This window comes from Hippoglossus hippoglossus, chromosome 13, assembly GCF_009819705.1.
Source record: "Hippoglossus hippoglossus isolate fHipHip1 chromosome 13, fHipHip1.pri, whole genome shotgun sequence".
Taxonomy (NCBI): domain Eukaryota; kingdom Metazoa; phylum Chordata; class Actinopteri; order Pleuronectiformes; family Pleuronectidae; genus Hippoglossus; species Hippoglossus hippoglossus.
In genome coordinates, this window is record NC_047163.1 from 22,904,854 (window position 1) to 23,160,602 (window position 255,749).

The following is a 255,749-nucleotide window of genomic DNA, read 5'->3' on the forward strand; positions in this document are numbered from 1 at the left end:
GTCTTCAGTCCGAGTTTTATTGCAGAGGGGACAACATCTGGAAAGCTTAGATGTTGGCTGAGATTTTTTTCCCTTTTAAGCCCTGACATGACCATACATTGTGAAACACTGTATTGGAAGAAGGAACATCACTAAATTTGCAGCAAAAGATGGAGGTTAATTTTCACTACTCCTGGCCAGTTTAATTTATAATAATATATTCAAATTATTATTATTTTGGGAATTTTGGAAATTTTGGAAATTTACACTCAGAATCTGTAAAGCTGTCAGATTAAAAAGAATGTTTGCGTCTCGAATTGAGTAGAAGTATGATGCTTAAAAAGTAATCACTGGTGGAAAGTACTTCAAAACTATACTTAGTAGATGTACTTAGAGTGGGTTGTAGAGAACACCTTTACCACAAGATAGAAAAGGGTTTGAGCTTTAATGTGATTCTTGTATCAAAAGTTCAAATCTAATGGACTTTTCTCAGGCAGTTCCAGACACACCCAAATACCACAGTTCAATAAATGTAACCCGGGGCTGATGGTTGAAGCTCACACAGGTTAATGAACTTTACCGTGTCAGTGATCCCCTGATGATTTATGAGGATTTCTTTGCCACAATCTCTGACTGCCGATTTCTCCCAGAGGGACAGACATCTGCTGTCCCTCGTTGCTGTTGGCTGTGAGTTTGTAAATTTCTGTTTGTAAAGGAGATAACAGAGTGTAACCTAGGGACAGCTTAAACATGAGCTTCTATTAGGATAACGCTGCACACAGAGGACGTATTTACCAGAGAAATGCAAGATCATCTTTGTTTTATCTACAACTATTTTTTTAATTATTTCAAATAACCGCTTTTTAAATATCTCCTCTAATGTATCTGCTGGTAACAACATTGTTTTGCACAAATGTAAACCTGAAGATTGAACAAATGTTTACAGGGCTCTGGATCAAGGACAGTGTTGGGGTTCTGTAAATAACGTGAGAGCCTGAAGCATGCATGCAGCAGCATTATCAAGTTGTGGCGTCCATGTAAATGCATGTCTGACTCAACAAAATGCAGAAAATGGTCGAGAACAATTAAAAACATTTTAGATAGGGGACTCTTTGGTTATTTTTCAGATGGCATAGTTTTGGTGTAAGTGTACGTACATGGGTTGAGCACTCGTCTTCCATTTTGTGTGTAAAATTGTGCGCTGGCTTTTAACATGCAGTCCTCTCATGTCTCATTTCATTGTTTGACCTACATTCACCAGAAACCCAATAAAATGTTTGGATCTGCCACTCGCCTTTAATTAACCCAGCTGGTGTTTCGCTGCAGCTTCATGCGAGCTGACTTTACTCACCACAGATAGAAACGTCCAGGTCAGTACCACTGCGGCCACCAGAGACCACCGTGCTGACTAACAGCTAAGTGCTTTTCCATAGTGTTGGTGGTCCGAGCACACCATCCTGTGGCCTGTGCTCTCTCTCTCTCTCTCTCTCTCTCTCTCTCTCTCTCTCTCTCTCTCTCTCTCTCTCTCTCTCCCTTCCTCCTTTTCTTTCACTGCTTGCTTTATTTTTTTTTTCAAATTGCTGGAATGCTGACACAGCATTTCTGCTCAGGGGGATTTCCAAGACTCAACTAATTTAATTCTGTCAGCTATTTAATCTGAGTCCTAATCCTAAAAGTCTGCATGTGTGTTTAAGTCATATTTAGTCGACTTCATCCTTTTTTGCCAGGGGAACTGACTTTCACATACAAGATTTAAAGAGCAAAACAGTACACCACTTAGTTTGGAGTTGGCCTGTAACTTGAAGAAATAGTTCAGCATTTTGGGAAATGTGTAAATTATCTTCCTTGGCTTTCCTGCACACTCATGTCCACTGGTAAATATTCAGTTTTTACCAGACGCTGGTTAGCTTAGCTTAGCATAAAGACTGCAACTCTGGGGAAACTGTCACAACTTCAGCTCGTAACATTTTCACTGTCTGTTATCTTATTTTTTCAGAATTCAGCCACTCCCCCCTGCTCTGCATCACCTCCTTCCCACGGATCCCAGTACCTGCCCCACCCCCAGACTCACCTGCTTTCCATCAGTAATTAGTCACCCAGTGTATATATACCGGCTCATTTCCTCTTGTTGTGCAATAATGCATTAAACGTGATACCATAAAATGGTGTGCCTTTCGGCATTCAATACATTTGGTTATCAAAATAAAATATTAAATATTAATATTTTATTATTAATATTAAATAATAACTTTAATTGATTAAAGTTACCTCGGGGCACCACCCTTCAAAGGAAGGGAAAAGATAGCCAATTTATTGATTAAGTCTCATAAAAGTACTAACTACAAATTTGGAACTCTGATTAACAATTAAATTAATAACCATAACCAAAATTACCATATAGATAGTTAGCTAAGTTGAAGGATATGGAGTTCTTGACAGTGTAGAGGTTGGCAAAATTCACTTATGCAACATTAATAAAAAAACATTTGTGAAAGAAAAACATTTATTATGAATATAATAAAGTATAAAAACACAAACTACTAACGGTGTACTTACTAAACAAAGATGGGTATGTGAGTATGCATGTGTGTGTCTATGTGCTTCCAAAATGGCGGCTGGCCACTTTGAAGATAACACCCTTCCCCCCCTATTGGAATCCTTACAACATGTAGCGGGGGTCCGAGCTAAGTAGGTGAAGAGTTATGCGTGTGTCTGTGTGTGTGCCGAATTAGAGAAAGTTGCTAGATGCATGCAAGGAAGGACTGAAGAGCATAACTAACATTAACTTTCTCAACAACTTGTAACCACAATATCACAACACCACAAATCAAACTTATAAACATCACACAGAATCAAATAAACAGTCTTGCTTAGCCTAGTATAATTATCAAGCCCAGTTGTGTTACCCGTCCGTGGAAAGGGGAAAAGAGTTGCTGTGCAGTTCGCAGTTCTGTGAAGTCGTCTTGCTGGCTTGTGGCTCCTGCCTTAGTGATTCTGTTGAGCTGTGTTGCTGTTTGAAGTTCTCCAGCAGGACATCGAGTCGCTGCTTGAAGGGTTGGTAGAGCTTGGAGTGCGAGGAGGTTTCCTTGGTGAGATGAGCTGGAAGCTGCACCTTTGTGCTCCTCTCGAAGAGTTGGATGGAAAGAGAAGATGTGAGCTGGAGAAGCCAGGCTTCTTCCCTCGGCGATGCAGGAAAAGAGGCTCGACAGCCTTCTCTCCGTGGAGGGAGTGTAGAAAGAGAAAGAAGAGGGGGAGACCTGGCCTTATATTGGCCCGGTGACCTCACAGGTCATGGGGTCCAGAGTGACCAATGGGAGTTGAAACCTGTGTCCCTGGGGGGGTTTTCACACCTCTGTGACGTTGATGGCCCCTGGGAGACTGAGTCCTGGAGGGACATGCGGCTTCAGGCTTTTGATGGCACATGTAGGCCGAAGTGTGGTTTCACTAAAAACCATGTCCCAACACTCAGTTCTCTGCCAGATCGTCTAGTGTGTTTTCTCCTAGCTTTCCAGCGTTATCCCGTGTTTAACTCTTCTGCCTGACCTTTGCTCTGACCTGCCTTTTGGACCCTGGATTCCCGATTGCCTGATCCCTATCGGATTTGTTTGATATCACTGACTGTCTGCCTGGTTTTTGACCTCTGCTCGTCCAATAAACCAGAACTCTTGTCTACTCCCATAACTGCTCAAGTGTCGTGCTTCTGGGTTCACGTCTGCCATTTTGCGCATCCTGACAAAGATGGTATTCAGCAGTAATAAAACTCACCTTTCAGCACATCTCAAGTCCTGTGATAAAATCACGCAAAGTGATATAAATATTTGGATGTAAATGTGATTTACGTTATTTGTACAGTGGCCCCCGCAGTGCACATCCCAATCAAAATGGGAAAATACAACAGTTAATCATAACACAACAGAACACACCATAGTTAATCACAAACCCCAACGTCAAATAAGAAAACACAAATGGAACAAAAGAGTAAATCACTGATCACAAGGACCTTAACATCTGACGTAAAAAAAAATGGAGGTCCCTGCTGACCATCTTTGATCATCTAGTTACAAACACAGACAGTTCGTTCGTCCAATTCTTGTCGACAACCTTTTTTTTTCGTTTGTCATTGTGTTTTTTTATTTGTGTTTTGTAATTTGCTTTTTTACTTTTTATTAGTTGTAGTGTTTTGTGATTTTTTTGTTGTGTTTTCCCCTATTTGTCATTGTGATTTGCAATTCAGGGCTACCGTATATATGTAAATTATTTGATAAAAATGTTTTCCTCTTAGAAATTAAGAGAGAGCCAGTTCCAACTTAGTCTCCCCTAACAACAATGTTATTTGGAGATATAGTAACAGATGGTTGTTGATATTTCAGCACAATTTTTTCGATGAAATTAACACCATTGTTCTAGTTTTTTATATATGTAAATATAATTCATTGTAATTATATGAGCAACTGTATATTAATGGTGAAATGCATCTTGATGTGAAAATCGAGTTTGAGTGACTTTTTATGTAACATAATTTTTGATCACGCTAAACAGCTTTTCTCTGAAGTCATTGTTGGGACCTGGTTTTTGTGAGACAACACTTCGGTATCACATGTTCAGTCAAAAGCCTGAAGCCGCATGTTCCTCCAGGACTCAGTCTCCCAGGGGCCATCAACGTCACACAGAGGTGTGAAAACCCCCCCAGGGACACAGGTTTCAACTCCCATTGGTCACTCAGGACCCCATGACCTGTGAGGTCACCGGGCCAATATAAGGCCTGTTCTCCCCCTCTTCTGTCTCTTCTGTCCTCTTCCTACAATCCTTCTACAGGAGGGAAGGCTGTCGAGCCTCTTCTCCAGCTCACATCTTCTCTTCCCATCCAACTCTTCGAGAGGAGCACGAAGGGGCAGCTTCCAGCTCATCTCACCAAGGAAACCTCCTCACACTCCAAGCTCTACCAACCCTTCAAGCAGCGACTCGATGTCCTGCTTGCAAACTTCAGCCAGCAACTGAGCTGCACAGCTCAACAGAATCACTAAGGCGGGAGCCACAAACCAGCCGACGACTTCACAGAACTGCGGGGTGGGGGAAGGGTGTTATCTCTTTGGCCAGCCGCCATTTTGAAAGCATGCTGGCTCACACCGACACACACACATGTAGACTCACATGCCTATCTTTGTTTAGTAATTACACCGTTAGTAATTTGTGTTTTTATACTTTATTATATTCATAATAAATGTTTTTCTTTCACAAATATTTTTTCATTAATGTTGCATAAGTGAATTTTGCCAACCTCTACACTGTCAAGAACTCCATATCCTTCAACTTAGCTAACTATCTATATGGTAATTTTGGTTATAGTTATTCATTTAATTGTTAATCAGAGATCCAAATTTGTAGTTAGTACTTTTATGAGACTTAATCAATAAATTGGCTATCTTTTCCCTTCCTTTGAAGGGTGGTGCCCCGAGGTAACTTTAATCAATTGATAACCAAATGTATTGAATGCCGAAAGGCACACCATTTTATGGTATCACGTTTAATGCATTATGGCACAACATCATTCAGATATCTGTGTGTGTGTGTGTGTGTGTGTGTGTGTGTGTGTGTGTGTGTGTGTGTGTGTGTGCCGGTGTCATCTGGAGGAGGATTTGTTATGGTAACAACAAAAGCCTCGCAGAACATCTGTGCCTTTCTGAGATTAGTCTACATTTTTATGTTACAATGTTGGCTCGCCACTAAAGAGGCGATTATCAAGGGTCTTTTATTGTGGACCTTAATGTCTGCTGGTGTTTTAGGGGGATGGTAAAGTGGGAGGATGATACAGCATTAATGAAAGTCAGAAAAAAGACAACATGGAGCACTTCTTGGAGGCAGATGGTGCCTCATGAAAAAAACTTGCATCAAAAAAATTAAAAAATGAAAGGACCACAAATGTTGTGCTCCAGTTGATTCGAATGAACACCTGATATTCTGCACTGAGTGGTCCGAATGCCAACTATCTGAGATGAAGCACTGCCAGGAAGCTTGATTAAAAGGGTAAAGTACTGCCAAGGACATTAACCCATACCTAACACAACTGTAGGTTTTCTTTTCATTGGTCGGAGGTGAATTCTTCAGCATGTTCAGACTTTGTTCCAACCAGCTGAGCTTACAACACTCAGAACTAGGAAATTATTACGACCAGCAGACCTGTGATATTTAGCTGTGTTAAAAGAAGCACACAGGGTTGTGAATTGTCTCAATAAGAATCACATCTCCTCTGTTGGTCCTTTAAGTCCAGTGCAGTAAAAGGTCATATCACTGTCAGCTGTTTGTCATGGGTGGAGGGGGATTTCCCTTTAACTGTTACTTTCTCCCTCACATGCACAGTTGTTTCTCCATGACAATAGGACATTGCATAGACTTACATATATTTTTTGGAGACTTCTCTAACCTTAACCGTAGTTATTACTCACCCAAACCTGACTTAACCTAAACCTAACCTTGAAAATAATGTCTTTACCTTAGAGGTTGATGATCTACTTTCTTGTTTTTTGTCCCCATCAGAAAGACAATTCCCCATAATGTGAATGTGTGAACAGATTTAGGTCCTGGCATCTTACTGTAAACACTCTCAATTCAATTGTACTGGTAAATACACCACCTAGTGGTAAACTTGATCTGTAACACTTTCAATTATCACCTTTACATAAAAGGAGAATCACATGCATGTACAGCGTTCTACTTCCCATTTATCAACAGTTCAACAGCCGTTTGCCATTGCAAACTACTTCTCTAGATCTGATATGGGTAACAAGCTAGTGCTGCCAGAAATAAAACAATTCCTGTTCACTGTTAGAACATCCTTGCCATTGATTATGCAATAACAGAGAGAAAAAGTAAAAATCCAATTTGAAAAACATAATTCATTTGGTAACACACAAATTAGTTATGTTCAACATAAAGTTAATAAGTCTTATTAACACAATTGCTAACTCTAATTTGAAATTAATTAATTAATTTCTGTGTAAACAATTGCAGTTTTTTCATTAAAGAAATAAATAAAATAAAAAATTCTTTGTTTGTATTTTTGTGTCTCTTTGAACGTACAAAATGCAACTTCAGCCGTTAGGGGTCTCTCAATCAAAAGAAATAACAAAAGTTTGACTTTGTCATAAAGCAGCATCATGGAAGTTGTTGCCTTCACCACCATTGCCAATTAAATTCTTCCTGACAAGGTAATGTTTAAAAGTTTGATTTACGTTACACAGCAAACAACGATAAATAATCATGATCCATTAAGAGTGACTAATTAAGGAATTAAGGTACCTTCCTTTGTCATACGTGGTTTAAAGTTATGGCAGAGATGTAAATGCAGGTAAAGCAGATATTACGCAATATAAAGGAGACCAAAATAAAACATCTCCTTGGGGATTTGTCTGGGTTTCACGATTGTTGGAAACATTTTAGATATTTTAATGAAGAATTGTTACATATTATACATCTTTACATAAAAGACAAAGAAAAAAACACTATAGACACTCAATACTTTCCTTAACATGATGTGATTAAGACATAACTAAAGTTGAGTTCAGCCAACAGCAGCAGTGTTTTCTTCCACTCTGAGCCTCTTGTCCTTCATCGTGTTCTTAAATTACTGTTGAGGATTATTTCAGCCAACATCATTAAATCGGTCATTTCTTTTCTGCATCACTTCTGCCCTTCCAGCTTAGTCCGTTGTGAGAGATGTCCACGTTGGAGTCGTGTGTCCTCTCATTTTTAACCAGGTCTTCTAGGTCTGGAGAGGAAAAATGAGAGGATGGTATTAAACATGGATTCTCCTCTAGATTGGCCTGCTTCTCGTGCAGATTAAGTAAACCACAATTCTTAGGCTATGTTTTCATCTGCATTTGTTTGTTTGCTAACAGTATTGTGCAAAAACTACTCAACATATTTCCCTGAAATTTTGTCCATGGATCAGGATCCAGGATTTTTTAAGAAATCAGGCATGTTAAGGGAACTTATATTTGTGAGTGAGTGCAATTTGCTGCAGTTCCAAATAAAAATCCAGATCTTGTGAATCTGCTTTCATCAGGGGACTTTTGGGGCTTGACAGAGAAAGAAAAAAAATATTATCATGAATGAAAGCTTGTGCATAGGGCTGGACCATTACTCACACTTGAGCACCGTGGTGTTGATGACACTATATCCTCGGTCAATGTTCCTGCTCAGGTTAATATAGAAGAAGAACTTGATTTCCTGAGGGTACTGATCGTGGGATAGGTTCTGTATCAGAGGAATCAGTCGCTTGGACATGGGCCCCTCCGCCAGAGCCTGGTTCATCATGTACATGCACCACTCTTCCTGCAGGAAGTCAGGAGTGATGAGCAGAGCCTGCAAGTGGCTCTCCTGCACAGCCTGGCAGAATTCTGTGAACATTGGACCTCCTGGACAGACGTCCCTTTGCCAGAGGAAGCACCTGAGGCTGCGGGGTGAAGCCTCCAGGAAAGAGACCAGGCCCTTGGCCTCCTCAATGTCACTGTCGGCGAGACTGTGGCACACGAGCAAGTCATATTTTCGTCTCCATCTCAGGTGTGAGCTCAGAGCAGACGGCGGATTTTTGGGTTCAGATGATGATGATGACGATGATGTTGATGTATATGAAAATGATGTCAATACACTTGTCTTGCTAGCTTTTTCTTCATGTTGGGATGACAACGATATTCTTGATTTCAAGAGTTTTTGGAACCAACCTGAAACGAGAAAGACAAACTGTATATTACTAACTTAATTAAACTTTTCAAATTTGATGGTTCCTACTTTCACAAGTGAAATCATAAATATTATTAAAAACAACACAATCCGCTCTCTGTGTTATCTGTTAGACAGCAGCACCAGATAATAACAAGGAGCTAGTAGCTAAAGTGGCTACAGTACAATTGAGGTGAAAAAAAATTATTCTTTGTTTTTGCTGGAAATTAAATTGAAAAACCAACCACTATCATGCTTTATGACAAGTTAACAAAGGAAGACCGGCTGGTTAAAAGGTAATGACCCGCAACATTTGAACAAAAGAACCCGATGGTGGAATCACAGGAAATGTCTGAAACCACAACTTACCATGCATGTTGTTAACATTGTCATGCCTCTTTAACTTCTCTCCAAAATCCTTCTGGCAAAAATATAAAATAAATCATAAAAAGTGGTAGCTGAACTAAGAACTGTGTCTGCCCTAACTGGAAGTATCAAAGACGAAGTGAAAACTCTATAGAGTGTCAGTGACATCACCAGAAAAAAATAAGGAAGGAACTCGGCATGATTTCACATGCAAAGTGCCTCATGTGCATGCACACTTTATGGAACAGGCAGTTAACCCTTTGTCGAAAGGAAACATATGGACAAATAAATGAACCTTAATACCCGAGTCCTGGTGTTTCTCAATAAAAAGGACATCCACAGCCTTGAACACTGCTGCTTTCTTATCTGGATGGTATATTAATGTGTTTTAAAGAAGGACGATGTAAACTGTTGTAATTTAAACCTTCATATAACCTGAAGCAGGTAAGAACAGCCTTGGTTTACAACACACCTCAAGTAGAGACTCCAAACTTTGCCTGACTGCTGTTTGCAGGCCCAGAATAAATAATTCCACCTGCATATATTTATTAGACTGGACGTTTTCTACCTGTGTAAGATGAGATAAGCAGCATTGCTGTCAAACAGAGGAAGTGAAGAGGAGCTGGCTGGAGAACTGTTATAATTGGATCTACATTTATCCATCGTGTCATGTCACAATAATGCATTTGAATCTTCTCATCTGATGCCAGTAAGCCCCTTAAGAAGCAACAAGCTAATGTAAAATTGAAACCATGTTAGCACTTTTACTTGAGAGGATGTTGTTGTGGCAGTGTGACTTCGTGGGGGTGGATTTTGGCCTATTTAACCAGTGTGCAGATGGCTGGAGCTACTTTCCATTCTCCCAATTTTTTTTCCCAAGATCGAATGGAATAGCCTAAAGAAACCAAACTAAATATCCCTGCTTGTCTCCAAAGATAGGCCTATGTCTAAGAAATAAGAGCATTTAAAACCTGTGGTGTAAGAGAATTATAGAGTTGTAACCACAGAGGCAATTCATTCCCTTAAGGACTTTTCTGATCTTGTTCCTTTTTAAAATATCGGAACAACAATATAAAAATACTCTCTACAAAGAGAAAACTGTGCTAAAAAGTGTCTAATGAATAGAAGGCGACTCTGTGGATTGTACACCACAGTTTTTTTAGTTAGTTGAATCTATGCATTAGATATGGTAAACTCTTCATATATGATTTTATGTTATGTAATGTTAAATCTTATCTCATTTTAATTCGGCTGAAGGTATAAGTGTATGGGGCCAGAAGTAAGGCAACAAAAATGAGAACGACTTTCTTATGATTTGAATATCATGAATGAACTTTTGATAATAGGCTATATCAAACTACTAATGGCTGCCTTGACAACAAAAATCTTCTGAGTTAGTTAGCCTTTATTCTTGACATTTCAACTTTATTCTCGACATTTTGGCTTTATTCTCTATAAATTAAAATTGACTTTAATCTCAATATTCCCACTTTATTCTCATAGTACAATTTTTTTATTACCGATCCTTTGATCTGTTATAAAAAAGTAAAAGACCGAAAACATAAAAAACTAACTTTAGGGTCTGTTATAACAAAATAAAAGACAGACAAAAAAATAATTTAAGAAAAGCTTCGGAATCTTTAATAACAAAATAAAAGACTGACAAAAATAATCATAAAAAAGCTTTTGAATCTGTTATAACAAAATAAAAGACCGACAAAAAAATAAAAGCTTTAGAATCAGGAAAGACTTACAAATAAAAAAGTATTAGAATCAAACTGCGCAAGCGCGAAATCGAGAAGAACTATTCCCGGAAGTGTGCGTCACTTCCTGGCTCTGCGTCTGACGTGTCTAAAACAGTTTTGCACTGGTGGTGGATTTTATCATCTTTTAAGAATTACCTGGTAAGTGTGAACCGTGTGAGCAGGTGTCACCAGTGTTGCTCACATTCACCGGACCAGTCATGATCCTCGGTGCTTCCCATTCACTCTATCTCACCCTCACAACCCCTGTGTGCGCTTTTAATCCAGATACGTGGGGGCAAGATGCTGGACTTCTTCACCATCTTCAGCAAAGGGGGGATAGTGCTGTGGTGTTTTCAGGGAGCCGGGGTCAGTGAATCCTTCGCGGGGCCCGTCAACGCGTTGATCCGCTCCGTCATCCTCCAGGTGAGACACAACCACCGCTGCCTGGTGTTTGGCTAACTCTCAGTTAGCAGCTACAGCTAACAGGTAGCAGCTGTAAGCTAACTGCGCAACGACAGTGGGCCAAAGTAGCAACTTCTATAGAGTGAATCAACCTGAAGTCACAATGTGTTGATGTAGAAACAGAATCGTGTTGTGTGTGTTGTATGTGTATGTGTGTATATGTATATGTATATGTATATGTGTGTGTGTGTGTGTGTGTGTGTGTGTGTGTGTGTGTACGTGTGTGTGTACGTGTGTGTGTACGTGTGTGTGTGTGTGTACGTGTGTGTTGTGAGTCCAGCTGACATGTCAACGATGTGTGTGTTGTTACAGGAGCGAAGTGGGAATAATTCCTACTCTCACGAGGCCCTGAGTCTTAAATACAAGCTCGACAATGAGTTTGAGCTCATATTTGTGGTAAGTCTCTCACCTACAGACTCAATCAGGGCTCATTCCCTGTCAGATCCTCACAGTTTGGGCACATGAGAGACATATACAACCGAAATGTTATGTGTCTCAAATAGAGATGAAACGATGTGAACATGTTGTATCACGACACAATACACAACATAATCCTAGTCCCACAACAGGGACATCGGCTATGTGGCACCTGCAAAGAGGAAAGTCAAAACCTAGACATCATTAAAATTAATAAATAAGTAATCATGAAATATATACACAAGGAAATGTAAAAATACAAATAGAATATAAATGATGTTGTGTAAACGGAACATAAACAATATGCCCAGTTTGCACATTAGACAATGAATTGCACAGATAGAAATGTGTATGAATGAGTGTTATAGTGACCAATCATGGTTATCAGCATCAACGCAGTACTGTTAAAACGCTCAATAAGTACATAAGCTGAAGTGATTTCACCACGTTAAACTGTTAAATAATATGTTCAATCAAAATAATAATGTAGCACCAACACCATATCAAATGTGCAACATTTACATTGAAGAATGAAGACAGCACAGCCCAAAGGTCTGATGATTTTGACATGGAATAACCCTATTTTAAAATGGATGAAACTGTTAATTACTTATGTTGTTTTTGTTTATTATTTGTTTATGTTAATGATCATTACTCTAGGTGGGTTTTCAAAAGATCCTGACGCTGACATATGTGGACAAGTTCATAGATGATGTTCAGCTTCATTTTAGAGATCGTTATAAGAATGAGCTGGAGCAGAAGGGTGTGCTGAAGCTCCTTAACAATAACTTTGAGTTCGAGGACGACTTCACGATGCTTCTAAGGTAAAAACAGACAGGATCACACTGTATGCTTTACTTTTGATTGAACCAGTCATCACTAGTTAAGTAAACTGAAACTGTCTCATCATCTACTCACCACTATGCCGCTGGAGGGGTGGGTGAAGTCTTCGAGTCCACAAAACACTTCTGGAGTCTCAGGGGTAAACAGCAATGCCATGCAATTGAAGTCAATGGTGTATCCTCTTCCAAGGCATAAAACTTGGTGTTAATGAACTTGTTTCAAGTTGAAAATGAATGTCGGGGCTTGCTGACACTTGGATGACACCACACGAGTAGTATGGAGGCATATTGTGTTTTTTCTGGTGTTTTATTACGTCTGAAGAAGAAGATGACACCATTGACTTCAGTTGTATTGGATTCTGCTGCAACAAAGTTTACTGCTGAGACTCCAGAAGTGTTTTATGGACTCAAACACTTCACCCACCCCCCTATCAGCGTAGTCGTGAGTAGATAATGAGGAGAATTAAACATTTTCGTTGAACTATCCCTTTAAGTACGTCAAGATAATTAGGACATTGATCATACTTAAACCTTTCTTCACTGACCAAAACCTTTATTGTCCTGTTCATGCTGGCTCATATCAAATGTTTACCACAAGAGAGGCGGAAGAGAGCAGCAAAGCTCGGAGCCACGTCGCCATGCGGTCCTTCAAGGAGTCAGAGAAATCCCAAAAAACTGTGAAGTCCATGATTGAGACGAAGGGTGGGGACAAAAGCAAGGAACAGGGTGGCAAGAAGAATAAAAATACCAAAAAGGAGGGTATGTGCACTTTGAGGTGGTTCTTCGAAGTGTAACATCATTTCAGTCTCAATCCTGACTTGATGTGATGTTCTCAACCTCTGCAGCTCCTGCAGCTCCTGCAGCTGAGCCTGCCAAAGGTGACAAGGGCAAGGTCACATCCTCTGGGCAGAAGACGGTTGAGAATGGTAACCAGGGCTTGACTCCTGAGGAGGACATGCAGAAGAAGAGAGAGGAATTCTTTCGCAAACGCATTGTGGGAACTACTGAAAAACCCATGTAAGAGAAAAGAGAGTAATATATGTTTAAAAAAATGCCAAAGGTAGACATACAGTAAGTGCATCTCGCCAGCAGCAGCAGCAGCATAGTCCCACTGTCAAGTATCACTGTTAAATTCCATTTCAGTCATCTGCAAGGTTTAGATCCCCAAGTGGATCCTCAACAGAAATGCCTGATTTTAAAAAGCGATAAGGGCAGAAACTGATGATTTTCAAATGAATGCATATTATGATGTGATCGTGTCGTTTGTCCCTATTAGAGTTAGAACCATAGTTTTAGTAGTTATGTGTTTTTCAATACCCAACAGAAATACTAGAAATATACATTTAAATGATCACACGTGTTTTTAGAATTTGCTACAAGGTTTGTAAGTCTCCTGGTGTAAATGTCTGATTGCTTATTTCAAAATGCTTAATTCTATCATTCTCTCTTGTAGTAGTAGTAGTAGTAAGTCTCCAAAGCCCCAGAAACCAAGAGAGAAACGAATGCGTGTTTGGGACATGGGTGGCTGCAGCACCGAGGCGCTCGACTACAGCAAAACTAAAGGAGAGGGCTCCACTAACGGTGACGACCAGAGCCTGGAAACCAAAATTGACCCAGTATGTACACCACCTCCTCTCCGCTCCCTAAGAGGTTTCTAGCTAAAGAGTCATCTGTGATAATCACATTAATAACGACTCAATTGAAGTTCTCAATGTGCTGGATGTGTTTCAGGGGATGCAGGTGAGCTCCATGGAGGGAGAGCTGCCGCCTGTGGACTACGAGTCCAGTGACGAAGAGGAGATTGAGGAAGAGGATGAGAGGGTGGTTGTCAGTGGAACAAGCAAGACAAGGTAAGAAAGTGTTGAGTATATTTTAACATTATACCTTAAATTTGTCTCCAATATCAGTTGTACTCTGAACAAGTACCAAACTTTGCATGTTCTCCTCAGCTCCAAAAAGGGTGGCAGCTTTGGGGGCATGTTTGGGATGCTGAAGGGCCTGGTGGGCTCCAAGAGCCTGAGCAGTGATGACATGGAGCCAGTGCTGGAGAAGATGAGGGAGCATCTCATCAGTATGATATCAAATCCCCCTCTCCCACTGTCTTCATTCAGCTAGATGTGAGAGGGAATTCTCTGCTATTCATTCTTCTCCTTTATCATCCTGTAGCAAAGAATGTAGCAGCCGACATTGCCTCCAAGCTCTGTGACTCTGTAGCCAAAAAACTGGAGGGGAAAGTCATGGGCACATTCACCAGTAAGTAACTTTTACCATTTATCTTCTATCTATCTACTAATCCCGCAAATGTCTGTCAGTATGTGGCACTCATATCTCGAGAACCGTTCATCTAGTCAGCTTGTCATGTCAAATTTGGTGTGATTCGGATATTACGCATTTTGAATAAACATGTGAACAGTGCCTTGCCGTCAGTGGGGGCAGGGCAACAGTCAGTCCGTGGACCGAGTTGAACCAGTCTTCTTCTTCAGTGTCCTCGGATAAATTACAGAAGTTGACAGTAAATAGTCCGCAAGCAAAAATAGCCGCCAGATAATTTTATAATTTTTATTTCACCATTTGTTTTGTTGCGGCAATGCTTTGCATTGAGCTGAAAAGTTGTGAACTCTGATCTGAAGATTGTGTTGGCTGCTTAACAGACCTCTGAAATAACAGACATGTAACATTCAGTAAATATAACACACATGTAAACAGTAATAAAGAAAATTCAGTTTCACTTCGCTAAAAACATTGACTATAAAATCTTCACTGCAGATAATCCAGGTAGGATGAACAGTTTTCTAACTTCCCTCTGCATCATAGACTGTTTATAAAAAACTCTGCACACAATGTACATCACACTAACAATAAAAATGTAAAGTATATTGTCCAACTGTTTGAGGAGGACTCACTAATGACCAGGAATAATCCTGAATTGGCTCCAGAGCATTAACACAGGACAAACAAGCAACAGACACTTCACTAGTTTAATTTAAAAAAACCAGATCTTCACCCCCTTTTTTATTTATTTTTTCTTTCGATGCAAGGATTCCTTACAATGCAGCGATCTTCTCTGCCTTCACTTGTCCGTCTATGAGAGCTCAGTTTACACACTAAGAACAGTAATGTCATCATCATAATGAATTTTCCCCAACATGGTTCGTATGATTACCACAGTAAGTTGATTAAAATATGATCCTCCCCTCGGTATCTTATACACAGGATGTGATTCACAATGTGGAATTTTCAGCATCTGGATATAATAACTCTGAAACATCCCACTTACATATATTGTATATATTTCAAAGACCAGATGCAGATTTTACAACTTACACTCAGCAAGCACTTTATTAGGAACATTGTGTGTGTGTGTATATGTGTGTATATATATATATATATACACTACCGTTCAAAAGTTTGGGGTCACTTAGAAATTTCCTTATTTTTCAAAGAAAAGCACTGTTTTTTTCAATGAAGATAACATTAAATTAATCAGAAATACACTCTATACATTGTTAATGTGGTAAATGACTATTCTAGGTGGAAACGTCTGTTTTTTAATGAAATATCTACATAGGTGTATCGAGGCCCATTTCCAGCAACTATCACTCCAGTGTTCTAATGGTACATTGTGTTTGCTAATCGCCTTAGAAGACTAATGGATGATTAGAAAACCCTTGAAAACCCTTGTGCAATTATGTTAGCACAGCTGAAAACTGTTTTACTGGTGAGAGAAGCTATAAAACTGGCCTTCCTTTGAGCTAGTTGAGTATCTGGAGCATCACATTTGTGGGTTCGATTATACTCTCAAAATGGCCAGAAAAAGAGAACTTTCATGTGAAACTCGCCAGTCTATTCTTGTTCTTAGAAATGAAGGCTATTCCATGCGAGAAATTGCGAAGAAACTGAAAATTTCCTACAACGGTGTGTACTACTCCCTTCAGAGAACAGCACAAACGGGTTCTAACCAGAGTAGAAAGAGAAGTGAGAGGCCCCGGTGCACAACTCAGCAAGAAGACAAGTATATTAGAGTCTCTAGTTTGAGAAATAGACGCCTCACAGGTCCTCAACTGGCAGCTTCTTTAAATGGTACCCGCAAAACGCCAGTGTCAACGTCTACAGTGAAGAGGCGACTCCGGGATGCTGGCCTTCTAGGCAGAGTGGCAAAGAAAAAACCATATCTGAGACTGGCCAATAAAAAGAAAAGATTGATATGGGCAAAAGAACACAGACATTGGACAGAGGAAGATTGGAAAAAAGTGTTATGGACAGACGAATCAAAGTTTGAGGTGTTTGGATCACACAGAAGAACATTTGTGAGACGCAGAACAGGTGAAAAGATGCTGGAAGAGTGCCTGACACCATCTGTCAAGCATGGTGGAGGTAATGTGATGGTCTGGGGCTGCTTTGGTGCTGGTAAAGTGGGAGATTTGTACAAGGTAAAAGGGATTTTAAATAAGGAAGGCTATCACTCCATTTTGCAACGCCATGCCATACCCTGTGGACAGCGCTTGATTGGAGCCAATTTCCTCCTACAACAGGACAATGACCCAAAGCACACCTCCAAATTATGCAAGAACTATTTAGGGAAGAAGCAGGCAGCTGGTATGCTGTCTGTAATGGAGTGGCCAGCGCAGTCACCAGATCTCAACCCCATTGAGCTGTTGTGGGAGCAGCTTGACCGTATGGTACGCAAGAAGTGCCCATCAAGCCAATCCAACTTGTGGGAGGTGCTTCAGGAAGCGTGGGGTGAAATTTCTACAGATTACCTCAACAAATTAACAGCTAGAATGCCAAAGGTCTGCAATGCTGTAATTGCTGCAAATGGAGCATTCTTTGACGAAAGCAAAGTTTGAAGAACAAAATTAATATTTCAAATAAAAATCATTATTTCTAACCTTGTCAATGTCTTGACTATATTTTCTATTCATTTTGCAACTCATTTGATAAATAAAAGTGTGAGTTTTCATGGAAAACACGAAATTGTCTGGGTGACCCCAAACTTTTGAACGGTAGTGTGTGTGCATATATATATATATATATATATATATATATATATATATATATATATATATATATATATTTGGCCTCCATCAGCCTCAGTTCTTTGTGACATTGATTCCACAATATGTTGAAAACTTCTTTTTAGATCTGCAGATCTTTCAGCTGCACATTCATGCTGCCAATCTCCTGTTGCACCACATCACAAAGGTGTGCTTCTTGATTCAGATCTGAAGACTGGAGACCAATGAAGCTCATTGAAGTCAGTGTCATGTTCATGAAACCTGTGTGTTTGTGTGTGTTTGTAGCTGTGGCCTCTACAGTAAAGCAGGCCCTACAGGACTCGCTGGTGCAGATCCTGCAGCCCAAGCGAAGGGTGGATATTCTGAGAGACGTCATGGAGGCGCAGAGACAGCGAAGGCCCTTTGTCATCACATTTTGTGGTGTCAATGGGGTCGGAAAGTCCACCAACCTAGCCAAGGTGAGGTGTTGAGTGGGGAGTGACATGTTTCCAAAATCAAACCATTTTTCTGCGAGTTCCGGCATAGTTCTTGTGGTTTGTAACTGTTTATCCACACAGGAAGTCACTTCTAGCTTCGGGCCATACTCAATGGGTTTGGCCTTGTTTTATGAGATTGTGGTCAGTTATAACTCTGAGATAGAATTCACTCTGGGGCTTCCTGTGTTAAAATGTGTGCACTGAGGGCAGTGTTGTGCAAGTTCACACCTCTCATGAACTAGTTCAAAGTTCAGTTCATACAAGTAAACATGAATAGTTCACGTTCATAGTTCACCATTTAAATTCTGAACTAGTTCATAGTTCAGTTCATTTCATAGTTTTAAGGTGGAAAGTGAGAATGAAAGACTTAACTTGTTTTTTAAAGAAAACTTTATCCATCACTACCCCTTGCCTTAAACTGTACTTCATATGTATCAATTCCTAAAAGAAATGTTTTTAATTTGTTTTAATTATTGCTAATTTTGCCTGTTTATCTATTCATACCCTGCATGAGTTTGTCTACCTGTTGCTGGGAAATCATACCCTTGAAGGCTGCAGACAATGTGGTTTGGGTCATTTGGGGCTGTTGGCAGGGGGTCTTGGTCTTTTTTTGACTTTCAATTACTTGGAGATAACTTTTTAGGCTAGCTGGATGCTTCAGCTCCACATGCCGTTTTAAATTAGATGCGGATGAGGCTGACGTCCGGACTTGCTTTTTCAGCGCAGGACGACACAATTTGCACAGAAAGGTGAGATTTTTACTGTCAGAATCTTTATCAGACAGTGTGTAAAAATCTCGCAAATAATAATAAGGTGCATCGGATGTAGTCGCTGAGTCTGCGTCTCTGCTTTCACTTGCCATTTTTATATGAGACCGAGAGCTGTTGTCTTGGAATACGTTGCTTGTTTGGACTACATGTGTGTGCGATGAATCATGGGTAACGTAGTGCGAAGTCGAGTTAGTTGGTTTAGGTTAGGCTACATCGCGGACATTGTACGGGCACTGAGCAAGGACAAGCATTCGATTTAGACAGCGTCTCTCCTCAGGAGAAGGAAAACATTCCGTAACGTTTCAGCTAGACCTCAGATAATATGAACGTGTTCACCGTTCAAATTCATTATTTGTCATTAAGTTGCGTTCAGTTCATCGTTCTCATACAAATGAACATGTTCAATGAACGCGTTCTTTTGAACTCGTTCATGCACAACACTGACTGAGGGCAACGTTTTAGAGTGAAGTGAAATGCATATTCTAAACTTGTTTCACCATTAAACACGACTGGGCAACATGAACACAATCCTATCACAATAAAAATGTTCAATCAGTTGATACAGCTAATTATTACTATGCATTTCAAATGATTTGAATTTATTTCAAGTTCAAAGACTGATTTCTCCTCCTGAAGTCGAAGAAACTAGTTAAAAATTTAAAACACTGAGGTACAAAATTTAAAACAATTTTACATTCTGCCTCTTACCCTGCCTGCATGTAAGATATATATATATATATATATATATATATACTGAACTGTTGTTATATGGTTACCTTGCTGATGGGTTAGTTGTCAAATAATTCAGTTAGTGTAAGGGTTGGGCATCAAAGAACCCGGTGAAGGAAATAATTATTTTAGCATTAAGTACATTTTACGATATTATATAAGATATGAATAATAAAATCTCTGTTTATGATTTGATGTTTTTGTTACCAATACAAACCCTTTAATTACCACAAAATATTATATATGTTTTACATATTGTGTAGACAGCTCTGTTCTATTCAGGTGTCCCAGTGTGCCGGCATGAACAAATACAGCTAAACAGGATCCAGAGGCTTATTTTTGAATATATAAAAATAATAAATTATACTGAGTATTTGCTCAGCGCCACTTGTTGATATCTTACCTTGGAGTGTAACTTTTAAAATGTCAGAGTTGATATGAACTAAACGTGTCTGTCTCGGTCCAGATCTCCTTCTGGCTGATAGAGAACGGTTTCACAGTGCTGATCGCAGCCTGTGACACTTTTCGTGCCGGGGCAGTGGAGCAGCTCCGCACTCATGAGAGGCGCCTGAACTCTCTGCATCCCCAGGAGCAGCATGGGGGAAGGCCCGTAGTTGCGCTCTATGAGAAGGGCTACGGGAAGGATGCGGCTGGAATTGCCATGGAGGCCATTGCCTATGGTAAAACATTTTCTTTCTAGCCGACTGATTATTTGAAAGAGAATGTTTTCTTGTTGATTCCACGTCAGAGATCCAGAGAATTGGAACTGGTTCATTTAACCCATAAAGCTGTGATAAGTGATGAGTTTTCTGTTTTGTTAGTTATAATCCATTTTCATTAATGATGAATATCATCCGTATGATAAAGTTACATCTATACCTTCTGCATTCTTCCACTCCAGCTCGCAACCAGGTCTTTGACGTGGTGCTGGTGGACACTGCTGGGCGTATGCAGGACAACGCCCCCCTAATGACAGCCCTGGCCAAACTCATCGCAGTCAACATGCCTGACCTGGTGCTGTTTGTTGGGGAGGCTCTGGTGGGCAACGAGGCGGTCGACCAGCTGGTAAGACGATCACTGACAAATTCAGTCTTTTTTTTTATATTGGGATACAACACGCACTAACAGGAAAGTGACACTGAGGAGAAATGTTCTCACTCAGTAACTTGAAAAAAGGTTTTTCTAGGAAATTCACAGCTGATTTCAAACATTTCAAAATGGTGTCCTAATCATGTGATCAGCTGCTTGAACTTAATACACAGGGATTTATGGTTTTTAATCAGCTTTGGCTTCATGGGCAAATTCAAGGTAGATTTGCTTCACCAAAGGAAGCAAATGTTTTATTCCCCCCTTACTCACACTAATACATTTTCGAATTTGTGAGCATGCCCTTATAGCCGGATGAGACGAGTGCGATGTCGTCGTTTTTCAAGACGTGCGACTGATGAAATACATTGTGATTCTCAGAAATACTCGCGGGAAAGGCAATAATGCATTATGGGAAATCTAGTGTGTTGCAAAAAAGATTTTGAAGTAGCATTTCATACAAAGGTCTGACGATCTAAGTGACAGGAGCAGATTACAGAGGAAAACATCGGGCGGCTGTCGAACATAGATTTAGCTCGATGGTCACTAAAAGACTGCGGGACTCAATGAAAAGCATCATAAATATGAAATCCAATAGGATACAGCTCTCTACTATGGACGATCAAGGCAGAGCTGATGAACTCAACAACTTTTTCCTCAGGTTTAAAACTCAGGACCTCTCTCCGAAAGGGACTGAGGCCTTAGACACTATAACCACCTGTAATGCTTCCCACTGTCTGATAATTGAGCCATTAGCAGAGTCTGTAATCAGAAATCTACAGGTCCTGAAGGCCTGCCTGCCATCCTCAGGTGAAACTCACTTTTATTCTGCATTATTATTCTGGGTCTTCATTATATGTCCTTGTGTAGTTTGTTATTGTTTGTTGTATAATGTCCTGTTCTGCAGCTGCTGTAGCACTTTGGCCCAAGACAAATTTCCTCCATGGGACAATGGAAATGACAATTAAGAGTTAGACCCAGACGATGTTCCTGCTGAACCACTGACCACAAAGTTCAGGGATAAGGCTGATTTACGATGAAAGCCAAATGTTTGAGCTATCAAATGTTTTTTTTTGCTGCTTGTCTCTGATTCAAAGGCTGAGAAATTAAAGTTTTTGTAAACGCTGGCTATTCTGTCAACTCTTCAGAAAACCCTCCGGTTTTAGGTGGTGGTTTTCAAACGAGTGCATTTTATTTGACATCTTAATGGGTTAACAGTAATAAATAAGAAAATGCTGTATGATTAAAAAGGGTTTCTGTGAAGGAAACTCTCCAGCAGGGGTCAGGGTTGCTCCAGTGACCTATGCACTCTTGCTTGTACAGATGGTTTTGTACTCCTGCTCACTTAAATAGGGAGATGTGAAAGTCAGCACTGTACAAATTAAGCCCCAACTGAGTCACCTCTCTTACTTGTGTCCTCAGGTGAAGTTCAACCAGGCTCTGGCCGACCACTCCATGTCTGACAGGCCTCGGCTCATTGATGGAATTGTTCTCACCAAGTTTGACACCATTGACGACAAGGTACAATCACGTTTTCCAGTGTTTGAGGTCGTTTCCTGAGTTATGACAGATTAGCAGAAAGCTGACATCACTGCATCTTTTACAGGTTGGTGCTGCCATCTCCATGACGTACATCACGGGCCAGCCCATTGTGTTTGTGGGCACGGGGCAGACCTACAGCGACCTGCGCAGCCTCAATGCCCGCGCTGTGGTCAGTGCCCTGATGAAGGCTTAAGTGGCCGCATGTTCATCGTCTCAAACAATGTTGTCACACTGCCGTGAGATGTTCCAGCCCTGCAAGCCTTCGTCTCTCATCCTACTATCCCTCCTGCTCTACTTCGCATCCAATGAAGAACTCGTGTCACGCACAGGACTTCTATCCTCCCAGTAAAGGACAAGTGAGCACTTTGACAAAACAGGTCATTTTGCAAATCGAAGCCACAGGAACCTACCGTTGCATAATTTCGAAACTTTTGGGCCAAACTGAAAAGTACCTCCATCAATGAAGTCGCATCCAAATGACATTCTGGCTACATGGATCTAGGCTGTAAATGTCATTAGTTTACTGGTTCACTCAGTAAAAGACTTTGACAACAAAGTCCCCACCTGGCATTTTGTCAGTCACTTTTCCCCCTCTTTGTGTAAATGAGGTCAGGTCATGAAGGCTGGCTGGATGTGACATTTCAGCAGCTGCCGGTGCCTGAGGAAAGCTTAGTGACCATAGTGCCTATCTGTCTCCTGTCCTATTAGTTAACACTGTCACTACATAGGTTGTTTTTCCATCAAGAGTACCATGACAGTTCAGGTGTGAAACCACTCCTCCTCATCCAGTGAAGGTGTATGAATCTTGCTACATTCACACTACTGCGTTTTTTAAACATGTCACTGCTGCTATGGAATTAAGAGCCCTTTAAAAATAGAGAAGTTTGGAGACGCTGTCGTCCCCGTTTTATTTTGAATACTCTGGGGCTACATTACAGGCAGAAACACAGACGTTTGGAAACGATGAAGTAGACACTCAACAGCTTGCAGATTGAGTCTTTTAGCCTTTGCTAAATCGTTGGCGTGTAATGCTCTCAGTACCGCTCCGCTGTATTTGTTTTGCCATGACTCCCAGTCTTGTGTTTGTCTGCTTCCATGGCTGCTTAATACTCCAGTAACAGTTCCACCTCATTGTCTGTCTATTAACAAAAGAAATCCCTGCTCTTACGTTTTGCTATTGCTGCCTCATGTGTGTAACCTCTTTCTGCAACTAACAACTGAGTGCAGAGTAAACTATCTACTTCCTGTGCACACTGGCAAACATATGCCCAGTGTACATGAGCGTTGGGTGATATGCGTTTGTGGGTATTAGTTTGGACAGGGGACTAAAACTGATGCATAGCCCAAAGGCCAGTGTGGATGGAGACTGTTTTAGTTTGTCATTTTAAAACGTAGTAGTGTGGATGTAGCCTGTTTACAGGTCAGCCATAGAATCCATCAAGTCAGTGGATGTTGTAATTCTCCTGTTTAAAAAAAAAAAGGTAAAGACCAGACGCAAGACTAATCCTCAGTAGTTTACATACAGCTAAACACACTAACAACTGTGGTACTAGTTTCAGATGGATTATCTTCCAGAGCTCCTCACCTACATAACAGTGTTAACACATTTTCATCACAAAATGGACAAATTGATCCCCTGGTTTTATGAAAGAGGAAAAGAATACTCCCTCAGTTTGATTAAAAGCAGACATATTTTGTAAAAAAAACTTTTTAGTTCTTACCAGTCAGATCTTAGACTCCTTGGCCTTTATATTCATGTTTTCACTCATGATTTATATGAAGAAATGTACGTTTCAAATATCTCTACTCCTCCCCCCTTTAATTTACGGTAGAGCAATATGAGAGAATCAGGAGTTATACAGAAGATTTGAGCTAATTTATGAGAATGTAAACATTTCTAAATAAAGCTGCTATATGCTACGACGGCCTGTAAAGTGGAACTTGTTCTGTCATATGTTGCAGAGGCACATGTTCTGTAGCAGCTCAGTATCAGTAGACATGCAAACACATTACATTTTGCTGACGCTTTTATTCAAAGCGACTTACAATAAGTGTATTCCACCATGAAATACAACGGACAAATGGGATACCAAAAGCTTTATTTTGAAAATAGTACTTAAATACTGTCAGAAAACACATGAAAGTATTAAAAATACAAAAAAAGGCTTACAAAGAACATTTTTTTTATTTTCAGCACAGGAGTGGCAAAGTGATTGCAACTGGCAAAATATCTGCTAAGAAAAGATACTCCCCTGAACTTACATCTGAGGACAGACCCATTACATTGTTGTAACTATCCATGACGGAGAATTATTTCCACCATTCCCATTCCCCCATCCAGTAATGTGCAAATCAAGTGTTCCTGGTTTCAGGGTTGAGCATGACAGATACAATCATATCTTACATATCAAGACTTTTTTTCTTTTTCAGTTAAGAGCATGTGATGTGCGTTACAGCTTGCACCTGGAGCCGCTCATATCCGGGCAGTCAAGGTCAAGAGGAGGCAGCTTGTTTTATTGTTTAATGTTTGTCCAAATCCAAGCAGCATAGCATTGCATCATCTGCCAACATAAAAACCATAGTTCACCCAAATGTTGAGGGGTTCAGCAATATTTACGCGCAGTATAGTTGGGGCTGTGACCGTAAATTTCTCTTTTCCCTTTTTAAAATAAAAACTAATAAAAAGGGAAACCGTGGACATTCTGCAAAAATACTGACATCAGTTTGTAGGTCTCTTATGGCCCACAGTGTTCCAGGGATTCCTAAATCCACCGTGTGAAATCAGAATCGAGCACTACTCGAAATACACTGATCTCTCACGACAGAGCTGTGGAGGAAAATGACTGATAGCGATCCCGACCGTGAGCCTGTCAGGAATGAATGTCTGGGGCAAAAAGAGAAGGAATGGAGTCGAGTGAGCAGCTGAATAACAAAGAGCAGCAACTTGTCACTGTCTGCCATGCATGCAATACTGTGGTCAGCTGTATCTTTGTATTTTAAAGTACCAGCAGGTCTGTTCATACTGAAAATCAAGAAAAGCCTTGGATTTTCTGTCTATCAGCATGCAATAAGAAAACACAAGTATCGGACAGGGCTTTATTATTGTGGAGCATGTCTCCTGCAAGTGGCCACTGCCTGAAGTCAAAGAAGCATTGAGTCCTAACCTTGAAGGAGGCTTTTCTGTGTGTTGAAACCATTCTGCTGCTCTTCCCCATTTTGGGAGGGAGATCCTGTAGAGGGAGATAAGAAAAAGAAATTCAGGCTCAACTCAAATTTTGAATTCCTCTCAGCAAGGTCAGTTAAAGCTCGGGTTGGAAATATTGGTAAAAGTTAGCAAGTGCAGGCTACAGGCGATACACCCCACCCCCTCCCATCATCGCTCTCTTCAAAGCTTTGGCTCCAAAACACATGATTGTGCACTGACAACTGCTAGAGGATGACTTATCCGTTCGCTCACTAACTTCTGATTACCGTCCCTGCTTCAGCCATATATATATATATATATATATATATATATATCTTCCCGGCATGTGCAGTGAGAGCACAGGGAGGGTGTACGCAGGGAGGCACGTCAGTTAGTGACCGACAGGTAAACCAGGGAAGCATGTCATTCTGTCCAAATGAAATGATTGTGTTTATTACAGTCCCGCGAGGGCCACAGACACTGACTTTTTCCCCCAGACAAGTTTATTGATGGCTACCGGGACGTAAAGAAGATTTCAACAAAGTGGTTAAACAAAGTACCAATACTTCCTTTGAGCAGATATGTTGAAATCCAAGAAAATCCTTCATTTTCTTCTAAAAGAGACAAAAGCTACTTTGTGAAACCAGGACTATCAACTACATTTTATGCCCTGAATCATTTCTGTGGCATGGCAGGGTAACCTGACCTGAGCCTCTGCTTCCAGGCAAGTTTAATGCTTAAAGGGACAGTTCATCCAGAAATGAAAATTCACTCATTATCTACCCACCACTAAGCCGATGGAGAGGTGGCTGAAGTGTTTGAGTCCATAAAACACTTCTGGAGTCTCAGTGGTAAACTTTGTTAGAGCAGATCCAATACAACTGAAGTCAATGGTGAGTCCTTCAGTGGTAATAAAACAGAAAAACCATACTGCTCCTGTGGTGAGGGCAAGCCCCGACGTTCATATTCAACTCCAAACAAGGTCATTTACACACTGGAAATGTCTGCTGATATCTTCCGATGAGGTGCATTCAGGGACTGTCGGAAATGCAAATGTCCACTAGCTTAGCCACTTCTGGTGGACTTTTAGACTTAAATCTTGGTGTAAATGATGTCGCTAGGAATATAAATGTCGGGGCTTGATGACACCACATGTTTACCCCTGAAACTCCAAAAGTGTTTTGTGGATTCAAACACATCACACCACCCCCATCTGCATAGGGATGACTAGATAATGAGTGAATTTTCACTCTAGTTTTAAGTCCTGCTTTACTTAGTTCCCTCTCTGTATGACACTTATTAATTACAAAAAATATTTTAACAGAGTACCTGATGAGCATAGTAAATTAAGAAAAAGTAAGATTCTTCAACTTCAGTTGTGACTAGGTTTAGGAAACAAAAACACTTAAGGTCTGGGGAAAATCTGGTTTTGGTGAAATATAAATGAACACATTGTGTCTGTCGTCCCTCAATATTATCAGTACTAAACCGGACCACACTTTCGCTAACCTTAACCAAATGCTGCAAGAGTCTAAACATAACCAAAAACTTTAGTAATGCTGTGGTTATATTGGAAACAATTGTGTCGTCTGTGAACCGATTGTGTCCACTTTTCTGAGACTTACCAAATGTGTAAATTTAAAATTTAAATAGAAAACATAATCTGTTTGCAAATAAGTATCCTTCCAAACATATTTACTGTGATCTCTAGAAGACAGGGTAGCTTGAACTCATCAGTCACACAAAGTGAAGAGTTACCAGCCTTCATCCTCCTCACCCCAGCCGTTGGTGGACACATCGCGGTTGCAGATCTCATTGGCCAGCCTCTCGAAGTACTCGGGCAGGTCGGCATACTCGTCTCCATAGGAGATGACTTTGATTCCCTTGTCCAGCATGTTGTCGCGCAGCTTCTTGAACTCGCCCACGTCTTCGCGCCGCACCAGCATGAAGTGCTCCAGGTCTGACTTGTGCTTGACTGCCTCCAGAAACAGAGCCTGGAAGGTGGTGTCGTCCACTGTGCGCCCGCAGCCGAGGAACACAAAGGATTTGGTCTCGTACAGTTTCTGGATCTCACGCTGTTGAAACAAGGGATAATATGTGTTCTCTTTAGACATGCTACTATTTCAAAAGTATGATTCACTAGGAAAAAAAACTAACATTCCAAGTATAAAGTCATGATATTACAAGAATAAAATTGTAAAACTACAGCTTAAATCCAATATTATGAAACTACAGTCGTAATTTTAGAGGAGGATAGTCAGAAGAAGTGTTAAATTGAGGAATGTGGAACATCTTGTTAAGTTTTACTTTTGACTATAGGTTTCACAAATAACAAAAAAAAATTCTTATTGAATTTCTACAATATTCTCATAATATTACAACTTTATTCTTGTAATATTACTACATAATTCTCCTATTTTTCTTCAATATGGCCCTTATACTCCATCTTACAAATTACCCAGTGTAGGAAAAAATAAAATTTGGTACAGACAGCCTTTCCTAATTTGTGCAGCTTGTACGTCAATATAGTAAATTAACAATAGTAATAATCCTAATTTATACAGCACTTTTCAAAACATTGTCACAAAATGTTTTACATGGTTGAACAGGATGAAAACATTTCAGGACTGAGGGAAATAAAGTGAGGGAATAAAATAATACAGTACTATGATAATAAAATGGACAACACATGTAAGTCTTAAGATGGTGTTCTAGGATTAATAAAAAGCTTCATTTTTTTTTTTAAAGATATGTTCTTGAAGTGATTTAAAATATGTCACTAATTCTGTATCCTTAGATCCACGGGCAGGGAGGTCCAGAGCTGAGGAGCCTTGACTGCAAAAACCTGCTCACTTTTAGTTTAACCACAACTCAGGAGCAGCGAGCAGAGCCCTGCCCGAGGATCTGAGGCGGCACTCTGGCTCTGAGGGGAGCAGTAATACAGCAGTGTAGCAGGGGGCTGAATCACGAGGTCCTTTATAGGTGATCCGTAAGGCTGTAACATACCAGAGCCTGTTCTATTATTTACAAATTTAAATTTCACGTCGACACATGTCAACAAACCAACCTGACAACCATTTTAGCACTCACCATGACCTCAGTGTTCCTCAGTACATTCTGGTAGCCAGCAGGGTGCAGCACGATCCCACAGGGGTTGGTGTAAACACCGTGGATATGCAGCACACTTAACCTCCGTTTCTCCTGAGCCCACTCCAACACCTAGACATGCACACACACATCACAGTCCACTGCTCACAATCCTGTTCTGGCTGGGCAGCGTGTAAAAATCACTGAGCAGCAGTGAGAGGATATTAGCCCTGATGGAGACGAGGCATAAATACCAGGACTGAGGGGCACAGCGACCGGTCTCTCAAAAAACTCAAATCGATTCTTGAAAATTTGTGTTTTATTTAACAAATAAACAAACTTACTTTTTAAAATCAAGCAGGACATAAGTGAAACGAATGGATGTGTTGAAATTTCAAGAGGAAACTGGTCAGAAGAGAACAAATCTATGTTTACTTGGGAAACACACACTTGCTCTCCACCCCAGTCTTAACCCAAGCAAATATTGTTCAATCTATAAAATTCAACAGCGGCTGAGTAATGGCTGGAACTTTAACCTTCCTCCACCTGTCTGAGACAAAAGGCTCTTTCAGGCCAGAGCTTTGTCATTTTTCTCCAAAACAGACCGAACAGGAACTTCACTGAAAGAGAAGGTATGTAAATCCTGTGGAGGAAGTCAGTTCAACCAAATGGTCAGAGTACAAGAGACTATTCAGGTGGATTCATAACCCAAAGAATTGTTACGATGCAACCTGAATTGAAAAAAAACCTCCTACAATCTGACCATAGCCAAACATAAGGTACTCGCGTTAGCGCTTGCTTTCTGACCTTTGCACTCATTTGAAAGAAAAAGCTGACTTGTGATCAGGAAAAATCAATCAATCAATCACCTAAACAGCGTGTTTACCTTCTTCTCATCCGTCAGGTCCAAAGACTCCAGCTTGGTGCCCTGGTGAGCCGCGTAGATCTCCAGCAGGTTGTCGAAGTTGGTGGTAAGGACCAGTGCGCCGCTCTCCATCAACTGCAGCACCGAGCGCAGCAGATGTTTCCCTGCATGCTCCATCTTGCACTCCAAGTCGTCGAATACCTCGTACAGACAGTCCTTGAAAAATGTGGATCGCACATTGCCCGTTCTCTGTCCAAAAAAAGCAAAACAGAGAAGACAGTGGGAATAATGTTTTGTGTTGAAGAACTGCACAATTTTTGCTATTTTGTAAGTGCATATACAGAAATCACCTAAATTGATATTCCTGCAGAAAATACCTTAACGGATAATTTATAACACTTCACAGACAGTGCATGATGCTTTCAAGAACATATGCTCGGTGTCTGCAGACTTAACCTTTATATTTTCTCAGCTAAGCATCTTTTAACAGCAATACTTTAAAATGGTACCAGCTGGAAAGGGGAAATGCAGATATTAACCAGCAGCACTGGGAATTTCATTTGCAAGGAGGAAGTACAACAGATATTCAAAGTAAACACATCATGATTGATAATCACCAGAGTACTGATTTAATTGTCACATCTAAAATCTTAGGTACAGAGGGTTGCAGACGCTTTCACGGTTATTGCAATCTGAGTTAGTTTTATATTTACAGCTTTTTTGCAGGGGAAGGCCGGAGCCAATCCCAGCTAACGTTGGGCAAGCCACACTTTGGACAGGTCGCCAGTCTATAACAGGGCTGACACATGGGAGACAGACATCCATGCTCACATGTCACACTAACGGGAAATTTAAAATCGCCAATTAATCAATTATCCTTGTCTTTGGACTCTGGAAGGAAGGCAGAGAATGTGGAGGAAACCCACAGAGCAACGAAGAGATCATGCAGACTCCACACAAAGAAACCCTGGTCAGCTGGCAGGTTTGAACCCAGCACCTTCTTGCTGTGAGGCCAGAGCGCTGACCAATGAACTGAACAGGTCTGCTTGGTGAACTCTTCGCAGGAGAATGGCCACACTGATGTGATAGAAAACTTTGTAAATAATGATTTCAATATTGCAAAAACATGTCCAACCTAAGTTGCTAAGTAAAGACTGAATGCCAAAAAATTCGAAGTGTGGGGAATAATATGTTCCTCGTTTTATGTGCCCGGAGTGTATTTTTGATGAGTCATCATTTCTGACTCATGTCAGTTCCTACATTCACTGGTTTAACTTGCTTGAACGTGAGCACTTTATTACCTTTGGGGAAGTATCTCATGTTAAAAATTAAAGTATCAGTTAACCATTGATAAATTACAGCAACTGTGATGTGGAGTACACTTTCACAAACCCACATCAAGCAGCCTTTTAATTGGATTAAACCCTCTTGAGTGCAGTTTTACTTACAGTATATACATGTGACCTGATCATGTGTTAATCAAGCGTCTTAAAATAAATGTGTGCATTTTATTTGGAGCCTGACGAGTTAATCAACCAATAGGTATTTTTATTATTGTTTGTCGAATAAATTAAAAATAAGACAAATTATTTTATTTATGGGGTTATCGTTCATAGATTGAAGCAGACACCACGAGTCCTTAAATATTTTCTAGCCTGGGATTTCTCTCCCCTCATCAAGGGTAAGAAGGAAGTAGTCTGTCCTATCTTGTCCTGTCCTCTGAGGCTGAACTTCTGAGAAAAAGTCTCACAGGAAGAAGTCTACTTTTGATGAGGAGATTAATTTTTTTGTTTCTGCTGAATCTCTCCATGACAATGCATGAGAGGGGTTTTGAAAAGCTGTAGGTGAAAGAAAGGCAGGAAGAGACGGTAAGCCAAGAATAGTAGATTAGTGGCAATAGATGCAGTGACCAAGGTGATCCTTGCACAGGGAAAGGCTCCGCTGACTTCCAGAGATTATGGCTCTAACAGGCTTAACGGTAGAAGTCCTTTCCACAGGAAGAAGCTCATTATCCACACCTAGTGTCTACAGCACCCATCCTGATCGCTGTGTCCTTGGACTGTTTCAGGACTTATGTAATAACCAAATGGAGTACCAGTAAACAACTCTGGTTAAAATATTAATTTAAATTATTATTGTTTTTGTTTTTCTAAACAAATATGTACATACATACCAATTTTTTACAAATCAGTTTTTGCAGGAAAATGTCAATAGTTTCCTGTTATAACGACCAGAACACTTGATCTTTATACACACACAGTTATGGCGCATTTTCCATTTCCTCCACTGACCCTGTTTCGATTTTTCTCGCTTGATTAATAAACTAGTCCACGCGTTTAAATTAATTAGCAGGGTTTTTGCCGAGGTCAAAGGTGTGAGAGGATTTACGACAAAAATAAATTTTCTTTGGAGTTTTAACTTCAGATTACCCTCATTACCTGACACTGTGTAGCTGCAGACCACCAAAATCCATGTGATACACAATTCCATGAAGTGTTGGTTAAAACCTCACTGTTAGTGGAATTAAGTGGAGCTGAGGGCAGGTCTCTCACAACCTCATACGACTCGTTTTTTTCCTGAGGGTATTTTGATGCTAGGGCAGGCACCTCACCATGAATAATATCATCATGGATGATTAACACAGTAGTACAATCCTTTTTCTAGGACCAGCTCAGGTCTCGTGCTAAGATGCGTGCTTAACTGCAATAAAGGAAATAATTTTGCAGATGGATTTTGTGAATATAGCTGCTACACGCACATGCTAGAACTTGCAGAATGCTTGCTGTTGGGGTGGTGCGTTAACTCCGTCTGAATGGAAAATCTGGTGGGGGGGGGGTTGTTTTTTTTCCTCTGCATGCTAGATCCTGCTGTGTCTGTAGCCAACAGCAGTGGGCTGGTGTCTGCACGACTGTGGATTGAAATAAACCAGTGGATAAAGCCATAAAAGCGCTGTTTGTTCCCTTTGTGACAACAGGCTGAGGCCTGAAACAAAGAGTGTTTTATCAATGTCAAAGGTGCGATGAGACATGACTAACACAGGAGGCAAACTGTGATAAGGCTCCCATCTGGCAGCCCTGCTCCAGAACAGACCTGGCCAATAAAAGAGACACGGGTTATCTGGGAAAACCAAAAATGATATTATCCCAAGTGGTATTGAGGAAATTTATTTATTTTCCTCCCCATCAGCAGCAAGATTTGTTTGATTCTGGATCATCTTCATTGTGCTTGTTGTTTATATTATTTTAACTGTGTTAGTCTCTTTCTCAGGGTACAAGTTCATTTTATTTTTGTTTCATGCCTCTTTGGGGTCACATGGTGCAGAACAGTCTAAAAAAGTCCCCTGTGTGATGGAATGGTTCCCCTTTTTTGTACAAATATGTATAGATTCTAAGAGGGGTATAAATAACTGATATTTGATATGATAAAAGTATGCAACCTTACGTGCTTATTGCAAATTCACGGGATGTCCACACTACAAAGTCACTTTGTTTCAGGCCTAAGAGATCTTGTATGTGGCTTCCAGTTGAGTGTATTTTAAATGTAAACAAATGCTTGTCCTTTCTACTTGGAAACTCACAAATGTCAATTGAGTTATGGTGCTGAAGTTACTGCTGACACCAAAGGAAAGGAACAAAGTAAAGACCTGACTGATTAACAGTAACATTTAAAGTTGGAAGTGCTTCACTGAATAGTTTCAGGAAGCTCTTACCAAAATAGGCTGTGGTTTGTTGATGAAATTGAAACATCACTGGCCCGACTCACCAAACTAACCAATAATGGCAGCTTATGTGCAACTTTTTTGGCACGAAGCAAACCAGTGGAATGCAGGCTTGTACATATGCTGGAAATATCTATTCAGTCTCGATTAAAAAAAGGCAAGGGAGAATTAAAAAAAAAGAAAAACTAAGTTGGCTCAGTTCAACTAGCCTGACTTTATCAGGGTGAATGTTTTCCAAGACGCCATGTAGACAGCAATGGTGTTTATGAACACTTGAAAATAAGAAACCGAAAACAGAGCCTTACTGCATTTGTGATCAACTCAATATTCACTGACCAAACCCTTTGTCTGTATTGACCAACATTTCTGAGAACAAATCCTACAAACAAGCCTTGTGTCATTTGCTATAGGCCTTTTAATGAGATAAGACTAAGATGTCTTATCTCAATCCATGCAAGTTGAAAACAAAATGTCCCTGGCTGAGGAATGGACAGCGAGCTGGCATTCTTTCTAGCATGTGTAACAAGGTGAGGCGGAAAAAGGCTCAGGCAGTCTTACCGGGGAAAGTTTCTGAATGAGGTCATGGGCCACATGCACCAAATTCTTGTCTTCCTGCATGTGTTTCTGGAAACGGCGACTTTCCTCTTCCTCTAGTAGGTCGAAGTCATTGGCCGCATCCAGCAAGGCCTGGATGAGGCCCTTCCAAGAGCGGAGTGCAGGGACCTGAGGGGCCACTGCAGAGCTCACCCCTGTGCCAATCACCAGGACCAGCTCGGGGGCCCGCTTGGTCTTCAGGCTGGGCAGCAGTTTCCTAAGGGGCGGGGAGAGATTGAGTGAAGACGGTTCCAAAGAAGGTGCTTTCCTAATCCTTCCAACAGCATGCAGGTTAAACCATTTTCAAGCATACTAGCATGCAGTGTGAAACTAAAACGTGCCTTCATTTAGATGTGCTGACAAAAATAGAAATTCAAAAAACAAAAAGGCTTCGATCAGCCCAGTTGACAAAGCCTGGGACTGAATGGTCACAATAATGTACAGCTGGCTTCAATGCCGCAATTCAGCTTACCTGGGCTTTTTGGCATTCGAGTCCGCATCCTGAGAATCAGCTGCAGGTCGCTTCTCAGTTTTCACTGCTACAACAGAGGCCATTCAGCTCCTGAAACACAAAGATGATACAACACATGCTACCTTGGCAATACAAGTTCAATGTTGACTAATTTAGCAAACAAAAGGCAACACAGCATTCCTCCCAAATTAGCAACAACAGGAAATTACAGGACACTAAAGCTGCCACAGCTCTTTTAAACCCTGATAACACTGGAATCGTGTCAGACAAGGGATTACAATTTGTAATAATGTGTCAGGTAATAAAAGTCTAATTTCAATTGAAGTGGTGCTGAGCCCGTCTTGCCTAGCAACATCCTCATCACTTCACAAACAGGAAGTGGCTTGTAAAGACCTTACTGCCAGCAGTCTGATAACATACTGGTAGCCACTATAAAAAAGAAAAAGGGCTGCTGTTCCCGGCAACTTGAACACACCTGGTTCGGCTTATGATATTTGTTTTTCCTAACTCTTGGCTTCAAGTTAAGTCAATAAATTTTTTAATTTAAATTAAAAAAAAAGGTATAAAACAGATGGATGACATGCAGTGTCACAGCTACACCCGCATTACATATACAGGATATGAGTGTTTAATTTAACCTCGTAAATGTGTCAATATTTACATGAATTCATTTGTAGACAACTACCAGTTGCTTTTATGCTGCAGACAAACAGCATTACCAGTTTCCTTAACTTGGTGTAGGTGAATTAATGTCCCCTAGCAACAACGGCAATGCATATACAGGAAGTCGGTGTTTTAACCCAGTGTAACATTTATTCACAATTATTTAGAAGTAGACAACTACCAGTTACTTCTACGCCAAAGTTAACAAACATTACCACAGTTTTCTTACCTTGATGTAGGTGAGTCCAACGTGTATTTCTAATCAAGCAGAAATCCCTTTGATTCAAAGTCAACCAAAAATCTACGTTGTGTTCAGGTGAACCACGTGCAATATCCTGGAAGTCCACTTGAATTCAGCGCTTACAGCCTTTTTCAGGTGGTGTTAACGAAGTATAGCCCACTGGCGGATAAACACCGGGACACGACGCACAGCTAACGTTAACTAACACCTTTAGCGTTAAGCTAGCGAAGAGTTAGTCCGTCACTCTGTGCTAAGTTAGCGGTTTACAGCTCATACTGAGAGTAGCTAATGGATGTTCGCTAACAGTGCTGATGTGTCCTGGATACAGCTGCTGCGTGTGAACATCGCTGGTGTGTGCGTGTGTGTGTGTGTCGAAGTTTTAAACTCAGACATTAAAGTCACCGCCTGTAGTGCTGTGTGCGCCCAGTCCCATGATGCCTTCAGGTGCCGTCCGCACAACTGGCCCCAGTGTTCTTTTGTTCTGCGTGAAACATCAGGCCCACGTGGACAAAACTAAACATGAATACTGTAAAAAAAAAAAAGAAATATCAGCAAGGTTATTTGATGTGAGTCATTCTGAGATACCATGGTATTACACATACATTAAACCTACGTAATCCATACATCATAAATAATTATTATAACAATACAATCTACCTTTGTGTTAACTGTTGGGTTTCTTTATAAGTTTTAAGGTCTTGACCTTATTATGTTGAGATTTGGCGTTGAACTGAATTAAATACCTTTTATTTTAGTTTTTCAAATCAATCAAATTAAGATTGATGAATATTTTTGGAACCGAATCTTTTTAGAAGTTGTTAACAGATCAAATAGACAACTTCCACTTGCTGTGAAGGTGCAGCCATATACAGAGGACACACATTAATAACCTTATTACGCTTATGAAGAGAAGCTAGAGTCAGGGTCACTTGTTCTCTTTTAGCAGATTTGGTGAGGAGTCTGGCTGCTGCGTTTTGGACGAGCTGTACTTTATGTAGATTCTGTTGGCTCAGACATGTCAAGAGAGAATTGCAGTAATTCAAAACGACAGGAAATAAAGGCATGGAAGACAATCTCTCTATGTTACTGCTGGATAAAAACATGCTGATCTTTGCAAGTTTCCTGAGCTTCAGAAAACACGACTGGACAACTGTGTTGACATGATTATTTTAGGTGAGGTCATTGTTAAAGTTGATGTTTTTTACATTTGTACCCTTGGGCCAGAGAACCTAGGTGCTTTAAGGTGTAGTTATTGACTGTGTCAGGCCTGATAGTCAAGTCTTGTCGATATTAAGCTGCAAGAAGTCTTGGGCTATTAAGCATTTTATATCCAGGATACAGTCATTGTACAGTTACAGTTTTTTCTCATTGCACTCATTGCATCAACAAATATCAAAATTATAATATATTGTTGCTTTAAACAACAAATCACTTTTTTTTACAAATTCGAAGCTAAGATTTACAAAGTGCACTCGAATGCAGCAACAGCCAGATCCTTTCTGGCTGTGTGACGTCAGAGAGGTAAATATATATATATATATATATATATATATATATATATATATGGTTTATATACGGTCAGTGTATACACTAAATGTATTTACATCATAAACACCTCGCTGTTGCATTTATGAAATGGTTGCGCAGATTGCAGCAGAAAGCACGTTGCACATTCTATTGTAGCATTACAAAAGACTGTGGAATCAAATTTGTTATATAATATATATATCAGAGAAACTAAACACTCTGCCTTTGTGCCCAAGGCCTCATGTTATCATAGTATGTGTTATAATGTATCAGAAACTTGCTCAAATCAAAGCCACCGCTTCCTTAATCCTGAGTGAAACTACAAATATTATTGAGATTTGAATCACACAAATCGTTGTTGTTGTTAAATTGGTAGTTTCCGAAACTTTCCAACATCATTTGTTTTCTCCCAATGTGTGTTCTTGGGGTTCTCTCATAACTTGTGCTAAAAAGAAACACGTCAGCATAAAGAACTTCAGCCAAAAGTACTTGCTGGACTGGCCTGTCCCCTCCTGTTCAAAATGAGAACTGCACTCTGAAGTATTAAGGGCAAAGGTCACAGTCCCTCATGACAAATAAAAGTGTGATTTCAATCCTGTCTGGTTTTCTCTGCAGCTGTTGTGTCAAGTATTTTACTGAACTGATGTGAAGATGGTATAATATGAAGTGGATTCAACGCATGATATAATTTTGAACCACTGGTGCAGCTGGTCGTCCGTCCAATACCACGGGCAGAGTTAGACCATAAGTCCAGGTGAAGACTATATTTCAGGACCCCACCACGGAGACTAACTAAGTGCTGAGTGAATGATTGTGTAAAATACCCACCTTGTGAGTGTGGACCCACTTCAGTCATGGGTGCAGGTGCATATGGTATTAGTACACTTGATATACGCCCTGTTTCCAAAACACTGTGCATCAGACATACATTGTTCCTCAATACAAGCAATGCTGCTGACATGAATAGAAGGTCTCATCTATTTTAAACATATACAGACCTCTAGGTTTCATCACTTGCCTAGTATTAACATTTATTTTATTTCATTCACTCCATTTATTTATATGTTTTGGATTGTTTTACAGATTTATCATTCTATTCTATTTCATTCAATTATCTATTTATGTACTTTGAATAGTTTTCACTTGAAAATCTAACTTTTTATTTCTCGTTTTACTTATTCCTCTTTTTGTATTTCATCATTTTATTTCCATCCTTTTCTTATCTCTTCAAGTATTTTATGTTGGTATCTCTAATATTTTTTATCATTTTTTTGACCTTTTACTTGACTTTGGTGTCACCTCATTTGAAGTTTATGAGATTTACATTAGCTTTCCTCAGTTCCTTGTAATATTGTTTTGCTCTGTGCTCTGTTTTTATTCTGTAAAGGAATTGTATTACATTGTATGAAACGTGTTATGCAAATAAATTCTGATTAATTGATTGGTACGGAGGTCTATATTTTTTTTCTAAACACTACTCGGTTAAGTGTCAACAGTATTTGAAACTAAATGGCTTAGGTGTAGAAAAGCAGCAGTTTATTCCTCAGAATGCACCGCGGGTTTCCTTTACACACCGTCTGTGCCTTGACTTCATTTTTGCAAAGTAACTGTGGAATCAGAAAGATTTAGAAGAGTATAAACAAGTAGCTGACATACTGTAACTGTAGGACAAGCGCTATAGAAAGTAGTAGTTTTCTGTTTGTGATGATTGTATGTTACAAGAAAAAAAGATAAATAGTGAATAGCTTGGGATATGTAAAATCAAACAAGTAGCAATAAGTAACCCTTTGAATGCTCAGTGATTATCTTTTTTCAATTTATTTGACAATTAATCAAAATGAAGATTTCATGATCAAACTGTTGACAAACCCTCAAAGCACCAAATAACACAGAACACATACATCTTCACCTGCTGTGTAAATAAGTTATAATTATAGTGCAATACATATTATGTATAGGCATCATTTTAACCAACATCACTGCATACAAGTTAGTATTAAATATAATTTGAATTAGTGACAGACCGATTGATTGGTCGGCCGATTGATCAGGGCAATAGCATTTTAGATAAACACGTGTCGGTGCCTGGACTCGCAAAGGTCAATAAGTGTCTGCAAACACTTTGTTACATTTTCTATTATCTATGAAATATTTTTAAATTTAGAAGTAGAGTGCATATCTGCTAAAACAAATAGATAATGCAGATTTAATATTTTTTTGGGAATAATATATTAGCGATAAATAAATGATTATTTAAGTTCAGTAATTTTGTACCCGATGTCTTATTATCAATAAATAATTCTATTTTATCAGATGCAAAAAATAAAAACCACATGATATTAATATTGTATATCGGCCATCAACCACTCTGCTCTCTAAATATTAGCATCAGCACTGGCCATTAAAAAAACCACCTCGGTCAACCACTAATTTCAAACACCAACATATTTTCAAATCGATACATATCAATGTATTCAAAGATACAATCAGACATTTAAAAGGCATACCATTTGTCAGTCTTCAATATTCAAAAGATATTTCCCATTTAACACATTTTCATCCAAACCCAAAAAGAATATCACAGCTGAAAGATTCCACAGACCCTTGTAAAAAAAAACTGGAAAAGGCATATTCTTCATATTTGATGACTTAAGACAATGGTCTCCCTCGAGCAGAAAGATCACTGGATTATTTGCTGGTTTATTTTTATGTGACTGAATTATTTGTTTTGCTTTCCAAGTTATAACAGGCTGGTTGAAGGGCAAAAATAATCTGAGCCCCCACCACCCCACCCCCAGAGCTCCTGAGCAGGTAAAAACAAAACAAGTTGTTCTTACTTTTCTCTTTCCCTTCTTGAAATGCATCAGTTGTCTTCAAAGAGCACAACATGGCCCTGAAAGTAGCTCACACAACACAATGTTACATTTTCCGGCAGATCTGCAGATATGTAGAACTTGGCAGTTAATATCTGCAACAAATATATAGTCATAAATCAAGTGGTCATGGATAGTAACATGATAATAATAGTCATGTGTTACTAACTGAACTGTTATGAGAGAGCAGCATACTGTGGAAATATGTGTGGTATATGGCTTTAAGGGCACACAGGAATAGCAGAGGTCTGGTCAGGGCTTGGCTTAACAATGCCTTCCCTTTTGCTGAAATCCGTCACAGAGCCTGACAGTACAACTCAGCACGAACGGTGCAGCTCTAAACAGAGATCGAGCCCTCTCTAAAGTTGGTCTTCCCGATCAGAACATTGAGAAGTGTGGCCCTGCCCTCCGCGGTCTCCTTCTGAGCCTGTCTGACGATGTCGCTCAGCCTGTCCTCGTCCTCACGCCCGACGAGGTAGCCCTTACCGCCATAACCGTCTGCCACTGTGTGATAATCTGCAAGAAAGAAGAAGTTTATCAGTTAGCTACTATCCAGACAATAGCCATAAAAGATGCAAAGATGCGACAACCATGGAACATCTTACCTGTAAATGCAAGGCCACATGCAACGTTGCTGCCGAGGATGGGAACCTGCTCTCTAGAGATCTGACTCCAACACGCGTCATTTCCCACCACAGCGATAACTGGAGTCTGGAGGGGAGAAGAATGAAGAAAATGTGGAATATTAGAAAAATACTTAATTGTGCAGGTTACGTCTACAAAAACAATGCCCAGTCCCGTTAATCTTGTGCTGAGGCCTTTAAAGCCTATCATTACATTTTCAAAGTTTATTTATCATTAAAGCTACTATGAGTATTTTACATTTTTTCAATGTCCAGCAATAAATTTGCACAGAAGTCTACTGTAGGCTGGTGAAAAAACAGCTTAATGACTACTTAATAGTAAAAGTGATCGAGACAGAAGTTGCTACTTATACAATGTGGTTGTAAGCCTCAGCCAACCAGTGCAGTTTCTATCATACATGCATTTCCAGATTCATATAAGGTCACTGTAACATTTGACCACTCAAAATCTAATCAGTTCATTTCTGTGTCCAAGTGTTAACTGTTTTACATTTTTTCCGAATTAAAAAAAATGATTCATGGTTAAAACAGTCCCTTGTAACCGTGTGGGTGAATGTTTGTAGCAAATTTGAAGAGATTCCCTCAAGCAGATCTTAAGATATCACGTTCAAGAAAAACATAAAACAATAGTTCATGGATCAAACAGTCCCTTATAACCATGTGGGTGATTTTACCTTGTGTCTCGTAAACGTGTCAAACTCTGCAACACTGTATCCTAAGGAGCCGTCACCATACACTATCCACACCTGAAAAGTAAACAGAGTAAGTAGCATCTAAATTATAAAAAGGTCAACACTGATCAACAGAGGACCAGAACAATACTTTCACTGGTGACTGTACCTCAGAGTCAGGCCGGCACAGTTTAGCTCCCAGTGCAAATCCTCCTCCAACTCCCAGCGTTCCAAAGGCTCCTACACGATTACAAATTATTACACTATGATTATTGACCTCAGATCTAATTATTTGAACATGGAGGAAAGATGACTTGTGATTTTGTTGAACAAACTTGAGATTTTGGTTAACATTAAATAGAAGTGACTATTAGTTTTAACAATTTTCTGTGCACTCCTGCAACCTCTTTATATGCAGACAAATAGGCAGAACACTGCCATTTTGAAAAGATTATGTTATATTGCTGAAATTGTAAGATCTCTTCTCTGACATTCAGATGACCAAACAGCCTTTGTTTTAATCACATAAGTGTTGTCACCAACACACACATCGTTGTGTACAGGATCTTACCTGGATCTAGCCAGCGCATAGGCCCTCTCGGTCTCATTATGTAAGCAGCACTTCCAACAAAATCACCCCCATCGGCAACAATGATGCTGTCCTCTGCCATCAGCTCATCCACACAGTGCAGGACTTTCAGTGGATTTAAGTGGCGGTCTGTCTTCTCATCAGCTTTAGCTCTGGAATAAAAATAAAAGAATGGAAAAAATAAACTCTTTTATGCATAGACTGTATAAAGAAATGGAAGACGCAGCTCCACTTCCTCCCATCTACATCTTGCTCAGGAGTCTGTGCAGTAGCGATCAAATCAGCTAAAGCCTGACGTTACAAGGAATCAACAAATCTCAAGTCAGACTCAGCTATCAATCATGACCTTTTTACCCAAACTGGAAATATGAACACTTGAAAAATATCAGTGAGATAAAACCTACCTAAAATGACATTGATGTGTACTTTGACTTTTTAGTTTGGTCCAAGGAGATGGGGTTTATGATCTATACTGCAGCCAGCCACCAGATCAAGATGCTTTGGCTTCACTTTTATACAGTTAACGGGTTTATGTGATAGAGACATTTTGTAGTAATTAGACATTTTGTTTCTTTTCCCTTTTTTAAGACTTCACTAATCGCCACATTTGTATTAATACATACTGCGACAGACAGAGCAGAGACCAGAGATCTTCACCTCTTCTTACCTGTTTGTATTTTCTTTGGTCAAATCTCCCGTTTTGAGGCTCTGAGGCCATTCTTCTGGACAGCGGTGACCCTTCAGCCCTTTAGAAAGCTGCACTAAGAATGAACCAGCGTCACCTAAAATACACCAATATTTACATTTTAGACATATAGCGTTTAATGAACGTATCTGTCACAACCTTAGAGACTACAAATCAATATTTTAAGTGCAAGTTTAAAGCCACAAGGCTCAAACAACGCAAACTACTTATTTGATATAGACTGTTAAGTGTACACTGTTAACCCCAGTGACAAAGTTTTCTTTTCTTTTAAATGGCACATTTACAATGACACAGTAACTTATAAACTATAAACCTGTGTGATGAAGATGATGATGATGATGATGATGGCGGCTTGTGAACATACCCTGAATTGCTATAGTTGGTTTCCAGAACATATCCGAGTTTTTCAGCAGCTGTGATTTATCTCTGTTGACGGCGATGATCTTGCTCCTTCTGTTGAGAACTCTGCCGTAGCTCAGGCGGAAGTCACACACGGTGCCTGAGAACACAACAAACAGCAACACATTTCTTTAGGAACTCTGAATAGTCTGTGACTCTGCTGGCTACTTTAAATACAGTTCAACCTCTACTGTTCAACTAAAACTATAAAACAACTTTCTGAGTCTGTCATTTCAGTCCAAAACAGCTGTTATTCTTTGAAACCTAATAAAAATAAGTTATTGTATGATTATTTATTTATTTATCTATTCTTTTTTGCCATACCTGCTAAAAGCACCAAGTCAGCATCCTTCAGAGCATCTCTCCTGTTCTGACGGATGTGGATGGGACTGTTTTTACCCAGCATGCCACGAGACATGCCCCCAAGAAAGCATGGGATGCCCAGGTCCTCCAATGCCTTCCTGTAAAGCAGGAAAACATTTTTGACGAGATGAGTGTTGCGGAGAAACGTTATGAAACAAATTTTAAATGCGATCAGAAGGCTGAAGGAAAAACTTGAGTAGCACTTCTTGAACCACTAAACGTTCTAGTTCAGTAAGATACAGGATAGAAAAGTAGAGAGGAGGGGGATGTGAGATATTGTCCTTTACCTAATGTCATCAGCCGGCGTTGGGGGTAGTGTTGCTTGGCTACCGAGCAGAATAACAGGTTTCTTGGCTCGACTCACCAGCTCTATGCACCTTTGTACCTGAATTGTAATGAAAATAATTACAGGGCCACATTTAAAACTCTGGTTTTGGACCCTGCAAACAATGAGAGGGTCATCTCATCAAGGTACAGTATTTAGCTAATAATAAAAAATATTAAATATTAAAGAGCACTTGTACCTGATCCTCTGTGGCTTGTGGGATGTCAACAGGAAGCGGCGACGCATCTCTAGTCTCCCAGGCTCCGGCAAACAGGTTCATCAGGTGGTTATTGAGGTACCTGAGGAGAAATCACATCATCACATGCAAAATGTTTGTCTTCACAGTTAAGAGTGACATAAATCGCAGGGAGAGATGGCACTGAAAGTTAACAGTTCTCTAAAAGATCTAACGTACAATGTAGCAAATCTTAGTCTATCAATGTACCAATAAAGTTGCTGATTCTTTTAAATGGGTAGAAGTGTAATTGTATATTATTTTGAAGTCAAATTTATATTCTCACATTGTATATATCTTTTTTTACAATACATGTTCAGTGTCAACAAGACAGGACAAGCTGATAACATACCATGAGACAATTTTTCCCATCAAGCCCTTGGGAGGGTTCTTAACCCCAAACTCTTTGGATACCAGGTGGTAGGGGTACAGTGTGTCGATGGGGAACTCTATGAAAACAGGACCAGGAGTTCCAGACTGGGCGATGGCCAGGGCCTTCCTCATCGTAGGTACGATCTCTCTGATCGTCCTGATGGATGCACAGAACTTACACAGCGGCTTGAACAGAGACATCTGGTCAATATCTTGCAGCGCTCCTCTGCCCTGTTCCACGAACACAGTTGACGGAGAGGTTAGAAATTGCAGCGGAGAACACCTACAAGTGTGATCGAGTTTTAGGTCATACACTATGACTGACCAGAGTTGAACACAATGCCCTAAAATGAAAACAATTATCTTCTTCTTATATTTCACCTTCATCACAGTTGCATCAGTGTTTAAATGTATTTCACCTGAAGTAGTGTACCAGCAGCTCCGCCTATGAGAAGCAATGGAGATTCAGCCATCTGAGCATTCTTCACCGCCGTCACTGTGTTAGTGAGGCCTGGGCCAGCAGTGACTGCAGCTACACCTACAGTGCCTGGTGGAAAGAGTCAAAATAACTCAGTAACAAGTCTGACTTAACAGTGCTATGCTAGTCTCAGCCAAAACACTGGCACACCTACAAGCCTCTATTAATGCTGTTAATTACACGTCACAAAGTCTGCAGCAGGACGCTTATTTTATGCTCCGCAAACCGCATCATGATGTTTGAACACATTTATCCCTGTAACATAAAACTGCACCTGACAGTCTTGCCACGGCATCAGCAGCAAAGACAGCCGTGGCTTCGTGCCTGGTGTCCACGATGCGGATGCCAAGCTTCTCGCAAGCCACCAGGATAGGCGAGATGTGTCCACCGACGAGAGTGAAAACGTACTTGATCCCGTGGGTGCGGAGCACCTCTGCCACGCTCTCGCCTCCATGTCGTGGACTCTGTGTTTCAGTCTGAAATGCATCAGGGGACAGAAGAAAGGTTAAGACATAACACAATATTTAGATAATGCTTCACTTATTTAACAATTTTGAAAACCAGAAAAAAAACATAGCTTTTCTCATGGTTAAATAACTGACAATGCAAGGTTATGGCCCCCTCCAGGAGCATTTCACATAGCCGATCATAGAATTTAAGTTGGTTCTCATTAAATTAAGAACCCGACTGAGTCTGAGAAAAAACTAAATGTGCCTTCAGTTTTTTTGTGTCCAAACCCAACCTGAGCCTGATGTTTTCCCGGTTACAGGCATGTGCAGTGTAAAAAAAAAAAAAATCAAGTAGCTAGGCCCTTATTACCAAAAACTCTTTTGACATCTTTGTTGGTGTCTTCCACATGCATGTCTCCGCTTTTCCATCCACATGTTTTCTTTCTGTTGCTTCATTTCGGTGTTGCATGGTAGAAATTCCATCAATACGACTACTCGATTGCGGTGAAACCTCTAGAGGATCTCCTGCTGCGTTCCCACATCGGCCCCATTCACATCTGGTATTTACATGTGGTTTTTAATGATCTGATCTCAAGTGGACAGCTCCAAGCACAGGTGTGAACACACGATCACGCCAGACTACATTCGGAGGTGGTCTGGGCCACATGTGAAGGACCGCCTACTCAGCTGACATCCTCTGACCAGCTGCAGTTTCACTTAGAATCGAATGCATTATTTCTCTTCTCGTTGGTTTGTGTGTGACCACCACCACCACCACCATCAACACTGATCGATACTTTCCTTAAATGATGTACTTGTTTGTGTGTATAGAGCAGGGAGGTGAGATTCCATCACGAGACGCATGTGGGGCCACATTTGAATGTCAGGTGTGAACGCACACACTCAGAGCTGTCCACTTGTTATTGGATCACAAAAACCACGTAAGAACCAGGCGTGTATCGGGCCTGCGGCTCCTTTGGACTCTCAACCAGGGAGCCAGCTGGAGAAAGTCTGCAGAAGATCCAGAGCCTCGCAGTTGGACATTTGGGTTCACACATACAGCCTCTCTGGAGAATGCCCGAGGGGTCTCTGGAGTTCAGTGCATGTCTGAAAACAGCTTTTTGTAATCAGTTGTTCTAAGGGGCCCCCCTGGAAAATTGCCCACTTTGCCTACCCTGTTGCAACACCCCTGACCCCTGTCTAAAGCCATTCACACTATCTCCTCGCCCCCCCCTGGTCATTCATATTTCACAATAACCACAAATTGTCAGCCTTTGTGCAATAAAATCCACAGGGCTGGTGAAAGGTCATGCTCGTGCACATCGTCTCACCTTTCACCTGTGACCACCTGCTACGCGCGGGTGGTTGACAGAGAACTGAATTCCGACAAGACATTGCTAACAGGTAATATTCTGTTCAGCATGTCGAGGAAACCTACCTTGTGGAACAGCTGGTAGACTAACCCCAGTTTGTAGGCTGCCAACAGGAGCGCACACACCGCGACGCCCGCACAGCATCCGAGGACGGAGCTGAGGGACTCCATGTTGTCCCAGAGAAGTAAACACTCACCTGAGCTTCACTTAATATCCAAACCTGCCCTCAACTCATCCACTTCAGGATTCAGGCTAAGCTAAGGTACTAACGCTGCTCCCAACAACTGCTACACGGCCATTTTTTAAAAGCCGTCACTGTCACTGTCAGGTCAGGTCAGTTTGCATGCACAGAAGCTCCGGGAGACTCTTCAGCAAAGACTCTACTTCCGTGTGTGCTGCTTTGACCTTTTTATACCGTTAACACAGGAACATCACTGGGAACCTTCACTGCTTAAGCTCACTGTGACTACATGTGCAACTTCAAAATAAAGCCCCCAGCTCCATTAAACATGCGACAATAGAGACCATATGCATACATATTTATGTATTCACAAAGAAAATAATATATGACTATTTTCTCGATTTTACCTACTGCGAATTTATTCAAGATTATCCGGTATAATACAGCCTGGTCCTTTATTGTGAAGAAAAAGACGAGTTTATTTCCGGTTACTGGGCGTATCTCAGTTGTCATTGACAAATCAGTGTGTGGGAAATCTAATGTGACGGACAGGCCCTTTGTCCAATCAGAAGCCTGAGGGGGCGTAGTCATACTGTTACCAGTTCAAACTGTCACATTGAATCAGAGCAAACTTCACACTGAGAAAACTAGATGAAGAAGATAATACTTTTTTATTTTATGTTACAGTTTGTGGGCAACAAGATGCAGAATTAATGTAACACTTCACAAAACCTTTGTAGAGAAAAAAAACTTTCTTTAACCAAAAGAATGTTCAAGAATGTCATGGTGAATGATTAATTGTACAGGCAAATGGTAATAATGTGTATTTCCTACGTGTGTGTGTGTGTGTGTGTGTGTGTGTGTGTGTGTGTGTGTGTGTGTGTGTGTGTGTGTGTGTGTGTGAATAGCACGTTTGTTCTCCCTATCTTCACAGCAGTGTGCAAAAGGGGAGTTTGTAAACATCAATTGTCTTTCCATGGTCAGGTTGTTCGGCAAACAGTATTTTGTCGTCTGGTTTTTGTTCCTCAAAAATAATTATCTGAAAGAGAGCAAAATTGTGCTTGATTTTGTGTGAACATAATCTCTCACAGATTACAGCAAAACAGAAATCAGAAATGGACAAACACCCTAATGTTGCATCGGATCAGGTTTACCTGATTCTCTCCACTTCTGAGCCATGTTCCTGGAAGGTAGAGGAAATGCTGAGGACCGATGAGCCAGTGGCGTCCGAGGTTCTGCCCGTTGACAAACACGAGTCCTTTACCCCAACCCTGTGGATGCATGCACTATAACTGATTAGAATGTGTGTTTGCAAAGTATCAACACCATCACCAAGCATCATAGTATAGCATGACACTCCAAAAAGCATATTAATACTACAACAATTCCCAGTTCCGATATATGTAGTTAATTATGGAATATTGTGGTTTGACTCACAGGGAGTGTGACAAAGGTGTCTGTGGGAGGCCCAGTCACATAGAGTCCGGCCTGGAAAAACCCTGGGATGCAGGGCGACTTGAAGTCAGTCTTCCAATAACCTGAATTTATTAATCTGAAACACGATCAAACAATCAGTTGAAACAAAAAGAAATCTGGACATCATCTGGTAAGAATTGACACATCGTGATAGAAATTGGGAAGTAACTGAGTATACTTTGCACTAAGATAGATATAAGGTACAAAGTGTTTTAGGGTGAATCTGTCCTTTCAAATTCAGTTGACCAACCTTTTGATAAAGCCTGGCTTCATATCCAAACAGAAGATGGTAAATCCTCTCAGAGGGAAATGATTCAACAGAATTTCTCCCACAATACCTGTAAAGTACGAGGTAAAAACATGAAGTGTAAACAAGTAGAAGATACACTGTACACAGACACACTCGCACACTTGTTGGTGTGCTCTATCTGACATATAGAAGGTGCTGCATGGGTGTCTTATAAAACAACACATGACAAAGGAAGAAGAAAGCCTTCACACAAGAGAGTTACACTAATTATTCATGTTTGAGTTTATATAAGAGAATTCGGTGTCCAAGCAACATCTAGTCTGTTGTGATGTTTCCTTTGCTAAAATACTTGTGTCCGTACTACATCAGAGGTGCACGGTGGGTAATGGCAGATTCAGATGGTAGGAATGGTGTGAAAGCGATTGAAGGTGGAATACCTTTGCGCTGATCATCCAGAGCTTTCCCGTAGTTCACCCGTCCACAGTTCTCCACAAGAAAACTCAACGTTCTCTCTCGCTTTGTTGCACAAAACCAAGAGACATTTTAGAAAGTTATTAAGCAAAGAAACATTATTAGCACTTTAACTTAAGTACATTTTTGTTTATTTATTTGTACTTTTACTTAAAAGTAAAAAACTAAGTGCTTCCTCCACCACAAAAGTCCTTAATGAGACAAAAATCATTACCTTTCCATCAGGGAGTGTCAGCTCATGGGTCTTACAGTCCAAACTACCAACAAATTGTCTGTCCACAAAAACCTAGAAAACATTAACAGTCACAGTGACAGGATTAATTATAACCACGTTACCTAGTTATTTTTAAACTATATAATTTGTGTACAGTATGTGTTTCTGGGGTTGATCTGCATGCCCTCACCAGCGCTCTGTCTCTGATGTTGTTCCTGGAGTTGAGGACACCTCCATTGCTGATGGTGGTTTCGTACAGCGTGTAACCGTACGACTGACCGTTGTTATTGTTGACAGGTAGATTCTCCATGTTCACCGGCCTCTCTGACCTGTGAGGCTGCACAGTCAAACAGTGCAACAGATTAGCCTCTGGAAATAACGGCGTGTTTGTGTCATTTTACAGTCCCTGTTTGTGTGAAAATATGAATTTTCACTGAATATAACTGTACATGCATGCATGAGACTGAACTGTACGTGGAATTAAATCAGTTGTCTAAACAGCATATGTGCACCAATTTTTAAAAAAAGCTGGTGTGTTCACAAAAGTTGGCATATGATGAAATCTGAGCAGACAAGCAGCAGGTTGCCAGATCTCTTGAAATGGGACACACAGCAACAGACCAACAGGCTGATAACAACAACATCCTGTCCGTCTGAGGCTCACCACAACTTCTTGCTCTCATCCCAGCAGGGACAGTGTGGTGGAGATTGGATAAAACATTTTCCATCCTGTAGACTATAGAATCAACTGTCACACCTGACAGCTGCTCGGTATATCTGCAGCCCACCTTGTCAGTGAAGTGCAGGCTGTCCCACAGTGACAGGTGCTGCTGGATGAAGACAGGGTCGTACACTCTCCTTCCCCTTGGAGATGGCACTTCAGAAAGAGGCTCAGCTGGAACACGAGTTGACAAAAACATTTGCAGTAATTAAGTCTGATTATGACAGACTCAGATGCTCAGAGTAGTGAAGTCATCAGTTGAATTGCTAGGTGTACACAGCTTTCAATCAGAGCATGTGGATGTTAAAAGAAGAGCTTACAGTAGTACTGGCTGAATAAATTCCTCAACAGCTGATATTTCGGGGTGCAGTCTCCAGCCTCGGATAAGGGAGCGTCATAATCTGGAGGGAAAATATTTACAAAAACAGTATAAGGGCTATGTATGTATTGGGGGGAGATCTGTAAGAGCCTTTGCTCTCTAGTCTCAGAGCTCTCGTGGGAAGGGGTTATGTCTATACCGACCATAACTGGTGACCTGGGGTTTGTAAGCACCGAGGTCCATCGCTCCATTCATGAAGCCGAAGCTGGTTCCACCATGAAACATGTACAGGTTGATGGAAACACCTCTCTCCAGGATCTCTGACACCACAGCTAGCATGTCTGTCAAGAGGGAGCACAAATCACTGAATAGGTTCCATCCTATTCACGAGAAAGTCTGAAGAAAGTCCGGAGGCTCTCAGTCAGACATTTGCGTTCATGCATACAGCCCCTCCGGAGATAGTCCGGTGGATCTCCAGAGTTCAGTGCATGTCTGAATGCATCTATAGTTTTGTTTACTTATTTCTCGCAGTCCAGTTGATTCAACTCAACTTAAGTAAAGCTATGCACAGTTAGTAAGATGAAAAATAGTTAGTAAGTAATAACTGAGAAGGTTTCTGCCCATTAAATTGATAAATCACCTATGATCACTGACTGTTTGAAATTTTAATGTCACTAAATTACACTGGAAGCTACTTTCATCATAGAGAGACTATCTCCAGATTAAAACGTCAAGCTAATTGCTTAGTCTGAATATTTCTAATTTAGATATACTCACAACTGACTTAAGTCAGATAAAATTGTTTTACTTACACAGTGAAAGTTAATGTCTCTTGCCATTTTTAAGTTGAAAAAACTTGAGAAAATAAGTAAATAGTTTTACGTGAACTTAACAAGTAGATACAAAGTTAACATAACTTAATACAAATTGTTATATTTAGTCACCTTTTTTAAGTAAATCAACTTTTGTAATTATTACGGTGTTGTAATTAATTAAGCAAAGCATATAGTAATATACAGGCTGGGCCAAAGAGCCACATGCAGTTATGAATGGCTTTATTGTGATTATTGATGATTGAAGTGTTTCTGTACCCTCAGCATTGAACACATGGTGATGCTCTCCCCACACATCAAACCACCCAGACCAGTACTCCATCACCATCAGAGGCTTCTGCGGCTAAACAAAACAGAACACATGTCTGCATTACATACATATTATACTCATCTATCAGAGGCTTTCACAAAAATACAAAATGGACTATTTTCCCCATGGCACGATATATTTACATATGCAAAAGCAGAAATAACCAATAAATGTAATTTACCTGCATGTCAGCCAAGTGCTGGATTGCTCCGAATGACAGTCTCTGAAGGTTTATTGTTTTTAAAACTGAAATGAGAAACATGTTATATACATAGTTCAGTTTCAAGGGCTAAACATTAAAAAGCTTCAAAGTTGGATGTTGCAATCAGGGTTTTCTTTTTATGTAAGTCAAAGGTTACTTCTACCTCCTTCCACTCCTCCATATCTCAAGCCCTCCCAGTTGTCTGATGTCAGCAGGAGCTCACGGATTCCTCTGGTCTGGAGACTCTGCCGTCAGAGGAAGAGAAAAACGTCACACACACAAGAGGGATGCGGAAATATCTGCAGAACGATGTAACATAAACATTTTATCAGCAAAGAAATTGAAATGAATGGACTCACATTCATTATAAAAGACATGTATTGTTCATCTTTTGCATATGATCCATACTCGTTCTCAACTTGCACTGCGATGATTGGTCCTCCATCTTCAAACTTAAAAAACAAAATCAAGGAAAAGTATTTTGCTGCACCATTGATGAAAAATGGATAGTAATAAAAAAAAAAGAATATAATGAAAACAGTTATTTGGACTTACCATCAGAGGTTTGATAATTGAGACAAGCTTGTCGAAGTAGAGGTTGACAGCATCTACAAATCCAGGATAAGTTGTCCTCAGCTGCATATCTTTATCTTGTAACAACCAGCTGAAAACAAACAAACATGAGAACAACTCTAGTGGCATACGGCTCATACAGTATTTGGCTGCATTTTTAGATAATGACCAGATGGTGTTACCTAGGCAACCCACCCAAGTCCCATTCAGCGCAGATATAGGGTCCAGGACGCAGGATGACCCAGAGACCCATCTCTGCTGCTAGACTGATGTAGGCCCTGAGAAAAGAAGAGAAAACCTCTGCTTCATTCTGAATACAAAGAGGAGGGGAAAAAAAGATAGAGGGTGCCTCACCTGAGGTCCAGCTGTTCCTGGAAGTTGAATGTTCCTCTCTCAGGCTCGTGCAGGTTCCATGGCACATATCTAAAAAAAAGACGTCTAAAATCCTGATTTTGCCAATGTTTCTATTTCATTTTAGGATACGAACACATTCAATTTAATCTGATCTGTGTTGGAACAGTGAAAATCCTGCTGTGTGAGTCGTGTTACAGTGGAAGCCTACGTTGTGAGAGTGTTGAGGCCACAAGCCTTCATCTTCAGCAGCCGGTCCCCCCAGTACGCTCTGGGCACACGGAAATAATGGATGGAGCCTCCCAGGATGCGAAAGGGCTCTCCCTCCAGAGTGAACTGATCCGAATTCGCCCTCAGACCCTCCGAATGACTCATTCTCCTCACTTCAGGGTGGTGATGGGAACTGTTTTATAAAATAGAGGTCCAGTCTTTGAAACAAGTTTGTGTTAGATGATTATATTCAAAACTGTAAAGTATTTAACATTTAAACCTATACGTAGTAAATCTTTACAATCAGTAAATCATTAATCTGTAATATTGTACATACAAATGGATAAAGATTGTACAAAATAAATTAAGCACAATAAAAGCAAAGCCTTACCCAGGGTTATCATGAAAGTCCAGATGCATTACTGTCACAGCTGTACCATTGTAAAGGAGGACGGTGCTGGGAGGCCTCAAACTCTGTAGATAAGGGAAACTATTGTCGTTTCAGAACAAAAATATAATAGTGCTTTGTCTAACTGTCTCTCTCTCTCTCTCTCTCTCTCTCTCTCTCTCTCTATCTCTCTCTCTCTCTTTCAGTGTGTGTGTATGTGTGTGTGTGGCAGTCAGAGAATGCAGGCATCACATTGCATTATACTGTATTGCATTATATGTTGGCTTCATGGCATAGTATACAACTCCTGCGTAATGTACTAATGCCATCTAGTGGGCCAAGTCACAGTCTACAGACAAGGGACCGTGTGCGACTGTAGTCTTACTAGTGTACAGCTTATATATTGTACAACTTATATATACTATATGTACTACAATGTATCCGTATTAGATGTCCCACTAGCACCAGCTTCTCAGACCAAAACAAAGCCTTTTGCCACACCTCTGACCTTGCTTTAACCACAACTCCCCCTTTCCTCCGTGTTCTCAGCAAGGATTTGCAAGGATGCCGCCATCTTGTGCTTTTGATGTCTTGCCAATACACACTAGCACGAGTCAATCTCAGCTGTCAATCATGACATTTCACCCCATTTTAGTGTTATCAAATGAAAGTCAAACTAATAGAAATTTTAACATACATCAGTGTAGAACTACCCAAACTCTAAATAACCATTTTTGAGAATAAAATTGTTCGTATATACTCTGACTTTTTTTTAGATTCATGTCCAGTATGTTAACGTGGAAGAGGCAGGGTATATAACCTATACTGCAGCCAGCCATCAGGTGGCAATCAAGATGATTCAGATTCACTTTTGGGAAGCTGTCATGTCATCCATATATCTACGTACAGTCTATGCCAGAGGTAGCCAACACGGTGCCCGCAAGGCATGCTCTAAATTAAAAAAAGAAAAAGAAAAAACAATTTTAAAATGAAGGAAAAAAAGAAAAACTGAAATTTGAAATTAAAAAAAAAGTCAAACCGCCATCTCACTCTATGCTGAGACAAGCTAGCGGGAGCAGCAATGATGGCGAGCTAGATGTGGTTTTTACCCCCCAAACTAAAGAAAACATGGCAGAAAAGCGAAAGAAAACATACTATTTTCATAATGATAGGGAGGAAGAGTTATTTCTTACGACAATGAAAGAAAAATGTGTTGCGACGGCAAAGCGGCACAATGTGGAGCAGTGGTCGCCAACCCGTCGATCGCGATCTACCGGTCGATCTCCCAGTCTTCACTGTCTGTCCCCCAACTCTCTGGACTCACTGGCTGTCTTCGCGCCGCAGATCAGCTGTGTGTCGGTTGTCTGTTTTTCACACGCGCTGTGTGTCCGCTACTGGCGTCTGAGCTGCTGGTTTATCTCCTGCATTTCCTTCAATACAAGTCGGATTATGTACGAGACTAGATGTCAGGACTCTACGGTATGAAGATGCGCATCTTTTGGTCTGTCGATAACAATCAAAGCCCCGTTGGAACAAATGAGTGGATTCAGAATGTGAAACGCTGGAGTGCTTTTACTTTGAAACGTGTTCAGAAAGTGTTGTAAATACATTTGTGTCATAGACAGATAAACATTTTGGTTCACAGCAGAATAAACAGAGAAAATGATCTTTCACCTGAGTTTTAATGCTTATCTGATGAATTTATGTCACAAACAAATGGTTGCAACACTTTCTGTAAGCCTTTTCAAAAATAAAAGCACTCCAGAGTTTGTTAATGATATCCTTTCCCTTGTTTAAAAAGGTTTTTTTATTGTGAAATATTTGCAGGAGCGGAAAGATGCACGGCTTCATACTGTGTAGTACTGGTATTTATTTGAGTACAAGGGACTTCTTTCATACAAGGAAATAATCATATTTGTGGCCATATTCAAATCAAAACCTATATGTAACAACATTGTGCTGCAGTAGCAGCTCCTCTGCAGAACATGATGTGGAACTGAGAAGCTACATATTTTGCATTGTAAATATGAATTGATATTAATTTGAATATTGTCATTGAATAGAAAAAGTTGCACAACTGCCTCTCTTTGTGTATATTTATTTCTTGTACATTCAGCCTTTAACAGAAATTGCAAAAAATAATAAATATGACCCTCCTAAGTGGTTTTTTTGGAAGATATCAGGGTGGTAGCTCTCGGCTTACGTTTGGAATTAAAAAGTGCTCTTGGGCTCGAAAAGGTTGGTGACCATAGACTCTATGGTCTACACATCTTCCCACTGTACAAAAATGATGCCTTGATAGCCTGGATAAGGTTGTCACACACACTGAGGACATGGATGGTGGCTAGCATGATCAGTTAGTTGTATGTGTTTGCTATACACAACAGACATATTTATAATATAGGTTTTTTCGATAATTTTAATACACCTGGGGGAAATGTTGAAATCCTCAATGACCTTATCTTTCTTTCCCTGAGTCAGTAGTTGTCTCTCAAATCAGGGGCTGCATCATTCAGAGGATGCGGTCCATGTGGCCCATGAAGACTGCCTCTGTCCTCCTTGGGGTAAACATCTGGGTCAGATCGGGTTCGGACACAAAAAACAGAACATCTGTTGGTTTCAGGTCAGGCTCGGTTCGTTTTGTCTCAGGAATCAATACGTATATATCCTGTCTGCCTGCTGCATCACTCCTCACTTGAATGCTGCAGACATGTCTGTGTTGCTGTAAATGCATCTGAGCGGAGGATCTGCATGCGTTGTGCATGTGTAAATGTCAACCTCCGTACAAAGTCCGGACCCGATTCTCCGGACATCCTTTGGAGATCATGTCTGAAAACGGCTTTACACATCACTAAGAGTCCACGACAAGTTTTCACTTTCTGCGTTTTATTTAAGCAGCGTTCACTTGATGACGGTCCCTAAACGCGGTTAGTAGTTGCAGAACAATGACGCTCAGGTGTGCGTGCGCGCTCCCGCTGCTAGGTGGACGCGCCTCCCCAGGGTGGTAAGTACACTGGCACAGCATCATCACCCGCATGGTTGGTCCAGTTGTGGACACTGATCATACCGGTTACGTTAGACACCGCGACAGGGAAGTCCCTTAATTTCTATCCGTCCCTGGAACGTTAATCCCGGAAGTTGTAGCTGTGTGGCGCTGTGTGGCGCTGTGTAGACATGGGATAGCTCAGGCTGGGAGTTTGACAGGTATCACGAACCTGAACCACCGCGACACACTCATCGGGCTGAAGTTCAGAGGGTCAATCCCACAGGAAGACAGAGTGGAGGAGTGGTTTACTTCGTGCTGTCTGGAGGAGACACTGTCCAGTCGGGCTGTGGTTACTAGAGTCGTGTTTCCAATGGAAAGCTCCTCCGTGTTTAGTGTCCGTCTGTCCCTGAAGCAAAGATACGTTCTGCTGCTCTGCATCGCTGCGGGAGCCATCCTCACTTATCACAAGTTTACAAGGTAAGGCCGCTGACAATGCTATTATACATGAGCCGTCAGTGTGGAGGTCTGTGTGAACCCCCACGGAAAGGTTCACTCTCTGGACTTACTGTATGTCTGAATGTATTCTTTTATTTGCTTGGTCGGGTTGCTGTCTCCCTCTGATTTTATTGTGAAGATATAGCTGCATGTGAACTTTCCCCAGGCTCACCTGTTGGCTCGGGGTCAAGAACTGTAACCACATTAATGATCAATTTGTTCGGCGTCACTTTGTTTGCTGTTCAGGTGTGTTTCACCTGCGAGTCTCAAACCACATCTGTTCTTCTGATTCGGGATTAAGGTCATGTTGGTGTTTCCACCAGGGCCGTGCACAGAAAAAAAAGGGCACTCCTGTAATTATTCATATTATTCATAAAAATAAAGTTGCATACAGTAGTGCATCTTTTAATTACACAAGTATTTCTTTGAGTACTCATAAACACACGAGGATGCTTGATTCTTTGCTCGATACAGTTGTAAGCCTGCCTGTTTCCTTGGCCTGTGTTATGCCTTGTTCCATTATACCTCGGAGGTCGAAATTACCAACCCCAATTTCCCCAGTTGGAAGTTGCAACTGGAACGCCCCCTCAAGTCGGAGTTTTGACTCGGAAGGTCGGAGAAACCTCACAACCCCCAACTACAAAATCCAAGATGGCCGCTCAGTGTATCAATAGTAGTGAAAGCTGTAGTTTTGACTGTTTATTAGCACTTCTGTCTTTAAATTTGTCGTACATGTAGTACTGTCCTATTACTGTCTGGGGCGTGTTACTACCGTGTTGGTATCTGTGAAATGCTGTGTAATGTTTTATTATAAACTGGTTTTGCTAACAATGGTTAGCTGGCTGAAGTATATATTGTTCCTATGCACCTGGAAAGCCATCAACTCAGGTTTTTCGGGTTTGACTTCTTTCTGAGGGAAGTCATTTGCAGAGCTTTTTCTATACAGTCAATGGGGCAGAGTGAAGTTAGAAATCTTTGTGTCAATGTTTTTCATAAAATTAAACTGAATTTGCTTTATTACTGTTCTCGTGTGTTACTTGTATCTAAGTAAGAAGGATTTCCTGAATATGTTGCAAGTCTACTATTTCAGATGTCTTTTCAGCAACTGGCATAATCAGACCAAAGTCACAACAAATTCAGCTTGATATAATGCATTGCAGCAACAGAACAAACATTGTGCTTTGACTTTGAAGACTAATTGCTAAAGCGGAAGCAATTCTGAATGTTGTTGTCATGATTGAGATCAGCACCAGATAGTTGTAGTCGAAAAAGAAAGGTCTAACATGGACTTTAAGAGCCACTCCCCTCTGACAGGAGGCTGCGGGCCATCAGGACCAAAACCTCACGTCACAAAAACAGTTTTTTCCCCGACTGCTGCCTCATCAACAAGGCCTGTACTTTGCACAATCCAGTCTCTAGTGCTTTCTTACAACGTATTGCACATCCCTCCCACCTATTGTATTTTTTATATTTTAATTTTATTTCCTGTTTTTTTGTATTTATACTTGCACAAATACACCAAAGCAATTTCCTTGCATGTGTAAACCTGCTTTGCAGTAAAACCCAATTCTGATTGTGAAACTTGGCCCTAAGACTGACTGTTGGCACAATGCCCCGCCCCTACTGACTGCTACAGAGCGCTGGTCGCCTGTTTATTACATTTCTTATCAATATTGAGCATATCTCGTGTCCAATTCACACAAACCTTGGCACTGCACTTTCTCGGGCAATTTACAAAAGACATGCCAGATGTGAAATGGATGGTTAGCAAGACATGCGTCCCACATGCAGAATGACAGTTTGTGGAAATAGTAGGTAGATATACGTAGTAGGCTATGTACACTGTACGGCAGGATATGAAAACTGACCTTTTCAAACACTATCATTACCTGGTAGACACCAAAGAGGGCAGGTCAAGTAAACAGCCTTGATGCCAATCCGCAGGGTTCTCAAATCACATGTGTAAATTGTTGTGGTTGTTACAAGTGAAGTCAAAGAGGGAGAGACAGGGGCTTGTGTGGTGTCACAGAAGTCCAACTCAACTGCAGTCATCAGTTAAAACAACGTGCATTTAATGGAAAATTGATGCAATCATGGGCCATATTAAAAAAACTGAGATATGGATTGAGAAGAAGAAAATAAAGTCTAAAATAAGCGTGCTTATTTAATTAGAGACCAAATGGGCAGGTGCTTTAGCACCACCTGTGGTCCATCTGTGCATGTGCCTGGTCTCAATGCAGACTTTTGTACATACTGCAGGTATGTGCAGCAGAGGAGCCCAACCTTACCCAGAAGGCCAACAGCATGTTTTTTGCAGAAGGCTCACACCTTCCACTGTTGCAAGGTTGATTCATTCAAACACAGTGAAAACACTTTGAGAGGATCACCCAGCATATCAGCCACCTTTTTCCAACATATATTCATTGTTTTTATTATAACAACGAGTCTGGCAGTGCTTTTTCATAACTGTTCCTGCCCTACCCTCTCCTCTACCCCTTTTTTTCCCGCTCACCCCAACCGGTCGAGTCAGATAGCTGCTCACATTGAGTCTGGTTCTGTTTGAGGTTTTCTTCCCGTTAAAAAGGAGTTGTGGGAAATATTGGGTTTGTATTTAATTTGTTCAGGTCTTGGCCTCAATAATGTATGTTGTGATTTGGTTCAATACAAATGCAATTAAATTGTATAATTCCTGACTAGACTTGCCTCAAGGGGAAAATGTGTGTTTTAAATGTCTTTCCTCCATTCCCTTTAGTCAAGTTCTTCTTTTCGGCTGTGAAATAAAATAAATTTCCCCTTTAGGAAACACCCTGTTGAAATCAAGAGAATGAGCAGGGGGGCGGGTCTGAGAGCCAACACGTCCCAGTTCACTCTGGAGGGAAAACCCTTCCGCATCTTGGGGGGCTCCATCCACTACTTCCGTGTCCCAAGAGCCTACTGGCAGGATAGACTGCTGAAGCTGAAGTCTTGTGGCCTCAACACCCTCACAACGTAGGCTCCCACTGCAAATTATCACTGGTTGAATGTACTGAGCATCAGAGTAGGGCTGGGTGACGAGGCCAAAAACAGTATCATGTAAGATGAGATGGTGTTCAAATTTTGTATCTAGATTATTGTGATAGAAATGATCAAGGTTATCAGTATTTTCACAGTGTAAAATGTGCTGAAAATCAGCAAAATGTAATTTAAAAACAATATATTTATTTAAAATAAAAGAGCCGTATAACCCCACCACTCCACCCGCTCCTCTGAGTCACACGTCTGACTTTGTTCACTTAGGCAGCTGAAATAAATCTCTAGCTCTGACACAGTCTCCTTCCACCATGTTTTTACAATACACAAATGCAGGTTGTTTGCTGTGACAACATCTTGGAGACTCGATAACTTTGGTTGATGTTGGACAGTATCAACCAAATTACCATGTAATTAATGATTAAAACGGTACTACTAACTGTCTGGAATTTTACCAAGGTGTACCTTGAAACCGGTAACCGTTTCATCCCTTTATATCAAGATAGAATTTCACGCCAGTCGACATTGATAAAGTGTAAAGGCTGATTTTTGCACCTGCATGAAGGTTTTAAACGCTTCCTTTGATAAACAAGTGAATATATATCTGAGGTAGATCAGCTATTTCTTAAACCTCCTCATTGTGTTTGCACAAAGCTTTATATCAATATGTGTATAAGTCTTTTGATATATTGCTATCGATGAAAATGTTTTTTGTTGCCCAGCCCTACCTCAGAGCACTACACTATGACTTTGCTTTTAGATTATGAGTAGAGCACACAATACTCACAAGTCATATTATTATAAACTAAATGTAAGAAAACAAGGAAATTAGAATACTAAAACCACACAAAATATAATTTAACATTTAAGTTGTGTGTCCTTTTTTCCAGATATGTGCCATGGAACCTCCATGAGCCTGAGCAAGGGGTGTTCAACTTTGAGGATCAGCTGGATTTGGAGTAAGAGAACTGTGGAGGGTAAAACATGCAGGGTATATGTTGGAGGTCAGATCAACTCCAGCAGATGGCACTGTTGCACTGCAAAGAGCCTGAGCTGGCCACAGTCTTGAATAATTTGATACCACTGAGGATGTGTACCTTTACGAAATGCTTCTGATGAATTAGTTGTGCACAGTGATTGCTGATTTATTGATTATGATTGGCGTTGGTCTATCAAATGTTTTTTATCACTGGCAGGTTTAGTGGAGTAATCAGACATTCTCTCAAACAAAGTGACAATGAAAACATACAAGTATTGTAAAGTATTTAAAACTGAATGATATTGATCATTTACTATGCTGATTTTTTTGAGTTGAAAACGATTATATGCCACAGCTTTATATCTGCTTTACAGATGATTAATAGACTATAGACCATTTTTCACATTTTGTCTCCTTCTCTCAGAGCCTTCCTCCGCCTCGCATCCAGCCTGAACCTCTGGGTGATTCTGCGCCCAGGGCCCTACATCTGTGCTGAGTGGGACTTAGGGGGACTACCCAGGTAAAAACCACAGAGCCATGATTCTGCGTTACCTTTACAGATTATGTTGTGCCTGTTCCGCAGCCACAGTCACATTGTAAAGCTTTATTTTAAAAGTAGTGCGCTGAGTTAATCTTAAAAATCGGCTCTGAAATGAATTGTTAGGTCAGGTAATCTGTTAGTTGACAGTATCTTTGCTGCAGGCGAAATCTGTTAAAGGATTGGAAATAATTCATGGGCTAGTTGAATTATTTAGAAGTTTGCTGTCATCTATTTGGCCAGTTTCAATACATGTGCTGCTTCATATTGTGCAAGGATTTTCTCTTTGTGTAATTGGAGTTTAACATATTCACGTACATTAGAAAACATATTATGTTTAAAGGATATATCATATTAATTTAACACCACTGTTAGCCAGATGGAAGTCACTGTTGTTTTAGTAAAGTATTACAGAGAAACAAAATTAAATCTAGGCCTGAAAGAATGAATTTTATTAATTTTTTAAAACTAAATACTTTCGGACACATGTGGGGGATTTGTTGAGGGGGAAAAAGACTGGAAGTTGGTATTTTCGGTGTAGTTTTGCCTTCAGGGAATGTGAGTTTGAGGTAATATTTATTTGATAATCATCAAAACAGCGCTTCGAGGGGAACGCAGCAAAGCATGACTCCCTTGCTACAGCACTTCATGATAGTCATGCTAAGTGCGGTGTGTTTATCTTTTGATGGTCAAAATGTTTTTTTTTAAAAAGGAGTTCACAACACTTTGAGGAACTTGTTGGATAAGTTGCCTTTTTGGATATTCCAATGGTTTTTGTTGTGATCTCTTTTTAGCTGGTTGCTACGGGATAGAAACATGAAACTGAGAACGACATACCGTGGATTCACCGACGCAGTCAACTCCTTCTTCGATCAACTCATCGCGAAAGTCGTTCCACACCAGGTACTTTTCATTTGAGCACCATCAAAGTGAAAAAAATGTATAATTGGAGCACATAATATAAAAAATGTAGAATAAAGATATAAAATAAAACTATGAAAATATGTACAAAGCCATTTCAATTAAAGCCCCTTGAGTTTTTATTGTTTTGTCCATACAGATTATCTTTCTTCCGCCAAGTGGGTTATGTTTTCAATGCTGTTTGTCTCTAATCAAGATGATCCAAATACGACTGAACTGATTTTCTTGAAACTTGGTTAAAGAAATGGTTGAAGGGTGGGACATGGGCCCAGGAAGAATTTTACAGGGAATAATTAATTGTTCTGGGTGGAAAAAAACAGGCATATGTAGGGAACTGATATCTAAGGGTGTGTGTGATATCTGGTGTGGTTTGATTGTATTAAAGGAGACTGTGGGGCCTTTGCGGAGGTATGTGCTCTATTAAGTGCCATTGTAGTCTATTCATATTTTCAGCAACTATAATTCATGCAGTTGAAATGTAATCCAAATAGCAGCGAGGTAAAACTAGTTTCATGACTGAATCCTTGCATCTGTTCATATCAAATTGTTTCTCATTTGCAATAGTTTACCACCTCCTAAAATATTGTGCAATTATTAGCTGCCGCTGACCATATGACCAGTGATCGCAAGAAAATGCACCGTACTGACTCCAATTGTGCAAATTGTTTCCTATCAGCCTTATTTTCTTCTTATCAACTCCACACATCATTGTACAAGCTCTTTCCTTTCACGGCTTTTAAAACGTCAACAGCATTGAGGGCAGGTAGGAACGTTCAAGAGCGGGTGCCAAGCCCTAATGTGTGTCCTCTATCTTCTGGTTAATTTAATTCACAGTTTTCCAAAGATGGCCCCATTATCGCAGTTCAAGTGGAGAATGAATACGGCTCCTATGCTAAGGATATAGAATACATGCCATTCATCAAAGAGGTAAGAAACGGAAATGTAAATTATTTTAATTAGAACTGGGGGTTCTTTGATAAGAGTGCACAAATACACCTTGCCTCCATAATCTCCCTTCTCTCCAGGCGTTATTGTCAAGGGGCATCACAGAGCTGCTGATGACCTCCGACAACAAGGAAGGACTAAAGCTTGGAGGAGTGAAAGGAGGTATTGTCAGATTGGCTATCAGACAAACAAGACAACAAACACACACTTTCAATATGGTGGTTGGTGTGTAGTTTTTCACACACAACAACAGTTCTGAGCCAAGAGTGACCCAGTGTCAGGCAGCTGCGGTTCAGATTCCTCACACAAAGGAGTCTGTGTACTGTAGAACCAGGAAGTGTCTCTTTTTGAACACACTCTGGCATAAACAGAAACTGTAGCTGTGTCCCAATACAGGAGACGTGGCCAACACGGCCCACGAAGGAGGAGGTCTATCACGACTGTGTTGACCACGAAGGCCTAAATGGAAATGAGACTGGTCCACGGAGAATTTTCATGATTTGTGTCACCTACTTGACCCGCCCTTACCGCTGTTGCCTAGCAACAGAGCTGCAGTTGGACAAGACAAGAAAGTTTTAATGTCCCCTTATTTTTTTTACATGTACTATTAGCTGTTTAGTTGAGTCTGATACTTGCATTTAAAATCGTAAGCGTCTGACATTTTGGCCTCGTCGCTGGCTGGCTAGAAACAGTTTGTCACTGAGGTGCAATGAATGGTGGGATAGGTTTGCCGGAGAGGGATCCATCCGTTGGAGCCGTCTTTGATAGGGGATGAAAGGACGTGTTTGTCAGCTTCATTTGAGGAAGCCTTTAAAATGGGACAGTTTAGTCGTGTCACTGTGACGCAATCGGTCGTCAAATGCAGCCTCCGAAGGATGTGGCCCCTGAATTGAGACACAGATATTTTGATGTCAGAAAAGAATTTCTGATAAATGTTCTCCTTGTGTTCCCTTTAATGCATATGTATTAATAACCTTTGTTGAAAAAAAAAGTTTTCTGTGTGTTATTGATGCAAACATTCGTGTCTCACATGATTCACAGTGCAGACTCCACCAGGGCTTTTTTCTCGTTATATCAAGTAAACGGTCCTCTGGGGATTCATATAATGTTTAAATGTGTCTCTGAAATAATTTACAGAAGCTTCCATTACATTTGTGAATTGTGAATGAAGACACCACAGCTGTTATATGGAACTTGTACAGAAGAATGGGTTTGAATGATTTATTAAAAAAATAATCATTTCATATAGTTTTATACAGCCAACAAAAAAACCTTTAAAGTAATTTATATTTTTAGATTATATATGACATGATGATAATATTTAACTTTTTTTGTCTACAGCTCTTGAAACCATCAATTTTCAGAAACTGAACCTGAATGACATTAAGTATTTGGAAGAAATACAGGTAAGTCTTATTTGTGTCATATGTTACATGATTTTAAGTTTAAAGTTTTATTTGTCCTGTGCAAGTTAACACAGGGTCAACAGCACAATGAAAACTTGGATGAGAAGAAACCGGTCAGCTCAGCAGTGCACTTAGTGCAATGATTAAATTAAATAAAAGCAAAGTAGAAAGAGCTCGATTAAAAAAAATAAAATAAGGCAAATACAAAACTTAAAACAATACACTAAAAACGTAATACATTCAAAGATGCAGTGCAACATTCGAGGATGCAAATGTAGTGACAACTTTGAACTGTATGGAATATGTATGTATAAGTTATTGTACATTTACCAGAGGTGGGTGAGAAAAAAAGTGCAAACGGGCAGATAAACAGATATGCAGAGGCTTGTTGGACTTGAATTGACTATGACTTAAGAAACCTGACTGCCTTATGATAAAACTGAAGCCCTGCTCCTATATCGTCTGCATGCTGTGTGCCTTCCACAGACACCGCTGGTGGTAGATGTCCTGGATGGGGACAAGTGTTTCCAGTGATGTGTTGTTTTGTGAATGAGTCATTACCAGTTTTATGATCTAATCAAACTACACTGGATACACACATCATTATGAACCCTTGCTCTTTCCAATACAAAGTCTCTCCATATACAGTAGTTTGGAGTTGGTAACCTGAAAAATATCTTTTGCCTGTGCAATAATGTAGTCACACAAAAAACCTTTGTAACACCAATTCATTTCTTCATCCCCTTGTAGCCTCAGAGGCCTAAAATGGTGATGGAGTACTGGTCGGGATGGTTCGATCTTTGGGGGAACCTCCATCACGTGTATTCAGCCGAGGGTAAGACTTTGAGAAAGATTGAAATCATTTTCTATAGCGAGACTAACAGGATTCCTGATAAGAGTAAAATAGGTGTTCACATTAGTTTGGAATTTCTATCGATGGATTCTTTGTTTTGGCCCTTTCTTTCTGTATTGATAATCCTGGCCAATTTGAGACTGGAGTGAGACAGGTTTTGTGCATGGAGACAATACAGAATTTCTCAAGGTAGAACAGACTTGAGGGCAAGACAGAGCTCTCGAGCCTCAGGGTGAAAAAGGCTCAAGACGTGTTTTTTTTTTTTTGAGCTGAGAATAAAATAGTCTCTGCCTGGGAAAAGCTGGATAAGGACAAAAAATTAATTCTTCATGCTGAGTGTAAAACAGTCGCTCTAACACTATGGTTCCTACACAGACGGCACGGAGCCCAGTCGGTGCAGCTGGGATGTACAGCTTAGCATATGGTCATTTCCTCCTTGTTTTTGTGGCTTTGTCAGAGATTTATATACTTTTCATGGGCGGTAGGTTCAGAGCCAAGTTCCACAAAGCAGAGCGTGTGTGTCCCATCCTCTTTACTTTGTCTGTTGGCCGTATTTGAAGTTCAAAAGCCACGTTTTTCAAACACTTCCTTGTACAGGATTGTTCAAAGATGCTCTCCGACTGTACTGAACTCAGGTGTGAGGTGTTGTACTTTGTAGGAGTCACATTCATCTCATGCTCCTTCTGCTACAGCTACGCACACACAGATACACACTATGATTGTCTTGCCCTTAGCTGCATTAAATTACATTTCAGTTGTGAGCTTTCCCATTAGTTACCTGTACTCATGCTACAGTCACAAGCTGCATGTGTACTGCAGTATCTAACCACCTGCACTAGAGCATTAGGCATGACAAAATACATTACAGATAAGCCCGAGGAGTTTTGTTGAAGTGGAGGTTATACACCAAAATGCATAGTGGGTATCCCTGAGGGCTACAAATGTGTTAAACGCATTTTCCTGACACCAACATTGTTACATCACTGCTCGCTAGCAGTCTTGTTCTTCCCAGTTTTGTTAGGGCACTGCTACATTTCTTGGCTCCATGTTGCACCAACTGTTGGTTAGTGCAGTAGTGTGAAACCATTGGCAGGATTGCATATAACACCACCACTGAGAGAAAAAAGATTCAGACTAAGTGAATAAACAAAGTAATAAAATAACATTAGGAGTCCTGCATTTCAAAATCTTACTCATGTAAAAATAAATGTATTTTCAGCCAAAAGGGTTTTAAAAGTAAAGTTCTTTGTGTCATGTACTGTATTGGTATTGCATTATTGTATTATTATTGATGCATCAATGTGTAACATATTACTATTGTAACCGGTCCATGTGGTGGAGCATGTTTTAACCACTTTATGTATTGTCTCCAAAGACAATTCTGGCCATAATTGAATCCATACAGCATCACATTTTTAATTCAAATGAAGCACACAAAGAACTGACCATATCTCTAAACCAGAACTACAACGTGTGCCGTCCCTCTAGAATTAGGAAAACTAGAATTTGATTTCAGAAAATACTTGAAACGGGATGAATGACATCAAGAATATGCTGGAATGTTCACAGTTTTTAATTTAAATTTAAAAGTTGATTACAGAGACCTTTTTAATAATCTTAATTATAGTAACTAGTAACTACAGCTGTTAAATAAATGAAGAGGAACGGAAGTATAAAATAGCATAAAATGTACTTTTTAAAAAGGTTCCATCAATGTCCATGTGCATCTTTGTGCATTTATGCTCACAAAACAGGGATCTACTATTAAAACATTGTGACATGGTGCCTCCGGTGGCCATGAAGATACGCACAACCTTAATACACAGTTTTAACATTTACATAGATGTAGATTAGTTCACTTTGTGAGGACAGTGCTTATTTCTATTGAACACTTGATTATTATCATTACTTTATTAATCAATTACTCTTAAAAAATGATTTCACAATATCCCAGAGTGCAGAGCGAATGCTTGTTTGTTCATAATCCAAACATATTTACTGTGGGATGAAAATGAGCGCCCAATGTTTTCATTTCATTTCATTTTAAGAAGCTGCAGTGGATTTTGAGCATTTTAGCTTGAAGCCTCCTTCATGTAAAGTAACCAGTGGCTAACACAAATGTACTCTGCAATATGACATGGTCCACAGGCTACAGCCAGGAGGGTGATATTCTTAATATAATGTACTGTCATGACATAAACGATAGCACCTGTTTCGCAATTGTAAAGATTAATGGCAGCCACACACCCTGCTATCATCATCTGGAGTGCTCTCAGAAACATCTCATTTGGAGCACACCGTGCAGAGCCTGAAGCCGTCACACATTATCAGAAAAAAAAAAAATGAAAGGGCCAACAGTGTCACTTATTTATTTTCTCCTCGGTGAGATCGGGAAGAGGAGAAAGAAAAGAACCTCACCATGCAGGAAGTGTCATGGCTATGAAATGAACGCTGGAATATTCAGCGGGGCCTCGTGTCCTTGACAGTTCAGTGCTCTGCAGACTGCAGCACACACCCGGCACTCGGTCACAGCCGGTGCCACCACCGTGAAACCAACCGAGTCGGGCTCTGTCACTCACCCTGCAAGATTGTTATTCACCCAGACTCGTGCCCTTGATTCTTATAATTAAAGTCAGTTCAATTTGTCTGCTAACGTCTAATTTGAATTCTTAATTATTTGCTCTGCCATGTTCTTCTCGAAATACAGGTAGCTAATTCGTACAGGGAGGTTGGCAATTTTTTTGTAGGTGTGAGTATAGCCCCATGATGAATTATAGTAACCTGTAATAGGAAGTGTGGCTGAGGTCGGTCCATGTTTTAATTGATGTGGAATTGAGGGCAATAGGATTATTGAAACAGTGGCTCTGTAGTCAAATGGATTTTCCCCCTCCTGTTATTCATGGAGGTAAATGTGTAGCTTTATTTCCATTATGCTCAACTTTGCTCACTGTTCAAACCTAAATAATTAAGTCATTTATAAACATCATGGTTTAAAGGTACTATATGTCACTTTGCTCTGCCAACAAACGTGCTCTTTGCTGGCAGGTGGTGGCAAGTATCACTTGTCAAGAGCTTAGGTTGTCTGTGCTCTTACAAGATTAGATGTTATAATGTGCCCTCACAGAAGAGCTACCATAGACTGTGTATATATATATACATGGATGAAAAGACCCCTTACCCAAAAGTGAACCAAAACATTTGGATTGCCACCTGGTGGCTCGCTGCAGTATAGTTTATAAACACTGTCTCCTCCATTTTAGCAGATGGGACATGGACCGAACTAACACACAGCGTATGCGTAACATTTTTCTCTGTCATTTTAATTCTTCTCCCACTGATGTTTGTTCAAGTGTTGTTTTTTTCCCCAGTAAGTTCGGTTTTAATGAATTATTTGTTGCTATAAAAATGGGGTGAAATGTCATGATTAACAGCTGAGACTGAGTATTGGCAGGACTTTGCTACCGCTGCTTCATTCCCATAACTACTACGCAGACTCTGGCTCCAAATATGCATCGTATATATCTGGCAGCGTTACTATCCAGGATATATTGACTTCATTTCAGGATAGTGGTAGGAAGAGGAGACGCATTGTCCGGCTTCGTCTTCATCCTCCCTTGAACCAAGGGTGGACTGGACACTACAATGTCTCCCCATTGCATAGTGGTATTACGAGATGGGATGAAGGTAGCTGGGTAGCATGCATCCAATTTATACAAATAAAAGTGATAGAAAGAGAAGCAAACCAAGGGCAAAGCTCTTTGTGAGTAAAGGAATAAGTTTGTTGCTAAACTCATAAACGTTTATTGTAGACTGGTGAGTTATTAGCTGTTTTGCGCCTTCAAATTGGACTTGTTTGTTTAACTTTTTTCACTACTCTTTCAGACATGATACCTGTGGTCACAGAGATCCTTGAAAAGGACATGTCCATCAATCTCTACATGTTCCATGGAGGGACAAATTTTGGCTTCATGAACGGAGCATTTGCTGTTGGAATACCGGCACCCAAACCTATGATAACGAGTTACGGTATGTGTGATCAATCTGGTTTTAATCAGCGTTTTGCAACATATGATTAAACAAAAGTTGATTGTTCAGGGTTTATCTAGAATTATGCCCCAAAGATTTAACGTATTACTGCATTTTAAGAGCCAGGTACATATTTACAATCACTGCCACTTATACTGGTGTTAATTCTTATCTGTAAACCCCACTGATGCTGCACATAAATGTGCAATGTACCAAATAAAAGAAATGTGAAGATGAAAGCATGATGAGTACACTTTAACTATCCATAGATGGCACTATCTATACACACAGCCTCTGATCTTTGGCTGCTTGGACATTTGAATATGCAGTGCACATTAATTCATTCATTACACAATAAACTGCATTGGGAATGTAAATTAAAGATGGTACAATGGGTTTTATATCCTCCTATAGGGTACTTAACATTGCAATAACCTCATTCTTCAGTAAAGAGCAGAAATCTGCAATGTGCTCGACAGGAGGGACAGCCACCTTTGACCGCTCTTTACACTCGTGTTTACTCTTCTGAATGCTTTTTTACCTTTTCACCTCAAAAACGGCACCAATTTCTGTCAAGATAACCCAAACTGTGTCTCGGCCAGCTGCTGTCTCAAGTTGTTTGATAGGGGAGCACGGTGAAATCATCTGCCACGGTGAGAGGCATGCCTGTCTCGCTGGCTCCTGAGCCTGCTGTTCTGATAGCGCATTATCTTGCAGATTACGATGCTCCATTATCCGAGGCTGGGGATTACACCACCAAGTACCATCTTCTGAGGAATTTATTCAGCTTCTACCACAGTGAGTGTTGTATGTTGTTGCTGCGACGGGCCCCACATCTTCCACCTCTCTTTCTCTCCATTTCTTTTCACCAGCCCCCCTACTTGCATTAATTATCCATGTAGAGCCTGTACTCCGTTGGCTAAAGCAGGATAACTTTGCATATAATCACAAGCATGGGGGTTTTGTGAGATTTTTGTCAAAGTCATAGACCCTCAGTCTCAGACCAGTGTGAAAATTACATCCTAAGCTTGTTTATGACTCATGCAATTTCCTCTATTTGTAAAATGAGGTTTTGTGTTGGAGGGGGGCTCTCATATTTACTAGAAACGAAGATTTTTTTTTGGCAAACTGGGTTCGAATCCATCACAACAAAATAATGATTCCTCCAGCATTGTGGTGATTGAAGACAGTTTGAAAGGCTCCCTGTGTGTGATTCATCTTTATGTTTTGTAGTCTGCTGAACAATGAGCAGTGGCCTGTATATGAGAGCCAGGCTGGGTTCTATAGCAACCACAAACACATGACCCAATTTTTTAATTAGATCAGATTGATATTTCATTATTGTTTGGTTGTCAAATCATGTACATCGTGTCAGTTACTCTTTGCCCTGCGGTGTTGTTTCTGCATATCTTGGCGTGGATTCACACTGATCTGTCAAAGGTCTAACACTTGTATTTGACAACAAAAAAGGTTCTTAAAATAGACTTGGGTCCTACATGCTTTGGGGTTTTCTTGTAATTTCAAATATGTCAGAAATTGCCTATCTTCTGTAAAGAAAGTCAGATGTCAAGTATGAGTAAATTCAAACCCCAGCATTATGCTGCTTTCCGACAGGCAATGAATTCCGTATTTCTCCTGAAGTTATCCGGTGGAGCTGTATGTGAGAATGCACATATCCGAGTCAGCTGCTCCTGACATTTTACAGGAGTGAACTCATATTAAAATACAGCAGGAAAATGTGAGGACACAAAACTGGAAAAAAAGTACAGAGGCGTCATACACGTAGATGAAGCAGAGAATGTAAACTTAGAAAGACAATGAGATTCGAGAACTGTCGACAGTAAGGATCCACGCCAGTGTGTGTTGTAAACCAAAGCACGTTATTTTCGCAGCAGAATTTAAAAAGCCCCTTTTCCACTGGTCAAAAAACCCACTAACAGCTTGCTTTTGTCTGCAATGGGATTGGATACAATCAGCAATCACTCCCGGTCAAATGAGTCTGCAGTATACAGGGTTTTAACTAGCTGGTTCAGATTGGCAGTGATGGAAACAAGACACCGGCGTGAACTCGCTAATTGGGCAAGACAGCGAGGTGAGAGGGTGCCTCAGTTTTCGGTGCTTTTGTGAAAAGAAAACAGAGAAACAAACTCCTCCCCTGGCAATGGGAAAGGAGGAGTCAGTCACCTTTCTTGTGGGTTTAACCAGATTTAAATAAGCTGTGTATACCTGCTTATTGTGGTGTAGAAGAGGTGTAAGCTAGGTCTTGCCTCCTGTGTGCTCCATCCAGACACCACCCCTCACCTGAACGTGTCTGACCTGGACAATCTCCTGCTGTGTTCTTCATATGTGAAAAAAGTAAAGTCAATTGGGTCATGTGGGTCAGGTGCCATTCATGTCTGAAAGCAGCATGAGTTTCTTCTTCCCTGCAACACATTGCCACTGTCTCCTTTGTTGAGAACTGAATGGGTAATTTGGGATAATATTGCATTATTGTGGGAAAAATTCCAAATTCGTGACATAACTCCATGTACGTGTTTCATTGCATGTTTACTCTGTTATATTTTCACATTATAAAGGCATTGGCTTTTAAGCATTTAAAAAGCCATCTAGGAGAAAGGTGTTGGCCATTATCCTCCAAGCTTTCCCCAAGTGTTTCAGTTGTTAGCACTTGGTGATAAGGAAATGCTGTCAAGCCTTTTCCAGAGGGAGCACTGGTGTGTCTGCATGCCTTAACACCTTTGAAAGCAGTTAGGGGGCATGGGCAACTACTGTTTACCACTGTCAAGAGACTTTTTGTAACATAGAGCACAAACTGGATGCTGCTGTGGAGGGTAAATGGCTCCACCAAGAGATCAGAACAATTTGTTGCAGAATAATAGTTATATTAAACATCTGTCTTCATGTTGGATAGAATAATTGAACTGGTTCATTTTGTTAATTTTGTTGCTGCTGTAACATCGTTATCATTATGATGGTATTGCCAGCAGCATCACCAACTTCTGGTGCAGTATTCAAAACTAGTTTAAATGCAACTTGCTGCAATTGGTCCAAACTATCCAACAAAGTGTTTTCACGCTGCAAAATGAAAAGAGCCGTGTTTCAGTTTGATCCGGACCAACAACCTCTTTGGGTTGGATTAAATGTTGGAGAGATGTCCGAACCATGCTCCGAGGAACCTTTCACCCCTGTTATTTAGGTTATTTAGGTTCGGATTAAACAAAATAGGTGTGAAAGCGTGTTGAGTATGTATTTTCAGGGTCAAAATGTTGTATACATGGAAGGCTAGTTTGGGGCCCTAATTATGGATACATAAAATGAGCATAAATTGATATATAGTCAGAAAAACTGCTATCTAGCCTAAAGTTTCTTCCTGGTTTTTCAGTCTACCCTCTCCCTGAACTGCCTCCTCTCCTGCAGAGGAGAGCGTACCAGCCTGTTGTCGTCCAGCAGCACCTGTCTCTGTGGGACATTCTGCATTTCGCTGACAAGGTAAGCTACAGACGCAGAGAGAGTGCTGAAATTCTTGGCACAAAAATGACAAACATCATTAGCTGAGTAGCATTGCTCATATCACTACAAAGTTGTTTACAATCAGTAATTCATAAAAAAACGTCATTCATTACCATTTGTAAAATCCCATCATTTAAACTGAAAGAAAATCGGTGGTTAATTATGTGGATGTGAAGGCTGTTGTCTCCTTTTTAAACGAGCCTAATATTGAATATATGGATTCCAGCTGTGATTCACTAAGACTGAGGATGTATTTACTCTACCCATGGTTACAGTAGCACAAGCTCCTTTATCACATCTGTCTACTCACCGCAGAATTTCTGCTTGCCTTAATTATCATATATTAAATCTGCTAAGTAGCTATTATTCCAGCTATTGTAGCTAGTTGTAGTTTTTTTAAACAATCAACATTAGCAAACGATGAAAACAACTCCAGCACAAATAATCACTGTAGTCACCATCACTCTTATGCCTGTTGTCACTGATTGATTTAATTCTCTATGTTTGAGTGAAGCTGTTTTCAGGCACAAAGTCCAGAAAATTAGGTCTGTTCACTTTCTAAAGTTTTCCTTTCACATGCGAAGAGCGCAGTAGGAGATCTTTTGGTTCAGACGTGTTTAACAACAACAGGAAAATGTCTGAAACATCCAGGCGAGCAGTGGCACCTGAGTGAAGCATGCAGGAGGCAGGACATGAAGTGTTCCGCTGCAGAAAATGCTATTGTTGTCAGCGTCTTCTACGTTTATGGCACCTCTTTTTCATCCTTAGATATTGTATTGTTTTTATTTGTTTAGATTTGCATCTGTCATGTGTTACAAAATGCCATCAACAAGCCCACTTTTTAGCAGTGAATTTTCTTAACACTTTCCTGATGTATTCTCACATGGGCTCACTGACATTTTATTTGGGGGCTGGCAGGAGGATTTCCAGGCATCTGACTCAAACATTTGGGTTCTTATGTACAGCCCCTCTGGAAGGTTTCAGGAAAATGTCTGGATTTCAGTGCACGTCTGAAACATTGCACCGGTGGCCCATTCACAGACAAGAAGTAATCAAATGTGTGCACCTGTGTTAAGTGTAAAGTATGCACATAAAATCCCCCCTCGGCAAACACGAAACAAACAAAAAGATTTGTTCAAGAAAATGCACAGGAGGTGTCATCTTGAATTTATTACTGTCATGTCCACCAGTGTAGTCTAGCCATTTACACCAAGCTCTCCAGTGGCATCGATATTCATACCAGATGTTGCACATCTGGCAGTTGCTGACACCATTAATTATTCACCTCCTGTTGCAACAATTTGCTTCTCTCTTAGATGGGATGACAATTGCTTTGCCCCTGACCAGCCACACACCCTTGTTTAAAAAGAGCGTTCTCTCTTCAGCGGCTTCAGACTGACGGAGCACAACATCTGAGCTTGATATTGTATTTGCCTGTTTAGGGGGAAGGTGGTTAATCATGTCCTAGCAGAGAGTGTTTATTGTCTTGTGCGTAATGCCCCTCCCAAGGGGATGCAAAAACAATGTGGCTGAATGAAAGGATTGCTCTGACTGCCACACATGTGAGCCTCATTAGGTTTAAAAGAGCCTTACGTTCTGTAAGGAGGAGATTGTGGGGCAGAAATGATGAGTCTGTTCTGAGAACGGTTGTGAGATTACATACAATGCTTTTTGAGATTTCCCTTTCCTCTAGTGTGTTCTATATAGTTTTTTTTGTCTGTGTATGTAAAAGGTCTCCAAAAAGTCAGTGTTAAAGGTGCTCCACTCCCTCATTGCTTCTGAAAAGCCTTGTCAGGAGGAGGGGGGCTTAAAGAGACAGGAGCAAAACTTAAAAAGCTTAACAGTATTTCAGACAGAGGCTGAAAAGAGGAGCTGCAGCAATGGACAATATGAGGAGGGTGATGTTTTTTATGAACCCTAGAGCGTGTAAACATTTTTCAAGTATTAACACAAATGAAAAGTATGAACCGGAATTAAAACCGCTTTAAGGCCAGATCACACAAAATGCATTCACCAATTTACAATCTCAGAACATAAGCTGCGTCTTAAGTCAGAGGCTGCAACCTTCATAGTCTGCATTTGAAGACCAAACGGACAAATGCGTCCTTCAATACCTGTTTTCAGTAGGTCTTTATGTGAACAACCCTAAACATCGGTCGTCTTTTTCCTATTTTTAGCCATTGAAGTCAGAGAGGCCGATAAACATGGAGAATCTCCCTGTCAACCATAACAATGGTCAGTCGTACGGCTACACGCTGTATGAGACCATCATCACCAGCGGAGGACTCCTCAACTCAAAGAACAACATCAGAGACAGAGCGCTGGTAAGGAGAGGAAGACACACAGCGACGTGACGCTTTTACAATCACATTTCACAATTTACACTTTCCTTTGTGCGAACGTTTGCACCCGGAAAGCTGTAATCTGCTTGTTAGAAATGACACACTGTACTTGTGGAGGGCAATTAACAAGCTCAGGCTGTGATCAGTTGCTCTGGTATTAATGTCACACAATTTTAAGACAGTTCTCAAATGTTGAAACCCAAAAAACTTTCGTGAGTGTTTTCAAGTTCATTCTTTGATTTTCTGTATATAATTTTATTTTTCCTCCCAGGTTTTTGTGGACAAACATTTTGTTGGTGTCCTGGATTATAAAACACTAGAGCTGGCACTTCCTGATGGGAAGGTATTGTGTGTGTGTGTGTGTGTGTGTGTGTGTGTGTGTGTGTGTGTGTGTGTGTGTGTGTGTGTGTGTGTGTGTGTGTGTGTGTGTGTGTGTGTGTGTGTGTGTGTGTGTGTGTGTGTGTGTGTGTGTGTGTGTGTGTGTCCCTCATTAAGTAGCATAGAACCAGTCTTCTTCCTGTTTAATATTCAACAACGTGCAGCATGTTAAAGCTTCAGATGGTGCTGATAGATGTTCTTTGGCAACAAGGTCTCAGTATTAATATAACAGTTTATGTTAACATCAGTTAAATTCAGCTTTACAGTTCAGACGCAGAACAGCCCTGATCACTCACTCAAGTCAGACTAGTTGAAAAAAAGTACTTGAAAAGTAGTTGAAATACTAGTTTGTATTTTGTTAATTCTTGACATGTAGTGTAGTTGCTGATTCTGATTGTGATTCTCCTACTGAAGGGAAGAAGAACACTAGGTTTACTGGTGGAGAACTGTGGAAGAGTGAATTATGGGCAGACTCTGGATGAGCAGCGCAAAGGTACAAATTGCTCCCCAAACTGATGGCTTTTTAAATGTTCCAGTCAGCATGAGTCCTCTTTAAATGATCTTTTTTTCATTGGAGACCTTTCGTGAAGCTAAGCGTCTTAAGATGTATTAGAAAGCTGAAAGCCGCTCTGACTCACCTTTCAGGTCTGGTCGGAGATATCGAGTTAAACAAGCAGCTCCTCCAAGACTTCATTATTCATAGTCTGGATATGAAGCCAGGCTTCCTTAACAGGTTTGTGTCTTTTCCATTATGGTCCACTTTCCCTCCATGTTTGTGTTTCTCTGTCATTAAAGCCGCCTCTGATCCAATCCAGCTGATTATCTCCCTGCATAACACAATTACAGTGGTAATATGATGGGAAAACTGAGGAGTCAGAACACAGCCTCCCAATTCAGTGTCTCATGGTAAACATCTTGAATTGTAAGCAGTACAGTGGGTAGACTACAGGGTTGGAGTCATTTAAGAGCTGCACTGCACCTTTCTGAATACAATACAACACCACTTGAAGAAAGGTGCACCCCAAGGTGCGAAGGCATATCCCTCATGATGATTCCGTATTACTAAATCCTAAAACCCTCACCTCCTTTTTAGGTTATGTTGGTTACCTAATATTTGTTGCACTGACACTAAACATCAGAGTCACTAGATTTATCTTACCTTCTACTGTGTAGAAGTGTACATTTTACATGAATACGTAGCTATATTTTACATCCATTGTTAGGTATCTCCCCATATACTGAAAATGTTTCAATTTCTTTCGTTTATCACCATCCTGAAAATGTCAAGGCTTGAAGGCGTCTATGATGGAAACTATCTTGTCTTATATCACGGCAACCTTTTGAATTCACTTCAAGGCAAAGTATAACCTATAACTGAAATTATAAGACAAAGAATCTGAATATTTCCCAGTGCTATCCATGTCCAAACTTTCCCATTTGACACATTGACATTTACTGCAGCCAGAATACTGTAGGACTGACATGATAAATAACAGGCCTCCTATAAGTCAAGACAAGGGACATTTGTGCTTCATAGAATGGAACTCAATGTGAAAGGTGTAATCTGTAAGGATTGTATTCTTCAATTTTCTTTGTCATTTTACAGAATCGAGAATTTGGGCAACTGGAAGTCTATGCGAGAGCAGCTGTCCTTCCCAGGGTTTTTCCAGGCCAAACTCTACGTGAACGGTTCTCCCAAAGACACCTTCATCAAACTCCCTGTAAGTCAGACCCAGTGGAGCTGCTAATACAACACAGCAGAACCAGCACAGGAAGCTCTGCCAAAAAGATTGATTCATGTATTTTATTTGACCCTTACTATACCGTTAGTACACATTTGTATTAGTTGTTATACCTCTGTCAAAAAATCTGAAATGCCCCAATAGGTTTAAGTCATGTTATTATTTGGACTTAGTTAATACACATATGAAAATCATTATTTAATTGTTATTATTTATGTTGTTATGACTCATTATATTTTTACAATATTATGTAAATATGTACTTCATGACTGATCATTTCCAAACTGTTACAGTAGCAGTTATTTTTCTCTCACATTTCTCACATTTTCTGGGAAGGAGTTGTAATTAACAACAAGTCTGTGTGTGTTAGTCACAAGATGCAAATCACATTAGAAGTAAAGACTTTCTTGTGTAGGAGATAGTTATCAACGTGTTTCTAAGTTTTACTCTAACAGTGACTGTTTGTGTTTACAGGGATGGAGTAAAGGAGTCATCTTCATCAACGGCAAGAATCTTGGACGCTACAGGTCCATCGGTCCTCAGCAAACTCTCTACGTCCCAGGCCCCTGGCTTCACAAGGGAGACAACCAGGTACTTCTGTATTATCTATACCTGCAGGGGGTTACCCTTCGAGTGATACTTCAATCAGTCACTGTAGCATTGTTTAGTATTTTACAATGGCACAACTATCTATTTATATAGGTCCTGCCCATGTTAGCATGCAATCCAATCCTGACTGACCATGAAAAATGGCTGCCAAATTCCTTAAGACATTTTTTATAATAAAGATAAAAAATTAGGGCTCCAACTAATGATTATTTTTAATATAGATTAATCTTATGAACATTTTTATTGATTAATTGGTTGTTAATTGGGGGTTTCGACAGAAACATGTCATAAAATAATTAAATAAGCATGTTTCTGTTTCACAGAGCCCATTGTGACATCTTTTAAATGTCTAGTTTTGTCTTATCAATAGTCTAAAATCCCAAAATGCAATGAGATATAGTAAAACATGACAAAGTATTCAAATCCTCACCTCTTACTGGTGCATGAGCAAATGTCGTTGTTTTTTGTTTGTGTGATTAAAGACTTGGATGATTTATCAGTGAACAAAATTAAAGCCTGTTTAACTTACTGGCAATCAACTAATCCATGAACCTTTTAGTTCCATCTGGTTATATTTTGTATTATTAAAAAACAAAGTTATCTAGCTCTTCAGATCAGTAGTTACAGTATTATAGCTACTGATATTCATCACACTATAGCTTTAATGTTGCTGACCTCTGCACAAGGCCTGGAGCTAAACATTCTGTATCTCTGCATTTCTCGCCTTTTCTTAGATTGTCTTTTCTGTGAGTGTTCATATATTGACATTAGTGCTCCACCACCCACTCTCACTGTCCTCTCACGACTTTGCTTAACATTTTCTGCTTTTGCTTCATCACAGGTCCTCGTGTTTGAAGAGCAGGAAGCAGATGGTAAGATCCAGTTCACCAGCACCCCTGACTATGGCATGGCTGTCGATGTCTAGTATGGACGGGAGGGCAGATGGGGAGAGGAGGATGATGGGAGAGTAGCTGGGAAGGTCAGGACTGAGGCGACAGCCGTGAGTTCCGTCTACACGGGCACCCGACACCTGGCCGAGACCAGCATCACCCATAAGTGACACGTCGGTAAACGGGACGTTTGGTGTTCTGCCAGAAGATGCATCTGCATAATCAGCTTCCTCACATCAACTCCTCATTTCAGTGACTTTACTCATGACACTCCGTTGAATAATTTCTATTCAATTTAGCAACAGTATCATTAACGTCCACTTACACACTCCATAATTTGAGACCAAGGGACTGGGACAGAGAACGATCTTGATTATAATGAAGTGTTAGAAACTCTCCTCCTTTCTCAGACTTAATTTATACATATCATCCAGAGTGTATGCAAAGAATGTGTGAATAAAGACTGGTGTGACCTCTGTGTCAGTAGTCAAGGCCAACCAAGCCCGTGAACTGCTTTATTTATCCCACATACTGTGAGCCTGTTTGCTTGGTTGCTTTTTCAAATTTACCTTCTAATTATACGCTGTGAGCTCATGCAGAGGAGTCAAGTTCGCAAGCTGCGTTTGAAATCTTTTTTTCTGAATTCTCCTCTGTTGTGTGTGGCTCTTACCAGCCTGGATACTGCCGCAAATGTTTTCTTTGATGATTGATGCCATGGTGATACTGTGCTGTCACATTTGAAAACTAATCAGTGCAGGCTAATGACATGATATGTATGAGTAATTACGACTTAAGAGGTGGTCAGGTTTCCCATGCTGCTGAAATCCTGCAGTGGATTCCATCAGTTGTTCAAAGCAGCTCAAACCATAGACTCTATCTAAAGATGGACGACGGATCTCCACTTCCTCCCTCTATCTAGAAATCAAGACCAAATATCCCACATACAAACACTACCATCACACCTCAAGTCCCTGCAGCAGTGATCAGGGCCACGTTCTCAAAGTCCCACACATGTGCTCTACCAGGTCTCAGTTGTCAATCATGATGTTTCAGCCTATTTTTAAAGCATCAAATCATTAACTTAAACCAAACTTACCGAAAACATGAACAATTAATGTGATAAGAACAACGTAAAATGACAGAAACCCCTTGTGAGAAAAACGTATTTGATGTGTAATTTGACTTATTAGTTCTGTGGCGATTGAGACACTTTGGCTTCACTTTTGAGAGCTGTCATCCATCTTTATCCTCATCTTTAACTATTAGCTTGTTAAATTAAGGCCCTTTTAGCTTAAACTATAAAAAAGAACACAGTCCACATGTCTGACCTGACACGTGATGAAATGCTGTTAAATACAATGTAAACTGACTTCAAATGAAATTTTACATAAATTATAAAACATCAGTAATATGCAATTATGTTAACTGCATGAATACAACAAACGCTGACGCAAGACTTACTCGTTTTAAGTATAAACAAAGGTTTTGCACCTCGGTTTAATATATATATTTTTTCCTTAACCTGATGTTTTTAAATCTTTGTAGCTTGGTGGCTGGGTAGTTTTTTTTTGCCAAATCACTCCATTTAATAAGCTATTCCTTATTTGGTTATGCTGCAACCTCATTTTGTAAATCACCAGGGTTAAACTAGCTAGTTGTAACAAAGAATTTTAGAATGTCTGATCTATCCATCTGTTCCATCTACTTAAAGGTTATCAACTGCAAGAAACTGTCGATTAATTGTACAAATGGATCAATTTTGTAATTGTTGAGTGTTATTTTTATTAAATTTGTTGAATTGTTCAATTTTTCTCACATTTTATGTAGTTGCAAAAACAGTGTACAACATGCATTTGTTTTGAGACACTTGGCTCCACAGGCCAAATGTGTCAGATCTCAAGTTTGCAGACATACATCAAACAACACAAAGTGTAAATACTTCAACTGGACAGAAAAGTCTGGACCGTGTGAGGTTGTTTTTATCTCAGTTGTTTATTTCTCTTGATTCAACTAACATCTTTCTCTGAGACAGAACTGCTGTGGCAAATAAACAACCTTAACAGTCACATGCATAAAATGTGAATCACATGAGGCTGGAAGATGACAGTGGGGATGAGGAAAGAAGAGAGGACTTGTGTGTGTGTGTGTGTGTGTGTAAAGTGTATTGTGCCTTAGAGAAGCCCTCAGTGGGTAATGGTCATTAACTGACATTAAATATTGGATAAAAATGCACTGCTGATGTACAGGTAGGATGGTTCTAGTAGACTAATTAGACATTAGATATTGCTTGATATTTCAAATTGCAACGTAACAGCATCACCCTTAAGGTTGAGCCCTGAATTGATGTTCTGCTTTGGGATATACCAGAGAAACTCTCTGAATGTGATTTATCCAATGCAAACACATCTTCATCTGTAAACCGCATGACGTTTGTTTACCTGCAAAGCAACACTCAGGAACAGAGGAGAGCGGGGATTTAGTTTGACTTTAAAAGTAAATGATACACTAAGTTGTTTACACATTGGTAATTTTCCCTATCAGACTACATCTCTTAAATTGTTTCAGGGTGAAGAACGATTTAGGTGGATTCATCATTCATTTAGATTAAAAGAAGATTATATCCACTCGAGCAGATCTTGGATCTACAGCAGTGCTATAATGGTGTGTGTGTGTGTGTGTGTGTGTGTGTGTGTGTGTGTGTGTGTGTGTGTGTGTGTGTGTGTGTGTGTGTGTGTGTGTGTGTGTGTGTGTGTGTGTGTGTGTGTGTGTGTGTGTGTGTGTGTGTGTGTGTGTGTGTGTGTGTGTGTGTGTGTGTGTGTGTGTGTGTGTGTATCTGCCTGTTGGTGGTGCTAACCTTTTACTGATCTATGTGATAATCTGTTTGAACAGTGTAATGTAGGTGCACATGCTGTTGTAGCGAGCAGCTGGAAAATAAGGGCAAACACTGCTTGTCTTAAATTGCACATCCACCCTTGAAATAAATACATAAATATATAAAATTTGATCTTTAATAAATAACGGGAGGCGGGTTGAAGAACAGAACTAATCAGAAGATAGTGCGTGATCTCCGTGGCCGAAAACGCCGCGCAGTGTAATATCATGCAGTCAATGAAAACCGCCAGCTTGATGATAGAGATAACATGCAGCCATTGTCTGGATGTGTTTGTCATCGTATTGCGAGTGAAATATGTAACAACACGGTTTCTCCGGCTAATGAGCCCAAGAGGCTGTTAACGTCTTTGTACGTTTTTATGCCGCAGCAGTGTGTGTGTGTGTGTGTGTGTGTGTCGATGGGGGGGAAGTGGGGGTTGGGTGGGTGAGGGGTACACAGAGATAATCTGGCACCAGTACAGAGGCTCAGCGTTTGAATTATCTCCAGGTACTTCTGCCAGGCAACGCTAGATTAGAGCTGCTGTGCATTGTGTATTGCACCACTCGCACGATTTATCAAGTAGAGGAGAGATTCTATTTTTTGAGGTGTAGAATAACTTTGTTACAGTGCTCGGGCGTGTACGGCATCATGCTGATGTCTATCGTTAGTGCTGCGGCAAGTTCCAGTTATCCAGTAAATGCAACTAAAGATGTATGCTAACACAAAAAGAAACCAGGAGATAACGCTCCATAATACTGAAGATGGCAAATCGTTAGGGGAAAAATATGATTTCTACTTGAGTTGTGCTTTTGTTTTTCTGCGGTCACTCCAGAGAAGCATCTAATTTGATCATTTCAAGTTTTTATAAAAAACAAAATATTCTGGGGGCCATGCATAAATAATTGAAATCAGTTATCAGCAACTTGCAGCAGCTGCTGGAAGGTGAGTTGTGTTGAACGTCAGCAGATGTATCCTGAGTGTCTACACGTACAATTCGAAGTGTATTTTTCAGAGAGGAGGGGGACTGACAAAACTGTGTAAAACCAATTTGTTGGAGCTTTGATGCTCCTGCACTTTATCATAATTGCACGTGGCCGACCCTTGTTAACGTGTGGCTCGTGTACATGTGTGATCGTGCATAGACGAGGAGAAATACTAACTCACTAAAAGGACACACTGGTTCCCCACGATGTCACAAATGACACTGAATGCTAGAGATAACATGAGGATCAGGTCAACGTCCCACGAGCCTCTGGTGTAGCTGATTGGATGATCTTGTCTATGCTTTATGAATGTGTCACAACCTGGAGCTTCTATTACCAAATGAAAGAGATGATGTGCTATTACTCTTCCCATGCATTGAACCTAGAGTGAACCTGTGCCTTGTCGTGCATCATTGTGAGAAATTCACCAGGGGGAGAGAGGAGAGACTTTTTTTCCCCTTCTTTTCTTAACATATAAATACAGTACAATGGTTCGGCCAAAATTTGTCCTTAATCCTGCGATTGTTCTCCTTTTGAATGACTATTTACACATGTTGCCACAAAGGTACAACAGCGCGCTAAGGCCATTGTTAAAAATGGTAAAAGATTAAATGAATTGAGATCAATTACAGAGCCAAGGGAGGCGGAGGGGATATCGTGAAAAAGAAAAAGAAATCCGACAGTAAAGTTGGAAAATGACGACAGAAAACACCAATATTTTTGGATAAACTTGGTAGATGTTGTACATGAGCTTCAGGACACTTCAGGACACTTTCCAGCTTCACTCAACCCCCTGTCTCGTCAGTCTGATCCCCAGCTCACAGCTCAGCCTTCTTCGGCTCCGTCCTGCAGACTCCCTTTTCCCTCTTTACAGCCTGGCAGATTCAACCAAACGTAACACATCATGGGTTAATATCAAGAGTAATTCATATTGCTACTTTGCAGGCCGTTCCTCAACAGAAGGGTTAGGGTTGACACTATTTTCTTTTGTTGTAAATTAATGACTTAAAGTATATCTTTATGTTATCGTAAATTTTCAACTTTAAGGACGGAAGTGTTTATCACCTAAAATTACCCCTCCCCTGGCTTAGTCTGTTTTTTTCTTTTTACTTACAATGGCCGTAATATGCCGTCATTCAAAAGGAACATTGTTTTTCTGTATTATTGTTCTTGTTTTTTTGCTCAGAAGGATGTTTGGATTGTTTGACATTACTGTCTCAGTCTCTCTTCAAGTGTACGGGTGGCTTAAATGCATGAGTTTTAATGACACTATAAAATGAACAATGACAACACAAGAGTAAATGTCGGTAAGAGTCAGTAGTATTGAACTAGCGAGTAAGTCACGTGTTTGGAAAACACCCAGTCCAATTAAATTAAATTAAATTAAAGCAAACATTTCATATTTATCAAAAGAACATTCCTTCCCTTTCCATGTTTGTATTTGCCCAACGGAAAATCCACATGAGACATATTTGTCCTTGGAGGCGAGTTTTTATCCAGACTGATGATGTAGGCCAGGTCCGTACATCCAAGAGGATTTTCTCTTTTGTACCATGTGCAGATCCAGACAATAAGTGTTTTATTTTCTTAATGTTCTCTTTTATTGAGGTGAAGGATTTTCTTTAACCTGTTTGTTTGGTCGAATCCGCTGGTTGTTCTCTTTTCGTGTTGTGCTGTCTCATTTGTTAGGTTGTCCTCAGCGTAAGGTGCAGGTCACGACTGTCCACGCCGTCCCCCGTGAGACGTCCTTTTTACGTCCTCTGCACTTCAGTCCTGACAAATATCCACCACCTCTTACTCATCTGTGCTTTGATATGATACATTTTTTTACTGATTTAGTCCTTATTCTAAAGAATGTCTCAGTAAAGAGGATTAAATCCCCCTTCAAAGGCCCCCACGTCCTTTCATTTTCTGGTGATTAAGAGGTGAACACTGGTTGCACTTATCAAGAGACTCTTGACGTTTTCTTCCTCTGTAAGTCCAAGGCCAGCCACCTGCAACAGAAAGGATTAAGATATGCTGAGAAAGAAGGCAAAGGCTTCATTTACGGCCAACCTGTTCATTGTATTGGTGTCATTCATTAACGGACAACACCTCCCCTGTTTACACGAAACAGAAAATTTAGGAAATATTCCAAACATTTCCTCTTTTCAAAGTAAGACTGGTTGAGACCAAGTGAAAATCATTTCTTTTGAGAATGAAATTGAGCTCACTAATGGAAACTTTGAAATCATAATTACTTACCGTGGTTTACTGAGGGAAAACAGTCAGATCTCCACATTGGGGTCTGTGAATCCTTTTTTCCCCTCGTTCACAAGGACGGGTTTCTCCGTTCTCGTGTGCCAAACAAGTATCTGGTGGGAAAAAAAACATATGGGAACACAAACAACAGGAACATTAGTAAATGCGTTTCCCTTAATGCACTCATTCAGTGTTCTCTCCCTTTGAGCTCTGCTTCATGTTCTTCAAATCATTCAATTATGGACATAGATCCCAGATTACATACACCACACCGCCACGGGGCCTGTGTTCTATTTGTAGGTTTGGGATGTGCATCACTGAGGCTGATGGGATACACATCTGGAAGCATCGCCAATGGTCTGATTTTAAAGATGCATTTGAAGCATTGGTTGCTCTGACAGCCAATCAGAACAACAGGACGTGGATCGCATCTTTAGGAATATATTTTTTCCAGTTTGTCTTTATTGTGAAGTCAGACGACTTCTCCACATCTGCGACAGCCATCTTGGTGGTTCATGAAAATGCATCAGTACTGCTCCTTCTGGGACTTTTCTGTCATTTTCTCAGACCCTCCCCATTTTAGATGAATGGTTGTGATTGTCCTGACCAACTTCAGGATGGATGGAAATTTATCTGAATGGGACGGGGACTGGATCCATCTGTGAGAGTGAATAAACATGAATTTGCTCATTGTTCTATTTTCCAGGATAGGGAAACTCCCACCGAGTTTCATGGAAATCTGTTCTGTGAATTTTTTGTGTAATCATGTTGAAAGTCAAAGAAACAAACCGACCAACAAATGGACAGGTGCAAAAATAAATCTACCTTGGGGAGGTAAAAATATTTGGCATAATTCTAAATAATAAAGGTATAGGGCCTCTACTAATAATTATATGTAATTAAATCATATTTTACAATACATTAATGTTGCAGCACTCTCTTTTAATCGTGGCTATTTCATTGTCAACTGAGAGGGATCATTTGAATTCTACCATCCCTTGTGAAGACAGCTCTTGAGTGTGTGCGCGAGCGAGAAGGAAAACAGGAGTGTGTTATCTTATATATAGTATGACACAATCCTCTTTAGCCTGTCTGAAGTCCTCTCCTGGTCATAGGATAATAGCTACCTTCAATGACAGCCAGCAGGAAATATTTCAGAACAGTATGTATGAACTTTTGCCTTTTGCAGTAGCACTTGAGTATTTTACAGAGTTCTTCTTGGTATGCTAGTGCTATCAAGCTTTCACACTGGGTTGATTTGGCCCCAAAGACCAGACAAACATCCAGGAAAAGGACAGCAAGGGGAACGGGGGAGGGGAGATAAAAAAAACCAAGAGTCGAGCTCATTTCCCCTCTCTTCTTTGCATTGGAACCCTTCTTCCTTTCATCTCTCCATAGCGGCGTTCATGAATTATGCATAGGGCGTGTTTGAGATGTGCCAGGAGCCCACTCCCCATTTGCTCAGGTGTAGGGGGAGGTCAATAGTCACGCTGACATCTGAAGAGGTAGATTATAAAGAAGAGAGATGCCCATGCACGACTTTCCATTTTATTTTCTCTCTTTCCCTGCTGCCCCTTCTCTCCATCCCTGCACTCATCTGTAATCAGTGTGACGTCCCTAACCCCCACCCACTCACCCCCATGCAAAAAAAACACCTCCAATTCCGCTCCCTTGGCCATTCTCTGAATCCCCTCTTTTCATTTACCCATCTGAATGGCTAGGGGAGGGCAGGAGAAAAAGCTGGCTGAAAATGTCTCTCTCTCTCTCTCCCTGTGTGTGTGTGTGTGTCGGGGTGATCGCAGTGTGGATACTGACAAGCCAAAGTCCTCTGGCTGACTCCTCTTTGCCCAGAGAGAGGCTTAGTGAATTGACCCAGACGAAGGGCTGTAAGCAGGAATGGTGGAGTGGGCATGGAGAAGAACGATGGTACAGCTGAAAGCCTCTTGTGTGTATTTGTGTGTATCTGAGTTAATGTGCTAATGTGTGTGGGCAGGATGAAAAATATTATAATCAATGATATCCCAGCAACACACACACACACACACACACACATATATATATATATATATATATATATATACTGTATATATTAATAATAATTACATATGTAATGTAATTATATAATAATAGTGATAGTTATGACAGTGTTCCTTATCAGTCCACCAGCTTTTATGTTTAACTAGCAATGCCAAGAATGGCCAGTAAGTACAGATGGCATACCATGTATGGGTGTAGTTTACCTAATTAGAATGTGTATGTACTTGGTACTTCAATTAAATTGTTGCTTTTATAGTGTCAAATCAAAACATGCAATATCTTGAGGGACTTTACATAGTAAGGTCCAGGCCTTAGAAAATGATGGAGAAACTCAACTGTTTCCACAATGAGCATGCATTCAGTGGCCATACTCTATATACTTGGCAAACCACGTAGGAATGATAATAAATATAAAGAAAATGTTCTTATAAATTTACCTTTTAATCATTTTTCATGTACATTTATGTATACATTAAATATGTCTCTATGTTCTGATTTTACAAGAACATTAAGCTCAAAATAAGTAACGTTCTAAAAGCAGAAGAAATACTTCAATGAAAAACCGAACTACAGACCAACCCAACAAAATTTGATGAGAACCTCAGCTTGCTCAAATAACCCCTGTCTGTACAATGCAGCCGCTGAGGACCTCTGCTACTCAGCTCAGGCTGCTGATCTTAAGAAAGAACTCAGCCCTTTAGTAATCCACTCGTTTGCCATCTAGGTATCTTGAATATGTCATCTCGAGTAAACGGTTCCAGTGGAGTCAACCAATGTTGCAACATTATCATACAATGCAAGGTAGGTCTCGTCATTTCTCTTTCCTTAAAGAGCAGAATACACAGCATCGACCGCAGCCTGCATACCAGGGACAGTTTTGGCATTCCAGCTCTTAAATTACGGCAGAGGCAAGTACGAGGCCCAACATAGTCTTACTTTGCTAGAGTGCAGAAGCCTTCCAAGATGTGCTTTTTGCTGTCTCCTCTTGGCTGCCAAGTTCCAGCTCATGAAGCCCTATCACAAGGCAGTGCTATTATAAGACTTCCACACAGTCCACCTGGTTGGGCATATTGGCCGCAGGGTCATCAGAGGTGTATTTTTGGAGCAATGGTTCCAAACTTGCTCTTAACCTTTCCTGGCTAGTCAAAGAGGACGTCTAACTGGTGGACCCAATACAATGGCAGTTCTGGATAATTGGAGCTTTGACATGCAGGGCTAATTGCTGCTGCCTCCTCAGTATAGCCTGTTCCTGTTTGTACTCTCCTGCGATGTTTGAGGCACTATTGTGAGTCTGCCGATTGAGCCTCATCAACATATCACCTGCCACCATTGCAGTGCATTGGCTTGCATTGTCTCATACAATTCTGTGTGGCTCAACAAGCTCCTCACATGAGACAAGGGCATGGTCCACATAGCAATGACATCAATCATCTAACTATCCTGTTCAGCACCAGAAACAGGCCGTCGTAGGGTATCATACCGGTTGGCTGCAACAATGTATCTAGAATTCCCAGGCTCATTTTCTCCACCCATGTGTTTTCAATAGATTTTTCACTTTGTATATGTTAAAGACGATCACAGGTGAGAATGTGCAAACCAGTAGCCTCACAAATCTGTTGAAGCTTAATCAAGTTTGAGGCAAAGGACAAGATGCCCTGTTTACCTTACCAGTGACCAAAGGAAAGAACCGTTGCTTTTAACAAACACAAAAAATGATGTAGCCAGCAAGTTCCTGCTAATTAACATAAAATCCCTGTGAACAATTTCATGCTGCCTTCCTGTTAAAACAACTTTATAGCTTGAAGTTATGTGATGGAGCACTGACTTTAAATGGGGAGAAAGGCGCATTTTTCATTCCCACTCCGCTCCCAGATTGCCTGTTCTTGGACAATGTAACTGTGGGTGGGTGCAGTCTCTCACAAGAAGTGCCAACTGAATGATAGTCATTGGCTTAAACTGTCGGAATCCGGCCCAGCAAGTTCAGGAGTAATGCCAAACTGTAGATCAGTTTGATCGACTTGGAAGTCATTTAAAACCAGTCTTTCACTCTTATATCCATCAAGAAAACTTTTGAAATATCAAGAATTCCAAACACATATTGTCAAGTTTTTTACTGAGATAGCATATATGGTTTGGGAACCCAAGGATCTTGAGGAATATCCACCGCTCAGCCATGTTTTACTTCAGTGAGTGGGACGATGCAGTCAGAATTTCGAAACGGATGGAATCAGCTGTCGAGGGTCTTTCTAAAGGTACGAAAATCTCCAAACTAGCAACTTAAGTGTGTGTAATTGCAGGAAGTCGTTTTCCCTTTTTCTTGATTAATTTGTTCATGGGAAGTCCGTTTTTACAACTCTATCAAGTTTTTCTGTAGAAGTCATACTCTTTCTTGCATCAGCAAGGCAGTGTGCTTGCAGTGGCATAAAGCTACAAGTTTTCTATTATATAACTTATGAAAACATGATAATTATCTCTCTTGCTAAGGGTAAAATGCTTCTGAATCAATGGGGACGTGTACTGTGTATGAACAAGTTGGTTCAACACTTATAACTACAACATATTTAACAAGATGTTTTCAAGGTTATATCCCCTGGCAGGCAGGTTATGTTATTAGTATGCTAAAGGTGGTGGTGGTGGAAAGGAACTAAGTATGTTTACTAAGTAGGCTACTTAGGCTACTTTATGCACTATGATTACTCATAATTTCACAGATAAAGATTTTACATTGAAAACAAATGATTTTTTGTCTTTTAAAATACAACCTATGTTAGATTAAACCTGTGGGGCCCAACCTGCTGTGTGACCTCTTACAAAAAGCGAAAGTCTAGATCTGTCTCCTTGTTACTGTGCATCTCAGATGACTGTGGCTTCTTAGCAACTCCTTTTAAAGAGACATTTTTCTTCAGAACCCATCAGATGGTTGTAATCTACAAACTGAACACTATGTGAAATTAACAATTTTTCACAGAAACACTCAAGATTAGAGAAAAGTCTAACAAATGAAATCCGATTTGTGCATCAGAACTTTGTTTTTGCTACTTTTCCTTTATCATTTCCTTCTTGGGTTGAGAACCACTGGACTAATATAGTTCAGTCAGACAACTCACGTTCAAACGTTTATTGCAGCAGTAGAACAGGTTTAGTGTTTGGAGTCTAGGCTCCAACTTAATCACTCCCCCATATGATTCCACAGGAATGATGGGAGTGATGAGCAAATACTTGTAACCCCCCGTTGGAGCCTACAGGTGGATGCTGGGGTGGTGGAGGGGCTGAAGCTACTGGTAGCAATACTGCAGCAGCAGTGCGAGCAAAGGGGATGATGGGAACTTTATCTCTGCTTAAATAGACCACCTGATAATGTGGGTGTGTATTATAGATGGTTGTGGAGAGTGAGGTATGTCACATGATGTATGTCACATGATTGGCGCAGCTCGAGTTGGCTGCCTGAACTAGCTCGCAGGCGTCGCTCCATTTAATTGTATATAAAGAAGTTTAAATAAGCTCCAAAATGATTACAATACATTGATGTGGAGGCATCAATCAATCAGGAACAGTCTAACAATGTCCTGTGTAATAATCAGTTACGGTGTCCATTGTAGAGTCTAAACTCAGGACTTTCATGGATTGATATTTGTACGTGAATATTTCTCCATCTGTCGCTGCAGAAGGTTTGATTCCTTCAAAACCAACTTTTACCATCCACATAAACAGTTTAGTAAGTCACTGAGCTAGAAACTGCTTAAATCTTAACAGGATTTAACATAAAAAGTTAATTACCTTAGTGCAATTGGCTGCTTTAGGCTCCAGGTCGTTGAGTGTGACTAGTTCCCGGAGCAAACTACTCTCCTGGTAGCCTCCCTTCACCCCACGAAGCTTAAAATATGCCTGTGGCTTGAAGAGGATGAGTCTCAGGTTGATGGCAAAGCCGGCCATGTCGATGGCAAAGGGCCGATGGGGGTCGAACACTGTCTTCCAGCCGTAGACCTTTCCAGCTGCATTGACCTTGGGGGACTCGTACCGCAAGCCGCCCACAAAGGCCACAGGCCACACTGAAACTTTCCGAGTCGATCTCATCTAGCAAGAGGAGAGTCAAGAAGAGAAATGAGGGGGGAGGCAAGAGGGCAGATTAGTCATCTGAAAAAGCGTACATGACAGTGAGACACAGTATTTGAGCATCAGCTGCCAGCGTTACAGCAGAGCACGGACAGAGGGTTTTTAGAGATGCTGCTATCATTCATTTTGAAAACAGTGAATATTGACGGAGCCGTTGGGCCATATGCGGCTGAAACACTGTTGGACGTAGGCAGATCTCACACACAGACACTATTAAACAGCTGCCCTACAATGAGATAACTACACTCAACCATCTTTAAAGGGAGTAAACACGAACAGTGCCAAGAGGGTTTGAAGGAGCCAAACCATTAGAGCAAGTGGCTCTGGTTGCTGGTTGGCTGAGGAGCTTCTTCAAGGTAGAGCACTGCCATCCTCTATTTTTTTTTGTCCTTTAATCTTCCAGCATCAAACGATCCTGCCACCCTTGTCTTCGTGTGCTTGTCAGTGATTGCCATTTTCAAGAGCCGCTGCAGCCATAAAAGCCAAGTTTTATAATGAGGGAAGAGTAAAGTTTAGAAACAGCAGTCATTTAATCGAGCAGTGCAAAAGAAATAAGTTGCTGGTGCCTCTCTGGTGGAAGGTCTTTTATAAATATAGGTGTGTGCAAGTGAATGTGCGGTATCCAGCCTGTGTCTAGAGTAGAGTGCTCATATGCATATGGAGCATGCGTACAGGACATTTCGACATCTACATGCACGCTTGCTTACACACGTGTATTTGGTTATCACATTTTTTGTGCAAATCAAATGCAAATAACCCTTTGAATATGAGCTGCAGAGTAAGAGTGGTGTGTGATCTGATAAGCTGCTGTGTGGTCAGTTCAGGGGATCAGAGAGGAGCATAGTTTGAACAGCAGGAGGTAGGCTGCATTGGGGCTTATGAGAATCCATAAATTTGAGCGTTACGGAGAACCACTGGGCATCCAGATAACATTTGGCAGGAAGGTAAGTCTTAATGAGCGCTGGGTGTTAATGGAATGGAAAAGAGATTAAGTGATTATATGCATGTGGCCATGAGATTGTACAGCTATGTGTTTTTTTTTTGCCAACACGATCTCATATCACAGTCTTTTTCCCAGCACATGTTTTTATACAGAGGACAGACAGTGGCCTTAGGCATTATGTTTTTTTGAGAGGTCTGTGCATATATAGGTTGGTACATATAGTATTGTTTGTCAGTCCCATTCTTGTGAACACAACATCTCAAGAACACATTGAGGGAATTTCTTCAAATTTGGTACTAACATTCACTTGGACTCAAGGATGAACGATGAATTGACTTCATTTTGGTGGTCAAAAGTCAAGGTCACTGTGACCTCATAAAACACATTTTTGCCTTCTGAACAGGATATCTCAGGAGTACCTGCAGGGAATTCTTGAAAATTCAGTAAAACGCTCAGTTGGACTCAAAGATGAATTAATCTGATGGTAAAAAGTTATTGTGACCTTACAAAACACACTTTTAGTTTTGTGAACGCAAGATCTAAGGAACAGAACCAGCTTCCCTTGGATTTAAAGATGAACTGACTTCAGTGGTCAAGGTAAAGGTCACGGTGACCTCATGTGAGTCTGGAGAAAACTTGATTTGATTAAGGACATGGTCACACTACACACAAATGCAAAGCAAATATTGTGAGTCAAATTTGTTGCTCCACAGGGAGGCAAAGGTTCGCCACTGCTATATGTGTGACTGTGCCTTCAATCTGCCCTGGTTGGTGGAGTCATATAACGGCAGTACGGTAATTCTAGTTTCTTTCTAATAAGTTTTATGCATCAACATCTGGGTTTGCAATTGGATGAGTTTCTCTAAGGGCTGCTGCACACTAGAGGATTTTCCACTCTTGACCGATTTTAAAAACGTGGGAGACCACAGACATAATGACAGATTTAACTGATTTATATTTTAAACATATACCGTTTGTAGGAAACAATTTCACAGTGGCTATTCCAGAGACTTGAAATCTCACAGAAACAAAAGGAAAAAATATCTTCTTCAGTTTTTTTAATGACAACTTTTAGGTGCATTACCGCCAACTTCTGAGCTGGAGTGTAGAACGCTTGCGTGATTAAACGTGACTTCAGAAGAAAAACAAACATGGATGAGGACCGATGTCGTGTGTTCCATTTTGCAGCGAAAAACAAAAAAAATGAACTATGGATGAAATCATGACTGCGAGGGTTTATACATTTTGCAGTGCGAGCTGGAGGTGAATTGGAAATGTATTGTTGTTTTTAGTCGCAGCTGTACAAGTATGAACCATCTGGTTGGTGATGCTTCCCGGTCAGCTCGCTCTCTCGCTCTCTTGGTATTGCGGGTTCCTGTTGGAGACGATTATTGTAAATATTGATATTTACGATTTAAAATAGGGAAGGCTCCGGCTCAATCGGTAGCACTAAGATTATTTTGTAAACCCCTCACACTTCCAGTTGGGAACTCACGACTGTCGGGACGGGCAAATCAGGTCTAAAATCGGCCTGATTATCCTCTAGTGTGCAGCAGCCTAAATTGCCTTCCTCATAGACTCTACTGTCTAATGTATTTTGTAGCTGGGCCGTGTCTGAATTCAGCCACAATTCAGCTCAAATGTCACCGGCCTGCTTCCCCTTCCCCCACAGGTTTGACTTAAATCAAAATAAATCAGGCTCCTCACAGGCAGTGTCAAGAGTGTTGTCACTTTCCCATCTATACTGAAAATGGGAAAATGAGGATTCTGCCTGTTGAGTCTGGAGGGAAAATCCGCCTGAGTAAAACAGCACAAATGCCTCCTCCTGCTGGCAGCCAAACAAATGGACACAAAGCAAAGTTACGCTTGTCCAGTTCTGAGGACTGTGATGTGTTTGTGCAGAGTTTTTATTGTACACTGTTGCCTCAGATTGTTCTGGTATATGCCGGTGTGCCAGTGAAGCTCTTTTTCCTGCTACGCTTACAGAGAGAGGACTACAGAGACAGGGTGACCGTGTTTCAGCGTCGTCAAGGTATCACAGAAAAGCAGGCATCCAGGTACATACATCAGAAGTTAAAAGTGCAGAGGGGATAAAACAGAAGTTAGTGGATTCTGTGGATGTGTCCAAACAATTTTTTAGGATTTTTATTTTATTCATTAAAAAAAAATCATCAGTTAATTAATAATGAAAACACTTTTCTCAACCATTAAGTTCATCTTTCAATATATTCACTGTTTTGATAGTCATACTTTTGTGATATAGGTTAAATAATTATATTTCTAATATTAATTAGGCTTTTGAAAGATTTGATGGTTGTACATAACTTGAACAATGTGGTTTGAGACGGAAACAAACATTTCTTATGAGGCGTCAGTAATTCTTATACTACTTTACAGGACTGTATCGAAATTACCAGAATTTAAATGTGTATTTAATAAAAGATAAAAGTTACAGATAGTTAGTTTTGAATGAATCAAAGATTGTGAAACACTATAAGTATGACTAGCAACATCCTCTCTACAGTCTCCACAGTCTCTGGTACCAAATGTGTTGGAAGTTCAATTTAAAACATTTATTAATATTATTTTAACAGCAGGCTATTGTGTGAACTGTGAGGTGACATGCACTGTGTTGGTGTCAGGCTGTGGCAGCTTAAGTGAACCACTGCTGCTGCCCTGAAAGAACTGTAGACGAGCACGCTCAGCAATTAAGTCTTTTTAATGCCACCTACTTTCAGGCTTAATTAGTGTGTCGGTGGAAAAAATAAAACATCATCGTCGAACTTATTATAACTTGTAAGTGGTGATTACATTTTTAAGATTTTTCAATGTTGTGTAGAGGAAATTGTAAGTTGTCCGTATAGGAATTAGATATATGCAATCACCTTATGTGTGCTACACTACATGCTGGTGATATCACACGGTTGTAACTCTGTTAAATGAAAGTGATATAAACTGTTTTTACACTTTTACTACCTCTCTTCATTATTGTCAGTTATAACAGGCTGTTAGCTGCACTGTAAACAATGAGTTATTATATGATGGATAAGCTTCAATTTTGAGTTTGACGTTATTTTTATTTAACTTTATATTACTTTCAGTTTACCGTCTATGAAAACAATACTACAAAAAAAAAAGTCCCTGTTTTTCCTTAAAGAAAAGCATACTTGCTTGATTTCACTATTTTTTTATTGTAGGAAAAGAAGAATGTTTCCAAAAATCCATTTATCTTTTATAGTCCTTTGATCTTAGGAACAATGCTATTTGGATTAGCATGGTCTATTTGTCTACACAGAGTACAAATAGACCAAATAGTAGACAGTAGATTGTGGGTTGAACACATACACGATATACAAGGCAGATCTAGTGGAGGGTGGTAAATGCACCTTGCTGTTGGATGCCACCAATAAACACAAAGTATTCCTCTAACAAGTAGACCGAGTTAATTATGTTTGCAACTGAAACTATCTACTTAGATTTGAAAGTGCATTTTAATGACATCTTTATCAAAGAGATGTCTCACATTAGATTCACCTGGAGAAAATTATAACCCCGTTTTTAACACCTGGAGTGGTGCACATCAATCTTTCACCTGTATCTCCAGACTGAAGAACTTATACGCCTATCTGTTCTCGAGCCATTGGGACGCTCTGAATGTTCACTATCGTGTCAGCAAACTATACTGTAGTTACAGTCAGCAGTCAGCTGTCTGCTTTCTGTCTACTTTGCTGTCACCTTTACCTTTTTCCTCATTCTTTTTCCATCACTCCCTCTCCCCTTCTATCTCCCTCTCTCCCTCTCTCCCTCTCTCCCTCACTCTCACTCCCCCTCAGGGCTGTTACTGGCCCATAAATAGGCCTGTTGGAGGTGATGGAGGGCCTCTGAGGGAGATGAAGCACTTCGGCTGATTCCCAGAGAAAGGTAATGACAGGCCCCGTCAATACCCGGCGCTCCATTTACTACGGCCCATGTCTGCCCTACTAACAAGACTTGAGGCTAATACTCAGAGGACCCAGACCGTGTCCTCTCAGGTAATTCAAGTGATGTCAAGATGGATGGCCTGAGATGTACTGATTACATGCCCAAACCTCTCTCCTGCTTCAAATCACAGACTATGCTTGTTAAGAGCTAAAAAAAACTATCAGAGAATTTTTTTCAACATTACCTGGCAGAGAAGTTTGCTATACCTTATAATAAACTGTTCACATAGAACTTAATTTATAGGGATGGATCCACAAGAAAACATTTATAAAACACATCATTTTGTCCAACTCGACCTTTCCTACAACCTACTGTATGTATCCTATCCTTGCCTGTTTATGGATCAATGCTAATCAATCCTCTGTAAGACGAATGGCTGCTGATCTTTCAAGCTTTCCAAACAGGCAGAACAAGCAGGTCTCAGTGTCTCAAATGGGGAAATGGTTCAACCTCCCAAAGCTTCTTAATTACTTACAGTTTGCCCTGCACATTTTAAGAGGTTAGAGGTGATTGGATTGAGTCTAGATAGATAGATAGATAGATAGATAGATAGATAGATAGATAGATAGATAGATCGATAGATAGATAGATAGATAGATAGATAGATCGATAGATAGATCGATAGGTTGTATATTTGTCTGTTTGTCAGCAGGATTACTCAGAAACTACTGAACTGATTTCCATAAATAAGGGAGGGTGGGGCATGACCCAAGAAAGAACCCATTCGATTTTGGAATAAATTTGGAATGGGTGGATCCCATCGACTGTTTATAAAGATGGAGGACGCTTCTCCACTTCCTCCCACTATCCAGAAATGAAGCTAAAACATTCCGGATACTTGTGACATCTTGTGCATTCGGACCCAGAGTCTGTGCAGAAGTGATCAGGGGATAGAGGCACGGTAGCGAAGGCCTGTCAATACACGCACTGAACCAATCATAAGACTTAGCTGTTAATCACGACACCCTGTTTTTATAGCACCAAATCAATAGTGAAAACCAAACTTATTGGAAGAATGAGCACTTTAACATAACTCAGTGTGATAAGTGTTTGCTAAAATTAGAGACACCACCTTTGAGAAGAGAAAAAAAACATTTTTTTGATTTGGATCCATTCCCCATCCATTAACGTGGAGGAGGCGTGAGTTATGACGTATACTGCAGCCAGCCACCAGGTTGCGATCAACAAACTTTGGCTTCACTTTTGGGAGCTGTCATGTCATCCATCTCTATAAACAGTCCATAGCAGATCCAGGATTTATTTTCCTTTTCTTTAACATGGTGAAATAGGGGGTGTTAGCCTTGGCTGAGGTATGTGCTCTCCAAGTGCCCTTCAAGTTTACCGATAATTGTCATAGTTACTAGTGAAAATGATACTTTACTGTGATTAATGATAGTTTATGAAATGAACATGACTGATAGAGCAGCAGCAGTGATGTAGCATATCAGCACAAACCTCCTCAAACAGCTCCAGGCTGTATGTGTTGTCATCATCAGCAAAGTAGACGATTCCAGCTTGACTACTGTTGGCGTTAAATGTCTCCCTCAACCACCGCAGGGCCAGATTCCTTTGCATGGTCCCTCGCGGTATTCTGGGGTCCCGAGTGTCACCCCGCAGCTTATAGTTCCTGGGCGTCTCTACATTGAGGTGGGTGTAGTTCAGCCCTGTTTCTCGAAGGAGCCTCGTAACAAGAGTTGTTCTCCTTTGTGAGTCCTCCACCAGGATCCAGTGCAGGTTGGGAACATGGAGGAAGGTGTTCGCCAGCCGCGTCAGCTCCGCTTTCTGCACCGGCCGACTGTATGTAGGGGTGATGATGTGGATAGTAGGCAGCACATCGGACCAGGGTGGAGGCCGTGTATACACATATTCTGTCCTTACCACCTCCACTATGTCCTTATCTGAGGCACAGTATTCTTTGGAGTCCTGCCCCTGGCCACCTGCCTCCCTCTTCCCCTCGACTCCATCATCTGCAGATTTGGAGATAAGAGCATATGTAAGGTATTAGTGCAAACCTGTGCCGCCCTTTGTATATTTGCCTCAGGTGACTTAAACCCAATGGGGGTAAAGTGTACCTGAGAGCCGGTGGTGGCGGACTGCAAGCCTCTCTGGAATGATAAAGATCTCTTTTACTAGGTGGTGACAGGCTGCAAAAAGTGAAAGCAAGCACCGTGAGAGGATAACACAGCTGATGGACAGAGAGAGAGAGAGAGCGCAAGATGAAGGAGGGATGAGATGAGCCTCGCTATTCCCCCAGCGTTGCCTTTGGGTTTTTCTTTATAAAGAAAGAGAAATGTGGGTATGTGGATCCAGTAGAAGTGCCCTCTTTTTATGTCTAGACTCCCACCTCAGACTCCCTCATACCTGCTTTGCCGCTCCACTTCAACAACATGCTGTGTTAACTTTACTGCAGGAAACATAGCCATGCATTTTGGTTCAGAGATGCCTAAGCATGAATAGAACTGCTATGATTGCTGTGAGCTGGGTCTAGCTGTTTGAAAGCATTTGTAATGAAGAAGCATTAACATTAAGTTGTTGTTGTTTTTCCAAGCAAGGGCTCCATTTGCATAACGTTAGTGTGTGGTTCAGGACCTACACCAACTTTATTTTCATTTTAGGACTTATGTTCAAGATCAATCTGAACACCAGACCTGTGCTCTGTCCAAACTAATTCAGATATTTTGCGAAACATAACTCTCCTTCACACGGAAACAACGTTTTAAGTCACTACAAGAGAGAATTTAACAAACGCCTTCCAAAGTGTAGATTTTCAAACTCCAAAAACGTAAAAGCATGTAGCCTAATAGAGATGCTCATCCATACTAGTAGTTGTATGGCTGGTTATTTTCTTCTGGAGAGGGGTCATGTGATAGGAGCCTGATGAATCAGCAAAGGCTACGTCCTGATCAAAAGACCCAATCAGCAAGAGGTTGTGAGTGTTTTCAAACATCTCTGTTTCTACCCGTCCACACTAAAATGCCACATTTACAATAAAACGGGGCAAGAAGCGTTTCCAAACTTCTCTTCTTTCCAAAGTGTATCCATAGCAGAGTTGATGCGTTACCAAAAATAGTATTATGGATGTTGCCTTAGCCACTGCACAGGAGGAAAGATACCAGCACCTGTGGCTCTATTGTGATAAATGTTGTGCATGACTTTGTTTTTCCTTGTACAAAAGGATAAGGCCCTTTTTGAAAAGTACTTAAATTGACTCTAGTGATAAAACCTTTTTATTTTCTATGAAATATAATATTTGGCCAATGTAGTTTGGTCCTAAATGAATAGAAAATGATAATAGAATCATTAATATTCTTAACTTCCTTTCATTTTGCCACAACTACTGCCCAAAGCGCCATTTGCACCTCCAACATAAAAGAGGATTTTTCTGCAGCACGTAGATTAACACAATCCGCTGATGGCCAGATGTTCAACAAAGGCTGCCAGTGAGCATGCTGCCAAAAAACCTCCAGCCTCTCTTTTGAGAGCACACAAAAGCATGGCAGTCAGAGCTGGGTCAGATAGCACTGGCAAATATTTCTTATTTTTACTGTATCCCACAAGAATGTATAATGACTTTCTCCATTTAATTGGAGAAACCTTTCCCCCATACAATTTAGATATGCAGGGAAGAGAAAGTACTGCAGTATGCATTTTAATGATTGCTGGCTGAGCAGATACTATTTTAAGTGTTTGGACGACCTGCAAAACAAAATTATTTTATTATTATTATTATCATTCAAATTAGTATTTTAACTATTTGGAAACGATCAGGAGTCCAGACTAAGCCCCGGGTCATTTTTGTAAACCACTTTGGTTTGTTAACCCCTGTATGTGCATGCACGGCATTGGACAACTCTATTGATTTGCTGTCGCTCTAATGTGGGTTTGTTTACTCTGCAGCATACTTGACATTTCATTCCGTGTGTTTTGGGTCCTGGGGGGATGAGAGGAAGGTCTCATAAGTGCATATTAATGACTGGTGTGTAAACGTGTCTGGATGCGAAGATATTCCAAGAAGCTAATCGAGCAGACACATTCATATCGAAAGTTGCTAATTTATAAAGTATGACTATAAAGTATGAAATGTTTAAACATAAATCTATTGCATGCTGTGAGAAGAAATTAAGGATTGATGGGCTGAGTGGATAAGCTTTTGAAATTGCATTGTTTTGTAACATACTTTGTTTTCAGCAAAAGAACTAGAGTTCAATTCAAATGACAGAGTGAATTTAATGAATGAATATGACATATAGAATCAGCCTCTTAGAATATAAAAGAGTGTATGTGATGGTAAATTCTAAAAACAGTCCACACTGATGAGGTTTACAATGACTGGACAAGTGCTATTGAGAGCCGACGGAGCTGATGATAACCGCCAGCGAGTGCCTCTAATCTAAATGAACCACCTGTTGTCTCAACCTGAAGTGGAGTGTTAAGGTTCGAGGACCCACTTTATGTTTGATATTGCCAGTGAAGTGCGGTGCACTGCGTACCCTTGCGGATGGCGAGGAGTGGAGCTATAGCGCTTTGGTGCCAAACAGTGATGAGCAGAGTCCAGGGTAAAACGATCAACACGATGGCAAGAATATCTCTTCTCTTCGGCATCTCCAGGATTGGTTATTTGGCTCGGCATTACCTAGAGAAAAACAAAAACAAATATTTATTATCATTCTGCATTTTATAAAAACAGGACTTCAAGATAATGACCATAATCCTTTAAGTGTAGCATCACCCCCAGGTCTTAGCCTAACTCCACCCACTGCAGGATTTTGAAAAATACTAAAAACTGGGCAGGGGACTGAGTAGCACTGTCCCAATTCAGGGGCTGCCTCCTTCAGAATATGCCGTCTACCTGGCCCATGAACCTTGCCTCCTTTTTGTGATGAACCGAAATGAGACCAGTCTACAGAGGCTCATGTGTACAATTTAGTGCGTCACCAAAGCACAATGAATCCTGTGATAGTTTGGGCCGGTAAGTATCCACCTGTTTTCGTTTGTCGGGGATGGAAGGACGCATGTGTCGGTCTCATTTGATGGAGCTTTCGAAATGCTGTGATGCAATCGGTCTTCAAATGCAGCCTCCAAAGGATGCAGCCCCAGAATTTAGTGTCCCTGTCAGTGACGTCATCAGGCCATACCAAAATGGGTAGCGACACAGAATCGTGTTCATGCCACATGGGGCTCTTCTGAGGTGGAGGACCATGGTGGTACCAAGTCACATCAGTTCGAGACTTTAGCTCCAGTCACATCCAAAGCCAGAGCTCTAGTAGCAGAGGCAGTGCAAGTGGGTAATGTAAAGTTCATAAGAAGACTAATGTTAGCGAATGCTCGGATAAGCTGTAAAGCCTTGTAATTACCATAAATATGTTTGCAGCCACTGCATAAAATCTCAAAGTCAACAATCTGCACAGTCAGAGATGTTGGATTATATGCGATGAAGTGATAGTTGGTGACGTAACCTGCTTCCAGATGAGCCAATAGCAAAATTCAATAGCTGGGTTTAAACCAATAGAGGGCAGTCACTATGCATTTTTACCACACAAGTGTTGAATTCACTTTACACTAAATTGTCAAGATTTAGACCTGAATCAACCAATATCACTAAATACCTGAATATGTTTCCATCTGAAAAAGTGTTTTAGGGGTTTAGATACTCTTTAAACTGGCTGAGGCACAGAGTTGCAGTGTGTTGCTGAATCTCAATTACCTGATAATGGGAAGCTAATACTCAGGCCCTTACTCATCATTAACTGCCTCAGAAACATCATATTCGCATCTCCTGACATTGAAAGTGAAAAAACACACCGCCTGTGACACAACAGTCTACTCTCTGATGTTGAAATAAAATAAAGTATTATACTGTCACACAGGCAGATGCATTATAGCCTCACCAAATTAAATGAACGATACAATGGAGCAGGTGAAAAATGTCACCTTTAGTCAGAGGTTAAATGAAAAAAAAGCTTTGGTTTAACGCCGTAACTAAGCAAGTCAGCCAACATGAGGAAGGTCAAAGCCACTGGAGGAGGCCACAGAGCAAGAGCTAGTTCACTCTGCCAACCCAGTGAGCTCATCGGTGCCATCCCCGAGGACAGGGACGTGACTTCATGCCCAGTGCAGAAACTATTCACCAGCCAAATGGCAGCAAACAATGTCACCAGACTGCGGGTTGACTGTTTGGCAAATGCGCTCCGTCCCTCTGAGTCCAGATCACTTGGTTCAGCTTTGTATCCCTTTGAAAAATTAAATTACAGCATGACAGAAATTAGCCAGGGCAGGCATTAACTGGAATGGCATGACTCTTTAGCCTCTTTAAAACCAGCTCTTCTTCGTGCTATGTGGCGATTTGGTTTAACTGATGTAATCCACTTTTGCACCAGTCAAGTTTTAATATTTAATGCATTGAGTTTTTTAAGGTCCAGCAAACATATATATATATATATATCATTAAACATTTGCATTTTACATGTGTGTTGTTTTCTAATAATCTGAATGTTTTTTTTTACAGTGTGTTGAACAATTTTATTCTAATTCTTTTATTCCAGATTGAATTTCACTTAACATTTCAAATGTGCTGTTGCTCATTTTCAATAAATTATGCTGAGCCCTCATTGAAAGAAAATGCAGTTATTAACTGATCAGCTCAAACAAAGGAAGTAAAAAAACAGACATAATGTGAGCACAGATGTTTGGCGTATTCATTTCAGCTTTACACCTGACGAAGCGAGTCATTACGTTCCCCTCAGTGATGCTGCTCCCACTGCTTTGGAAGGTGGCGGAATATTTCGAGGCTTAATATAATTCTGCACGCCAATTATGTTTATTAGGCTTTGAAAATAAATACACCATTAATGCCCAGGCCATCAGGTGAGAATGGATTAAGTGTGAATAGTTGTGACACAAACCCTCCATACACCAGAGTGGTTTCTGCTGATAAAGACATTTGTTCTGCAGACATTTTTAAGTGTTTATGTTTTTCTTAGCAGAGAGAGAGAGCATTGTGGAAAATATAACCCTGCTTGCTTTTATAGAAATACAGTGACGTTACCCATAGGCCAAGTTCTTGAATTAATGGTGTGGAAATGCCAGTGATAAACACAGTTATCTTCCTTTGAGTCATGTTTTTGAAAGGCACATACATCTTCCAGCACTACAGGGAAAACATAATGTATGTTCTGTGTTTGAACTTGGAAATACATGTCATTTACACATGCAGGATTATACATACTAACATTTTGAGTCCATAGTAATTTCCCCATAATTTCTTAAAGAAAAACGGCTTCTCTTCTTTAAATGTACTATGGAGGTTACTGAGACAGTACAAACCCCTCCTAATGCTTAACATCTACCCATTAGCCATCGTGACTATTACTTATATTTAAGGACATGGTCTTGTTTACCTTCACACTTTTTAAGTATGTCCTCAGTATTGAGAAGTAACTGATAATCCAGTACAGTATACAGTATTACAGAAGTATTAAAAATAAAACCAAATCAAAATAGCAGAGTCTGAGATATCCTGACTTTTATGAAGCAGTCAATCAATCACACTTAATGTGTTTAGCACCTTTCATACAGGTAAGAGCAGTTGAAAGGGATTCACAATCCACTGACAAGCCATGAATATGACAAAACTAATATTTATGCAGACAATTATTTACCATAAAATTAATTTTAAAAGCTAAATTAACACAAAAAGTTACTTTAAAAAGTACCACAAATAGAAGAAATAACAGTCAATAAAAGGCCATAGAAACGCTTGCAAAAATAACAGTAACAGACAGATTATATTGAATAAAATTGAAACCATATATGCAATAAAATGATGTTTAAATACTTAATCTAAATCCAAGTTAAAGCTGATGTTTTTAGCTTTCAAGTGGCTTGGAACATAAAAGCTAAAACCTGCCTCTTCAAAAATGTTTGTCTTGCACTTTGGAACAGCTAAATCGTCACCAATATGGGTTAGCTACAAAAAAGCAGGACCGACATTTCCCATAATGCATCTATTTGTTAGACCCTCCCTGTCGAGCAAACGTCTAAGCTCCAGTTTGTAACATTCTCTTTGTGACCACTGAACTGGTTCTGAAGTCAGTGGAATGTCCCTTTAACAACACTGCTTGCTGATGATTAATACAACGATATAAGTGAAAAAATATTTTTGCAAACTTACCCACAGTTATAACTGGATCATGGCACCACTGGTGCCACTGATGCGCAGCACGGAAGGCCACACTATGAACTGGACGAGTGTCGTAGCAGTGGCGTCCTCCATGTCAGCCGGCCATTTCCTGTACGTCTTCCTGACGGGTAACCTCAGGTCCAGACCTGGAAGATAAGGACATTACAGCTTATATGATTCAGTGATGAGAGATGGTGAGTGTTTTAATTGTGTGCCCTCCTCCACGCGCACACACACACACGTTTGTACTTCTATCATAGTGAGGACACTAATTGACATAATACATTCCCTAGCCCCTTACCCTAACCTTAACCATCCAAACTAAATTCCTAACCCTAACTATAACCTAAACCTAATTATAACCCTAAAACCAAGTGTTAATCCTCAAACAGCCCATTTAAAAAGTGAGGACCATTCAAAATGTCCTCACTTTCCAAAAAATGTCCTCACTCATTGGGTCTATGCTTAAAATGGTCCTCACAAAGATATAAGTACAGGAACACACACACACACACACTCACTCAAACCAGCGTGTGAGATTCAAGGACAGTCTGCCAGGTTTTTAACATAGCGGTTGGCGCAGGGTCTAAGAGTCAGTTCTTGGCCACAGACTCCTTCATTAGCGGTGAGGCTGTGTGTGACGTCTATCCATTATTTAACATCAGAGAGCAGGGTCTCAAAGTGCAGTGGAGCAGAAGTGCGTCGGCATATTGTAAATAACTTTAATTTGGATGCACATCATTCACATTCACAGGAGGTCTCCCTCTCCTGCTGTTATACCACTGCTGTATTGTATCGTACATTTCTGTTCACATGTGAAATGTTCATATCAATTTATGTGATTTTATCTAATTGACAACAATCTGAAGTGCACATGGACAAATTCTGTTTTTTATGTCTAATGTGGAAACTGGAAGAGGGTTAGTCACAACTCCACCGCCTGCCAACAGTCTGGGGTGGGGGATGTTACAAAAATAAACTGGCATCATGTCTTATTCAAATACATCTGAGGGAAGGCTGCTTCTATGCAGGCTTATGCTTCACTCAGCGAGTGATGTCTGCATGCTGCATCAGCTCCAGAACTGGATGATCTAAGACAGTTTTTAAGGGGCTTTGTGATAGAAAAATCATATAAACTGCAGCTATGTATGTTTTGGGGAATGAACAGCAGGAGTACCAGAATCTTTTTTTAGCGAGGCACGCGGTTGTATAAAAAGGCAAATTGCCTGTGACCCAGTAATGCAGGAGGGCTGGTTGCGCTTGATGTGCACAAAATTTAAGAACAATCTATTTCCAGATTTGCCCTGACTCGTCATCGAATTTCTCAAACTGAGGGATTGTGCTTCTGAGGGTTGACGTCAGTTGTGTGGAAAAAGATATAAAAGATGAACACAACAAACCATCTTCATGGGTTAGTGCTGTATCTGCTGTATTTGCTGTTTTATGACAGCAACAAGCAGGAACTGTGACCCCCAAAAAATGACTAAACAACAAAGATAGAAAGGCTTTACAATTGCTTCCAGGTACTGTCATCCGTGCAAGCGTGCAATGACAGAGTGTCACTCTGATTTCTGCAGAACACCCTCCTCTCTACTACACACTGTGATGGAGCTAAACACAAGAAAACAGTGTGTTGTACAACCAGCTGCCAAAATCCCAGACCCCCCAACAGGCCCATGTAAAGTCTCAGCACTTCTTTAAAACCTTTAAATGCTGAGGGAAGCTAGAACTCATGATGTACAATAGGTACAACTGAAAAGTTGGGTTTTTTAATATGAGTGAATTTTTAAAAGTCTTAATCTTCATCATCTTATTGTTCAAGTAAATTAATCCATGCAAGAATTACAGAGGTAATTTAGTTAAAGAAATTGTTCACTTGAGAATATTTATCTACTTTCATTTTTATGCTCGCAGTATTTGGACTGAACTGCAAATTTAACGACATTCCCATTAGCCTCTGTTGTATTTAATGTTTAGCACTAATTACTGAAATTAGCATGGCATGCTAAGATTAAATGATGGTAAACACTGGTAAACATTATACAGACTAAACAGCTAGAGAGATTCATAACTGAGGTGTCAATCCTCATCTAACTTATGGCAAGAAACCCAATTAGCACATTTCCAAACATGAACAAATCCCTAGAACTTCTATTGTGCGCTTGCTGACATGTTAGAATTAGCATTTCGCTCATAGCACTCATTTAGCTATGAGCCATAGACAGTATCAGAGATCGATGACATGCCTGCTCCCCAAAAGTGAAGCCAAATCATTTTGATTGCCCCTTTGTTAGCCATCCACGATAAATGTATACGGTAAAGTTTAAAGTATTTAACCTTCTGGTTTCATGCTAGCAGCAGTACTGCACTGCAAATTTAAGACGTTACTTCCATCAGTTTCTGCTTCACTCCCTGTTCAGCCCTATTTAGCAAACTCTGCATGTTCTGCTAAGGTTAAACAAAGATCATACAAATATATCCATAAGAAATGGTGTCAAACTTCGTCTTTTTGTATTGGCAAGAAAGCAACTAAACATATCCAAAAATGTTGAAATATTCCTTTGAATTTTTATTGTGGGCTTGCTGCCATGCTGACATTAGCATTTGGCACTTCTTTGCTCATGCCTCTCAGAGCTGCTGGAGTGGCTGTAGAGTTTAAAAATTTGAAGGTGGATGATAACAATCAAAACCATATTTTGTTTTCTATTTTGTTATAATTTAAATTTGACTCCACTTTGTCCCACTAATGTGAGACTGCATTTCCTCTCTGCTGCCATCGGCGGTATATTTGTAACAAATTGGTGAGACCATCAGATGGGTACGGAGGGGCCGGCGGCGAGGCCTCTGTTCCCACCAGCTACCAGGTGGCCTGTTTGTCTGCGGCACTTGCACTGTGTGATGTGGCAAGAATACAGATAGTGAGGGGCACACCGCAGACTGCAGCAGCCAATGGCAAACAATGAAGCATGACAGCCTTTCACATCCGCAGGAGTTAACCAGCTGTGAAGGAAACACCTGCCGCTGGTTAATAAAGAATCACAGCAACAAAGCCACGTGTGAAAATGATTGTGCTGATTGTTGAGCGAACACCATTACCCCCCAAAAAGGTGAACGCGATGTGTTCTGCGAGTAGGTTTGAGTGTGTCTGCTACTGAACGACATGAAATGTGACAACACTATATTTCTAATGATCTCGCTCATGTTTTACATAACGCGGCAGTCTGCCTCTTTTTATGAACATTGATTTTATGATTATCATTACAGCAGCCTATTCATGGACACTTTTACTGAGCTCAGATGGTAATTGTTCCCATATTTTTTCTGTATAGGGCCTGTGTGGTTTTATTCCCTCAGATCTCTCACAACCGTAACTCATAGTCTTTCTCAGGAGATGGAAGTTTTATAAAGAAACTGGATGACAGCTTTTTGCATGCAACAGTAATTCTGTAGTATAAATTTATAAAATCTAAAATCTTCCCTCATGAATTCTTAAAACAAGATGATTTTAACCTGAATTAGCATCAGTTTTAAAACAATAAAACCCCTCAAGTTATAACATGAGGCTACAGAGAGCCTTGTTTAACTTGTCTTTAAATTGACCCATACCTTTCTCTGTTTTGAACCGTAACTTTTATTTTTTAGTAAACCTATAGATTGATTTGACAGAATTTTCAGCATGCATGATGCCACTGAATGATGTTGTAGCCAAAATACCAAAATAAGCCACTTCTTTTTTCCAGGACCTTCAACTACACTTCACGGTCCTCCTCTGCAGTTTGCTTTGTTGTCATGGAAACAGCTCAGTTGTCCACTATGGGGTTTCACACGATGGCCAACTTTACTATTATCGCCTTCAATGACTGATTTAGGCTATGAGATGATAACAGAACATAATCTGCTGATGAAGACCACAATATGTTACCGAAAGCACTGGGAGAAAATGTTTTAGAAAACATTTAGTCCACATCTCCAAGATAAAGAAAATAACTGACACTCAACCCAAACAAATTTAAACCACGGCCTCTCAAACTTTAATTTTATGCAGTGTTCAGTTCATTATCAGTCTCCAGAGACACTTGTTCTTTTGCATTTTAACATACAATGTGTTAAATACAAACTTGATGTGGAAATAGTACTTTACTGTTGTTTGGGCTATAAAATACTTAATAGGCCTCACAGCCAGTATACTTTACTAATTTAGGACTTAGTTGCTGTTGGGACTGTTATTTCAGAGACATCGGGTGAGCACTGCTGTCTCCCTCTTTCTTCTCACACATATTTCTTTAAGCGGAGTTTTGGAAGACGAAACTGGGGCAAGTTTCCAAATTTGTAATCGAGTCTTGCTTCTGACTTCTGAGCTCCCTTGGCCCTGACCATCTCCTATTTCCAGACGACCAATAATAACATCATCTCTTCCTTGCTTGCTTTTCTGTGGCATCATTTTGATGAACTCTACAGTCAGCAGGGAAGAGATAGGCTCTCTGGAGATAGTATGTCCTGGTATGTCCGATCGTTCGCTTTTCGTTAACGAATTCATCGGGCTGAGACTGACTTGGTAAAGGCCGGGGAAACACTTTTCAGGGATATGTGGGGAAGCTAAGATGACAAGTCCCTGCAATACATCATTATTGATGTTACTGTCACGACCCGCGGACAAAACGCTTCACTTAGAGGTCATTAAAGAGTGGGTGAGTGGTCTATGCTTTCTCTGATGTTTCGCTGCTCACTCAGTCAAGGCACAGAATCGTCAACCAAGTTTAATGGACCTACAGGGAACCACACTGTGAAATGATACGGTACGATACTGAAAAGCAGGAAATCACAAGTTGTCTGCAATATGTTTGTACTGAATCGCAGATGACATACCTGTCACTCTGAAGAAGTATGTGTTTAAAGAGACACTGCACACGTGATTGTTTTTTTCAGAATAGACGTCAGTTAACACCCCTCAAAGGTGGGCAGCCCCCGCCACCGGCAACTGCTCGTCAGTGGCAACGTGGAAAACCACACTCATTTTCAATGTGTCTCCCTCATACACGCTTTTTGAACCGCTTGGGACCCCCATACTCCTCAGACCCTGTTTCGGCCGCCTGTGTCTGTCGTTCAATCGGCTCAGGACTTCAAACATTATTTCTGTGGCAAAAGTGTGTGTGTGTGTGTGTGTGTGTGGGGGGGGGGGGGGGGGGGGGGGGCCTCCCTGCACTGGTTATAAAGTAGATCTTCCAGGGGGAGACACTTCACCCAAGACATAGGGGTGAAGTTACACTTTAATAACTCCATCTTTATTATATGCTCAATTTATTACTTTCTCTTTCTGCTCCGACAAAAAAAAAGAAGCTGCCTCGTTGGTGTCGTCGAGAGGATTCTTAAAGAGCGGGGTGCACCGAGGCTTGAATCAGTTTGAATCTTCTTCTTTTGCTCACAAGCTAATTACACTCACCTGTGGGCAGAGGAGGAACTGACGACATGCCGTACAATATTAATATGCAATCTTGAGCAGAGCAGGCAATTATTTAACTTTTCAAACTGTTAACCAATGTGTTGAAAAATCCTGGCATTAAAACAGTTAGGAAACTATCAAGGATCTTCATTTGCCTTGTGCAGATGGGGGGTGGGGGGTGGGGGGGGGGGGGGGTCGCCTTTTCTCTTCCTTTATATAATACAGATCTGTTCCAGTTCTGCGCCTGCATGTGCTCGATGAGCTATACTACTCATATTCAAGGTTTGAGTTCAATGAAAGGTTGCCTTCACGCTAGTTTTGTGTTACTTGTCCCATCAATCCAATTCACACCTGCCATGCACCAAGTCTCTTCAAAATTTGATCCTCTCCTCATGAAACGAGCGCCTGCTCCGAGTCAAGCTAATAATAGCAATGCAGGGAAGGCAGCAGCCTCTGCATGAATACTGCCCCTGCAAGATTAACGAAAGATATGTTGTTTACAATCAAGTCATGTGCATAAGCTTACCTTAAATTATGCCGTCTGGAAATGACTAATGAGAATAATTAATGCAGTATCATATAATCATAGTGTCTAAAGCGTGATTAATAGTCAGAAAACACGTGGACCTGCAGTCTGTTTTCTCTCTTTGCTGCACTATTTAGGACAATCAGGGTAAATGCTAATAATGCAAGTGTAATTCGTCATGCTTGATTTCGATGAGGATAGCTGTTTTATTTTCTGCATTTTCTGAATAAGCCATTAGCTGTGAGCATTGGCCCTGATTGATAGCCCCGGTCCACGCCACGATCAGGCTGCCTCAGCAATGATCAAAGATTTAAGAGCACCAACCTTCAGGCAGGTTCTTCTCTGCTGATAACCGCAGGGGATAGCCCAGCGCAGCCTGCCCTTAACTTCTCCTGACTAATTTATGGTAGGGCTCACCCAGGGCACATTTCCAATGCACGATGTAGCCTCTCACAGCCGGCTGAGCCGACTGAAGCAGCTCTGCCAGGATTTCGGAGAGAGTCTGCCACTGAAACCTGGGTCAGCGCATCAGCTCGGCTCTAACCAGATTGGATTCAAGGGAAATGTCAACTTAGGGAGATGTAATAGCAGCACTGGCCGATAGTTTCTCCTCATTGTGACGGCAATGAGTGGTTGATTTATGTACTCACTCTTGCAGGCTATAGCATTAGTCCAGAATGTTGACATGCAATAACTAACTTGGTTGTGATTGGCTAGGGAGACCAGTCCTGGAACACTCATGCTCTCATGTGCACCCCAAAGGACAGGTACACAGAGAGGGTTGATTAAGAGACAGGACAGGAAAAAACGTTCACCCGATATGCCCAGAGCTGGTCCTGACTGCACTGGGGCCATGAGTGACGGAAATCTTATGAGCAGGAGGAACGAGTTCTCAGGAGACGAAGGATCCCTTAAGGGGCTTACGTTCCATTTGTCCCTATAGGAACATCAGATACATTTGTTGTCTATAAGGGGGCCTTGTAGTAAAGTTGGTTGCTATGGATACTGCTACAGATGAATATAAAGGCTACAGTGGACTGTGGTAACCTCCTGCTGACTCTGCCTCGTGTACAGAGACTTACTAAATACGAACATACAGACGTACTGAGAGAGAACAGAACTAGCTGAAGGAAAATAGATCGACATAAAGTAAATAAATGAAAATAAAATAAAATGTGGAAAATGATCAAATATCGGGACTTGAGTTTTGGGCTCTGATGCCTGACAAACATCAACATAGCACCTGTAAATTATAGATCACAACATTGTTGTTAATTCAATCAGATCCTGCCATGACACCTCCAGATTTTCTGGGCAATAAAACAATATCAATAATCATCAGAATATAATTTTCATCAATAGCAATATAACAAAATTCCAAACTATATCAATATATTGTTTGTGCATTGTATTAACACATTGAGGTGGTAAAATACATAATTGGTTTAATGTTCCCCCTCAGATTTGGAAATTTTGTGTTGTTTATCAAGTGTCATTCGCTGCTCATAAAGAAGTTTGAAAGCACAACCTTCACTTAGGAGAGAAAAAAGAAAAGGAAAAATCTGTCTTTGAGCTTGAAATGATAATAATGTCTAACAATTATAATATTTTTGTGTAACAATTTATTTTGATAATCAATATTAACTGCTATAAAATGTGTGTATTTTTATTAAATTTCTGGCCATATCCCCCAGCCCTATATATTTATGCTCTCGTGTTCATGTTTATTGTTTGCACACAAGACAAATACTGAGCAGAGTAATAAATTACACTGTGATTCATAGATCTGCAGTAAGATTGAGAAGTTTGAGACAGAATACTGTTACACAAGTTGTGCAGCGGCTTTAAGCAATAGTTCAGGGCGGAAGTTGTCTGTGTAGTGAGTGGGCGAAAGAGAGGGAGCGAGAGGAAGAGAGAGAGAGAGAGTAGGTGTGTGATGGTGAGACTGGTGACTGGAGCAGAGTTAGAAGTTTAGTCTTTGTGTCAGTAAATAAACTGCAAAAATCACTAAAAGTTTCTGTCACTGCTCTCAGATGCCACACATACTTGTCCACCTTCAACATATATATAGACAACAGGTTGATATTTTACAGTGTAATTCACTCATTTGCTCACTACTATTCCTCTTTGTAGTTATTATATTAATCTTTCTACTAATCAACGGAGTTGACTAGGCAGTAGGTTGGTGGAAAAGGGGAGGATGGAGGAAGTTGCTGGTTCAACTCCAGATGCCTGAGCAGCTAAACTACTGCTTCTCTCCACAGAGTGTCTGTCAAAGTGCTGCTGTCACACAGATCTGATTGGTCAGTAGTTGGGCTGCTGGCAGGTTTTGGTCTGATCCTCTCAAATCAACCTGATTCAGAGGAGGTAAGGTCTTACCATCACAATTTAAAAAGGTGAAAACCTAAGATCCATGAACTATTCCCTAAACGTCATATTCGTTCAAATGTTAAACAAAGTTGAACAAAACCTGGAACCACCCTCAGAGCTAAATCTGCACCGTACTACATCCTTCCACCAAGTTTTATAGTAATTCGTCCAGCAGTGTGTACGTAATCCTTCTTACAAACAAAACAACAAACAAACAGACAGTGGTGAAAACATAATCTCCTCGTCGATCTGACAAGGAGCAGGTGAAACAGGCTGGTTTTACATCAGGTCACTGGGAAGGGAGGGGAGGTCTGGGGACGTGTGATGGCTGGGTGCATGAGGCATAGGAGTTTCATGGAAATTGCACAGGTCAATTGGGGCCCAAGCAAGTGAGCACGTGGCTACACACAGAAGTGGAATGAGCAAAATTAACAGGCCCTTGGTAGGGATCAATAACAATGTCTGAAAATGTGATAAACCTCACTGCTAATACTGAGATCCTGTTAACTTTTAGGACTTCTAATTAAATGTAATCACTCATGCAGCACATCCCATCACATACACCACTGTAGTTGGAACAGCAAGCAAGTTGCCATTTTACAACTTCACCAAGACAGCAAGCGCTGAAGCTTTGGAGTCAAACTCCAAGATACCAAATGGTCACAAAAACATCCTTGGACCCCCACTGTTTCCCGTGTGTCTGTAACTAACACACAATCTCTTGGCTGATAATACTTTTCCCTTCTCACAATCATCGCCTAATGACATCTCTGTCTGAACCTTGTTTCAGCTCCAGCTGCGACACCCAGAATCGAATTAGCAGAGTCAGAGCCTGCTGACGTGGACTTTGTCCGAAAAGAGCAAGAGAAGAGAAGGAAAGAATGTGTTTGGCTTCTTTCATTCAGAGCCAAATCTTCAGGCCTCTGTGCTTTTGACAAGTGAGTGTGAGCAGTCAGCCAAATATAGCACCCCGGACTCTGCGTGTGACCACATGTTGTACCCCCACGGTTCACACACATTATAAACAGCTCCACTCGATGTAGTGGGGGCCATGTTATACACATAAAATAGGCCTCCAAACTATTTTCCTTGTGTCACTTGGCGTGTGTCACTGTGTGCACTGCTGAGCAGGTGGGAGAAACTGTGCCCCTCATTTGTTTTGTTACTTGACTGGAAATAATTATTAACTAACATGAATCAAGATATTTAGATACATTGGCAGCTTATTTGCATATTCTTCCCAAGAGGCACTGTGGTTAAAGATAAGGTTAAAATTGTCCCGAAATTCATCCGTTCATTTTTCTGTCTCTTTCTTTCTGAAGTTATTTTCGGATGACACCATGCAGCAGACCCGTCACTTTGATAGTGATAAACTTCACAGCACATTCTGAATCATTTCTGCTTTAAGAAAAACAAAAACAGAAACAAAAACAGGAAGAGAAGATAGGGACAATCCAATAAACATAAAGCACAACTGGAATGGCACAGTAGACCTCATACATTCTCCAAGGCCCAACCGTCTCCTTATTAAACCACATTTAAATTCACTCGATCCAGAATTTTATTTGGATCTCCAGCAAACTGCACATACTCGGAAATATCAACCAAGACCCATAAATAGTTTTCTGAGAAAAACGCATTATCTCGGAACGTTAAAAAAGTGATAAAAATAATTCCTGTCTCTGCCCCTTTTACCCAGTTCCGCACCAGAGGTTACTTTGTTCTTCCTTGGCACATACACCACCCTTCTGGTAAGTTTCAGTAAAATCTGTTTGGTTGTTTTTGAAAAATCGAACTCACAGACAGACTAAAATATAACCTCTTGGTGGAGGTAACAACAGTTGACCACAGGAGTTTGTCAAAAACGGGGGAACCATGAAGGACATAGAAAATGATATAAACACAACCGACTTTCTTCATCATTAGATGCAACACATGTGGGGCCTAGAACACAGGTGAAACAGGACACTCACTGTGAACCTATCTACCATGACAGATATAATTCCGCTGTGTGTTTATGTTAAGTAACTATGTTTCTGCCCATTTAGACTGATGCCTGTTGGTTGTTGAGAATCTGTAATTTTCTGGATAACTACACTGAAATAGTCTGGTCACCAAGATAATTATCCTGTAGCGACATGGATATTAATGACATATTCATGGTTTATATTTTTTCTCACTGCGACCATGAGTGGTATGGCTATAGTATATTATGAGATGTCTCTGAATCCTTTGTGTGCCATCAACATGATGAACAACATCAATCAGGAAGCTGCGGCTGTTGTTGCCAATGACACTAAATCAATACACTACAACCTTTGGAGAGTCTCCAGGAGTGATTAATGAATTTGTACTTAAATGCCGTCTCACCATGAAAGGGACAGGACAGGACAGCGTTTATCGCATAAAATGTGGTTTTGGAGCAGAGGGCGTTGATTCCGGCCGCATTTGACATACCTCGCACCGTAAACACACATAGCCTATTATGCGTCAGTGTGAGGTCAAAGGTCGGCAGAGGGAGCTCCCAGATTCATTAGCTAATTAGAGGCCTCTTCCTGAGTGGGAGTTAAGGTGTTCGACTCGCTGCCGCACCTCCTCGCTCTCAGACTTCACGCTATAGCTGAGTTCTGAGCTCCTTAATGAAGGTCAGACCATGGATTTCTCCTATGAAAGATTCCCCCATGCGTCCCCCAATTATCTGCCCTTGTGGAGGGAAAATATATATAATTATGAATCTGATCATCGCTAATTAAACCTGGGGGATTTGTCCCGATGCAGTGACACTGCAGCTGAGAGTTTTGTTTGGGCTGGGATATAATTGGTGTAAATAGAGATGAGAAATCACAAGATAAGTGAAGGCTTTCCTTAAGGAGAGTACCTGTCAAGAAAACTGACTGCTTGTTTGACGCTGGATCAGATGCATCGAGCTTAAGAGGGAACTCGGGACATTTAAATCACAAGTGAATGAAGTCAGTTCAAATAATGAGACGTGATTCATGTGCACACAGAAGAAGATAAAGTGAGATTTGAGGGATAAGAATGGTGATGATATGAAAAATGACAAATGAGGACAGTGCTAGCCTCCAGCGGGAGAGAGAAGCCAGCGGGCAAAACGAAGCGGAGCGCCGTGACCAGAAAACTGCATGGCTCTGAGGTGTCAAGTGTGCATATACTGTAGCCACATGTGTGAGTGTGAGCAGGGACATGCTATAGTGGACAGCGTGCACGCTCAGCAAAACCTTCCCCTGGATAAGTGGAGGCTTAAGGATAGAGGCAGGTGAGCCTGACATGTAACAATTACAGACTCAACACAGATATCAGTTTGCTTATGTCCATCTCTGGTGTTTTCTTAATTACATAATTAGTCAGAGTGTTGGTGTATGTGAATTCCCTCCATGACATGCTGTCATTAGCTCTGAACCTGCCAGTGAAACACGACACTCAGGAGACAAGTAATTTGTGGTATAGAGCCTGATTTAATAGCTTTTGTAATTAGTGGATAAATCATCATTGTTATTATTATTTCCCATGCTTCCTTCATGTGTGAGTCACTCCATTTGCTAATGCCTGGCGCAGTGTATGTGATGAACAAATGATATCCTAACAGGCCAACACTTTGTGTCACAGATGATGAAATCTCCATAAACAGGTTCTACATGTGAACATGGAGAATCTGAAGGGGAGGAACACGATTTTGGGGCAGGAAGCTTCTGGTTTCAGTTTCTAGTTTGACCAATCACGTTTGAGCAGGTTTTGGTTGCCTGCAGGTAAACAGTTGACCAAAATGCATCAGCCGTCAGCTTTTTCATTTGTCTGCATTGATATGCAGAGAGCTGTTAATAGAGCTAAGACTAAAGGTTGTCTGGACCTAAAACACCTACAAAAAGTATCACAGTTTGTGTTTTGTGTGGGCAAATATTTGAATCGTGTGATTAAATAAACTAGTTGGATTGTAAACAGTGTATGACGAGCAGAATACGGAGTCTTGGCCCGGATATCTGCTGTCTACACCCCAGAAGCCACAAAATATTAACTAATTCACGTCAGACAATAGCCAATGGGCTCCGACATTGCACATGATGCACGTGCCCAAATTTGTCACATGTGATAGCAGCTAGCATTGAAAAACGTTTTCTGATAAATACTGATATTACATGTCAGTAACTGTTTCCACATGTGAAAAGTGTTAAACATGCTAATTCAAATAGTGATTAGGTTACACCACATTCACAGAAACCATATTTCTTGAAAACCACCAGCAAATCTGTGACATTTAAAGATCGGTGATAAGATGTCAAATGGGTGATGATTTTGAATGCAGGACTTAATGAAGTTCAGCAAAGTTTCCGGCTCCGTGTATAAACATGGCCCCTTTGACATTTGGATCTAAGCCTCCATAATCTGCTCTCTGTTGGCCTCAGAGTTCATCGCTTATCACGTTCTATTATTATTTGTCCGTCTACTTTGCAAGGATGCAGCTGTGCACGGACGCATTCAAAGAGCCCTCACGGAGAACAGAAAGAGGACACCAACAGAACAGTGTTGACACAGCTACTGTGTTTATGCTGATCCGGCATTACAGAGGTGTCGCTGGCTCAACAGACCGATGACTTTGCTGAGATAAAGAGTGCGGCGTTGACTGACGGCACGTCCTCACAGACACGGCTGTCACAGAATCTATACTGGGTTTTCATCTCCGTGGATACTGTGCAAGTGTCCGTGAAGCAATAGCTGTACTATGACATAGTGATTATAATAATAAGGGACAAGGACTTCGGATACATCAAAACCACTATTAACGTCAGACACTTTCATTATGAGACTAAACTGACATGTTTTTATCTAACAAGATTAACGGCTCTGCTCTAACCATCTAAACACATGGTCTAAATGACATATCGCAAGTGTATTCATGGTGTGTCCTATAATCCCCTTTTGCTACTTTAACTGCGGATCAAAAGGAAACTGTGTCAGGCGCATGGCTCAAGTACGCAACATGCAATAAACCAGAGTACCACTCACTCTAAAAGCCAGGTGTGCTTACACATTGGCAGATTGCTGATGAAGGACAGATTTGTTTGGTAAGTGTTACAGCTCCTCTGCCGGTGAAACTGATCTGCTCATGCATGACGTGACAGTGTTCAAGCTGACCATCTGTGTGTGTGTCTGTCTGTGTGTTGTGCACCTGCCTATGTTGGCACATATTACTACCTTAATAATACCCCCCTTAGTATAACTGAGAAATACTGCACCATTAACTTCAATGCACCGACAGTGCGTCTAATCACACCTCATGTTAAGACCCACAGGTCCATGCTATCATTCTCACAGGAACAACTCAATGGGGAAAGGTCCAATAAAAAAAAAAAAATCTATAAAAAAGGGTGATACCATCCTTATATATGTGTGTATGGTAAATGTAAAGGATTTGTGGATGCTCTTATGACTGACATGAGAAGGTGGTGTCAATCTTCTCAACTAACTATAGAAAAAGCAAAGAGTGTTTTTTTTATTGCTGTGATTTACCTTTAAAATTGGTTTATTAAATAGATAGAGAATTACATGAGAACATTGCAACTTTTGGTAAGCAGGAACATTTTCCAATTTTCATAGTATCTGAATCAACATCTCAGATATATTTCCTACACTGCTTTTTTCATCGACCGCTGCAACAGCCCATTATGAAGTTCCCCTTAGTTTAGACTCATGATCGGTGAACCATTCCTGCAGTTCCCAGTCCTGTGGCCCTAGTGACACAGACACACACTAACACACTCACACACACGTGACTTTCCTCCCTAATGTTGATCAATAGCCTTGAGGCTGATTCAGATCCTGCTATATCTGTCACAGGATGGAACCATAGGAACCTGCTGAGCTGGTGGCTGAAGAGTCGCTGGGGTCTGTCGGCCCTGTATCTGTAATGAGCCCCCATGGGGAAGCCACATTATATGTGAAAATGGCTCCAATTAGGCCAGCCAGCTGTAAAGTCTACAGGAAGGGAGAGCTGGACAATAACAAAGTTAGAGGGGTGGTGGTGGATGGGACTGAGCAACAATCAGGTGCAATCAGAGCTGCATTCAATCACAGTGTTCCAAGTCTGTGATTCTTTGCACTACTTTTACTCAGAAAAAACATCCAGCTTCAAGACCCAACAAATCTGCCAAACAGCTTCTCATTTGAAAGCACAGTGATACCACATGCATCAGATGCCAATGCATGCATATGACATAGACTGCAAAGATGGACGACTGGTCCCGCTGTGTATTCTGGATTCAGATGTTGCACTTTGACGTCCTTTGGATCCAGAACCCTAGCAGTCGCAGTGTGCCACATAGTCTTAGTAGTGATCGTTGTATGGAGGTACCACTAAAACACGGCCACAACCAATCGCGACTCAGCTGTCGTTTTTTATACCATCAAATTTGTTACTGGAGAATAAAAACTTGAACAATCATTGTGATAAGAACAAACTAAAATGACAGAAACCATCTTTGAAGACAATTATTTAACATGTCCTTTGACATTTTAGTTTGCTCCAGGTCCCAGCTACTAACATGTAGGAAGCAGGGTTTACCACCCGTACTGCAGCCAGCCAGCAGGGACGAACATATTGTGCATCTTAATGTATAGTCTATGTAAGTCTCAATCTGAGCATCATAATCAGGCTCAAAGGAAGCCTTGTTCCTGTTTGTCACTTCCACTGGACAGAAATGTCCAGACTAAATCCATCTTGGTCTGTAACTACTGAACAACTGGCATGTTTGTATGAACCGTTAGAGGTGATGCATCACCATGAGTTTGATGAATGCACCCCTGATGTTTGACTGAGCCCTCTGGCCCTTTGACCTTTAACGTGGCACAAGGATTTCTATTTGGATGGATGGAGGATGAATGTTAAGCAAGAGGAAAGGTCATTGGTGTAACACAACCATTCATCTAGCTGTAAGCATGTCTAATGATGTCGCCACATTTCCACCAGGATTTGACATATAATAGCTACTGTGGCTTCTCATTTGCCTTTGCTTAGAAAGGTGTGTTTCAAGCTTTCATTGATAATCACTCACACACACTTTAAAATCATTAGCTTCTTTTTTTTTTCTAATTTTGTTGATGAAATTTAATATTTTATTTTTCAGCCACTAACTGTCTTCGTCACCAAAAGTCTTAAACGTTCATTATGTAAGTTTGGCCGCAAGGAGTCTCTCAATCAAAACCTAACAAAATTTTGTACGCGATCACGAGAGTTACTTTCTTCGCCACCGTCGCAAATCATGTCCATGATGAGGTAATGTGTACGTTTTATTTACGTTATGCAGCAAACGACTATGAATAACTGGATCCATTACAAGTCACCACTACCAGCAGTGGAAGGAAGGAACAGCTGACTGGCTCACTGACAAGCAGTGTGTGTTTCTTCCAACGTATTTGATGTCGTAGCAAAGACGAGCAAAGCCACAGGTTAAAGCAGATGTGACGCAATTAACAAGTGACCAGAATTAAATGTCCCATTGCCTTGAATAAAAAAATGGGGATTTCTCTGAGTTTGAACATTGTTGGAAACATTTTGGATAATGAAAGTACAGAAGTTAACAAAATATATAACGCAGGTCTGGTTGTTTTTAGATATCAAATGAAGAATTGACACCTATGTAGCCAGGTGGACAAGGGGTATAGAATGTTTTCTGTTTAAATTTAAGCTTGTATGACTACCTTGCTCAATTACTGCTGTAAAAACTGTCTTTGTTCAGATGCAGTCGCCTTAATAGCAGCGCAAGGTTAGATCCCCGGAGACATTACCAACAAGGAATGAGCCGTGCTGGAAAAAAGAGACTGCTGAGATAAGGCTAAGATATCTGTAACACGCTGATGGTAAGTCTGTGCAACCAAGTGGTTTTCAGAGTATATTTTGTTCATGAATGTCTGGTGAAATAATGTATTTAGAATAAATTACTATAACTATAAAATACTGATTAACAGATGTATTCTTTTTTTGTATTTTAATTTCCCTTTTTTTGGAAAGCCACTACCATTGTCTAGTAGATGTTTAAATATTGAATCTCACAAGGCTGAGTTATCTGCAGTAGCCATTGAGCTACAGTCTATCTATTGCTTCTATACTGTGGTATATGGAAAGTTGATATTCAGTGCAGAATATAACAGTTGAAAGCCCAGTTTGTGTTCCGTCATCACTGTGATGTTTGTCAGACCCTTTATTTTATACAGACTGCAATTACTTTATTTCAAATGCAGTCTGTGTCCGCTCCCAACATTCTTGGCCAGGCCACACGTATTATATCTTTGAAGTGAAAATTTAGGAGAGGGACATTTTCTCAAATGTGATACATCACTATTTGGTGCTAAGCCAACGTTGTGGCAACAGCATTTTTCACACGAATGGATCATGTCCTCTTTTGAAAATTTTGTAGAAGGAGCTTCAGTTAGATTTTGAGTGGGACGGGCTTTCCTTGCATTTACCATACTCAATTTGTCTCGAGCATTTAAAGATGCCAGTGGTTAGGGAGATGACCCCTTCTCTGTCTAACGCTGCTGCATTATGGAATAACCTCTTGTTGAGCATGTAGAGAGGATTTTCACCAACTCACTATCGATTAGCCTTTGTGTCCAATTCAGGCCAACGCAGATACATTTTCATGCAGCTTTGAGTCGAGGCAGAGCCGAGAACTCGAGACAACTGGCACAGCACATCCCCGCATCCAGACGGTAATCCTACATGAGGAGGCAGCTCCATACAGCCTCCTTCAACAAATATCAGGGGGAAGTGTGTGTGTGCCTGTGTATATCTTAACCACTCCACAAAGCAGGCGAGTGTGTGCGTGCGTGTGTGTGTGTGTTGTCACAGTTGGCGAGTTCGGAACCTTGAAATCATGCTCTTCATTATCAGGCCCGCTGCTTTGCTCATGTTCGAGGATGAAATCAGAGAACAACTACTAATCTTCATCTACTACTTTGTGTGTTTCTTTGCCAGAAGCACTACACCTGGTGGATGAATGATGGATGCTGCCAGGAACAGAAATCCAGCACCTTTAGTACAATTTAGCATCACAAAACCTGACCACAATTTCTGATTTACTGGATCAACACACAGTTTTCATTCATTTTTGTTGGCTATAGATGCCTGAAAAGTTCCTCCCTCACTGAGACAGTGACTGTGACGAGAAAACAACAGGGCGTCAATTTCCTCCGAAAGAAAAGAGGTGCTTTACTACAGCCACTATATGTTTACAAAAAGTAAAAGCTGTGTCCCAGTAACGCAGGGACGCAGCTTCGTGGGCCGCATAGACCGTCAAGGCCGAACCAAAATGAGATGGTCTGGTCGTGCACCACCAGCTCGTGCCAGCCTTATTACCGTCACCGACAGAGGTTCAATTGGCCACAACAAGAAAGTTGAAGTGCCCCTTGTTTTTAACATTTGTTTATGTAGCAGTCCGGTTGATTCGAAGCCAAATTAGCGAGAGATTTTTCGCATACAGACACTATTTGACAATCTGGTGCAAAAAAGGCTGCTAATGAAAGTGGTGAGGTGAGGCCCCTGGCTGGATGTGTGAAACAAATCTGTTGTGTTGAAGCTCAGCGTAAGTTCAGTCAGGAAGACTTAGCCTGCGTATTGATCAGCTGATTGTGGGCGTTCCTAAATGGCCAATCAGATCTGCCACGGTCCCTTTCAGCCAATCATTCAGCAGCTGTCCAACTTTAAATCCCCTTTCCTCTCTTCCGCAGTCAGCCGTCATTCAATGACGCGCATTAACCCTCCTCCACCCCAATCTCCTCCAGTCTCCAGCAGAATCATCATCCCCTCATCCAGCTCCCCGACCTCAACCGATCGTGATCCTATGTATAATCCTTATATTATACATATTATACATTATATTATGCTTTTACTTTGCCACCAGCAATACTGATGTATTTGTTCCTAAAGTTTAGTCCTTGCAGTTTGATATTAACAACGACTCATCGAAATAAAGCACTTAATAAGGTCACAATATTCATCATCTGCTTCCTACTGTTACCAATTTTTTCTGTTTCCGATTTCAACAGACTATTGCACGTACAGCTCGACACGATCGTGGGGATTGAAAGAAAGAAATGTTTTTTTGCCTCTGAAACCATAAACATTATACACAGTTGCCATATGCTCGGCTGCAAAGTGGAGCACCAGGATTGCCTCAGAGGGGTTTGTTGGGGCTGTATCGCTCCAGGGCAAGACAGCATTGGCGTATCCCTCTTCGCCTCCCAGTGGACTTGGTGCAAATCTGGGGCTGTTGTCCTGTTAACTGGTGCTACTTGTGGCTGGCCAAGGGCTGTTCAATGACACACATGTAGGCACGATCGCACACTGATGTGCTCTGATGGGCTTCAGGGTAATCTCAGTTCTATAAAAGCCTTCAGGAACTCCCAGTTTATGTAGTGTGTGTGCTTTCCTTCGCGTGCTGTTGTTTTTGTGTGCACACTATATGGCTGCGTGTTGCCTGTGCATGTGGAGGTTTCATCAGATTTCAACGCCAACTTTTTCACAATTCCCCACAGTCTGAGAGAAGTCCCAGTTATCTAATTCTGCAGGAGTTCAGTGTGTGCAGGTACCATACAGCGCTGCAGCCAGCTGGCACATGGATAAATCCCAAAATGTCTGTGAGACTGATCCACGTATTTGGGTCATGTTGGTTAGAGCGGAATGGAGTTGTTCAAACACTGAACTTTCAATGATCGGCTGATTTTGTTTTTTGTGTGCTAAAAAATAGTTGTTTTTTCCACCATGATTTGGCAAACTGTCTGCATACATCCTGCATCTGGTGTGTTTGTTACAGTAACTGTGCCATACAACTCCTCTGTGAATGGTTTACACTCCAAAACCAGGTTGCTGCGCACTGAATAATTCAACTTCAACTAGGAAACGTGAAGAGACATTTTTTCATTGCAAACTGTTGCATCATGGCACACCACCTTTTCTCTTTTTTAACCTTACAATATGGCAATATCAATGTCCGAGAAATATCTGCCCTTGCACAGAAGCCCTGGATTTTGCATCCCAGCTCAGAGCTGGTGTTGCACAGTATATTTTATCAGCTCATTTAAGATGGTTCAAAATAACTGAAATGGCTAAATTTCCATGTTCTTGTTCACATTTTCACATCGTTGCAGATGTTTTCCTATGTTACAAGTCAGTAGTTGGTTTAATTCCAAGTTCAAAGGTCTGCCTTGGTCTGAAAACCATTTAGAAATGACTGGGATCAACTAAAAGGCATAAAGACTCAATCATGAAGCACTTACATGGCAGCCACTTTTCACCACAGACATTTAGCTCAGCGGTTTGTATGCTTGCCAGCGTGTGAGAACTACCACAGAAAACTACCAGGGGCACAAATGTAATTGTAGTGTAGATGAAAAAAAGGAAATACTGATGCATTGAAGCGCTTGCTAAAACCACCAAATGTGTGCATTATTATCTTTGAACTGCTCATTTCCCCTCTGTGTAAGTAATCACACACAATCATTATGCGTAATGCTTGGAATTTCATCATTAATCTGAGAATGATTCAGCAGCTAATGCCCTGAAATTGAAATGAGATAACTCCTCCGCCAGTAGAATTTCTGCATCGCAGGTTTGTGTCATTACAGAACAAAGAGCTTGTGCGACAAAAAACGCTGAAGAAACGCTGCGGAGACCTTACAGCAGATTTGTGGAGTGACAATGGCAAGTGGCGTCTCCCCTGTATTAAGAGTATGGAGCTCACCCTGCATTGCTGAGCTGATATCCAGGCAGGGAAGTTCAAGGATTACCTAAGTTTTCAGGCATAAAGTGAAAATACAATGGATGCTTTTTTTGGGGGGGAGGCGCATTCTCACTTAATAATTTATGTTCCAGTTTCGTGTTCTACAAAAACCTTAGTCTCGAGTATGTTTATCATTGAGGGCAAGGGAGAGGCACGCTGCGCGAGAACAGCATGGTGAATGCACTTATTGTTCGTAACAATGCCTGTAGGTGGGATAGAGAAAACAGTGGTCTATTCTAAATCTGCTCGACAGCCTCAGGTCAGGATATACATGACTGTAATCAGTTTTAAATATGCACTGCATTGTATGTGCACGGCTGTTTAGAAGGTGCCATAGTCTGAATGCTACAGCTGAGAAAGACTGAGGCTAATCAACACCAAGAAGTGTTGTTATTTCGTTTTTCTTTCTTCAAACTATTGAACAAATCCCTGTAATTGTATCATGTGCTAATAACTGTGGCCTATAGTGAAGGAGTCGTGTGCATCACAGTCAGCCTGTAGAGAAAACATATCTGCTACCTATGGAAAACCAAAGTGTTCAAAAATAAAAAAATTAATGAGAAATACAGACAATAATAAGCTAAAAATAGTTTAAATCCTATAATTTACCCTGCTCGAACCATATGATATCATTGCAGGTCATTTTCATCTAAGTAAGTATTATTTTTCTTAATTGATTCATTATTTCTAATAATGTGTTTATTAATTTTGGAATTCAAATGAACTGATTCTTAACTTGTCTTGTATAATATAAAACATTAAAAGAGCTAATCACATTTCCTACGGCAAAAGGTAACAACATAAAATGAAATTTTCAATGAAAACGTTAAGCTCAGGAAAATGTATTTTGTATTTCGTTTCGTGCCACTGTTAATCATGAAGTATAATAATTGTAATAATGTTCAAAATTGATTGTTTGACAGTTTATGATTACATCATTTATTTAGGTTTGTATGAATTCAAAACATTTCTCATCCGTTTAATTTTGAAAGAATTTGGCCTCACAGACACACCTTGCTCAAATGATGACATAATATAGTATTTACATTGTAATTTCAAGCACTAATAATTTTGAACACATGTATTAAACCTTTCTCACCACCCTCTGAGGAGGAGCAGTATAGATAAGGGATGTATATATATATATATATATATATATATATATATATATATATATATATATATATTATCTGTATGACTCTTGGCCAGCGCTGGCCAGAGCAGAGGGAAAAAGAGGAATTATTGTCTAGGTGTGTCTGGTGGTCTCTGAGCTTTCTCTCTTATCCTCCCTCTTTTTTCTCTGTCAAACTGTATCACACGCACACACACACGCACACACACACACACATACAATTTTATCTCCCTCTCTACCTCTTATTATCGTGTCCCCCTCCTTCCTCATCCCATCTTTCATCCCTCTTTCTCACAGAAAATGTCTCCCTGCCTCTTTTTTACTATTATCCTCTTCTCCACCCCATCTCCAACCTCTTTTATTTGTCTTCTCTTCCTCTATTCATCTCTCTCTCTCTCTCTCTCTCTGTCCCTCTGTCTTTTTGACTGGATCTCTCTGGGGGCGGATGTGTCTCTGTGGCCCTCTGCGGATCTGGAAAGGACATCCTCTCAGTTTAATTCAAGTCAACCCCGGTCTCCTGGTGCTCCAAGACGCAGCATGTGTGACAGCTCTGCAGAGACTGCCTGAGGGAACAGACAAGTCTCATCTGCATATACGTGTGTGTGTGTGTGTGTGTGTGTGTGTGTGTGTATTTGTGCGACAGGGTGAGTGTGTTTCAGCCAGCCATCTTTCAACATTTGCCAAGACACCGAAAGAGTTAATTTCACCCTGACAGCGATCCTGGCTGTCTATAAATCTATGATGAGACGGCGCTATGTTGATTAGTCGGTGTAAATTCAGCTCATGCCAATTAAAGGGGTTGGTGGTGCTATATAAATCTTTACATAACATATGCTGCGTGTTGTGAGCTTGGTGATGAGACTGTAAATATCATGCCTTTCCACCCATTTCTGAGGCACATATGAGCAAACAGTTTGCCTGGCAACGCCCACTAACCCACAGCTGACTGTAAGTATATTGCATGAAATAACAGTGAGTCTAATGCAGGAAATGTAATATAATGTCACAACATTTTGAACGTGTCTTCAAACATGGGAGTCTACATATTATTAATCCTTTTCCCGAGAGTGTATATCTCTTTTTAGAATGAAATCCTTCATGTGAATAACAGGCATGGGCATTCAAAAGTTGAAGCGGTGATGTCATCCATGTGCAGTGTGGTTTATGTAAGTCGTGTAGAGCTGCGTCCTAACCTTTATCAGTTTTGGTAGATTGAAGATTCAGTGAGGATTTAGTGAGGAGACAATAGAGCCTATAGAGAGTAACAGTGACTGCACACTTTTAGAATGGCTCTGGTTCAAGTAAAATTCCTGTTTATTTTCTCCATTGACATTTTAGAAAATCCTTACAAAAAGAGTTTTAAGTCTGGATTTAGGTCGACCAGCTATATATATATATATATATATATATATTTATATCAACCTCTAATAATATCAGAGGCCAGGGGGTTCACAGACAGCAGGGGTAAGTGGATGTGTCAGATCATTTTGCACCTGTCCTCCGTCTAATTCCTCTGCTGGATTTTCCTGGTGAAAATTGAACGTCCGTTGGACAGAGAGCGGGAAGGCAGCCGTGATGGAGTGAGACAAAGAGGAGCTGGGAAAGATGGTGGGCGGAGGTGCTATATCACCAGCATCCTACTTTTACCTCTAACCACGTCGTTTGATGCTCGGGGGGAGTTATATATTTAGCTGCCGTGTAAAAAAATATATGAATAAGGCGGCTGAGTGTTTGCTCAGTGACGTTGTCAGTTAAAGAGAAACGAACGAAGAAAGACCCTCAAGGTCATCCCAGCAGTCAGTTTACTGTTTTCAGTTTAAAATGTTTCCACATATATACATTAAACTATCTCTGGGTATAGAAATATACTGCTCATAACACAGGTTTTATCCTCCCTTCCAGTTCTGGACTTTCTTATTTGTCGTTCTGCAAAACTAGGTATGAGAATGTGTAGCATTGCACTGGTCAGTTGTATTGAAATGTGTTCCCCTCAACAACAACGAGAACAATAGGATACTCACAAGCAGTCCTCTGCTCGTCTGCAGCAAGCGCAGGCCCCGCCTCCAGTGTATTCCTTTTCTCTTTTGCGTCTGTGTTGTCGTATACGGTCACAACTCTTCGGCGCCCGTCTGGAGAGCGGAGACACGTGCGACTCAAGGTGGTCAAAAACGCAAACACAGTGTCGCCGGTGGCATCCCAACCCTCCCGACAAGTTTCACGTCCTCAGGCTTGGCCCCTGGAGAAACAAGAGCACGAGAGATGTGAGTGTAAGAATGAGCCTCCTCTTCCTGACACAATGAGGGGCATTGAAGAAAGGGAATGAGCAGGATGGCAGCTGGGAGGAGACGCTGCCATTCTATGACAGCCTCTGGGTCATTCTGTGTGCCTTGGTGATGGAATTTGTGTTTACATCTGGACAGTTGTCAAGACCCACAATCATCATGTGAATCTATTCCTCTGAGCACAGTGAGGTGAAGTTTAATGCTGCTTGACAGACAGGAAATTGATGAGGTATTTATTTTTGCCTTTTCAGGGTGTGCCTTTTAGGACTACACCCAGGGTGAAGTCAGCTGGATAGTTGATTTCATATTTTCATCATACAGTTGACAACCACCTGCACGGCCTTTCATATTTGAAAAATAAAAGAATATATTTATATATTTTATTTTATTATTAATTTGTGTTTTCGTCCGGCTCTCTAGGGACAAACTGACAATGAAGAAAAATGTGCTCAAATGCTAAAATATGGCAGCAGTTTGACAACTTATTCAGCCTTATCAGCTATTAATAGCCATCTCCCTCATACGTATGCCTTCTGGGGGGCATCATTTCAAAATGTCCATTCAAAGGAAGAAGAAGCAGAACAAACACACCAGCTGCTCTTCTCACTCGCTCCACCACAATTCCTTTGCACGACTCCCGCAGCTACAACTCTCCATTATTGATGAGACTTCCTCTGTGTGCCTCATCTGCCACAGTGCCGGTCGTACTCGCCTGTGGGCAGCCGCGGCCGTTGTGGAGAGGGACCAGCTGATGCCACGCAAGGAAAAATGAGACACAGGTCGGGCACATTAACAGCCTATTGACAAGGAGCGATGCAGAGGGCACGCAGCGTTGCAGGTTATTGGCCTAATCTAAATTCAATAGGGTTGTCATATGGAAAGAAAGTAATTATCTCAAATCCATGGGGAATGGCCGCCTCTGTAGATCCAGCTGACTCGCAGATTGTCAACCTGAGCCGTAGGATTTAAAACATGCTCTGTGGTGCCAAACAACAATAACACAACCGAGCTGGGAAAATGCACTATATGTTTACATGCACAACATATTCTAGTTTTTGCCCTTGCTCTGAGAAGGACAGTACTTCTACTAAGCTGTTTACATAAGGAAGATCAATATTCTTACATGCAGCTTTGCATACTCCAATTACAACCGTCCATCCTACAGCTATGCCCTCTCTAATGATATTTGTGTTTATACAAAGCCCAGTTTATATCCAGGTCTTTTACAATCTTAAACAAAAACAGGTAAGAGGCTGTGTGCTGCAAACTGTGGTAATTCTGAATGCACTGTATCCATGTCAAAATATTGCTCCTGTAACATGTATAATGTTGATGCATCCCCCATGTTCTTAATTAATGCTAAATTCAGAGCAAAGCCAACATTTTGAATATCCAAACTTAATATACTTTTTGAAATGTTATATTTTATCTTAATATGTAAATTATACTCAGATAATCTTGAAATATATCTCAAATGTCAACGTGGGTATTAGGTATTACATGTCTAATTGAAAATATAGCTACTGTATATTTTAAAGGGCAATCTGGAAGAAATGGCCAAATGTCAAATTCATACACAGTGGCCCTCAGTAGAGTGCATAGCTCTGCCAGGGCACAACAGTCCCCATGAATTCTGCACCAAATCCTTCATGTTCATTTGGAAATATAATTCTAAAACTACTGCTGAATCCACATTAGTATCCTAGCTTACAGGTTCCTAGCCCAATTTATTACTGTAGAGCGGTTGAAAGACACACACACACATACATACGCACACACGCAAGCACGCTCGTATTCACGCACGCATGCACGCACGCACACATACACAGATGCACCCTCCTCCATCACACTGTCTCGTTCTACTTTGACATGATGGAGATTGAAAGACCGGTTCAAACCTACACGCTAACACCAGTGCTATTGCATGTTGTGATTCTAGTCTCAAGGTCTCATGGCGGAAGTGTTCATGTATCATCATTTTTACAACCCCACAACTACATCATGTTAAAAAGATAAACAGTTTTGAAGATGTATAATATGAATAATATTATGGGAAACGAAAATCTGAATACAACAGAGCAAGAATGTGTGAAATAATTAAAAAAGAGCTATGATGAATGTATGTAAGATGTAAATAGAACAGTGTTTGAGTCTTTTGACTCTAAAAAGACTCAAAACATTTCTTTTTTGTTAAAGGACACAGAGTTGCCCAGCAGGTCATTCTGTGCAGACTGATGGGAAAAGCTCAAACTGGAATAACTGTCAGCTTCTAGACTGTAGTGACCAAAGGAGGCAGAGGAGCTCAAGCTGTGCGAGTGCTCACAGGGGGTTAAAAGCTCAGAGATAAAACCCCAAATATGTCTTTTATGCGATAGTTGTGTAGCTGTTTGGTTACTACACTGAATATAATCTGGCTGCTCAGGAGGGACATAGTAAGAGCAAAGGTTTCCAAGACAGACTGATGCCATACAAGTCATATAAGTGGTTTATGCATATGTCCTTAGTTACTCCACAACTGACTCTCTGCTGTACTACACAGACTGTTTGATGTACATTCATAGGACATCATTATTCATGAGCTCTAACTGTTATTGGCTGACAGAATTAGTGTCCAAACCCCCTTTTCTAGATAACAATGGTTGCTGGAAAAGGAAACGCATCTATCTAAAAAGAAAGTAAATCAAGAAAAGAACTAAATTCATCACCTAAGCTGAAAGCAAATCAAATTTTCTTAAATACCCTTTAAAGTAACCATGTAAATGATTTTGCAACAGTGATTTGGCAGCTGCAATGTTTATGTAAATTCTGGGATTAAAGTAAAAAACAAAAAAAAACCTCTGACTGAAAGGAGGGTCGGGGCTGTTGATTACATACACTCAATGCTGTGTGCTTCTTTACAATCAGTCTTGAATGTTAATGTGCATCAAATAACTTTGTTTTTGAATTGCTCACTTTATTAGCGAGCCCAACCACAAAACTCTGACATTGGCATTTATTGGCACTTTGCATGAAGAATGCATTGAATAGTCAATTTTAAACCATCTGTTGACCGTCCTTCACGAGTGTGACAATGTCGCAGGAGTGTAATGTAAAGTCAGTGGTGTTCCTAGGTCTTGGAAAGTCCGCGTTCCGATTTAATAAGGTCACCTAGCAACAGAGTGATGCATTTCCTGTGTTATTAACATCTGCATCGCACTCCCATCAAAGTCCCTTAGGACTCGATGGAGTCATGGCACAATCCCCTACATAGCGGTTGGTGTCTCCAACAATGTTCAACTGCCTTTCTGGTGTGTGTGCGTAGGTGTAGACACAATTTCACACACTTTTCAACAAGCTCATACTGTGCAGCGGGCTGTGCTGGCTCTAACGTGGGTTGACCACGGCAGTCTGTGCATCTGACAGTGACGGATGGAGGACAAAACACGAAGAAGCCGGAGGACTGTATGGAGGGAGAGAGGAGACAGGCTGGTGTGAATATTGATTGACTTGAAACCTGCGAATATAAGACATCACATATTGAGTTGGACTCACTTTCACACATTCTCTCTGTGTGAAAGAATGTGTACCTGTCTTAAATAGTGTTTGGGCTGACTGTGTGCACATCCATTAACTCTTCTTTACTCTGCGTTGCGTTCTGAATGTGCTTGATAAAGGACTCGGACCACGGTTGTTACTGGTTGCTCCTTTAATGTTGGCTGGTCTCTCCTCTCCTCTCAGAAAGCAAGGCGCGAATAAAAGTACAGTGTGCTAAAGCCCTCACAGCAAGAGGGTTGCATGTTCTCCCCATGTTTGGTCCAGTCTTGTCACTGTGACGCAATCAGTCATGAAATTCAGCCTGTCAAGGTTATAGCCCCTGAATTGAGACACAGCTATTGATTGCGCATGTGAATGTTAGCGTGAATAGTGGTTGGTCTCTGTATGCTGACCCTGTAATGGACCAGCGACCTGTCCAGGGTGTTGCCCACAATTCATAATGTCAGGTGGGAATATATATAAACGATTCATTAAATCCTAACCCTATATATACTGACTGCTGCGTGGGCTTTTATGTTTTTGTATTATTTAAAGAGAAGCTGAGAAGCTATTTGAGCCTCATAGGAATAATTCTTTCTAATTCTCTTTCCACCTGACAAATTCAATGTCCAAGGCACAAGTATAACACACACACACACACACACACACACACACACACACACACACACACACACACACACACACAGTTAAACTATATGCCACAGCAATATAACATGCAGGCTCATTGCCCAGAGCAAGAAAGGCAACCTCCTGCTTATTTCTGCACAATTCACTATGGTAACTGTTTTTTTTATATATCCCTGGGGTGTTACACCTTTGCAGAAATTCCCCAGACACACAATAATCCCACCTCTCCTCTCGTACATCACGTTTACACTGTGTGCAATAGAGATAGTCCTCTGTGAAGGTATTTGTATGTGGAATATGACCTGCTGAGGTAAAAACCTCACAGGTCTGTCCTCGGCTGAATCTTTGATGTTGTATCAGATAATAGCAGAGATAATGGCCGAGCTGGTGGCCTTTTCCATTCTGAAGACATCTGTCATTTGAGTGAAAATTGCCAGGTTTGTCATGAAAGAGACTTCATCGTGCCTTTGAGTATGGCTCAATGATTAATTCAGGCACGTCAGTTGGTGAGTAAATGCTTCTTTATTCTCGTGTAAGTGGTCAATATTAATAATGCACAGGCGGGTCGAGGTTCAGCATCCGTCTTGGCAAAGTTCAACATGGAAGGTTTCACCAGCTGCACACGCTTGTCACCACGTCCCTTCTTACTCGTTCTTTCTTTCTTTCTCTCTTTTCCACTCCCCTCCATCCCCTCTCTCCCTCTCTCTGCCCGGCTCTGAAAGGCGCCGTGTGGCTCTGACGCCTGCTCTGACAGGAAGATGTGACCCATCAGCGGTAATTGGAGGAGCTGTGGTGGTTGGGTTTCTCTGGGAGTGATCGATCCCATGGATGGTGGAGGTGGCTAGGCAGGCAGACAGCGTTGCATCCTCCCCCACAAGCCCCCGACAGCTCAGTGAAGGTGAAGCTGCATGAGCCCAGGATGTCTTGAACAGTCCTCAGGCGTGCAGGTCACCCTCAAGCCCCCAGAACTCATGGCATTCAGTTAAATCATAATCATCCCTTTAGTCAATTATCAGCAGGGCAGAAGCACGTTGAGTTTAATGTTAGCCTTTCATTATACTCACATTTAGGATTTAAAGAAATGTCAGAGGCTTAATGGCGATGATGTGATGTAATTATCTCCGAGGTGATTTATTTGAAAGATTTTACAGCTGTAATCTCTAGACACTCTCTTGCATTCTGTGAGGTATACAATTTAACTGCACTGACACCATGAAATAGCACGAGATGCAGATGATAGATGCACCGGAGACGTCGCACAAGCCCGGATGATTTGCCTGTGTGTCAGTGCTGAGCTGCGTTGTTGTCTTTTTTTTTTCTTCAAGACCGAAAAGTCAACTGTGCTGAGCTCAGCTTGACAACCAGTTGCTATGGCGACACACAGCAGCTGGGACTGGTGGCGTGTTAGAAAAAGCATAGCGCAGTTTAAATCAGAGGAACTAGTTATTTACCAATCACTGTTATATTACCCCACTGTCAGACCTCATGTTAAAACATAAGAGACGCTCTGTTTAGAACTTACTGGGACCTATAACAATAACAAAATATGAAAAAGACAGTCACTGCGGCTTTAAAATATCTTGTCCAACTTATTATTTATTAATATCAGATTGATTTAATGAATAAAAATCTCTGCATAAGACTGTTCCACACATCTTTTTTGTTATAGCTCATCTTAATATTTTCCTTATTTCCTTTGCTACTCATCCTTATTCTTAATATTCCACTTACTCCATAAAAATGGGTGTTAACATAGAAGTCCAGTGTAGATTCCAACGCACAGTGATAGTTTTGCCAATAATACGTATAAATGCTCTGAATATCAGCTCTTTCCGCTCCTTGGACAAAGTCAGACCTTGTTGCAGGGTGTCACCCTTGTGACCAGCAGTATTGTAGCTGCATCGATCCATGTGGCTCCGCCTGCAACCGAAGCGCCTCAATGTCCTGGCCCCTAGCCACAGCTATTAAACCTGCCCAGTAATGGCCACAGTGATATCATGCAATGCCAACTGCAAAAAATATAAAATAATGGACACACATGGCAAGGCCGTAGCAAGGATTTTGATATACTGTGGTCACTAGCCTGAGTCTCCTGTAACACACACGCATACCTTCAGAAACCTAAATCAATATAGCCTCTTAAATGTCTTCTGGCTAGTTTATTTTAGTCACTCTTTGACCTGAATGCAGTTTCCAAGTCATTTCCACAACATCAGGAATAATACTGAACTTTCATGCTTCTTTTTCATCAATTATTGACTGACCCAGAAGTCAGCAAATTTTCAGATACCGCATCTTAAATACTGGAACCAGCTTTCAACATACCCCCATGAATACCCCCTCCCCATGTTGACAAAAGACAGCTAAAATCTCCTTTAAAAATAGCTATATTTCAATAAATGAAACATGGGGTCAACTCATTTTAATTAGCTAAATAAGATACGTTTCTACCATAAATATAGTAAAATATGATCATTAGAAAATGTCTCTGTCTATTTTATATGACATAATAAGAAATATGCCATTAGGATATTTTATACAAAAGGCTATTTTTATTTTAGACTCTATGGTTCTCCAGTAGTTTGGCAAATACTTCAGAACAGCCTGCCGTTGATATTACCTGCTGAACCCCTCAGGGAGAACTTCTGACAGAGAAAGAGGACAGGAGAAGGTTGTGACATTACAGGCAAATCCCCCCGTAATATTACCTCTCTTCCCCCCTGCCACACACACACACACACACACACACACACACACACACACACACACACACACACACACACACACACACACACACACACACAAACATGTAACCACACAAACAGTCTGGCAGTCTGGACCCGTAGGGACCCTTACATTTTGTGAGTGACATGAGTCCTTGCGGATTGGTGTGTATTCAGTCTTAAGTCTTCGTCAGGATATAAAAACAAGTAGAAACCACACACACACACACACACACACACACACACTCACACACACACACACACACACACACACACACACACACACACACACACACACACACACACACACACCCCTTCTGGAATACACTGATCCCTCTGAAGAATTTCCAGCCGGAGCCAGAGCTGCGGAGCTGTACAAGAATAACACTGGCAGCCTGAAGGTGCTGCTGGGTGAAACAGCCAGGATCTCTGTTGGTCTCTGGGGTATAAATAGATAATAGCTGCTGGTGCTGTCCTGTTGGAACGCAGCACCATCTAAAACATTATTTCAAATTCTTCCAACAGCTACCTCTGTTCCCTATGTATTTATTCACATTTTCTTAAAAGACAAATCTGTAGCTTTTAATGTCAAACCCCCTCACCCAGCTTGTGTGACTTCACAAATGGGGCCTGTGGCCGCTGTGTGCTTCACTGAATCCCCATAGTCGTTTAACCTTGGAGTGGCCGATATGACGGACCAGTGTTGATGTTTTGAGTATCATTACACTAATAGCACACTCACTCCCCAAGTGAAGCAGTCACAACCTTTCACTATTGACGCAGCTGTCGCTCAACCTCCCGGGTCATTTTCAGCTTCTGCGAGGGTTCAATTGATCCCTGGGAGATAGTGAAGCAGGAGAGGTCATTTCCTCTGGGCTATGGCTGTAGCTAACTGCCACTGTTTGTCCTCTACCGCTTTGCCTCTCATGTTTGGTCCGATGCATTACAAAGGTAGAATGTTGCAAGAGGCAGCAGGCGGCGCCGGTCGTTCTGAGACACTTTGAAGGTGATGAGATGCACCAGGCTCTGAGCTCATTCGTCCTCCTGCTCTGAATGTTTATGAGCTGCTAAAATCACAAGTGAGGCAGCCGCTGCAGACAGACAACAAGCTTATGCTGCCTGCAATATTTATCACTTTATCTCATCTGGCTTGTCCTTTCACAGCATCGCACTCCGTGAATATTGTTCCTCCGCTGACCTCAGCGCCTCTGGAAACATCATAAGGACCTTAAGGACTGCAGGTCACTCACCAGCATGAACAAATCATGTTTTAATGATGTATTTACATTTGTCACTCCTACTTATAACATTTGAGTAAAGGATTATGGGTAAATCATACTTCATAACTTTTCCCATGGCTGCAACAAGACCATGAGTCTATCCTGGCAGCCAAGCGATGATGTCTGTGCACACAGTTTGAGCTAAATGCTAATACCAGCACCTTCCCAGTGGCACTGCCTGATCCAGATCCTTTATTCCCAGTCTGATTAGATATTATCAGAATTTAGATGAGATTGAATTAGAGTCCTCCTGAAAAAATTGCCAACATTTGAATTACTGAAATAACAAGTGTTTCCAACTGAATCTGACACGAAGACACTTGAAGAGGTCCCGGTTCAAGTTTATTTGATGTAATATGAATTAATCTATATTTTAACATGCAATAAAGTTACACAGATAATTCATATTGATTATAGGTGGTTGTCATAACCAGCCAGCCTTTGAAGCCTATACTTTAATGTTTAGTGTATTGCTCTTTGCTAATTTGATATATAATTTAATAACAGATTAATTAGCATTAGAGATTAATGAATATGTATTTTTGCCAGCTTGGATTTCAGAACTCATTTGCTCTAAAACACTTTAGTTTCCCCACAATTGCTAACCCCACCTCTAAATGGCAATACTAAATTGTATGCCTTAGAAATCCAGAGTGCCACAAATGTCAAACGTATGGTGGTGTTAGGGAAAATCTGATAATCACTAAGTCCTAAGGGTTCCTCCTCTGGTCACCATGAATATGTAAATGTTCTGGGAATCCATCCATTTTTAGACATATCAGTAAGCAACAAACCAACAGTACATTCCCATCCACAGAGTCAAAACTGGCAAAACAAAGTCAGAGAAAAAAGTTTTGGGTTGTGCCTGCAAGACTTCAACAACATTTCACTTTCCCTTTTTCCCACAAAAGTGCAGTCCAAACTTTGCATATTTAAACAGGTGCATGAAATACCCAAAAAGTGTTAGCTACTGCAGGGCCAGTGCACTGCAGTGAATGCTCAGCATTAGAGCTGACGTCTAATCATGTTTCATATTACCTACATGTTTCGCTCCCCGGCAGCACACCGGAAGTCTGAACACCACTGTGACCGCCGGTGCAGTCAGGCAAACAATAAGAAAATCCCTCCAACATGCTCCGACAATTGAATCCTGCACGAGCCGCAATTATATGTTGGTCCCAGAGGTGCTCTCCTTGACACCCTAAAAAAGGTAATATACCCTCTGCTGTAGAACACAATCACATGGTTCATACACCCAGTCTGCATAATTACAGAGGGCTTGGGGAAATTGAAGGGCTCCACTACCCATAAAACTGGCGGCTTAAGTAATATTATTGAGAGGGGAGGCATTAAGGAGAACATGGATGTCCTTGTTGGATCGCTGCTGCTGCATAGCTTGGACAACCTGCCATGTTCGGATAAAGATGTAGTTTACAGTTCCCTCACGGCAGCATGTGACAAGGAGTGGTGTGAGCAGCATGATGACTCCTACACCAGGTTTAAATATAACGATGGGATTTATATAACACTAAGTCGCGTAACATCTCTCTATCTCTCTATCTATCTATCTATCTATCTATCTATCTATCTATCTATCTATCTATCTATCTATCTATCTATCTATCTCTCCCTCTCTAGCTATCTATCCATCTATCGTTTTGATATTAATTTCAAGTTTTCCTAACACTTAGCCGCATAACATCTCTCTCTCTCTCTCTCTCTCTCTCTCCCTCTCGCTCTCTCTCTCTCCCCCCCCCCGCCCCCCTCTCTCTCTCTCTCTCTCTCTATCTATTAATTCTAAGTTTTTTAGACAGAGGTAGTACTTGTGACAGAAGCTGTATGAGCGTAAGCGTACTTTCCACTAGATGAATCTCCACTGACAGGTCCGATCAGAGCGGAGACAAATGACGAGACGTCTCCCCCCATCTGCCGTCAGCGAGCCTGACAGAGCTCTGTCTGGTTCACTCAGAGCTCTCTCAGGCACAACTTCACATTCGATCAGGGGGATTTTGACCTCTGCATTGCTATTACGCCATGCTTCCTCCACAGTCACTACATCGCAGCGTCCATCGCCTGTGACTGCAGTCGAGGGTGTGATGAGTTGATGTTGCTGAGAATTACAGCAGCATTTCATCTTGATTTGATAAAAAGTCGCTTGACTGACATTTGTTGGCACATTTTCTTGCCATTGATGGAGGAGCAGAGAAATCATCACATTCTGCAGAATGGATGAGTGTGATGGTACTTAAAGATTCGAAGGCAGAGCACGGGTCAGTTTATCTGATAGCTGATTCAACAGGAATGTGAGATGCTAACAATATCTGTTTCACCCTCGAAACTTTTAAAAATGCGCAGTCCAGCACATTTTATGCTCCCACCAGACTCGAGTTGCTGAAAGTCTTTTAACAAGTCTTTTGCAAAACTGTCAAATGGATTCTATCATTTCCTAACAAAGCTTCCACTCTTGCTAAACCTTAAAATAAATGATAAAAATGCATCCTGCGGTGGTTGTTGAAAGATCTGTTAATTGATTGGATACACTCCTGGGACTGCCAGTATAGACCTTTGCTCTTGGCATCAATATAAAGGTTTTTGTTGGATGGGAGATTTCAGGACGGCGAGCCATCACAGCCCAAGTACAAAGTGATCAAACCCACGAAACAGACCATCATTTGGCGCCGAAAAGCATCTTTCCTCTGCCAGATTCCTTGGGAGCCTGCAGGGGGAAATGACTCTGTGTCTGTTTCTTTGTTCCTTCCACTTAATTGCTTCAGAGAAGCAACATGTCAGCTTGGTTCACGGGGAAGAAACTGCTTCTGTCTCGCTTGCAAGGTGGATTTTACTGCCATGAAGAAGATCCCCTGTTCTAATTGCGTGTATTTTGTGAGACAACCGCTCTAATGACGGGAGGGATACGCCGACAAAGCAGATCACATTACGAACATTGGAAGAAGTATGGTGGTCTGATTGCTGACTAGGATAGAAACAATTAAGGTGTTGGATGTATTTCAGAGGTGTACAATTTAAAAAAGGAAAGATCCTCTGATCTTCATGTTTCACTGAACAGATTAATGACAGGAGAGATTTCAATTGTGATTATCTTGCAGAATCCAATTACCTGTACGCTCTGCACTTCCCACTGTCATCCCAAAGTGTCTGAATATGTGGATTGGTGTTTTTATTTCGAGGTATACTTTCAGCACCTCGGGAACCGACCTGTCACACTGAGACTGGAACTACACTACAGTTCCCTGTGGACACTCACTCAGGCGTAACACTTGCTCAAGACAGAAAAAAAAAACAGCTTTATATAGTGTCTGATTGTATGCACTGCAATGGTGGGCATGAGGTCTAAAATTCTCCACAGTGTTACCACAGGAAAACTGGCCTCAGTGTGTGACTGGCATTGAATTAGAGGCCACAGAGGTCCGAGGCTTATTCTGTAGCCTGATCTCAAAGGGCCGAGCGTGATGTACGGCCCCGCGTTTCTGACATTTTATGTGCCTGCACACAATGCAGAAACATTTATCAGCACCTAATATAATACAGCACTATCTCCTGTATTACTTTGAATATTTTACCTTGAAAGTCTTTGAACACAGTTGACACGAGGCAGTTGCAAGTTTAGCTTAGTTGTGGGTTGTGATTTCAAACTCTGGAGGGTGTTTCCAGACTGGGTGCAAAGAAGAATTAAGGGCAAAATGAAATGGTTGCAAGTTATTGTGATGATATCAGACTACATGAGTGGAAATTAATGTGTCTGCAAATGAGACATATCTTCTGAAGTTGCATGTTCAGTTAACACAGGCACCCTCTCTTCATAGTGTCATTGCTTGCTCAGTTTTAAGACACTTAAGACTCATTTCCACTGATCACTAATACTCACTAACATCTTGCTCTTGTCTGCAATGGGAATGAATATAATCAGCATTCACTCTGATCAGCGGTGATGGAAACGTGTCCTGCTTTATTCTTTTCGGCGGTCAAGACGCTGATGCTGCACCTTTTCTGCATGGCCTGACGTGATGACACACATTGAACCTCTATGTGATGGCATGTAAATAGCCAGAAACATCCGTGTACTTGGGGACAACATGCAACTTTTCTTCGTAAGTTGGTAAGATTTGTTGGTTTCTGACACTTTGGTTTTCAGCATGTTCATGGCATTGAACATGACTCACCAAGGGGGAAAAGAACATAGGGCAAACCCCTTTATTGGCATTGGGAAACACATCAACTTCCTTGTTTTGGGGGGTCGAGCTGTTTTTTAAAAATACCTTTTAATTTTGGTGTAAAAAAACAGATAAGAAACATTAGCTTCCTTATACTGATTCAACATTGCTGAACAGTGTGTTGTCGCAAATTGAGAATGTTAATAGTTGCTAAAAACTGTGAAAAGTAGAAAATTGCAATGTTTTTTAATCCAGTTTTGTAAACATCTAACCATGTTTAAGGCCCCAGGTTTATTCACAGAGTAATCATGTTCGCTATTGGTTCCACTTTACTTAGAAAGCGAAGTGAATCATTATGCCCCGAGAGATTGTATAGTGTAAATGTGGTGCAATGCATTTTAATGATGTAGATGTAAACCCTTTTCAAACAAAAGCCAAGCAATAAATTAAATTAAACTAAACAAATTTCTTAAAACCAATGCATTTCCATGTGGAGCCGCACAGCTTTGAGCTCCAAGCACAAAGTGTGATTTAACAGTTCTGCCTCAGTAAACAAAGCTAAACTTGCATCAAGGCAGTATATCCTCTGTGATTACCACCCTAAGCACTCAGCAAAAATCAATAACATGTGCAAACATCAAACCAAACAAGATTTGCAAATTAGTCTTATAAAACAAATGCAGAGACGAGAGAAAAAAGTCCTGTGAAGTACTCTGAGACCCATCTCTCAGTCGCTGCTGATAAGAATTATCCTGGGAAGGTTAAGAGTTTTATGGATTTCTTTGCATGTGGGGCATGGATGGTTTAAGCTGCAAAAGGAAAGTCAGAGTCAAAGTCAGTTCATAATTATGCCAGTATGATGTGTGTGTGTGTGTGTGTGTGTGTGTGTGTGTGTGTGTGTGTGTGTGTGTGTGTGTGTGCTCAGTCCCTTTCTCTTGACCTGTGAATGGAGGCTGATCAGCTCCGATTTTTTAAGCACTGATACTGACACTTTTAAATGTAAATTCTAATTTACAATAATCAACAATTTAAAGATTAACATGGAATAAAAAGAGTAAAATAGTTCCTCATTTTGCCAAAGTAATTATATATGACAGGAGGACTATTGAGCTTTTTAGCCTGTTTTGTGTAGGTTTTAGGCTACTCAGCAGCCCCTGAAGCTAATATAATAACTCATTGGCTGCAAGATGCCCCTTCTACTAACATGGAGAAGGCTGGATTATTTACCTATTCTGCAGCCAGCCACCAGGTGGTGATTGAGAAACTTTGGCTTCACTTTAGGCGAGTCATCATGTCGTCCATCTTTATATACAGTCTATGAACTGCATTTATCAGACAAAGCTAGAAACCAGCTGGTGAATATAGCTGAACTATGAAAACTACAAGCTTATATGCATTGATTGATGCAAAGTAACTACAGATCCCTAAGGTCAACAGCAACTTTCCTATAAATAAAAGGCTAGACAGCTTCCTGAGTTGAGTGATTAAAATGAGAAACATGAAACACATATAACTGTCATGGGTGCAGGTTTGTAAGATGAGAGATTAGCTGTCAGGGAACATAATGGAGATGCAGTCAGGAAAAGCTATAAGGACAACCAGCACGCAACAGACATGAGCAGCATGTTAAGCAGTCAACAGCGGAAACCTTCACTTGGTAAAAGACTTGAATAGAAAAAGGGAACACGTCACCTTACAGTATCTATACTAATAACAGAGAAAGACAAATAAGCAGGCTGCTCCCTCATCAATCACAGCCAAGGTGCCCTTGAATATGATATGTAACCCAAAGGATAATGAAGTGAGGTGTTGCCCTATTTCTATTCTGCTGTATCCCTCAGTACGTAATTCAAATACTGATGAGATCACCAAACGAAGTAGCTTTGAGTGATATTCTTTCCATCAGCCTGTCTCTCCATGCCTCCTCTTGAAGGACAAAGCTCTGTAGTTTGGAACAATAACGCCCCTTTTCCTCTGGTCAAAAAACTCACTAACACTCACAAACATCTAACTTTTTCCTGTAATGGGAATGGATACATTTGGCCTTCAGTCCTGCAGTAGACAGGTTTTTATCGGCTCTGGTGCAATGTTTGGGTAACTCTTATTTTTGCTTGGGAGCAACGTGCAACGGTGATTTATTAAATTTTTTGTTAACTGGCAAGACAGCGAGGTGAGAGAGCTTCTCAGTTTGAGTCCGTGACGTCGAAGATGACTCACGGAGAAAAAGAAACCAAGAGTCAGACTCTTATACTACCGATGGGAAAGGAGTCAATCGCCTTATTAGAGGGTTATCGTACACCCACTAATTTCAGTGTAAAGGATGAATAAGAAAAGTGAAACATCTCAACCCCTCCTACTGCAAATCGTCCATTATACTGTACACTACACTTGAATCTCTGGCAGTAAAGAACGACATAATATCCCTGGAACGATCGCCTTTTTTCCTCAGATGTATTTATAGGCTTTGTGACGCTGTTACACAAAGGTGGTGAATAAGCGTTTTCACTGCTTTTAGCAGTTAATTCAATGGCGCACGCTCTCTTCTGAGGGTGTAGACACATGTATACTAATATTATTTTTGATTGAAGGTAGGGACCACTGCAGTTTAAATATGTAATCCTCCAGCGAACATCCACATAATAGGTGAATTATGTTGTTTAGACATTTTCTCAGCGTTTTAGGAATGTGCATTATTCCGCTTTCCTTTGCCAACACCTTCAAGTTAATGTGTCTTTTCTGCTCTCCGACCAGCACACTCTCCTCCCATTTCAACAGACTTCTAACAATATGCATTGAAGCCTCCGGTTGATACGGGGCTTCGAATAGAATCGCTTTCTCCCTGCTGCCTGCCTCCTCGCAGCTCCTAATGCAAAATGTGATTTACGTCGACAGAAGTCTCCACAGCCTCCTTCAGCCGCATCTGTCTCATTCTCGCTGCACACTTTTAAGTACCAATTTGGGGCCTTATTGAGCCCAGCTTAAAGTGCAAAGAGCGATTTGTCATGCAATCCATTGCTCAAGAAAAAAATGGATCCCTGCGCATAATAAGCAGCCAGGGAGCACATGCGGATCAAAAAATGAGAAGTCTCCGTCTTGTTTGGCCGAGCAGGGACTTCTTCCAAAGCTCCTAGACCCTATTCCCACCCCAGCAGGGACTTTGGTCCTCATTTGTCACAGGGGCCACCAAGCCCAAATAGGTTGTCTGATTTTGATAAATGGAGTGAGGGCTTCTGTCTTTACTCTGCCATCCATCTTTCCGTGGGTGGACAGAATTAAAGACAGACAACTCTCGCCAGGCAGCCTCCACAGCCATGACATCCTGTCCAACATCAGTGAAAACTCAGGTTGGCATAAAGGCTGTGTGTGTCTTGTATTTTTCATCAATTGAATACAAGTCAAAATGTTGTTTTGGGCTTTTACGACATACATCGACTGTTTCATGGAGGCTGCCAAGCGTACAGCCACTTTTCAACACCTCCACAAATAAGTAATTTCAGCCAGGTGCTACATTTATCAGCGCTCACCTGTATGAAAGATGATTGATGAGTGGACATGTATTTGTCTGAGAAAAGACAAAATACAGAGTCACTCATGACTTATCCTCCAGTGATATCTGTGTAGCAGGCTACATGTGTTAGAGGTAGTGGAATCCAGTGGAAGACAATACATTTATATTAATTACCTCCACCGGGGGTAGATTACACAAAAACTAGGAACACAAAACTTGGAGGATATGGTCGGGATCAGGAAAGAATCCCTTACATTTTAGTGCAATTAGGAGGTGAATTGGAGGAATGTTTTTCATAGTTTTTCAACAATTCTGTTGATTTCTCAGAGAATAATAAATGGATTAAAAAGATATCAAACGTTTGCTTCACCAATACCAGCTCTAATCATATGTCAGCTGCTGAGTGGTAGGGATTTTCTCAGGGAAATCTTGTTCAAAACAACCATGTAGGCAAGATAAGCAGATACTGCTTTATGGATACATATTTCTGATTTGTGAAACTTGCTACATGTATACGCCTGGTATCCACACTACTCTATACAGCCGCTGAACAGAGAAGTTTGGAAATACTGCCAGTCCCGTTTTAGTTTGAAAACTCTGCGACAGGGTTTTAGTCGAAGATAAACTATGATGTAGACACTCACAACAGGACATGGCCTTCGCCGATCGTCTGGCTCCTATCACATGACCCCCATCCGGAAGAAAACAACTGCCTCAGCAACATGGATAATCAGTTACAAGCATTGCTGATCCTGTTGCCTTTGCAAACAACTGCTGTGCAGGTAAATTCTGCATTTTGTAATGATACAGCTGCTTATATGAGGAGAGCTATTGTTCGAGCAATCTGCGACAATTCCCATGTCCGGTGGTGTTTTCAGCCCCTATATAACACTGGGCAATGGCAGTTATTATGAGTGATGTGCATTTTGAGGAGTGTTGGTATGGACAGGAATTAAAACTGACATAATGACAAAACGCTTGTGTGGACAGAGATTGTTTTAGTTTGAAAAGGTTTCAAATGAAAACGTATGGATCATGTAGCCTTAGTGACAGCTCAGAATATGTGGTTTGTGCAGACGTCTAGTGTCTTGGTCTTTGGACACACTGGTCCTCTCTTTGTCAACGCTGCACACTATAGGCACACAGCGCTGACAGAGCGCTTTTAACAAAAAAATGGAGGCCAGATGTGTGTTTGCAGCTGCAGCAGTTGCAGAAATCCCAACACATCAGACGTCTATTATCACAGGAACAACGAGCACAAATGAGCCTCTCGCCTCCAGTTCCTCTTTCAGAGCTGGAGTTGCAGATCATCTCTGCTCAAGTCGCCTCTGTCTCACACCTTTGGGAAATGAATGTCTGTACTGTAAATGTAATTTGGATTACTGCATCGTAATCTAAAGACAGCATGGTAATCCCTTAATATTAAAAAAGATGTGAAAAAAAAAATATGACTTTTCATGAGCTTTTTAACCTCCAGGTGTAGCAAGATAGTGTCTTGCCTCTGTCTCCCAAATGAGACAGTGGAATGGACCCCGTCCATCCCCTGGCATGACATTGAATTAATCTAAACCAGCCAGGGTTCATCTGGTGATACGGTTTGCCATCACTGCAGCCTCTCTCCATCTCTCTCTATCTCACCTTCATCCCCATCCCTCTTTTTCTTCTGTCAAATTAACAGAATCGAGGCTGGGGCGTATTGCCTCTGCATCCCATCCGCTGCCTCACTTTCATCTTCCTAATACCAGACAATGTTGCAATTACATTACAGTCTGGTGGTATCACGGATGTCTGTGTCAAGGTGATACCATGTGAGATTACACCTACGTGTTCACCATGACCTCAAAACAGTATCGGGATGAGAGTGGCCGACACTGTGTCTTGAATCAGTGCCTGCAGGCAGAGCAGAGGCCCCTGCAGACTTGTTTGGGCTGCAGGCGGTACGGAGATGCAGGCTGGTGCCCCAGAGGAAAGAAAAACAGCCCAGGTGGTCTTTTGAAGCAGGTATTTTTCCACTGAATAAAGTCTGTCCTTTGTTCTGTGAAGGGATGTCACGGCATGGCATCTCTTAACCTTGAGACGATACCTTGAGCATCTAGATTTGAGTAAACATTTTTTGTCATAATTGGGCTGAGAGAAAATTCCCTGTTTGTATCTCTGTGCTGTGTGTGCTAATCTGGGCTGGGTGAAAATGTTCTTCGTCTTCCTGGTTCTTTCCTCCATATTTATTTTTGACAAAGGGATATCCTTTGCTACAATGCTCGCACATTATATTTGGATTCAGCCACTGCTGGCAGAATAAATAGCTTATTAGTTGTTATTGTCTTCATTTAGATGTATGTGTAGGTGTTAGTGACTCATGATTGTACATGTGAAACACAGAGCTAAAAAAAACAAGATCACACGAAATGGAAACTACTCTTTCTTCACAGTGATTTAAATTTCTAATTTCTAAAAGTCTAAACGGACAAAAGTGTAATTGTTTTGCTCTCTTGTTGGACATGAAACAGATACTTACATGAAAAACAGTCTTATGGCTACAAAGGGGGATCTAGAATTTTTCTATATCAGGGGCCACAATTATATGTCCAACATCCAGGCACACTTCTTGATTCAGTAAGGTGCACAATTAAGTCATTCCTCGTTTACTGTTAGCTCTGTTAGCCATGAGCAAAGCCACATATCATTGGATAATTTTTATTTACTTCAAAACAGCTTAGTAAATACAAATTCTCAACAAATTGTCATATTTACTTTTGGTATTGTTAGCAAGTGACTAGTTTATAAAAAAATATAAAAAAACAGGACAGGACAGGTGTGCTTCATGGCCAGTCAGATGTCTTGCTAGGGGCCAGTGCCCCCACTGGTCCCATGCTTGATCCGCCCCTGCTTGTCTGGATAAAGGCTTGAACAATATTGATAATGTGCAAATTAATCACACTGTAAAATGTGTCTAGTATGCAAAGCCCTTTATTTTGTGATAATTGATACGAGCCTCAGCACATAGCCTAACCCTCTTCAGTATAAATGAAAACTGAGTGAACTAATTCCCTCCTTGTGTTATACAGCAAAGTGTTTAGTTATCATTTCAGATGCAAACACTAGAGACGTGACATTTAAGACAGAGTTTTAACCTTTCATTTGTGATTTATTTCTTCCAAATCTACAATCGTACAGAACAACGTTCAGCTGGTTGGATCTCAGTGAGGTCTCAACAATAATAGTTATAAATAATTACCATAAGGAGCACTTTGAATGGGATTTGAATTGAACGGGTGGTTAACAGCTGAATGCTGTTGCACGTCTCCTGCGATGACAGGGCATCTCTAAAGTGGGTCGGTAATGTTGCACCGACTTAATGATCAATACTGTATTTGTATTAGAATGCATGGTGCTTCTTTCTTAGAAGATCATAAGACATTGGAGCATTTTACATCCTGCTCGCCGCCTGCTGTAAGATTTAAGGTTTAATGCCAAGCTACTTTGGGCACAGTGTACTTATCAGATTTGTGTGAAGCTTAACACCAGTCACACTTTAAAGGATAGCCCCTCTCTTCTTTATTTAAATAGCTTAAAGCTTCTTATATTCAGCCCTGTGGCTGACGTAGCATGCCACTATCCCTGAGTTCATCCCCACTAACCTCCCAATGCACAACGTTCAGGGCAAATCAAATCACAAGTCTCAAAATTTGAACTTTGCTTCATTTATATGCAGCAGAAAAATCCTTTCTCATACATAGTACCCTAAATCTGTCCATACACAGTATTTTAGGGATAATGTCCTCCCTGCTTGGGTCAGCCATAGCACAATTTAATGGTTAAGTTTCTCTTCCGCAGAAACTAAAGTGATTCTCACTGAAATTGTTAAGATATTTGCAAGATAAGGCAACAAATTAAAAAAAATATCATTCTTCCATTTGCACCTGAGCTTTGCTTTCATCAAACCATAGCTCTTATTGTAGTAATTATTGTTCTCATACTCAAGGTATGTGGGTGTTGTGTTTTGATGTAATGTTTGCAGTTATTACATTTTTTTCAAGATTACAACAAGGCACAGATTATGACATCGCTGAATCTAGTGAATCTGCAGGTGGTCTATTTTACTAACATGCTGTACAAAGCACAGGGTACATTAGTTTGAAGAAACATAAAATGAAAATGGATGAAGATGGATGAAGCGACAAAGTGACTGTGAAAGTCCACTGACAGTCAGGCAGTTCATTTTCACCATGCTACCCATCCTGTGAGTCTCTTCACTGTCACGAAAGTGAGGAAAACCACAAATTCATACACCCTAATATTTCAGAGCCTTGGAGAAATATAATGTTCATACTTAAGTGAAAGTTGATGAGATTGTGAAAGGCAGAACTTCTGAGTTGAAGCTTACAAAAGAGCTGAGGAAGGAATGTGACATATAATAAGTCACATTTCTGCCTTTGTGATGCCATTCTCCTCAAAGTCAGGGTTTTGTATTTCTATATGGGAAGCAGAGAGAGAAAAGTAATGTGGAAACTTTTGAGTCAGCGGCTGCATAGTGTTTCACCCTAGTGTTCGGTTTGAGAGCAGGTTATATAGCTGACAAGAAAGAAAATGCTGAAATAGAGATGAACGGAAATAAACTGAAAAAGATACTGCACACTAAAACTTGTTTTTTGAGCTGTAAACTAAACTATATTTCTGCTCTAGTGCGAAATATTAAAATGTTGCTTTTAATATCACATTTATTATTACATTTATTTTTTTTAATCTACATTCACAGGTTGAACCTGGCTCACCACGCTACCTGGTGATTTAAACTACCTCGGACCTTGCAGGGCCTATGCTTCCATAATAGTATGGGATGTCGAAACTAAGTCACACACACACACACACACACACAGGTAAGTGGGTGTATCTTAGCACTGCCTTCCAGCACTGTGTTTTAGGGGAATTTTTTTAAAACTTCATTATCCTCAAATTTAACCAAAGTGGAAACAGTCACTAAAATATATTCAGAAAAAAATGAAATTAGCTTGAAATGAAATTAGCTTGAAATGAAATTAGCTTGTATTAACTTCTCTGTCTACTCTATGTAAAACGCAAAAGAAAAAAGTGAGACTCACAGCAGCCGGGACATCATCTGTTTTTCAGCCACATTAAAAAGTAGAAATATCAATCATTCCACTGCTGCGACATCACGTTTGTTGTCTGTAAATATGTGACTGGAAAAATTAAGACAAAGGTCAGTTGCCTTTTAATGTGAACAATCTTATCTGACCACATTCACCTTTGTGGTGCAGCGGCTTCTATGACAACCACCCTGGTAACAGCATCCTAGACCTGTTCACCAGAAAAATACGCCAGGGATACAGCAGTGTGACCCTCACACACACGCACACACACACACACGCACACACACACACACACACACACACGCACACACACACACACACACACACACACACACACACACACCACCATGAAAGTCTCACACGTACAAAGGCGCTCCAGGAAGCCAAATGCAGAGCCGGTGTCTCACTGATTACAAACAATGTGAGACATCTCAAGGCTGCTATCCGGCTCCTCTCAGCATGATAAATATTGTAATGTTGCTCTTTCTCTGTTTATTCCTCGCTGCCTTCTTCACACTGCGCTTGCCTTCTCGCCGCGTCTCACCCACCATTTAAACAAAAGTTCATCCACATCCTGTTTTTACCTGAGCTGACCGCTGACATTCACTAATTACTCTGATCCAAAATGACAGCGGGTCCTTTCAAAGTGAGAAAACCACACTTACTACAAGCTCTATCCTTGTCCTGCACTGATGAATCACACTATATATACAGATTTGAGGATGGCATGAGAATAAAACATGAGCCACACACACCCAGAAATCCATATCCATTATCATTGCATGCATGCTTTTCATTCGCAATACGGTGTGGCAGGAGCTATATTGATTTCCAAGCCTTTTCCCCTACTTTGTACGTGATGTAAAAGCTTGTTTTCCCTCTCTGTATTTGAATTCAGCATGTTAGTAACCCCGGTTGGACAGTGCTTAGTCGATCATAGGTGATTATTAGCGGTGTCATTGGTGTGGTGAACTCGACGTTCAGTAAATTAACCGTGAAAAATGACCTGTGATATGTTTGAGTCATTTTCACCAATCATCATTTATTTTTATCAATGTGTGTCCTTTAGCTGAAAATGTTTCTCTTGCTTAAACTTACTCTGTCTTATGCATTACAACAAACAAGAATGGCACTCAGTAGAGTGCATACTAAAACCAGTCCCCTTAAATCCATTCAGAGCAGCACATTGCACACACTAACATATATCAGTCCCCTAAATGTGCTTGATTTTTTCATCAAGAGCCATGAATTATTCCTTAGAAAATCAGTGAAAATGTGACTCTTGCCCCTGGTCCAGACCAGCACCAAAATCAAATGGATTCTTCCCTGATCCATATCACATAATATCACCAATATTTTTGAGGAAATCTTTCCAGTACTTTTTGGTAATCTTGCTTACAAACAAATGGAGTGCAGTGAAAACATAACCTCCAAAGCAGAGGTAGCAAATGCGTATTTTATGTGCATATTTCCCTGTCTTTTAATTATTTTTATTGTCTATTGTTATTTCTATTCTGTACTTATCACTTTTGTTTACCTCTTTTTGCTGCTGCAACAAGTACATTGGGATCAATAGAGTCTATCTTATCTTTAACTTTTTTTTTTTACTTGTATTTATTTAAAAGGGACTGTGTACAGTAATTAATATGAGCACAATGGTTCATATAAATGTACCAGAGTTAGTCTCTTAGACAAATGTCCATCTGCAGTCCCAGGCAGGTTGATGTTAAAAAGAGAGCAGAGAAACAAAAAAACTTATCCTAAATAACTTGAGGACTCAACCTGACTTCATGTGTTATAAATGGTAAATTGTGCTTTTGTAATCCAACTTTTTTATTTAACTTTATATAACAGCTCATTTACGGTCCGCTCCAGCCTTTCTTGTGCTTGTATATTAAACAAAAGCCTATCAAGTTAATTTTACACATAGTGTAAGCATATAAATATATTTTTTTAAGTAATCGGCACACACATGTGCACACACATGCTTGCCACATACACACACTAAATCCTTTGCAGAAAAAGGAAATTTCACCCTTGCAGGGTTAAATCTGGAATCAGATTAAAAATGAGGCCACTGTGTGTGGAAGAATTGCGATGACCCTGCTGTTCTCCTCTCGCCTTCCTGCCCAAAGGCTTATGATCAAACACTACAACAGAGTCATTTTTATCTAATTTGACACTTTTGAAATGTAGTATTTTCTTTAGTTGCACATGAGCAGCACAGACACTCTGATCCCACTGTGCTGTGTGTAAAAAAAGCTTAACAGTCAGTGTTGCCCAATTTCTCCTCTACTTTATCGCGTCACTCCCCCCTGACTGAAGACTCACCCCACTCAGTCCTTTGGTGTGCAGACCAGCCGTGAGAGACATAGAAAAAAATTAATTTCTTGTGTTTTCCTGCTGTCATGCTTATAAAGGACTTGTAAAAAAAATAAAGTCACTGTGGTGAATCCTGGTCGTCCATACCGTAATTTGCTTTGTCACAAACCACAGCTAAAGATGCTTCACCATGCCCATCTGTTAGCTCAGGACTGCCGGCTTCAACAGCCTTGTTTGTCTCCGGCTAGAAAACGGTTTTCTTAGCCGTGATTGTTAAGCGGTAAGTACCCAAGTTAGCGGCAAGCATCCAACTTGTCAGATTCCATCGCTGCCGTTTGATTTGAGCAGCGTTGACCCTGATTGTGGCGGTGGGCGAAGCAGCTCTGTGCAGCAGAAGAGCGTACAGCTCTGTTCTCCGCCAAAAGCACAGCTTGGTCTCTTTCACTGGATCTCTGAATATGAGCGTGTCAATAAAGCCACTGCACACGGCTGCATATAACCCTCTGGCATGATTGCTCCCCAGACTGAATTGATTCAGGCTCTGTTTATCTCATTAGCTTGTAGCGTGTAATCAATCACACAAGGGCATTTGTTTCGGGCCTCAACCCACTGTGTATTATAACTCAACTCCTATCTACAGTGTGAACGTTGTATTGTCTCCAGTTAACCAGCGATGATGCTACACTGAGCTGCATGTGGGCACAGCCTGGCATTCATTCAAATGATCCTCAACAGCGCTAAGTGGTGAGGTGTCTGCGCAGGCAAAAGACGCAAGTGTACAAAAAATGTACACACATGAACAAAATCTCTTGCACCTGTGACAAAAGAATTCTCACTCCAGCTCTCTTTCGTTTTAATTAACTGGATGCTCATTGTGTCTACAGTCATCGTAATGTGCTTTCATTTATTATTACTTTTCTGTCCATTAAATCTCCCAAAATTATCTTCAATGACTTTCTCCACATTTTATCAGTAGGGTGTCATTTGGCTTTCTTTTTTGCCGAAACTGGTGCCAAATTCATACTTTTGAAATGGTTTTAATTTTTTGTACAAAACGACGGTTTACAATAAGAACAGCTTTTTAATGGAAATTTAACTTCAATAATACAATTGCAAAATTCTTAACAAATTTAATTGATAAATTAAACCCAACCCAACTACGATCCAATATGCAGTGTTGCCAATTTAGCGACTTTCTCGCTAGATTTAGCAACTTTTCACCTTCCCTAGCGACTAAGAATCGTATCTGGTGACTAGTGACAAATCTGGCGACTTTCGGCTACTTTGGCAATCTCCATTTTCGTTGTTGAGCAACAGCAAAATCACGTTCACTGATTTGTGACTGACGTCACATTTGCCTTTCTAAGCGTTCAATCGCTCCCATTGTTAGATCTGTAATTGTACTTCCGTGTTGTCACAGTGCCTCACCTATGTAGAATGAGCCGCATGTGACGTCATTACCCAATCAACACTTCCAATATGTTGCCTGTAAAAAGGGCAGAGCTCTGTCACCAATATAAGGCACCAAAATCTGCGTTGTGATTTGGTCCAGTAGGTTAATTCGATAATCGTCCCAAACCTGATTGTTAAACCGAAAATTAAAGATATTGATGAAGTAAAATTAAGAACAGGAACCTCTGCAGACCAGTCAAAGTCAAATGTACCAGTTGAAGAGTCGTATCAGATGTGTGAGCACTGGACACCATCGAACTGCAGCCCAGGACTCCGCCTGAGGCCACGAAGCATATGCTGCCTTTGCCACTTTCACGAAGCCACTTTGATCACCACACAGCACTTTTGACAAACCACCCCATCGCAGATGCATCAGCAGCAACAAATAATTATTACACTGGCGGAGATAGCTAGCTGGCATTTAATGGAACCACCACTTTATCTACTGAGCAACATCTTACAGTAGTAATTTGGAACAAGTATCTCTGGCAACCTACTTTTGCTGGATTCCCTCTGTAATTCATAAAGACGAGGCACAGACATAAACAAGACATTCACTTCAGGCTCTCGTGGGAACAAAAGTGACTACAATACTCATTCCTTCTCATTGAAATCCTCTCAAACTGTATGAGAGTTTTGAAAGGAGACAGTATAATGGGTCCCTCTGTGTGCTGTTCTGTTGATCTTTTAAAAACAAAACCAGACTGAGCCATTCAAAAAAAAAAAAAGAAATCACCTGTGTGACAGACAAATTACTATGTTTGAGACACGCACACAGCTAATGGTAATGTCAGTGTGTTTTGACCTGTAATTCACTGGTGCTGGGTCAGATTAGTGTATGTCTGGAAATGCTGCACTTATACAATGATGATTTGGGTGTGTTAAACCTGATCAGTGGTTTCTGAAATAATTTGTGCAACTACTCAACTGCTCGAGGGAATAATCCAACAAAAAACACTGACAAGGAAAAGGAAACAAATGAAGCAGGTTCAATCAATACTTAACGGCCTGGATTTCAATTTTGGTAGCAAAACAATTGGTTGAGTTTAACTTAGAAGTAACGATTGGCTTTCATTGAAATCTGGCTCACATGTCCGTATATTTTATCAGTTTTCTATCAATGACGGGGATGTATTCATAATAATGTAAACTAACATTTCACAGCATCAAAGTCCAGAGGCAGTATGTGCTTATTGGGCATTTGAATGATTTTCCTTTATATGAACATAAAGAACATCCTTTGTGGAGACACTGGTGCACAACTGATACAAACTACAGCTTGTATACTATGAATGCTCATCTTCCTCAAAAAATCTCCACATATTCTTTAAGCGATCATTTTAAGAGCCAAAGCGTATACAGACATGCTCAGTAGATGTGGCCTGAGGGGTCATCGTGCTGCAGCCCTCAAGACTGCAAATGGAATCTGCATATCAGACATTCTGGTATTAAGCAGAGAAGAATGAGGGTGGGCGTCTGTCAGTGTTTCTTTAGGTTGTGGAGTAAATTTGTATATATTAATAGACCACAAAAAAAAACAAGAATAGTCCACCTCTTTCAAAACGTGCTGATCCTCTTGGGTTCAAAGATGCATCACTTATGCAATGATTGTGGAAATGATTAAGAGCATGAACAGTTTAAGCTCTCAATTTTGTGTCTGTATTTTGCAGTTTGTTCACGGTAATTATTTTTATAGCCAAGAAGCTTAACAAATTAATGCTGGTGCAAGGTCAGGCTTCCTGCTCGCTGCTCTTATAAAACTATTAATTAGAGCCCAAGGCAGTGAGGCGATAAATGTGCATGGTAGATAAATGCCACCTTGTCCTTTAAAACTTTTGACATTAAAATCCGTCCTGACAATTAGCTGGATTTCTGAGCACTCACACTCACACACACACACAGTACGCCACATAAAATAGGTTTCCCCCGCTCAGGTGCTGGAGGGATGGAGAGAGTTTTGACTGAGAATATACGTCCTATTAACAGAAAGTCAAGGAAAAGCAGAACTGGCTGGAGTGCTTTAAACCCACTTTTTAATGGCGTATTAGCGACAACCTCTCAGCATTCACGAGGGATCCGGGGTCACTTTTCCTGCCAGTGTGATTCAGGGATACAACAATGTGAGTGAGAGGTAATTGGCGCTGCGTTGCACATGAAATGTCATGCGAGCAACGACAAGAACAATAACAACAGGCTAGCTAAGGCCTGTCATCTCTCGCTCCCCAGCACTACTCTGTTTGGCTGCTCCGAACAATTCTTCTACCTGTCTCTCCTGTCGGTAACTCCCCTGAAAATGTCAAGACTTCCACACACTAAATGTTTGTATTGCTAGAAGTTATAGAAGATATTTGGAAATACAAATCCTAATGGTAAAGAGTAATATAAATAAAGTGCTGGGAACTATCATCTTCATGCTATATACAGTATGTTTCCTTTTGGCACTTTTAAGGAAAGATCACACATTTGTCTACTGCTATGCACACCCAGCTCTATTTATCTATTAAGCCAGAGGTAAATGATATCAGATAGGGGACTGAGGTAATCAGTATTCAAAGATGAAGTCATTGTACGTGACCCTAAACACCTTAGAGAAACATGTTTTGATCATACTTAGTTTGGTTGTTGTTAGCTTGGTTTTGTTGTAAGTAAGCTTGGAGTTATTTTTGACCAGGATATGTCCTTGGACTCACATTACAGAAGTCTCTAGGACAGCCTTCTTCCACCTGTCTAATATTATCAAGATTAGAAACGTTCTGTCTCCAAAGGATCTTACAAAGTAGTCCATGGATTTGTTTATAATCTAGACTGAACTATAGTTTTTACTTATACTCAGTGTCCTGATAAGTCTGTGAAAAGCCTCCAGTTGATTTAAAATGCTGCAGTGCGAGTAGTGTGAGGAAACTAAAGAAAGAAATTATATTTCTCTCATATTAGCTTCTCTGCATTCTTTCTCCCTGCAAAATCTAGGATTGAGTCCAAATCGCTCTCCTTTACAAAGCCCTTAATGACCAAAGTCCATGGTATCTTAAAGAACTCATTGTACTGAGCTATCCCAATAAATCACTTTGCTCTGAAAAAGTCCAAATGCAGGTCAATACCGCAAAGACAAGTCTGTGCAGCAGTACTGTTCTGAAATGTGTGTGTGAACAAAGGTGAAATATCAAAATTTGATGCTGTCAGCACAGCAAATCCCTGCACAAGTTCTCAATCACTGTGGCTAAATTAGATCTCTACCGTGAATCTCTGCCAATAAAGCTTGAACACAGCCGGTAGTTCTCCTACAGCAGAGAAGAAGCTGAGTATGACCACAGATTACCTGGAGGAAGATGTTTGCAGACAAGTCAGTTTGTTCTGAACATACTGTAGCAGGCTTACATTGCATTACATGGAGAAGTATATAACCTAATTCTCAAATTTTCACCAAAATACAGTTATAGTGTGTAATAAGTCAAATGCCTGTTGACTTCAGAAAAACACAATCGGGTTAAAAAAAAAAACTCATAAAGTTGGAATAAGTTTTTACAATGTAAACACATTGTGGGAAGCAATTGAACCAGAAAAATCTACATAATTGTTATCCACTGTTTCTGTGATGTCCATTTTACTCTTATTACACCATTTACTAATCTCCCATGTCCATCAGCATGTAGTTTATTAGGTGCTAAAGACATTTCAATCTCTAAATACCACTCTGTGTGTTTATTGTATGTGCATTACCACTCGCTGCTTAGGATAATCACAATATCATTTTTCAGACAAGGACATAGATATGTATACGTAAACGGATGGAGCCTCCTGTCCGAACTTTGCATTAATTTTGCCCATATTTGTGCCTGTATTCTGAAACCTAACAGACAAAGACGAGAGAGACGAAAAGGAGCACCAGAAATCGTTAGGGGGCAGTGTAGCCCGTGTTGTCCAGTAAGACAACCATGGCACACAAGGATGAAATCTCAACAATGGCATAACGTTTTGTGGAGGGTTTTTACAATGCAGACGCTTTTACCACTTTTTCAAGAGGTACATTATCACAACCTCCTTGATCGCATTGTGGTCAGAAACACTTAACTCTTCGGTTCCCTCTCGTGAATGTATTGCTTGACAACCATTTCAATGCCAAAGAGAAGTATTGGAGTATGTGGACAGTGATAACATTACATTTCATTTAGCTGTCGCTTACAATAAGTGCATTCAACCATGAGCGTACAAACCCAGAACAGCAAGAATAAAGTAAGTACTTTGCTTCAAAAAGCCAAACTACAAAGTGCTACATGTAAGTGCAACTACACTTTATTTTAATTAAATTTTTTTATTTTAATATAAACAACAGAGTTGACGAAGGCTATTTTTTTTTGTCACATTGTTTCTTGTTTCTCTCTCCATGAATAAAAGCAGCAGGAATGAGCATGCAAGGACACTGACTTTACCTAACTGAACTTAATATTTGTACATCAACCACCACTAGTAATTCTTCATAGCATGTTCATAGGATGATCCTTTCCCCTGTACAGAGGTGGACAGACACTTAGGTCTTGTTAAAGCGAAGGGATTTATGACAAAGCCTCTAGGATCTTCTCAAGTGGGTAATTGACAGAGCCTGTTTCTGCCTCCAAACGAGGACTTTTTTGTTATGCCGTGTTGTTGTCTAATCTGAGAGTAATTACCGGAGCGATCCCTGGAAGGAACTGGATGTTTCTCAGACAGAATAAATTGGGGAAAAAACATAAAAGATGGAAGATGCACAGCGAAAATTGTAATTGTGAACAGATTCTTACTTTGGTAAGTGTAATTATGGTCTTTAGATTGAAAATAACAGATTTGGTGACTTTTTCTTTCTGTACAACACATCTGATTATGGCCTGAACAAATGGCTAGATTTAATATTGGGCATATTACTTTATATTTGCTGTTTGATTCGACTTTTGACATTGTAGGTGTTAGTGTTATTAGTATACTGTGTTATTCTGTTTGAACTAATACAGGCCTCACGCTCAGCGTTCATCGCCAGTGTCAAGTCCCATCATCATTGTTGGACTGGATGACGATAAGGGAAGACCTCATTATGTGATACGATCATCTCTGCCTCCCGACTATAGACACCCACTGTTAAGCGGAACATAAAGTACTCTATAGCCTCACACTCATCTCTGTGCAATGCCTCTTTTCTCTGACAAATCACCATCTCCACCATGCTGATTATAGGTGAAGCTAATTTAACCAAGAGAGACGGCAGTGGGGCTCTTCCTGTTTGCTCTCTTCTGTTATTTAATTCTAACATTCAAAGAAAATATCTGAAGACGGGGGGGGGGGGGGGGGTTCCACTCTATTCTCGGTCACTGAGTGTGGCAGAATATGGTTTGACAGTGGGGGAGGTACAGCTGCAGGGCTGGGTCAGGAGCTGTTCTTATTGTTTGTGCTTGTAAATATTGTAGACAGGGTGTGTGTGTGTGTCTGTGTATACTGTACACTGTGTGACTGCACATAATATACACCGCCCCCAGTCGCATCTCTGCTCCTTCTCCTAATCTCTTGTAGGCCTGATGAATATGAACACAACTGATACCACACTGCCAGCTGTCCCTAATACCCTCTTTTTTCTCTAACACAACAGTTCTGCCCCCGGAGACCGTGGGTAACCACAAATACACATAATGAGATTAACCCCCCCACTCCCACCCCCCAAAAAAATTCATTACCAAGAAGGGGAAACTTATTTGAATTTCGTGCAGCATTTCTGATTGAACCAGTACAAGCCTCGGCAGCAAAGCCCTGCATGTGAAACAGAAAATGATGTTGTTCATTTTATTGATGCTCTAACTCGAGTATCTCCACTCTTAGCATGAACGGCAATGTAAGAAATAATAATGCAAAGTCGTGAAGAGTTTTCAAAACGACATTGTAAATATCACAAATAGCTACATGCAGGCGGGAGCGACACAACACAACAGACATTCCCTTAAAAAGTACTGACTAGAATACAGCACAATGTCGAGAAAAAGGTGGCAGCTTTGATCACATGCCATTGTTTCATTTTAACACAGTTTATGAATTTACTACCGTTCAGGATTGTTGCCCATCCTCCTCATCCATCCACCCATTATCCATAACATTTATCCTTTGAGAGGTGCAGGGAGTTAGCTGGAGCCAATTCACCAGCAGGGAGGGAACCTAGGCAGGGAACACCCGGACAGGTCCCAGCGTATCACAGGGCCAACTATGCACACTCGTGGACAAAATAGAGTTTCCAATCAACACAACCCCAACCTGCACGTGCACTGTCCGAAAGAAGCTGGAGTACCCAGAGAAAACCCCTCAAAGACAACCTCCACACAGTAAGGCCACCGGCCAAGCTGGGATGCGGACCGAGAACCCTCGTGCCATCCCCTCTTTCATCCTCAGTTCTGAAACCTGTTTTTTAACATAAGTGAACGGTGATGCCGTACACTAACTGTGATAACCGCTTTTAGCACATAAATCTTGTGCTAAAAGCGGTTAGAAGGAATTGCACATTGAATTATTCTGCGTTGCTGGTCACTCCAAGCTGCTCTGATGTACCTCGGGCAAAACAACTGCCATCCCTGGAGGGAGGAAAGCTGTTGGAGAGAAGAGCCACTGCCAGCACCAGTCTGTGGAGCACAGTTTATTCTAATTCCTCCGCAGGACATTAATGAGCCAGGATAGTGGCTGTCTTAATGGGCAGCCAGACAGATTTTAAGTGTCCCATGGAGTGTAATCCACAGAGGTACAACATCACTGCTGCAAGGCCCAACAGATTGCTCTTAGTCTTCATTTTGCTGTAAGTCAGCTTCTAAGCTGTTCATTATAAAGGGCATGCGCCCAGTATGTTTTAAGCCTTTTTAAGCATCATGGACATTGGTCATGCCATCACATATTTTTACACAATTTAGACTTCAGCTTTTAACACTGCTGAACAGAGGGACATATATATAGTGCTTGTTTTTTAATATATTTGTAAGCAGTTGTTGTTGTAAGATGACATGTTACTCTAAACTCTACTGAACTGCGACTTCATACTATACTTTCTAAAATTCAAAATAATTGCACCGTGTTGAACTCTCTCTCTCTCTCTCTCTCTCTCTCTCTCTCTCTCTCTCTCTCTCTATCTATCTATCTATCTTTCTATCTTTCTATCTATCAGAGCTAAAACTGACTATTTTTCACTATAAACCTGGCTTAAACCAGTTTGAATAATAAGAAAGAAGGAGTTATGCTATTGTTTCTCGAGGTATAAAAATGCAAATTACAATCAGGCAGATTAAAATGTTTTGCACCTGCAGCAGCAGTTTATGTGTAATCCATTGCAACCTACAGCACATAACCCTTACATCCTGCACTTGTCTGCTGTCAACATGCAACTTTTCCAATCTGTAGTAGAATTATGGTTAACAATCATGATCGTGAAGATTAACCAGGGGAAATGTCCCTGTGGAAATCATTGCACTGGATTTGTCTACATAGGCTGCAACTAAATTCCCATTCCCGCAGTGGATCTGGCTTTCTGTGTCACATCTTGATTCTAATGGATGAGCAAAGTGATCCTTCAGTTTGACTCTGTTTCTCCAAAGCCCACATTAACAATATAGCAAGATATGAGAGCGCTATATAAAAGACTAACTCCAGTACCTATATTTACTCAAGCACATACTGTACTGCATATGCTTCCTACTGTGGGTTGTTCAGGCGTACAGAGTATCTATTGTACGTGATAAAGGCGATGATTTATTCTCATGTCGGCTGCTTCAACCCCTCTGTTGCCTAAGGCTGGACAGCTTCACAGCTGAATCTGCAGAGAAGCTCAGTCACCTTCAAGGAGAAAACCTACAGCACACACTGAACAGACATCAAACACCGAGTGAATTTTGCCCAGTGGAGTTGGGTTCAAAAAACGAGCTCTGGGTGTAGGTAGACCTGCTTTACACGCACCCACATGCTGCCCTTTGTTTTTTCAAACCTCCGCAGCTTCGTCAGTAGCTTTCAAAACATTTGTGCAAGGCCTAATCCCTCCGTCTTGTCAGGCTTCGTACACATTATTACAATGTGCAACCATGTGTGAAATGAGCTCCCAGTGATGAACATGTGTACTCAACATATGGACACGCAACACATGTATTTTTTTCGAGATAACATACATGTATTGTATAACGTGTATATTACAATGACATTTACTGTATGGCATTTGCAAATTGGTACCGCTTAATGATGAAGGACGCTTATCGTCACTAATGGTGTGAATTATTGTAAGCAGGTATGATGAATTATAAAGAGAAGCTTTGTGTGAAAATTAAATGCGTGGAAGTGCAGCTTGTTTGGTCTTTAAGTTTCTGGGTTCCCAACAATTACTGCACATATGAGTAAAGTGAAAAGATAACATTATTAATCAGCTTTGTTGACCTTGTTGCGGAGGGTGGAGAGTTAAGGCTTTTCCTAATTGATTAGAAATAAAATGGTTGAATTACTTTACTAAGGACAGTCAAGACAAAACATGATAAAACATATAAACAAACAACTTCAGGTTATATTTTTTTATTACATTTTAATGGTTGTATCAATTATTTTAAAATGAATATAGTATTAACAAATATTTAATAACCATTGAAGGTTGTGTCAATATTCCATTCTATTTTATTCTATGCTGTAAGCCATGATTTACAGTAGCAGAACTGCAGACACATTAGGTGTGTATTTCTGGCCCCCTCAGCACTTTGTGTGTTGTTTGGCCAAGGCGACAGAGGGAACCATGAAAGCAGAATGAAATGACAAGCCGTCCGCTCCCATAAATGAGATCTGGATGCTATTTGCTGACATTGGCAAACTGAGCAGAAACTAAATATGTACTGTACACGGTCAGGCAGTGCGGCGCTATGGAAGCATGCTAACACCCGTGTGAGAAACAGCTGGGAACCCACACACACACACACACGCACTCATGCTTGTACTTCTATCTTAGTGAGGACATTCGTTGACATAATAATGCATAATACATTCCCTAGCCCCTTACCCTAACCTTAACCATCACAACTAAATGCCTAACCCTAACACATACCCTAACCTGAACCTAATTCTAACCCTAACCCTAAAACCCTCAAACAGCCCTTTGCATTTGTGAGACTGTGATGAGGCAGTTTAGAGAGGGAGGATCACAAAAGTCAGATTAGTTGTCTACGCAGGAAAAAAAGCACGTTCTTATTTCATTTTATTGTATTTCCCAGTGTGGTTTGATACACAACCTGCAGTGACCAGAGGTTTGAGTTCATTCCATCATATAATACACATTCCCACAGCACCATTAGGCTCAGTGACTATCAAATAGCTATTCAACGGCATTTTAATACTAACAATTCCACAAAAACAACCAAGAAATAGCTTCAATCCGTCCTTTTCATTGCTGGATGCCCTCCCTCTTGGACACAGTGGCCTGAGTGTGAAAATAGGAACTTGAGAGAAAGCGTATTTGTCCAATATGCCTGATGTCATGATGGGTGTCAACGTACAACCCTGTCTCCTAAAAGAGTGAGGCGATGTGTGATGACACATGAAAAACGCCTTGTGACTCCAGCCCAGACCTCACTGGAGCAGTGAGCACGGTTTTCCACCCAGACGACTCAGAGTCCCTGCTAACTGAAGAAATACATAGAATTAAACACTGAAACCTGCTATATTGATATCGCCAACGCACATTTCACTGCTTTGTTCCCCCCCCCCATCACAACAAGGTTTCCTGCTTTTCCTCTGGACCTTTCTCATTGTCTCATTAGCGGAACATGGGTGGAAACCATGCACTATGATTGTCTTTTTTCTTTTCAGGACTAAGGAGGAAAGTTGCTCGTGCACCTGTGCCGGTCAGGAGAACATCCTCCACCACTGCCCCCGGGTTTTCTGAGGCAGGTGTCAGAAATACAAACGTACAGCCCACTTAACTCCAACCCAAGCTCCCCCCTTTAACTCAAGCCAATGCCCCGCGTTTGTTTCTGCTGGACAAGTTGTTATTTTCTGTCTGGAAGGTAGTGTTCAGCTCCCTAGGGTCACCAGTGGGAGAGCTCTGTCTGACTTAAAATAAACACACACACACACACACACACACTTCATTTTCCTCACACGATCCCCTTTTTCCTCGTATGTTTTTTTTTTGAAAATGATTTAATCAAAGTGAATTAACAGAATCCAAATTCCAACCGGACCTTGTGCAGCGTTGTCTCTTGCTGGTCCTTGCTGTGAGAGCAAATCTCTCCATGCCCCTCTGCTATCTCAGCGTCCAAACGCTCGTCATGAGGATTATCAGCGCTGCATCAGGCTGACACTGACTCTTCTTCTTCTTCTCCTACCCCCGGGTTCGTGCATCTCTGCAACGTGCATAGACCCCCCCCCCACCACCACCACCACCATCCCATTCTCACTTCCACCGTGCTGCTGTCCACGCCAACACGGGGACAAAGACGCCAATCTCCCCGCTGCTGCTCCAAACCTGATCGGCATGGAAATTGGTTCCTCTCTGTCAAGCTCACGTGCACGCTCTCAAAGCGCCCCTCACTTCTAATTCCGACCCCGCCAGCCAATCAGGCGCGGAGGAAGCACAAAACAAGAACAGAAAGATAAAGTGGCATCATCATTTCTTACCTCGTTCAGAGACTTCGGTGTGAGACTGCTATTCCCAGTGCAGGCGGCAGAAGGACTCCCATTCATTCTAGAAATCCCGTTTTTGTCCCCGCCGTGTGCTGTTGTCCCCCCCCACCTGCCTCTGCCTTGTCCCTTGTCGAAAGAGAGGCAGCGTTCAGAGCATCCCCTTCTTTTATTCTGCCGTGCCAGCGGACACCCGCCTTCATGCCTTGGATGATGGAGATAAAGAAGGAAAGCAAAGAGAGGACGCAAGCTCCCAGGATTTATTTCCCTCCTCCCCTCCCTCTCCGCTCTTCTTGCGCTCACACACGCTGAAACGGGCGCATGAGGGGAGAGACGTCAGAGTCTCCCAGGCGGCGATGTATGTGTTTTTGCTCCGCGGCTCCCCACCTCTTCTTTCCCCCCCCTCTTCTCCACCTCTCTGTGTATCACCCTGCCGCCGTCCCTCTCTGTTAGTCCCCCTGTCCGTGGCTCGTTGGTTCACACTCAGACGGAGGCTGCTCTGCCGTGACGGGTGAGACAGCTGTACGCGTGCAAAGACATCTGTGAATGTGCTTATGTTGGAGGGGGGGGGGGGATACTAAAGTAGCCTCTTAGCTGAGATTGAGACCACCCTCCCCTCCTCCCTTTCAGAGATGGGCTTTCTAATGGCATGTACCATTAAAGCTGGGAGCAGGGTGGGCTGCAGCACTGTAAGGAGAGAGGGGGATGGAGAGACACACACATACCCAGAGGGGGAGAGAGAGAGAGAGAGAGAGAGGGGAATGGGGAAGTTGCTCAGGGAGAGGGGAATAGAAGGAGAGGGATGGAGGTGAGGAGTTCAAGAAGAAGATGTGGTTAAAGACAAGAAGAAAGAGAAACGTATGTGTTCCCTGTACAGGATGTAAACTGCGAAAATAACTGGCGAACTGTACAAGCTTCAGACCGGGTCATTTTTTTTTTGCAGCTGGCAGAAGCACCTATGACCTCACTGTACAGACCCGTCATCCCTGATGAAGACGTGTAAAGACAGCAGCTTGGACATATGCAGGATCATCATAAGACAGGAGCATATGCTGGTTTTGGCAGCGGTGAATTAATTCTGGTAGAGCTGCAATTGTGTCACAGATAAAGCATTCCCTCATGCATGACAGACTGCACAATAGCACACCTGCAAAAACATATTGCGGAAATTATGTGGAATGAACACAATTGTTTTGCATGCGCAGAGAAATAAGTGTAATTCTACTTTGAAAAAGACATAAGAGCTGTGGAGAATGTGCGCACTATGTGGCCCAGACTTGCCTTTCCCATGTGAAGAACGCAGCAGGTGAGTCTCGGTTCAGACGCGTTCATAACAACGGCAAATTAAGTTCAAGCTAAGGCTGGCATCGGGATGGAGTATGTGGGAGGCAGGACGTAACGTATAAATTCCACTGCGTAGATTACAGCACATCGACACTAGTGTTGCCATTATCACCAAAGCTCTCGAATCTCGTCTTTCCAAAATGACACCTTTGTCAGCTTGTTCCATGTGATCCTGGGATATTAGTATTTGTATTATTTTTTTCAGTTGTGTGCCTTTCATGTTTTACATACATAATCATTTTACCTTTGCAAACAACTACTGCAATGTTGCACACTTGTCTCTATCTCTCTATCTATCTATCTATCTATCTATCTATCTATCTATCTATCTATCTATCTATCAACGCGCCCACTCGCTCATGGTGAATCCTCCGGGAAATCTCCTGCTGTGTTCTCACACGGGCTTCCTTGGACATTATCCAGAGTTTTACAAGGGGGCTGGCAGAGGGAACTGACAATTGTCCGCACTAACTGACTCGGACATTTGCATTCTCACATACAGTCCAGGTAATTTCAGGAGTTGTCTGAAAGCGGCTATACAGACTCCACAGCCTACTGTATGTGTCCAGATGCTACTGTAGCTTCAGTAATTGGCAGAGACTACCCTAAAGCCAAATCCACCACAACATTTCCCTCCACCTAAAAAAACCCACCATCGAATTTCATGCGTCACTGAATAAAGAGCGCGTCTGTTGTGGAGGTGAGACAGCGTCTGGTTTGAGGATCTAAAAAAACATCACCCACGCCCAGCTCACCTCCTCTGAGGCTGGAGGAGACCTGGCTCTCGGAGGAGCTCCACCAGAGGGCTGGAACAGGAAGACACGGGGCGGCTGGAAGGAACGACGATGCTGGACATTACACAAGACCACAGGGGAGAGACAAGGGGAAAAAAGACATGATTTTGCTGAGTGCATCACATGCATGAAAATGAGCAAAACAAAGACACCTCTAAACATTTTTTTTTTAAAATTATGTCTGGTATATTAAAACTCACAGACTACTTTGGATTTTGCCTTACAACAATTTTGCCTTACAAAATCAGGCAGCGGCCAAGAGGGAATTGAAATCACTAAATTGCTGTTGAGAGTGCAGCAGCTAATGCGATGGTGTGTGCGTGTCGGTAAGCCTGGATAACCTGAAGAAAAGCCCTGATCTAGTGACTGCATGCTACATTTCGCTGCAAAGTGTCATGCAGTATTTTGAGCTTCAGGCCGTCAGTCGGCCTTGGCGCGGCTGACTCGAGGTGCTGCATCAAAAAACATGAGCGTGTCACACGGGTGTTCGACGGAACAATTTACTGGAACGGATGAGTGTTCCAGGGCGGCTTCATCGTGGGTGAAACACAAAAGGAAAAGGGACCTATGTAAAGGGACATCTGATCAGAGTGTTGTATTTGTAGACTATTGGGCGTTTACACCAATCAGCCTCGACATTTAAACCCGCTTTAATGATGTGGCTGGTCTGTGTATATGTTTTTTGCCAGTTGTTTGAAGATATTGAAGCTGAACCTGGAGCATAATGGAAGTTAGTGCCATAATAATAATTAGTATGAGAATAGTGGAAATGCACTTCTTCAACTAAAAGAATTCAGCTTAGATTTAGATGGCAAAGGATTCATTGCCTTTAAGTTTTTATATTTGATCTGAGCATATCATGCAGTGTGTTGTTATTGCTTCAGTAAACCTGGTTTACTACAACAAAAGAAATGTGAAAAATGTCTCAACAAAGCACAGCAGCCACCCAACACAGAGCTTAACAGTGTGGTTCCGGAAGTAAAAAAAATCCCATTCATTTTCTGCATAGAGATTTTAATTATCAGCCATAATCTTGTAACCATCCATGGTAGACTTAGCACGAGCTACGAGATTGTGAAACAATGTCATATGCTCCTCTAGAAGCCATGAGTCCAAATGATATTGCTGTTTTACTTGCGAGGAAAAGTACTACACTACCCACAATCCTTAGGTGTTACAGCAACTTCTGATTGGTGGAGCTAGCTGTTACCATGGAAATGTTTACCACAGCTATGAAAATCGTGGGCTACATTCAGATCGTTCAGTGTTACATAATGTTTACTGCAGATTATGATTTCGTATTATTGCAATTGTAAACAAAGCACTGTATGTTGCTAACAACACTAACCACCACACTAGATAACTACACTATATGAAATACTAAATACATACAAGTTCAATTCATGAAGGGCTGGAAGTCATTGGAAAGGGATTTGGGTTTATGGGATGCATGGTTCCTTTACTCTTAAAATGATTATGTACACAGTCTTGTTCCTTTACTTGTTTCAAATGTTCTAAATCAAATGTTTTATGGTCTCGATTCATCTCGTAGTTGGTCGGCCTGGTTCCAGACTTAAGTCTCTTTACATAAGAATTTTCTGAAGCGTCAATGGAGAAAATGAATGACCAATTTACGTCCAGCATGAGAGCCGTTCTAAAAGTGGGAGGTCACTGTCATTACACTCTCATTGCCTTCCTCTCAGAATGATGTGTTTACATAGGGGGCTATTTCACATGTTCTAATGTTTGCAAAGAAAAATAGCTGTTTCCAAAGGTTACTGATAGCTAAGCTAAGCTAACCTACTGCTGGCTGTAGCTTCAAATTCCACGGTCAAATATAAAGGTTGTGTCGGATTTTTCCCCAAATTTTACACGGTTGCCACGGGCTCCCCTGTGCGAGGTTTCATGTTCTCATGTGCAGGCCACGTTTACAGGGGACCCCACTTGACCCATCAGTGTGAATGTGAGCTTGGAGTGTGTTTGATATATGAATCATTTGAAACATGCTTGTGTAAAGGACTATAAATAAAGCTGATTCATCTATTCATCTATTACACACACAGTGCCCGTCCTGACATGGGCCCATACCATGTAGCCACGGAGTCAAGGTCGTGTGTGTTGGGTCAATATATCAAGAATCCACCCTGTTCCTTTCTGGGGACATATGCTGTTTAAGTTCAAGCTTGAACCTATGGCTTATTTCTGTATGTGTAAGTATGTCACGTATGTCTTCAATCTTTCACAGCTCTGCCATGACTGTGGGTAGTGCCTCTTGCCTTTTTGGAAGAGTATGATTTTCTTTTTTTCCACCAGCCATCTGGTGTGTCTTTTCAGGCCTAATAAGAGGGAAACTGAGAGGCATTGGAGTTCAACAGATGACACACACGCACGCACACACACACACACACACACACACACACACACACACACACACACACACACACACACAGGACAAGGGCAGCAGATGGAAGGGGCCCAGATCATGCTGCCGGTGCTGGAGCCAGGCCACGGTGTGTGGGCCCCACCGGCCTCCTTGGTTCTCCATTGATATCTAATGTTCGGACAAACTTTGAAGACAATGTCATTTTGCTTTGTCTGGCAAAACTAGACTCACTCTGGGAATTGTTAAGCAAATGCATTTCTTTGGTTGGATGATAAGTGGAGATATCATCCACTGCAATCTGCTAAAAATCAATTTTGAAAGAAAAGTCGGTAGAGCTGCAACAGAGAATGCTTGATTTAAAAAATGTGCCGCACACAGAGTGATGTTACCTATGGTTCCAGCTAAAACAATGTTTGTGAGGAATCTGCTATGCAACCACATCAAAATTCACTTAATTTGGATTTTCATTTGCATCTGCACCAAATCCATGAATTGTTCTCTGAGAAATCAACGGAAAAAAAATCCTAGATATGCCCCCGAACAAAATAAGTTAGTCATGAGTTGTGTCTAAACAATTGCCTTAATAATTTTCTTAGTTCCTATTTGCTAAAAATATAGTAGTCTAATGGCTTTCTGAATTCAGTTCACGGTGCACAACACATTAGCACAGTTGTGTTTTTAATGTCCTGCAGGGTGGCCTAGAGGCACACACTTACCAGGGAGGAGGAACGGCAGGGTGAAAATAGAAAAGCGTAGTGTAAGGGCTGCTTTTGACACAATTATTCTCTACCTCCCAGCAAAAAACAAGAGAGTGCAAATATGCATATGTTTGTGACCAATAACACAGAAAGTATACAGTGTGGCAGCTTGTCACTGTTTTTCCAAGATGTCTGAGTCTATCGTATCTCTGAAGCAGACAGCTCTCTCTCCCTGGTGTGGATGAATGACAGTGGCCTGGATGTGATGGCTGAGGAGAACATTAAACTGATCCATGGGCAGGTGGCCGGCCCGGTAACTGCCTGTTATAGCATCGCTGCGTCTGCAGCCTTGGGCCATATCAGTACTTGGAGGTGAGTGTGTTGCCAGGTGACCCCCACAGGTTGTCCACACGACTGATAGCAAGGCTGCACTGGCCCCATTCCCTGACAGCATATGAGCATAAACAGGAACTTGTTGAACGAGGGAAAAACATTGTCAATAATAAAATAAATACCTGCTCTTACCTCAATAAAGTAAAAGGTGTATTAACAGCAGCAACAAATGAAAGCAGAGACTCAAAAGTGAAATGTCTCTCCTTATATTTTTGTCTTGGGAGGGTTGTTGAGTCTTTCTCACAGTCTTTGTCCAGACAGACGGGTGTAGTGCATCTGTGGGCAGTTGGGTTGCTGTCATCATATTTACTTCACCATCATGTAGGACATGATGTCAGCTGGGTGTGTGGTTACGTACTGGGCCTTGGCAGCATGCGTTTTGGGTGACACCTTATGTGTTGACACAAATTACTTTGTCCTACTACTTGTTTACACCCAAACCCAGGACGTGTTGTCAAGCAGTTGGTAACTGCCATATTTTGATGTCACAAAATGCTGTGCTAACATTGAAAAAAAGATGCTACTGTATTAGATTGTAGGCTAATGTTAGCAGCTCTGTTCCAGATAGAGTAATAATGATAATAAGATCCAGTGCTTTAGTTGAGGTTTACATCTAACTATTATAAATGTGGACCTTCTTGTACCTTCCAGATAGGAGGTAACCCTGTTAATCAGAAGGATTATGCAAAGACTAACAGTTTTCCATGAAATGTTGTGGAGGGGTGGGGCATGACCCAGGGAAGAAACCATCACATATCGGAGCAGATCCAGATAAATGGGCAGATCCAGGATTACCCTTCTAGTTTATAAGGTATAAAATTCAATGCTTAAAAAATGGATAAAAGTAAGAACTGAATCACAAGAAAAACTAAAACACATAAATTAAAGTCGCTCATTTATGAATTACTTTTCCAAACCTAGTGGTTGAGGTAAGCCAAGCTCCACTATAAAGCAAGTCTAACCCTTTGACCACAATCAGATGAGTGCAGAAAAGAAATGAAAACAAGAGTGACACTAAGAATTGTCTGGATCTTTCTTTTAATGGTTCATGAGAGAAACGTAGTTTACAGTATCTTCAAAAGCTCAGAGGGGAGTGGCGGGAGGCCAAGTCTGCCCGATGAACAGCTGTCTCTGGCAACAGCAGGGAGGCTGAGGGGGGACTGTGCTTACATTGAATTAGGCCATCAGTTGGACAGGGTCCTCGGCAGAGAAGGGACTCAGACGGATAAACAAACAGCCGCCTGACGCCTTTGATTCAAGGGCAAATCCTTGGACAGCTACGAATCACAGATTGACACTGGCATCTGTAGGAGGGCTAAGCTGCCGACACCAACCAGTCCAGATTAAAACACTGGATGTCGGTTATTCTGAGGCTACATCTACACTACGATGTTCTCATTTGAAAACAGCATTTTAAAGCAAAATGATCTCCGTCCACATGAGTGTTTTTGGCTCAGTTTTGATCACCCAAAAAGCCTGAAAAAATGCATGTGCACTAGAAATTGCTAGAATAAAAGCACGTCTCCTATGCATGTAAGCAGTTGTATCATTGTAAAATACAGAATTTAACTGCACAGCAGTGGCAAAGACACCAGGCTCAGCAATGCTTGTAATTGATGTTACATTCTACACTGGTAGCTGAGGCTAATGTCCCTTGTTTTCTTTCAGAAGGGGGTCATGTGATAGGAGCCAGACGAATAAGCAAAGTCGACGTTGTAACCCAAAAGACCTGGTCAACAAGCAGTTGTAAGTGTCTACATTGTTTCCAAACATCTTTCCTTCCTGCCCGTCCATACTAAAAGGCAGCTCCGGAGTTTTCAATCTAAAACAGGGACAGCAGCGGTTACTGCAGATTACTGTTATTAAAGCTACTGCGGTCTCCATACTGCAAACATCTCGAGTCCATCTTTGCTGGGGCAATGAAAGTCTCTGACATTTTTAATAAACAAAACCTACTTCAGGGCTGGAGGCAGCTGGTCTGCAAAAACATAACGTTCATTTTTCATTGGACAAAATGACATCAGTAGAGAAACAAGGAAATTGGAAAATCTCAGTGCTCGATGTGTGCAGGGAGTTCGGCTGCAGCCAAAATTTTCTTCACCAGCAAAACTGTTACTTTGGTAATAGTAGGTGCAGTGTAGCAGTAAGTGCTACTAATTGCTGCAAGGAGATCAGGGTTGGATGCTATCCCATAATCTTAAAATGATTTCACATGGGGGTTGTTATATGAAAATGTATGGACCTTCTTAACTGTGCTGAGCAGAGGTTGTTACTGAGTGTAGAGGCAGCAAAGGAAAATATGGCGTGTGCAGTCGTTTCACCTGGCAGATGTGAGGAGAAGCTTTTTCATTCACAGATTTTTTTCCTCTCCATTCACACTTATTCCAAAAATAAATATGTTGCACCACAGCTGGACTGTGAGCTGCAATTGTGTGTGATGTTTGATCAAACCTGAAACAGAGTAGACTTTCTGGACTTACTTCATACTTCACCTCTCATCCAAGAGGCGTCTTCAGGTCCAACAGCTGCTGGGAGTCCCAGGTATTTCATTGAGAAACTCAACCAAGTCCAGTTGCCCTGTTTTTAGGTCTTGGATATACCATGACCTGGATGACTGAGAATCTCCACAGCCAATGACATCACTGCTCCCCTAAAGTGAACACACAGCATCTTGATCTTCCCCTAGTGGCTGGCTGCAGTAATGGTCATTAAATCTCACCTTCTCCTTGTTAGTGGGTGAGACATGAACCACACTAAAAAGTAAAAAGTACAGACATTTTTTTCTGTGTTATCTGTTATTTACGGTAGTTCTTATCACATGGATGTATGTTCAAGTGCTCAAGTTTGGTTTTAATTATATCCACCAGGGAGGTTATGTTTCCGCTCCTTTGTTTGTTTGTTTGTTTGTTAGCAGAGTGTTACACCAACCATGTTACTTGCGGTGTGGGTCGGGGAAGAACTGGTTAAATCAGATCAGGGGGTGGATCCAGGAATTTTGTTTGACTTTCTTCTACATTGCGAAATAAAATATTTTTTCAACATTTCTGTTGACAGTAATTAATGTATCTTGATGAAAAAAATCCGGCATGTTTAAATGTGTTAAATGTGTGTTAAATTTGGTGTAGATGCAAATAAAAATATGGATAAATGAATTTAAATGTGCTGACATTAGGGGATTGTGGCTTAAAATCTGAATTGTAAGAGGAAGTGGAGACACATTGTTCATCTTTATATATTGTCAATGACGGTTAAGTGGATGTTTAGGCCACCAAAACTAACACCACCAACATCTGACACTGACAACTCTTCTCCTTTCTCTGACTGCTTTCACTCCTGATAGATCAGACCCTATAATCATTCACTGTGTGTGTGTGTGTGTGTGTGTGTGTGTGTGTGTGTGTGTGTGTGTGTGTGTGTGTGTGTGTGTGTGTGTGTGTGTGTGTGTGTGTGTGTGTGTGTGTGTGTAACCTCCTGCCCAACCTAAAATATGAATTTGGTGCGTAGACAACTGTAACTCAGTAATGAGGATAACCCTTTTTAAATGGTCGTGTTGACTCACCTCCACTAATATGACTTCATTACTGCTTTTTGGTGACACAGTGTCCTGTCACAGTTCCATGAAAAATATTGACTCACCCATTAGTCACACAGGTCAAATGTAAGGCGGAATAGGATTTAGGTAAAAATGACAAATCACGTCTTCGTGGGCTAAAGTACATCTCTTTGTGAGGGAGGTCTCGTGGAAAACTACGCAGAGCGAGCGGGTAATAAGCCAGAGTTGCTTCAACAAAACAAATGTCATTTTTAAATATATGGAGCGATAACTGAGTTTGTGTGCATGATGTCAAAAAATGTAATCACCGAAAGGCAAAATGATATTGGCAAGCATAAATATTCCCTTTAATTGCATCTGCATGCATTTATGCATATGGTTGGTGACTATATTCCTTAACATTCCCACTGATTATGTAAATGTTTTCTCACATAATTAATGAGAGTAGAAACACACACAGCTCATCTCAGATTCAAAAACGACATTTTCCAGGATTTACACATAACTTCACAAGCGGTGTGTTTACTTGCAGCCGAGCTGTGTTTTGACGCTGCAGTGTGTATCACCTCTGAGAGTTGAGAAGGGGTGAGGGACGTGATTTCAGGCGCTGGTATAGGATATGATGTAAAGGTTATGTTGTTCCTCCACCCTGAATAGTAGGTGTAGTTTCATCAGTATGCATTGGCAAATGGTTAGAGTCCGGGAGAAAATGTGATTAGGCATGGCTGGTGGTGCGGATGTGCAGCTGTAAACAGGCAAAATGACTCAAAACCGAACTCAACAGCACATTAGCTGCATACATTAGATGATCTATTCAGTGACCCTGTGCCTGCTCTTCTGAAAAATCCAGCGCACGCAGATCGCTGTGTTCTGAAAAAGCAATATCACTTTACCGTCAGTTTTGCACTGCATTAACAACCTCCCTCCCTGATAGATGATCCAAAGGCAGCACGTTTCCATCTGCACTCGTCAGCAAAGCCACACTTTGATTTTCTTCTCTTTCTAGAGATAGGTGCGATTCACCTGTTTACTGCTTATTAGTTGTAATGTATAGAAATCATGGAGAATTAATCTTCAACAAATGATTATACTGAATATGTAGAGCTACTTCCTTATGTTAGCTCTCCTAATACTATTGGAAGAAAAGTATCAGAGAATTTTTTGGAATCTAATCATTCGCTTTAATTGTTGGACAATATGAAGTTTGAAGATGGTGCATGACTAATAATAAAAGAGTCGTAAGGTGACTGTCATAAGTTTGGTGCGAAAGATAAATCCTTGTCTTCATGTGAATCTATAGGTTTGTTGTATAATTAAACACATTTTGAAGTAATGAATACACTTTAGTTGCTAAGCACATTTCAAAGAACAACAAATACAATGTTGTGCTTTAGAGGTGATTGACAAAATGTAGGATGTTAAAAATGTATTAAAAACTAGTTAAAACATTGTTAGTCAGACTAATGCATACCAAAGCAATCAATAATAGAAAAGAGAACATTAAAAGAAAGATGAAATAATGTAATCGGTATAATCAATATTAAACCTCTAGTGAAATATTGATAATGATAAAAATAAATGTGAATAATTTAAACTTGAAACACATCATAAATGCCAGACTAGATAGCTGGGTTTTTTAATTTATGTTAAAAAATATCAAATTTTCAGCTCCAGTTTTGAAGTAATGTAGCTGTTTAACTGTCTTCTCTGGTAAAACAGAAAGGAGAGTGTAACAGTAGTCTAAGCTGCGAGTTGGATATGGCAAAAACACTGTTTATATTACTGTATATGAATGTTGTTGTTTTTTCATTACTGCTAACAAAAGCAGCAGCAGCAGCAGAAAATGACATCTGAATGGAGTTTGCAGCTTTGCCCCCGCGACTCGAGCTCATGATTTGCTTGCGAGGCAGGTTTGTTTTAAATTTATTGATGAGGTTGGTGGAAGTGCAGGCAGAGACGTGAGGAGGGCTCTGTGAGAAAATGCAGGAAAAAAATGAAAATCCTCAGCTGCCAGTCAATCAACTGAAGCACTGGCTCCAAACAAACAATGGCACAGTTCTACCAACATCAACATAGATACAAAAACAAAATCTAACAGTCTTAATATGAGCAACATTCTTGTTTCACCAAGAGGCCAAAGCTCAGATCTTTGATGGAAAAGCAATATGGACAGATGAGGAATTATGTGCATTGCCAGAGTCTGATTAGATTAGATGACTAGACATATGTTATATATTCCCAATATTAGAAAATCACTACACACACTAATCCTCCGCTGTCCCTTAACAGTTTGGGATTTGTGCAGTACTGACCTCGGAAGTGAGACCTCTTTTCAAAATAGCTGAAACTGTGTGGATTTTTCAACATGAAAAGAAGTAGATTGTAAACAGTCAAACAGATTGAGTGAAGCAGCTTCCAGATGTCCAGATGAGTGTTTTCTGGAGCAGAGCGCTGCTGAGCTCCTCTTCTTCCTCTCTGTTTGCTGTTGGCAAGGATGGCAAGGTTAAATAGGTAATTCAATCTACTTTATTGATGAGATGATCAATTGTTCAGGGGGCGATATTAATGTTTCAGCACTTAAATAAATCATGCATCTGACCCTGCGTTAAATCTGATACATTATTGACGCCAAGCCAAGTTTCCCATAAAGTGGTCTGATGTCCGTGGACAGGATCCAGTTAGAGTTTTTTCCAAGCGAAATGCCACGTCAAGGAGCATCTGAAAAAAGCTCATGACATCACTTCATAACACAAGCGTGACGGTCAGCTTCCTTTTGACCTTTACCGGCGTCATGTGATCAGGCATGCTCTTTGTCCTGCAACTCCCTGCTTCACATTCACAGTGTTACATGCATTCAAGGCAACAGCATTTCTGGTGGTTGCCCAGTGCAGCCGTGGTCTTCCACAGGCGAAGCTCCGCTGGGGCACAGGGCTGATTCATGTCTTGATCAAGGGCACTTCAGCGGCACATCTAAGAGATGAAGGCCGGATTCTTTTTGTTTTGTTTTTGTTTTCCCAGGTGTACATGCATTTGAATTTGTTACTCTCGGATATCAAACCCAGTTTTCTGACCTCTAAATGAAATTCAGTGCAATGCTTGCTACCCTGTCTGCTTTTAGATGATTCCCATTTTATTTAAGGTTCTACCCACTGATCAGTTGCACATTTACTCTTTCAAAGAGATTACAGTTTGATGTCAGCGGAGCATTAACTCCGCCTTAAGCTGCGGCGTCCCGCGAGAGGCCGAAATGTACACAGCACTTCTCACATGTTGTTTTTCCCTGATACAGTGTTGGATTACTGAACTGATTATTGGCAGGAGTAGTTGTGAAGTCTGTTGGTGGAAGAGCCAGAAAATAACAGTTACCTTAACGTTGGATGAACAAACTGCTAGAAATGCTGGCAATTTCTCTACAATGTGGCATGCGCAGCATTTTACACAATGTCTTATGTTTTGCAGACATGCTACCATCACTGCTAGAATTATACCGTCCACAAACGTCTGTCTTTATGTGACGCCAACTCACTAACTCTTTGTCTTATGGGCTTCACACTCGGCATGTAGTGAAGTACATGAAGTACAGTATAAAAAATGGTGGGATTTGGACATGTGATAAGTTCTATATTTATATAACGTGAATAAACAGACGAAAAGTGCCTAGCAGTCAGTGGGGGTGGGGCTGCATGCCAACAGTGGACTGAGTGCAACATGAAGATTGTGTTGATGCCTTACAAACCTCTGAAGCAGCCGACGTGTAACTTATGAAAACATTACAGCAGCTCTTTAAATAATTCAAACTTATGTAAAAGCCACATAAGTGAATGGTAACGAAGCATATTCACTTTCATTTTAGAAAAACATTGACAATAAAATCTTCACTGTAGATAAACCAGGTATGATAAACACAAAGTTTTCTAGCTTCACGCTGCACCATAGACTGTTTATTAAAAGCTCTGCACACAACATCCATCACACAAACAATAAACAGTGACAGTATATTGTAGAACTGTTTGAGGAGGACTCACTAATGACCAGGACTCATTCTGAAGTTGCTCCAGAGCTTTAGCACAGGAGAAGAGAACAGAACATTCCAAACAAGCAGGTTTAGAACGAGCTCTGTTAACTATCAAACCAATTGTATTGGGCAAGACACTGAAACCCCAAATGACCTCTGTATGCTTGTTGAATGAACAGTGTGTGTGATAGAAAAAGTGATGCGTATAGAACTGTTTTATGGATTAATGTGACTTGTACTATGAAATGCATTGGGTGCTCAATAGGACGAAAGAAGACATATATAATAGCACTGAATTCACAATGGATTAAAATGCAGAACAAATTGGTCTCTTTTATTCCATACCTCCATTTATACTACATACACATCCACAATGCAACCTGACCACTATGCTCGGTCTGAGATTTGGGTGTGTTCATAATAATAACCAAAACAACCATTATTTAAAAAACCCACATACAAAGGGCTTCAAGCTAAATAAGAGAACAGTCATTCAATTTTAAAAACCAATTCAGATACAATATGTGAAAGGATTTTCTTTTTCTTTTTCCTTTTTTCGTAGATTTTTTGGATGTCGAGCACTTTTACTTTTGATACTTGAAATAAATCTGCCCACCATAAGATTTCGAATGCAGGGCGTTCACATGTACTCGAGAGTTTGTTCTGCACGTTGCTGAAAGAAAAGATACGAGTGCTCCATCTAGGCTGCTGAGTATTTCTGTAAGGAGAGTTTATTTTGTCACATCACGCAGGGCCTTGTGTTATTATATTGAATTTTAGATTTGAGCGGAGAACAGTGTAGGGGACAGCCTTTCCTCTGTCTGTACAGCCCTGCAGTGATGGAGCTGTTCTTTTAGGTGAAAACAAGACGGGTCCAGTTGTTTTATATCCACAAATACTGTTGTTGTCGTCACTTTGAGTGAGTGAACTTATCCTGTAAATAATGTGGACAATGTGATTCTGTCACTACAGCAAAATATGCTTCCGTGTGTGAGCTTTCCAAAACCCTCAGCGGTTCCAAGTCAGCACAGACAAATCTACATGCAGCTGTGCCCAACTTTTTTATTTATTTATTCATGCTACACAGATGGTTGCTGCACTCTTGTGCCTACATTATAATACACCAGGTTTCAGTGACAAAGGCGAGAGGAATGGGAAAACGATCGCAAACAGTATGTGGAAAAAACAGAAAAAAATGAATTCCAAGTAAACGATGACCAGTTTACATTTTCAAACCTGTGCGAAAATGTAGAAAAGTAGAGGATTGCTCTCCTGCGCTTCAAGAGTACTGCGAGCAAAATAAAACTACAGCTGCTCCACTGAGGGAAGCTGATCATATTCTTGATGAATAAAATCTCAACCATAAATGATAGTGGTGGGTTTTTGCAGAGTGGAGATATAGGTGGAGAGGCCAGTGAGGAATGGAGCTTAAGGGGAAAAAAGCACATTTCCCTCACTCATAAGGGGTTGAATTGCTTCAATAAATTGTGGAAAGAAAAAGCATTTCGGGCGATAGCATTGATTTGGTGAAGTAGCGAAGCTGGTGTTATTATTGCATTGATTTCTCTGCTTCTGTGTTTGTCACTGATCATGTCTACCTGAAAGGTGCAACGTGTCAATACGCCTACAGTCAGCTGAAGCACCTCCTGCAGGGTGAAAGCACCATCCATCTTTCAGCCCTCACCATTTAGTCGATACGATATTTTCCGAGGAATATTTGTTTCATGACGAAAAACAAGGCTAAAGACAATATGTGTCAGTGACTCTCAGCGAAGAGGTTGCCAATTTTGTTCCTCTATGAAACTTTCTCTATCATCTTATGAATTTTTAAAACGGAGACTACCACTGATGTTTATACACATTACTTTTGTTGATCTTACTCTTTTCCTGTAAGACCCACTCTATGAATTGTTTATGGATGTTTGTTTTCCCTGCAGTTATTATCAAATTGTCTTTTGTGCTGAGGAGAATGCAGAGTTTTCATTTTATAGAAAGTAGTGGATGCCAAACATATGTATTTGCATATGGATGTATTCAGGAATTAGGTTGCTATAGCACATCTTGAATTGTTCTTGTCTGTGTGCCATGCTGTGTGGCTTTTCATCGGAGCCAAACAGGCGTAACGTTCCTGACTCTAAAAAGGCTTTAAAACAAAAACTGTGAAAAACTGCTCTTTCTGTGAAATTACTGGTGAAGTTCTGTTTTTGCTGCTGAACCAGAAAACATCGGCCCATGGGATGTTTTCATTGACTCTCATTTCTCCTTTGCCTCTCTGCTCATTTTCAGTATAGGAGGCTCGCTGTGTTTTCCCCCCTGTGAAAGCAGTTTCCTATGCAGGCCTTTGGCAGGACTCAGAGTCAAACCTCCAAGGACCCATTTACCTCACCTTTGTTCAAAGCCTCAAAGTGGCTTTATACAGTGTGTGAGTATATTCAGTTCATACATATGCATTTTATAATCTACATACTGGGAATGTCTCAGCAAGAAAAGGAAGTAATTTCTTTATAATGCAAAACATTTAACTTCCACTGTTTATTATGTGGGTAAACATTATCCTCCCTTATAATTAGCAACTTCTGACTTTCCGCTTCTTTTACTTTGGGTCTGTTCAGTCTGTTCACATGTGCATCTTTATATACATTGTTGGTGACTTTTTTCTCCTTTCTGACCTGATACTGCTTTGTTTGTAACATCCATCCTAAGACATTTTTACAGAACTTTTGAAAACACATTTACTTTCTTGTTAGGTGTTATGTCATGTATTTGCAGTGAATGTGAAGCATTAGGGCACGTTCACACCTTCAGGACCTCTGGATTTTCATTCAACAACAGATGTTAAAGGTGCCTTGGACCACAGTCCAGACCAAGGGCACAAAATTTAGTTTCGGACAAGAAAAAGAAGAAAAAGAAGAAAAAGAAGAAAAAGAAGAAAAAGAAGCGAAGCAGCTCGCAAGATTACTTGTAGTCTTTGCCACTGATGATGTAATCATTTTTTCCATAATTTCATAATTTAAATGACGAGGACATTAATTTTGCTGGTAGTAAAACCATAATGATTTAATAAAAAATTGAAGAAACAAACCGCTCCATCAATTTTCTCCATCCAAAACTAATCAAATGTGAACGATGTAACAAGACAGGAGCCTTCTTTCAGATTTCTAGAAAAGGCCTTTAGATTTTGATCACAGAGGGAAATGTGATGGTACAGCCCAGTATACAAGCACTACATTAAATGAGATGTTCATTTAAGTGTGTGGAAACAAACTGAGTAGAATAAATTAAAAATAAAATACATTTGAATATTGTTCAGCTTATTCAATTTGAGAAAATGGATACAGATGAAGATAATGGAACAAAATGAGCTTAAGTAGTAATGTTTGTCTTTAGTCTGGTTGTGTATAATGTAGCTTATCTCATTTTGTGATGGAAGAATGAATGAAGCTACTTCAGGCAGCCACTTAGCTTATAACATAATGACTGTAAACTGGTGGAAACCTTGTTAGCCTGGCTCTGTCAGGAGATAATAAACCTCTCACCTACCAGCACCTCAGAGCCAGGCTAGCTGTTTCCCACTGTTTCCACTCCTTATGCTAAGCTAAGCTAATTGCCTGCTGACAGTAGCATTACATTTATCCTGAAGAGCGAGAGTGCTATTGATCTTCCCATCCCTCACAGCAAGAAAGCGAATAAGCACATTTCCCCAAACTGTCAGACTAGTCATTTAATTTGAAACCTCTGCTCCTTTTCGAATATATGAGCTTCATCAGTTGTCTCATCACAGCACCTCAGATTTTATAAGCTGTCTGTCTTCAAGCACATTCAGTCTGAAGTCAGTAGCTTGTAACATCTACAACTGACTGTTACAAAGAGAAATCCAGATGCTCATTTGAGGGTTTTTAATGGGCTCCGTGTGCTGCGGTAAACACGCAGACAATCTTTTCTTTCATATCCTCGCACCTTCTGTTGCTGTGACTTTCATCAGTTTCATAACTGAAAACAAACTCACGTCCTCATCCAAAGCTGGAAAATCCCAAATGCAACTGCAAGAATATTTCATAAAAATGTAATCTCTGCATGTGAATATGCAGAATCTGTTGGCGAAGGATGAGATTTTGAGGCTGAAAGGTTTCAGGTTCTAGTTTGACCAATCATGTTTGAGCAGGCATTGGTTGCCTGCAGGTAAACAGTCCGTGTGGAGAACAAAAGAGATGGATCACATTGATCGAAATGCATCGACTATCGGCTTTTTAATTCATCAGCATTCATACGCAGATAGCCGTTAGCGCAAAGAAAAGGTAGCGCTGTTTATGTTTTGTGTGGAGAAATGTTTGACTCGTGTGATAAAATAAACTAGTCTGACTGTAAATGGTCTTGGTCCAGATATCCTCCATCAACACCTGAAGTAACACAAAATACTGGCCGCTGCCGCCAGAGGCTGATTCATTGATACACCTGGGTCACGCTGGCAGCTTGGGCAGTGCATGACTGCCGCATCACTGTCTGTTCTTGACACAGGGAGCATGGCAGCTCGGGTATGACCAGTTTATTTCCTCTAATAAAAATAGCCCATGTTCTTAACTAAATATGAAGCCGTGCCTCTTCTGGTCCTGCAATAACAATAAAGATTGGATTCAGTCATCGGAAAGGCTAGAGTGCTTTTAGTTTGAAACTGATGCAGAAAGTGCTTCAACTTTTATGTTTGTGACATATTCAACAGATCCAAACGTTTGAAACTGTGGCGAAGGATGTCTTTTGTGTCTATTTTGCTGTGAACCATGTGCGTTAAATGGACAAAATAGACCCGACCACAACTCTAGTAGAGCAGCGTGGCAGAGTGGCTGCTCTAACCAGTTAACATGGACACTGAAATGAAAAGCTAGATGATGTACACACATCCAGGGTGTCAGACGATATCTCTCAGAGATTAGTCATGACCTGTATAGTTTACACAAAGTCTGTGTAAAAAGTTGCAATTGTGAAATTTTAAAGCATGTAAATATGCACACAGCCGCTCACGAGTCAGCGCCAGTGCAAAACCACATCCCAAAAAGTATTTTATTCATACCGCTTGATAGTTTCATCCACATCTGCCTCAGGGCCCAATCCCCGAGCAAGATCCAGACAGTGCTGCAGAAACGCTGACACAGCTTCACCTGGGTCTCTCATATCTCACTTTCCTCTGTCTTCAAAGGGGTCAGCCTGTACGGCCCTCTCCTCTTTCTCTCCTCTCCTCCCATAGCATCGTTTACTGCCCTCCCCACCCAAATTCATTAGTCTAATGAGTTTAGATACCATCTGCACAGCCAATGTCAGCTGACAGTCACACTTATCAGCCCCCGCAGCCTTTTCCCAAACAGCCACTCCTTAAAAATGTGATCTGCAACCCGATCGATATGGCAGAGAACACATCCTCATCATCACTTTCAAGGTGAGGCAAAAAAACAGCAACAAAAAAAGTAGGGCTTGTTTTTGCTCCACAGCCACATGCTGCCTCTAAAATAATTGACTTAATCCCTTGTTTTAAAAATAAAATAAAACAGACGCCTTCTTAACACACAGAACTTTCTCCATCTTTAGTTTACAGACAAGTCGAAGCAATAAGCCGGAGCTAATTTTAGGCTTTAATTCCTTTTCCTGTTTCTCGCTCTACTTTCAAGGACTTTGGCGGCTGGATTTCAGCAGACGGCACAGTTTGGATGTGATCCGTCTGGGGAGGAGGGGAGGAGGGGAGGGGGGGGGGGGCCTGATTGTGGGTCGCCTCTATGGGGATTCTGCTCTCACAGATAAGATAGCCCTCAGAGACACGCCGCCTGCAAGCATATCAGCTTTTATTTCCAAATCCAGTCGATCATATCTGGGTCAGCATATTTGGCTAATTAGAGGATAAAATAGTTTTTTTTATGATTCCACAACAGGGGGAAGTGCCGCAATGAGTATATTTTTCAAAGACAATAAGACTGCGACTGCAGCTCCCTGATGGGCTTTTATTCCTCCATTTATAACGACGTATCTCCTGCTCATCAGCACTATAATTTCCTGCAGAAATCACGTTTAGGCACTTGGTATTCAATAGAGGATGTTTATCAGATTAAACAGCACGAGCCCATGCAGTCTCATTTGCATGTTTCCGAGGGGGCTAGCGTCATGACTTCAGCGTGTGCATTGGAAAGCAGGCGATGATTTGATTTCGTCTTTGAGCTCTCGGAGCGCCCCATTAAAAATAACCAACCAAAAACCCAAGTTCATGATGTTTAATTCCTGCACCCCAGCAGACACATTGTGCAGAAGAGATTTACAGCCGTGCTGCAAAAAGACATCTCGATCACACTAATAGAGCTCAGCACGGCGTCCTCCTCCCCCCCACCAGTTTGTATTCTGAAAAAGAAAACAATTGCTCGAGGTCATTTTGCCTACTTTAGCAGAGCAGGTTGTGAAATAAGAAAATAATAATTTAATCTTGAAAAAAATACAATTTCATTTCAGTTACCTTCTCAGTTGCTCAAACATACAAAATGTGAGCGCATAATGTTCGTAAAAAACAGAAGTGTTTTGTTGTTGAAAGTTGCAGCATCAGCACCATGCACCAAGCTGAGCTTCACTTACCTCCGTCTTCATCCCTTTGCTCCCCCCCAGTCTTTCTCCTGATTGCAGCACAGGTCACACGTCAGAGTCAGATCACAGCATCAGGCTGACAGAGATGTTTTCAACAGAATGCAGGGTGTCTTGTTTAGCCCCTGTTTTTGGTTTATTTCTGTTTATTTCCCCCTCAGGTCCACCATGGTCAAGTCCTGTGATAAAGAGGAAACTATTTCAGGGATCTGACTTGAAGGGAGCTATGCCTCTGTTGCTTAAAGCGCTGTCGTCTCTGTTTAAAGATGGAGTGAATCACTTCTGTCTGAGCAGCCTGAGGATCCCAGATGTCTGCTGGTGCACACTGAACACTTCAGTTACAACACAGTGCTTCTGATTGTACAGCATGCATACGTGTAAAGCCTAAGACAGAGAGAGCACACCTCTCCGTCCTTCCACGTGCTTACATGGAAAGCTTGAGGCAGGGAGAGCACCAGCAAGACCCCCAAAGGGAACAGAACAGAGCGGGCATCAATGAGAACAGAAAGAACACTAAATAAATCAAACACAGTATGCAAAAAGGGTGGAGCTGGGTAGGTGGGCTGCAAAACGGCTTGCAGAGAAAGCAGCAGAGGTGAGCAGGCGGAAGCAGCGTAAATAAGGTGCTTTGTTTGAGCTTTGCCAATTGAATGCATGAAAGAGAATCATCAGATGTAGGCCGGCTTTGAGATCAGCGGCTGTAGCAGTCAGGTGAGCTGAGCTGGACTTCGTGGCCTGCCTGAACTAACTCCACACCTGAAAGTCCGAACCAAGGTTCAAGTCTTTGTTACATTGTCGACATTTGATTTGATTAGTTTTATTTTCACATTTTCATTTGGAAGCAGACTAAAGACTTTTGAATGACACACATACGTACATCCAGTCACCATCATCACCGTGGGCTGCGTCTACCTGTACTTGGCATTGATTGGTTTGTGGATGGGCAAGCGTCTGACATCAATGTGTTGTCAACGGGACTATTGTATTTGCTGAGTGTTTTGAAAAAAGTTATATTTCTGTTTGAATGGTGAAATGAATGAACCGTTTCACTTTGTTAGAAATGTCCCCAATGTAATATCTTTATCGTATCACTACCAACAAAATGAACGTCCTCAAACATTATTTTGTCAGAGGCAAACAATGCAGGCAATCAAAGTTTTCCGCTTTGGCTTCTTTTTCTTCTACAGTTTTACTAACTTTCTCAACTCACCTCTTTTTAGTCGGATGAAATTTTAGTACATGGTTTCGATCGTGGTCTGGGGGAACCTTTCACACCTGTTATTATGAACTGAAAATTCCAAAGATCCTAAACAAACAAGGCAGCTGTACTCATCAATTAATCATCACATTTCCAAAAGGAAAGTTAGTCCCAGCTTCTAAAAGGTTTGTGCAGAGAAGTGACATTTTAACTGAGGCGGGTATTTTATTTCAAATGATTTCATAAATGCAATAATCTGTCGCACTGAGTATGAAGAGGCATTTACTTTAATGGAACATCTATTCATTTAAATGAGATATAACCTGTATATTCAGCCTTCTGCAGCACATTACTGCGTGAGGTATTTACTGACTGTGAACCGCACGTATCTCCAACATTAAGATGAATGAAGCAAATATCTCTGGTGCTTCACTCTGCCCCGTCCATGACTTCCCTGCTCTCCTGGCTCTTACAGGTAATGGCCACTGATAACTGAGATTCCTTCAAACAGGATGTTGAAGAAACAAGAAACAAATCATTTGCTGCTCGCTCACCTCTTCACCCTGCATCCATTGAGAATGAATGTTTTCTAAAGTAATGTGTTGAGGGATGAGACAGACACAAGCAGAATCATCAGCTCAGATGATGGGACATTATTTCCAAATGGCTGCTGTTTATGGTCACATCACTGGTCGTTGATGATAAACAAAACCTTTGATTAATGAGAGCAACCCTTCTCTCAGCTGCTAGCCGTGCTTATTTATCTTAGTCTCCTAGAAGCCGGGACACTTTCAAGAAACAAAAGAAAATAATGATTGACAAAAATGTAAAAATAAATAGTATTCTGTTCATATTTTCTTTTACTTCTACAACTACAACACACATACACGGACTCTCAAAGTGAAGATAATACCAGCATAACCCTAACCATATTGTTGTGTCTGGCAGGGGTGGAGGAAGGATAAATAGACAAAAAAAATTATAGTCAAAGTGCTGCATAAAAGTGAAAGTAGTAAAAAGTATCAAAAGTAAGAGTGTAGCCTATTTTGCAATGCAACGGTCAACCATATGGTTATGGCTGAGTCTCAACAGTGTTTCTTCACCAGTGTTCCTGCTGCAGCAGACCCAAGGTGCTCTCACTGAAGGAGGCGGGGTCTAATGTTACCCGACCGCTGTGATTGGCTCAGTCCACCAATTCCCCTCTCGTTATAGATTACGTTTTAAAATATATATTAAAAAAACATCTAAACATGTAACAAAATGTATTATATATATATACATATGCAGGTATTTGCTGATGTACGTGGTGGAGTCAAAGTGAAAAGAACCTGAAAATAAATACACTTGAGTAAAGTGAAGATACTTAAATACAGTAACGAAGTAAAAGCAGGGTTTATTACCTGTACTGCAGCCAACCATCTATCCTAATCATTCCCATAACTTCTCCTGCTTTTCTTGATTTCTGTTTACAAACAAGCACTTCCTGTATGCATTTCAAAATATAGGCCTACCAGGAATGAAAGCAATGTTGCCCATTGAGTTGCCGGAGGGCTTTAAATTTGAAACTCGCAGAATGTTTAGAATTTTAATTGACTGATGCTTAACAGTTCCAGTTATTGTGAAATCAATCTTATAATCATATCTCACATATCTCTTATCTCATATCTTCATAAAATATCTTGTTTGAGAAGAAAAACTCAATGCAGGATAGTACTGAGTGTAAGATTACTATGTTTTATTGATGGAATTGGTGCAGTGGAAATAAATATGATCTTATATTTATTTTAGTGCACAGGTAACCAGGAGAACATTTTGAAGTTTACATTATAATACATCAAAAGAAAAGCAGTTTAAGAATCAGGGAGGTATTTTACCCAGATTTAAGATAAAGATAGGCTGAAGGACTAACTGCCTTTAGAAAGGAAGCCCAGTAGGTCGACGTCAGTACAAAAATATGATGCTGAGCTTGACTGTTGGAGTGTGGATTTTAGTTGAAGGCAAAATGCACAGTATAAAACCACTTGCTCAGCATGTACATGCAGTACCCTTAAAGTTTCAACACAACCCTGACCTTGTGTTTGTAAAAGCCTGATCATCTCATACTGAATTTTATATATTTTATATTCATATTCATTTACAACTTTAAGTGTGTGCAGAAGCATGTAGCATAACTGTAAATTGCCGTAACTGTAATATGGAAGCTTCCTGAACTGTCACATCATCAGGACATTTGGCCTGCCGCTGGTCACCCCTCCCCCCAGATGTTGAGCCATATGTGTGGTATCACCAGAACAGGGATAAGACCTCAGGATTTTACAGTATTAAACTTGTTTTATCTCAGCTTTGCTGGGAGATTATGCCTCACAGAAGACACTCACCATCTGTCTGCTGGGCCCGAAAATAGAGGACACTTCCCTACCTCTTTATGGACATAGGAATATATATTGCAGAACAACTGCAGAGTTAACACTTGCTATGCTTCATGGGTCAGGAGGTGCAGTATGGTCAGAAATATATACTGTAGCCATTCTAGGCCTTTATGTGCTGGGCCAATATAGACACACTGAAGCTGTGTAATGTCCAATTTGCTAGAGTGACTCATAACTAGTTTACAGATGACAACACAGCCTTATTTTCAGCATTTACTTGATTTTCTCTTTCTTTTTAGGTAAGGCAAATAAGGTATCCAGGTACATACACTACCGTTCAAAAGTTTGGGGTCACTTAGAAATTTCCTTATTTTTCAAAGAAAAGCACTGTTTTTTTCAATGAAGATGACATTAAATTAATCAGAAATACACTCTATACATTGTTAATGTGGTAAATGACTATTCTAGGTGGAAACGTCTGGTTTTTAATGAAATATCTACATAGGTGTATAGAGGCCCATTTCCAGCAACTATCACTCCAGTGTTCTAATGGTACATTGTGTTTGCTAATCGCCTTAGAAGACTAATGGATGATTAGAAAACCCTTGAAAACCCTTGTGCAATTATGTTAGCACAGCTGAAAACTGTTTTGCTGGTGAGAGAAGCTATAAAACTGGCCTTCCTTTGAGCTAGTTGAGTATCTGGAGCATCACATTTGTGGGTTCGATTATACTCTCAAAATGGCCAGAAAAAGAGAACTTTCATGTGAAACTCGCCAGTCTATTCTTGTTCTTAGAAATGAAGGCTATTCCATGCGAGAAATTGCGAAGAAACTGAAAATTTCCTACAACGGTGTGTACTACTCCCTTCAGAGAACAGCACAAACGGGCTCTAACCAGAGTAGAAAGAGAAGTGGGAGGCCCCGGTGCACAACTCAGCAAGAAGACAAGTATATTAGAGTCTCTAGTTTGAGAAATAGACGCCTCACAGGTCCTCAACTGGCAGCTTCTTTAAATGGTACCCGCAAAACGCCAGTGTCAACGTCTACAGTGAAGAGGCGACTCCGGGATGCTGGCCTTCTAGGCAGAGTGGCAAAGAAAAAGCCATATCTGAGACTGGCCAATGAAAAGAAAAGATTGATATGGGCAAAAGAACACAGACATTGGACAGAGGAAGATTGGAAAAAAGTGTTATGGACAGACGAATCAAAGTTTGAGGTGTTTGGATCACACAGAAGAACATTTGTGAGACGCAGAACAGGTGAAAAGATGCTGGAAGAGTGCCTGACGCCATCTGTCAAGCATGGTGGAGGTAATGTGATGGTCTGGGGCTGCTTTGGTGCTGGTAAAGTGGGAGATTTGTACAAGGTAAAAGGGATTTTAAATAAGGAAGGCTATCACTCCATTTTGCAACGCCATGCCATACCCTGTGGACAGCGCTTGATTGGAGCCAATTTCCTCCTACAACAGGACAATGACCCAAAGCACACCTCCAAATTATGCAAGAACTATTTAGGGAAGAAGCAGGCAGCTGGTCTGCTGTCTGTAATGGAGTGGCCAGCGCAGTCACCAGATCTCAACCCCATTGAGCTGTTGTGGGAGCAGCTTGACCGTATGGTACGCAAGAAGTGCCCATCAAGCCAATCCAACTTGTGGGAGGTGCTTCAGGAAGCGTGGGGTGACATTTCTACAGATTACCTCAACAAATTAACAGCTAGAATGCCAAAGGTCTGCAATGCTGTAATTGCTGCAAATGGAGCATTCTTTGACGAAAGCAAAGTTTGAAGAACAAAATTAATATTTCAAATAAAAATCATTATTTCTAACCTTGTCAATGTCTTGACTATATTTTCTATTCATTTTGCAACTCATTTGATAAATCAAAGTGTGAGTTTTCATGGAAAACACGAAATTGTCTGGGTGACCCCAAACTTTTGAACGGTAGTGTACATTTCAAACCTGCTCTTCAAATCACCCCTGAACGATGAGCAGTGTTCAATAACGCAAAGACAGACAGCTGATCTCTCATTCTGCTGTGCTTGTGGAAATAAAATTCTAACTTTGCTAAAAGATGGCACAGCAGATGCCGACAAGGTAACTCAGATTAAATATTCATCCCGTTCCCTCAGATCCCCTGTCTGGTACTCTTCCAACAGAAACTGTCATAGTTTATTTACTCTTTCATTCATTATCTTTCTGCCCTTGCAACATCACAAACTCCCATGTTATTGTGAACCCCGTTGCTACCTGCTGACCTGCAATAACCCTCACTTCACCACCTTGCAGCCACCTGACTCTTTTATGCCAACCGGTTCCCGAGCCCCTTATCAGCTCCTATTAAACATATATACCAGCTCAACTCCACTTATTCCCTGTCTAGTGGTGTAATGTTTTCCACCAAGATTTCTTGAGTTACATCCCAGCCTGGTCCGGTACAATCCCAGTTGATTAAAAAACTGTTATGCAGGACTTCAAGGATCAAACTGATGCCATTCATTGTTATGAAAAAAAGACTAACCTGCATTTGCTTTGAGTGCAGCCTGTCTGTTTATCCACCAGCAGCTACCAGTGCTGTAACACTTTTCTTTCTCAATCTTCTCAAATTGACTTGCACAGAGATGAAAAATCACACTGTAATTCGCTTATTTTCTTGCTACTGCTGCCTTTTAACCCAAAGAAAAGACGGATACATTTTCTGATGCTCAACTACATTTTTTTCATGCCTCTATGAATGTATACTAATGAATGAATGTGTATTAGAGCATGAGTCAAGGGCAGCTCTAAGAGCACCCTGGTCTGTAGCTATAGTTACTCACCTATCAGACATTCCAGGTTTGATCCTCAATGTGCATGCACATCCGTAAATGCGGCTTCCATTTACAAGCCCCAGACTTTGTCAACAGTAAACAATCACAACCACACAAATTACAGAAACGAGATGCAACCGCTGGTATTTCATCCAGCTTCCAAAGACTTAAGCATGCGGATGAAACAAGAGGACAATAATTACAAAATGAATGCAAAAGGGAAATATCAGATACAGTTACAGGACAGAACACTGTTCTGAGATCAGATAAGATATCAGGGATCACTTACTCTAAGGTATCAGGTCAACCATTGCTTGTCTTGTTTGCTCTGACAGCAGGTTCTGTGTCCCAGAAATTTCAGTCCCAGACGACTTTGGCTAGATGCCGGCATTCTTCTCACCTTTCCAGATCCTACTGAACAGTTTGGGGTGAAGACGGACACCTCCAACTCCGGGATCACAGGTGTCCTATTCTATAGGCCAGCATGGACAAGAAGCTCCATCCTTCTGAAAGGTAACTAAAAGCTGCTGGCAAAGTAAACTGGCTTAGTAAGAGGGTAGGCAATGCTGAACAGACCTTTGCTGTATCTAAGTTGTTGGCCAATGCAGTTCTGTCCTCCTGCTCAAGGTCTAAGAACGGCAAGCCTAATGCCTCATTCTGCCAGTTCCCCAGCAGACCCCAAGGCCGTTACCCCACTTACCTTAGTCATCAACACCTTTGTTGGGAAATTGAAAACAAGGTTAAAAGGTCTTACACCAACTATACCCTTCTCACAGTGCTTGCCCTGATAACTGTCTGTATGTTTCGGCCACCGTCTGACCTGCAGTCAGGTCCTTGTCCTGTCTTCTACTCTAGTCCTGCTGCATCAGCATTTTTGATGACTCTCCATGGAGAAAGACATGAAGGAATTCATAAACAGCTGTCATCCAGCAGAAAGACGGGTCCCACTTGGTGTCCTCCAGCTGTTCCATGTGCTTCATTGTCCTTTCACCATCAGATGGTAACAGCCATATTCACTATTGTAGACCATATATGCCTATTTCCTCTCCTTGGCAAAACGAAATTGTGCTGAAAATACGCTATATACTATACAATTTCTATTTTTCTGTGACCTTTTATTTTTATCCATGCTGACAATGACATTGTGCATGCATATATATTTTAGAGGTGACAATCACAGAGAAGCACGTTACTCACCAGCGTACATTCCCAGATGAGAGGTGAGTTATAGGAAGGAGGCTCCAGAGCTGGAAAGGAGAAGACATTTATAGCTCCATCATGGAAATGAATTTCACTATTCATTACCGCGAGGACTGATGACATGACTTTTAATGCTGAATCATTGTACCATGACTTGTCCTATCCATCTTGCCTCTCACTACTGTACGGCAATGAGATGTTTAGCGTTGCAGCATCTTTGTCATACTTAGATTACACATCAACGTTTTGATAACTTATTTGTGATGGCTGTTGCGTGACAGATTAACTTTTCAGATGGTGATATTAAACGGAATGAGGGAGCGCCACAAAACCAACAAATTAATGCTTCTCAGTCACTGTTACATCTGTCAGATGTGGATCCTTACGCAGCAATTTAAACCATTTCTTACCCCTGTCCTAAATGTGTTGGTATACTGTGAGCTGAAATGGTTGCCGAGGACAAAGCAGACGAACCTGTCCGTGATTCTGACTCGGATCTGGTACCTACAATGCCGGTGGTGGAGAGTTAGGGGGTGGGTGCAACATTGCGCAGGATGACACAGGGAGAAGAAGCAAAGTGGGAAACGGAAAAGGGTAAGAAGAAGAAATGTGAGTGTCAAGGTCAGTGACATGAGACAGAAGGAGCCACACGGGAAAGGGCTTGTTGAATGAAAGCCGGGTGTCTGACAGCTCCACGGCGGTAAGATTGAACTCTTATCAAACCAGGCTGCATGAATTTCTCTTCAAAGACAGAACACACACAAACATCCACGTAAGAATCAGCAGCCCAGTACCGTCTCTGAGCCTAAAAGTTCGCACCCTGTTGAAAGAGTTTGTGGTACCAGTTGTGATCGGACTTTGTAATTAGCGTGTTTACAGCCGAGCTCATTGTTTGCACACAGCTTTACAGGTAGCCTACAGTGGCAAAGCACATACAGTGTATGTCTAGTGATCATATAACAACATACTAAGTGTTGATGAAGAGAGGAGAACGTGATGAATTTGACTGCCTGGTTCAGGAGCTTTAAATAAGATCCACTTTGTTTGTAAGAAGTCCCAGCTCTGCGCATTTGTTAGCTAGCATTTGTAGGAGCTGGCTCACATGTTTCTTGATCCTAGCTTCAAGTCGTGGTTGAAGACAAATATACTCAATAAATTGATGAATAAACTTTACATTAGACTGGACAGAGGAGGAAGTTGTTCTACTACTACTACTGCTCAAAATGGCCTTTTCAACAACATGCGTTCTGATTGGCTATTAGATGCGTAAAAGTCGGAAGTCTGACAAAATAAAAGCTCCAATATTACTCAGTGAAATTCCTTTGCTTGTGAAAGCTTGCATTAATGAGATACAGTTCAAATATTTATATCGTGCAAATAATTTGCACGGTATAAATATTTTTGAAACTGTAAATATTTTAAAAGTGAAGCAGCACAGACGCTGTAGACGAGCGGAGCAACATCAAGAGTGCAACCATCATCTGACCGCTGCAATATTATTGGACACACTCGACAGACCCTCTGTCATGAGCTCATAAAGCACCATCACAAATAGCAAGATTTATATGCAAGGATATGCGTGAGTGTAGTGTGTGTGTGTGTGTCTGTGTGTAGGTGTGTATGTGTGTGTGTGTACACATGGGGAATGAATCATATTCCTTCATTCCTACAAATAGCATAGTCATTTGAACTTCGTTAAAACTAGATTTTTGGAGAAAGTGACAGTCCGACCACACACAGATGAATCACCACATTTAAACCTGATTTATTGCTGTGCTGTTATCAGTGTGCTGTGTGGACTCCATACAAGCACAGAGCTCCTGTTCAAACACGAGGTGCAGTGTTCCTGGAGAGGATGTAATATTAAACCCAAAGGTGCGTGTTGAGAGCTCATATTGTTATACGAGTTATGACGCTGCTCTAATTTCTAATCCAGATCTTTTTTTGAACTTTCAAAATAGTACACATATTATTTTTAATACTATATAACAGGGTGACAGGGGGTGGCTGTTTATTGAGGACAAGGGGAATTTTTATTCAACTCTCATTTCTTGTGTTGGAAACATAATTTATCAAATATGTACCAGCTGGCAAATTATGCACCAATTACACAGTAAATCACAGAAGACTCTGCAGCATGACAGTGACTGCACACCGCTGTTAAATCTTCCCCAATCTCTGCACCCCAGGAATGAGCGGGTATCCTTTCACGCAACGACCGACTCCATTTAAACTTGAAACACACACACATATACACACACACACACACACACATACACACACACACACACTCACACTCCTCCGTCTGCAAAGCCCCACTGCATGCAATAGTACCCCAGAGCACAGGCGTCCCTATTCCCACATCAATGCTTTACTCTGCTTGGCTGAGTTTTATTAATGCAACACTTCCACATTATCCATCATTCCTCTCTGGCAAAGTCCTGACAGTTAATTAGATGCCACATTTGCTAGAACTATATTAGGCATTGAACACACACACACACACACAAACACACACACACACATACATACAGTATATGTATAAAAGCTGTAGGGAAATCCAGAATAAGAAATCATGACGTATGGAGGCAACAAAACAGACGTGTATAAAAGCAGATAGTGAGATACAACATGACTAAATGTTTGAAACTCTTTCATCCAGAAAGGGAGGAATGTGAGACGGGCTCCATACATCACTGTGTCCGACTGTGTCCACACTCACCGAGGTCAGACACTGATGAATGATTCACTCTTTCAAAATCCACAGCTTTAGCTCAGCACATTACTAAGTGAACCGAATTGTATTGTGTGAAATAACACTACAGCAGCCAGGAATAAAGGGTATTTTCAGCAAAATTACTCAGGGAATTTTTTTTATTATAAAACAGTGCAGATAAAACAGATTCATACTTAAAGTGTACGTACGCACATAATGGGGTCTGAAAGATGTGTACGCAACGGTTATAAATGAGGCTCCAGGACCCTATTTTGTACTTTAAAACAAAAGCAAATTCTTTACTTTCTGTAATTTGTGTAAAATTAACACATATATTTTGATCTGGTACAGGTCAGCTTTCTGTCCCCCGAGTCAAAACTGAACATGGAGAAGCAGCGTTCAGTTTAGATTCTCCATCTAAGAGGAACAAGCTCCAAGAGTTTTCTATATACCCTTTTATTAAATCAAGCTATTTCTTTTACACTTAATCTTTTATTTCTTATGTTATTCGTTTATTTTGATTCTCTATGTAACTCTTTTTATTTTCTTTATAAAATTTAACTTTTACAATTTGTAAAGATGCATTTCATGAAAAGCACTTTGATTCATCTTGTTGTTGAAATGTGCTATACAATAATTGATTGAGCGTATGTAATTGTAAGAATATATTAAATCGTTTATTTGTGGATATTTAAGCATTTTTGAAAAACTTTCCTAACTAACAAATTGTAAACATGTAGAAACCATAACACAACACAATACAAGAGAGCTGATAAGAACAAATGTAACAAAAAAATTACATAAATGATGTGAATAAAGAAATAATACTTATATAAAAAATATATATATAAGTATGTTAATAAAATAAAATAAAATAACATTACACAATTTGAATAAAAAACCTAAATAACACAACAGGATGCCTTCAGTTTACAGATTCTATCTTTACCTGCATTTTTCCCATAGATGTTATGTCACCTCAAGCTCCACCTCAAAATATATTAAAATGTCACTAACCCTTTACTTCTGAAAACATTTGGTCATTTTTATTAAATTTTCCAACTTGATTCTTGAAATCTTTTTTGACAATCTATCAGCGGCCCTTATAGTGTGCTGTGGCATAGCAAAGAGCAGCTGTGTAAGAGGATCTGGTATGAAGCCCTGTAGCAAACGTATTATCTGTCACACCCTTAGGGGAAAAGGGCCCAAAAGGAGATTTGCTTCTCATGTGTAATAGATGGAGCCCTGAACGTGTCATCAATCGTACTTTAAACGCCCCGCTCTGATATGAGAATATAAAGGAATTGTACAGATACAGAGAGTGATACTACTGTGAGGTAATGTAAATGTATTACCATAAGACACCAAACAGTCCGTTTTCTTAGCTGCTGCTCAGTGTGGTAAGAATAAAAGCACTTCCCAGAAGAACATGACTGATGGCAGATCTTCACAGAGAAAGTAAAAATAGTGGCCCACATGGCACAGGATTATGATTATCACGAGTATCAACAACACAAAAACCATGTTATCAGATAAAAGAATACAAATTCAATTCATTCAGGTATGTTCTATTGCTTTATACTTATTTCTGGTTAATTAAATGAGTGCAGTGTCTGGGCTGTTTATTTGTCCTGTGGTGATGCTAGTTGCAGCTTTCTTTGTAAAAATGTCAAAGTGACCTGTGTTTAGCTGAAATCAGTTTTTTTGCGCAGATTTTATCGTCGATGTTTTTTGTAAAATGATTATAAATTGTCTCTATTACTTTTCCCATGTGTGGTTTAAAAAATAAGTTTGTGTTATTTAACAAACTGCATTTTCCCCCCCAAATTGTTGGTTATTTCAAAGGTCTGTTAAGCGATTGTCACAATCTTCAGACTTAAAGTTCACAACTATTCAAAATAAAAGCTCTGTAATTCCGCTTGGTATAAATGTAGTGCTTCTACTTTTCCACAGAGGAAGTGATGACACCCAACTAATCCTCTCTTTTCCCCAATCTGAAACACAGTAGCACAAATCTATGCCAGTCTGACTGACATCTCTCAGTGGATCAATCAATCAATCAATCAAATGTTATTTGTATAGCCCGTATTCACAAATCACAATTTGTCTCATAGTGCTTTAACAAGGTGTGACATCCTCTGCCCTTAACCCTCAACAAGAGTAAGGAAAAACTACTAAAAAAACGTTTAACAGGGTAAAAAGAAGGTAGAAACCTCAGAGAGAGCCACATGTGAGGGATCCCTCTCCCAGGGGGGACAGAAGTGCAATAGATGTCACGTGTAAGTGAGAACATCAGAAAGATAAGGGCATTTGCAGCAATGATTAGAATAAACACTTTGTTGCATAACCGAAGGTCAATAAATTGATGGATTATTGTCAGTAATGGTCGAGTATCTGAGGAGAAATATTATATATCAAGTAGTCTTGTTGTAATCATAGTCCATGGTCAGCAGCCACCACGATCATGATCCACCATCAAGATCGGATGCCACCATAGTCCACAGTCATTGTCCACTGCCGCCATCAGGATCCACCATCAGCTGGATGTCCGCACACCACCTGAAAATCAACCTTGACAAGACTGAACTACTTTTCCTTCCAGGGAAAGGCTCGCCCACCCATGACCTGACTATTACCTTTGACAACTCCGTGGTAGACCCCACCCAGACTGCGAGGAACCTGGGTGTGACACTCGACAGTCAACTCTCCCTGACTGCCAACATTACTGCACGATCCTGTAGATACATCCTGCACAACATCAGGAGAATACGCCCCCTTCTCCATCAGAAGCCGGCGCAGGTTCTGGCCCAGGCTCTGTTCATCTCACGCCGAGACTATTGCAACTCCCTCCTGGCAGGTCTACCTGCTAGTGCCATCCGACCTCTGCAGCTCATCCAGAATGCAGCAGCTCGACTGGTCTTTAACCTAAATTCACTCACACTACTCCGGTCCTCCGCTCCCTTCACTGGTTACCAGTGGCTGCCCGCATCCGTTTCAAAACACTAGTACTTGTGTACCGTGCTGCGAAAGGGATCAGGTCAAGTCTACATCCAGGACATGGTCAAACCTTTCACCCCAGCCCATCCACTCCGCTCTGCATCTGCCAATCGGCTTGCTGCTCCCTCACTGCGAGCTAAACACTCAACAAAATCATGACTGTTTGCTGTCCTGGCTCCTAAATGGTGGAGCGAGCTCCCCATTGACATCAGGATAGCAGAAATTCTACACATCTTCTGCCACAGACTAAAGACACATCTCGTACGACTATACCTTGGATACATTTTTTTTATAAAAAACAATACATATTTAGTAGAACTTATATGGCACTTACTTATAGCACTTTGCAGGTTGGCTTTCTTGAAGAAAATGTTACTTTCTTGATTCTTGTTGTTCTGGATTTGTACCCTCATGGTTGAATGCACTTATTGATGAGTGGTTCTTGAAACGTACGTTACACATACACACAAACAGACGAAATTTATAAACGGCTCATTGCAACCAGTAAAAATCCCAAAGATATTTCATTTAAATTACATTAAGTGACAATAAATTCTTGCAAAATAAATGTAGCAAGGTTTGTTTTGTCCCAGAAGTCTCCTGCTGCTCAGCCAACATAAAGCCTCTCACTGAACAACACAATCATTGCATCTCCTCTTTAATTGTAAAATCAAAATAAGTGCTGTGTAATCCATAAATGCACTTCATAATATTCTAGACCAGGTATTTTCCTGTGGAGGTAAATGCCCTCGAGAGGTCCGGCACAATTCTAAACGATGAGTGAGATACAACTTGATGGCTTTCAAGAGCGCTATTTCATGAAAATGAACGTTTTCATAAAACACGGACGAGCAGAGGTCGGCGCTCGCTGTGCAGTGGTCTCCGAGCAGATTGAAATAATTATAGCTTGAGAATGACCTCCTTTTAGTGAAGTTTGAGGTGGCGCGTAGCTGTGTGCCTCTAAAGGCCACTCATTTCAGCACAAATGGGTTTTATATGTGTGCAACTTTGTTCACCACTGCATTTAAAGCTTCTTGAATTAACCTTGATTCAGAGGGAAGGCTGTCTCTGCCTCCCACTGCTGTCTCTGCTCCTCCAGCGCTCCTGTCAGGATACGAATCTACAGGCTCAACCAGCCCGATGCATGTGAGTTACAGACGTGTGCCCACACACACACACACACAGAGATGCTCAGCCACAGTGTTTGTGTCATGGCCCGTGAATTAGCTGCTCCTTGTGAAAAGCAGTGATGTGCGATGCAGCGTTATGAGTTGACATGCATAATTGGGAAACAGGCTGTGGCCTATAATCGGCAGGTCTTCAAAGCTAGTTGAACCTTCCCCCCCAAGAGCAGACAGTAGCTTCGTAGGTCTCAAATTAGCATCCCCCAAATTTACATACCTGCTGGCATTTTGTATCCCCAGTGATTTAAATTCCCATTCCAGTCATGCAGCTCACCTGAGACGACAATAAGCCCCAGCTTCCTGGCTTCTTCTTTTCAGGATATTACTCTGTTCAAATGGTGTCCTGTAGGTGCTGACTTTTTATATTTCATAAGCTCTTTTCAAAGTACTCTTCCATCCTTTTTAAGTGTGAATTAAGATGTACAATGAAGGGCGAAAGCCTCCTTCTTTAAAGCACTCCCTCACCTAAATCTTCTCTTTAAACTTTACAGGACATAATGGTGGAATCAGGATATCAGATTTTCTTAAGAATTCAAAAAATTTGAATTGAGAAATAAACATGATCTAAGAGAAGGTTCTCTTGTCTTGTTCATTTTTTAAAATATTTTTCTTTTGTCTGTTGAGTCTTTTGTTCTCATTTAAACAACAAGAAAACTTAAAACTGGTGAGTATAAAAACTATCTCCACCTTGTCTGTTTTTGTCCTTCAATTGATATGAAAATGTGATTGGTTCAGATTGGTGAGCCACACAAAGACACTCTGAAATGCAAATGCATATCGACTTGGCCTTAATCAAAGTGAATAATTATCCACGGCCATTATTGATCTGATGCAGCGTAGATATGCCAACATTTCTTTTTGGCCTTTGAAGTGATGCACATCGGACAGTTCTTAATCACACCAACTCATTACACTTCCACTGCACCCTGTGACGGGATGGAGTATTATGTCATATTATTCAATGAATCACTGGTGGGCATCATTTAACCATAAATCTCAATGGGCTTCGTATAAATGTGTGAAATTAGCATCAGTGCTAATACAAATTCACAAACTGAATTTTTTATCAAAAAAAAAAGAAAAAAGGCTACTGTGGGCATGGAGGTGGCTGGGAGAGCCCTCCACTGTACCAGATAAGGGCTGTTACCTGATTGATCCTCAGGTTTAAAAGGCATTCAGGCTTCCAGAGGAAAGACACACACACCAGGAGAGACAACGCTGGGCTGCACAGCTAGCCGCCAGCAGAAATAGTTTTTCTTAGTTTATGTTTTCACCTTATTTAATAAAGATGCTGAAAAGCAACTGTTTCGTCTCTGGCTGTGTGTGGGAGACCCCGGGGGCATCGCCTATTGCCACAGCTACAAAGCACTGCATTTGGAAATATGGACACACACACACACACACACACACACACACACACACACACACACACACACACACACACACACACACACACGCACACACGTGTCTTCCCTCACTCTCTCTCTGGGGTGAAACTTCTCTGTGTGTGTCTGCTCCACAAACATTAATCTCTTAACATGCCTTTCATGCTCGTCATCAAATTGGAGAATGTGTTACCATGGTAACGGTGTCTCAGGCACAGCCTCTGGTGACATCGTCTATAGCAAGTCCTTCCGCACCCACACACACGCACACGCACACGCACACGCACACACACACACACACACACACACACAGGTGCACAAACACATTGGGAGCTGTAGTATGAGCAGGTGAAATATCTGCACATCAAAGAGCTGACCTTCCTGCTGCTGCTTTAAAGCCCAAATAAATGTCCCCCTGATCTCTGTGTACAGGTGGGAGAGAAGGAAGTGACGGCAAACGCCTCCTCAAAGCAACAAAGAAGTGAAACTGAGGCCTATGCGATACTGGCATTTTACAGCAACAGCAACGCAGAGCGGGTGATTATTAGAGGCATTTCTGAATGTTGCCATCATACGCCATAAAGGTTGCAACTTCCTGAGATGACTTTCTTGTAATACATGCCTCATTGTTATGCATTACATGAAAATGTCAAACTGCATTTTTCTTTAGTTTGCTGAATCCCTAGCTTTGTTAGAGGTGACGTTCTCAGTCGCATCTCATTTTGGACTGAAACCAAAACGAAATATGGGGAAGACAGAAAATAAAGCCAGGTTTGTATCTAAGTCCCCAGCTGGAATTGAATTGCCATTAACCACCAAACCAATAAGGTAAAATCAACTTTAGTGGCATTTCAGTTGAAGTTTTCATTCAAAATGTATCACATTTAATCAAATTTCAGAGAAAAATATTGAATTTTCTGGAAAAACCCTTCACAATTTTGATGACGCTAATGAGGATGATAATGACAATGATGATGATTCTAACTATGATGGCCATGTTAATGATGATGAGGATGATGATGATGACACCAATGATAATGATGATGGTAACAATGATGACAACGTTGATAATGATTATGACAACGATGAGGATGACGTCAATGTTGATGATGAAGACAATGTCAATGATGATAATGACGCTGATGAGGATGACGTCTTAATGCTTTTAATGCAGATCTTAAATCAGTTGCATGACACACAAACAAAAATAAATTGTGCAGCCCCGATGAAGTGTCCTTTAGCTTCTTCATCTTTTTAAATTCCACACCTGGCTCTACATAGTAGCTCTGCCTCTAAAGACTGCAAATTGACAATTAGCAACAGGTAAAAGTGTTGACAGAGGGAACTGTCTGCTGCTCTGCTGCTCTGCTGAAGATTTCACCATTTGAATAGTGTACAGTGTTTCTATTTTAGCTCCCTAAGAACATACTATCTTGAGATGCTAACAAAAGCCATTTCCCCCCCCTGTGCATGCTGCATAGCGTAGCCTATCAGGCAGTTACAATGGACTCTTTAGTTGTTGGTGATTTAATCTTTTTTTTTTCATTTATATGCTAAGTTTTGCGGCAACATCATCATCTTCATTGATCCTAATCTTTCTGACACGAAATGGAAATGCTGCATGCGTGGTCCTGAACTGCCTGCGCTGCTCAGATCCTGACCGCAGCAAGTGGGCGAGGGGTCGAGACCTTACTGCGTGGCACCAGAGCCCTTCCTCTTACAGCAGCTGGAGAAAAGGGTAGAAAACGTAGTGGCAAGGAGTTCAAAGCCGAGGCTGAGAGAGGATTGTATTTGACAAGCACCGAGAGGGCCTGAACATTATTACACTCCGCAGGGTTACACGGAGAGAAATATAACAGAAGGACAAATGAGAATGTAGAAACTTACAAAAGAAGCAGATGTGAATGCCTGAGAGCCTTGGGAGAAAACAGTTGTACAAGTGTCTGAGGACAAATACTCAGTGGTCCCATCACTTCTTGTAGGAGAAAAAAGGCCCAAGGCTGTAAACTTGACAGATGGTGACTGTTATTTGTAGATTGTGTCCCCGGTTTTATTTTTTCTGTATCTTCAGCCTTTTTCTATGGAAAAATATAAAACTTGACAATATTAAGTCCTCAAAATTGTTTTGACTTATTAGTAGTAAAAATAAGATTTTTTATGCTGGATGCAACTCTGTACATCCATCTTACTGTTTATTTTAATGATGGTTTATGTTCTAAAACCAATGTATTAATGATTTTTATGTTAAAACATGGAAAAATATCTCTAACGACAAGGATGCCTGATTGATGTCTGCATCGCAGAATGACTTGCTTTTTATTTCGCTGCCTATATAGGTTAGATCGTCCACACTGCCTGTGTGAGCCGCGATGCTATACCAGCGAGTCGGGGTCTCGCCTATTCTCCACGTACAGTGCACGGTTCATAGCAAAATTGTTTCATCCGTTGAATATGTCACAAACAGACAGGAAGATGCTCGGCTTCACACAATGGAGTCCTGATATTTAGTGAGATATTTGAGTACAAAGTCCTAAATTTATTCAAGGAAGTAGTTGTTTTACCAGAATCCTCATGTAGCAGCTCAGACACACTCCCAGTGTGAACAACAAACAGGCGTAAAAAGAGGTACCAGCCACCAAGAATCCTGTTCCCATGCATTGGATTCACAAGCAAGTAGCAAATGATGGTGGACCAGAACCACGGAACCCTCCAGTGCTGTAGTTTATTGAGCTGTTATGATCCTTTCTTATTATTCCCTGGACACCAAGAAAAGTGTGATGTGAAAATATTTTTTTAAGAGCGACGGAGGAGGCTTAGAGGAGGCTCGGTTCATCATTAGCTGCTGCATGGGGACACTGGAAACCATAATGAAATATTCAGTGTTGTGCTGGGACGTCTCAAGCTTTCTCCTGCTTCAACCAGATTGCTCTCATTTATTAAGACACAACAGTGGGCCAGGCAGAATAAGTAAAAGCCTGTTTGAGCTCCCTGGATATTTATGAGGACTCAAATCTATCAAAGTCGACATTTTCCTTAGGAAAAAACACATGTAGATGTGTCCTTTTACCTGATTCATATTTCATACGCTGCACTTGTGCGGGGGGCTTTACAAGCTGTATATTCAGTCCACTGAACTTCTTGTTCCGTGTGGTGAAGATGGTTTTCACTATGCACCGGTGCACATCACTAAAAGAAAAGTTTTCAGTTCATTCGGAAGAGGATGGAGAGGGTGTCCTGTGTTTCTTTTTTCATTCAGTCCAATTTGTTTAATATTCTTCAGTTTTTAAAGTTAACGGCCTGTTCTGTTCAACACAAACTGGCATGGAGGCGCACTGGTTATGTTGGTTGTAGAGTAGCTAACTTGTCATGATGTTGAACTCACAACTTAGGCCGTAAAAAAACAATGAGTATGTTCATGGTACAAGATGATCCTGCATTCGACTTCTCTTTCTGTCTCCAGAAACACATTTCATCTGTGAAGAAACGTCTTTGTAATGTTGGAAATCAGGGTGCGAAGAATGAATACCAGCTAAGATAATGTATTGTCGATTACTTAAAGCTTCAATTTACCCCCTCCACAGAAAACGTAATAGACGAAATGCCATATAGGGAACAAACAGTTGTCCTGGAAGAGTGGCTGAATATGTTTTTGATGATCTTGTCAATTATGCGAATGCAGGCGCACAGCTGATATTATCCTCTTGGCACAGCGTCTTGCATTCATCGGTGGAAATGAATCACATTACATTACCAGAGATATTTGATGCATATTTTTAAGACTGAATGTCCCACCGTGACCCACACTGCAATGGGAGCCGCTGCACTTTAGTACACAACATCATGTTCTTATGAGGGCTCGTAATGAAAGCAGAGAGAGGTCTGCAGGACTGAATGATGCTAATCATAGCAGCAGCAGAAAGCCTGGCAGACTGAAATACTGAATCTCAGTAACAACGTGCTTGTATGTGGATGTAGACAGACAGACGAGAGAGAGAGAGAGAGAGACAGATGATTCCTCTCCTGGCATTGATTAAACTCCTATCTAATCTCGTTTCTGTTCATCAAAATTACATATTTATAAGTTTTATCTGTGGTGGAAAAAAATCCCTTCTTGGCCATAAAATGGTTGGGATATAACTCTACACCTTTACCTCATTTAATATTCATGGTTGTATTAATATGTAAATTAGCCCCAAATCTATCTACACCCCCCTCAGCCGCTCGCCATCTCCAACTCTGCTCATCAAACACACAAAACAACCTCTGCTTGTTTGTTTGTCTGTTTTGTTACTGTACACTACACATGGCAATAAAGGGCTAATTCAGGCTGACACATCGAACCAGGAAGCAGCGGCTCTGCTGCCGATAAGAAACGCTCTGCAGAGGCTCATCAACACAGCACAAAATATTATCGGCTGCCCTCTCCCTTCATTACAACATATCGCAGACCACATACCTCGCCACAGCCGAAAACATTGACCGCACCCTGGTCACCATCAGTTTGAATCTCCCTCCCTCAGGGGGGCGCTACAGGTCACTAAAAACTCGAACTACCAGATTCACAAACAGTTTCTTCCCAAGTCCATTCAAACTCTTAACCAACACACTAAACAAACAGTACAACTCTTATGACTTTACTCTTATTTTACACTGCTATGCACTTTTAAGACTTTTAGGGTTATTTTTTAGACTTTTTAGTGATCATGTGCAATTTGTATGTATGGATATGGGATGCATTTATTTATGTGTTGTGGTCCATTTTGTTACTTTGCTAGTCACTGTAATATCATTGTTACTACCAGCATCACCAACTCTAGCCCCAGTACTCAAAGCTAGTTCTGATGCACTGAACGAATGTTTTTTTCTGAGGCAATATTGACGGAGCCGCTGCTGCTTCTTTTTCTTCTTCTATTGTTTAATGCTGTCTCCACTTCCTGAAATTGGTCTGAAAGTCTGAACTATTCCAAAAATGTTTTCGCACTGCAAACAAAGTGAGCCATGGTTCAGTATGATCCTGAGGAAGGCCACCTCCTTTGGTCGGACACAATGTGTGTCCTTTAGTCCGGTTTCGTTCTGTGGCACCCCTCACACCTGTTATTTTGGTTCGGACTGAAGTCTGAAGGTCCAGAACAAACACAGTATACATGAAAGAGTCCTTAGTCTTGCAAAGTACTGACAATTACCTAAACCTGACTTTGGAAACACTCAGACATGTCGCTGACTCCTTATGTTGCAAATGATAAAAAACACAATATGGACAAGTTAATAATGAATGTGATATTCGTTGAAGAGGGTCTTTAATCAGGTACAGGTTCCTAGCTGTCAATTTCAAAGTGAAAAATCATTTTGGCCCTGTCCAAGGACGTCAGCCACTCAGTAAAGGTTTGTGGGTGTGATTAAGTGGCTGTGACTGGAAGGGCGATGAAGAATGATAAGAGCATAAATTAGAGAGTACTTGGAAAATACTTGATTGCTGGAGAAAGCTGGTGTTCTTCTCAACCCTCCTATATACTGAGCCATGAAAACATCCTGACTCTGCCTCCCATAACCTTGACTGTGAAAGCTGCTTTTAGCTGTGCAGGTGAAAGGCTGTTATGTACCTGTGTTTTGTTGTGAGGTTTGCAGGATTGAAAGTTGCTGCTGTCAGCTCCTTCTGACAGAGGAAACACTGAAGCACTGTGACAGAGCTCATTTAGAAGTCGGAGTTTCACACCACTCATGATTGAACAAAGTGTTCCCCGCTGCATCTGTGGGTGAAAGTAGATTTTTTTTGTTGTTGTAAATATGTTTTGAGTGCTCTTTCATCTGATGTGGAAGCACATTCACTTTTAACAGCAAAATCTAAATGTTGTATGCCCTGCTAACCAAACAGGATTTTTGCTATAGCACAGTATTATGGTCAAACTGTATCATCAATTCAATACAACTTTATCTGTAAAGCACAAAACACAACATGCATTATCTTAAGGTGCTTTACATCGTAATGTTAACACCTTACAACATTACACGGAAAAACTATAACTGAGCAAACAAGAACTTGCCTTTAACATGAAAAAACCTCCAACAGAACCAGACCTAGGCCCATCTCGTCAACCAGGTGGGCTAAAAGGAGAGAACCTCGAAAGGCAAAGTAATTTCACTGCACTAAACCCATCAGAAAGAAGAATGGCTCTCAGTAGAGCGCATGTGTCCGCAAAGGCCCTCTTTGAAATCAAATTTAAATTCAATAGCTCCTGATTTCTGGTTGGATTTGCACAAAAAAACACACACTCATAAATATCAGTCCCCCGAACATGCCTGATTTTTATTATCTCTGATTGTTCTTTGATAAATCAAGGAAAATGTTGAAAAACACCCTCACAGTGTTAAAGAAAGTGAACAAATTCCAGGATCCGTCTCCTGATTCGTATCTACACCAAAAGTCAATCCTTGGGTCAGGCCCCACGCCACCACAAAACCTTATGGAAATGGAGTAATAGAGCCAACTAACAAACAAACGCAGACAAAAAGCATAATCTCCAGACGTTATTAGTTTGTGAAAGTTGCTTGTGAGAGATTTAATAAACCCTAACTCATATTCATGTTATTGTATTTTAAGCCTTGTTTACACCACTGCAGATATTATTTCGAACAGATTTGTTCCACAATGCTTAAAAACAAATCTCTGTCCATGTGGTGCAGTGATGGAACATTTTGCTCCAATCTTGTAATTAGAACCAGCAGTTACATGTTGTAAAAAGTAGCCGCCATTGTTGTTGTTTCTGGTGCATGCTCATTACAAAGAGCAACAGCGGGCATGTGTAAACAAAGCTCTGACATCATTGTTTCCCAAATGCTCCGTTTTACATTTACACACGGATACGCACAATACAAAGTTTCTGACAATCTGCGCTTGGAAAGGCATTTTTAAAATCTGTTAAAATTAAGTCTGTGTTTGGATGAGAGGCCCAAACGCAGAGTAGAAAGTTTGTTCCGCATTAGTTTGAACAGAACGTTATTCAGCAGTTGAGAGACAAATTCACAGACAAAAAAAAAACAAGGTTTACAATCCTGATTTGAATCCAGCTGAGTCAGCAGAACATCAAAGTGAGTGATTTTTGATAAAATCATGCTGCTGCTGCTCTCAGATCTGTAGTGATCAGTGCACAGAGAGCTTCAGGAAAAAAAACATCTTTGAAGACTTGACATACTCTGTCGGACTTCTTTATTTTAACACAAATTTTTTTTTTAATGAAACGATGATGATAACTTCATCAAAGACTATATTTAATTAAAGACTACAATATGAACCAGCAGCCTGAATGTCCTCAAAACACCACTGGATGCCTGCAATGGATCATGTACGCAGGTTTTCTGTACATCAGGAATCTGGCAGCACATCAAAGTATTACCTGTCTAAAACCACACTGTGCCAGTTGGCATCAGTTATTTCAGTAGATGGCTTTCTATTGATGAGATTTATTATTCTACAAACCTTCCACATTTCCTTAAAATTTTCATCCAAAATTAGTATTAGCAGTGAAGATACTTTAACTGCGTTCCCAAAATTAAGATAAAACATATAGAATATAGTGACCCATTTTTAATTCAGGGGAAATTGTACGATACAAATACTCGATGGATTGGTAACATTATGACAATATAAAGTGGCCACTCCCTTTGTTGGTAAAATTATGCACAATGTATCATCCAATATAGGGAAGCAATGTATATACAGTTTGTAATCCATTTTGATTAATCTCTTTAATTTTTTATCTGATGTGGTTTTAGGGTAAATCGATATTCACCTGTTTCAGTCCACAGTGAATTCATGACTGTGTGTAATCCATTGCTGTGATTGGTAAACACTGAGCATCCCTCAGGTCTGGAGGCTCAAACTCCTTCCTCAGCGTGTTTATGGTGCCAGCTGTGTTGCTTTTCTCACTTGACTGCTTTGTCTTATTGGAATCAATGGGAGTCCAAGGTGGTTCACTCACTCCATTAATTTGGTATCATGAAACTGCCATTTTGTGCAAACCCTAAAGTAATATATATCAGACGGCCCCGCACTCGTTTGGCTGTGGCCACAGGAGACTAACTGATACTGATGCAGTGAGAGGAAGGTCCTGTGTACGCCTGTTTTCTGATTTAAATGAGACCTAAACTTGAAGAATCGATGATCCTCACCCCCAACAACTGAAAATCACCATAGTGGCCAGAAATTCAAGAGGCAAATGAGTCAAGAGGCAATTTGAGATTAGATCTCCACTGTCGTCCTCACTGGGTTTTTGACTCTATTATAAATGTCGGGGTTTTGGATGGTACCACACCAGCAGTATAGAGCAATTTCTGGTCCTTTTACTTTTGTTTTTTAACATTGGAAAAATTGATAACTAGTTACTTCAATTGTATTGGATTTGGTTGCAATGCTGTTTACCCCTGAGACTCCAAAAGTGTTTTGAGTTTTATTTTTCAACCATCCCTTTAAAGCATTATTTAACATATGTGAATTTTACTACATTTATGTACATTAACAGAGGCTAAATAAATAAAAAAGACAGATGAATGATACCACCAGCTTCCTATGGACCCACAGGGGGACAGGCATGACAAAAGTGAAGTATAGCTATCCAGCAAACACAGTTTACTATTTGTCTCTCTGTCGGGCATCAATAATTAACCTCAGGATCAACATCATCCATCTGCCTGTCTGCCCCGCTGGCCATTTAGATTTTATTAACAATCATACAGTAATTGAATTTGCTTGCATTACTATTAAAAATTGATGTTCTCCTGTCTATTATCAGTAGGCTATGAACTGTCTGAAGGACGCTCAAAAAAACTGGGAGAGAATAAACTAAATGCTTTACAAATTCAATAAAAGTTACAGAACACAACAGTTAAATAAAAAATGTTTTCAATCCTTTTGAACAACAACGTTTTTCTACAGTCTTTGTGAAAAAGCATTAATATATTATATAATATAAAGCAGAGCTTTTTCTAGATAGTGTTCTCTTTAAGTGTTGAAAGCAGTGATCCATTGACATAAGCTTGGAGAGGATATGTATTTATTAAAACCTTCTCTTTTTATTTCTAACTTGAAACTGCGTTAAGTGAAGTTTTGGAAAACTAAAGCTGCTTTCAGTCATGCACTGAACTCCAGAGATCCTCCAGACATTCTCCGCACAGGCTGTATGTATGAACGCATATGTCCGAGCCTCTAGACTGAGTTTCTCTGGCCAGCTCCTCTAGAAAAATTATATAGAAAGTCCAGAGAAGCCGTTCCAGAACAAAGCAGGAAATCCTCCCCAGGATTCACCGAAAGTAGGTAGGTGTTTTGATGATATTTCAATCAGCACGGAAAATTAAATTATTGAACACATCACACTTACCTTATCTCTAATTCTCCAATTTCTTGCATTTTAGCTCCATAGGATAATTGACATCAACAGTGAGGATGTATGAGATATGACCAATACCAGCTATTGAAAGCAAGACGGTAAAGCCAGCATTTTTCCCAGTGTCTGTCTGATATTTATGCCATACTTCACACATTCACACGCAGAAAATTGTACATGCGAATGTGTGTGAGTGCTTGTGTTTTATTCATATACTCCCCACGCAGCTTGTCGGCTGTAATCACACAATATGTACAAACGTGCAAATGTGAAACACTGTACATGAACAATTTGGCCAGTAAGTAGAAGCTGTTCTCTATTTGTTGTTCCATTCCATTAGTTCTATCATCCATACTGTGAAACTCTTTCTTGCATCAGTCCCCCATGTATAATTGAAACACTTTAATTGTCATTCCACGTCTTTGTGTTCATTAATGTTAAATACAGTGAGAGAATCATCGTTGCCAGCTTTGCATGTGAAGCCTGCTGTTAGCTCCCCATTACTATCAGTTATGATATAATGTTATTCATCATGTTACTGATGTGATATGTACTGTTTTTCATCGTGCTGCATGGACTTTTGTCATTTTGATACATTACTATCTATAAGTACTCTATCTATGATAGTGCACTGTCTTGCAAGAAGAGCTGCCATGTTGCCATTTTGCTTCAGCTATTCTCTGTTTATATGTTCCTGTTGTTTAGCTCCTCCGCTGTGTATTTGGGTTTATTCAAGCACAAAAGAAAATATGGGAGGTCATGAAAGTGTATTGACTCACCAAGGCCCTTGTAACAGTAGAATGGATAGTTAGCTCTTGCTTCGAGAATTTGTATTGTAAATTGTATAGCTCCTAGGTGGGCCACAAACCAGGGTAAACAAAGGAAGCTCATCATAGATGCTGAACCACAAAAACATTGAGGTGATTTAAATGTTGGAAATCTATACACTATATTCTAAGTCCTACACATTAAACACATAAAACACATTAATAATTTCAACATGAACATTTATGCTGTTTATCATCCTGTGTTGTTCAATCTGTGGAATCTTGCTGCCTTGATAATATTCTGCAGCAAGGTTATCTTGGGGAAAAAAAGATCGACATTTTTGTGCTGCACTAGATTCTTTGACATTCAGAAAAAATGCTCAGTACCATCATAATATGAGCTATACATTATATATGACAAAGAATTGATATGTATTATAGAAATATATGTGATATTGCAAAGTTACAGAATAGAAACACTTTTTCAGAAAACTAAATATGTAGTGTAATAAAAAATATATTCAGCCACAATAATACAAATGCTTCCAATGTAGGTCTTGATGCAAGAATAAATAGCAAATAAATGGTGAAATAAAACCACACAATGATAAAAACAGAAATAAAAAAACAACTAACAAAAACAAATATGCACAGAGCTCGGTTTCCAGTGCTAATGGAGGCTGAGCAGTGGCTGGTTTGATCACCTGCTGATCGGTGCCAGCATCTGTCTACTAAATGTCGCATTTGAAGTGCCCGAGCGGTAGTGTCTGCAGTTGGGTGTTTGTCCTAATATTTATTTAAATGCGTGCTCGCACATCAGCTAAGTGTTGCAATAAAGGTTTACTGGGTAGCATGAGTCAGCCACATATCTGCTTTACAGGCAATCAGCCCCGTCGCAACATATATCTTGTGTCACTGTGATGTTGCAGTCAAGCTAACGTACAGGAAGCCAAACAAAAACAATTATGCAGAGAGCTCGGTTTCCAGTGCTACCTGAGGCTGACCAGTGGCCAGTTTGATCACCTGCTGATCGGTGCCAGGAGCTGTCTACCGTGAGTTTGCTAAATTCTAAATTCTTTCTGGCTCAGGTTCAAATATGTCAACTCGAGCAAGTGGATAAAATGACACACATTTGGCGTCCATCACATCTTTGCATTGACTTTGTATGTGATCTCATCGCATTAAATATTTGCTTCGCGTTTGGTATGAATGCACCATTTGTGAGAAACCTTATTACTTCACAATCCATAGAGTCAGAATTTGCTGTTCAATTCTTCTTCCGTCTCCGATCTTCCAAGAATCCCACAGCACCAAACACGAACGGAGCTGGTCAGAAACTGAGGTGGATCAATGTGCCTGGTGAACTAAACCCCCTTCTACCACTACCTGTCTAGATTTCCATTCAAATTGGATGAGCCCCCCCCCCCCCCAAAAAAAGAACCTAATGAAATTGAAATTCAAGAGTTCAACAGCAACACTTGACTCACTTCCCTCGATGAAGAAACACACTCTGATGGAAAGGGGAAATAATGAGAACTCGGATGCCTGAGAGGTACAACGTAATTGGGACGGGCATATTCAATCAAAACACACTTCTATTCAATTTCCACTCATGCAGGCTTTACCTCGCCTGTGATTTCCTTTGCTTGGCCCCAGTCAAAACAGGTGGAAGGTGCAGACTGTTTTACTCTCATCAGGGAGTGATGGTCAGTCTGCCTCATGAATCTGATTAGACGAAACAGTTCAGTGACCTTTGAAAGCATTTCATGTTTGGACAAGATGTGACTGGCTACAAATGTCATTCGCTGTTATATTGATGGTACACGTGTGTCTACAGAGGATAATGTTGATAATGTTTTATAGCTGCTACAACTTTAACTTCAGTTGGTCTGTGTTGGATATTATTTAAGCGTGTCTGGAGAATCAGATATGTCAGGTATTCCACATCTTGACACTTGAAATGATCGCTGAATGAGCACATAACAGCAGTATAACAACAAGGAGTCTCAGATGAACACTGTGTTGCTTTAGACTGTACTCGCGCTGTTAGATGCATCTGTTAGAATATGTCTATACATCTCATGTCTAGACAGTGACGCACATCATCTCCATTTGCCTTCTATACAATCATCACTGATGGCCGACATTAAAACTGCCTCAAGGATATAAAAGCCAAAGCCAAAAAGGAAATCATCATGTGCATCAAACCAAAAACTTAGGATTTGATAGAGATGGCTTCTGTTATGGTTGAATTCAGGGCAGTGACCAAAGGAAGGATATAGGGCTCTGCTGGATAACAACACATAGGGCCACTGCACTGATTTTGTTGTTCTTCAAGGGCATTGAAAGGTTATTAAATGGGTGGCTGTGCAGTATCCACAAGGGGTGAATAAAAAAAATTTACAAGGCACTACCATAGTCATGGAAACTAGAACATCAAACAGTGCTAAAGTTGAATTAACACCTCTCAGACAAGGTGTTATAGGCTTTAACAAATGTCACTTAGTGCAGGGCTGCTGTACTGATTGTATAATAAATGCTGTGCATGTATAATATACATCGTATTCCAGTATGAAATGTACCAATTCACCAGATGTGAATACTGGAAGTTACAACAGCTTGAAAATCCCTTTCAAAGTTTCTTTTTCATCCTGATTTCAATCCCCATGTTAAATTAATGACATATGTTTTATCACTTAGACTAATGGCTGTGCAAAAAGAGGCTGCTTAACAAAAGAATACCATATATTATTTCCATCGCTTGGACCTTGCTTCATATGTTGAGTCACACAGAGAAACCACTTGAATTTGAAACTAGAGGGACTACACATCCTTGTCCGCTCTCTGTTTAAATGCCTAGATAAGAGAACAAATATCAGCCTACATCAACTGTTAATCCTGCTTGACCTGTGCACGAAAATGTCGACAGAAACACAGTTGACCAAGGGTTCATAGTTCATAGTCTCCCATTGTGAACAGCCTCTTCACGGAGGAGGTGGAATGGAAAGCCCTAATCCCATTCCAGCAACAGCACGTGTAATCCATGAAGTCATACTGACATAGGCAGAGATTTGCACAGTAACAAACAATGTACTATGAAGCATTAGCAGTCCACATCTATTTAAAGCACAAAAGACAGAGGATATAAAAGACAGATGGTTTAGAAGCATTGTAAAGTTAGTATGTTATGCTGCCTCTAAATAGAACCCGTAAACCCGAGGTCATGACGGTGGAAATCGTGTGACCTATATTGTGTACTTTGTGTTGTGGGAACACAATTGCAAGAGAAAGATAACACTAACAGAACAGGCGCAGTAGGGAACATTTACACAAATATTTTTTGTCACACATTTGCTAAAACTGCCACTATGATCTGACAGTAGAATGTGAGGCAGATACTCTTGAAAAACATCTGGTTCCTCTGGCTCTGCCAACAGATCATTATATAATTTGGAAGAATTCAACAAATCGGAGCCAAGAGGAGTGACACAATACTAATTCATAGTAATTGTTTCTGATGATTAGCTACTATAAATTGCATTTGAAGTGCCCTAGCGGTAGTGTCTGCAGTTTGGTGTTTGTTCTGATATTTATTAAAATCCGGGCCCGCACATCAGCTAAGTGTTGCAATAAAGGTTTATTGGGAAGCATGAGTCAGCCACATATCTGCTTTACAGGCAATCAGCCCTGTCACAACATATATCTCGTGTCACTGTGATGTTGCAGTCAAGCTAACGCTAGCTTAGTTAAATTAGACTAGATTAGAACTGTTGCTGGTGGTTATTGTCGCGTTATTGCATTTACTAAAGTTGTTGAAAATGTTTTGAAATGCGCAGACGGTTTCAAAACCTACGAACTGCAGGATTAATGTTGCTAGAGGACACATTTAGCAAATTAACAACCTAGAAGGAGGGTCACGTAAAAAACAGTACATGTACAGCATAATGATAGAGGGGTGTGGGGGAATGAAAAAATAGAAAAATAATATATTTAAATTAAGAAGGAAAACTGTACAACTAAAGGTTTAGTGTACACGCAACAAAGAATGAGCTTGTACTGCCTCAGCCATTTCTGAAAACATCAGCTAAGAACTCATGAACTCTGAGCATCCAGAAAATTCCAAGGTCCAAGGTCATGAATATCACAGGAGGGGTTCGATCATATGGACTCCTCTTGTAAACATGGACTAAACTAGAGCAATAGTGTCAAGGGACCTTTCCCCAGGTTTAATCACACCTGGATACTTTCGAGTCGCACATTGCTGCCATGGGATCCTTGTGTGAATGACCCACCTCTTCGTCTGTAGAACTGGCCTAGCTTCTTTAATTGGTTTAATTAGTTAATTTAATTCAAAATGAAATCAACAGATGCAGTTCAGCCAGGTTGTACAAGCTGTGGTTTTAGACTACAAATGCAAGGCCAGCTTTTGTCTGCTTTTTTATTCTAAAAGAATAATCTGTCATATTTCTATTTCAGCACAAGAAGGTCTTCTGATTTTGCAGATAAACAGCAAACAAGATAATTGTGTATATGATGCTATTTTCACTTGCAGATAGATTCTTCATTTAGGGCCAACTATGTCCCTTGGGTAAAGTGTGTGCTGCTTTGGTTGTCATGGAAAAAATAATCTTTGCATTGTACACCTCACCAAAGTAGTTGAGCATTTAAAAGCAATACTGGGCCACAGAAAACTGTTTATTAAGCACGACGCACAACCTCAAAGGGCAAAGTCTGTCAGCTTGTGTATTCAGCGTAATAGGACAACATGGGTTCAGCTGATAGATGAGTACAGAGGTCAAAGCTGTCACTGCTGCCACAAACGCACACTAAAATGGTTTTGCTAGCCGTTATAAGCTTAGAGAAAAGCTGAAATGAATTTGCTCAAGAGGTTCTGCAGGCACTGCTTAAAATAACTCTGAGCTATTTATTAAATATATTCAGTTTTTTGAACCAACTCTATTGTGGATAGGCCTTGCAGGACATAAGACCGACCTCTTAACCTTCAAAGAAGGATGTGTGTTTCAGTTCATGGTAAAAGAGGAAAGTAACCTGAATTTGAATATACAAGATCTCACAACAATGCTGATATATTCAAATTTGATGTCACACTTTGACAGATTCCTGCACCGCTGACAGGAACTCAAGAGGCAAACCTGGAATTAATTAGGTTGTGGCTACCCTGATGCTGTGTGTTACATAGCTTTTGTCTGTTGTTACAGCAAAATGTTTGGCTTTTTGGGCAAAAAAAGACACCTTGAAAATTATAACCTTTTTGGGAATAAAAAAAACTGTATGATTCAAATTTATCCATTCATCCATCCATCGTCTATACCACTTATAATCCCAGCAGACATTGTGTAAGAGGATGGGTGAACCCTGGACAGGTCGCCAGCGAAGGACCAACATACAGAGACAAACAACCATTCACACTCACATTCACACTTTTGTCTCCAATCAACCTATCCGTAAGATGCATGTCTTAAGACAGTGGGAGGAAGCCTGATTACGCGAACAAGGGGGGGGGAACATCCAACTCCACACAGAAACACCACAGCTGAACCAGGATTTGAACAAAGACCCTTCTTGCTGTGACCATTGCACCACCGCGCTGCCCCGTCTTGTTTATGCTTAAATCTCTATAATGTAAAACCAGAATTTAAAAAAGATCTTTGACAGTCAATGTAAGTTCATTTGAGTACAGATCAGTTGTAAACGCTGAAAGGGGAGTCATGAAGCACCGTTTCATTAGGTTTTGAGAATAGCGAAAATGGGCAGAATTGGATATTGTCTGTTAAGTAGAACAAGTAAACCAATTTTGAAGTTGCCCTTTCAGTCCAGTTGTTGTAACACAGCAATAAACCAATGATCTTCATCACTTGCAAAGGTTTTATCTATCTGTCCGTGATCATAGGCTGATCAAAGTCCCTCACCCTTTTACCTCTCTGGACAAAAGACTTCCTCTGGGCATTCTCCTGGCTGCATCCTGCTGCTTTCTGAATCTTTCTTTAAGAATTTCACCCTTTGCACACCTTTGTACTTAGCCTTATTATGCATCGCACAAATAGAGGCAGCGCCACACAGTTTCAGAGTCTCTCCTTAGAGGCATTCAAGAAGCTTGATTAGGTTGTACAGGTGAGAAGAGAAAAGCTGTGTGAAGAAAGCAAAAAAGAAGCTTGAGAGAAAAGTTCAAACCCTGCTCACTTAAACACCTCAGGAGATTCAGTCCATTGTTGTGTGAGGTGAGTGTGAATAATTGATGTTAGAAATGTTACAAAGCTTGTCAGACACAACAACCCTCGATTACACATCAGTCAGTGTTAAATCAGTTTTGAACACTGTTAGATAATCTGAGAAGCACTTCATTTTCCATGTATGTTACATTATGTGCATGCAATGTATTGTTCTATATACTTTTCATTATGTAGTATGACATGTTACAACAAAATATTAGGGCCATTTAAAGGGGGGAAATTGTACACTTAAGAATAAATTTGTATTATTATGAGAATAAATTAAGGCTACTTGTTATTTTAGAGGGAGAATTTCTGAAAATCCGACTGTCACCTGCACCAAAATGAGGAATGTGGAGCATCTTGTTATGATACATTTAAGTGTAGGTCTAACAACAAAATAGTATCATCCTTTGGCTCATTAGCAAAACATTATCATAAGTGTCAGGACTTTGACTGAGAGAAACTGTGTGTATTCTGCTGAAAGAACCACATGGACTTGAAGCCAAATTATATTAAATTTGCCCAACATTTTAAATTCCCATGCTCTTTTGAAATATAAATTTTGATCTGATCTATTATGTTAACAATAGATGAGACTCAGGGACAATGTGTGTGTTTGTTCGTGCGATCCCAGGGAAACGCCATTTCATTCTGCCTGCTCTACTGTTGTATATCTGGTAAAATTACGAGAAAGTCTGATTTGAATCGATTTGAAACTCATTCTTTTGTGGAGAAAGGCGGAGATGTTTGGTAGTGGTGGACTGCGAGGTTGTCGTTGGTTACATCTGCATGATATCCAGGGTGTTCCGTAGCTTCTCAAGAAATGTTGAGAGTGGAACTGTCCAACATGGGTTTCTACTTATTATCTAAAAACAATATTTTTCTTTAATCTGGAAATATTATGACATTTTTCGTATTAAATTACAACTTTATTTCCACATTATTACGACTCTATTCTCCAAATATTTGTTTTCTTCAATATGGCCCCAATATTCCGTTGTAACATGTACTGAATAAGGTGCGTTAATAGATACATCTCCACACCTGGTTGGGGAAATTGTTCAATTACTTAAACACCCTCTGTACATTAATATGTTCTCTCGGCACTGGAAGTGTATCTGAAGGTTTTTCAGGTTGAGGATGTTACATCAATATAATGGAGCACCGGGATCTTTGGAAAACAGTGAATGGTAAATTAATGGGTTTTCCTAGCAAGTCAGCAGTTTGTAAATGTGCTATCACTGCACATTAGATTGATCCAAACAAGCACTTAATACATTGCTTTCTGGTCTGAGGCACACAGAGGGGTCCAGAGGATGTGGCGACAAATAAATCAATTGGCCTGATAGAGAAAAGAGGAGGGGCACATACAGAGAGATCCAGGGTGGGTGGGTGAAGGACCAGATCCAATCTGACCATATGATGATTGCCTGTAGTAATCCACGTTTTTATATAAAGGAGCACATTAAATCATTGAGCCAGTCAATATCCAATTTAATCAATATCAACAAGCTCGACTCCAAAGTAGCAATTTCTTAAAAAGCAGCGGGCTGGCCGAGCCAAGTTCTACCAATTATATTCTAGGTCCTAAAAATATGCACTGCTCACCTTCTGTTGAAACACACCGCAATGCTTCAGTGAAACCCCCGGAATTAGTTTTTCAATTTAACAATGTTGTCGGGCGGTGGGTTTGTTGTCTGAATTTTCTCATTTTATCTATCCACAGTCGTGGAAGTGAAACGAATGGATTTGTCTCAGATAGAAAACAGAGCTCATCTAATTAAGTGATTACATATAAACAACAATTTAAGTAACTGTTTGTGCCAATTTTTGGTACAGTGTTGTTAATTCAAGTGCAACTAGTAAGAGTCTTTCCAAAGAAATTGAAGTCGTATTTTCTCTCAAACACAAATCGTGTTTGTGAGCGTGTGAAGAGACAACATCAGCACCAAGAATAATATCAATAAATATAAGACAAAGCCAAGATTTATTGCCTATGCTGTGTTAGTTATTGACAATTGGAATTGATTAATGGCAGATTAGTCACATAGGTGCCATTTCAATTATTTAAATGGTACCCTTAAAGTATTGTAGATAGTCAGATTTCCATTTCCTTTTTATTATAAAGCAGCTAAGTCTCTGTGCTATTGAAATACTGTGAAAGCATTAAAGCACTCAAAGAAATGCATAACCCCATTTCATGGCTATAAATGAGATAAACCACAACAGTTACCACCCTCAGCAGAATCCCCAGCACTCCTCACCTGCACCCATCCAGTCTGATACGATTTAGTTTCTCTAAAGTGTCTATGGGAAATCTGCTGTATTTTTTGTTATTATTATACCACATGATGGGTCATTCTAAGGTCATCATAACAGAATTCTTTATACGCAATAAAAACATAATTCTGAACTTCATGTTCCTCTTCTGCCAATAGATCCTCCTAAACCCTACAAACTTTAAGGGATGATATTTACAGCTTTGAGTCAGAGTCAGAGTCAGAGCCGGAGGCTGCCTCATGTCACTGTCTCCATAGCTGCTGTCCAGGTATTGAACACGAATGCTGCAACAGCCACACCAGTGCTGTCAGGGGTTTGCACCATAACTGGCCCTCAGGCTCCAGTGTCACGCTCCATTAAGTAGATCTACATTGGCCAAAAAAAAACGTCTCTTTTATTTCCATTGGTTTACATTGCGCTCCTGCAGGTAATGATACAGACTTTTAGCCTGGGACATGCAGCTGTAGCATCAGAATTCTATTCAATGATAACATTTATTTTTAGGATGAGACATAAGAAGCGTATTGGGCATACAGTGATCAGTTATTTAAAAAAAAAAATGGTTCAACACTGTATTCGAAAAATCCAGTTAAGTTTCACTCTGCATTTCCTGTTTTATTTTACCTTCTAACATTTCCTGACATTTCAGCTCCTGCTTCCAAGTCATTTGAACAATACCTGCACCTGATTAGTTATGCCCCTGTGTTTCAACTTAGAAAACCCCTCTGTTCTGTCCAGTCCACATTCTTCATAGTTTTCAAATGCTCTCTTGTGTTCTTCTTCGTGTTGCCTTCTCATGCATGATCTTTGCTTGTTTTATCAGATTTAGGTTTTTCCCTGTTCCTTGCCTGTTTTTGATTGCATTTTTGCATTGACCTTTAGTGTATGACTAAAAAGCTTGTGAGTGAAGACTTGAGGCTCATTTATCCTGCCCTTACATGTGAAAGAAGTTATGTCCATTTCAAATGATGTAAAGGTCACTGCCCACATATGTACTTCCATGCATCCTTTGCATTGGCCTGGTAGTTGAGCAAAACATCCACTAGAGGGCGGTGAAGACTCAAGTGTTTCTGACAACAACAAACATGACGACGGTGGCGGAGGTTGGGAAAAGACGTGATGGAAAGTAACAACGTGTTACCAAATTGCAGTCTTACCTCTGAAAGTTCTGCCATTGTTGAAATTTCATCCACGTGTCTTATGATTGTCCTGCTTGAACTTTTAGCTACACTGCTTCCCACGATTTCCAGTGGTACTGTTTTCTCTGTTTCGATGATAGCCATAAGCTTCCAGAGGACATGCTCAAATAGAGACAAAGTTAACGTAGTGTACAAATACAGGGCTCGGTCCGTTTACATATATCTAATGTTGAGCATAAATCAGCCTTTAGCCTTTTCATCTACACTTTGGTTTCCTGTGCGTTCTCTGCCATTGCAAGTTGATTACCTAAGTGAGATCGCTGACAATCAACACTGAAGTCACATTACTGTGTATGATGTAAAACCAGATGAGTCTCAGATGGGTCGACATTTTATAACACTTAGCAAAGCAGAGGTGAGGGTGTGAAACCTCACTGGAATAGCACAGGGCTCAGTTGTGTGATAAAGGCAGATGTTCTACACACTTCAGCATCTAATGTTTTCCATTGGGAGAACACATGGTGATGTTTTGGGTTCACATGAATAAAGACATGTGCTGTAAGTTCAGTCAATCAAACCTATTTAAATTTAAACCCCTGGGTTTTCTTTACCTTTTAAATATATATTCTCTGTATGTTAACATCATGGGGAAATGTGGAAGCAGTTCATATTTAATGTTTTCCAGATAGCTAATATTTTGTCATGTGTGTGTCATTGGAAGTTTGTTGCCCTGACATGATACGCCTGTAAAGTGGAACATGTATAATCACATTTCCTCCTGACTTTGTTCATAATTACTTGTCAATGGTTGATTAGTATGAGATGCTGTCACTTGAGTCATTGAAGGCAGCACAAAACGCAACACGTATTTTAATTAGTTTGGGGATGTGGGAGTATTGTGTGGCAGTTTTGTGAGTAAGTCTGTCGGAGAAGGTTCTGTACAAACATTATAATGTTTTACAAGTGACATAGATGATGCACATACAAAAGATGTGTGGGATCTTTGAGAAATGATAAGTGTTACCTTGCTCCACTTTGTACTTAAACTAATTGCGTGGGCTTCACAGGGGCTGTCAAAGTATTTGTTGAAGAGATCGCTCCTTTTCATTAAACACTACAACTTCAAGCTTACATTTCCTTCTTTTGTTTCAAGCCCTTAACAGCACTACCAATGATTTAAACTCCTGCTCTTTAGTCTTTATTTTTAGGTTTGATCAAATTCAGGTTTACCTATATTTCACGAAATTCTTGATGTCCGGTGTTGATGGTGACATGAATTGAATTACTGACTGCAAATTATGAGTCGTGACCTATTTGTATTATGCAGCCATCATCATTATCACCATTATCAGATTTCAACAATACTATCCTGAAAATGAAGCGGTAATTTATTGAGAAATAAGTCATAATACTAGACTGAGAATGAACATGTGCTCATTGGAGTTCCACTTCTAAATGCTACAAAGTTAATTAACAGTCTCTTTGTTTTTTTTGAGAAACTATGAAACCAAGTAGTTTCTGGCAGATTCTTTTCAAAGTCCTGATATTTATGTTAATGTGGTGCTTATGTGCCAAAAGATTAAGCATTACGTCATTTGCGAAACTTCTTTTTGAGTATATACAATTGACGATAAAAATAAATCAAACAATACATGTATACAGATTAATATACGATTGCATTGTTGGGCTCTGCTCAAAGCTGTCTAACTAGTGACTATTTTTCTATTCACATTAACATGCACATGTACAGATAACTGCTTGAAATATCCTCAATCACAGAAGTTTCTGCTGTTGGTCACTTTTGCGAACAGCATGGTAATCAGGTATTACCGCAGTATTTCCAGCTTTGCGCATGTTGTTAGAGCAAATATCTAACATTTTTGCAATAATAAAGATACTATTATTATGTACTTGATGATTCCCATCATATATTTATCATATCAATTCAATTTAAGGATTACTCAGACTGTGTGACATTTATTAATTATTCATTCCGTAAAAATGTATGAATATTGTATGTCTGCATAGGATAAGGCCAGTTCCAGCTGCTGTTGCATCTAACTCTAATATTATGTATAGTGTATTCACTGTATTTGAATACATTCAGTATCGGCTAGAGAGGTGGATCTCCTTCATGCAACAGAATGGTTCATCCCAACGAAGCTTCCCCTTGTTTTGTGAAAATGAAGCAGCCAGCTAGAAAAAACAACCCGTTTCTCCATTAACCAGATGAGTGCACAGTCGGTCATCTCTGAGTTACACACAAAATGTTCAATTGTGTCTCAGAGCAGAAACCCACTCCAGACTGCATATCCATACATTAGAAGTCTTGTTTCTTTCTTTAATTTACAATATCAGCGATGCCTTGTCCTGCCATATACTATTTCTCCCAGTGGAGTTATTCTCTTGTTCACTCAAGGCTGCGTTATGCTCTGATCACTGCAATATGTTTACAGCAAATGGAAGAGCTATACCACAGTTTAGTGTTTTAAAAAAAGTCTAAAATGGCTACAGACAATTTACAGTAAAAGAAAAAAAAAATTACGTTTAGCTGCATATTCTTTAATTCTAGTGTTCATCTCAGTAATGTCACACATCTACTAAAATACTCCAGCAGCAGCATCACTAAATGGAAATATCAATTTGTGTATTATCAAGGGCTAACCCCCCCCCCAAAAACAACATGAAAAAAATGAAATTATCTGTGGCCAAATCCTGTTACTGACGCCAAAGCAGGTGACCACTTCAACCCCTGCAGGCTCAGCTGACTGTTTTTCTTCACCATTGGGAATACATAATCAGCTCACGCAGCATCTGTCTCATCACATGGATTAACAGAGTCAGTGCGGAAACCAGCAGTGCTCTAATCAGGACCCACCAACCTGGTACGAGACACTAACATGAGACGCCATGGTGCTGTGCTATTTCTGCTTGAGTGCAATTCTCTAATTTGGCTTGACATTATAATAACATAAGTTGTATTGTATTAGAACTAACTAAGGGTGACAAGCTACTGTTTGATTAACAGCATGGGTTGTGAACCACTATAGCTCTCGGTTCCGAAACACAATTTGAAAAATGATCAGTTCCACGGCTTGATCTGGTATTTATTGTTTATTGCTTTGCAGTGTGTTTTTGTGTGTATGCGTGCGCGGGCTCATGCATGTGTGCATGAAACCCGTCACATATTGACCGCAAAAGCAAATTAAAATTAAGTCTCATAACAGCCTCTTGAGTGTGCCTGATTAAAATGATGGGCAAAATTATAGACTGGTTTATTATCTACAGAAAATTAAAAAGATCATTTGCAGCTATTAATGTTACGTAGCGGGGCCATTACTGTGTCGTTAAGGAGAAAATGAATGTATTTCTTTCAGATTGCTGATCCAAAACCCTTAGCCCGTCCACAGCAGCATTTCACCAGTATTGATAATGGAAGATATTTTCTTAAGATGACCTCTGTGCTTTAATATTAAATTATTGATAATACTATACTTGTATGCCTCCGCCCTACCCAAAGGGAATATAATTACTTGTGGCACAAACATTCAATCTAATTTCATCATGGATGACCTGAGTTGAAGTTGGTGGTGAAAGGTCACTGTGACTTCTCAAACACATGTTTTGCCTTGTGAATGTAATATCCCAAGAACACCTCAGGGGAATTCTTTCAAATTTGGCACAAAAGTTCACTTGGACTCACTAATTAACTGATACAATTTCGGTGGTCAAGGGTCAAGGTCATGGTGGCCTCAAAAACAATTTTTGTTGGCCTCTTGAATTTGATATCTTGAGGTAATTTCTTACATTTTTGATAAAGTGATTACGTTTTAGTGGTCCAAGGTCACAGGGACCTTATATAAATCTGGAAAAAAATGTAAGACAAAATATGTACACGGAAACTGCACTGGTTGGCGAAGGCATATAACCTCAATGTGGTCATTGTAGTTGTATAGGGAAGTCTATTTACTATATACACTCAACACTACACCCAGCTTTTCTGTGTATACTGCTTCCTGTCTGTGTTGCAGAAGTAAGAATACGAATGTGACTGGGATCAGAAACCAGTTGAAATGTTTCCTATACTGTGCTGCTGTTTTCTTGCCACCCAAGGCAACAATTACAGTGAATTCATTACTCCATAAAACCTATTATACTACCATTAAAAGTCCATTATGAGACGGTGTTGTTGGAAGATAGGTGGTGTTTGCTGGCCCTCTGGGCATCAGTCACAGATGCTATAGAGAGGTAGACAATTAGAGGGCTTTAACATGTTAAATAGCTTTTATCTGTGATAAATCAAATTAGTGCATGATTTATTCAGTTTTGCTCGATCTGTCCCAATTTTAGTCACGTTGAGATGAAGAGGACGTGTCAACCAGTTGCCTGATTAACTCTGCGACTGTCACCTCTTTAAAAGTAGATATGGATTGAAACCTCGACACCTCTCAGCATCATTAGTCTTTAGAATCTGCAGAGACGCAACAGATAAAGAGACACGACAAAAGTGTTAACAAGAGAGCTTGCAGGCGACAACGAGAAAAAAAGTTCACAAATTTCCAGCGTCCAACCTCATTAAAGTGACAAATAAGCCTATCAACACATTACATTCAATGTCCCTGTGCTAATTTACCACAAACAAGCCGAGGGACTGGCTGATGAAGAGATTAGGTTTATGTCCGTATCTGCACCACCTGGAAGCATGTGCTGTCTGTTAACATGCTGTTTAGCTCCCAAGTAATGCAGTTCTCACAGTTAATCAGTCAATCACCTGTCTGCCGCGCTCCCATAGGAGTCACACCGTCTGAGTGACAGCACAGATCATAACGCTCTTCGTGTAAAGGACGGCAGAGGAACCGCAGCTAAACACCCACAGAGATTGGACAGGAGGAACGAAACTAGTCATCTAATCGGGATGTCATCCTTCTGTCGAACAGTTTTTGTTTGTTTTTAATTTGCCCGTCCCCAAGACCTAGCAAAGATGGACGTGGAGAGCGCTGGAAATCTGCTGTGTTTACTCCAGACTTAGTTCAGTTTGAAGCTGAAGATGAAAGGCTGCAAAAGCTAGAAGATTGGCAGCCACTGGATTATGTGGCGCAGTACATTGACACGGAGTTGATGAAACTCATTCCTAACTGCACAAATGCTATGTCACTAGCTAACAGTGGTAGATAGCTCAACACATCATTTGATGAGAGATATCTTTTTTTGGAGCATCAATTATGATGTCTTGCGTGCCTTACCCACGTATTAGGATGTTCTGGAGCAATGCCTTACGAATCCCTGCCATTGCCGACAAAATCAACCGTGACAGATTTTTCAAACTGAGGAAACATCTAAAAGTTGTCATTGATGATGACATTTCAGCAGACATGAGGAAAACTGACAGATTCTGGAAGACAAGACCTTTTATGGATCGTATTCTGAAAGGCTGCTTTCTTCAGGCTCGACCTGAATGTGTGTCAATTCATGAGCAGATGATGCCATTTACAGGAGCCTGTCCGTTTCGACAGTATGTGCCACTAAAGCCCAATCCAATTGGCATGACAAACTTTGTTCTGACTTCAGTGAATGGCATTGTGCTGGACTTTGAAGTGTATCAAGGTGCAAATGCAATGAGTTCACAGGTTCAAGAAGTGGAGGGACTGGGATTGGCAGCCTTGGTCATCAAACGTCTCGCTAAAACTCTGCATCCTGGTACAAAAGTATACTGTGATCGGCTCTTCACAACCATGAAAGCTGTGGATTGAATGCTGGAGAAGCACGTTTACCTGACAGGTACAGTAATGAAGAACCGGGTCAACAAAGTACTGCGGAAGCTACCAAGTGACAAGACCATGAAACAGCAAGGAAGAGGTGCCCCAGCATCAGTTACCAGGGGAGATGGGAAGGTATGTGTAGTGAAGTGGTATGACAACAAACCAATTTTTTGATTTTTGAAATTGATGCTTTCTGCTGTCCACGCTGAACAGCCAGAAGACACCTGCCAGCGATGGTCCAAGAAAGATAAACAATATTTGACTGTCGAGCGGCCATGTATTGTGCATGAGTACAACAACAAGATGGGTGGTGTTGACTACAGAATGAGCGTCCGAACCAAGAAGTGGGCAATTCGGAAGCTGATGCACTTCGCTTTAGCCAACAGCTGGCTATTGTATCGCAAAGACAACACTGAAAGTGATACACCAAGAAAGCGCATAATGCAGTTCCTTGAGTTTCGCATGGCTGTGGCCTAAGCATACTTGACCAAGTGCAACACTGATGTCGAACATGTACAGGAAGAGAGGGCACACCTCACCTGCAAAAAGCATCACGTCACTCCAGTACCCCCTGTCTCAGTCTGCACAACTTCTGCTGCACATCTTCCAGAGATGGTCAACCTGAAGAATCCAATGCGTTGCAGAGAAAAAGGCTGCTCTGGGAAGTCTTGTGTGCGGTGCATGACGTGTAATGTGTTCCTGTGCTTGTAAAGTGAACGCAATTGCTATGAAGCATTTCACAGAGGACAATAGGTGTGACAAACTGTTCCTACAGACAAGAATTACTTTCCTAGTTAGGATTATGGAGCAAATCATAGTTACATAATATTGGACAGATGTTTATCAGCAGCCAGTTGAACAGTTGTTATTGTTTTTCTATGCTTTCAAATTGAACGCGACAGTTTATGCAGCCTTTCACAAAGGCCAGAAGTTATTATAGACTGTTCTTACAGCCCAGGGATATTGAAGAAATGTTGAAATACTTGTTTAGCACAGCCATGTTCAGGTATTAAAATTAAAATTTTTATAATTTGTTATATACTGGTGATTTTGTTGTGTTATATAGCAAAATAATCCTACTGTCCCCATATGAGGACATACTTTTTTTTCAAAAACTACTTCCTGTTTGAAGACAATGCTTAGTTTTCATACTCAACAGGTCCTACTCACCCCAAATAACAGGGAGAAATAAAAAATGCATACCAAACAAAAACTCGGGTCTCAGGAGGTTAAAATACGAATGTGGAGCATCTGTTTAACTCATAGTTTAGTCTAAAAAACTATAAAGTTTCACAAATGAACTACTTGATCTTTCGTCACATCATGCACTATTAGATTATCATAACTATCAGTATAAGAACCACACAAACTGGAAACTTTGTTGTGGAAGGGGGAAATGTTTGGTAGGGGTCGACTGTGAGGTTATTGTTGGTTTCATCCGTGTGATCAAAGGGGATTCATCGTTTTTTCAGAAACAATTTGATTGGTGATCAATATTTTAGATCCAGAAGGAGTGGATATCTGTTGAGCAGAAGTTCTCCTTGCTGCTTATGTCCTAAAAAAACATTACATTACAACAATGTTAATCTTGGATTATTATGACTTTTTTTCTCATATCACAACTTCATTCTCATATTACGACTTTATTCATGTAATAAAACAATAATAATCATGTGCTATTACAACTTCATTCTTGTAATACTGTGACTTTTTTCTTGAAATCTCCATTATTTTCCTTAAATATGGCCCTAATACTAAAACACTGATAACTCAGGGGATTATTGTTTTTTTTTCTGCCCAGAATGAACGAATTCTTTACTGTAGATATTGCATCTAAAAAGCCCTCTTCTCTTCTACATTACCACCTCCTGTGTGTAGCTACATCCAGCTGAGAGCATACCACGCTCTCTCTTGCATGCAGCAACACATTTATCCTCTGTTCTTTTGTTTTGTCTCCGCTCGTTCTGCAGAATGTCACTTACCTCCAAAATTGCAGGGCCCGAGGCAGAAGGTGGAGTATTTGTTTTCACTGTCTGTTCCACAAAGCCGGGCTCATTTGTTAAAAAGGAGGGTGATCTGAGGGGCCTGCTCCAACGCCATTTGTCTCATATTGATCGCCTCTTGTCACGCCTGCCTTTCTTGAAGGTGATGGGTGCTTTTTCTCTTCTTTCATGCTTAATGGCTTTGCTTTTTGAGAGCTCTTTGAGGACACAGGGCTGAGGTTTCAGATTTGAGGCTGGTTTCTTTAGATCTCTTATACAATATATACTTATACTACAACAAATTATTATCAGGTTTCAATAAATGTTAATCAACAGACAGACAGGGTTTTCCAATTATTCCATTCTATAAATGAATTGCATGTACTGAGGATTCCAGGTTACATTGGTAATCGCTGGTTCCCTGTAAATCTATGTATCGTAAGCTTTTTTGCATCCCTGCGACCTTATTCCCAACCTAATTTGTATTAAAGAGATACTCCACACTTAAATGTGTTCATATGTAAATAATATGACTGTTCTTTGATGAAAAACATAAATGCTGGTTTTAATATCACTTTTATTTTATCATTCAAAAAATCTTAAAGATGTCTTTTTATATATATTTGAAAAGGTTAACACCCTCTATTTAAAAGGTGGGCAGACCTCACGTCACCAGCTACTCCTTGTGAATGGGAATCCGGATAGCTGCACTCATTCTCAAATATATGCTAAAAATTAAACCTCTAAACCACCATAACGTCACCATTTAGAGACGTGCCCCTTCCTCTCGAGCCACTCGGCTGTCTCTCAGACATACACACAGACACACCGCTTGAATAGCTGGCTATCACAGGAACTGGCAGTTCCAACGGTCTGGACCACAGGGCTCCTCAGCAGCCTCAGCTGTCTCAGCACTGGCTGTCTGCTGGGGGTTCAAACGGTCCAGACCGACCATGGTCTAGGCCATCAGGAATCAGAGTTTGCTTACTGATGGTTTATTTTATGTGTGAAAAAATGTCCATGTACAAGTGTGTGTCGGAACAGACCCATACTTTAAACGTGTCTCCTAAAAGATGTTGAAACAGACTTAGAGGTAATTTTGTGTAACTATTAGTTTTTGTTGGGTATTGGTGTGTAATTTCTGTCTTTCTACTGATCAGATCTATACTGGAGAATAGATTTCTGTAACTCCTCTACCCTCAGTTAAGGGAGTCAGGTCTCTCCTGCTGAAGTGCATGTCAACGCACTGATTATACGTTGGTAACATCACCACATGATAGAACACTCTGTAGTTATGCTCTGTGAAATTATGATTTTCCCACTTTTTCAAACACAAGTTACATTTCAGCGGAATTATGCTGTGATATGTTTTGTGTCACGTATGTGAAATAAAGGTATTTTGGACTTGAGGAAAAATCTCTGCCATTCTGGTGAGTAAATAAAACACAAATTGGACTGTGTGCTTTGTCAAGTGGAGCTAACATGACTCGCCTGATTAGAAAGCATAGCTGCATTAAACTCGTGGTCAAATAACTTACAGATATTGTGACACAGAAACTGCTTCAGTGGAATTTCTCGCCGGCTGAAGACAAATGCTGCTCATGTCAACAATAGAATCATCTGTCATCTGTAAGATAAATGCAGAGCAAAAAACAATGAGATATGACTCTTACAAAGAAATATAAAAGTAAAGTGTGTGGTGCACCGTATACCCTGTCCACACTAATGCAGAGATTTTACATAACAAACCTTTTCCTCTGTGTTTGGGCCTCTCATCCACACACAAACGCCATTTAGGCCCAATCCCATTTGACCCCTTGGCCCTACCCCTACCCCTTGTTTTCGAGGGTTATCTTGCCCCTTGAAAAAGAGTCACAAGGGGAAGTGGTTGAAATCTTCCCCTACGAATTGGGACAGCCCTTCAAGAAGCTGTTACATCATCAGTAGTCGTCGATGTAAACAGACGAGACAGTTTTGCCTAGGACGTCAATGTAATAACATTTTTGAGATCTTGAATAAACCAGTTACTAAACTGACAAACCTATAGTATCCAAATAACATCTATGCTAATGCATATTGCAATTGTTTTCGTAAGTTTTAAATCCTTATAAATGGAAAAAATACTACATTTGTGGGTATCTCTCCCAACTTGCCGGTGATTTGCATGGCATTGTGGGTAATTCTTGTAGCCCTCGGTTTGAAGTTTGGTCTGAAAAATCCCTGTTTTCGAGGGTTGTACAGCCCTCCCACCTGGCAATCCCCCTTCATCCCAACAAGTATTGGGACAGCCTTCCCCTACATGTGAACACGCAAAACAGAGGGGAAGGGCTAAGGGCTACTATTACTCATACCACAGCATTCTTCAGTAACACACTTTTCCAAATTTATACCATAATTTGTGCTGTATCTTATCAAACCCTAAAGAGTCTAGACTTGATAGCTTCAAATGTTCTCTAGTGTTACTCTCTTGTTTGCTTCCATATTCTTCTCCTGACCTTGAATCTCAATCTCCTCCTTGTGTATAACGTTGTGACATTAATAGCCTCGAAGTGTTCGCCGTATATATCAGGAGCAAAATGAGAGGGCAAAAGGGCAAAAGAGTAAACAGCAGAAAGAAGAGCTGCTTTTGAGAACTATTCAGACTGCACGACGGTTATCAGCCAAAGTACACACTCAAAATGCTCCTTAATGTGGGTGGATGTACTGGTGATGCTCCCACCAATGGCAGACACACCAACACAAAGGCCATTAAGGTTTATCAGAGGGTTGCAGTTGCTTGGCCAGAGCGGCTCACGGGTAGATTCTTTTTTTTTTTTTGGCATTAACAGCTTCTGGTCTTAAATGGCAAAACCCAGCGCTCGCCTTTCTCCCAGGATAACTGGAAGCAAGTTTAAAGACAAATGTGCTTTTTTCTAAAGAGGGAATCATCTTAATGGAACCTAAAGAGGCAGCCTTCCCACTGGTGTTAGCATCAACATGACATCACCATGGGGACCCCTGCATCGCCACTGATTCCAGATAAGCGCCCAGGTCAGAAACAATAAGGTGAGGACATGACTCCCATTAAATCCTTGCACTATGTACGTGTTAGCAGCCCCCTATTCCCACCCGCCTGCGTCTGTGCAGATGTTTCCCTCGCAGCAGCTTAACGCTCTCACTGAAGAGGCCTCCATCTTCAAATGACAGCACCCACTAAATCCCACTAAATGTCCTGAAGTGACTCACACAGAAGGGTTTGATCGAAGTTATTTCTGAAAAGGTCGACAGTCGCCAGACCCGACAGCTGTAATGACCGTCAACACGACATGGGTCATACTTAGAGACCTGCATGTAATCCCATGTATTTGGTTTATCCTACTGCACTGAAGGGATCAAACGGGTACATTCAAACACCAGTAGTAATCCACATATATTGTCCCAGTTAAAGAGAAATTCAACACCAGGCTGTGAAGAGTGTATCAGTGCCCGGCATCGTTGAAAGTCTGTTGCATCTCTGGGTTCGGTCAGTGGTTCTACTCTGGGTGCATCCCATAACCTGGAATGCACAGTGCCACTGTGAACCAGCTGGACATTTGTTCCACTTCATTTCAGTTTTTCACAAAAACAGCAAATTCAGATAATGTTGTTGATAAAACAGCTGCAAAAAAAAAATTCAAAGACCTTTAAACACATATTTTACATGTCAGATAGTGTATCTGAATCCAAATAGAAGAGACTGAACCGCCACTGCCTTTTAGAATTTTCTGTCCCGACCTGACCAAGCCCGAAAGGAAATTAGCAAAGCCCGACCCAAGGCCTTAATTTCTCCTGAGTAGAGAAAAGTTAAATTAGAAAGCCCAACCAACGTGATTGAACCCGATCATAAACCGAATAGGATTCCTACATTTTTTAACCTGCCTAAGCTCGTCAGGTTTGGTATTCACACTTTACAGCCTGTGCTTAAAAATCTCTAAAATAAGACTATCAAAAACAAGACTTTTGGAGTGTGCAGAGTTTGCTGTGAGCCAGGTTGATGAATGGGGCAAATCTTTCCTAGTGTTGGGGTCAACCACCTCCTGATAACTATGCTGCTGTTAAAGAAATATGTTGCCTCTGAATATAACCCAGCCGGTGATGTTACCTGTGCGAACATATTAACTGTGTAGAATTTGTTGGAGATAGTTGTTGTGTGTGTTCTCCATTAGAAGTCAAGATACCTCGTAGTGTGCAGCATGTAGCTATGTGCTACTTTAATCTACTATTAACCTCACAAGAGCTGAAGCACATGATCAAAGTAATAATGTCGTGATGAACTGGGTTCCCTGGATCATATTCTATCTTCTCACCTCTACCTGTGGAAAAAGAAAATCACAATTATACCACTCATATTCTAATGTTTAGACTGGTATTAATTGTGATTTTGTTTTATTAATATGTTATACATTATCCTACAATATTTAAATGTTTCCAAAAATTTTCAAATCCAGAGAAATCCACAATCTTATTCAACATAAAGCAACGTTTCATGTTGGTCGTCTTTTAATTGCATCATAACTGGTTTACTGGTTTGTGGCTTTGCCCGTCTCTCTAGTGTCCGGGGCAAGCAGCATATGAAAAACCTAGCCAGTTAGCAGTGGGCTGCTTTTTCCTTCCACTGCTATTATCCATTGTTGTTTGCTGCATAACATGAATAAAACTTTGATACAATACCTCATCTGTGAACATGATTTACACCTTATTCACATCAGGTAAATCGGCAATGGCGGTGAAGAAAACAAATCCAATGATCCCATGCTTCTTTATCAAACTACTGTATTTTGATTAAAAGACCCCTAGCGGTCAACGTTACATATTGTATGTTTAATGTCGTGTGTTCGTAGCATGATCACTGGATTTCCATTTAGCCTAATACATGTCTTTGCATTTACATTATTCCTGTGCAGCGCAGCACACTGATGCCAAACCACCTGAGGGGATCCAGCTGTGAAATCAGGTATGCTAATACACAAAGTGGGCTACAAAAGTCCTGAAGGCATCTTATTGAAACTTATCATCAGTTTGTGCAATGTAGTAATTTACAGTATGAACAACAATTATGAGTTATTAGGTTAAAGGGGCACTGCATCTGGCACTCCACACTCTGTTTCACACTCATTAGCAGCTCATTAGAGAGGGCTGATGGTTCAGCTGAGATTGCAGAAATATGAAAATATCTTTGTAACTGCTGCTGCACTCAGATGATGCATCCGAATCAAGGCTCCGCTGCCTATCCAGTTTTCATCTGGCCTTTCACCATTTGCCAAAAGGGTGAAAGGCAGAAATTCCCGAATGCTTTACGAAGCGAATCAACATGGCGACCATGCAGGCAAAATACTCAAAAATGTATGAAATCGTGCAAAATAACCATGACATTTTTTTTAAATCCAGCATCATATCTTATTTGAATCCAGTAGCAAATGAAAATGCCACTGAATCCTTGTGACAAGCGTTTCAGGAAATCGCTATACACACAAACGTCTTTAAACAGTCTGAGTGAGAGTAATGAGTTACGTTCGTTACTCACGTGTCTCGAATATGAATATGAAAAAAATTGTCAGGCTGCAAATTTTGTAAACTTCACCACTGACGTTATAACGTTTTCAGTGCAGGACAGACGTTTCTATAGACAAGATTGACTGTGTATTGATCAATAGATCAATTCATCTCGTCTGTCCTGCAGTTGTCAGATGCTTCACTATTATAATGTTGGTTGATATTGTTTGTCACTGTAATAACGTTGGTTGGCTGCTGATGATGTAGCGAGTGGTGTCCCAATTCCTAGGGAAAGATTTTCTAGCCCACTTCCCTGTGGCTCCGTTTGAAGGGAACACTCCCAGTAAAGGGCACTTTATATCTAGGGGTTGGTCCAAGGGAGGAGAATTGGGACAGGTCATGGTTTTCTGACTTCACTGTGCATCATAGACTGTTTATAAAAAGCGCTGCACACAACATCCAGCACAAAAAAAAAAAAAAGTGACGTCTATTGTAGCACTGTTTGAGGAGGACTCACTAATGACAAGGAGTAATTCTGCTCCAGAGCATTATTAGCATAAGGACAAGAGAACAGGCCATTCCAAACAGGCAGGTTTAGAACTGCACTAGTTTTCAAAAATGGTCTTAAATATTCTTAGATGTTTAAAAAATAAGTGGAACAGCACGTTATTTCAAAGAAAAAAGCAGATGAAATTAATTTTGTAATAACCTCCCCTGAAACAGCAACTGTCACTGGAGACAGCAGACCTGTCCGGGGTTGGATGTTTCCAAGTGTTGACGTGGTTAATGAGGGGCTGTCATAAGAGCAGTGTGGTGGAGGAGGGTGCCTTGTCTTTTAGCCTTTTTCAAATCCCAAAACACCGAGTGTGGAATCGATTAAATAATGCATTTACTCTAATGTACTCTGCAAATGTCAGGGGTCCACTCCAACTATTTCAGAACCTGCAGCAGTGAACCAACATATTCCAACCCTACATTTTGCCGAACAGGATTACATGTTCCAAAAAGTTATATTTACGACTTTTGAAGACCTATTTGAAATCATATTGAATAAAGACCAGATATGAAGAATATCAGAGTCCAAGAATTACTCACACTTCCTCATAATTGAAGATTAGGTGAAGAAGCCTGGTAGAGATTAACCTTTGAAAAGCCAAGTTTACTGTGTAATATAACAAATTCGAACCCGGGTGTTTGTATCAGTTATCAGTTGTATTAGATTGTATTAGTTTAGTTGCATCGTGTTAATATCAGTATTATTATAATATCGACTGAGTTCTTCTCTAACCCATACCGTCTCCTTTTACCCAATTTTGTTGGAATCAGTTGTGTTTCTTTTGCGCAATCTTGCCTATAAACGAACAAACCAGCCATCAAACAAACGGACAGGGGTGAAAGGATAATAAAGTAATAATACTCACTTTAAAGCACAGCAGACATTGCGTTAAAGGTTCAGTGTGTAGAATTTAGTGACATCTAGTGATGAAGTTGCATGTTGCAGCTGAACACCCCTCACCTCAGCCTCCCCTTCCAAACATGAAAGAGAACCTGTGGTAGCCTTCAGTTGTCATAAAAACTCAAAAGGTGTTTAGTTTGTCCAGTTTGGGCTACTGTAAAAAACATGGCGTCCTCTGTAGATAAGACCCGTTCCTGATTTAAAGTATGTATAGTAAGGGCCCATTCTAGGGTAAAGAAAACAACAATGTACAACTTAGATGAAACAGACTAGTGAAAACATCACTAGGATTATTTTATATTCAATTTCTGCCAATAGATCCCTTTCACCTAAATCTTACACACTGGACCTTTAAATGAATGTTAACATATTTAAGTCCTATGATGTAATATATTAACATATTAACTCTTATACAGGGTTCCCATATAGAAAAGAGTCAGTGGTTTCAACTAGCTCAGGGAGAGGCCTGCTTTTGTTTGCCTCTGTCATGGACAAGTTGTTGCTATAATGAATTTCGAGTAGTAAATCTGCCACCACTCTGCACCTACATATGCCCCTTGTAGGAAACATAGAACAACATTGTGACTGAAAGTTTATTCCTTAGAAAAAACAGTTGCATTACTGCACATGACTGTTGACAGGATCACCCTCTGGACTCCAACAACCGGGCTGGCCTGAAACTGGTCCAAAGGCAAATGAAGTGCAGAGTATATTTCCTGACCTTGGACTGATAATCCTCTCCCTGGGGTGCGCTATGACATTCCATGTTTCACTGAAAGTGCATTTGAGTGAGTCAGCGTGGCTCGGCTGCTCTCCACAGTTCTCTATTACCATAATGATGACTCAGTCCTGTTCTCTCCCACCCCGTCCTGTCCAATCCTGTCTCAGCCCTCTGCTCTTGTTACCCTCGTCTCCTCCCCTCCTCTGCCAGCTCTCCTTCCACTGTCCTGTCCTTTATCACCTTGTCCTGTCCGCTCCTATTCTTAGACTGCTCTGTCATGCCTTGACCACTCCTCTGCTCTTTGCAGATCGCCCTTGTTCCTGCAGTTAGTCACTATCTCGGTTTGCTGACACAACCTCCCACCGCTGTCTCTTATACTTTTCCCATTACCGTCTGGTGAAGAGATTGGAAGCGCTATGTTGTGTTAAGGGACTGCGGTGTCATCTCTCCTCATTAACCGGCACGCTGATTAGTTAAACTGAGTCGATGGATTCTAGCCAAGTGTGTAACAGAGCTATTCCACCTTCAGCCAGCTTTGTGTTTCCTCACCCCTCCCTGCAATCGGAGCTCGTGTGCTGAGGCTGAAAATAGAATGTGCTGCACTATATTATTCTCAGTCCTACTGGTAAACAACCTACGGTTTTACATACTTCTGTGACTCTGCTGAAGGTGAAACTGTCCCAGGATGTGGCAGAGGAGACTGCTCTTCATATACAGACAGATAGATGGAAAATATAGATTCTGGAGGGGTATCTTCAAGGTAAAAGTAATCACATCTCTTCTCTGACTGAAGCAGATGGTGTTAACATGCCATCGTGCTCCATCTCTGGTATTGGATCCGATAATGATCTTAATTTCCCACACCATCACAGCCTTGTGAGATATGATGTAAACCGTCAAACACATTCCTTGAAATGGGTGTGATGTAGAATCACATAAATGCAAATCACAAAACTGAAGCACTTCATAAAAGACCCCAGACAGTTATATAGGTTTCTGTAATGAAAACATAGTGATAATGTATTCAAATTATATAGGCATTATTTTTCATAAAGTATAAGAGAAAGAGATCATCGCTTGTGTTAAAGATGTTGCAGAGTGGTTAGTGAGTGATTAAACAAATCAAATAAAGAATTCAAATGTGGGATGTTTCCCTTTTATTCACCAATGTGTGGATACGGACAATATGAACACACAAACTAATACAGAAAAGGAGAAAGAGCACAGATAGGAAACATGGAACAGAAAAAACTAAAAAACCAAAGCCCAGAAGACAAAAAGACAATCAAAAATTATTTAAATAGAAAATGAATCAGAGAGAAAGAGAGCATGATCTGTTTATGTGCATTTTGGGTGAGTCTCGCAGAAAGGGTTTGGCTTAGAGCTAGACTCATGAACATACATCAGACAGCAGACAGAGACAGGAAGTGACGTATTAACTCCACTGCGTAGATCATCCGACACCGTCTTGACATCTTCTGAGACTTCTGAGAAGTTGGTTACTTCTTCGGATAACTGTCGTAGAGGTGGTCGTCAGTTGCATGAGTGTACATATGAATTGGAAAATCCAATTATGTCCATTTTGTGTTCCATGAATAATTTAGTTTGTCCTTAAGTTTGAATATCTACAAATGCTGAAGATGTTAAAAGAGGTTGTCGGTGTGGAGGATTGAGGTCTTTGTTCCCATTTGTTTATTGGAAAATGGGCTGCATTGGTAGAGTCTGTGGACAATATGAGTTTATTTGAAAGTTGTTTGTTGGCTTTTGCAGTTGTATTGATACTGTCCAAGCTGTTAGATGGCACTTAGTGATGCTTTGATTCTACCAGAATGGAAGACTACTCTACCTTCTACGTCACACTCAAGACCACGACAGACAAATACAGAGGCCATATGTCAAACATTTCAGTTATAGAATATGTGGATTTGATACATTAATCAATTATATCTTACAAGTCAAGGTCAAATTTAGATTTTTGAAGCTTTGACAAATGGTGAGGAAGTGCAGCTCATTACACAAAGTGATTGAGACTTTGTGTAATGAGCTGCAAAAAAACCATGAATATATTAAGTTTTGATCCATGAAGGTTAAATGTTTTCAAAAGTTCAGCCTCAGCTAAAAGGGGCAGGTATTCCTCTTAACCCCGAACCCATCCAAGGTGCAAAGTCAGAGCTACTATGATGAGCTCCTACAGTTTTGGTTTAGAAGTCACTACCACCACAGGACAACAGGCTGACTGAGCATGCTCACGTTCTTCCTCAGGGATTTGATGGATCGTTAATGTAGACTTTATCCCTGCCTACCTGCCTGGCATGTTTGAGTGTTGGTAGTTGTTTTTGTGTCCTCCTCTGGACGGAGATGTTTTATAAAATGAAGGTAATTTTTAAAAATGGAGTTTAGTCCAGCTTAGACCTATTTACAATTAAAAAATAAGGCCTTACAATCACTTATTTTGATCACGTTTTAGGTTGATAAACATGTACATGTTGCATTGGAGGCAGATGTATCTCAGGAGGTAGAGCAGGGGGTCCACTAACAAGAGGGTTGGCGGTTTGATACCGGTCTCTCCCATTCCTCATGCTGAAGTGTCCTTGGGCAAGATACTAAACCCTAAATTGCCCCTATGAGTGATGTGTGACAGAGACCTACTGGGTGAGATGCAAAACTGTACTGAAGCACTTTGAGTGGTTATCAAGACTAGAACAGTTTTATAAATACAGACCATTTACATATTAACATACATGTAGTTATGCTCCACTATGCACCAAGTATGTGTGGTGCAACTGCAATAATCAAACCTTTGATGTTGATCTGCTCATAGACTTGATCTTCTCATAGATCAAGCTTATAGACTTTTGAGCAGACCAGCAAGGTTCCAAATGAACGGGAATCAAACTGTCCCTGTCTGTTGTGCATTCAGTGTGGGTTTGATGTACTGTACACACTGTTCTCTCCTGTCATCACAGGCAGAGATGACATGAATTATTCCACTTCATTATGTGTTGTGAATATCATTAGAATATCATATGATGAGTGGTTTGAAATCTAATTATTTAAAATAATGGATGTGCAGTACAAAGTACAATCTATATGAATGAATCCATATGAGTTTGAGCATATTAACAATGGTCCCCTCGTCATGGAGCCACAGTGCTGTCAGGCAGAACATTATTAAAGTTTAAAAAGAGGTACAGGCCCTCATCTTTATTCATGTTATCTTTTTCATAAGGTTTATCATTTGTGATGATATTGCTGTGTTGCACTGTAAAATGTTGGGGAACTCCCGAGCAAAGCAATTTATTTAGAGATAGCTATCAAACCTGCAGCGATTTCAGTTATTGAAGACTAAGAGACATGAGGACGCCGATTCACCCATTAGTTATCAGACTATGGTTTTAAAATGTAATATTGGTGGACAAATCCATGGTTTGAATTCAATATTGCACTATCACATAAAGCCCTGCCGTTTATCTCATGTTGTATCAAAGTTCCACTAAGTGATAATTTTGATGTTAATACTAAATCCTTATATTTCCTTAAACGTGAAAATGAATGCCAATACCACTGAGATGCAACACCCCACCTCAGAGTCATGGTGAAACAGGAAATAAAAATGAAACATAGATTCACAGGTACAGGCTCAGGAACAACCCAAAACGAGGTCAAGCTACGGAGAACTGAACATCTAAATCAGCTTATATGAATTCTATCAGTCTCAAGTTGTTTGAAAGCCTATGACACCACTTTTGACCTCTTCTCTTCCGCTAAATAACTGTCAGTGCCGACAGCGAACTAGCTAAGACATCAAAATGGATAGCAGTAAAACAGAAATAGCCAATGGTGAATGTGTTTTCATTGGCTTTGCTGCTTGTAAAAAGTACCAAACAGCATTAGCTTTAGCTGCAGGAGCACTGGTGCTGCGATAACTGACTATTCCAAGAACGCAACTAAACCACCATAAAGAGGCCATAACGCATTTGATGTAAATGACACCAATTGTAGCATGTGTGTTTAATCAAGAGTGACAGGTCGGGTCTCGGCTCATGTGTAACCTGGTCTGGGCGAGTCTGAATTTGACTTGGAGATAATAGCAGGTAATGGGTCAGGATCCGTATGGATCCGCGCAGGTTTAAAAAAATGGACCCGTGCAGGACCCTGCCCCCTGGAGCTCTATGCATTTTTCAGGTAATGACAGCAAACCATTAGTTCTTCACACTTATATAAATATCCTTAAGTCCATGTTACCATACCTCACCAACTGAGAACTTAAAGGGGCCAGTGCTATATGGAGCAAGCAGTGGACACAACCCAGTCATCGTTAACTGCTACACTAAAAAAGTAACACTATTGCATCTTTGTTGCATGGTGGTCAAATTTTTCGGACTTATTCGCTGGTTTAATATAAGAGTGTGGCAGCAATTACGAAGCTATCTATATATACTCATGTTTGATCTTATCGTCTGAAAAGCTTACCAGAATCAAAGAGAATATCTTCAGATTCGTTCATCACAGTCCTCAGCTAGCCATCCCAAATTCAACTGCAGCAGCTGATGGGTCTCATTCAAAGGAAATGCTCTTGATATTTACCATGCGGCCCGGCTCATAGCCCCCCCTGCTGTGAGGCTCTGGTTTCATCTGATCACGGTCTGACCTATGTAATTCACTCACGATCAAAGCTCGGTGAGTGTTCACCGTTTTTGTGCTCCCTCCTAACCGCAGTGGTTCACTCAAAAGACTGAATATATGCGATGGGGTCACAATGATTGACTTGATATGTTTGAAATTTGTACACGATACATCAACATAATTGCAGAGCTGATTTCAAGTTTGGTTCGACAGTCAGCTTTAAAGAACACTTTATTAATACAGCAGAAAGCAGATGCGCCACTCAGGCACATGAAGCAGCTTCAAATCAAACAAACCTCTTCAGATCGCTCATTACTGTGTCACTCTGTGACGCACAGCAGGCTGGTCCTTGTACTCCACAGAGCAAGACAAGAGGTGCTCTTGATGAGTCTCTGTATTAATTGTCCTCATTCGTTTGATCTCTGTGTGTGTGTGTGTGTGTGTGTGTGTGTGTGTGTGTGTGTGTGTGTGTGTGTGTGGATGCACGCAGATGCTTGCAGACGGTGTTCGTCATTGTCTGTGTCACCAGAGCATCTGCCTGCACACTCCTTTAGGCACCGCGGTTCAATCAACAACAGCTGGTTATTGCAGCAGCTCGCCTCTTTAGGCTTCAACAGGCTCCATCTGAGGCCTCAGTGGTCCGAAGCCTGTGAGTCACGTGTTTCAATTATTTTGTTTATCTAAGAATCGGATTACAAGGAAAAAAACGTTGGCATTTTGTGTAGCTGCTGAAAGTCTTCAATTTTCTCAAGCCATTTTCGGACTCTTTTGGAGAGTAGAGTTTTCTTCCAATTGCACGGGCACCAACAATAAGCAGCGAAAACATCAACAAAACCCGTTTCTCAATATGGCTGCCAGATATTTGTCATTACAGGAAGATGATTAAAATGTGCTGAAGTTCAAACAGATGTTTTGCTGCAGGCTTGATTTACTGAAATCTCCATTTCCATACAAACATGTTTAGGGCAGGAAATGCATTGTTTCCATGTATGTTCGATGTACAAACAAATCATTTTTCTCAATTTTATTTCCAAATTGATCAAATGAGCCGTCCACACTCCTCTCTGTGTGGTATAATTCTAGACAGTGTTTCAAACCGTCAAAATGTCAAATACTTTCCTCCCAGGAAACATAAAATGAGGCAGGCTGTGACACATTATAAAACACTCAAGTGTGTCATCATTGGTGTCAGCTCAAGGCTTAACTGTTTGATGGGTTTGTGGTAGCTGAACATCGGGCAGTGAACAGTGGGAAGGACTATTGTGAGACGAATGGATGGTTTCACCAGTGGCTGCGTCAGACCCTACATGCGTACGTCGGAGAATCTTTCAAAGGTCACTGTCAAAGCTCGTAAATCCTGCTGAATAACCTGAGCTAGGCACATGATGCTGAAGAATACGCTCCTGGTGACCCTTTGCCTGGGTTGTGCTCTACATGAAACAGGCAATAGAACAAAGGAACAGCACCGATGCCGATGAGGTGGTTTCTATCCCCGAGAGGAGAGGAACCTTTCTGTTGGAAACATGGGACATTCATGAAAGGCCTGTTTTGTGTTTTGTTGCAGTATTGTGTTTAAATCGCAGACCGCAGATAAAGATGGTCAGCTCATGACAGCTTCCTAGAAAGGAAGGAAAAGCGTCTTGATCGCCACCTGGTGGCCTGCTTCAGTGGAGGTCATATATTCCACCTCCTCCATATTGATGGGTGGGATATGTACCAAAAAAAGATGGAAGATGGTTTCTGTCATTTTAGGTAACTACAGTGATGTTCATTTTTCCAGTAAGTTTGGCTTTAATTACTTATTCGATGCTATAAAAACGGGGTGAAATATCATGATTGACATCTGAGACTGACAATTAGGGGGCTTGTATCGATGGGACCTCACTCCACGACTCTATCCCTCGATTACTTTACTGTGCAGACTCTGACTCCAAATGGGCAAGATGGCGGATATATAATTTACGCTTCATTTTTGGATAGTGGGAGGATGTGGAGACGTGTCGTCCATCTTTATATACGGCCTATGGTTTAAATGTGCTAACTATGAGAGTTGGTGGCATGTGGCCATTTGTCAAATTTGACCAAACTAAAGAGATCGCATGATTTTCAAATTATATATTTTAGTTCTATTTCTAGTTTGTTAAATAAAAGATGAACCACCCACCAGCAGGACAGGGTCTGACTGAGAAATTCTTTTTTTAAATTTTGGTGTTAGCTCACAAAAAAACTGTCTCATCTGACACTAGCTGTCTGTGATGTAGTTTGAGTTCCTGCTGAAAATCCTTTTCTACAAATATAGTCATCACAGCAGGAAATGTGAATACCCTCTAGAAGATGTCTCTGTCAGATTTATTAAAAATTTAATTAAATTTGATTTATTATACTTCCTATTCATTTGTCACAACATATAAACTTCTGCCAAGACCACTTTTCATAATTCTAACTCAATGATGATAGAGAGAAAAGTTATAGCTCAAATCTCTTTTAGTTAATTAAGTAAAATAAATGAATTCAAATTTTTACTTTAAGTGCAATTGATATTACAGAGCTCCCCGTCTTATCTTTGTGCAAAACCCCTGTGACAATTGAATTTTCACCTTTTGGAAAGTAATTTGTCTTTTAATAAAATATTCACTGCAAAGGAAATTTGAAGTCAGAGAAAAATGATTACAAATGGTTACATGGTTCGGTTACACATTTTCTAAATCTTCCTCACAGTGGCACAAATCCTCAGTTATGATTCAGAGAAGAAAAACATTTTGCTGCAGTTTCTGCAACAAATAAGGTGCAAAGACACTTTCACACACCTTCAACAAAGACTTTGAAGTCATGGACAACATTGTACACATCCACAAATCTGAATATGTTGCTGAGAGTTGCATACATGTAGAATATTTTTCTCAAAAATAGTTTTTTCACTTGGATATTTGTGAGTCACAGCAGCAGATTTGAGCAGTTGTAGTTGTTAAGTTACGTTGGTGCTAGTTGAAAATCCAGCTTAATTTGTGATTTGTTGTTTTGCAATAATATTGTTTCCACATTTAAAGTATTTGTAACAATAACACACCAGCAGTGCACTTTAAAAAAAATTATAAAATGTTTTTAATACAGCTATATTTAAAAGCTGTCCATTTTACAGTCATTCTTTTGTTTAAATTGCGACTGAAATGTCACAAATGTCTTAAAGTTATTGGTGGAAAGAAAAGATTTTGATGCTCTGTTGATACAGTACCCGATGACATTCAAAACATTTATATATGTAGTAGCATTTACACATGAAGTAATTGTGAGTGTTCTGGAGATTAGGATGGTTATTCTCTGTGTATGTGTATGTGTATGTGTGTGTGTTTCCATCTTTACCTTTCAAGGTGAATCCAGATGGCTGAAAGGACCATGTGTTCTCTCTCGGTGTTCTGCTGAGATCCAGTCAGTTTCTCGGTCATTAGAGAGATTCAGCAGCCTGACAATTGAAACATCTGCACGTTAATGCAGCCATTCCTTGTAGTACTGTCTCACTGTATGCAGTGTGTACAGTATGTTGTGTCAGCATTGTTGTTCAGACGTTGGTAGCATATATAAAGACAAACAACTCGGAGCTAACTGTCACAAACAGAAAATATCAAACAGGCTCCAAAGTAAAAATTTAGTTTTTTCTGCCATTGGCTGATAAAGTGAAAAATATATTTAACAACCCACATAGCAAAATTGCTTTTGCCCAGATTTGGCCCACACTGCCACACGTCATCCGGCCCACGTACCAGGAGGAATGATGGCACTTGGGAGGTTCGCCCCTGTTTGCCAGATCAGGGCCACAAGTAAGACATAGCAATACTGCACGTCGGCCAAAGGTACCAAAGGTGGCCCAAATCTGTTCGGTCCGACTTGGGCCATATTCACCAATTATCATATGGGCCACTTTAGGTTCACATCCAGATAACACACTTTGCCCAAGCACCACATGCTTTCCAAAAAAGCCCCACATTTGCTTTGAGACATTTTCTGTTTTACCTGGGGGCCACTTAAGGATCACATCCATTTAGTTCGGACCACCAGAAGGCCAGAAGGACAGCATCATTGTCTGAAGTGGCCCACATCTGTATATACATCCGTATACATGTATATATTTGTTTAGATGTGTCCACTTCTCCTGACCAAAGTAATTCATTTTACATGAACTTAAATAACTTTTCTGTCAGGGCTCTCACTCTTTGGAACAATCTCACTAAGGAGATCCGTCTTTTATTTAGAATATAAGATACCATGTTGAATATTCCTTGTACGTTTAAAGGTCTACTGCACGATTTAAGTTACCAACTACCAGTAGATGTTAGAAGGTGTTAGTGGCCACCAGCGGATGTTAGGGACACTTCAATTGTGCACCTTAGCGTCATCAAGTGTGTTGGGCTTGTAATCAATGATACAGGCCGAACTTGAGGTTGCGCTGAGGCTAAAGGTAAGGAAAGACACATTTTTATAGTTGTGCTTTCTCCTATGAAGACTTTCAATAATTTAAATAATGTTTCATTTTGTACTTGTTTTTATTCTTTTCTCATCTTTAACATTTTTTATTATTTATACCAGTGCTCTATTGCTGTGTGATCTTTAAATTGCTTTTAAATTGTTTGTTGTTGTTTGCCTTTGGTTTTTCATTGTCAACTTGTAGCACCTTGTAACTGTGTTTTGAAAGGTGTTATATAAATTATTATTGTTAGATGTATAATTATTATGATACACTGCAGTTCATGGTGGATTTATTCAGTTGCCAGATGAAGGAGCACAGGGAGAATAAAAGTACAACAAACACTGAAACGAGGGTAATTGTGTGAGTGAAAGAACTATGGATCAATCCCAAATGTTGACCAATTGCTTGCAACAGTGTACTGAAGAACACTTAAATATTTCTGCAGGTGGGGACATTATTACTATAAAAATACAGACTTATTACAGAAAATACTTGACCAGTTTTGCAGTGTGGTAATGTGAAAATGCTTATGAGTGGCCAGCTACAGTAAGTAAAGACATGTCTTTTTCCTGACTGTCAGGTATCAAGCTTGCTCACCTCCTCTTCTAATCTGCTCAGAGAGCCAGTAATTTGCCTTTTCACCGCCCGCTCCCAAACGTGCCTAAATCTGTAAATTGATATGGAACCTCTTGCTCAGCTGCTTTTCATTATCAGCCTTGGTGGCTCACACTTCTCAGAGTAGCTGGCACATTATCTAAGCAAGCGCCCACTTTCAACGTCTCCCCTACCCCCTCCACTAATCTCCTTATCAGCTGCTGATAGCATGAGCATGGATGGTCTCCACTAATGGCAGCTACTCAAATAATGCTATTTTCTGAGCAGTAAAACGCAGCATTATGTTGCACCACACAGAGCATATATGCTGCAAATGCAGCGTCATTAAGGTTTCAGGTGAAATAATAATGAGATTCAATTTAATTGGTAACTATTTTGACGCTGAACCTTCAATTTTAAATAAGTGTGGTCAGTATTGGTCCAGCGGGATCAATATTTTACTCTGCACTGGGAGGCGAAAGCATAGAAGAGAAAATATCAATATGTGGATTTTCAGTCTTCCGAGTGCTTCTTACTCAGACTGAACCAGAAGCCACAACAGCTTAAAATAGACTCCTCTCAACACACTGGTTATTGTAATAATCAAACCAGACACATGGCTGTGCAACAACATTGTTCAGTGACGGTGTGATGATTTGATCATCTCTGTTGCATCAAAAGCAAAGGCTATGCAAGATGTGTAAGTTCTGATCAAAACTCATAATACTAGTTGTAAACATAATATCTGAGACCTGGGAATTATTGCTTTCTATTGAAGGGACAAATGTGTTTTATGCCTTGTCTGCACCACTATAAAAGCGAAAAACATACTGGGCCAGTAGGTGGCGATACATCAACATTCTGTCAAATACCAGAGAAAAAACGCTGTTGTCCAAGTAATATTGGGTGAGGCAGATGCCTGTGAATGAAAACAATATGGTGCAGTGATGCTGAATCTTAGCCGTGCTGACTAAACTTAATGAAACCGGTGTATATATACAAATCTAAAATGTTGTGGGACCTAGAGACTTAAACGCAGAGGAAAATGTTTGTTTTGCAAAATATCATCAATGGTCAGAAATGTCTGATATTAACTAAGTTGCCAAGCAGCTAAAAGCCAGCCAATAGCCATTAAGTCCCTAAATACACAGAACAGACATTGTTTTTCAAACATTTAGGTCATCTTTAAATATAAGTGCTGCATCATCTGTTGACCAGTGGTACAGTAATTGCCAGGATATGGCAATTACAATCCATTTTTGCTAATCAATCTGTCTGTCTTAGGAATTTCAGTGTCAAATTTGGTCCAACTTAGACACATGATATGTTCAATATTAATAAACTTTGAATAATCAACATCATTCATCAACATAAGTGATGTCGTTGATCATGACAATAGCTGTTTCGGGTTTAAAAAGATATATTTGTGAAATTTGATTTCAAGTTGACCAAAACAATTTCACAGTTAAGAAGTATGACAAGCACTAGTCTAGTGTGTTCTTGTTTCTAAAGGGAGAAACATTTTATTCATAACGCTGGGTGAGTGCAGAGAATCCAGAACGCCAATTATGGAGAGAAGTTGTTGAGATCCACAGGCACATTTGTAGAATATATTGTGAATTTTTAAAATAGTTCATTTCCTGTGTGGCATCTGCAGAAATATGTCATCATTATTCTTTAATAAAAGCAGGTGATGCATGGAAAGCTATTACAAAAACAGAGCTTGTCTTATTTTTTATCTGTGTAGAGTTTTCCTCAGGTATCACAGTCTGGCTCCCAAACTGGATAGGACTCATTAGATGGGGATCAACCAGCTTATTCCCCCTCATTTGATTTACAATGGCCTATCCCTGCTGGTGGAATTTGTCTACATGGTAGCGCTGTCAGACATAACCAAGACAAAGTGTCGGTGCTGTGTCGAGCGTATCCACAGGGACTCTCTCAGTGTGTATATGGCTAAATTATGTTTCCTTTCTATATATACCCAGCCACTGACTTTGTCCTCTTGTATCTCCACGCTCTGGGTACGTAACAGAATTTGGTATGTATGATAAACTAATGAGAGATATGAGAAAAGCTAAAACACATGAATCATTTATTCAAGTCGAGGGTAACTTCAAATCCCTTGTGATCTCTGTGATCTCTGTTTTGTCATTGTTCTCCCAAGCATGGTGTTTTTCTTCAGATAAGAATCAACATACACTAAGTTTTAAAAATGAAGCAACGAAACCCGTCCTGAGTCTGCGACCTAATTGTTAAAGATTTCTGATGCCAGTTTATAAGAAGGACAACAATCATTTGTTGTGATCTACAAACCACGGTAATCAAATTTATGATGTGACAACATTGAAGTAAAGGTTCAGGTTATAGGCAGTGGTGCAGCGATGCAGGAGAAGTGACCATGCTCCTATTTTATGCCATAACATTTTATTTAAAGAAGCCTGTCAAGCAAAGAATAAATGTTGCATGTTATAAACAGTGTCATGTGACTTGCATATTTAGTTAATCCATAAATGGGCCAATAGTATCTGCACATTGTCAATGAATTTCAGATTTGCATCAACACTGGTCCACAGACTATAGAGTGACACAACTACATTACATTACATTTTCAGTCAAATATTCCTTATTGCATCCACACATTTAAAAGTAATAATTATTATCTCATCTTGCAAAAGTCTACTGGCCAGTATTTTTTTTTTTTTAAAGTCACTTGGAACAGTTGATGGTGTAGACCAGAGTGTGCCACCATTATAAAATTAACATTATTTGTCATGGGGCGGTTTGCAGATATTACAAATATTACCACATAAACAACTTCTCTGCATGCTATTAATATAATTTAGAAGGTTTTGGTCACTGGTGACATCTTCACTCGAAGTTGTGAGATGAAGTTGTCACCATCAGCATCCTCTCTGACGAGGGTGGGGACATTGGAAGGCAGAGCATGAACCGGCGATGATGCTGAACTACCATCACTTCCTGAGCTGCTGGCTAACAACACTGAGGTAGGAACAAAAGTCATTTCAGATTTTTGCTTGGGTAGTTTGTTTTGTGGTTGAATTTCATTTATATCTTTCCCAGAAAGGCCTACTCTGGCTCTGATTCTCTAACACAATCTCATTGCAGCAGCATTAACTGCATCAGGTGTGCCTGGGATTCAGACAAAAGAAAAACAAAAAACAGAATGCCTGTCAGGTTTGGGTCAGGCTCTGGTAGTTTCCTCTCGGGCTTGGACAGGTTCGGACAGAAAAAGGCAGCCCAAATATTGACACCAATCACAAAGTACATGTATGGAATGTGTGTCCTCCAAGTGGACCAATCTGAGTATATTACTATTACGTATAATATTATAGCCTGTGGTGTCCACAGCTGTCCGTGAATGCAATAGAGTTAAACTGTTGTTAACATAAATTACCTCAAAACAACAGCGTATCTTCACAAACAGCGGTGATGTACAGTTTGTGTTTATGTGCATACAGAGCGTTGAAGTTAGATCCAATCACAGTTGATGACTGGAGACGGCGGCAGAGACACATTCTAATGCCAGGTGTGAAGTGTCAAGCTTAGAGCTGTCAAACAAGGTTTAACTGCCCTTTTGAATTTAAAAAGAGCAATCGTGCTGCGTGGACCTGTAAAAAACGGAATTCGATTTGAAATATTTCCTCGTAAATATTCATACTGCTGAACATCGTGATCACACGTTTGCATGCGATAGAAAATGTAATGACAAGATTGTTGTCACAGCTAGATAAAAAAAACACACACACACATCTTTGACTGAGATGGGATGTAAGTATGTTCCTCCCACAGTCCAAACAGATGCAGTGTAGGTGCCTAACGTGTCAGTAGTGGTGAATGTGAGTATGAACGTCTGTTTGTCTCTATATGGCGAACTGCCTGAGTGTACCCTACCTTTTGCATATGTCAGCTGGCAATGTTTGTAGACATACTGGACAGAATTGTATGACAGTTTCATGTTGTGTGTGTGTGTGTGTGTGTGTGTGTGTGTGTGTGTGTGTGTGTGTGTGTGTGTGTGTGTGTGTGTGTGTGTGTGTGTGTGTGTGTGTGTGTGTTAATTTTCCGTATGAGTCTTTACTGATAGGTTACTTTCCTTTACTTTCCTTTTTTTTTATCGTGTCTGTACTTTGGATTGAACTGAATTGTATCAAATGGAAAAAGAAGCCAATCCTGGGAACGACTCAAACCCTGCAGCAGTGATGGAGGCTGTGTGTTTACCAGCACCAGGCTTTATTAACAGAGAGAGTGACACTTTCATTAGAGTAAGAGGAGGTTGTTTTAAATCGAGTGTCACAGCAGTATTTTCGATTCTGATGTGTGTGTGTGTGTGTGTGTGTGTGTGTGTGTGTGTGTGTGTGTGTGTGTGTGTGTGTGTGTGTGGTCTGTCTTTGTATTAGACAGATCACACAACAGACAACATGTCTCATGTTGTAGGGACCTAAATCTGTTCACATAGTCTTTTGCCCAATCCCATTTCACCCCTTGGCCCTACCCCTACCCCTAGCCCTTGTTTTCGATGGTTATCTTGCCACTTGAAACGGAGTCACAATGGGTACTGGTTGAAAACATCCCCTACGAATTGGGACAGCACTTTAAGAAGCTGTTACATCATCAGTAGTTGTCGAGGCAACCCGACACATCATCAGTAGTCGTCGATGTAACCAGATTAGACAGTTTTGCAGGGGATGTCATTGTAATAACATTTTTGAGATCTTAAATAAACCAATGCTATTGTTACTAAAGTGACAAATCTATAATATCCAAATAACATCTGTGCTGATGCAGGTGAATCAATGACATTTGAAACTGAAAAGCTTGGCTGCTCTGCATTATTTCACGTATGAATCAAAAGCACACAACTTCAGGCTACTACCACTGGTCTGTAAACAACCCTGCCAGGATGCTTTGTTTTCAGAGAGATATTAAATCATGTGAAAATACGGGACTATCATGCAATTTTTTATTTTTTTATCATTATATTCAGACCAATATAGGATTGGCTGGTGTACCTGTCTGTCACTACCTGACCTGCCTGAGCGAGCAAGTCACGGAAATGTCGTCTTCTAGCATTTCTAAGTCAGTGCACGTTCCTGTGTTTTGAGGGCGCAGCATTGACGAGCGCGCCCATGTGCTATGTGTCTGTTGTATGTTTTCAAGATTACCAACCCTAGCTTAAAGGTCACAATGAAATCAGCTGAAAGGGAAAGTTCACCCAGAAATGAAAAGTGTTTTGTGGACTCAAACACTTTTACCCTACCCCCCATCGGCATAGTGGTGAGAAGATAATATGTGAATTTTCATTTTTGGATGAACTATCCCTTTAATGTCCTGTGAGGTCATGGAGACACTAACTGAAGCTGCTGTGAACTGTGTACCCAGATTGTATCAAGATTAGCATGTGTGTACCCGGCCTGACCCATTGGGAATGGGTTCTGATAAAAAAGTTTAAACTATACTCAGGTTCCGTCACAAGGGGCTGGGCTATCTACTTCATTTTTTACACACGGCACTGAAAACTTCCGGCTTGGCTCAGTTTGGGCCACTATCCACTGGGTGTGGGTCGGGCTCAGTTAGTTCTCGCTTAGTCGGATTGGGACATAAAATTGCTCTCTAAACTGTTATTCTGATTACACACACACACACAAATCTCAGGATAAAAAAGCGGTGCCATACACGTAGAACACACCGACAAAGACATCAAGAGAGCTTCTGGTGATAAGGGCTGAAGCCGGTGACGTCGTAAACAAAAACACGTGATCTCCAGAGCAGAATTTATATTTACATCCTGCCTCTACCTGCTGCTCCAGCCCTCACCCGTTCACTCTGGAGATTTCTGTGTTGTTGTGAACTTGCCTGAGCAGAGAATGTCCTGCCACGTTGTTCATGTGTGAAAGACAAATTCCACAGAAAGTCTGGACCCAATTCTCTGAGTGATGTCTGAAAACGTCTTATCTCCCTGACCACCCCAGCTTTGGTGACTGAAACACAATCCATCCTTTGGGCATCTCAGATGCATTTATACCTTTATTTTCATATGGTCAAGTGCTACGTAAACACGATCTGATCACCCACAATGCATTTTAATGCCACGTGTAGATGGGGATTATGGCAAGTAATGCATCACTAGGTTAATCCACAGAAGTTAAAATGACCAAGTCTTATTGCGCTCTGAATTAAATTTCAACATCACCCTTCTCACTAGATTTACTGCCTTACATTTGGAAGGAAGTTTTGCTCACACAATTAGCATGGGACTGACGCATGTTTCCCGTGTGGTTTAGACTTGCTGCTTGAGGCTCGACAGGAGGTCTAGATAGGCTACACTCATCAACTAATTACCACAAGATGCACCTTCCATCAGCCAAACTGATAATTAGCTCACGTGGTGACCATTTCCATCGATTTTCATTTCATAAAATTTACAGTGTCCTCTCCTCACTGGCAGCTTCAGTTGGAATATAAAGAAATATTGAACCTTGCCAGGAACTGCCAGGAAAATAAAAAACCTCTACAGTGTGAGTAGTAAGATGCCACTTCAGTCTCTAAGATAAAGCTATTAGCATCGCCGCTTTCCTCTCTTGCTCTGCATCGTGCTCCCATCTCATCTCACCAGAAATGGGTATGCAGTAAGAAATGTGTGCGTGCAGGGAGTGAATCTTTCACTTTGTAAATTAAGGGAGACAGGCTTTCACTGCGCAGCCTTAAAAATGTGCATCTCTTCGCGCTGCATGGTATTAAATTTGAATCACTTTAGAAAGCATTTATTCCTGGATGTATTTTTGCACTTTGTCATACTGATAGTATGCAAGGTTAACAGGGTTTGACCAGATTTTTAAGAGGCGCATTTTGTTCACAAAAGAACTACAGTGGCTGCATGTTCACAGACTTTATTAATCTGGAGAGGTGTCTGGGCAAGACAAGTCGGTGTGTATTTTCTTTCTGCTACTGTTAACACCTCACTCACGTTTGATTGAATATGAAGGAAATTGCTCCAAAAGCCTCTCGAGCATTCAGCCAAGGAGAAACTGCAAAGGGGGCAGGAGTATATACGACCCCGACTCTAAACAGAGGGAGTTCAGGTCTAAGGTAAAATTGGAAATACTCAGCTAATTTCATCCAGTGCATGACCTCCCCGACTGTCGGACTTTATTGCCCTTAATTCGGGCTCGGGTTGGAGGCAATTATTTTTGTTGATGTCAGTTCTTTGCTGCCGCACAGCAGCATGGGGAGTTGCAGCATAATTGTATTTATTTATTTATGCTTATTTTTATTTTTATTTAAAATGACACCGCTGCTTTACAACAAGAAGGTTCTTGGTTTGAATCCCAGATCAGCTGGTCTTTCTGTGTGGAGTCTGCATGTTCTCCCCATGTCTGGATGGGTTTTCTCTGGGTACTCAAGCTTCCTCTGAAAGTCCGAAGACATGCAAAAATCTGCTCACATGAGAAGGTCAATAAGCAGAATGATTACTACTGGTACATTGCAACTTCCCTGTAGTCCACCAGAGCTATACATACAAAAATATGCTAAACAGATTTACGAATTTTCATCCTGCTTTATACTGGCTATGATTTTTTTCTTGTTTTTTTGGTGCATGCAAGTGTATATATAATATTGATTTCATTTCAAAGCAAACTCATAAACCAGAATATGTAAAAGATTCCATTATATAACGTCATTGAGAATAAAGAGTGAGCATGTTTACTTGCAAACTTAATTTAGAAATAAAGGGTTCAAAACTGCTGTTGTTTGTATATACATTATTATTGTTATTTTTTATATAAATGATCAAATTATTAATTCAAGACTGTCAGCAGTCTAGGCATTCTCCTCCTCCGTGTACTTCACATTGGATAAAGAGAAAGGAATGTTTTGATCGCTGGAACATTCATTAGACATCACGCTCGACTACCTCATTAAAAGCTATTTATCTATTCATATGTGAAGGCCAGGGGGAAGACTAGAAGAGATCAAATCATACTGTTTTTATCACACAGACATTCAGGATCTCAGTTCATGCTACCATGTTCAAGAATCCTTTTCTAAGCGATTTCGCTCTGTTATAAGCTTCCCAACGGCATTAAATGCAGTAACTCTAAATCTTAGTGGGCCTGCTTTAGCGTTAAACAATATTTTCTATATGAAATGAAAAATAAATAATAATGCTGGTCTGATTATCTTTGAAACCTGGTTGTGATAATCCAAGATAACGAAAGGCAAACACATCCGCTCCCTCGGCCTGGCACATTTCCACCACCTAAATTCATCATCAGATCCCTGTTGAAACTCACGGGGCCATTCTTTCCTTTCATAAGAGTGCCCCCTGCTGATCTGAATCATGACCACCGTCCATTTGACATTTCTTCTTTAATTTCTCCTGTCAAGATGAAAACACTGCTAGTCTGTCAAAGGAAAACAGCAGCTTCAGCTGGTTTTACTCTGTGTTAGCTGTTTACTTACTATTATTCATTATTTATTCTTGAGCTACTTACACATGGAAGGGATGTTAAAGGTGAAAGGTACTGAATGCACAAAGTGTCTTTGATGCAGCTTGTACATGAGGAAGGAGCAGATTGTTCCATTTTTGCAGAAAACAGATGCAGGGGAGATTAATGTTGTGCAAACAGATGTCATGAATAAACACTGGCAGAAAATCATCTTTTTCTCACTCATACATTCTTGAAATGTTGATTTTCAATAAGAGACTATTATAATTATTCACATCACACACAGGCAAAACAAAAAAACTACAAAAACGAACAAAACACACACAAGATAAAAGACCTTCATAAGCTTTATTCTTATCAAGAAACACATAGCAACACTTACACTTTTATAAGTTATTTTATAATGTAAATGTATCACTCAATTCATAAGCTTCATATATTCCAGCCCAGAATGTCGAACAGCAGGTATTTAAGATAAAAGAATGATTAACAATGAATGTCAATGTAAAGCTAATTGCCAAAAGTATAGGCTTGAATAATAGTAGTTGTGTGTGTGTGTGTTTGACTGTTCCTTTGTATTATATTGCTCTGCTGGTAATAGAAAAGCTTTGTTTTCATAAGGATAGGAGGGCTTGTTCCTTAGCAACACAGCATGTCTGGAAATTTAACAAACAAAGTGAACTAATAACAATAATAATGAAGATGATGATAAGAAATGTTTTCATCTTCATTTTAATCAGATGAAGTGTTTTGTCATCATATTTCTGTGCAGTAGGAACTTTGTCACCAGATGCAGTCATCTAAAATATAAAAAAATGCGTTTCAATGATTTAGCTAAATTGTTTTTATTTATTAAATATACTGTATGTTTATTTTGTATCACATAAACATCAAACATGTATATATAACAATGCTGTCAGATTGCACCCACTGCTACTTGGCACTGAGAATATTGACCTGTGCCATGTGTTTCAAAGTAAAGATCCCAATAGCTGGTGAGCTATTATTGTCATTTAATATTATCATTTATTAAAGTGACACTCGGGCAGGATTTGTTCCTCCCAGGCTTTTATCAGTATGGGCCCTAGATCTAATGGCTTGCCACTCAAATAGAAAAGGTCATTAGAAACATTATAAAATTAACATTTTCACTTTGCTGTTGTTTTGTTACGTCCCTCTGGTTATTCACTCAATGATTCCACCTCTGTGTTTGTGTATTCCCGTCGGCACAATGATTATAAATCATGACAGGAGCGTGAAGAGTCCTCTCTCCACTGAAGCGTTTGTGTGGACCCGCACGCCTTCAGTGAGAGACTCAGCTGATGTATGTCAGTGTTCTTTACCACCTGCAGCTGGTTCTTAACAAGCTGTATTGAATGCAACACAGCACATGAGGTAATTGCCTCATTCTATTTTGGTTGAATGAGTCAATTGCCTCAGGCCGGACAAACTGTACCTGTGCACTTACTGAGATCAGTAATAAGTCATATTTCCTCCTGCAACAACATTATTAAGTAATGCTGCATTACACCTCAGACCACCATGATGCTGAAAGCAATTTCCCTCTGTGTAGGTTGGAGAGCTGGAGTGGTTTAGTCTAAGTGTGACTGTGGAGTTTTAACTTCGGCTACATTTAAAAGCAGAGTGGTTATGCGGCACAGTGCAGGGCTGGAACTTTGGAAATCTTAAAACTAAACCATATGAATTCCTGTTCAATTGAATTGTTTAATCGGCTTTATCAACATTATAGTATTGTGTAGTATATACACATACACTGTAGTGTTTTCAACAAAAATACACAGCATTTTCTACATAATATGCAACAATTGTTTATTGAAAAACAATTTGATAGAAACAAGCTGAGCCTGAAGTGAACCTGACAAGCATTCTGTTAACTGTGTCCGAACACTGTTTTTCCCTGATTACAGGCACGTGCCGCTTAAAGGTCCAGTGTGTAAGATTTAGGTGAAAGGGATCTATTGGCAGAAATTGAATATAAAATAATCCTAGTGATGTTTTCCCTAGTGTGTTTCATCTAAATTATACAAATTGTTGTTTTCTTTACCCTAGAATGAGCCCTTTATATTTAAATACTTTATATTTACATCAGGGGGGGGTCCTCTCTATGGAGGCCGTCATGTTTCTTGTTGTAGCCCAGACTGGACAAACTAAACCCCCTTTGAGTTTTTATGAAAACTGAAGTTTACCACAGGTTCTCTGTCATGTTTGGAAAGGGAGGATGAGGTGAGGGATGTTCAGCTGCAACATGCAACTTCACCACTAGATGTCACTAAATTCTACACACTGCAACTTTAAACGCAGCACTTTTGTGTAAACCCGGCCCGACCAAATAAGATGATCAAAAACAAGACTACAGATTGTGCACAGTTTGGCTGTCAGCCAAGTTATAAAGGAGGCAAAGCATTTGACTTGAAGCAAGTTAAATGCAAACTGCACTATAGTTGATTATCTATTAAAGTAACTCCAATGGAGGATTGTTGAGTGATGTGAGGGAAGTAATGTTAAACTTTTATTCAGACTAAACACTGCTTCAGAAAAGACAGAAAATAAATTTAGCTTTTATATGTTTTAACTGCAACAGCAAGTACGTTTTGTACAAGTATTCAATGTCACATCACACATCAGATCTTGCAGTAGAATATCCAGTTATGGTGTCTACAGCAATATTAAACATGGTAATAGTAATCTTTCACAGTACTTGGTCACGTTAGGAAAATAATTTGATTTATGTTTTAATACAGAAAACTGTAACTCTGACTTCAGATACAATTGGGTTTGTTAAAGCAGATTTGACTAAAACCACAATCTCTAACCTTTTTGTCTCGTAAACCACAGACAGGACTCAGAAAACCAACCCTGGTCTCTGGTGTGACAGCCCCTCCATCAACCCCAACCACCGTCTGACAACTGTGCTGCTTTTAATAAACACCTCATTTGCTAAAAAATATATGTGCCCTATATATATATAATCCAGCCGGTGACAGAATTTTGTTCAGGGAAGTTGTGTGGAAAGATAATTTCTTACTGTGCTGAAGCAGAAGAGGTAAAGATACCTTGAAGTGTGTAGCATGTAGCTATGTGCTACATCTCTCTACTATTTACCTCACAAGAGCTGAAACACAGGATCAAATTGATGCTATTATGATGAACTGGGTTCCCTGAGTCACATTTTACCATCTCAGCTCTAACCTGTGGAAAGTAATTCGCAATTAATACCACTCTGAACACAATCTAATGATATATCAATATATTACAAACATAAAATATAATTTTAATGCACCACATGTCCCTCAAATTTGTATTTAAAGATATATGTAAACAATCTACATTAATATGTCAATAACAACTAGACCTGTGTTATATATTTTGTTAAAGTAAAAACTTTTTCCTTCCAATCATAATGGATCATGATTATTCATTGCTGACTCCTGCGTAACATGAATAAAACTTTAATACCTCATCCGTGAATAACTTTTTTTAAACATACATTAAAAAGTGTAGGCGTAGTTTGTTTTCTGAATCAGTTGGAGTGTATTGAAAGTCAATTTACAGCCTGAGCATCTACTCTTCACCAGGCTGTTTTGGCACAAATAGGGCAAAGGTGTTCTCATGTGTAAACTGATTTAAGTGGCAGTGAGTGTGAAAGTGTAAGAGCTCGGTGGAGTGAAGGCTACAGGAGATGATGCTCGGGCTCCTCTCATGCACCTAATAGCTGCTGAGTGAATAAAAGGGAGGCGCTAATTCAAGGGATTTATCACACGACGGATGGGAGCTGATGTGATGAGAGACCTATGAGGGTCCCAGACAGCAGCCATAAATCGGAGTTCATGCATGAAATCACAAACACATTTGCATCTCTCATTTCATTGCATGAAATTATCTGTAAAATGTGATGGAATAAACCAGGGCCCATACCCCGGAACACTGGAGGAGGGACAGCCGTTTTAATCCCGATATCTGAAATCAAATTTCACCGCTGGTTCAGACTCTGACGTGAAGTGGAGACATTGAATCATTACTCATAATACAAATTCACAGTCACACAGGTTTGATACTGTCTTGGTTTACATGTCCAGAAACGTGATAAGTTAATTGCAGATCTGAAGGTGCTGATAATGACAAATGATTCAAATTTCTTTTCATTTCAGAGAGAAACTCAGAGACGTGTGTTTCTCTGTTGATCTCTGCTGTGATGTGCGCATGTCTGTGTGCGTGTGTGTGTGTGTGTGCACGTATGTGTGTGTATAATTAGTTTACTTGTGGCTTAATGGAGAGAACACTGTCTGTATTTCTAAAGCCATTTCTCTTCTAGATGTACAATATGCTTTGCAACCAAATTGAGTCACATTGC

The 255,749-nt window shown here is 40.6% G+C and overlaps 7 protein-coding genes across 18 annotated transcripts; 2 read left to right on the top strand and 5 right to left on the bottom strand.

Moving 5' to 3' along the window:
* Positions 1–7,640: 7,640 nt before the first annotated feature.
* tirap (toll-interleukin 1 receptor (TIR) domain containing adaptor protein) lies at positions 7,641–9,217 on the bottom strand. Its single transcript, XM_034604846.1, has 3 exons — positions 9,067–9,217; positions 8,124–8,699; positions 7,641–7,744 (listed from the first exon to the last, which is right to left on the bottom strand). Exons 1-3 carry the CDS (start codon positions 9,071–9,073, stop codon positions 7,641–7,643), a joined length of 687 nt encoding a protein of 228 aa, XP_034460737.1. The 5' UTR covers positions 9,074–9,217.
* Positions 9,218–10,879: 1,662 nt separating this feature from the next.
* On the top strand, positions 10,880–24,076 carry srpra (SRP receptor subunit alpha). 2 transcript variants are annotated; one of them, XM_034603345.1, is made up of 15 exons: positions 10,880–10,967; positions 11,094–11,231; positions 11,583–11,666; positions 12,348–12,511; positions 13,128–13,288; positions 13,381–13,546; positions 13,986–14,145; positions 14,261–14,379; positions 14,479–14,600; positions 14,696–14,782; positions 17,830–18,002; positions 19,986–20,199; positions 20,421–20,584; positions 22,028–22,126; positions 22,212–24,076. In XM_034603345.1, exons 2-15 carry the CDS (start codon positions 11,109–11,111, stop codon positions 22,338–22,340), a joined length of 1,965 nt encoding a protein of 654 aa, XP_034459236.1. In that variant the 5' UTR covers positions 10,880–10,967; positions 11,094–11,108; the 3' UTR covers positions 22,341–24,076. The 2 variants fall into 2 exon arrangements, with proteins under 2 accessions (XP_034459236.1, XP_034459237.1); XM_034603346.1 differs by having other exon boundaries at positions 13,384–13,546.
* Positions 24,077–24,229: 153 nt separating this feature from the next.
* On the bottom strand, positions 24,230–35,343 carry fam118b (family with sequence similarity 118 member B). 3 transcript variants are annotated; one of them, XM_034603398.1, is made up of 8 exons: positions 34,960–35,343; positions 34,068–34,157; positions 33,560–33,812; positions 29,305–29,532; positions 28,422–28,550; positions 27,109–27,406; positions 25,312–25,377; positions 24,230–25,031 (listed from the first exon to the last, which is right to left on the bottom strand). In XM_034603398.1, exons 2-8 carry the CDS (start codon positions 34,148–34,150, stop codon positions 25,018–25,020), a joined length of 1,071 nt encoding a protein of 356 aa, XP_034459289.1. In that variant the 5' UTR covers positions 34,151–34,157; positions 34,960–35,343; the 3' UTR covers positions 24,230–25,017. The 3 variants fall into 3 exon arrangements, with proteins under 3 accessions (XP_034459289.1, XP_034459287.1, XP_034459288.1); XM_034603396.1 differs by having other exon boundaries at positions 27,094–27,406; positions 34,960–35,298; XM_034603397.1 differs by lacking the exon at positions 34,960–35,343 and having other exon boundaries at positions 27,094–27,406; positions 34,068–34,167.
* Positions 35,344–38,284: 2,941 nt separating this feature from the next.
* On the bottom strand, positions 38,285–46,369 carry ilvbl (ilvB (bacterial acetolactate synthase)-like). 5 transcript variants are annotated; one of them, XR_004615749.1, is made up of 16 exons: positions 46,041–46,145; positions 44,428–44,629; positions 44,095–44,222; positions 43,656–43,906; positions 43,268–43,367; positions 43,031–43,128; positions 42,705–42,841; positions 42,346–42,480; positions 41,943–42,057; positions 41,258–41,427; positions 40,856–40,926; positions 40,690–40,761; positions 39,977–40,082; positions 39,668–39,887; positions 39,533–39,579; positions 38,285–39,330 (listed from the first exon to the last, which is right to left on the bottom strand). XR_004615749.1 is itself a non-coding variant. In XM_034603351.1 (15 exons), exons 1-14 carry the CDS (start codon positions 46,143–46,145, stop codon positions 39,709–39,711), a joined length of 1,869 nt encoding a protein of 622 aa, XP_034459242.1. In that variant the 3' UTR covers positions 38,285–39,579; positions 39,668–39,708. The 5 variants fall into 5 exon arrangements, 2 of the variants coding, with proteins under 2 accessions (XP_034459242.1, XP_034459241.1); XR_004615748.1 differs by having other exon boundaries at positions 39,655–39,887; XR_004615747.1 differs by having other exon boundaries at positions 38,285–39,579; positions 39,655–39,887.
* Positions 46,370–46,810: 441 nt separating this feature from the next.
* On the bottom strand, positions 46,811–56,175 carry glb1l2 (galactosidase beta 1 like 2). Its single transcript, XM_034603348.1, has 20 exons — positions 56,128–56,175; positions 52,478–52,560; positions 52,088–52,279; positions 51,880–51,948; positions 51,708–51,803; positions 51,508–51,616; positions 51,312–51,404; positions 51,116–51,197; positions 50,932–50,996; positions 50,699–50,783; positions 49,811–49,948; positions 49,609–49,689; positions 49,356–49,462; positions 48,758–48,904; positions 48,568–48,639; positions 48,320–48,398; positions 47,883–47,970; positions 47,594–47,708; positions 47,311–47,427; positions 46,811–47,195 (listed from the first exon to the last, which is right to left on the bottom strand). Exons 1-20 carry the CDS (start codon positions 56,158–56,160, stop codon positions 47,085–47,087), a joined length of 1,962 nt encoding a protein of 653 aa, XP_034459239.1. The 5' UTR covers positions 56,161–56,175; the 3' UTR covers positions 46,811–47,084.
* On the top strand, positions 55,438–78,464 carry LOC117772320 (beta-galactosidase-1-like protein 2). Its single transcript, XM_034603349.1, has 19 exons — positions 55,438–55,937; positions 58,755–58,943; positions 59,855–59,923; positions 60,368–60,463; positions 61,276–61,384; positions 62,237–62,329; positions 62,428–62,509; positions 63,689–63,753; positions 64,504–64,588; positions 68,489–68,632; positions 69,350–69,430; positions 72,015–72,121; positions 74,320–74,466; positions 74,756–74,827; positions 75,277–75,355; positions 75,508–75,595; positions 76,469–76,583; positions 77,079–77,195; positions 78,055–78,464. Exons 1-19 carry the CDS (start codon positions 55,831–55,833, stop codon positions 78,136–78,138), a joined length of 1,929 nt encoding a protein of 642 aa, XP_034459240.1. The 5' UTR covers positions 55,438–55,830; the 3' UTR covers positions 78,139–78,464.
* A 4,487-nt stretch (positions 78,465–82,951) lies between these two features.
* b3gat1a (beta-1,3-glucuronyltransferase 1 (glucuronosyltransferase P) a) lies at positions 82,952–162,960 on the bottom strand. Of its 5 annotated transcripts, none has more exons than XR_004615756.1 (9): positions 162,356–162,960; positions 126,734–126,948; positions 103,444–103,598; positions 99,764–99,906; positions 97,346–97,417; positions 96,729–97,240; positions 90,014–90,310; positions 84,121–84,312; positions 82,952–84,052 (listed from the first exon to the last, which is right to left on the bottom strand). XR_004615756.1 is itself a non-coding variant. In XM_034603400.1 (9 exons), the coding sequence occupies exons 4-8, from the start codon at positions 99,873–99,875 to the stop codon at positions 84,226–84,228; spliced, it is 1,080 nt and encodes a 359-aa protein (XP_034459291.1). In that variant the 5' UTR covers positions 99,876–99,906; positions 103,448–103,598; positions 126,734–126,948; positions 162,356–162,960; the 3' UTR covers positions 82,952–83,952; positions 84,203–84,225. The 5 variants fall into 5 exon arrangements, 4 of the variants coding, with proteins under 4 accessions (XP_034459291.1, XP_034459292.1, XP_034459290.1 ...); XM_034603400.1 differs by having other exon boundaries at positions 82,952–83,952; positions 84,203–84,312; positions 103,448–103,598; XM_034603401.1 differs by having other exon boundaries at positions 82,952–83,952; positions 84,203–84,312; positions 97,346–97,378; positions 162,356–162,958.
* Between the last annotated feature and the right edge of the window lie 92,789 nt (positions 162,961–255,749).

What these genes read in the sequence shown, in the direction of transcription:
- tirap (XM_034604846.1), bottom strand. An exon ending in CAACACCACGGTGCTCAAGT is followed by an intron (nt 7,745 to 8,123) that starts GTGAGTAATGGT and finishes TTTCCTCTCCAG; the next exon opens with ACCTAGAAGACCTGGTTAAA.
- srpra (XM_034603345.1), top strand. Translation starts at nt 11,109, where the DNA reads ATGCTGGACTTCTTCACCATCTTCAGCAAAGGGGGGATAGTGCTGTGG. An exon ending in GGAACTACTGAAAAACCCAT is followed by an intron (nt 13,547 to 13,985) that starts GTAAGAGAAAAG and finishes CTCTTGTAGTAG; the next exon opens with TAGTAGTAGTAAGTCTCCAA. An exon ending in TGGAAACCAAAATTGACCCA is followed by an intron (nt 14,146 to 14,260) that starts GTATGTACACCA and finishes GATGTGTTTCAG; the next exon opens with GGGATGCAGGTGAGCTCCAT.
- fam118b (XM_034603396.1), bottom strand. Translation starts at nt 34,150, where the DNA reads ATGGCCTCTGTTGTAGCAGTGAAAACTGAGAAGCGACCTGCAGCTGAT. An exon ending in TCGAATGCCAAAAAGCCCAG is followed by an intron (nt 33,813 to 34,067) that starts GTAAGCTGAATT and finishes CCCGCCCCTTAG; the next exon opens with GAAACTGCTGCCCAGCCTGA. An exon ending in ACCTGACGGATGAGAAGAAG is followed by an intron (nt 28,551 to 29,304) that starts GTAAACACGCTG and finishes GTGCATGTCTAG; the next exon opens with GTGTTGGAGTGGGCTCAGGA.
- ilvbl (XM_034603350.1), bottom strand. Translation starts at nt 46,145, where the DNA reads ATGGAGTCCCTCAGCTCCGTCCTCGGATGCTGTGCGGGCGTCGCGGTG. An exon ending in ACCAACTATAGCAATTCAGG is followed by an intron (nt 42,058 to 42,345) that starts GTATGTTCACAA and finishes GGTGTATTTTAG; the next exon opens with GTGACGCTGGTTCATTCTTA. An exon ending in TGTGCCGGCCTGACTCTGAG is followed by an intron (nt 40,762 to 40,855) that starts GTACAGTCACCA and finishes TTTACTTTTCAG; the next exon opens with GTGTGGATAGTGTATGGTGA.
- LOC117772320 (XM_034603349.1), top strand. Translation starts at nt 55,831, where the DNA reads ATGGAAAGCTCCTCCGTGTTTAGTGTCCGTCTGTCCCTGAAGCAAAGA. An exon ending in ACTTATCACAAGTTTACAAG is followed by an intron (nt 55,938 to 58,754) that starts GTAAGGCCGCTG and finishes TTTCCCCTTTAG; the next exon opens with GAAACACCCTGTTGAAATCA. An exon ending in AGTATTTGGAAGAAATACAG is followed by an intron (nt 63,754 to 64,503) that starts GTAAGTCTTATT and finishes ATCCCCTTGTAG; the next exon opens with CCTCAGAGGCCTAAAATGGT.
- glb1l2 (XM_034603348.1), bottom strand. Translation starts at nt 56,160, where the DNA reads ATGTGGTTACAGTTCTTGACCCCGAGCCAACAG. An exon ending in AGCACTTGGCTGACATGCAG is followed by an intron (nt 50,784 to 50,931) that starts GTAAATTACATT and finishes TGTTTTGTTTAG; the next exon opens with CCGCAGAAGCCTCTGATGGT. An exon ending in TCAGAAGTGGAGAGAATCAG is followed by an intron (nt 47,196 to 47,310) that starts GTAAACCTGATC and finishes GCTCTCTTTCAG; the next exon opens with ATAATTATTTTTGAGGAACA.
- b3gat1a (XM_034603400.1), bottom strand. Translation starts at nt 99,875, where the DNA reads ATGCCGAAGAGAAGAGATATTCTTGCCATCGTGTTGATCGTTTTACCC. An exon ending in ACTCCTCGCCATCCGCAAGG is followed by an intron (nt 97,418 to 99,763) that starts GTACGCAGTGCA and finishes CACTTTTTGCAG; the next exon opens with CCTGTCACCACCTAGTAAAA. An exon ending in AAGCAGCCAATTGCACTAAG is followed by an intron (nt 84,313 to 90,013) that starts GTAATTAACTTT and finishes TTTTCCCACCAG; the next exon opens with ATACTTGTTTGGCACACGAG.